The sequence below is a fragment of the Amphibalanus amphitrite genome, unplaced genomic scaffold, assembly GCF_019059575.1.
Source record: "Amphibalanus amphitrite isolate SeventyFive unplaced genomic scaffold, NRLGWU_Aamphi_draft 000144F_arrow, whole genome shotgun sequence".
Lineage (NCBI taxonomy): Eukaryota > Metazoa > Arthropoda > Thecostraca > Balanomorpha > Balanidae > Amphibalanus > Amphibalanus amphitrite.
In genome coordinates, this window is record NW_024881639.1 from 48,364 (window position 1) to 283,677 (window position 235,314).

General features: G+C 52.6%; 1 protein-coding gene across 3 annotated transcripts; it reads left to right on the plus strand.

Annotated features, from left to right (window-relative positions):
- The first annotated feature begins 10,194 nt into the window (after positions 1-10,194).
- On the plus strand, positions 10,195-213,095 carry LOC122382632 (nucleolysin TIAR-like). 3 transcript variants are annotated; one of them, XM_043368213.1, is made up of 13 exons: positions 10,207-10,378; positions 12,751-12,847; positions 22,896-22,991; positions 116,572-116,601; positions 131,795-131,852; positions 168,443-168,530; positions 180,172-180,247; positions 185,228-185,330; positions 199,991-200,171; positions 204,059-204,352; positions 208,766-208,880; positions 210,965-212,920; positions 212,983-213,095. In XM_043368213.1, exons 1-12 carry the CDS (start codon positions 10,353-10,355, stop codon positions 210,971-210,973), a joined length of 1,173 nt encoding a protein of 390 aa, XP_043224148.1. In that variant the 5' UTR covers positions 10,207-10,352; the 3' UTR covers positions 210,974-212,920; positions 212,983-213,095. The 3 variants fall into 3 exon arrangements, with proteins under 3 accessions (XP_043224149.1, XP_043224148.1, XP_043224150.1); XM_043368214.1 differs by lacking the exons at positions 208,766-208,880; positions 210,965-212,920; positions 212,983-213,095 and adding an exon at positions 204,596-205,131 and having other exon boundaries at positions 10,195-10,378; XM_043368215.1 differs by lacking the exons at positions 10,207-10,378; positions 12,751-12,847; positions 22,896-22,991; positions 116,572-116,601 and adding an exon at positions 58,603-58,755.
- The last annotated feature ends 22,219 nt before the right edge of the window (positions 213,096-235,314 follow it).

Consider the following 235,314-nt stretch of genomic DNA (forward strand, 5'->3'; position numbering starts at 1 on the left):
TATTGACATTTTTTGATTTTTATTTTTTAGAAATGTAGATCACGTTGAGCGGAATCGAATGCCGTTTGAATTTTGAAAATCGGCCCGTTAGATCTCGAGATATCAAGGGGGGGGGTCGTAAACAGACCCCCCCCCCCTGCCACTAATAGGGGTAGCCAGGAGCCTGCCACTAATAGGGTTAACTGCATCGCCTTGGCTGTTGCATCCTATTGGGAAGGCTTTGAGTCTGGCCCTGCAGACACGGCAATGACCAATAAAAAAAACGAGCGTTTGGCCACAGGAGTATTAATAGCCATGCTTGGTATTTAGAGCTTTCACGGTCGCTGACAGTGCCAGCAAAGCTCTGAAAGCAGATTTCCCCGCACGACAGAGTGATGTGTGCTGCACAACAGCGCTGACATAATCGAAATACACTCGTATGGCGAAGATAAAACAAATTTAGACGTTACCCTGTCGGCCGTTTACCTATTCCGCACGACAGCAGGAGATGTTGCTTATCTATATTACATAATATCTATGCGCACATAGGCTTGTGCGCCCTTTTAGGTATGTCGGCACTCGGCTGCGAAATCAGAAGGTAGGCAATGAGCATAGAAATCTTAGCCTTGATGAACTTTATTTAAATTAGATTCAGGCTGGTTTCACAGTGTGGCGAGGCCAGAAACGTGTCGCTGTCAGACATTGTCGACATGTCTGCGACTGGATCCTAACCGAAGTGTCTGCTCATGCGTGTCCCCGCTCCAGCTCGGTAAGGACCCCCCCCCCCCCCTGTTGCCGTTTCTCGCCTGATCGAGCTAGAGCTTTGCGGAAAAATGAGCGTGCTGCCCGTGACGAGAGGAAGCCGATGATACCCAATTTTAACCTTCCAGGCGGTGGGGGGGGGGGGGGGCATTTTTTGCCTCCCTTTTAAGTTTTTTTTCGAGATATCTCCAGAACCGCTGCGCCGATCGTCATCAAACTTTCAGTATCCTCCCGTAAATAGCTTTTGCACATTGACAAAAATTTCCAAAGATTATGATATGTTGGCCGCTAATGACGTCACAGTGACGTCATTCTGCCATTTTCGACCCAAAAAAAGGTTTCGCGGGAAGAGCTATCAGGCCTACAGCCCTAGAGATACAAAAAATAGACATAAAAGGTGCAGAATTAACTACAATACTGCTATCTCGGATTGTTGAAATTGTTGGTTGAATATAGGCGCCTAATAGCCGAAAAATCCTAAAAGTGTTTTGAATTTCGAAAAAAAAACGGAATATAAGTGATAGCACCTACTACCTACCGCCTTCTATCTACCTACATACCAACTTTGAGATCGATACATCTTTTTTGGCCAAGTTAAGCGAAAAAACTGTATAAAATTGATGACGTCAAATTTTCAAACTCAATTTTTAGCAATTCTATACCTCGTAGCGCAATACAAAGACCACCATTAGACTCCCCGTGACGAGCTGCATCGAATCAATACCAATTTTATGCATAACTATGAACTTTAAACTTTGACCTTTTTTGACCTGAGCTTGACCTGACCTCGCACCAGAAAATGACCTAAACCGTGCCTGATGGTCTTATAACTAACACCATTGACTTGGAAATGAAAAATTGGCCATAAAACATGCATCGCATAATAAGTTGGCTTCATGTGCTGACTCTTGGTAACCTAACCTGTGACCTGAACTGGTATTATCAGTGACCTCTTGGCTCTTATAGCAACATATGTACTAGGCAACTAACGCCCTATCGCTGATTTGCGTTTTACTCAAAATACGATTTACTCGGTGTTATAGCGCATTCCCTAGAAGACCCGTGAACGGTGAAACATTTTATCTTTGACCTGACCTGTGACGTCATCGGTGACCATGAGGTCAATGAAATTGTTTCTCTCGACAAATTTTACAGGGCTATCGAACGCCGTTTGAATTTTACGGATCCGTCCAGTAGTTTTGGAGATACGGGGGGGGGGGGGCAAAAAAGTGCCCCCCCCCCCACACACACACACACTGCGCGGAAGGTGGCCGGGAGGCCCACCGCCTGCCAGGCTAAGGTCCTTAGTCATTGGCTAACTTTCCAGGTCAGGTCAATGACCCAAAAGTAGGGGAAATCGGGACCCTTTAGAGTTTAGAACGCCGTAAAGAGTAGCTGCAATGAGGTTTTTCGGGGTGCTGATCACGAATATCATGTTAGCGTTGATCACAGATGATGTCTTCATGCATTTAGGCCAGGTCGGGTCCGGTCAGGTCAGGTCAACCAGTAGAAATCCTGCCGAGTATTTGTAGTAGGTGTCAACCGCCTTTGACAGCTTCGTAGCATGTTACGAATGCACAAAAACTACTTCGTAAATGTTCATATGGTTGCTAACTTCGAATTCAGCTCCAAAAACTAGCCTAGAAACATGTAAAACTCGAAAAAAGTGAACCGAGGTCGTCAAAGGTCAATGACCTGACCTGACCTTCAGCTGACCTTGACACCCACCCTAATGGACCAACATCATACATACTTTGCATCATACCACATGTTTGAACGCTTGAAACCACGAAAAGATCGCAAACGCGCGGCTCATGCGAGCTGACATACGCCGAATCGCGATTCAATATAGTCGCGATATATTCAATATATTCGCGAGTCAATATAACTCTCGAAAAGTAGGTCACAGGTCAAAGGTCATTTAGGTCAGGGTCATGAAATTTTCAGGGTAGGTGTAACATTGATGAATGCGAGGGTAGGGGAGAGTGGGGTAAGATGCCCAGGGTGGGAAAGACGCCCCACCCCCTCTAGCGGCGAAACAAATAATCGAACCTGGAAATTAATGTTCTTAGCGTAAAGCGGAAGCCTGCCTTGTTAACTGCACAAAAATTTGCGAAGCTCAGTTGGGCAACGGCTGGCTGGTGATTGCATGTTTTTTATTTGCTGCTTTCAAAAAATATTTTGGTGTCAAAACATTGTAAATATCAAAGAAGGTAGATAATTTTTGCGTCCCTTGCTATAGTCGTGATACATTATTATGCTTGTACTGTGTCCCAAACAGTTTGTTTCAGGGTGTAGTTTTATGGCTAACAAATTGTACTGATTTAATGTTACTTCGGTACCTTGGGGTAAGATGCCCCCTGTCCTGATGGGGAAAGACGCCCCCTAAATCCGTAGGCTTTCCTTCAAGCAGCCCGTGAAATCATTTATTAGGGGAAGTTGGGGGAACGCCGAAGACTTTTTTTCTGACGCCCGTAGCACGCAAGGTAGACAACATACGCTGTTCTTGTTGGCGTCATTCGAGAGGCCAGTCTTTTGCCTTTCAAACATACCAGGCGCATTTGATGAATTCGCATACCGTTAAGCGCACAAACTAAAAATATCAAAGAAGTGACTTTTTCGGCGTTGCCCCGGACTGCGGGGAAAGCCGAAAATGGGAGAAATGATCTACGGGGAATGCCGACATTGATGTTTTGCCATTTTATCTCAAACTTTATCCAGAATTCATCAAAGCTGACACACGTTTCAAGAGCTTGAGGACGCGGTGCACACTGGAAGTTATAATTGTGTGATATGATAAGAAAATGCCAGGTAAATCATTCCTTATAGGTAACAGGCCGTTGTGTCGGTTGAAAGTGCAATTTGTGTGACTAAAAATGCGCGTTGCTATTCTACAGCAGTAAAGTCCACGTAGCGTGCTTTTAACAAGTGCGTAATCGCACGTTTTCGGCATTACCCCAGCCAGCCATACTTTCATTTGCAGGCCCATAACTTTTTAACGTGCCGTATAAATTTCAAATAGGCAGCACACTTATGCAAAGACATGCTGAAGATTACTTGACCGAATTGGCCAGACAAACGGAAGCATAATGAGCAAGAAATGCAGCTTCAAAGGCGCATGTAGTGCAAGGAACGCATACCTTGAAAACGCTCTTGGCGCCCTCACAGCCGAAGTATTCCGAATGACGACTCGTAACAAACATGCGATAATTGTAGTCACTTAAGCTTCAGAGCATCACTGACAGGTGGCATCCATGTCTTACGGTTTTCGAAATATCTCGAATTTCGGCTTTGCCCCAACTCCGGCATTGCCCCAACTTCCCCTACATACTTGTGATGAGAGACAAAAGCCGATCTGGGACTATTGGGAGTCCAGTACGGTCGGGTGCTCCCCATGCCAGTCTCTCGGCCCACACAGCGACTTTTTGGGCGGCATCTGACTCTGAGAGCCCTCACGACGGCCTCTGTGGGCCCCATTATTGGCTCCAAGGCCCCTCACGACATCCTTTGAGGGCTCCCACGTTGGCTCCACGGGCCGCGCTGGCATCTGAGGTCCCCACGATGGGCTCGAGGGCCCTCAAGCATCATGAAGACCTATAAGGGCCCCACAGCGGTCTCCGAACGCCACCACGGAGGCTTGTTTGGCCGCGCTGAACTAAGCTGGCCCTAACGATGACCTCTGAAGCCCCTTACGACTACTTTTGAGGGCCCTTACGATGACGTTTGGTGTCTACTGCAGGCTCGAAGGGACTACTGATTCGTTCAGGCGATTCACGTGCCCATTTATGTCACTTATAGTGCAGGGGGCATCTTACCCAACGCCAGGGGGCGTCTTTCCCACCCTGTGGGGTAAGATGCCCCCTTTCACTTCTTCAGGAAAATGCTTAATAGCAAAAAAAGTTGTCATAGTTCAGGCACGAAATTGTGATATTTTTGGAGAAAAATGATGTCGGCTTCTGTTGAAACTCCAAGTTTTTGCCTTCCGATCGTCATTTTCGAATAATATATGACATAGTAAAACCCTGGGCATCTTTCCCCACTCTCCCCTACTGGAAGTTTTGTCGCGATCGGCTCCTTTTTACGCGAGTTATTCGCGAAAAACGGAGGGGAGTCCGTTCGACCCCTTCCCCCTATACGGGCGATGCGATGGTTAACCCGGGGGGGGGGTGTTTGAACACCCCTCATGTGGTTTTTCGCAGGTATCTCAAAATGAAAATTGCTATTCTGGCGCCGGGAACGATCTCCAACTATCTCAAGCACACAGAATCGTGATTTAATGCACTCCTTGCAAGGTTAGATGCGTCACTTTTGCAATGTTGACCTTGCGTGACGTCATTTATGACGTCATCCAGGTCATATTAGTTTTTCGTCAATATAACTCCCGATCAAATTGAGCTAGCGAGTCGGGAAAGCCACCAATGGACTCAGGAAGACCTGCCGAATCGAATGATATGCGACATGACCTCTTTCGACCAACTTCGTGACCTGGGGGCGCTGACCTGACCTTGACCTGAGGGTGAGGTCAACACCCTAAGCTGACCTGACCCAAACAAAAAGTATATCATTCGACGCGCCTGAGCGAGGCGAACACGATGCTGCCAAAATCGCGGCTCTGCAGCCGTTTTTTTGCGAAGTTATTCACCAAAAAACTGAACCGTATCTTGGGACGCTTGACCTGACCTCAGAGGTCACCGGTTGACCTAGGACCTTAAAATCGGGTACCAATCTCTGCGTCTCGTAACGGCGCACACGCTCCGCGCTCGTTTTTTCCTCGACGCGCTAGCTCCACCAGGGGTGAAACGGCGAGGGGGGGGGGTCGTACCCGCCCCCCTCCCTTCGGCCGGCGCGTATGTAGAAAACCAATAGGTCCGGCGAGGGTTAAAACGGACATTGGGTGGCAGCTCTGCCACCAGCCACGAATGACGTCTTCATAGTATGCTCTTGCTCATTTTTGAATTTCCATGCATTTGTAGAGAAGTTTGGAATCGAATATTTTAGCGGCATACCGCTAAAATATTCTATTCCAAATTGTACCTTTGTAGAATTGTACCAAATTGTATAATAAATTCTTAGCCAGACACTGAAGCTGCCAAAACTCACGTGAAAGCTTCGATAATGAGCTTCAAATCGAGCCAAACACCTTCTGAAAAAAACTTCAGGTAACTGCGTGGTAACTGCCGAAGATGTCTGTTTTGAACAAGAATCTTGTTTTGAACCAAGATTCTTGTTTGAACCATCGCGATGTAAGTCACAGGGTGCACACGGCAGAAGCTGCAACTACCAACACAACTTCAAACAATAACTAAAGACACCAATGTTTTTTAACTTGAGCTTTGAGTATACATTTAACATTCTACCTTTTACATTTATAAACAGGGGCGGATCCAGGAAAACTCCAAGGGGAGGGTCATGAATCGAAGTGGTGCCCCTACCTATACCCAAAATTAAAAACTCAACGGATTTCGTCCACTTCATTTTGGTGGTGCCCCCATTTTCAGTTTTTTTCTTTTTATTTTTTATTTTTAGTCAGTATCTTAACTCTTAGCCACAACCACATTTACCAATTGTAAGCAAGTATATATGAATGTGCTATGTGTATATATGTTGTGGACGCTGAGTAGTGAGTACTTACCAGGAACGTTATCAGGTAAGCAAATCGTTGTCAGTCCGACGAACTTGACCCTGGCGTCTAAAGGGTCTGTCCTTGACACTTAAGGCTTGTCAGGGGCACCAAAGTCCTTCCAGGGACACCACCACAAACCTGTCAGGGGCACCTAAGGCCTTGTAGGGGCGCCACAGGCCCGCCAGGGGCACCACAGGCCTGCCAGGAAGCAGGGGCACCACAGGTCTAGCAAGTATACACGACAGGTCTGTCAGGGGCACAACGGCCTGTTGGGCCCATGAGCACCCCTAGGGGCAGGGGCACCACAGTCCTTTCAGGGGCACCGCAGGCCTGTGAGGGGCACCAGCGGCCTAGCAGGGGCACCAGTCAACACAGGCCTGCCAGGGGCACCACAGACCTGCCAGGGGCACCAGAGGCCTGCCAGGAGCACCACCGACCTCGCAGGGGTAACTTGGGCCTGTCAGGGCCCAGGGGCACCACGGACCTGTCGAGAGGCACTTCAGGCTTTTCAGGGGCACCATAGTCCTCTCCGGGCGCAGGGGTAGCAGGGGCACCAGAGGACTGCCAGGGGCACTACAGGCCTAGCAAGGGCACCACTGGTCTATCAGGGGCACCACGAGCCTGTCATAGCCAGGCATCTCAGGCTTGTCAAGGCCCAGGGGCACCACAGGTCTGTGAGGGGCACCAGCGACCTAGCAGGGGCACCAGTCAACACAGGTCTGCCAGGGGCGCCACAGACCTGCCAGGGGCACCACAGACCTGCCAGGGGCACCAGAGGTCTGCCAGGGGCACCACCGGCCTCGCAGGGGCACCTTGGGCCTGTCAGGGTCACCACGGGCCTGCCGAGGGGCACTTCAGACTTTTCAGGGGCACCAGTCCTCTCCGGGCGCAGGGGTACCAGCGGCCTAGCAAGGGCACCAGAGGCCTGCCAGGGGCACCAGCGGCCTAGCAAGGGCACCAGAGGCCTGCCCGGGGCACCACAGGCCTAACAAGGGCACCACGGGCCTGCAGGGGCACCTCAGGCTTGTCAGGGCCCAGGGGCACCACAGTCCTTCCAGGGGCATTACAAGCCTGTCAGGGGCACCAGAGGCCTAGCAAGGGCACCACAGGCCTGCCATGGACACCACAGGCCTGCCAGGGGCACCATCGGCCTTGCAGGGGCGCCTCAGGCCTGTCAGGGGCACCACGTGCCTGCCGGGGACACTTCAGGCTTGTCAGGGGCGTTACAGTCCTGTCAGGGCCCAGGGGCACCAGGCCCGTGGTGTCCCTGCTAGGCCTGTGGTGCCCAGGGGCGTCGTTTTGTATAGGCCTGGGAGTGCCCGAGCACTACCAATGTTCAGCTGAGCACTACCAATGTGTTGTTGAGCACTACCAACATTTTTCTTCACTTATTGAGAAAATTGCATTCAAACATGTCATACAAATAAAATGAATGAGGTTCTTATGTAATGAGGTTCTTATGTTATAAAATCAACATGATAGCAAGTAACTTCAATGGTAAGTGGTAACTATTGATGAAAATCTATAGACTTACTCCACAAGTAGATTGAATTTGAATTGGTTGACCAATTCAATCTTCTTGTAGCGTACCTAAGTCCATAAATTTCCATCAATACCTAGGTATCATTTTCACTTTCCACATCATGTCATTACGTCAAGTAATGTAATTTCAAGTTATGTGGTACCTACCTACCTACCTACCTACCAAGTTTCACAATAGACTCAGGGGCGTCATTTTGTATAGGCCTGGTAGGGCCCGAGCCTTACCAATGTTTATTTGGGCCCTACCTACCAATGTTCGCTGAGCCCTACCAATCTTTTGTCACTTATCAGTTGATAAAAAATCAAAATAAACAGATAAGCAAATATTAAATAAGCACATATGCAAGTACATAAATAAGGTTCTAGCCACAGTAGGTGCATGTAGCTGACAATGAGGTTTCACGTGTCTAGGACTCCGGTCCTTAATGGATTTTAAGAGGCTCGAAAACGCAATTGGTTATAGAGGTCCATAACTGCCTCTGAGTCCCGCATACCACGCGACCGCCCCTAATAGACCCCGATCCGTCTCCACACCAGCCGCTGGAGGCCCTACACCGACTTCGGAAGGTGCCGCGGTGCTCCAGAATAGGCCATAGGTATATTGATTTGAGTGGGTGATGCAGCCTGATTCCCCAGGGTTCAACGCCAGGTCATTACCGCATCAGACCCCGAAAACTGAAGCTCGTAACTACGAGGGGCGTTCAAAAAGTTTCGGGCCGAACAATGAAGGAGTTGGAATTTTGGCCTGCAAGGCGGTGTGTTAAATGATGTGTTATTGGGATGTCCACTTACGCAAATTAAGTAAGTGGCCATTAATTAAGTCTCTTCTGTGATTGATTCGGGCTTCTATTCGTAGCATAGTTCGCCATTTCGGATAGGATGGGCGACGCCCAGAAGAGAGCAGTGATTCGTTTCATAGTAGTTAGTGCAGAAAAGGCACCAAGCGTTAACCCTCGCCCTGGGCATTTTTCATAACACGGCCTGGCAGGGGGAGGGGTCGATGCGACCCCCCTCCGCTCGTCAACTTTCCAAAACAGGGGCACACAATTGATGATGTGCGTCCATTCGATAAACATCGAGGAGAGGCTATAGGGAAGCTGACGTAAAGTGTGCACCTGATCCGCGACCACGCACCTGCGTACATGGGCGGGATGACGAACAGTGAAGCGATGAGCTTCGAGTTGTTGTCGCATCCACTTTTTTCTCTCCGAACCTTGCACACTCTGGTTAGTGGTTGCCACCTCTTCCCCAACATAAGAAAATTAGCAGCGGCAACCTCGCTAACAGCAGGGAGACGAAATCAGCCGTCTTGGACGTGCAGGATGGGTCCAAAACCCACTTGGTTATGGAGGCCTTGAGGGCTCTCGCGAAGCGCTGCGCGAAATGTGTTTGTCTTAACGGTGTTTATTTGAATAAATGAACTTTTTGGTCTAATGAGTCGATGCTGTATCTCTCTGCTCCTTCATGGTCGGGCCCGTAGCTTTCTGAACGCCCCTCGTACTGTCATCCTTTTATTTTGGCAAGCAGGTCTTTCTAACTATCGTTGTGTTTCCAGTCCTCGTTAGTTGTCGAACCCTTCAATTGGCGTGGGTCTTCAAAACCGTTCCTGGCCCCGCAGCCGTCTTTTTTAGTCGGCTTGGGCCCTCAAAGCTGTTCCTGTCCCCTTTCAGCACAGCCGTCCTTTTAAGTCGATGTGGGCCTCTTTCAGAATGGCGTGCATTCCTCCGACACTATTGCCTATATAACTGCACGTTTTGTGCATGGCGTCCGGTGTGGACCCAGATTTCCAAAGTTTTTTTTGTGTTTTTTTTTTTTTAGATTTCAGTTAGTCTTGTCAATGACCAGGGCGAAAAATAAGTGGCCGAAATCCGATGAGAAAGGCAGATTTGGGGGTACCCTACCTTGTAAGCCCCGTCATATATGGCCAGCCGCCGCCTTTGGGCACTACCAATCATTTTCGGAAAACGACACCCCTGGTGGTGCCCCTGGCGGTCCTGTGGTGCCCCTGTCAGGACTGTGATACCCCTGATAGGGCGGTGGTGCCCCTGGCAGGTCTTTGGGCCCCCGGGCCTCAAGGGGGGGGGAGCCATGACCCATGTGACCCCCCCCCCCCCCCTTGGATCCGCCACTGTTTATAAACATGTATACATTATACATACATTTATACATCTTTTTATTTATAGTCACAGTGCATAGTCACATGCACTTTACATTCAGTTTCATAACAGATATTTTATTTTTATACAAATCCTTGAAATTATTTTGTGGTTTGGCGGCGTTGGCGGCGTTTGTGGCGCGACGTTCCCGCCTCTTGTTGATATGCAGGGGAAAAGCATCTTGAATGTTTTTTTTTATTGAATAGCTGAATGATTTTATGACAGAGTCGAAATTGACGCTGCTTATGATATTTGAATAATTTTCAAGTTACAGCATTTTGCCTTCCACTATGTGCGACGCTACGAAACGCACGCTGTAAGTTTGGATTGCGATCATCATGTCATGATGTTGATGTAGCTCAAGCTGGTGATTTTACTTTTGATGTGTAGAAAATACCTATGTATTATTCGTTAGCCACTGCCTGTTTCTTATTAATATATGTTATTGAGGTAGTGATTTCAGATGGTTTGTCACATTTAAAAAGTTGCTAGGTTCTGTGTTATTTGACTCGCTCTATGGTCTGGATTAAGGTCTAGCTACACAATGCGGGGTCCTACGTCCGTGATCTGCGAGTTTGAGGGTTTTGCAGAAAATCGGCATGCAGGTCAAGTTCAGCTGATAGGAAATACACAGGGTCGGCTACACTGGGGTCACGCAGATTCAGTCAAGGAAATCCCGGACGTTCAGTACAGGAAATGCCGGATAGTCTGGACGGTCAGAATGTTCCGTACCGTAAAATGGGGTGTTAAGGGACAGTGGGGTGATAAGGGACAGTTGCGTGGGAAAAACTTTGTGTCATGTTAAGTTCCTAATTTGAGATGGTTAGGTAAAAACTTTAGTGTGGTAGTTGACACTGTTTTGTTCTTGACTATAGGACAAAATGGCATGGTTTTTCATGCAAGTGATCTGGTTCAAAAATGGTTTTGAAAATCATGTTACATTTTCACAAAATTGAGACATCTCCAAAACTCTGTGTGTACCACATAAACTAGTAGGAGTACAGGTAAAATGAATGCATAGGTGCATTGTCACATGTATTCCACATGTTTCCTGAAAAATTTATACAAATCCACCCATTCATTCATCATCCTCTTCCTCTTTTATGGACACATCACACATGCATATTTTGAGGTGGATGTGGGGTGCTAAAGGACAGGGAAGAAAAAAAAACTAATATCTAAATATAATTTCATAAAGTTTTCTTTCAGTAGGCATGGATAACACCAAAGTCCACATAAAATGCTGGCAAACTCATGCTTTCATCTCTAACACGTCTTAACTTATAAAACACCTCAAAACTCCCTTAACACTCTCTTTTACAATGATGGGTCAATGAAGACTGATGTAGGTAAATGTGATGTCATCATAAAAAGGCCAAAACAAAGAGGGCAACATAATGACAAGTGACTAGCTTCAAAATGGGTTTTTGTTGATGACAGAAGGGTACTTTTTGGTTCTGTTTACCTTATAATTAGCACATTTTCCAGAAGCATAATTTGCATTATATGTAATTGGCTAAAAAGGCCACTAGTGGTTAATGAACCTGACTTGTTTTGTGACAGAATATGCAAAACATTTCAATAAATAAATTGTGTGCCCTTCCACACCCCAATTGTGGGCATTTGATGACTATTTCTTGGAATAATATAGGTGTCCCTTAACACCCCACATTGGGCTGCTAAGGGACAGTGATAAAAATAATAAAAAATAATATGCATGCGCATATTTTTTAAACTTAAATGTAGCAGGCATGTAAAGCACCCAATTCCACATAAAATGCTGACAAGTTGATGCTTCTATCCCCAACCCTTCTTGAGTTATATAACAAAACACCTCAAAACTGTCCCTTAACACCCCATTTTACGGTACCGATATAAAGCTCAGAGCTACAAACTTTTTTGCAGAATCTGCAAGATTGCGTGATATGAGACAGTTGTTGGCGCACTTGGTGGCGGACAGTATGAATCCAAGTGACGTAATTAATAATTGTTTTTTTAATTTTCATGTGTTTTTGATGTTTTATTAACAAATTAACTAATTATCAATAAAATAGTATAGAAGACAGCAAACTTAGGTGTTTGTTGTGAAACCATTTATTAGTTGTTATTATTACGTCAACATACAATAATTCACGGAAACTCTTGGAAAATCGCAGAAACTGATATCAAGGGAGTCTCGCAATCATGGAACTGCAGATCACGCACATAATTTCCTGGATGGTCATGCATATTGTAGCTCAGCCTTTAGGATAGTAATATTTTTCATTGACAATCACTATATTTCCTATGCTTAAAGTTCCTTATTTACCTTACCTACCATGTATGAATAAGCTGATTAACAAATTTGCCCTTTCTGTCAGCATTTGCTTTTGATGTTCAATAACAACATAAACTATAAGATTCAAATAACCATGCATTGCTGACAATGAAAATACAAATACAGCAAAACTATAAGCAGAAGTCTGTTATAAATCGGCAGTAGAAAGATATAAATATATTCATTTTTACCTTGAAATGTAGATAACAGTGTACCATCATAAAATGTTTTTATTTATAAAATATAGGTGTGTGGTGAATAGATGTCAATACCTATTGAAATAAATTGGCACACCATCATTGGCTGTACCTATTAGACTAGGTACCTTCTGATTAGCATATGTATTGATTTGGTATTCTGGCTTATTCCAGCTATGTTGGAAACCTGGATCCAGCTGTCACTGAGGATCTTGTCATTGCACTCTTCAGCACCATAGGTCAAGTGAAGAGCTGCAAAATTATTGCTGAGGTAAGATTTTGTCTTTGTTTCCTTAATGCAGGCAAAACATCAGTGCTGCTTTGAAATGTGTTGGTAATTATTGAAAGCAAGTGTACTTATCTCAGGCATCCCTCACTTTCAAGATAAGTGTATCCACTTGCTTAGTGCAGACATATCAAATATCCATCTGTTGATCAGTGTGCTGGTGTTTATTTCTGTGTCAGTATACTCATACCTACAATTGGGGAACTAGTGTGACACTGAGGGCTCAATTCTTAGTACCATCACTCTTTTTTCACAGACTCGTCTGGTGTGGTAAAAAGTATACAGCCAGGTCTGTACACTTATATTGTCTTTAACACACTGAGGCCATGCATGGTGTTGGCAAGGGTCTACAGATGGATCCGAGACCAAGGTATTATTTTTACTTTTCTCTGTGTTATGAGCAACAATGGAGCTGGCGATGCCGGAAAACACGCGACGAATTACCAGAGTAGGTACTTTTTTATTCTTTGATGGGATGGTGGACCAATGGATGCAGCAAAAGGTATATTTTTACTTCTTTTGGGAAATTAGACCATGTATGAGTGCCCCTAATCACATACCACTGCCAACTGGATCAACACCAAAGTGTGGCTTTTGGTCTGGTCATCAAACTAACTGATGACCATAACAACTTAAACTTGAGAATTATACTGTAAGCTATGTAAATTGGCACACGTTGCTTCAATATTTTTCTAGATTTATCATTTAAGGAAGAACCTTTTTCAATTATTATATTACCCTGTATATCCCGTTCGGTTCAACTCTTCAATGCTTATAAATTAATGATGCTTTTCTCAGCAGAAGATATCAAGACATTTACTGAAAAGAACAGCATTAGGAACTATTCCCATTAGCTGCTTCAAATGGATATAGATGTTTAATTCATAAAGCCAATATCTTGAACTTAGCCAATTGTAGAGACATTCTGGGGCTGATTGGACGAACCTACAAATCAGCTGGTGCTTATCCCTGAGGGGATAAGTAAACACATTATAATCTCATTCAGGTAAGCTTTCACATTTTATCTATTGGCTTCAATAACCCGCGTTCTACTAGTATTGGAGTGTCGACTTCCCAATCCCAATCTCTTTCAAGTCCTACCCTGTCTGAAGCTGTCACTCATGCCGATCCATTGTTTGGTTGACGTCCGTAGTAGGGCACTGCATGCTGCCCTTCACTGTGCGGCCCTCGCTGTTTTTTTTGCCGTTTTGCTGACCGCAAAGCCGCAGTGGTCTATCGTGGAAAGCTTCCGCATCGGACTAGCAAAATCGGTAAGCCAGTTTTACATTATTCCTTATCAGAACTTGAGTAACCGTTGCTACCTTATTGTGACGTTCTTATGCCGTGTAAATCCGATTAATGTAACATTTATTCTTACCGTTGTTTTCCAATCAATATTACTCTCCTTTTATTAGCATTATGATTTCTTCCACATAGGGGCTAAATGAACCTTCACTTTCCTCTACAGATGCCGGAGTGGCGTCGCCTGGGAGTGACTTCTGGCGTGCATCGGGCTCGGTAACATTTTACATTTTCTCTCTTAGTTTAAGCTCGTTGCCGGTTTGTCAGGGTTCCTATTCCTCGTGTTCAGTGGTGGTGTTTGACTCGAGGCCGATCGCCGGGATAGGCGTACCCTTAGCCGCCGCATAGCCCGGTCTTTCAGAGCGACCGGAGGCCTGCGTTGGTTCGGCTCACACAGTCGTTTCCAGTTTTCGGCACCTTCCAGATCGCACTATCTGCGCCTCTCCCGAATGTCCGATTCTCATTCAGTATTTTAGGAAAGCTGTAATGTTTATTTGATCGCTTCTTAGTTCTTAGATCATTCGTATCCTCGCCCTAACTGGGGGAGATCTAAGCTTTAAATAACAAAATGTACGAAGCCAAAGTGTTTTTGGCCACATGATGTTCCCTAACCCGCGCCCCACTGGGGTCTGCGTATAACACGCCCTACTGAGGGGGGGGGGGCTCTCCATAGCCCCCCTCCTACCTCCGAAACTACTGGGCCGATCGTCAAAATTCAAACGGCGTCTGATAGCCCCGGAAAAACTGTCGAACGAAACCTAATTTCATTGACCTCGAGGTCACCGATGACGTCACAGGTCAGGTCAAAGTAAAAATTATTAGCATTTCGGCTTGTTCACATTGGGCTCTGGCCGCCGTCTTACAAGTCAGATCAGGCTCATTTTTGGTTTACACACTCGTGAACAGATGCCCTAGATACCTTGAGGGTACCAAACATGTACTTTGATTTTCAGGTCAGGGTCAGGTCATCACAGGTCACGGAAATATCATATCATGCGTCGGTCACGTGACACATGTTTTATGGTCCATTTAGGCCATATATTTCGAATTTGATGTCGTCTGTGTCATTCGAGGTCATTTTGAGTCGAATTTAGCTTAGGTCAGGTCACTTTCAGGTCAAAAAAGTTCAAATTTTAAAGTTTAATTTTTCAACAAAAAACGGTGTCTCAAAAACTGAGCTCTTGGGAGCGATTGCCGTGGTTCAATGTTTTGCGTCGAAATCGGCCGATCATGACGTCACTCTGACGTCATTTCCGGGCGACCTATGGTAGCTACCAAGTTCAAATTTTGACACAAGGTGTCAAATTGATGCAGCCAAAGGTACCTACTGAAAGTTTGGCGTCGATACGTCAGTGGTTTGGAAGTTATTGCAGAAAAACGGGAGGGGGGCTATAAACAGCCCCCCCCCCAGTGGGGCGCGGGCGCTAATTTTAAAGGTTTAAAGGTTTCAGCCCGTCGCTTCTTGAGGTTCGCCCCTTGGTTGGCCCCACATAATGAACCCCCATGAAATGAACCACTACCCTAGCTCAACAGAAATATTGCTTTCAGACTTAAAATTGAACATTTGACATTACCGCGCTTTGTTTGTACTCTGATGACCCAAGACCAATTAAATCTTAGGACTCCTCATTGACGGTTCAACATGTTCTTGCTACAACTCCTTTGCTTTGAAATTGCAGTTATGTATCCCGCGAAATGTTGATCCAGCGAACAGGTACCTCGCTCTCGCAATGGCTTCCATAGGACTCACTTTTCTCTCTGATGGGAGTTAATGAAAATTCGACGTAGAACGCATCAGTCATTTTGGCTCCCAAACAATCACGACATTATGGCTTCATAGTGAATCTCCAAAGAAAACACGACTCGGTCTTTGGTTTCCAAGGAACCGGATTGATGTTGGTTTTGCCGTCATAGATTTACATATTGCGTGCTTTCTCATTTTTGCTGTTGTGTTTTGTCTCACTACAATTCCACCAACATAAATGACCTGTAGTTGACGCGCTCTTAAACCCCAATGAAGTAATGCCACCATCCGAGCGTCATTTCATTTGGTCCAACGACTGGCACCAAATAAAACATACAGGCTTGCTTCGTTTCTCAGGTGTGAAGTGTTTTTGAAGTATTTTGAAGACATATTATGCGTTCTATTGATTCATTGTTTTCTATTTGTTCATCCCTTCTTTAATGAGCACATTTATCAAGTAGTTAATGATGTTTGCAAAAAAGAAATAACTCAAAATTTGAATGGACGGATTGACCGAGCCAAGGCTTGGATTGAAGGTAAGCAGAGCTCATTGCGCAGTCCTCGACCCCTTACCATCTGATCGCGCGGTCCCGAGAAACGGGAGCATTTATGTAGATGCCAAAGTTTAAACGTTTGTCGGCTGATCGTTTCTTAGCCTCGCGGCTCATTTCAATATTATCCAATCTTCTTCATTGTAACTAGTCATTGTGGTTTTAGAGCCTCCCGACAATATGGATGCTGGTTTGCTTTGAAATGAGCTCATAATGCCCAGTGCAGGCAAGGCTGGCTCGGGTTCATTCCATGTATAGAAATTAGTTTTAGTGCAGCTTCTTTTACCTACCTTGTCAGTGATCGATAACGATCGAATTATGGCATAGACTCTGTATCTCGATGCATTCTCAATCAGAATAGCCATATATTTTACCTAATGATCTATGCTATTGGTTGGCCAACTATTTTAAGTGGATCCGTGAAAGCCATCTTGTTGGGATCCATCAGATTTTCTTTTTCTTTTTAACGTGAAGTTGCGATTGTATGATGTGTGCGTTTGGATCCTAATTCTTATGTGTATCGTATGTACAATGTACAATGTACAATGTACATGTATAATCTACATTGTACAAGGATGCTTTGGTTGTGTTGGCATACGTCCGTCCATCTTGAGGAACCGTCCAGTATATTTGGGCGGCCAAACTTTCATTCATTGATTGGCCGGGCCAATTTGGAAATGATTTACTAATGGTTAGCGATGGTGCTGCTGAAGAAGAAGAGCCGCAGCGTGGAGGGCTATCAAGACAACGGGATGCCACACAGCGCTGATCCGAGCCCGCCGATGGGTGGCGCCGGTGCTCTCGTCCGAAGATGAGAATGGTCAGATCAGTCGTGTCGGTCACGGCAGTTATCTGCCAGTGACCCCGCTGCCGAAGATGCCTGTGGTGTCACCAAAAAGGCGCGGATGCCTGCCTCGCTTCTCTCTACTAACAGAAACTTTAAGAGCTCCTGAGGTCGCAAATCTACAACTGCAAGATTGTGTTTAGTGGGTTTGGTGGAACGTTATCTTTTTCAGGTACTTGGAAGCTAGTCTGCTAAAGTGGATGGATTTAAGGTGAACGTGGTTTGAAAGTTTTCGGCGTTGATTTTTCTCTCCTCAGGAAGATGTATACACTGGCGGATCCAGGAGAGGGCATTTGGGACATTTTTCTCTCCTACAGGATCCGAACTCGGTGAATATTTGTCATGTTCCTCGCTGAACCGGAAACTTAGCAACTGTATTGGTAAAGTTTGCTTTAAACTGCACAACAGCGGCAAAAGCAAGCGATTCCGAGTTTTTTCGAATTTGTAGAACTTTTTTTTTACAGAGTACGCCCCCCACAGCTTCCAAAGCCACTTTTCTGGATCCGTCAGTGCATGTTCATTGTGTGCGCTGCTTGCGGATACGCTTATGTCTTCAGTTCATATCGAAAATGAAATGCATGATTGATTTCTGCCTGGTGAAAGCAAACCTGACTCTGTATCTAAACGCAACTCAACCGCCGCCCTGCCGTCGGTAAACTCCAACTACCAAATGTGTGAGGATGTGGGTGGAGACCGAGCACCTTGCTTGTTCTCGGCTCCTCATAACCTCTAATTACATAACGAGGTCAAAAGCTATTAAGAAAATAATCGAAAGTGTTGTGCTTACTTTCCAGCTCAAGCCATACCTACTTGAAAAGTAAACAATGCGAAATCTCATCAGCAAAAAATTTTTACCACTTTATTTAAATAGTCTTAAAGGAAATAGTTCACCATGGGGTTTTGAACCGGAATAGCAGTTCCGTAGCTTGAGCTGAGACAAGCACAAATCAGGAGCTTTTACGGCCCAACGATCACCCTAGGCAAATATATTCCATTTCTGGTCCCGAAAAAGGTGCCTTACTTCAGGGATGTGTGCCTTGCAGGGGTCATTTCGCTCTTTTAAAACTGAAGAGTTCTTCCTATATTAAAATATAGAAAATAATTTTTTTTATAAAAAGGTTTTATATTCTTTGCTGATCATTTTGAGCATAAAAATCATAAATCCATTCCAAAAAACTAATTTCGTGAAAGTGAACTATTCCCTTTAAAGTTAAATAAATTATACAGATAATTTAGAACTTCGCTGAGAAATCAGACGTTATACGCGGGTGGAAATATCAATAGAACCGATTTATGTGGTTACTATTGCGCTTCTGCAATGTTGAAGTTCCGACGCTACTGTTTACTGTATTGTGTTTTCTTTTGGCTGCTTGTAAACATTTTTCTTTCTTCATTTGGTAGGGATTCACCTGTGGTATGTTACATAATCCGTGCGCTGCTGTGCTTGACGATGTGTGACCTACGCAATAGGTCACTGCTGATTTATAACCACCAGGCTACTATGCGTATATCCATTACGGAAATGCCGTATCGGACGCTACGCCGTGAGGCATTGCTCTGCTAATAAATGTAAATAGCGAGGTTCGGAAATGTGGTGTAAGTGTGAGAAATGAGAGCAATAACATGACGCGAGAACAGTTCCCGTAGATAAATGGCAGCGACTATAGGTCTAATAAATGTGGCATTGATTAGTGCATCGCACGGGCTATAGGGAAACAACGCCAGACTTCATTGTGTTCGGCAGGCAATATAGGAAACTATTTGAAACGCTGCTTTTGGTATTGAAATTATAAGTGCATCGGCACCTTGGTTGGTGTTGCGAACTGCGTACTTCGTAGGCCATGTTTGCTATCACGGGCTCACTTTTTTATTGGTGGGGATGCAATGATTGATTTTAGGATATCAAGGCCATTCTTACCAAAAGGTGCTAAAATTTCGTAATTATGGATGGGTTCATGCCCTAACAGGGCTATGTATATACGACACCCGTGTGAGTATAGTGTAGATAAAGTATTTAAGATATGAATTTTTACCCTTCTTCACTCTAAGTTTCACTTTTATTGAAACTGCTGTTTATGTTTTTAAAATGCTGGTCATTAAATGAAAATGACCTGATAGGTACTTTAAAGTCAAAGTAGAGAATAAAATAGACTGACGAGGCGTTTTATCGCTAAACAGGGCTTGTCACAATGTCATGCCGTATGCGAATGACTTCAGATGCTGGAAATGAAGTAGTTAATAGACTGACGGACGTTTTATCGCTAAACGGAGCTTGTCATGCAGCAGCCACTAGCCAAAACTTCTTTCGTGACCTAATCTTCCCATTTTTGGTATTATCAGCAAACGTACTTTACCTTTTTCTGGTAAACAATGGTGTGTTCGTGCCAGGGCTGCGGAGTCGATGGATTTTCGATAAGGAATGGGCCCGAGCACTGGGTCTTTGGTTCTAGCTGTAGGGACGTTAACCTAACCACTTTCAGTCCTGGTGAATCGTATACTCCTATCTTAGGCTCTGACATGTGGCTGGCAGGTCAGTAACCCACGCCGGACCGGTGCTCGGCGCCAACCTCGCCGGGCCGGGGGTGTTCACCTCCCTTCTAATCGGCTCCTGGGCCACGTAGCGATACGCGGCCCAGGAACGTCCAAACGTCCGAAATCAGGAGGATAATATGCTGGGTCATTTTTTAGGTCAGAATTCAAAGGTCGGGTCACCAGAGGTCATCAAAGATAAAATATTGTCTATTTCAACATTTTTTTTTTTGGAAACACCGGCGCATAATTCGGCAACCAAGAAAGCTAGGGGAGAGAGGTCATATTGCGCCACCTTAAGGATATCGGCCTATTGCGGCTTAAGTTGACCAGCTGTCATGCATAATGATATCTCAAATTGTACCTCAGTTATTTTGGCATCAAATTACAGCTCCTAATTTGTATCACACCCATAAAAATTAACAAGAGAAAAGTTTTCCGACACACCTGCAAAGGGCGCATTTACGGACTACCCCATCAAAAAGCGCCCATGCCTCTCATGTAAAAGCGCCCTATTAAAAACAACGGTTTGCCACCTAACTAAGTAGCCTATTTGAACGTGTCAGCCCATTAACCATTTATGCTGTGAAGGCTAAGGTAATGGTAAGGTGAGCGCTCTAATAATAAAAGTGTTCAATGAAATGTGTCCCAACCACCAGATGCTGTTTCTCTGGGTTGAAGAATAGGGCGCAAATAGGGTGGGCGCAATTACGAATGGAACACATTTTTCATGAACTTCAAATATGGCGAGGACAGCGAAGCCACGGTGGTGATAAACTTTCAAAACTACCATTAAACGAGCAATTAACAATGATTATTAGTTGAATCACTATCTCTAAGATAAACCATGACACTAGCATAGGTCGAAATACACTTTCACATAAGAAAATAGAGGAAATCACAAAAAATGGTCTGCGAGAAAGCTGAGACACCTTACCTGCCCCCGTGGACCGGAATAAGAGCGAGTTATTGGTGGTGAAGTAAATGCACACATTCGAGCATTCATTCGAATCGAATTTTGGACAGGAGGAAGGTGTGGCGCATTTAAGAACATGGCGCAATATGACCTCTCTCCCCTACAGCGCCTCGGAAAACGCATCCGATAGCTATTTTAGCGCTCTTTCTGGAGTGTGTCCACAGATTTAGCCTCCAGAGGGTAAAAACTGGAAAAATAGCCGTTTAAAAAATGTTTTTCTTCAATTACCTTTGACTCAAGAAAGGTACGACGGTTTATCTTGCTAAGATCGGTTTCCTCTCGTCGAGACGCTTCGAAATACCAGGTCAGGTCACAGGTCAGGTCACCAAAGGTCACCACATGAACCCAACTTTACTAAGGTTGTGCGATGCATGTTTTATGGCCAGTTTTTCATTTCCAACTCAATGGTATTGGTTATAAGACCATCAGGTACGGTTTAGGTCACTGTCTGGGGGAGGTCAGGTCAAGGTCAGGTCAAAAAAGGTCAAATTTCAAAGTTGATATTGTTGCATAAAATGGGTATTGATTCGATGCAGCTCGTCACGGGGAGTCTAATGGTGGTCTTTGTTTTGCGCTACGAGGTCTAGAATTGCTATAAATTGAGGTTGAAAATTTGACGTCATCAATTTTGAACAGTTTTTTCGCTATAACTTGGTCAAAAAAAGAGGTATTGATCTCAAATTTGGTATGTAGATAGAAGGTAGTAGGGAATATCACATATATTCCGGTTTTTTCGAAATTCAAAAAACTTTTTGGATTTTTAGGCTATTATATTCAAAAAATATATTTTTTATTTTTGGGGGTCAAAATAAAAAAAATCGAAAAACCGAAATAGCAGTTTTGTAGCCCTCTTGATTCCACACCTTTTATGTCTGAAACATTTTTCTGTATCTCTAAAGCTGTAGGCCTGAGAGCTCTTTCCGCGAAACCTTTTTTGGGTCGAAAATGGCAAAAATGACATCACTCTGACGTCATTAGCGGCCAACCTATCATAGCCTTTGGAAAAATGTTTGGTCACCATGTGCGCTGGCTACTCCCGGGAGGGTGCTGAAAGTTTGGTGACGATCGGCGCAGCGGTTCTCGAGATATATCGAAAAAAAACTAAAGGGGGTGGGGGGCAAAAAATGCCCCTCCCCACCGCCTGGAAGGTTAACAATAATTGATTCACGGGTAACTTTCGATTTGTGTATAAGGTGGTCCACTGTGTCTCGTGGAGCCACTCCAGTGTATTCTCGCGAGCCTCTTGCATCGACTTATGCATGCCACGGAGCCAGAGCCTATGCGATGCCCGGGGTCAGTTCCAATATCACGCGGAACCTAGTACACCGGGCGACCTGCATCAATGTGATGGCGTGAATTTGGATGAGCCGGGCGGTTCAGAATGGCGTGACTTGGCAAGCGAGGTCATTCACTGTCAGGGAGTTGTGCTTTTAGGAGTTATAGTGTCAAAGTTGACCGGTATACGGGCCAGTGTGTGGGCTGTTGGAGGCGAGTATAGTACGGTATCGGTTAGTCACGATTCTTCCTCTCGCCACGCCTTTTTGTTGAATGTTGCAGTGATGTGGTGTCCGTCGTCACCGATCATTGCCGCCATTGGATGCCCTAAAATCGAAACCACCAAGCTGTGCGTTTTTTTTTTTACTCATGCTCGCCGTCTTTCAACGATCCATTCCAAAATGGATAATGGACGCAAACTCCCAAATAGCCCGGATTCCTTAACAAACTAAATGTTAAAGCCATGGAAGTAATTCATATGCCGTTTCAGTTACGTTATTTATTCACCACACTTGCACCAGCCGTCGCAATTTTACACACATAGGTTATCACACATGGGCTAGCGATTTCAATTACATGCAGGTACTGGCACGGGAAAGCTTGCAGCACACTTCACTTGTCAATCAGATGTTACAGTATTGCCTTGAATAGTGTTCTCGAGGCCTGTAGGTCCGTACGAGTATGTTGGGCCTGGTCTTGTCCCTGTGTTCACTGTGCAGTGTGCAGTGCAGTGGTAGGGGAGACTGCGAGGAGGGGGGGGGGGGGGGGGCGTCTGGGTCCAGTGACGGGCACACCACGCCGTCTGCTTTCAGAGCGCCTCCGACCCGTACTGCTTCGTTGAGTTCGGCGACCCGTCCACGGCGGAGATGGCCATCAACACGATGAACAGGCGCAAGCTGTTCGACAAGGTGGGTCCGAGCGGCATGCTGCGTCGCGCTGTGGGTCGGGGCGGGCGGCCGCCGGGAGGTGACGGCTGGTACGGGTGGGACGGGCACAACGGAACCCACCGAACTCGCCGTGCTGACGGCATTGTGGACGCAGCGATTGTACATTACTTCAGTACAACTCCCGCTGCTTAAGTGCCGGCTTAATCAGTACGGAGCGACACTGGGCCGCCGATTTAGGTGGATCCCGCGCCGGAGGCGGCGACGGCCGCACACTCGCCGTAGCGCCGTCGCCGTCGGGCGACGGCGGCGGTGGGTACGTAGGTGGCGCTACCACCGCGCAGCTCCTAGGTAGGTGAGTGCCTCCCAGAGGCCAGTTGCATAACATGAACAGAGAAGCGGTCGACTAGCTAGCGTGTTCTCGACCAGAAACAAGACACTGGGTGGACTGGAGATCGGTCGGGACCTGTCTCCTGAGCACAACATACAGGCCGTAACAGACAGTTGGTTGAAATCTGGCTACAGAAATGGCGTGAGGCGCAGTAACTCGTTTAGAGCTAGCGGTGTATGGGCGAACAGGAACAAGGGGCTGGTCCCGTGTGAGGTGCCCCAAACAGAAATCCTGTGAACTTATGAAATAACCCACCGTTAAAGGGACCCTCCCACCTTAACATTAGATTTGAGTTGAGATAGCCAAAATGGGGTCCCTGGCTCACAATTACCGGTTTCGGCACTTACAACATAGAGAAATGCCTTAAATCGGAAATATTGAATTTCAAAATTGCAGCATTTTGATTCAGAGGGGCTAATGCATAGGAATACCCCTCTGAATGTGTGACGTCAGCGCAGATATCTAACGATTTTTAAATGTTTGACTAAAACGTTTTGTAGCACGCGGTGGTATATGCTGCTTAGCGCGCAACAAATGCCGCACTTTCAAATAAAGTCGCTAGGAACAGCGGAGATTCCAAAAAGTAAACAAAAGTAAAAGTCTAATATCTTGAAAACCGGTGAATATTTTTCGATGAAATTTGGTAGATATTCGTTTTTGCTCTTTCTGAACCGAGCGACATCACTTTCATGCCAATTCATTAACTTTTTTGAAGGTGGGAGGGTCCCTTTAAATTGGAGAATTCTAACAGTCCTGCGCGACTTGCTGAATTAGTCGAACTCATGGAACATAGTTTAGCTCTATGTTAAGCTCTGTGAACAGGGAGCTATCACATGATGGACTAAATCTCACATTTTGACTTGCGTGCAAACTTTTTTGTTCACCCGGTGAAAAGCTGGGCTGTCCATCATCAAGTGGGGTTTTACAGACATGAGACATTTTAAACCCCTGAGGAGCTTCAGCCCCTGTTGTGATGATGAACAATAAGGTACTTGGTTCGGCAACATTATTTAGCAGCTGTATTTTTAGCAGTTATTTCGCTTTGTGTGCTAAACTCATGCACACCACCACGAGATAAAACAACTCGCTCTCAGGAATAACCGAAATCTGTTACACGTTTCGCCGTGTGACGTGCTGCTGCCAGGGGAAAACAACATAGGTATGCTAGTTACGGAGCGAGCGAAGCGAGCGTAGTCTTTCCTTAGATTAACGGAAATTTCTGAGTATGAGCGGCCGGCCGGCCGGCCGTGGTCACGCTTTTGCGAGGCTTATATCTCAGCAACCACTTGACCGATTTACACGCGGTAATTTTTGTAGGGTAGCTTCATTCCTTCTACCAAGTATTGGACTATTCCCGATGCATGTAGGTGACCCCTTATGCACGTGCCACGTGCAAAACGAAGAGGTGTCACTTTTGTAATTGTTGCAATATCTCGGTAACTACTTGGCCGATTGCGCTGAAAGTTGGCATGTAGGTAGGCACCCACTAGGCAATGCATATCCATGTGCCAGAGTTGGGGTGCTGCTGCACGTGCGCACGTGCAGGGGTCGATTCCAGATCTCGAGAACGGCTGGACCGATTGCGCTCAAATTTGGTACACGGTTACGGAGCAGTTAGTAGGGTGCCATGCACAAGTCAGTTGGGACCCATTTTGCACGTGCGCACGTGCAGGGTGCCGCTTCCAGATCTCGAGAACGGCTGGGCCGATTGTGCTCAAATTCGGCACATCGCTAGTAGAGGTGTCAATCGGAACCGAAAATTTTGGAATTCCGAAAATTTCCGAATTCCGATTCGGAAATCGGACGGACAAGTGACAAACACATCGGACATATTCGGAAAACTAGTTGAAAATTACAAATTTCTTAAATAACTTTAAGTTCAAACTTATTTCCATTATCAAGCAAATTGCAAAACATGTCATCAAAATTGGCAGGGGATAGGTGGTTCACACATCATTCATAATTATAGTGCAGGTTGAACATAAACATAATTGCATGTAGCAGGTAGCTCTGAGTCAAATATATACCGACCTATACTGTGCCAACTTTCAACTCTAAATTTGAAAATGTGTTTATGAATGGCAATAGCCAATAGGTGACATTGTTGTCAGCAAGTCCATCATTAGATAACACAAGTAATAGGTATGAATATGATGCACAATCATTGACCTGTGGGAAGCACTAGACACCAAAGCAGTAAAGGAGGAAACCCAAAAATAGATTTGCCTCACTTTAAAGTTAACAGAAAAGAGGCTGAAAATTGCAAATATCAAGGTGTGCCAAGAAGCACAAGAGTCTTACCTAGAACTTCCTATCATAAATCATCCTCTTCCACCCCTTCCCCCCAAAAATATCCGTGCCGAAATATCGAATACAATGCTGCAAAGTATGCCGATAGCCTATCCAAATAAACTGTTACCAAAAGATGATGAAATGCGGCGAGAGCGTCATAAATGTCACCCAAGGAAAGATGGCCCCCGCATTACAATCAGAGGAGACAAAAAAATGACGTTTAAGATAATAAATACAGTCAGTCTGCTTAACAATTAAATAATTTTCAAAAAACTATAATATTTTGCAATGCATATTGAACTAGAATTAAACAACTTATGGTTAATGCACTTCAATAGGACAAATTATCTGATAATGACGTCATATTATTGATTTACTTTTACATCATCGACTCAAAGCCGGATACCATGTTCCATTCTACCGAGAATGGTAGCATGAAATCAGGGGCGTAACTTTTTGGTTTTCGTTGGGGGGGCAACGCTGTCAGGGGCGCCTTTTTAAGGGCATGGGGGCGCCTCCCCGTGACTGTCTAGAAATAAGTCTTATTTCAGTTTACGGCAGCATTTTTTTTTTTACCATAGCACGTTGTTTTTGTGCCGTCGTGTTTTGGCACGTTATGTTGCAGTTTTTTCTGAAATAGCGCGCCAAAAGCGCGGAATTATTTTGTAACCAAATACATTTTGAAAGCACTTTGGGGACCAGAGACCGGGGGCGGGTAGTGGAATTGGGGACCAGGGTAGTGACGCCTTATTTAACAACGCATATGGTAGTTCTTCTAAAGAAACGAGACGAACTGATGAATTGACAAAAAGAAAAGAAAAAACAACTGATAAATAATTTTAAAAAACTATAATATTTTGCAATGCATATTGAACTAGAATTAAACAACTTATGGTTAACGCACTTCAATAGGACAAATTATCTGATAATGACGTCATATTATTGATTTACTTTTACATCATCGACTCAAAGCCGTATACCATGTTCCATTCTACCGAGAATGGTAGCATGAAATGTGTTTTCCATTCTACCAAGGATTACAACTTCTTTTTGCTTGTGAATTTCAGTGGATTTGTGTTAAATCATAGCAAGTATTTTTATTTTTGTGATCGCTTATTTTGTTTCGATATTCAGAGATGTGTGGCTCAGTGAAGAGCAGTTTCTTCTTACATGAACTTGAACTACTTTGCTTTTGCAAGAAGTGTTCTACTTTACATGTCAGCCAGTGTGATATAAGATGAAGAATGCATTATTGTAAGTGACTAGCTTCTTGCATTATTGCTGCATTAATTCATCATCAAGTGGCTTAGTGTCTAAGGGATGCGGCAAAAAGTCAATATTTGAGAATGCAAGTTTGAGGGATAAGGCAATGTTTTGCATTATTCCTGCTTACTCAGCTTCAGTTGTAGGCTGTAGCACATTTTGAAGCAGAATAGGCTTGTCTCAATATGCTGTGTTTGTGTTGTATATCAGATTAGGCCTTTTGCCCAAATGCCCATTCCCTACTCCATATGATATTGCTTCAACATTTTTAGTTGGCAATATTTTGCTCTCAAAACCCGATGGCGGATATCTGTTATCTAGTTATCATGTGGTACAGGGACCCGCAGTTGCTACTGTACACATATATTACCAATTTAGAATTGCGCTATTATTTGCTAAGTGCTGGCCACTGGAGAAAGGAAATGTAGCGCAAAGCATAAAGGAATAACACATGTTTGCTCCCAGCACGTATGTTTTGTATAATTCCTCTTACCGCAACAGATATTCTTCCAAAACTACAATCGTGCTATTTTTCCGCGCCGGTTGCCTCCCCAGTGCCCGTCCTTGGTATCGCCTATAGCTTCCGTTCCCGCTACGTGAATGAAAGTCACGTGACTACTACAGGTTTGCGCTCAGTACTAACACACCTAGCCCGAGGGCCGGTCCGTAGCGGGGAGGGGTAGAACGCCTGAGCTCCAGCGCAGTGGAGGTGGTGGTGGAGGTGGTGGTATCATAAAGAGGCAACCGTAAGCAGAACTACAATTGCCGCAGTATAAGATTATGATCAAGTTTTCTTTAAATGTATTGATTGACAAGAAAGTGCAATGTTTATCCGATATAATAAAACGGTGTCCAAGGCCTTGGAAGAACTATAAAACATATTCAGCAACGTATAAATTTCTGATACAGCCCATGACCTTTCACCTTGCCTCCGGGGAGGACCGCTCAGGAAGCCACATACCGAACGAATCGAGGCCTCGCAGCGCGGCGGCAGAAGAGGTGGATAAACCATCGCCAGATCTTTCGATTACTTATGTTTCCAGAAGAAGGAGGGGGGTGGAGGGGGGCTATTTTCAACCTACTCAGCAATCCTTTCCTTATTAACTTATAGCTTACCGAAAAATGCAGCACAATGGTGGCCGTCACGAGATGTAGCGAAGAGTGCCTCAGCCACACCGGTTTTGAGTAAACTTTAAGCATTCGAATTCAGGCCAGTGATCCTGAAGCATTATTTTATTTTTGTCGTGCATGAGCTGGGATGACGTGGTCCAAGTTAATTGCGAAGAAACGGTTTTAGTTTCAGAACATTTATGAGGCTAGTCGCGCCAAATAGTATACGTTTGTTGTAAAATGTCAAATAGAATGTTGACGTGCTATCCAGATAATGGAATTTATTTGACACAAGAAGTCAAAAAGTGGCATCGTTAGTCATCCTGCATACCTATAAATCGATTCGTCACCTTGGTTCGAGCTCAATAGTTGTTTTCGCGAATTATCGGTTTCGTTTTCTTTTATTTGGGGGGGGGACAGTTTATGAGCTAGTAACCACCCTCCCCAGCCCCCCCCCCCCCCCCAAACAACAATTGTTGACAAATACTGTGATGGCCTAAAAAAATGCCCTCAATTGTGTAACGTAGGGAAGAATGAGGTAAGTTGAGCCGCTTTTGTTTTTCGTAAGCTACAGGCTAACTTACTGATCATTTTTCTGCGTTTACGGGTTGGACGGACAGAGTGGTGATTTGCGCATGTAATGGTGGCCAGAAATGTTTCATACCGCTTATTTTTGTACTGAAAGGCTACGTCAAAAATCATCTTGCACGTTGCTCATCTTACCCCATGGGCGGGGTAAGTTGAGACACGTCGTGGGGAAAGTTGAGCATGGATGGAAAAAGCGCAAGAAAAAGCGAACCTCTTCTTTTCCCGGGCGCGGCGAAGAGTGGGCTCTTTTATTTACTCCATGGCATACATACTTATGGGAAAGTTTTTTTTTCCTCCATCAAAAAGTGACTGTTTTAAGCCTTCCAATAACTCGTCAAGTTTTCTATCACGGAAGAAATCATTTTATCCTTCAGATAATCTGCAAATCACTTACAAAAAATTTCCTACCATTTTTATTCAGCAGAAACAAGCGCAGCTCAGTTTGGTTTTCGACAGCGGAGACAACAATGGCTTATCCGGCTCATCTTCCCTCAGGTGAAAATGGCTCATCTTGCCCCACCCGTGGCCATTTTCGATTAATGACACCCGCTAAGGAAAATAAACATGCACCGCAGATAACAACCATCTCTTTTCAAAGACAAAACATGTCTTAGTTATCAGGGGCGATACCACATGTTACCGGGTGCTGAGCGTGAGAACGTTGCCGTCTCACGTGAAAGACTGCAGCATCGTAAGCGAACGGCACATGGAAGCTCAAGTCAATCAGCGCCATAGGAGCTGAGAAACATGGGGTGGCTAAACTTGCCCCTTGGCTCATCTATACCTCACTCTCCCCTATTTGGGGCTCGCAACCTTGATTCGTTAAAGTTATTTGTCTGTTCATTATAAAAGCTGTCAAATTTGCCGTATCATTAAACTTTTATTGAGTTTGTATTTCACACTTATCTAAAATGAACAATTTTGTCACTGGCTTCTTTTATGAATGGAATTAGATGGTCGCATGAATGAACGAATGAATAGCTCCATTTGAGCATCAGCTGAAATCAATCCTAAAATTTAATCTACCAGTCTGCAACGAAAAGGTCAGTGCAAGTTAGGTGCAGTTTCTAATCTATGCCGTTTTTTATTTAAGTCTCATAGTCTCATTGAGACGCTTCTCTCACGATTCATTTTATGTGGTGCTTACATTGTTCAAGAAGTTATATTATTCGAGCTCGTTGGTCTTAAAAACTGCTATCGAAGTAAATTAAAGTGTTTCGGGCTTAGGCACTTAAAAAGCAATCGATATTTAACCCTCACTTATTTAGGCATTTCTTTTCAGCGTCTTACATGTAGCGGAGGGGCGTAGAAACCCTCAGCCATTCGGCCCTTGATAAAAAGAGCCAGAGCTTCGCTGAAAAATAAAAAAGAGCGTGCTGCTCGTGACGAGAGAAATCCGATGATTTGAGGGTCCTGGTCATCGCTGACGAGAAAAAGCCAATTATTTTTATGTCCTGGTCAATGCTGAGATCCTAGGTCACTGGTTGACCTCCCAGATCAGGTTAATAACCCAAAAGCACGGAAAATTGGGTCCTGCTAGAATTTCTACAAGTGAAGTTTGCTGGGACTTGGCTTGCTTCTGACTCCGAATTTGCACTTGCTTTGATCAAAGATGATGTATGATCAAAGCATTTGGGGTAGGACGGGTCACGCCAGATCGCCCATTAGGCGTTTTGCCGGCTATATAGAATGTTAACCAGCACTTACAGCCTTGCAACTTATTGCATAGGCACTATAACTAATACCTAAGTATGCCTAGTTTTCAAATGCTAAAATGGGTGCTAAATTTCAAACCAACACTTTCTAAAAACCACAGTAAAAAGGTGTAAATTTAAGGAAGTTAACCGAGATCATTTCAAGTAAATGACCTTAACCTGAGTTTCACGTGGCCTTGGCACCCACAACAATTAATGAGACAAACATTAGATAGTATATTTCACATGTTGTCACGTTGCTAATCACGAAACGACTATGGAAACACACAGAAGATGTGCGCTGACTTTCAATTGCTATTCTGGCCTGACATGATCTTGAGAAAAATAATCACAGGTTAAAGGTAATTTGGTTCAGGGATTTAAAATTCTCAGACAAGATGCAAAAATGATAAGGGCTATTTAATTTTCCGGGAAGTTGTAAAATTGATTAACTCCAGGGCACCAAAGAATCGTCGCAATCCTTCGCTTTGCCGCGATTTATTGGTGTAAAACAGCGGGCGCGGTCTACTTACCTCTACTTCTATGTGTGGTGACTGGTGAGGGCTAATATTCATTTTATCTGTGTTGATGAATGTGCAACAATTTCTATATGAACTGAGACCAGTCCATATGAGTATGTTTTTCTCACGGACAATGGCAATATAAAAAACAATGCGAATAAAACCAAACGTTTCGGACAACAACGTGCCTTCGTCAGTGGAGAAAAACGAGTGTATAGGTTTAACATCGATGAGAACTAAATGCGGCACCGTCTCGGTCTGGCCAGCCGGGTTGCCGATAAAATACACAAATTTTTATAAGCTTCCATGATGTGCTTAAAAAAACTGCTGAAGATATATCTTTAAAAAACATAAAGATAACTACTTCATCGATGTTATCGAAAGAAAACATGTATGCCTAATTACTTATTTCTTGCCACTGACGGAGGCACTTTTTTGTGCGAAACGTCTGGTTTTATTCGTATTGTTATTGTATTGTCATTCCCTGTGAGAAAAAAGGATAACTCTTCAGTTAGTAACCATAACAGCGAAACGGCTTATTGTAGCACAATTCACTGTGTATACGAAACCTATAAGTCCCTAAAATATTTATATTTACAACTTTTAAAAAGATACAGCTTATACAGCTTGGGCATACAATTTTTCTGCATTAAGATAATATTAATTTATCTCCACAGAATATGGTAAATTAGTGCTGCTGAAGTTCGCTTTCGAAGCGTCTCCTCCAGGCATTCCACAGCTCTCGTGCCATTTTGGATCACGGAACATGCATGGCTGGGCGCAGGACAGGTCAGGTCGTCTGCGAGCTTGGACGGACCACGTGACCACCTCCTCCACTCCCCCTCACTCCCGTCCCCTTCCCCAGCAGGGCGTCCGATCTAACCGCGCCCCAGGCAGTCGGCTCGGTCCGACCCTCCCCATGGTCGAGCCACGGCCCGGTGCCGCCTGAGTTTGTGCCGGGTGCAAAACTGGAGCAGTAACTAGCGCCGGAACTAGTAGTCAGCACGACCATCGTCAGATGGCAGGAGTAAATGGAATAAGCGGTTCCAGGTTTCAGAAGGAATGGGGCAGGAAAAAGCGCTGAAAACAATGTTTTGCTGATATAGCCATAAAAAGTTCACTGAATTAGGAGAGCAGCACATCAGTATAAAGCCCTTCAGATGGTGGTTTTAATAAGCACACAATTATTTCCCAATTCGCCTCCAACGGTGTCACAGGCAAAGAATACGCTGAAATACTAGTGTGTACAGAAGCAACTGCGGGTCCCTGTACATAATAACATATACCTAATATAGATCAGTTCCCCCATCCTCTCTTTCCATATCCAGCTTTCGGACAGTTTTCGGACAAATCCATGCCTTGGACATTTTTCGGACAAAAGTGAGCTAGGATTTTGGACATTGGACGGACATCGGACAAGAAATTTCTGAAATTGACACCTCTAATCGCTAGAGACCGGTTAGTAGGGTGCCGTGCACAAGTCAGTTGGAGGTACCCCCTCGCAATTTCGCACGTGCAAGGCCCACCCTCTCTCTCGCTCCGTTAGTCGCCCCATAAGGCGCTATACTGGTTATTTATGCACCTACGCGTGTGGTAGTGCCGCTTTACGCGTAGAGCTTAGTATGCACCATTTTTTTTTCTGATTCACACTAAGACCGTTAGTAACGAGGTGGTTTTGATGCATTACAAACGCCCGGTAACAGTTAACCACCTTTTATCTATTTGATGATTAAGCTTGATAGGACACAAGCGCACATCAATATGTACCTATTTCATGGAATACCTACTTGGAAGCGCCCTATTGCCACGGCGATTGCAGCCAGCCTGCCGGTACGAACTGTTCGTGGAATAGTATGTTATTAGCTCTCTGCCCCCCAGGATACAATTGATTGACGGCGACGTGAGAGGCTCGTCGCAAAAACATTATCGGTTTACGCAGAGTATGTTCACGATAAGCGCTACAGATGAATGGAACGGCGCCATTTTTTTTCGCATGCTTCCCAAGTGGTTGGGATACCGGGAAATATGAACCAATGCATAATCTCTCAATGTAACTGTCACAGTGGTGCGGACTTTTGTGATGGAAGCGCTAAGTGTCTTTATGAAATATGGGAGTCTGCCGAAACATTATCGTCAAACTCTGCGCCTAGCTTCTCTGTCACCAATAGGTACCTGCAAAAAGTAGGTGCAACAATCATGAAACGTCTAACCTGCTCCATTGTTCAAAACCATAGACCATATACAGTATATGTAGCACGCTACATCTTGAACATTTAACGTAATATCTTTTCGGCACGGCTCGGTCCGGCAGTCCCCCCCCCTCGCAGTCCGGTCACAGGCCTAGCCCTTCATTCACACACCCGTCGCTGCTACCGGGTGACGCACAGCTGAGCGGAGCGCTGCTGCTGCGCTCTCCTCCCCTCTCATTATTCACTACCCCCCCCCCCCCCAGTCACCAGGCCCGCCATCCCCATTCAGCACTTTTCCCCAACTCCCTCAACGAGCACTGTCCGTGAGAATAGCCCGCAGTAGACACGTCTGCGAGAAGACGATGCCGGTCACATCAGTACGAACCGCTGAGGCACAGCTGAGTCAACAAGCTACGTCAGGACTGCGGCCGGCGGCGGCGGCGAGCGAGCACGTTAAGGTACTCTGTCACTTGTCACGTACTCTGTCAGGTACCACAACAGCTGCGCCGCGCTGAGTCCCACGGAGGGAATGGCAAAACCAGAAAGATCCTACGGCAAGCAAAAACGCTGTAGTTCCAGAGGTCTTCGCAATGGGCAGCCGTTAAACTCTCATTACGACGCTCGCCTATGGAGACAGCTACCGCAGGATGAGCGATCCGAGCCTCCTCAAATAACGCTGGATCAGTAAGATATGTCAACAGATCATGGAGCAGTGTCAAGGATGGATGCCGGCTGGAGCACACAGCCTCCTTTGTCGGGCACAGCAACCCAGGGTGAGTGAACCTGGCAAAACAGCCGGGTGACCGACCTCACAATGGCCTCATGAGGTAGTTCCAGATATCTCCGCAGAGGAAGAAGGCGCTGACTTACGGCCCCGCCCCGGTACGGTGGGCGGAGCAAGAGTGACGTCACAGGGGCGTTGGCGGCAGACGAAACGGAAGGAAACAAAAGTTTGAATAAAATGAAAATTGAAGAATCAAAATTAAAACTCGAAAATCACAAACCTTTCGGGGATTGTTTTATGCCAGCGATTACTAAAATGATAAGCACTCAACACGAAGACGATTCGACGGCCAAAAATTGCAGGCACAGAGGAGCAAGGTGACTAAACAGGACAGAGGGCGCCATCTTACGGCCCCACCCACCAGAAGAAGGCAGAGGAAGATGACGTCGCAAGGGCGTGGCAGTCACCCCTCCCCCCCCCCCAACTATAAAAGGGTGCGCCACCCAACCAGAGGGGGAATCACAGTCGAGCAGCCGAGAGCCACAGTCCACAGCTGGAGCCGGAGACGCCATCTGGGAGCCGCCGTCAGTCCGGGGTCACCCGCGAGAAGCCTCTTCAGTTCGAGTGATCAGAACCGAGGACAGCAGCCGACGCTTGTGACCACACTGAGAAGCGGAAGCGCAGAGAAACTCCAGAATGTGAGTGTTGTTGAAAAGTCTACTCAATCCCAATCCTTACCCCCCCCCCCTCTGCCCGGTTGCCGTGCCGTGACGACTGCCAAACATTTTCGGTTGCCATAAAATGCACTCTCAATTGGAATTGGAAAACTTAAATTACTTTGAACTTATTGGTCCAGACACCCTAGTAGCATATTAGGATCTGAATTTCGGAGTCATGTCAGAGCCGCCAGTAAATACGTTATTGTCAGTTGGAGTTCACGATTAGGCCGGGAGCGAGATCCTAAAATTTGAATAAGCAGCTCAGTGTCACGAACGCTGAAATTGATGACAGGATGCGTGACAACATTGAGTATGTCTTTGTCTTTGGTCAAACTGGTTCGTTCGATTTATTATAATCGGCGGTGGTCAAGTGCGATTTGAGGTTGGAACGTTTGTGGAATTAAGGGTTTAGATTCGTGCTGTACTCACTAAAAGCTGCATTGCGAAATCATTGGTAATATTGCTGTAGGAATTAATTGCGAAGTCGAAATCAATTATAGAACAGGTAAATACGGTTGGAAAGGAATGCAATGTTTTAAGGTGGCGACTGATTCATGCAGTCGATCTATGAATATGGCTATGAGTTATGATTTTCGACAGATACGAATGCTTGAGCTTACGGCGGAATTTCTTCTGTTACTTAGGTGCAGAGTTGAGAGTAATGGTTTGAGGTCGACGGTTTGACATCTTGCGACTTTAGATGGTCCTTGTACTTGCGTCATTAAAATTGCGAAATGTCGAGTAATAGGTAGATGTAGAATTGTTTGTGGTTAGAACTAATATGCGACTAATATAGGTACCGATCGTAGTGCTTTTGTAGAATAAATACTAGTGAAAAGACCATTTTTGTTGGGGAACGATTAAATGGGGCAGGAATTTAATTTAAAAAAAAAACTTACGTGGAATGGAGCTGATGAGATGTCGAACAGGGAGATATTGTAGCGATATTTTACCAGATTCACACTCGCTGACACATCCGGTGAATCTACCCGGCCAGAAGAGACAACACGAACGAGCTCTGTACCGCGACTGTTGGCGCGCCCATAGCGGCGTGACTGACTGACGGTGTCGACGCGGCGCCGGCCGGCGGCCGTGGCATTCGTCGTCCCCGACGCGGGCGTTGAGCCGCCAGAGGGCGCGAGGAGCAGCCACAACAGGGGCAGTGGGTTAGCCGTAATTGGGGCGCGTGCGGTAGGTGAAGGTCACGTATAGGAGCCTAGTTAGTTGCGGAAAGTTGCAACGGGATAAGAACGTAGACAGTTAAATACGACATGTGCTATGTAATATCTAGACTGCAGTTCGTTTGATGTGCATTGTTTACTGTTGATAGGATGATTTAAATTAGATTTCCTCTGAAAAGCTAGCGATCCGTATCACAATATTCTGGCATTCTATAAAGATAAATTGTATAGGTAACTAGTAGCCCATCAGAAGCTATCGAACGAGTTTCAAGGAGTCATTTCCGTTTGAGCATTCAGCAATTCACTATGATACGGTGGATCACAACCAGACGACAGATCGGTGCGTACTAAGTGGTTCTAGATCATCTGATTAAATCAAGAACGGTTCAAGGTTTGTTAGGATTGCATACGAGAACTGATGATTAGGTTCACGCGTGCAGCAGCAATTAGGGCTTGAGATTACGATTTGGTTGGATAAATAATGCGTTTTGTTCTTCGCGTTCTTGCGAGTTAGCGCCAATAATTACTCCACCAATATTGGCACAGGGCATTTTGAGGCACAGACGGCTTGTTTGCCCGTCTCCTATGGCGTAACGTTTACCAGCATGACCGTATGAGACACAGATGCACTTCTCTAAACCCACGTCCAGACCGGAATAATAAGAGGGACACGCCGTCACGTACGCAGGGCATATGCACGTTTTCCGCCAGTGGTACCGGCCACTGTTAATTTTCCCGCTTAGGTAACACTGGGTGAGAAGGCAGTGAGAGGTTTCTACGGCAGGGGAGAGGGGGAAGATTGGCACAGTATGCAGTGGAGAGCAAGTTATGCCAAAGGCAAGAAGCCGAAGGTCAGGGGTGAGTCACCCAAAGGGCGGATAAAGCGAGCCGTAGTGTCCCGAATAAGTCCTCATACTTATTTCGTAAAGGTACTCTAATCGGTACTGGACAGCCTCAGGGGAGGGAAGAATGTACTCCAGGACACGTAAGGCCTTGAAGAGTAAATCCCATGGTTTAAGGACAGTTCCAGGATATGAACTGTGGTCCCTGGGTCGTGAACGGGAATGTTACACGCGGACCGGAAGAGGGCATAGGTAATCTCTCCCGGTAGAGAGATAAGTCGGATATAAATCGTGTATATGTGTACCATAAGTCTATCGGACGTGTAGTGAATTCCATAAATTAGTAGGGTGGATATTTGTGCAATTATTCTGGACGGCCCTGCGATAAGTATCTTTGTCGCCGGTTAGCGGAGCATGCATATGGATTTCGGAAAGAGACATTTATCTCGCCGGGGAGATCGTTGTTGATCCGACGCCTAACACTATCGGAGGGAATTTCGAGGGCTACGAATTAAATTTGGGTGAATGCATGAAAGGTGACTGTAACGCGAACAAGGGTGTGAGAATGGTGAAGGATGAATCTTAGAATAAGGCCGATAGGAATTGCGTAGAATTCGGTTACGGCAGTCGAGCTAGCAACCCTCGAGGGCAACTAAACTATCGCAACGCTAATACGAATTAAGTGGGCAATTTTCGTAATGGGGAGGCCAGTGATATAGGAATGGGTGACTGGACGAATGATCACATTCAATTAATCAATGTAATTACCACCCTTAAGTTTGGCAGTGGTCATCGGGACTTCGAATGCCCTGTCCTTCACCTGCCCAACTGTGCCGCAAACCCAGCTGATCGGATCCCTCTATCCCAAATCCGAGCAGTGAAGAAGCATCTCGTGCATCATGGTCTATACAATGAACAGAATCATCAAGCCTCTAAATTAAAAAGCATCTTCCATCAGATGTATTTGTATGCAAGGTGGATCTATACTTACATCTCTCCCAGGTGGACGTCATCTCAAGATCTCTATCAAGATCCCTATAAGGATACCTACATCTATCTCAGGATCTAGATCTCTCTCGGGATCTTTTCCAAGACTCTCAAGCTCCCCTGTTCTACCAGCTTTACTATCGAGGATCTCCCAACAGCAATTTGCTCTCTCTTCTGCTACAACCAGCTGAACGACAATGGACCGCGGTGCTGGGTCAACCGCAACGAAGCAGAGCAGTGTTTACTACTCCCTTTCTTTTAATTCCCCTCGCTACAAATGGCGCCCAAAACGTGGGGATTTGATAATTCTCAAATTGTGAAGCTGGTAGACTGGCACAAGCCGCCGAACCCGAAGTTGATGAATTGAAAGCCAACCGTATGGAGAAGAGGAGGAAGTTGAAGAATAGAGCAGGTGTTCGAAATACTGGCAGCAGTGGAAATGAGCGTGCTGCAGGGGTCGATATGAAGAAAGAGGATGAGCTAAAGAAAGCTGTGTGAAGATGATGAAGCTTATGATGGTGGCTGATGACAGGAAAGTTGAAGAATTGAGCAGGTGTTCGAAATACTGACAGCAGTGGAAATAAACGTGCTGGAGGGGTCAATACTGAAAAGGACATAGAAGAAGTTGTTGAAGATAAGATAAGGAAACGAAGCTGTCTCATGAACAAAGGATCAGACTAATAGGTACAGAAGACAGGCCGAAATTGAAACTTGACAATTGTTTGCATCAGCATATCAGTTCTTCTACGTTTTGCTGTACAACAAGTCCAAGTCACGGTCAGCTGCTGTATTGCAAAGGAGAGCTCGAACTTTCTAGAGTATTGAGGATAAAAGGACAGCAATATCAAAAGCAGAAGAGGAAGAACAGGCGGAATGCTCGTGTTGTACTGAATCAAAATCAAACACGGTCGTCTTCACAACACAGCCAAGGCGATTATTAAGTTGGTGAACGAGGAGAGGGTGCCAGGATGCTGCAAGACCAACTGCCAACCGATACATTCAGATGGGCTGCTGCAGAGATCACCCACCTGGGCTGCTGCGACGGCTGTCACCTGGTCCGCCGAAAGGTCGCTACCTGAGCTGCCACGGAGGTCACCAGTGCTGCCACGGGGATGCATTGCCCTCGCGTGCTGCCTCGGGGGTCACCCACCTGAGCTGCCATGGAGGTCGCTCACCTGAGCTGCCACGGAGCCTGCCACCCGGGCGGCCACGGAGGTCGCGGCAGGGCCGGCCATGGAGGTCGCCTACCCGGACTGCCACGGAAGTCATCCACCTGGGCTGCCACGTAGGCTGCCCGCACGGGCCGCCGTGCAAGCTGCCCACCCGGGCTGCCATGGAGCCCGCCGTCCGGGCTGCTGTGGAAGCTCCCCCACCCTGGCTGCCGTGGAGACCGCCCCACCCAGGCTGTCATGGCAGGCTGCCACCCGGGCTCCCGTGAAGGCTGCCCACCCGGGCTGCCACGGAGCCCGCCATCCGGGCTGCTGTGGAAACTCCCCACCCTGGCTGCCGTGGAGGCCGCCCCACCCAGGCTGCCATGGCAGGCTGCCACCCGGGCTGCCGTGAAGGCTGCCACCCGAACTGCTGTGGAGGCCGCCCACCTGGGCTGCTATAGAGGTCTTCACCCTCCTGAGAAGCCGCTTACCCGACGGCCACCGTCGACATCGGGCTAACCAAAGTGGTTGGTGCCCGTGACCCGGATCTGGTGAACGACAACTAAGGTGGGGACGAGGAACAACAGGTGCGTGTGTGTACTGTACTAGGTATACGGTGTCATGTTGTAGGCGTTGCGGAAGTTCACATGATTGTGTAGATTTAGATGAGTAAAGGGTGTGACTTTTTTGTATGAGTTGCGAGGACGCAACTAGGGTTGTTTGGACTGAAGATGTAGCACGCTACATCTTGAACATTTAACGTAATATCTTTTCGGCACGGCTCGGTCCGGCAGTCCCCCCCCCTCGCAGTCCGGTCACAGGCCTAGCCCTTCATTCACACACCCGTCGCTGCTACCGGGTGACGCACAGCTGAGCGGAGCGCTGCTGCTGCGCTCTCCTCCCCTCTCATTATTCACTACCCCCCCCCCCCCCCAGTCACCAGGCCCGCCATCCCCATTCAGCACTTTTCCCCAACTCCCTCAACGAGCACTGTCCGTGAGAATAGCCCGCAGTAGACACGTCTGCGAGAAGACGATGCCGGTCACATCAGTACGAACCGCTGAGGCACAGCTGAGTCAACAAGCTACGTCAGGACTGCGGCCGGCGGCGGCGGCGAGCGAGCACGTTAAGGTACTCTGTCACTTGTCACGTACTCTGTCAGGTACCACAACAGCTGCGCCGCGCTGAGTCCCACGGAGGGAATGGCAAAACCAGAAAGATCCTACGGCAAGCAAAAACGCTGTAGTTCCAGAGGTCTTCGCAATGGGCAGCCGTTAAACTCTCATTACGACGCTCGCCTATGGAGACAGCTACCGCAGGATGAGCGATCCGAGCCTCCTCAAATAACGCTGGATCAGTAAGATATGTCAACAGATCATGGAGCAGTGTCAAGGATGGATGCCGGCTGGAGCACACAGCCTCCTTTGTCGGGCACAGCAACCCAGGGTGAGTGAACCTGGCAAAACAGCCGGGTGACCGACCTCACAATGGCCTCATGAGGTAGTTCCAGATATCTCCGCAGAGGAAGAAGGCGCTGACTTACGGCCCCGCCCCGGTACGGTGGGCGGAGCAAGAGTGACGTCACAGGGGCGTTGGCGGCAGACGAAACGGAAGGAAACAAAAGTTTGAATAAAATGAAAATTGAAGAATCAAAATTAAAACTCGAAAATCACAAACCTTTCGGGGATTGTTTTATGCCAGCGATTACTAAAATGATAAGCACTCAACACGAAGACGATTCGACGGCCAAAAATTGCAGGCACAGAGGAGCAAGGTGACTAAACAGGACAGAGGGCGCCATCTTACGGCCCCACCCACCAGAAGAAGGCAGAGGAAGATGACGTCGCAAGGGCGTGGCAGTCACCCCTCCCCCCCCCCCAACTATAAAAGGGTGCGCCACCCAACCAGAGGGGGAATCACAGTCGAGCAGCCGAGAGCCACAGTCCACAGCTGGAGCCGGAGACGCCATCTGGGAGCCGCCGTCAGTCCGGGGTCACCCGCGAGAAGCCTCTTCAGTTCGAGTGATCAGAACCGAGGACAGCAGCCGACGCTTGTGACCACACTGAGAAGCGGAAGCGCAGAGAAACTCCAGAATGTGAGTGTTGTTGAAAAGTCTACTCAATCCCAATCCTTACCCCCCCCCCCTCTGCCCGGTTGCCGTGCCGTGACGACTGCCAAACATTTTCGGTTGCCATAAAATGCACTCTCAATTGGAATTGGAAAACTTAAATTACTTTGAACTTATTGGTCCAGACACCCTAGTAGCATATTAGGATCTGAATTTCGGAGTCATGTCAGAGCCGCCAGTAAATACGTTATTGTCAGTTGGAGTTCACGATTAGGCCGGGAGCGAGATCCTAAAATTTGAATAAGCAGCTCAGTGTCACGAACGCTGAAATTGATGACAGGATGCGTGACAACATTGAGTATGTCTTTGTCTTTGGTCAAACTGGTTCGTTCGATTTATTATAATCGGCGGTGGTCAAGTGCGATTTGAGGTTGGAACGTTTGTGGAATTAAGGGTTTAGATTCGTGCTGTACTCACTAAAAGCTGCATTGCGAAATCATTGGTAATATTGCTGTAGGAATTAATTGCGAAGTCGAAATCAATTATAGAACAGGTAAATACGGTTGGAAAGGAATGCAATGTTTTAAGGTGGCGACTGATTCATGCAGTCGATCTATGAATATGGCTATGAGTTATGATTTTCGACAGATACGAATGCTTGAGCTTACGGCGGAATTTCTTCTGTTACTTAGGTGCAGAGTTGAGAGTAATGGTTTGAGGTCGACGGTTTGACATCTTGCGACTTTAGATGGTCCTTGTACTTGCGTCATTAAAATTGCGAAATGTCGAGTAATAGGTAGATGTAGAATTGTTTGTGGTTAGAACTAATATGCGACTAATATAGGTACCGATCGTAGTGCTTTTGTAGAATAAATACTAGTGAAAAGACCATTTTTGTTGGGGAACGATTAAATGGGGCAGGAATTTAATTTAAAAAAAAAACTTACGTGGAATGGAGCTGATGAGATGTCGAACAGGGAGATATTGTAGCGATATTTTACCAGATTCACACTCGCTGACACATCCGGTGAATCTACCCGGCCAGAAGAGACAACACGAACGAGCTCTGTACCGCGACTGTTGGCGCGCCCATAGCGGCGTGACTGACTGACGGTGTCGACGCGGCGCCGGCCGGCGGCCGTGGCATTCGTCGTCCCCGACGCGGGCGTTGAGCCGCCAGAGGGCGCGAGGAGCAGCCACAACAGGGGCAGTGGGTTAGCCGTAATTGGGGCGCGTGCGGTAGGTGAAGGTCACGTATAGGAGCCTAGTTAGTTGCGGAAAGTTGCAACGGGATAAGAACGTAGACAGTTAAATACGACATGTGCTATGTAATATCTAGACTGCAGTTCGTTTGATGTGCATTGTTTACTGTTGATAGGATGATTTAAATTAGATTTCCTCTGAAAAGCTAGCGATCCGTATCACAATATTCTGGCATTCTATAAAGATAAATTGTATAGGTAACTAGTAGCCCATCAGAAGCTATCGAACGAGTTTCAAGGAGTCATTTCCGTTTGAGCATTCAGCAATTCACTATGATACGGTGGATCACAACCAGACGACAGATCGGTGCGTACTAAGTGGTTCTAGATCATCTGATTAAATCAAGAACGGTTCAAGGTTTGTTAGGATTGCATACGAGAACTGATGATTAGGTTCACGCGTGCAGCAGCAATTAGGGCTTGAGATTACGATTTGGTTGGATAAATAATGCGTTTTGTTCTTCGCGTTCTTGCGAGTTAGCGCCAATAATTACTCCACCAATATTGGCACAGGGCATTTTGAGGCACAGACGGCTTGTTTGCCCGTCTCCTATGGCGTAACGTTTACCAGCATGACCGTATGAGACACAGATGCACTTCTCTAAACCCACGTCCAGACCGGAATAATAAGAGGGACACGCCGTCACGTACGCAGGGCATATGCACGTTTTCCGCCAGTGGTACCGGCCACTGTTAATTTTCCCGCTTAGGTAACACTGGGTGAGAAGGCAGTGAGAGGTTTCTACGGCAGGGGAGAGGGGGAAGATTGGCACAGTATGCAGTGGAGAGCAAGTTATGCCAAAGGCAAGAAGCCGAAGGTCAGGGGTGAGTCACCCAAAGGGCGGATAAAGCGAGCCGTAGTGTCCCGAATAAGTCCTCATACTTATTTCGTAAAGGTACTCTAATCGGTACTGGACAGCCTCAGGGGAGGGAAGAATGTACTCCAGGACACGTAAGGCCTTGAAGAGTAAATCCCATGGTTTAAGGACAGTTCCAGGATATGAACTGTGGTCCCTGGGTCGTGAACGGGAATGTTACACGCGGACCGGAAGAGGGCATAGGTAATCTCTCCCGGTAGAGAGATAAGTCGGATATAAATCGTGTATATGTGTACCATAAGTCTATCGGACGTGTAGTGAATTCCATAAATTAGTAGGGTGGATATTTGTGCAATTATTCTGGACGGCCCTGCGATAAGTATCTTTGTCGCCGGTTAGCGGAGCATGCATATGGATTTCGGAAAGAGACATTTATCTCGCCGGGGAGATCGTTGTTGATCCGACGCCTAACACTATCGGAGGGAATTTCGAGGGCTACGAATTAAATTTGGGTGAATGCATGAAAGGTGACTGTAACGCGAACAAGGGTGTGAGAATGGTGAAGGATGAATCTTAGAATAAGGCCGATAGGAATTGCGTAGAATTCGGTTACGGCAGTCGAGCTAGCAACCCTCGAGGGCAACTAAACTATCGCAACGCTAATACGAATTAAGTGGGCAATTTTCGTAATGGGGAGGCCAGTGATATAGGAATGGGTGACTGGACGAATGATCACATTCAATTAATCAATGTAATTACCACCCTTAAGTTTGGCAGTGGTCATCGGGACTTCGAATGCCCTGTCCTTCACCTGCCCAACTGTGCCGCAAACCCAGCTGATCGGATCCCTCTATCCCAAATCCGAGCAGTGAAGAAGCATCTCGTGCATCATGGTCTATACAATGAACAGAATCATCAAGCCTCTAAATTAAAAAGCATCTTCCATCAGATGTATTTGTATGCAAGGTGGATCTATACTTACATCTCTCCCAGGTGGACGTCATCTCAAGATCTCTATCAAGATCCCTATAAGGATACCTACATCTATCTCAGGATCTAGATCTCTCTCGGGATCTTTTCCAAGACTCTCAAGCTCCCCTGTTCTACCAGCTTTACTATCGAGGATCTCCCAACAGCAATTTGCTCTCTCTTCTGCTACAACCAGCTGAACGACAATGGACCGCGGTGCTGGGTCAACCGCAACGAAGCAGAGCAGTGTTTACTACTCCCTTTCTTTTAATTCCCCTCGCTACATATACAGACCATATACAGTGGTCTATGCCAAAACCTTTAGGCAGATAGGAATCACATTAAGTAGCCTTAACCCGCGCACCGACGGGGGGGGGGGCGGATATCCGCCCCCCCCCCCCTGAGGTTTTTCGCGAATAGCGGGAAAACCGCGCCGCGCCGTGAAATTTGGTATGACTATTCCCTCATCAATTTTACACATGGTGTGCACGTTTGAGCCTCCTACCTTTCAAGGTCAGGTCACCAGGTCACTTTGAATGACCCAACCTCAAGTCACTTTTTTACAACTTTGTCACCGTGCCAGAGCTACAGTAGATGTCAGAGGCCTTTGAAAGTCGCAGGATGTTATTCGGTCATTAGTAGCTACAATTTGTATATCTCGGAATTTTGATATCGGTGACCTAAGGTCAGGTCAATTTCGCGACCTCCCCATTATAAGTCAATGGGGGAAAAATCAACTCCCTGTTTTTACCACTAAAACGGGTCGGAATGGCCCCATATACCATACATGACTTCATATACGATCAACCTTCACTACCTTGAGGTCTGTTTTGCTGTTGGGCAGCTGTGAGGTCATGTGACGTCATCAAAGGTCACCAAAGGTTTTTGGCCAATAACTCCGTACAGGAACAAGATACAGACGCGTGGATGGTCTCATTGTGTTCAGCTCGTCAAGACGCATCGAATGATATACATGATGACCTCGAGGTCACGTGACCTGAGGTCAACCTTTGACCTTGACCTTTCGAGGTCAACATACATATCATTCGATGCGGATTGACGAGAGGATCACGATGATGCCCTTAGCTTGTTCCTATCTTGACTAATTCGAAAGTTATTCGAGAAAAACTCTCCATATCTAGCGCCGCCATTTGGACTTTTTCGACCCCTGTGACGTCATCTTTGACCTGACCTGAAAATGACCTTAGTAAAAATTGTAGAACTTGACCGTGCGTATCCGATGCCGTTTACCGCTTGTCGCTATCTTGCTTCGTTCTCGAGATCTCAGGGGGGGAGGCGGTCATCCGCCCCCCCCCCCGTCGGTGCGAAGTTGGCGCAGACCCCCGTCGGTGCGCGGGTTAAGTCAATGGCGACCGCAACGCTTTTCGTAGCCATCTGTAACAGCCGCTGCCTACCTATCTTTGTTTTTAGGCTTCTAGAAATATCGTCCACAACTTTTGGACTGGTTGATTACAATGCCCAGAAGGTGCTTCGCAGTTTCTGCCCTCTGCCACTCAATCGGGAGTTCCCGAGCAGCTGGCAGCTCGGCTCTAGGTAAACCTTAATGTGAAACGTGTCGCTGTGCCCGTTACCGGACGCGTCCCGCGCCGTTCACAGACATCGACTGGCCTGTAACGCCACCGACCGTTGGCCATACCCGTCAGACAATAATGGTCAGCTCCGAAGCGGTTCGGAGATGCTGGAACTTGTTAAATTGACCTTTCGCCTTTCTTTACCTAAATGCATCAGCTTTCGTTAACGTCCGGCGTTTATGTGCTTTATGTATGTACATGTGCTTTATGTATGTATGTATTTGTCGCACTTCAAGCATTTCATTAAGATGCTTTCCGTATGTGTCGTGCGCCACGCTGACTCTACCCGCTCGACCGGCGGCGAGCCGGCTCTCCCCGGCCTGTTTAAACGTGGCCCGTCTGATTTGCCAAATGTCGTGTGGAATCGATGCAGCTGGGCGCAGAGTCGGCCTGGCGCGTGGGCCGCCGGTGCTCCTTTGCGGCGCACCGCTGGCAACAGCTGTAGGCCAGAAACAAATGTGACGCGCCCGGATGGAGGGAAGATGAGTAATAGAGTTGCAATTTCCGCTCACCGCCGGCGCATTTACAGCACAGCGCCCGAAATTAAACATCGCAGACAGCACAAAAAGCAAAAACGGATACTACCGGTTACCCAATCTTTTCGGTTTCCTAGTACGATAACAATGCAAAACTGTCGTGTCAGGACAAGCCCTTGTGCTGCGTGTATTTTTTCGCCCAATGTCCGTCCAAGTAATTATCTAACAATCTGTGGTATCGTACCACGCGTCGGCCGTCTGAGGTGGATTTTCTGACAATCTGTAGGATCACGGCACGCACTGGCCGTTTGAGGAGGATTCTCTGACAATCTGTGAGGCGGCGTCACGCACCCGTACCGGCCGTAACTCTGCCTGGTGTGTGAGGAGCGAGCGATGGTCGTCGGCGGACCGGCGCGGCGCGGGAAATTTTACAGCCGGCGCCGGCGCCCAGTAATTAATTACACGAGCGGGGTCGGACGCGCGAACTGGGCCGAAATCAATGAGCAGGGTATGGGCCGCCGCGGAACCGGGATGGGGCGGCACGGTGCACTCCGGGATAGAGCGACACGGATAGAGCGTTATATATGAGCGCAGGGATAGAGCGAGGGGATGAAGCAGGGAGAAGAGAAAGATTAGACTAGAGGGTGAAATGGACCAGAGACTTTGGCTAGACGACAGACGTAAAGGACTCACCGGGACTAGGCAATCGAGCAAAGCGGCGGAACGGTTTAAGAGTCTGCGTATCGCATAATTGTACTAAGACATCTGAATTCCTTTCAAGTGTGCATATGTGTTTATGGGGATATCATCTCAACGTCTGTAAGAGCACCAGGAAACGCGGGGCCTTGGTGGTTGGACGTCTAAAAGGCGACGCTGTGTGTCGCGATGTCCTATAGCCTCCCCCTGCTCGCTGCTACTAACAGTTTTGACTGTCAGCGAACACTGAAAAATGACCGAGGGGCGGCGGGCCACCTCCGCTATTACGATGGTGAGTATGGGTGTATAGGGGAGGACGAACTCGTGTCCCGGAGGGCTTTATGCTGTGCTTACGGACCGACAGAGCCGTACGACCTGGGAAGATCGCCGAGTCATGGGCGCCGACAGACGGCTGAGTCACGGCTGAAGAAGAGTCGCCGGGCCGCGACATTCTGCTGGTCAGTGCCCACGCCGGCCGCGGAGTGGCGATGTCGCGAGCCGTCCGGTTGCGCACCGGTGTCCGCCAGCCGGCGTCGTAACGTCGAACTGTGAATGGAGGGTTTAATCCGACCGGATGATTTTGACGGGTCTCCCGTTCGATCAGCGCCGTCTTTAATGTCCTGATTGGGTCGTAACGGAAACTTAGGGCTCCGCAGCTGCGAACGGCGCCCCCAGACGTTCCATTATGCAGATCGGGATGTTATTTATCTATCAGGGCCGGCGGTGCGCCGCGCGGAGCTCGGCCTGTCGTGGCGGCGCTAAATCACGATCGGGCGGGCACAGGGGCGGCTGCCGCTCAGTGAGCGGTGGCCGGCGGCAGTGCTCCATCTGGGTTCACCGATGCTCTATTCCGGTGCCATATTCGCTGGGGCTCGCCAAGCATGGCATTCAGGTATACTATTAGCTCTCTCAACACCTGGAGCATCCTTGAAATCTGCTGAAACTGACCGAGCTTCGGTCACGGTTTGTCTCGATCCAGACGTCATACCCGCGTGAAAGCAGCGCCGCCCAGTTAAATCCACTTTACCAGCGTAGGTAATGTCGTTACGTACTGCGGCGAAGTTGCTGTGCAAGTTAAACCATTTCAGTAATGGTGGTCCAATAGCGTCAGCTGGTACTTCCGCGAAACGCTTAGTCCAAATTACCAACATCGATAACTGATTATGATTTGAGGCCGCTCGTTTTGGGCGAGATATTTAATTAACGTTCGTAGAAGTCTGTGACCGCCGTTACCGGTTCTATTCTGACACTGCTCATTAGCTCCGTGCATGAATCGTTCTGATGTTGCTTGATCTGGACACGCCCGAGCTGACATTGAGAGGTATATGAGCTGGGTCTGCGCAGAGTCAGCTCGTGTCAATTCTGGCTATATTTAGAGCTGAATCTAAATTGGTCTGGCCTGCGGGACACTCTGTGGACAGACTCTGAGTCGCTTAGCGCGGGGGTGGGGGTAGAGTGGGAACTGTCACGAACTGACAGACGAGGAGGCCGCGCTTTGCTATACTGGAAGGTGTTTGACTCGGAACCGTTCTTCGTCCCACTCAACGGAGGTGGCTGATTTAAGCAACCCTTGCTTCGTTCCGTCTTACCCTTAGCATGGACCCCAACTATCATACTCAGGAGTCAGGGCCTATCCTCCCGCTGTAGGTATAGAACCAGCACTGACGACGCCGACCTTACCAAGAACTTCTTGGTAAGGTCGGCGTCGTCATTGCTGTTTCTTTACAGCGGGGGGGGGGGGGGGGGGCCTGACTCCCGACTCATGAGTGCCACCGTTCTTGGCAAGAAGTGACACCGTGCAGAATTGACACAGGTTACTGAGTAGCCGTGACATGACATTGCTGGGCCCCATCACAGTGGTGAAAGCTACTTGGACTGTTTTATCTCACGGACGTGTCAATTAGTTGTCCTTTTAAGTAGGTACCTATCGGTTATTCCTGCCGATGTGGGGCATGCGTGAACCGTTCCCGGTAGTGCAGAGGACGTTCCCGTGAGACGTTCCCGTACAGTTGTCCACGGCCGCGTTTGTGCCGGCCCCCTTCGAGTCGTGCTTCCGTCCCGTCCCCCACAGAGGAGCGGCGCCGGCACGGGAGGGGGGGATCGGTCGGCACGCCGCGGGCGGATGGCCGTTCCGATCCGGCGACACTGTCATCTTCAGACAACATGTGGCTGGCAAGGATTGTCCTCCTTGGCGACAACTCAGCGCTCACTTGCACGACTGTGGATGTTTGGCTTGGCATTTGTATTCATGTTTGTATTCATCTCGGACGTTCTCAGATCAATTGCATTGCAAATGCTCTGGATATGTTCGTATTTTCAGTTTCAAGATCGAGTAGTGGTGACTGCAGACCCATTCTTATGGCAAGGCATCGGCGGGGGGGGGGGGGGAGCATACCTAAGTCTACGGTACATTGTGTTAAAATTGTTAAAATTGGGCAGTGAATATAATTCGGCTTTTTATCTTTTTGTTTTATTATTTTCCTTGATGCATAGGTTTCCGAATCATTTCATTATCCAAATAAACGTTTTCACCAAGCAAAGTAGCACGAACTCCAATAGTGTTCGTGTTACCAAATATTCTCCTTTGTTTTCGTCCCGCTTTCCTCGTGTCAACTGGCAGTTCATAATGATTGTCGCCTTTATACAGGGCTTAAAGATAGGTGCTGCCGCTAGTTGCCGCGCTGTAATTCGGTGACGCTCGCTGGGCGGCATGTGTAAAGCTGTGTGTGGTAAAGGTTCGGGCATTAGTATGATTTAGGCCGTCTAATTCATGGTTGGCGGGTGCTATTACGTTTCTCCAGGGCGGTTGCCGGCGGCGCGCGGACGGTTCGTCGCTCGCCCGTCAGTCGGCCCTTTGTGCGGACATTTGCCGCGCGGACCGGCACGTGACGACCGGTCAGCGGCGCCGCCGACTACCGGACGGTGCATTTTTAACCAGTGTTTGCAGCGCGCCGGTCCGCCTCTATGGCACATCCACATGGATCGGGGTGATGGGCGCGGACGGACCGGCAGTTAGCCGCGCCGGCCCGCCGTTCGCTGATCGATCCATGGCCACATCTAACGTCATTAGCCCAGTCAGATATACATATTGCGATGCTTGCAGGTAGTTCAGTGGCAACTGACATGAGTTCGGGTCGACGAACACGCAACGAAGTACTTGCTGGCGTCCATATAAATTAAGCCCGAACGACTAAAGGGGTGGCCTTTTAACGCTAACCGGCATGCCATGCTCTGGCGTTTTTCAGTAGGCAATTGATTGCTATGTGTATCGAGACAGTGACATACATGCGGCTCTCTCGTGTAGTTGTGTGTTGGTGGGACGGACACTGGACAGTCACTGGAGGTAGGACGGATGGTTCTCTCTCCACCCCTCGTGTCTGCCGGCCGTGTCGGTGCCGTATCCATGCCGTGCCATTCTCGCCTCCCGGCGCGGCGCGCACAGGCCGGCTCCCAGGCCGCCCGGCTGCCGGCCCGCCTGTATTATGCATGGTGCCGTGTGGCGCGCCGCCGGTCCGAAGTGCGCCCTACCCTAATGAACCCCGGCGCACGGTCGGCAGGCAGGCGCGGCGGCGAGCCAGCGATAACGGGCCGGCGCGAAGGGACACGGTGAGGGACCCAGGGCGACAGACCAGGCTTGACGAACCGGGGACGGGGTCGATGGGAGTCGGAGGGGACAGGGAGGGGTAGGCGTCAGACCCCGGAAAGGTCATGGCAAAAGTCCAGAACGGAGGACGATCAGACCTGAGGAACACTGTAAATGATAATGGACGGCTAGCCAGGTGGTTAGAGTTCACCCCTGCAATTAGGGAGTCGAGTGTCATTCAGGCGTAATTCATAGGTCTGTCTGACATCAAACAATGGATGAATTATGAGTGTAAAGCACACACGAATCGGCTGCCCATGGCTCCCATCTTCGTTCGTACGCAGGCACATCACGCAGCGGGTCATTACGATTCCACGAGCCCGGCAGGTGCGCCTGTTCCGGGGTCCCTTCGTGGCGATAAAGGGAGCTGGCAGACGGTGTGGCGGCGGCTGGCCGTGGACGAATGGCCGCCCCGGTGGGGTCAGGTCGTATCGACGGTGCTGGTCACGGCGCCATGTGACCCAATGTGGCCTCTGATGCACCACAAATGACCGGCCAATGGTACCCCTGCGTTCCGAGGTAACAGATATCTTCCACATCCCATGGCACACCATTACATCTTCTATGCCGCCGCCGTCCACCATAGCTTACACTGCACCAACTATTGAGTTCCATCGAGTGCTCTCTTGTGTGCAGTAAGTACCTATAGTCCGTTTTTCTTATCTTTAGACTTCACTCCAAGATGTGCAGATAACTTAGCACGTGACGTCACACAATTTGATAATAAAAATCAAGCGTCACGCTCATTGCCACTGGCTCTAAAAGCGAACACACCATGGGCCGTATTCACGTCGATCATTTTCGTAAGAATTTCCTTAAGTTTGACCTACTTCTTAAGATAATTTTTTTTTATTCACGTGAACTCCGTCGATAAAAACTTAAGAAGTGTCGACGTGAATACCAAATTATACTTACGAAAGAAAATCGACTTACGAAGTCGACGTGAATACGGCCCCATATGTCTGCTGTGTATCAAGGAAATCTGAGACTTTTATATATCTTTTGAAATTTATATCCATTCGTATACAATAATATGCAATGCTCTCAAAACTTCGGCAAGGAAAACCGATCGGTGCACAAGCGAGACAAGTGGTTTATAATGTTTACCAATATTTTATTCGAAAGAAAGATGAATACCTCAAGCAAGGTGATGAGAGTGCAGCGGCTAGCATTAACGTAGCGAAGGAGACCAGCTCTGCTACTGGAGTGTCGATTGCCTCTGTTAATGCATTCAAGAGTGGAATAGAGACACATGGATGCCAGTCTCCAGCCCGCCAGCGCCCTAACAGGGGGCCACGCGAGTACTTCGACGAGTTTGACCAGTGCGCGTTCAGAAGAATGGTGCATGCCATGTACCTGGAAGGGAAAAAGGTCACTTTGGACACCATTAGAGCGGCAGTTCAGGACAAGTTCGAGCAGACTATCTCGCGCTCAACCATACGAAAGCAGCTGTTCCAAATAGGATTCAAGTTCCGACAAGTGAACAACCGAAAGCTGCTGGTTGAAAAACCTCAGGTGGTGGCAGCCCGGAACGCGTTCCTGAGACGCATTCGGAAGATTAGAAGCTCCGACCCAGAGCGCACTATAGTGTACTTGGACGAGACCTGGTATAACCAGTTTGATATGCGAACGGTCGCGTGGTTGGACAGTGACGACGTGGCCGGCCATAAGCCAGTGACAGGGAAGGGCAAGCGCCTAATCATAGTCGATGCTGGCTCGAACAGCGGCTTCACCCCAGGAGCATTCATGTGTATGAGGACGGACGGCAAGTCTGCCGACTATCACACGTCTATGAACGCGAGCTGTTTCGAGGACTGGTTTCGACTCCAACTTCTGCCGAACCTGCCAGCGAATAGCGTGATCATTATGGATAACGCCTCGTATCATTCAAGATGTGCTAACAAGGCACCTACAGCTAGCTGGAGGAAGGAAGCGATCCAAGAATGGCTGCGGGTACATGATGTCAATCCTGATCCGGACTTGCGGAAGGTCGAGCTTCTTGAGCTGGTTCGCCCTCTGAAACAGACACGCGAGTATGTGTTGGACAAGGTGGCACAGGAGGCCGGTCATGAAGTACTGAGGTTGCCCCCATATCATTGCGACCTCAATCCGATTGAAATGGTTTGGGCAAACATGAAGACGCACGTCCGCCAGTTCAACAACACTGGGCATCTGAATGACGTGGAAAGGCTGCTGCTGGATAGCCGAGACGCCGCGCCACCGGACTTGTGGCGAAACTGCTGCCGCCACGTGCGAGAACTGGAAGAGGTGTACTGGCGAGCAGATGGTATGATGGAGGACATCGAGCCAGTGATCGTGTCACTTCAGGATTCGAGCAGTGACGACAGTGACAGTGAAAGTGATTGAGGGCGCATGGGACCTACGATGGCTTCGGTGAACCAAACATACCCAATATACGAGTACGACTCCTGTGTTTCCTGTCTTTTGTAATTTGTATTACGAGTTACTGGTGGTAGATTTGTAGACACTAGCGGGTAATACGAGCAAAACATGTCATCACATTGAAATAGTATGTATATTTGTTAATTTCGATCAATGCTGCATTCATCGCTAAACACACGCTCATATAGCCAACTCGTGTTGGTAGCCTGCGCCGCTGAACACGCATGTCCTGCGGGTTGCCTACCTCCACAGGCATAATTCATCTCCGCCTCTCGTCACGCAGTCTAACCCGTCCACATGATACTTCGTGAGGATTACAACGTCACAGTCAATACTATCGAAAACGCGTTCACTCGAATGTCTGCGATAGCGAACCACAAACCAAGTGCTTCACGACAGTCGCCAGAACTTGTTACGAGCCACACGCCGAGCTCCTTCAAGAATTTCCTTGCATTGGGTCCGCACTCGCAGTCGCACGCACCTGCGGTTTCAAAAAACTTCGGCTGGAACCAAGCCCTATAGGTCTTGAACTAAAGTCACTGATGATGACTTGTGTCCATTTGCAGAATAGTTCATTTCCAAGTGATATTCGCTTTTATAGGTACCCTTTAATTCATCGGATCGATAGTTCGGTTAGCATACCAAACTTTATCCAACTTAATTTTTGTAGCAGGTAGGTATAAGTACCTACCTATTTATGTAATACACATTTGTGAGACTACAAATCTGCACTTGCCGCACCCAAGAGCGCCACTCTCCAGGCTTCAAGGCAATATTTTCTGTTTCCGAAGGGCTTGATTTTTTCTAAGCCATGCTTTGTCTCGTGCATATCTTGCGAAACATCTTGGAGTGAAGTCTAAAGATAAGAAAAACGGACTATATTTGGTATGCCAATGTCGTCCGGGAGATGTCGCTAATGACAGTGGTTATTCGGAGTTTAACTACAAGCTTCGTATTGGTGCTATGCCTGCTTAACCTTCGAAGCTACCCAAATAAGCTGTTTCAATTCCTACATCCGACCGTTTTCAAGTAACTGCTGCCACTGCCACGTTCAACCCCCTCGCTATGTCTGGAAACCTGGCCGCCGTCTCCTTTGTGACCCGACCGCAGCCGGCGTGCGCAGACCAATATCGCCGTCGCCGTGTGGCCGATAGTCGCCGGCGGTGTGGCAGCGGCTGCCACTAATGTGGCCCGACCCACACCGGTGACCGTGGCGCTGTCAGATTCCAATGTGTGGTGCGGTTAGCGAATATGTCGCGCGCCTGCCGACCGACCGCTCGGCTGGTACGGGCCGCTGCCGCTAGATGGCACTAGTGTGAACGCCTGGAAGGTAGACTGTGCCGCTGAACATTGAGGCCGATTCACGGCCCGCGGCGCCTACTACCTATCCAGCGTGGGGAGCGTTGATTACGGAGCGAGCGAAGCGAGCGTAGTCTTTCCTTAGATTAACGGAAATTTCTGAGTATGCCGGCCGGCCGGCCGTGGTCACGCTTTTGCGAGGCTTATATCTCAGCAACCACTTGACCGATTTACACGCGGTAATTTTTGTAGGGTAGCTTCATTCCTTCTACCAAGCATTGGACTATTGCCGATGCATGTGGGTGACCCCTTATGCACGTGCCACGTGCAAAACGAAGAGGTGTCACTTTTGTAATTGTTGCAATATCTCGGTAACTACTTGGCCGATTGCGCTAAAAGGTTGGCATGTAGGTAGGCACCCACTAGGCAATGCATATCCATGTGCCAGAGTTGGGGTGCTGCTGCACGTGCGCACGTGCAGGGGTCGATTCCAAATCTCGAGAACGGCTGGACCGATGGCGCTCAAATTTGGCACATGGTTAGGGACCGGTTAGTAGGGTGCCGTGCAAAAGTCAGTTGGGACCCATTTTGCACGTGCGCACGTGCGGGGTGCCGATTCCAGATCTCGAGAACGGCTGGGCCGATTGTGCTCAAATTTGGCACATCGCTAGAGACCGGTTAGTAGGGTGCCGTGCACAAGTCAGCTGGAGGTACCCCCTCGAAATTTCGCACGTGCAAGGCTCACCCTCTCGCTCGCTCCGTTAGTCGCCCATAAGGCGTTATACTGGTGATGTTAACGGCTTCAAGGGCGGTTCGTGAAATATGCGGACTTCTGACAAATTTCAAGCTATGTGTATTTAGGACCATGTGCAAAGATCACGCCTAAAGAATGGAGTGCGGTTATGAACAGGTGATGCTAGGTATGCGAATGCTTATATCATGATCGCTCCATGCGAGGAATAATTAATGCAATGAACGCCTGACGCTACAATATTTAGGACGACCTTTTACCAGCGCCTCGGTGACAGTGCAAAGGTGGGCCTTAAATACTCTCTGCTGCTCGAGGTTATTTTGTGGTTAAAGGGCCTCATGCTGGCCGTCAGTTTTCTTTCTTCTAGGCATATCTTTCAGGGACGGCAAATTTTTACTTATTGTAGGATATCAGGCAGACTTGTTACTGGATTCGTTCTTGTCAGTAACGAATGACATTTATCGCGGGCTGAATGGATATCGTGACGTTTGACTTTTTAATCGACTAGCACGACGAAATCAGCGAGGCGTAGTCGCGACAGGGGAGCTCCCGACTATAACCTCCAGCACGATGCCCCCCGATGTCTGACTAGGCGCGGGGAAGGGGCAGGCCGCGGCGCCTATATCCGCTCCGTGGAGGGACGGGGTAGAGCGACCTCGGACGATATCCGGCGTCTCCGACCGCTTCCGTCTCTCTCCCCGCGTCCCCGTCCCCGGCCCTCCCTCCCCCGCGCCCTGCTACGTCTCCTGACTACGAGGGCCTCCACCCCACATCCCCACGTCCCTCGGCGTTACCCTGACTATAGGCATTTGTCGCGAAACAGCTGTCTCCACTTCCTCTTCAAATACGGTCTCAAGGATGGAACGATTTCCTTGGTCATTAGAGCTGATCGTGAAGAGGCTCTATTGGTGAAGTCTAGATGTGATGGAGAGGCAGTTGTCTCGGCCTCTCATAAGGGACGGGAATGATGTCTATCATCACGACCTGCTGAATTTCTGTTGTTATGTTGATATGCTGATTATTACAGACAGCGACATTTGCTACGTGGTTATTGAGGAAGCAGCCGTGTACGGGAATAGCCAAACGCTGTCCTCTGTCGTGCCGACATCCCTGGGCTTATATAATGCATTCCGAGCGTGCCTAGTCGGCCGGCTCAGTGGGCGCGTAAACTTGAATACCTTGCTATGTGGCCTCGTTTGGTGGCGAAAGTGGGCTCCTGGCGGCGGAACTGCGCCGAGTTTCACGTCTGCATAACAGATGGGAAGTGAGCGCTGCTGATCACCTGGCAAAGGACACTCACGGGTCTGGTCGCCAGCGTAGGTACTCAAGGTAACTACGGCCTACGGGGCCGAACACAGCTGGTGGCCCGGGGGTGTCAAGAGTGGGTGACTGGTGTGGGCCATTGTGTGCTAACTGCATAAGGAAACCACATATTTAACAATACTAATTGCTTCACGATATGCAATACATATTTTTCATGGTAATGATGTCACGCTTATCGAATGATGGTGTAACTGTCAGTAAGCATTTATTTTTTCCTACCCCTTGCTTTTGTCCCTCATCAGTGTAGCGCCCCAGGGATTCAAAACTATGGACTGCCGCGTCTTGTGCTGTCTGGCTGGAGCCGATGCGCCATTCACTTCGAGGAGTGTGCCATGCGGTACACTCTAACAGTCCAGGCCGTCGTTCGTGCTGCCATCTACATTCATTTTCCGATACTACGCGGCCGCTCTTAGCAGGTTGGCTGCTCTGTTTTCCATTCATGGTCGGTCCCACTCGCTGTATGGCCGGCGGCGTTCTCGGTGGGCGCCGGCACTTTGTTCGCGCCTCTGTCGGCACTCTGGACGAGCTCTGCCAGCGGCGCCGGCGGCCGCTCCATCTGCGCGGATGCGGTCCCGATGGGATTTATCGGCTCGTACTAGGCCGCCGCAGTTGTGGCCGGCCGCGGCCCGGGGCCGTTTTCCCACCGGCTGTCGGCCGACGGAGCGCCGACCGTCGCGGTCGACAGGAGAGAGTCGGGCGCCGACTGTCGGATGGTCGGCGGCGAGACCGCGCACTGAGCCGCGCACCGGACAGTGGTGTTTATTTTCCGCGGCGGCAGCGCTGTATGGATAAGGCACCTCATTTCCTCTGACCGATTCTCGTTCATGATTCATCTGTGGACGGGATCGATTGGCGCTGGGCTGGTGCCGGCGTGGAGAGCTGAGCAGGGCGCGGGCCCGGCGGAGGCTGCGGCGGCGGCGGCCCCTCCGCCGCCCGTCCGACCGGCCGGCCCGCGCCAAACGACCGACGCCGATGGCTCGTAAAGCTTTCAGGGACAGCGGCCACTTTAAAGGGCGAACGATATTAGGCGCTAAACCCGGTAGATCACGGAGCGAGCAGGGCCCGATATAGAGCTGCCGAATTCTATCAGCAGGCCTATTCCACTGCCGCGTCGAACCTCAAGTGACAAATAATACCGAAATGCTTGCGAGGCATACGGAATTTCATTTCAGGCCAGTGTGCTGTTCGCATAGCTACGGCGATTCTTTTGGCTCGAATTAGCCATCATATTTTTTTTTTTTTTCTTGAGGGCAATAGATCGAGAAAGTAGGTGTCTCGCTCTCGAATTGATGTAAGAAAAATTAGAACGCTTAGGCACTGCCATGTTCTTGAAATGAACGCATGTATAAAGTGTTGCTCCCAATTTTGACGGTTTCACAATAGTAACTCACATTTTGTCTTCCCTTGCTGCTATGTAGCATGACAGAGACCTCCTCGCCGGGCACAGGCCTGGCTCCCTGTCTGTCCCCCACCCGGCTCCTCCTGTCTCACTGCGCGTGACCCGTCACCCGCCCCTCCCCTCCTCCCCTCCCCGGGCCGCGCGGCTCTCCGTTCCCGGCGGCGGGTGGCCGCGTGCTCATTGTGGCCCGCTGGTACGGCCGGGCGCACTCTGTCATCCTGAAACCGGCGGCGCCGACCGTGACGGCGCGCCCACCGCCGCCGCCGCACGGAACGAACGAACGTCGACCGTCACAAAGACGGCGGCCGGCCTACGCCGCAGGGCCGGGCTGATCGGCAGGTGATGACGGCATGGAGACGCTGAAGGGCAATGGGTGACTGGAACATAAAGTGGGAGATCGTCATTTTGGAGCAGTCGACATTTGCTGCATCCCAACATGTCATCATTTCAAAGAACGTTATTGAACAGTTCACTGCAGTGCGCTCTTTTATTACAATAATAGTTGATGTGACGACCTCTACGTTATGGCCACAAATAACGATGGTAGTCGGCGCTTCCTTAAGCCCCAATAAGGTGACAAAATGGGACAACCTCATCTGCATTGGGGTTTGTCTCGAATAGTTTGCTATTTTCGTGTGATCCTCGGTTCGTGTGGGCCGCCCGGCGTTGCCACCCGGCTGTCAGCTCCTGCCAGCTCCCCGTGGCGCCATGTCGGCTCCTCTGCTCAGGCCGTTCTGCAGAGTGCTGCGCTCGGTCCGGGCTCCCAGTCCTGAGCGCTCGGCCCGCCCCGGCCGTGTTGCCGCCCTGTTCTGGTGCCGTCTCCGCTCAGCCCGCGGGGACCAGGCCCGTTTTTATGTGAGGGCGGCCGGCCGCTGGCCATCTCGTGCTGATGGATTCTGCCGGCCGGCCGGCGCCACGGGCGGCAGACGGGCGCGCCAGCTGACATCGGCCGCCGCTTCCACCTCCCGCACGAATCGCCATTAATGATGCCGTATCTTCCACGCTTCGAAGTACAATATTTGACGACGGGTGAGGCGCCGGCGGCGAAAATCGATGTGCTCCTCTCTCCCTCTCTCCGGCGGCGGCGGGCGGGCGGCGCCCGTCAGCGGCGGCCCGCATTGTACGGCGGCGAGTGTCGGACGGTGGCTGCGGCGCTGTCGACTGCTGGCCGGGTGCTCTGTGCGGCGCTGTGCCCGCTCGCCCTCGGTGCCCCCTGTCGGCAGAGGGAGCGCCGCGCCGCGCCGGCTGCAGCGCCTGCTCGCCCGCTCTCGTCGGAGCGCGTCCGTCCGGAGTGAGCGCTGGCCGGCCGAGTCAGCAGCACCAGCCGCAGCCCTGGCGGACCTCAAGATGGTGTTTGTGCCCATCCCGCTGCCGAGCCTGCTGGGCGGGCCGTACCCGGGCAGCGCGCCGCCGCCGGCCGCCGGCCTCTCGCACAAGGTAGGCGCCGCCCGCACGGGCAGACCGGACACGCGTCGGCACGCAGCCGCGCGCCGCGCCGCCGGCCGCCGCTGGGGAGGGGGCACGCAGCTCGTGTGCCGGGCACGTGCGCTCGGCGTGCCGACCGGCCGGCCAGTCGTCCGGGGAGTTCCCGGGCTCCCGGTGCGGCGGGGCCGGGCCGGGTGGCGACTTGCGACTGGTCTGGCCGAGTTATGTCGGTTCGGGTCGAGGTCGAGACTTTATTCAGTGATGGGTTGTAGGATGTTGCTGCTTGTAGGATGTTGCTGCAGTTTGTTGCACGCTGTTTTGTGGAAAGATAGGGACGGTGTTACGAAACGATGCCACATTTATGTTTGGATGCCACCTAACTGATACGAACATCAGCTCGCTAGTAACTGTCAGCAAGTGTAGCCACCCACTTCCACATGGTCGTGGGTATTAGAAGTTAGAAATAAGTCGGGTGTGTACAAAAGCAGAACTAGCAAAAACAGTTTTAGTAGTCTTTTTGTTCATTATGTGGGTATGTATGGACCTTCCTTCACGATTGCGTAAGCTAGCTCATTTTTTATTATTTTTTTTTCTGATTGTAAACAGATAGACTCACGATATTCTCACTTTGATATCGCCGAATATTTCCCATAACCCGTTGAGGTTGTACCTACGACATTTAGAATAGCCCTCAGTGTGTGCATGACACACTGGGTCGAGGAGGTCGTGTGATGTTCCGTAGACAGACCTTGTAAATGTCTATAAATAAACGTTTTCACTTGGTAGTTGCGCGACTCGCTTAGGGCGCATTTCTCGGTTACATAACTAGTTAATACAGCATATATAGCTCTCTCACAAAAACGTTTGATAGCAACGGTTCAAAGAGTACATTGCCCTTAGCCCTGCTACAGAATATAATATTCATAGGTTTGTCGTCATTCGAACTTCATTTCCATTTCCTCGTTTTTAATTAATCGCTTAGATGGTATCGTGGTCCAGTGACATGGTTTAGATTTGATTAGTTGATGCGAATTCCCCCAATAGTTGTAGCAGTCCGGTCTCAAACTATAGTCAATCGACTTCTGTGCTTAAAGTTAACGAGTGGTAAGACTTGTCAAAATGCGTTATGAGAAGGCAAGACCGGTGAAGGTTACCATAGATTCCTGACCGCGCGCTGGCCACGAGTGGAATCATGCCAAACGAATTTTGCAACGAGTGCATTAGGGATCCTAGTTGAAACGTGACACTTCCATTTACAAAACGCACTGCCTAACAAAGTCGCTAACGTCACATTTGTTCACGTTACACTGTGACATGTCATGTCGGCTGTCCCAAAATCACGCTACTGTTCGCGTGCGGTGTCTGCGTGCTCTTGGTACCGCGCACGCACAGTATGCTTGGGTCCCCCCTCCCCGGTGACAGCGCGTGCCGACCGCCGCTATATCGGAGCCTCCCACCACACCTAACCAGCGCGGTCGGTGCGCGGCCGCGTCTGAGTCTGCCCTCGGTGGTCGGGCGTCGTCGTCTGGGTCAAGTCTGATACCGTCGAACAGACCGGTGCGATCTTTGGTCGGCTGACCTGTGGCCGACTGACGACCCGAAGTCTGCGGCACACATGGCGACATTCAGTGATTTTACGCTCTGGTCCGCTTGTTGCCGTCACGTCGTATCAGGCCAAGGAAGCATGGAACGGCATGGGATAGGCCCGATCGTTACTTCTTAGTTACATTTTGGGATGTGCGCTTCCAGGGCACGCCAGGTCCCATACTACGAGTTCTCTGTTCGACCTAGCAGTAACGTGTGTGCAGCACGGAAGTGTCTGTGGGAGACGGGGCGACCGTCTGTGGCTGACTGCGTGGTCCGCGGTCCGCCGGACCGGCTGTTCTCGCTCTGTTGGTCCCGGTCCGGTCCTCACGGCCGGGTGGGCTGTCCGCCGCCGTCTCTGGCGGAGCGCGGGCCCAGCGGCGCAGGGAGGCGGCGGCGGGACCCGAGCGGTGTGGGACGTTGGTGAAGGGGAGGGCTCGGACGGTACCCGAGCGGTGTGGGACGTTGGTGAAGGGGAGGGCTCGGACGGTACCCGAGCGGCGTGAGACGTTGGTGAAGGGGAGGGCTCGGACGGTACCCGATCGGTGTGGGACGTTGGTGAAGGGGAGGGCTCGGACGGTACCCGAGCGGCGTGGGACGTTGGTGAAGGGGAGGGCTCGGACGGGACCCGAGCGGTGTGGGACGTTGGTGAAGGGGAGGGCTCGGCGCGGTGTGGTGATCGCACCGGAAGGTGAGGCCGCTCACGACAGGGATACGATTACGCAGCTGTCAGACGAGTTGGCTGGTGTTGAACCCGTCGACCTGAGTCGGGCAGCTGTATTAGCTGTGTGTTTTTGGTAACTGCTCACGGTATTCTCATGTCTGGATGTGCCTGTATTTCAGTGGGATTCGGTATTAGCTTAAGCTGAACGGTGGTGCAGTTACAGGTGCTGAAACAGATGTCACGACCCGTGCTTTCAATCCATGATCTCAGTCGCACTGGCTAGGCGGCACCGGTAATTGGTATAGCGGAGGATGCCGCTACCGCGATCGAGCCCTATGCATCAGAGCCTTGTAAAATGACTCAAATCAGGCCGACTGTGCTGTCTCGGTCTGCGCTGGCCGGAAATTCGCTCACTCAGACCGGGGACTCGCGGGCCGTCCCGTCGGCGAGCCAACACGTCATCAATATAGGCATGGCCCTCAGGCTAAATATAGAGCACTCTCCATTCATTGATTTCCCTGTTTCGATGTTGTCTCAGTATTAAATAACCCAACATTTCCGGATATTTATGGCTTTAGAAGTCCATATTTAAGGTTTAGGACCATTTGGGCTCATTTTCGATTTGCTGCAGTCAGCCAATGGCACGGGGAAGTGTTTTTGTTCGGTTTGGTTTGCTTACGAGAATGTTTTATGGCTTCTCGTCGCTTGCGATGCACTGTTTAGCCGCAGTTGCTAATTACCGCGGCTGTTGTTGGAAACTGGCCGCGTTGTCAGGCGATCAGGCCGAGTAGTCATCACCATTCGGTAATGTCGCCAGCTGGGTGTATGTGGCGTGATAGAGTCCAGTGGCTGGACGGAACATGCCAGAGTTCGTTTTACGCTCCATATTAGCCACGCAGACTAAACGTCACCGTTTCACTAATAGATGCAATGTTTCAGTCAATCTTTTCTGAATGAACTGCTTGTTATAAAAAAGAATCCGGGCATGTCATTTTGGGTAGCATTAATGAAAATTGATTAGGAGTGTCCGAAATGTTATCAGCCAAATAACATCATCTAGATACTTGCCACACTGTTATTCATTTATTGTTGATATTCATTAGAAATGATTTTACCAGCTTGTTGATATCTACTTTATTCGTGTAGTTAGTGCTGTATACCGTTGACGTTCATCTGCGGCACACTGTCGTTGGACTGGTTCCAGGAGCACTCGATAAGTCAGCGACTGCTTTTAGAAACATGGTGACCGGGAACGGTCGCTCCAGCTGTGCCATCATCGAGTTGGCGTTCAGCTGCACTTCGTGGTATGGCTTCTCTGGGAATCCGTTAAGTGTGCTTAGCTTAGCTCCATAGCTTATCGTCTTGCATAAATGTCGTTATGCGGCGGCAAGTGCTTTCATCGAAACGCAATGTGCGCTTTAGTCCACGCGCTGACCAACCCGGGGCGTCAAAAGGAAGATTTTCAGTCATCTGTGCGCGACTAGCATTTTGGTAGCCCTCACTGAAACGAGGGATTGATGGTCCTCTTGATAGCAAGGTGTTGGTAAACGTCTTTAAAACCTGAACAGACAGGACAAGACTGGTGGGCGGTACAATTTTGGACAGGCCGTGGTGCCCTTTTGTTGTGTTGCTGTCTGTCTAATTAAACAAAGAATTTAATTTATTTTCATATTCATTGAAAACTACATTGATCAGAAGTGCTTGGTCAAATAAATTCGTATTAAGCCTAGGTCAAAGTGTTCCATAATTTTGCCCCATTTATTGGTATCACCATTACAACCCTGATCATCTTCAGCGTGTTTAATGCGTGATTTGTCATGGTATGTAAGCGTGTTTTGCATCGCACTTCTTGGGGCGAGGGGAGAAATGCACGAGGAATTTTTGGATGAAATCTCGGATCAGAAATATTTGACATATGAGCTGCTAAGGTGCCGCTGGAGGACAGTCTAGTCCACAGCCATCTGCTAACGAGTCGCACAGTGCCTACCATGACCACTGTGCCGGCTTAGCCCCCCCCCCTCTCCGCCCCCACCGCCGAGATGGGGGTACCGGTAATCAGGTGACTGCGGCTGATAGCCGGTCGACCAAGGTGGTTCAACATTACCGCCAACATCGCCATGTCCAGGAAGCCGCCTGTGTGCTGCCGTGGCGATCTTGTGTTCAGATGCCGCATGAATGAACGGTTAGCAGGACCCGGGGGTCTGTGCTTTATGTACTGATGCGGCTAAGATATGATGCAGCGGCATTCGGGCTTCTTCGGGAGAGCATTCAAAGGAGCTGGGAGGCGGTAGCCTGCCATCTCCGTCAACCTCAGTGGTTATCTGTCACTGCAATAAATTTTCACCAACAAACAAACAAATCGGCGCTCCGGGGGATGCAGGCTAATATTTCGACATCTTCTCTCTTCGATAGTGCGACTTATTTGGACATAGACTTAGAAGCATTCATGCTGACACTCATAAACATTAAACAGTCAGTATTGTTTAAAAAAAAATAGGTAAGCCGGTTTAAAAAACTTGTCTGGGCTGATACGAATATTCAGTTTGCGGCATTAAAAACAAAGAAATGAAAAACAAAATAAAATAAAACATCCCTGAATCAATTATGCTTGGCTGTACCTGCTTGGTTGTGTCAAGTTCTTATTGGAACATTGCCACCGTCGCTCATTCAGGGGTAATTATAAAGTCAAAAGTAGATCATGAGGTACGATCATTTTGTGTGAACCACGGGGTAGTGCGTTATTTCCAATCCCAATTCTGTCCACGGGAGCTGTCCCTTCAGTTCCCTAGAGCAGGGCCGCGCCATGAGCCACACTGTGGGACTGTCGCTCGGCCGGCCGGCCGGCCGGCTGGTCGGTCGGTCGGTCGGTCGCTTCGCCAGCAGACGACCATCTCGGCCGGACGATGGCCCATACGGCCACATCGACCGTGATCAGTTTAATCGCCGCGCGCTGATAACATGCAAATGCGGCCGGCGACAGAGTTGGCTCGAAGTTGGCCGCCGTCAACTGGTGAAGCGGCGATAAACAAGACCGGAGTGGCTGGTTCTGGCGACGGGTCGATGGCGGAACAGCCGGGCCGCCGGGCTGCGGTGGGTCGGATGGGACCGCACCGGCCGGCCCGAGAGCGGACCGGTGCTGACGGCTGGCCCGGACGGACGCGATCAAACGCTGTGGGCGGGCCAAAACGGGCGCTTTGTGAATCCAGGTCCGAACTTTCGTCAGCTTTTTGCGCAGTTCGGCTTCTTGGGGTGATTGGTTTTATTTTCGGTAGCATTTATCCAGTTCATGACATGTCATACGCCGCAATCCTGCACCCAATCACATTCGATGTTGTTTTACAGTGCGATGGAATGGATACGGCGGTAAATTGCAATATTTCATTTACCCGGCGATGAATATTTTAGCATCCTCCTGGACTTCGGGAGCTGACAACTGTTGCTATATCGTTGGTTGGCTACAAAATAATGTAATGCGAAGCTGGTATGCAAATGTTTTGCCCCGACCCGACTTCTGTGCTTTCTATTATTTTTAGCGTCAGGCGAGACATTCCGCCTTCCTATCACTGATTTAAATTGTACCTACCATTTGCGCTTGATTTCCACGACCGTCTTTAATTGTCAGGTGCCTCAAATCTGTATGATAGGTGTAAATGCAACGAGCGACGAGAAATCGTTTCATACGCATTCGGCGCCTGCGACTCTGGCACCGTGGTGTCCATTCCGCATTACATCGGTGCGCTGCGGTACAGCCTATCTTTCAGGCCATCGCTCGGCGCCAACTCCGACCGTTCAGTGCACCGGCGCGCGGCTCCTAGTGTATAGGATGCGGGCCACGGGGATGGGTCATAATGTGAGCGTGAGACCTAATCCGTAAGAACAATGTTTTGGCTGGTTATATTTTTTTTTCTCTCAGGTGGATTTTATCAGCCAACGTCTGATGTCATTTAAATGTATTTCTGTTGAGCAACCCCTTGCCCTCGGAAAACGACAGAGCCGGCTCACGACTTCCTGATACACGCTGTACTAAGCCCCCATATTATGTTGTAAAATGAAATCCGCAAGGTTGTGTGGCGGAATCAGAACTGCTTTTTACGGATGAAACTAATAGTTATGCCTTCCTGCCATCACATAGTCACATTTTAACGGATTTTAACGTTGGCTAGAGGAAGACGATATTGAAAGCCGTCACATTGATTATGGCGCTGACTGCAGAGGTTTTGGCATCTTTTCGATGTCGTTATGCTGGTGGGAATCTCGATTGAAGATCGAGCTGAGCTTGGCTAACCTGATCTCGGCTGGGACGAAGTCTCGTTTCATAAAGGAATGGAGATAACAAATTTATATGAACTGTCGGAGACGTCTATCGACCTCAGATCGTTCTTGGAATATTACGTTATGCATTATATTCTTAAGTCCTATATGAACTGATACTGTAGGTACTTATGTTCATATATTGCCCATTTATTTATATTCATTAACGTAACGACATTGGATTGATTTCGACAAATGACACCCAGGATTGAACAGCGGCAGTTAACGTCCGGTAGACGGAGTGGACAATGAGCCCGGCTCGGCAAACTGGGCCGGCAGGGAGCTCGACCCGGCAGGAGCAGGCAAGGAACCCGAGCTCGCAGCGCAGACGGAGACAGCGCGGAGTTTGGCCGAGCAGACGGGACCGATAAGGAAGCCGGCCCCGCTGATCGAGACGGTGTGGAGTTCGAGTCCAACAGACGTAACCGGGGTGGAGTCCGGGCTCCGCAGACGTAACCGGCCGGACGGACCGGCGGCGGCAGTTGTGTGACCTGAACTGATGACCGGACTCGCTGTTGGGTCCGTGACCTTTGCCGGCCGAGTTGGGTCATCACGTCCGTGAGTGACGTCCGTGGTCTGAGCGGCCGGGGCGGTCCACAGCGCTCCGCGTCGCCCCGGGTCCGGGCTGCTCGGCCGGCCCAGCGCGGCCCATTTGTCTCCGCGGAGGCGGCGTCTCCTCCCTGAGGCATCGTCCGTCCGGCCGTGACGCCCTCCGGCTCATCCAGATGTCGTTTGTCTCCCCCGCGACACAGGCAGATACGTCTCCCCGATGCGGCTGGTATTTGCCGCCTGATGATGCCTAGTGGATCCTGTTGATTCGGCTAATCCTCGCACATTAATTCTGCTCAGGCTGCAGAGCGCATGTGATGCTGGCACCGGCCATGACGCCGGCCATCTGCCCTGTATCGGAGCCACCTGCGCCCGTGTCTGGCGGCGTCGTACCGTGCGCCATCCGTCTGCCTGTCGGCCGGCTGTGTCCGCCGGCCCCAGTCTGATGATCTCCCTCCACCGCTGGCTCGCACCCGGAAAATGACCTGTGGAGGCTATCATATCTCGCGGCCATCACCTAGTAATTGGATAGGTAATTGAATGGCCACTCGGCAGCGGGTAATGATTGACCAGTCAGTTGCCGGCGCTGTTATTAGAGCAGCGGCGCCGGCCGGCGCGGCTGCTGGCGCGGCTGATAGTGGCCGGCGCTGATGGCGGCACGGGCCCGCTGACGGCCTGTCAGCGGGCGCGACCGATCGGGCCGCGGCCGCCCCCTCCCCCCCCCCCGTCCCTCCGGGCGCGCTCCGTGCCGCCGCCGGCCGCCGGCGATGGATGACGCCTGCTGTGTGTGGCGGCGACCGACGGCCCTCCCCGGCCAGCGCGGACCACCATTAGAGCGCCCGTCACCGTCCGGAGACACGCGGAATTTCCCGGCCGACCGCCGGCGGTCCCTCCAGCCGTCCCGCTCCGCACACCGCAATTTGCATGTTATCAGTGGATAGGAGGCGGCGCGGCCGGCATCTGGGCATCAGACCAAACATCAGCTCTTCGGCCGCTGTTCGGGCACGCAGTGCCGGCAGCTTGGTCCTGCATCTCCCTTCTGTCTCGTCCCCATGCCCGTTTTCTTCATCCCGATGTCCGCTGTCCACTGCCCTGTGATATTTCTGTCGGCTGCCAGTTGCCGATTGCCTGCCTCTAGCTTTTCGGGTTAATCTTTCCGCCTTCCTCCGCCCCTCTGCCCCCCCCTTCTGCCCGCGCCCCGCCTCCGCCCGTTTCCCGCTGTTGCCGCCGGCTCATTTGCGTCACTGGGCCAGTGGAACATCAGTGGCGCTGCCTCTGGCCGCCAAAGGCTCCGGACACGGCACGGAAACGCCCATCGCAGACGCCATTACATTATATTAGATTTGTTGATTTACTACATATACATGCATTAGGGAAGACGGCGCGTCATAAGTCACGCAGTGCCTTGATATCTCACGATTAATAACACGGGCTGCTGCTACCGATTTTCCCAAATTGCTTTTCCCAAATCGTCATTGTTATCATATTTTTTGTGTGGCTCAGGAATGCCGCAAATTAATTTGAATTCATGACGTTCATCCATACCTGTATCAGTTCGAATGTTGCAGTTACACGCTGACGGATGTGCTCATTACGTATTGAATCGCTTGACTTTTAGTGGTTGATATTCTAGTTAACAAATACAGGCCTTAGCTGGGGTCATGAACTGGCCTCCTGTGCCGCTCTCTCCCGGTCCCATTTGTCTCTGGGCGGGGCGGGGCGGGACGGCCGGTCTCCATTTGAGCCGGCCTCGGACCCGGTGACCCGGCCGGCGGCTACTCGGCTCGCGGTGGGAGGCTGATCCGCCCGATCCCGGCCGGAGCATCGGCCCGCACCGGCTCCACCCGCCGCCCAGACGTCTTCCGGACAGAGCTGGGCGGCGGCGCTCCCCCGGCGCTCTGCCCGCGCTCTGTTCCCGCCACCGGAGCCGAGTGGCGGTCGGTGGAGACGAGTCGTCGGCTCGTCCAGCGCCCTGTGGTCGGCGGCTGCCATTACCGGAGGCTTGTGTCGGCTGACGTCGGCCGCCGCCGCGGGCTGACGTCGGCCCGACGACCGCGCTGTCCCGCCGACAGAGCCGCCGCCGCCGCCGCATCGGGACACGCTCCCCGAGCTGTAATCGGCCCGGCCGGCTGGTTACCAACTGGCAGCGTCTGATGTGAGACGGCTCGCAACGGAGTGGCGAACAGGGCTGAACGTAAGGTGGGCGCACCTCAACTGTCCCTGAAATACAGAGGCCTTCGAGGAATTTGGGAACGGGCCAATGAACATTTGCGTCAGTTAGAATTGGAACCAGCTGGCTCCATACTAGTCAGGGGGTGTCTGTCTGTGCCGTGTGCGCGTTCCTCAGGTTTGGCGATGACCACTGCCGTGACCGCTCCTGCCCGGCCCCAGCCAGGCTGTCCGAAGAGCCAGGCGCGCCCCTCGTCCATCGGCAGCTGATGCGCTCTCCGGGCATCGGGTGAATTAGTGACGGCGATCGGGCCGGCTGGGCACGGTTCAGCCCCATTTGAGTCAACCAGTGGCCCAGTAACCCATTAGAGTCCGGAGCCATCTCCGTCGAGGAGAGGCTGGTCCGCCGTCACGTTTTTGCCATAGTTCAACCCTCTTTGTCCACTCCCTGCTGTCCCTGTCTGTCATGGCCCGCCGACCTGTCATTCGCGGTATCTGCCTATCCGCGCCATCCTTTTGATTAAACGCTTTTTCGAAGGCTGGTTTAGCTGCTGGGATTGCTTATTTACCCAGTGCTGAGCTGTCCAAACCCTATCCATGTTCCGTTTCGTTGAATAGTTTCCCCAGTTCTAATAAGGTTTTCCAAACCGCTCAACCGGACTTGGCCTCATTGGTCTCATCCGGGTCGTGCTTGGGGCTCCTCTTAGGAGCAGAGCGTGTTCGATGGTTCCGCTCGGGTTGTGCTTGGTGGCTCCGCTCGGGAGCGGGTCCCTGTTTGTTGTTTGGTGGCCCGGTCCGGTTCCGCTCGGGAGCGGGTCGTGTTTGGTAGCCCGGTCCGGCTCCGGTCGCCAGCGGGTCGTGTTTGGTAGCGAGGCCGCTCATCATCGCCGCCGGCTGACAGTCGGAGAATCGCCGGCGGCGCTTTTTGTGGGTCTGCCGCGGCGGCGGCGGCGCGGGGTCGATGCCGATGGCGGTCCGATTGGTCTCCGCGGCCGGACCGGACCGCGGCCGCCGCTCCCAGACTACGAGACTACGTACACCCAGCTGCCGCGGGGAGGGGCGAGCGTCACAGGCCGGAGGATGCCATGTGCGCGGGCCGCCCGCGGTAACCGAATCCCGGCGGCCGGCGATGTATCCGACGATTGACCGCCGGCCCGCCGCCCGTTCCATCATGACTCTTCGTTTGTGTACACTGGAAGTTTGTTCCTGCTCGTTCGTCTTTGGAAGAGGCCCTTGGCCGTCGGCGCCGGTCGCCGTTCCAAATGTTTATTAGACTCGCTGATTGGTTTGCGTGGGCGCTGCAGTCGATCCCAGCCGCGACGATTTATTGTTGGGGGAGGGAGCCAGAAAGGGGCAGGATGGTCGGCACGGGACGGCTGAAATCAAATGGCCGAACCATAATTGTTCGCAGACGAGGCGTTTTGATATGCAAATTAGCGAATAGTTTATGGTAGATATTTGGAATGATTGATTGTGACATGCCATGGCTTTCTTCCATTTGGAGGAAGCCGTTGGCCTAGCGTAAAAGATTTCTCTGCGGGGTAACTTACATTAGGAATGGGGAGTCGTGACTCGCGTCGGTGGAATGAACTTCTTTCTATCAGAACGACCTTTTTGGGCTTTTGGAATGCTCTGTTTATGAAATACCGGTAGGGTGTCTTGCCATCCTCATGGATGGCAAGACACTAGTGATGTCAGTTACAGAAAATCGAAATACCGATACCAAACCAAATACCAACCAACACCGTGTGAAAATGCCGAAACCAAACCAACTTGAGAACATGAGATAAATACCAACTTTTTACCAAACTTACTTAGCCTCTTATACATTAATGAGGGTTCATGATACCAACAAAATACCAAACTTATTAGGATTGAAATACCAAATACCAAATTGGTATCGGTTTGGTATTGGTTTACCAAAATGTTGGTATCCGATTGACGTCTCTACAAGACTCCCTCGAAGGCGTGTCAAGAAAATGAGGAAACATGCCGTCCATGTTTCCTCATTTTGTTGTAGCGGGAGAGGCGATTGGACCCGCCCCTCGAAGGCGGACCGCCGCGGTCGAACGGGGCCTCGGCCGCGCACGGCCTCTCATTGACATGCCACAGCGCCGTGCCAAAGACAAGCCCGCTTCGATTGTAGTGCTATTTGGATAACTAGAAACAACTCCAGAATACTGAGCGCGTGTGCAGGTAGTGTGTGCGTGGCCGGCGACCGGCCGTGTCGGCCAGAGCTCGCTGGCTCGCTGGAGCCGATCGAAGCAGTCGACGAAGCGCCGATGTTCTTCCTGATGAGGTTCAGCATCGCCTTTGTTTCGTCTCGGCGAATTCGATACACACACGCCTCCCTTGAACAAGGAGTCCATCCAGCGGCGATGAAATTTCGCGCCGACTGGAAAACAAATGTTGAGCAGGTGCGTATTACCTATGTTTGACCATGGCTGAGAGATATTGGATGTGAGTAAATCCCTCGGGCTATCTTCAGATCGCGATGCGATGCAGTGTTTGACTCCTATCAGCCCCTCCATGCAGGCCCCTACCTTCGGTAGCCCCTATTCATTCTCGTAGCAGTGTCCGACCGTCGTGGGGGCTTACGGTCCCTCGGTATGAGGTTCATTCGACTATCTCCTGCTTTGTGTTGGCGCCTGTTTCTCCTCCATTTTCATATACATAAGGAAGTGACATTTTGTCTCCTTTTGAGATCCTAAATTGCGACTTTTTCTGACTTAATAACATGTTTCATGCTACACATCGAGGTTCATAGGTCGGTCGCTGGTCAAGTAACCAGGATATATGCTAGCTTTCTTACTCAATTGTGTGCGATGATGAAGTACGGTCCGGGCTAGACAGTGCTCGATTCTGTCAACTCCGTGGACTGGAGAGACTATCGCCCCGGGTTATTGTATTACACGCCACTGCCCAAGCGAGCTTTATCAGCCTTATCCATGAACTCTGTCAAAGTTTGACGAGACGAATTGTGTGCACTCCGATGGGCGTCAAGTTTCGCTCAAGGAAGCTTTCAATATTCATCGGCCTAAAACGGAGGCGATGTTACGGTTAGCAAATCGCGCGCGATCCACCAACTTTGAATGAGCCAATGATCTGATGGATGTTGTCAGCTCTCTGCGCTGGTTCGGCGTGTGCCGTGCGTACGGAGGGCCTTCTTCCCTCCCGCCCAGCGCCGGCACCGGTGTGAACCGCCGGTTTCAGCTCATTTCAGTGAGAATGGTACGTTTGAGAAGGCTTTATTGGAAGGCTAACGGCCGGCGATCGAGATCTCTGCCAATCTGGTCGGCTGTAGGGGCGCCAATGAGCCATTAGCGTCTTGCAGCTCCCATGGCCTGTCACGGCCCGGCCGGCGGCCGCCCATATTGGCCCGTTTCGGGGCCGACCCCCGACGGCGTGGCGCCGTCAAACGCAGCTAACGATTGCAGGGGGCGGCATTCAATTTTGGCTGATGCATGTTCGGTCGAAAATAGCGGAGACCGACGGCCGGCTCCGGTGACGCCGTTATTCCCTGCGAACTACAGTAGTCCGGAGGCTGTATGCGATTTCCTACTTGTGTTGGTGCAGGACCGCTTGAATGGCTGAGTTTCCGCGCCGTTGTCTAACGGATCCCGCCGCGCTGTGACTCCGCTTCTAAGCGAGATTAGCTGGGTCTCGCCAGCCAGACCGACAAGCCTTATATCAGCATTGTGGTATCCTGCTGCCAGATCTGTCCCTCCGTGCTGCCACAGATGGCCGTCACCGCCGGACGCCAGATAAGCGCGACTCCACTCTTCAGCGTGCGGACGTATCGTGACGCGTCCCACCGCTATCGGATTCATGAATTTCGGAAAGTTTGTCATGTCGACTGCGATTGCGATCGTAAACTGCGGCCGTCAGCTGTATGAGATCGAACAACTGCCGCCACCAGTGCGATCGGGTTCGGTTCGCCTTTGTTGCCCCACGGGAAGCTGTTATTTTCAAAAGTTACCGCTATCCCCATAATCTGTCTGGAGCCGCGATTGTCGGCTTTATTGAGGGCCGGACGACGCAGCTTTCAATTTCGCCTGCCGAGTCGGCTCCATGGGCTTTGCGGCGCCATATCGGCGGCAACGTGCTCATTGACAAACGGCACGGCTGCGGCGCCGAGCGTGTCGAGACGATCGCCTACAACCGGCGTCGTGTCGGCGTCATCCTCACTGGGACGGAACGGCCAGATATGGCGGATAGCGCGGCCGGCCGCTCCGCGTCGCACCGCAGAGCCGCCGGTGCCGGGCGGATTTCAGACCGCTCCTCTGAGCCGCTCCCGGACGGCTCCGCGCTCTCAGCGGGGGTAGCCGTCCTGGCATCGGGGCTTGAAGGTGTGCGGGGCTGGTCCTTCAGGAAAATAATTTCTTCCGCGGACCGCTGCAGTAGAATGTCAGCCTAATATAAAGGTGTGCGTGAAACAGCATTCTTTGATTGTATTTTATGACTTTCTCTAGAGGGTAACATTACACACCACCAAAAAATGCATTTTTCTTTTTCTTTAAAAATGCTGCGTAGAATGCCTTTGTTTCATCTTTATTGAAACAGGAAAACTACAGGAGTGAAACTGTACAAATAGCGGACATCTGAGTCGCAACATTCAGTATTCTGTCCGACTAGCGGTCACCGGTAATGTCGGGAGCGGCACTGGCCCACTCACTGATGTGGTCGTATCCGCAGGCTGTTTTTGTGTGACTATCCCACTGTCGCTGAACATTCTCTTTTAGAGAATGAGCGAGCTATGTGGGTTGCGGTTCTTGAAGTGCAGACCCAATTTGCAACATTTTAATGGTGCTGGTATGGCAGCAGCAACCCACAAGCTGAAAAGGCGCAAAGCCGACCGCGACTTTTCCAGTCGTGTGTAAGGGACCGCGCGTAGCTCTCCACGTCAGTGACCGCAGTCTTTTCAGATCAGAAAAAAATGGTTTTGATCTTGAATGAGTTCTTTGAAGGAAGTAAAACTAACTAGCTAGAACCGTTTCAAGTACACACCAATTTGATGTACAAACTTTGAAGCTGTAGTGCGTATATGTATAACATGAACGGGAGAAGCATTAAACTTTGAAAGATCATTAAACTTTCTTTTTTTACCACTAAAACGACGTAAATGAGCGTATAGTGTTCTAGGTAGCTGGTTTGATGATTTGACTTTTGTGAAAAGATGAAAGTTTACAAGAAATAGTATCGTAGGTACCAAAAACAGGCGACCGATGCTTCATTGCCAAGTTGACGCACTTATTTTGTTGTTCACTGGTATTTGTAGCGCCAGATCATACTAGCGCTTGCTGCCACTTGCAGACCCCCCTCCCGCTCCCGAACTCCGGTAGTCACTCTCCGGACGTGTTCTACCCTCCGCCCCTCTATCTCTCTGTTCCTCCACCCCTCTGTCCCTCTGTTCCTCTATCCCCAATCCCCGTCCCTCCGTCTCTCTGCTCTCTGTCCCTCTGGTGCGAGAGCCGCGTCACTCGACCCGGTCGCCATATTGGGAAAGTTTGTCAGCCGACACGGCTCGGTCGACGGCCGAGTGTGACAGCTGGTCGACGGCTCTGGTCTGTTGGAAGCGGCACTCTGTCGTTTTAGTGGTAAGGAAGATGTCCGCCACTACGTAATATTCTGTCGAAATTATGATGCCCAAAGGAAAACACTATTTGATAACGCTTCTCGTATACTGGGAGAAAATTTTGCAAATTACTCACCCGACCAAAAATTGAACATTCTTATCCACGGAGATCGCTTGAGTGGCGAGGGCAGTCGAGAAATGGCTTACGCCTTTCAAAAGTTTTTGACAAAAACAAATAGATTTTCGTAGTAACAAATAAATTCATTCAAAGTTTTTAAAATTTGCAATCCCGAGAGCTGAGCGGCTGATGGAACACCAAAATTTACCGCTCATGAGCGACTGGTCAGCGGCGGCGGCGGTTGTTTCACATGTTTTATTTTTGTTCCAGAGTGGTGCCTCGAGTTAAGCGATTGCGCTTTTGCACCACTCTGCTATCACTTTTATGTTGCTACATTGTGCCATATGTTTCATTGATCATGCTTTATTTCTCGTGTATCTTTTGTTCCTTAATAAACGTTTTGTGTCTTAATAAACGACACGTGTGTGTGTGTGTGTGTTCGACACGCCGCCCACTGTCCACCGCGCGGTGCCGCCCCAACACCTCCCCCAATGTGTCCGACACCTCACACTGTCCACCGGTGCCGCCCCAGCACCTCCCCCGATGTGTCCGACATCCCACACTGTCCACCGGTGCCTCCCCCTGCCGCTCCCCCTTTGTGTCCGACACCTCACACTGTCCACCGGTGCCGCCCCAACACCTCCCCCTGATGTGTCCGACACCTCACACTGCCCACCGGTGCCGCTCCAACATCTCCCCCTACCCCTCCCCCAATGTGTCCGACACCTCACACCGCCCACCGGTGCCGCTCCAACACCTCCCCCCGCCCCTCCCCCAATGTGTCCGGCACCTCACACTGTCCACCGGTGGTGCTCCAACACCTCCCCCTGCCCCTCCCCCAATGTGTCCGACACCTCACACTGTCCACCGGTGGTGCTCCAACACCTCCCCCTGCCCCTCCCCCTTTGTGTCCGACACCTCACACTGTCCACCGGTGGTGCTCCAACACCTCCCCCTGCCCCTCCCCTAATGTGTCCGACACCTCACACTGCCCACCGGTGCCGCCCCAACACCTCCCCCTGATGTGTCCGACACCTCACACTGTTCACCGGTGGTGCTCCAACACCTCCCCCTGCCGCTCCCCCTTTGTGTCCGACACCTCACACTGTCCACCGGTGCTGCTCCAACACCTCCCCCTGCCCCTCCCCTAATGTGTCCGACACCTCACACTGCCCACCGGTGCCGCCCCAACACCTCCCCCTGCCCCTCCCCCAATGTGTCCGACACCTCACACCGCCCACCGGTGCTGCCCCAACACCTCCCCCTTTGTGTCCGACACCTCACACCGCCCACCGGTGCCGCTCCAACACCTCCCCCCGCCCCTCCCCCAATGTGTCCGGCACCTCACACTGTCCACCGGTGGTGCTCCAACACCTCCCCCTGCCCCTCCCCTAATGTGTCCGACACCTCACACTGCCCACCGGTGCCGCCCCAACACCTCCCCCTGCCCCTCCCCCAATGTGTCCGACACCTCACACCGCCCACCGGTGCTGCCCCAACACCTCCCCCTTTGTGTCCGACACCTCACACCGCCCACCGGTGCCGCTCCAACACCTCCCCCTGCCGCTCCCCCAATGTGTCCGACACGTCCTCACACTGTTCACCGGTGCTGCTCCAACACCTCCCCCTGCCCCTCCCCCAATGTGTCCGACACCTCACACTGTCCACCGGTGCTGCTCCAACACCTCCCCCTGCCCCTCCCCCAATGTGTCCGACACGTCCTCACACTGTCCACCGGTGGTGCTCCAACACCTCCCCCTGCCCCTCCCCCAATGTGTCCGACACCTCACACTGTCCACCGGTGGTGCTCCAACACCTCCCCCTGCCGCTCCCCCAATGTGTCCGACACCTCACACTGTCCACCGGTGCTGCTCCAACACCTCCCCCTGCCGCTCCCCCTTTGTGTCCGACACCTCACACTGTCCACCGGTGCCGCTCCAACGCGATTCCCTGTGTCAGAACACACCGCCCACCGGTATCGCTCCTGCGCCTCCCTGTGTCGGAACTCGCGGTCAGGTTAGTGTCACTTCACGGTCTGGAGGGGGGCCACTCCAGTTCCCCTCCATCCCACAGGCCCGCTGCTCCGAACACGCGACCTGGACATCACCATACGCTTGTGCGCTGTCATAGGATACTGGAAATGTTTTGGCTGCGATTTTTTTAGTGATATAAGCCTATGGGCTGTTCATATGTTCCGCAGTAAGAAACACGGGATGATCAACTTTGCACGCTCGATTCTGTAAGGTCAGTGTTCTGCGGACCGTTCGGGCCCCTCTGGTGGTAGACCAAACTTCTACGCCAGGGGCCGCTAAACGTGCTTCGAGCGCACCTTATAGAAAGTCCGTCGACACAGCGCGGCTCCGTGGAGCCTGATGGGGCTCATGGTCAGCTCGTTGAATTAAAAATTAATGGCAATCTCCAGCGAAACTCCCTTATTTTTTTCTGTGTGTTTTTATTATTCTTACTTAGTATGGTTCTTACGCAGGAAACCTGCATTCACTATGTATGCACCTATTCGCTACATGTTTTTGGTTCTTCTCAACTGTATCGTTGGCCTTTTCTTCTTTTTGTCGCCTTCACTCTTAGAGTTGCTTTCTCCTTCTTTTTCTCTTTCTTCCTCACCCTCTTTCTCGTAGTCTTTCAGTCTCTCCCTCAGTCTTTCAGTCTCTTTCTTTCTCCTTTTTTCCCTCCTTTACTTCCTCTCTCCCTCTCCTCTCTCACCTCTCTCTTTCTCTCTCTTTCTCTCTCTTTCTCTCTCTCTATCTATCTATCTATCTATCTATCTATCTATCACGACACAAGCGTGGACATCACCATACGCTTGTGCGCTGTCATAGGATACTGGAAATGTTTTGGCTGCGATTTTTTAGTGATATAAGCCTATGGGCTGTTCATATGTTCCGCAGTAAGAAACACGGGATGATCAACTTTGCACGCTCGATTCTGTAAGGTCAGTGTTCTCCTTTGTTCGTGTCGAAATCTTGTTTGGGCTACTCATTCAATACCTTGCGTTGACATTTCAGCATGCCATTCATTCGTCGCATCTATATATCTATCTATCTATCTATCTATCTATCTATCCATCTATCTATCTATCTATCTATCTATCTATCTATCTATCTATCTATCTATCTATCTATCTATCTATCTATCTCTCTCTCTCTCTCTCTCTCTCTCTCTCTCTCTCTCTCTCTCTCTCTCTCTCTCTCTCTCTCTCTCTCTCTCTCCCTTTCCCTCTCCATCCATCTGTTGCATACCTCTCATAATTTTTTCATTAAATGTCGCTCTGCTGAGAGCTATGTTTGGTACTTAGTGCCTTTGTTCGTGTCGAAATCTTGTTTGGGCTACTCATTCAATACCTTGCGTTGACATTTCAGCATGCCATTCATTCGTCGCATCTATGCCTTTTGTTTTCTCCTTTCTTTGTTACGCCTGCCGTGTCTTCAGTCGCATCCTCTCCTGTCTTCCCTCTTTTCCCCGCCCTTTATGCGCCCTCACACGGGCCCCGGGTCGGGTCGATTTTCGATCGTCTCTGCCGTAGCATACCGAGCGACTAGGAGGTAGGCTGGGCCCATGTGTAATTACAGAGATCGTTACCGCGTTCGCGACCACCGGGACCATTTTTGTTCCTTTCTTCCTTATTTTCTTCGTATTTTTCTTAATCGGCGGCGGGCTCACTGCCGGCACTGCGTCTGGAGGGGGAAGGGAGGGGGTGGCCCTCACCATTCTGCCCATGCTGGCCGTATCGGTGGGACCGGTCAGCGGGGGTTCGGGCCGGCGTCGCTGGTCCACAGTGCCCTCTCCGAGTGGATTGTCCGAGCCGCGACGGACGGGCCGCGGCGGTCGGGCACGGCGGGCCGCGGCGGTCGGCCGGCGCGCTGAGGCGTGCCGCGTCCCCGGGGACCGTGCCGCGCGTCGTTCGGCCCCGAGTTAGGGACCGGGGAGCTGCCGGCCGGCCGCCGGGCTCACCAACTTGGTGCCGGTCTTGTCTGACTGTGAAAGTTGGCGAATTTGTTCCGGCAGGCTTGCGTGCCGGAATGTAAGGTGGCACTTTTATTAGGTTGCGCGGCGCGCGTTCTGTCGCGCTGCTGCTTGCAGCGGCTATCGACGTTTGCAGCTGGCTGGTCGAGCTGAGGCTGGGGTGGTAGATAGGGGGGGGGGGGGGGGTCACCTGGCCGGCCCGCCCCCCGTGGCCGTGTTTGGTTATGGTCCGGAGCGACTCCATCTCATCGACGATCACTGTCGAGTCTGAGAGTGCTGTGGACGCTGTCCTGGGTGGGCTGTGGGGAGAGGGGGGGGGACTGGTCGCCAATTTGGCACGTTGTCCCTGCCTCCGAACTCAATGTTGCCACATTAGATACTCGGCCCGTTTTGATGTGCATCAAAATGGACGTCGCGTCAAATCCATGACAAGATGCTATATTCAGGAGCTCCATATGAAAAATATAGGTAGGTAATAGGTATGTGAGGAAAAAAATCGCAATATTCAAATATAGCTCATGATATAAGAGATCATGGCTGCTGGTATTTGCTCGACATGTCCTAAGTAGGAGGGCTTTGTTGCACACATTTCAGTTGTTGGCAATCTGTTCGGACGTTTGTCTTTCCCGGATTTTTTTTTACAGTACCCAAGCGTTTAGTTGCATCCAAGGACATAGAGGCAAGAACACACCCATATATCCTACCGAAGTTCAATTATGAATGATAAATGGTGTCTCGGTCGCTCGATTCCTAACGACTGGTGCATACAGATGACTACTTCTGCTCAGGGAGGATGAAAAATGGAACTTTGGCTGATAGTGTTCTTCCGCTCTTGCTACACACAAAAACAATAAATGTTTGCGTTATCAGACAACTTCCGGTGTGTGGAAGGCAGACTCATTAAAATGCTCGTTGTTGCATGCGAACCCAGATGCGAACCATTGCGTTTTGTCTTGTGCGAGGACGGTGACACTTTCGTTTATTTCCCTCCTTTACCGTCGCGGTTCGCCGTTACCCGCCTACTGCCTGGAAGTTAGACTGTCCCGCCGGGCAGCAGTGTCGCCGGCGCAGTATACCCACGATCAGCGGCGCCGGCCCAGCTGACTCTCCCGGCGTGGAAACCGCGACAAACGACAGCCAGCGCAGCGTTCGCGTCAGCACCGGGCCCGCCGCGTCAGCACCAGTCCCCAAATACACGCAGAGCCGCCTTTGACGCTGGCTCACTTCAAACGTGTTGTCTGGCTGGGTGGTATACGAACCACTGCCGCCTGAGCTCGGCACTGCCGCATGTTTGGAGAAATACATTAATAAGGAGGATTAAGCGGCTCATGGAGGGCCAGTCCGACCTGTCGTACTGTTCCTTAGGCTGATCGGTCACGTGTCGTCAGTTACCGCTGGCCTGGGGCTGGGACCAGAGGCGTGCCGAGAAGTAGGGACGCGCGGGGCGGAGGGGTGGAGGGATCCCGTCAGCTGTCGCTGCAGTGTGGGGACGCGTGGGGTGGGGCGGGGGATCCCTGCCTCAGCAGTGCGGGGACGCGCGGGCGGCGGGCTTCTGTCGCTGCAGCGGCCATCGTCGGCTCTTACCTCGATTGGCGGCGCGCGCTGAATTAGATTACACATGTCTGCGGCCGGTAGTGGTCGGTCGGACCCGGTAAGCGCGCTACAATAGCACCGTTACCGCTCGTACTGCTGGTTGGAGCGCGCCCGCTGACTGACGGCGTTACAGTGGGCGCGCTCCCCCCCCCCCTCCCTTGCACGCCGTGCACCGCAGACCATCGGGCGCCGGGCTGAGTGGCTTAAAACGGTACATACCCACTTGACCCAGAATTTAGCTTTCTTTGCCGCAAGTTCTATGTTTCAAGCGTATGCTTGCGTTGGTTCATGCCTACTCGAACCTCGAATAACTAAAGTTATCAACTTTCATTAACTTTGTTTTAAGATATGCACAGGCAATAGGCATGATAACGTTGATTTGTTACGGTACAGTGTGAGGTTATCACTTTGACATCTCCGCACGATCTCGGACGGGACACGGGGCTCCTCCCGTGGCCTGTCGACCTTGGCGGCGAGGTGCGCCGGCCCGGACGGTTGCGAACTGACCGCCTCAGGCTATTGGTCGCCGCTGATGGCGCCGAGTCGCCGTGGGACTGCCGGCAGGCGACAGACGAGTCGGGCAGACCGACACTCAGGACACCGATAGGTCGAATCTAAGAGGAGACGCAGTCTGTCAGTCTGGATCTGAATGGGACACAGTCTGACAATTTAGATCTGGAAGGAATTGCCTGGTGATTCCGATAGGGCTTGTCGCGTATTATCCCAGCTTCTCAGTTTCATTTTCATTAAGCGCCCTCCAGGCGTTCTGCGAGTCGCTTTCCCCAAGCACAACCCGTTCCTACCCCGCACATGGTATTGTCTCCGATACCAGCTCCAGATTGGCCTCAATGCAGCGGGAGCCCGCCCTATTTGCTGTTTGCTGAGCCGCCTGAAGGGTCCCACGTGTGATCGATGGCCTCGGACAATGGTAATTACCCTCTGTCCGTGTGGCGATAGTTGACCAGGCGATTCAAATCGATTTTCAGACAGCCGGTCATCCATTACTTTGATTGAGAGTTTCTTTGGTGGCATTGAAGGTTTGCTGTTGAAGGAGTTCGGAGGATCGAAGCTCACTATCTAAAGTTGCCTGACACACAGGTATGGTTTTCCCTTAAGATTCTGATTCTTTGTGTGTCTGCTGTAAGCACACATTATTGAGAGAGAATGGCTCCTTGCATGACCCGTATATTATACGTAAACGCAGAAACACGCGTGAGCGTCACGTTATGGAACCATTCATTTCTGTAATAGGCGGGACGTGACATTCAGTAGCATGCTCAATCATGTTCCGTTCCGTATTTTAAGTATACACAAGACAGGATACAGTATTCAGTGTGGGAAGTTCCCGTCACCGAATTCGACGATCTTTATCTGTAAATATGGATATATTATTTTAAAATGTTGGTGCGTAATTATTAAAGAAGTGTGAAATCTGTTGGAACAAACCTTGTTTTGCAATGCTCACGCGAAATTTATCGCAGCCTAGATGCGGACCGATCGAGTGATTACGTGTAGCAGCTGGTCAACGAGTGTTGGGGTTATGACGCGAATTGAATGGATTGCACCTGACCACGGAACCCTGCTGAACTATAAGAATGATGCAGATGGTAACGAAAGTAGTGAAGCGGATCGTTGTGTACCACCGAGCTGGTGCCGACTCCAGACGAGCTTTCGTCAGAACCACCATGATGAATGAATACTGGACACGATGGTCTGGCGCTGCACGGCTGTTCCTCGCGTCTAGCTGCCCAGAGTCTTTGTAACTAAAAGGCAATCGTGAATTGTTGGGAAAATAGTGGACCCTATTTTGGTATAACTAGACGCCAGAATTGACGTGCTCGTAGCTCTACCAACCGTTAAAGGCGTTCGGGGCCAATATCTGAGTCGACGTCCAGCTGTTTTATCGCGACGATTCTTCGATGAAGTTATACATGTCTCACGAGTTGCTTTTGAAATGAAGGCAATGCTTATTTTTATATGACGTAAATCCTTTAATTCTTTACCAAGGCCTTTGCTCTGGCCAGTCCTATTTAGTTGTGTTTGCAGTGGCTGATCTATCCGGTGCGCAATGCTCGTGCGGCTCCCACCATTCCGCCCCCCACTGTTCCGGTCTCTGTTCGCCGCGGGCGGTGCCGTCCCATTTCTTAAGGCTCCTCTCTGCGCCCCGGCCCGAGGCGGCTGTCGGCCCACAGGGTCGGCCCCCCGAATCGGCCCGGTTAGCGCCCGGTCGATGGCGGCGTGCCCCATTGTGAGCGGTCCGGGGCGAGTGGCCCTCGGGCGGTGGGGGCAGAGGGGGGCGGCGCCCCAATCGTCCCCGCCATCAGCCGCTCCCGACCGACGCGACGGCGCGCTGATCGCCCCACCAATTCTGCGACAGAACAGAAGTGGATGGAGATTTACAGAATGTTCAGCCGTCCACGCTGCGACACGTTCACAGTGATTGTTGGGGGAGGCGACATATTGGACGAAAAAATACATGCTAGGTCTTGCAGATGTTATTACTTGTTGAAACAACAAGTTAAAACAAGATGTCTTGGTTCTTAACATGCCCGGCGATGACTATTTTTTTCAGCTTGAAGAATCGTTTGGGTTCACATGCGGTTCACACTTCGCATCTCTTTCCTTTGCCTCTGGTCTGTTGCTCACTCACTCTTTTCGTCCCACATTTTCCCTTGATGTCCTCGTTTCTGCCTCCAATTAGTCTTCCTCCCTCTCCCGCTGTCCTCTGTCTTTCCATTCTCATCATCTGCACTATATCACTTGTTTTGCCTGGCTCTTATCTCCGTAATGGCAGACAGCCTGCTAACGAGTGTTGTCAGCACTGGATGCTCAGCAAATTGCCAAAGTGCGCGATTGTTTTTAATGCCACTTAGCACATTCCGGACGGTAATTAGGTACATTACTCACCCCGAATGGCTGTGCTGGCTCTCCCTCTATGAATGGATGCTCTCTGAAATTCAGGGAACTCTACGAATGAAAACACGACGTCGACGTGGAATGGACAAAGGCATTGACTAATGAAGCGTTTCATAGAATTTACGAGCATCATTTTTCCTTTTGATGTTTACGAATGATTCGGAATCAATAGTTCAGCACCGTTTGCAGTGATGGGTTCTTATTTATGACGAGTATTACGTTATGTCAAAGAGCATTGCTCTTTTTGCTGGCGATAAGTGATGCGTGAACCGCTCACTCAATATGAATGTCTTCATTGGAGTGCTCACTGGTCAAATCAATTCACAGTGGTTGAGCTTTGCTGGTCTGAACATTGATTGAATGGATACTTGCAAATATATTGATATATTCTTGGTGAGCGACTGAGTCGCCACTGTGGATATAGTCTCGATAACATCTTATGACTTAACAAAATTCCGCACTTCTTTTGATTTTTTTTTTCTGCACTGAACACTCAGTAGGGTCAACCATCCGTTTCGTCGTTATTTTGTTTGTTAAAGTGTTCGTTCAATCCGTTAAAGTGCATCGTAGTGATTGATCCTACGCTTTCTGTTTCTGGGCGGCTATTCTCCTTATTACTACTTTTCCACCACACATAGGCAGCCTACAAAATGGCAATTATTATATCATAAGCCCGTCGACTGGTCTGGCCTGTGGCTGCTCTATCCTCTCCTTAGTTCGCCTCTGTGTGTCTCTGTGTCCTGTCGATGAAGCTGTATGTCTTCTGCCGTCCCCGTGGCTGTCTCGGCATTCGCCGTGCTGGCCGCGTGGCGGCGCCGGAAATTGTGTCGTCCTTGGCCAATATTTCCAGTTACGAAGCCGCTCTATTAGCGCGGAGAAGGATCGCAGGTGGGGGATGTGACGCGAAGTGAGAGGCGGCGCCCATCGTGCTGTGTGTTGAGGGACGGTTGGTAGATGCACACGGTTGAAGGCTAGCTCCGTTCTTCACAGGGCCTTGTCCTCCGTGTGTTGATCTGGTCGGCACCGTCGGCCTGTGTCCAGTGACAGTGGGTCTGTTCTGTGTCTGGTGTATATGACAGTCGGCTCTGTGTCTTGTGTTAATGACGTTCTTTTCTGTGTCTGGTGTCATTGGGGTCTGCTCTATGTCTGGTGGCAGTGGGGTCTGTTCCATGTCTGAGTTGGTCTGCTCTCATATGCTCGTTGTCAGTGACAGTGTGCTCTGTGCTGTTCTCTGCCTGGTGTCATTGGCAGCCTGCTCTATATCTGAGTCGGTATGCTCTCTGCTCTGTGTCTGAGTTTGAGTGAGTTGGTCTGCTCTGTGTCTGCTCTGTCCACCGAGAGCACGTGTCTGGTGTCAGCGGCTTCCCGTGTCGTCTGATCTCTGTCCGGTGTGGTCTGCCCTCTGTCCTGTCAGCGGAGCTCTGCTGTTTGTCCCGTGTGTTCTGATCTCTGTGCGGTGCGGTCTGCCCTCTGTCCGGCGCGGTCTCCTCTGTCCGGTGTCAGCCGAGCTCTGCTCTGTGTCAGCGGTGGCCTGTTCCATGACCCGTGTGGTCTGTACTCTGTGCGGCGCCGTTTGCCCTCTGTCCGGTGTCAGCGGAGCTCTGCTCTGTGTCGTCCGCCGCTCGCCACCGAGAGCACGCCAAGTGGCACCCATTCTTCATGGCTTCCGAGGCCCGCGCGGCGAAATCATGATTTCCGTTATTTAGCGGCGGGGCATTTATTTTACCTGTCAGACCAGCAGTGCATTCATCACAGCGCTATAAAGGCGGCCATCACTGTACTTATTCGCGTATAATTTAGCGTTTTATCAAGCGTTCGGCCACTGAACGGTCGCCGCCGAAGTGTGGCTAACGACAGCGAGGCTCAAAGTCTGCCAGTCGTGATGGACGAGCACTGGTCCGGTGCGTCTCCCCTCCCCCTGTACCCCTCCGCCCCCCCCCCCCGACGGATAGCCGGCGCCGGCCGACGTAAAGGCCGCTTAATTGACCGGCTCGTTAGGAAGAATCGACTTAATTTATCGGTCAGGAGAGATGAAGGGTGCTGTCCGGCGGGCATTAGCTGTCATACCGAGATGTCGGTCGGACTGGTGACTGGCGACACGTGGTTAGATTAAGGCGTCTTGTGACGGCTGAAGGGATCTAGACGAGCCACTTCTCATCGTTCCGTTTCTATAGAAGCTGAGGCGCAAGGGTGCATTGAACTAAGTCTGTTCAATAGAGGATTTCGAAGATCAGATATATGTAATATTAGAAGTTGCCGCGCTGTTTGTTAAAAACTTCCGGATACCGACCCCAATGCCTTTTTTCAAACAATTAACAGTGGTTGCGTGTTTCGATCCGTGTAGTTATGGTTATCCGTGTGGATACGGTTATGTATCTGTTGTTTTAACAATGCCTCTTCTTTTTAGCATTTGTGTACCTACCCTGGAATATCCTTGAAGTACCATGAGTAGTATTATCTCTTCAAAGGTTCTTGTGTTGAAATGTAGCACATTCCCTCGTACCGTTGTTTAGTGGTTAGTCTGCTATACAAACAATATATCCCCATCGACTTGGTAAACAGGGCCTCGAAGACGGTCGGCGGTGGGGATTATCCCGTCGGTTTGGCGCTGTTCATACGCGGCCAAGTGGGTCATGTGTCCGTGTTTGTGATGGTGCCGCCACAAATCAGACGGAACATGAGCCATTTCCGGCCGGACGGATTAGCGCCCGTCTCCAGCGCCGCAGTGACGCCGCCGCCGCAGCGCGCCAGCGCCGGACCGCGGACTGCAGCCATTGATGTGCAATTAACATGTCAGCACTAGGTTATTTACCCACTAGCGGAAGGGTTTACATCGTCTTTCCGACGAAGAAGTTTAGGAGCACTGGACTAAAACCCATATCCACAAATGAAAACCTGGCTGAATTAGAAGCGTAGAATTGGAAGCCATCATGAAGGCTGGAGTAGTTTTCTTAATGCCAACAGGTTTCACTTCATTACCATTATATTGCCTGAGTTGGAAATTAACACCGAAATGAGTCTACCTTCTTGAACGTGCTCGATGATACCACTGCCTAATTAATTATATTTCTGAGAGAAGTTGAACGAGTTTCAATAACTCTACGTATCTCTTATCAATTATGTTTCGCTCTCTTCCGGATCAAATGTGTGTTTTGTCTCATCAATTTCATCTTCCGACTCCTTTTGAAGTTCAGCCAGTGTCGTTTCACTCAAAGACACAACTAGAGTTCGTTTTACTGAAAAAAGCAGTTGTTGTCAATACGCTTTAATCTGATAGCAATGCACTTCCAATGTAAAGCTGCGAATAAAGGAAAAATGTGAATGCTTAGCTAACGTTTCGGAAAGCTGTTCGTCCGCCGTTTGTGACACGTCGACGCGACGTACGCTCTGGTGTTTGATCGGTCGCCGGTCCTTGGACGGCCGTGCTGACCTATCTGGTCCCGGCCGATCGCGCCGGCCCCTGACCAAATATTGACCTTCCAGGCCGGGCCCGGCGGGACAATATTGAATTCGTCGCCCGGCCCGCTATGAACTAAAGGTAGTAGTGCAGAAAGAGCTGGCTGCGGAGGTAAAATCATGTTTCGCTGAAGAAGCCTCACGAATACAGCTTCAGCTTTACAAGCAGGAATTAAGTCTTATTATTATTCAGGCACCATCACACAGAGGAGAGTGGCCTTGTGGTGAGTTGCGCTGCCATTGTAGTGACATATGACGTTCACTTGGAAGTCCCGTTCCTCAATACTATCGAGTGGCCTATTTTAGCTGCCGCGACTGACTCCGACACTGGCCCTAACAGTGACCCGGGTAGTGGTGTCGCTGCCGGTATATCGATGATGACCTGCCCATTCCGCAGCCACTCGTCCGCGCCTCCCGCGGGTGCCGTTCGACCGACTCCTGGCCAAAACGGGACGCACATTTGATTTGGAAACCCGACCTCACTCTCGTTGATGATCTACACAATTTTACGATGGACGCTAAGCATACCATGCTGCCAGGGAATACCTTACGTCGAAGTTTGACGAGTTATGTATATGCCATGAAACAGGCGTGCGTATAATCTTGAATAGATTGTGGTTCGTGAAGCTATCTTGCCATCAAGATCCAGAATGGAAATCCGCCAACCGTTTGCTACCCAATTCCGTAAAACACACGGCACACTGTTGCCTTTAGAGATGTTCCAACTGCATTCGCTCTAGAACCCGGTTCTGAGATCTGTTGAAAACCAGAATAACTCTGCGGTTTGGGTGGCTTACAGTATGTCTCTGTGTTCTGGGGTCGGCTCGGCTGCCGTCTCGAGGTCACTCTCGCCTGAGGCGGAGGGCGGCCGGGTCGGGGTGGTGCGGGGGCTCACCGAGGTCCGGGGGCACGGCTGAGTTATACCCGGCCCACCAATCTGGCTCTCAAGGTCGGGGCGCCCGTCTGCTCGGCCGGGCCGGCGGAGTGGCGCATTAAACAGGGTTGCGACCGGGGCCGTCTGCTCGCCGCGGTCCGGTCGGTCGGACGATGCCGACCGCCCACCATTAGCAGGTCTGGTCGACGGTCTGCCGCTCCAGCCGGCCCGACAGACCGACAGACACCCAGCGGGGTCGTCTGGAGCGCAGCGCCAGCTCTTGAATGACCGGCCGACGTGAGCCGTCTGGTGAGCTGCCGTGGGGAGAGCCCTCCCCCCCCCCACACACACACACCGCCCTGTCGAATGAGAGGGATTTCAACAGTACTTTCAGAGGTGTGTGCTTTGTGGCCTTGGCCTCACGCTGTTGGCTGGTGACGGAGCTGTTGTAGTTTTGAAGTGTTTTCAGAAAAGCCGAATGAACCTAATTTGACGCGCATGACTGCTTTCTTGTCAAAATGTATAGCAATAAATTGCAATATGTTGATCATAGTCTGGCTTGGAATTTAATAACTTGAAGGATACCTTTAAAGATTGTTTTCTGCTGAAGACGCACAACAAAGTATGCCAGGGAAAATGCAAAACCAAATGGGGAGTGCCAGAACGCTTGCCTGAAAGTGGCTCTCCTTCCGCGTGTGTGCGTGCCTGGTGTGGGTGACAGAATTTATCGCCGGTCTATTATAAAACCGTCGGCAATGTGCGCCGCCATGAGCCGGCCGCCCTAAGCCGAAGATGGATGGGAGGAGAGAGTTTGGGACGAGGAGAGAGGGGCGGAGCGCCGGCAGAGTGGGGACGTGGGCAAATAGAGGCCGGCGAGCGGCGTGGTGTTGGAACGCTGGGGCCTTGTGAAGCGGCCGCGGTCCGTGGAGCTGGGAGCAGCACTCGGCGGTGTCGGTGGCACTGACCGGCCACAGCCGGCCCTGAATGTCTCGTAACACTCAGCTCCTCAGCCAATTAGCACTAAAGCGACAATATGCAAATCAAGGCTAGACTCCTCCAGACAAGTTATAGCAGCTCATAGACTCGACTTTTCCATTTAAATGCAAAAGCTTTGCGGTCATGTCTGCCTTTACCGCGACACAAGTCTGCAGTGTGGGCGTAGTACCAGACACGAATGAACTATTGTAAGTGAAGCCGATTCGAGTTCATTGGACGAGCCGGGACAGTTGTTGGACGGCCGAATTTTACACGGACATTGTTGCCAGGCTAGTGTGAGCCGATCCCGTGTGGGTGAGGTGGAGCCGCTGTGAGATGCCCATCACGTCTCGGAGAGCTCAGAGAGCTCACCCTCGGGCCCTGTGAGCGGGTCAGACGCGGCGCTCCCCGGAGTTAATGGTGTATCCACAAATCAGATGCAGTCAATCTCACTCAGACAAATTCGACAACGGCTCGATCAATGCAAGATTGATAACGTTTCAAATTGAGAATATCCAGCTATAGCAGGCCTATCTCGACGATAAGGGATGACTCCAGCAAACCGTGCTGTAGTGTGCTGATTTATTCTGCTGGATGTGAGACAGTAATGCCGACAAAGCTGAGTTCGTACTTAACATCGGTCCCCTTTAGTGATGGCTCAATGCTCTTATAACTGCTCAACTTTTTATGTATTTTTTCTTGTCATTATGCCGTTTTAGTAAACTCCAACCACTTACATTAATCGTGATATTCAGTTAACTATTATACCTATTATATTACCTATTATATTTTGGGAGGACCTCAAGACTGCATTTATGTAAGACTGCACTCACCAATATGAACAAATCATATTCTTGCTGCCTTGCAGCATGTACCACTTGCCTAAATCTCTCCGCTAATCTCTCGGCCTCTCTGAATCAGCCCTTAATCGACATAACCCTTAAGCTCTCACCACTATTTTTCACCATCGCTAAGACCTCATCGCTGACTTTTAGTCCTCATGACTTGTAACTCTCACTGCAAACCTCAATCCTCGCCGCCCCTTAAATCATAATTTTTATCCCTTATTCTCACAATCTTTGCGGCTCATGACAGCCAACTCGAGTCCTCGTGTTTTTTTCTTCAAACCTCACTGCTGATGCGTCGAGACTCCTCCGACATGTCCGTTGACCTCTGCGACCTCTCTGCGATCCGGCCGGACGCCGGCAGACGCTGACAGATCGTCGCTAGCTTCATTTCCTGTGACGCGGTCGACCGGCGGGTCACGCTTCTCTCTTGACGACGCCTCGCCACGGAAAGGGAGCGATAGAGGAGGGCTGCTAGTGAGCGGCTCACTCGCCGCTGTTATAGAGAGTTTTGTGAGCTGAACCCAAAGCGTTAAATACGGAAACAATGTGATAGAACACATGCATGGTTATTAGGCACATCATATGAGCTAAGATTAAACACGGCTTTCATCTCTGACGTTGGAATGTGTTTTATTGTTTTTGTCTGTTGACATTTGCTCATTCCTTTGTGTCCGCCGCGAATTGATGGGACGCAAACCCATTAACATACCGCCTCGATGCACTACATTTGTCGATTACTCTGGCGATGCTGGTTATTAAGCATTCCGCGGACGATCGCGCGGCCAGTCTGGCCGCAGATTATGCCGGGACTCCTCTCCTTACCTTTCTCCCCCGCGGTGAGGAAGATGGGGGGGGGGGGGTCTTTGTTGGGCCTCTCGACGTCTGTTTGCGGTGTTGATCGCGCCAGCTGCTCCCCGCCCCGCCGGCTGCTCGGAGACTGTGGTTGTGCCGGCTGTGGTCCCCCTCGTTCTCGGGGCTGGCCGCAGGTTCTCGTCCGTGGTTGAGGCCACGCGGTAGTCCGTGGTTTTAGAGTGCTTTTTGCCCGCCGATGGGTCTGATAATTTGATGTCCATTTAGTTAAGTTACTTGTCTCTTGATGTTAGATCTTCTCCATCTATAAACAAAACTCAGAATTCTGCTGATGACCAGATTACATTGTTTTGTAACCTCAAATGGCACTTTTGGTTAATAGCCTTTACCGCCCTCTGTGTGCCGCCGTATTTGCGTCTTACTGCTAATCATATCCAGTTGCTTGTTTATTATATTCAAGATGATACATATGAGTGACATTCACGATTCGCGATGGGACGTAGGTATGTGATATTTCTCGGCTGCTCCCGGCCACCGTTTTCCGTCTCCGCTCCGTCTCTGCCGCGGCACCCCACGTTCCCCCTGCGTCCTGTCCTGGAGGCCCGCCCCTGCGCCATGTCGACTCCGCCCCGCGTCCCTCCCTCCTGTACCTACCCACGCCATGTCCCGTCACCCGCCGCCCCGGGCAGACCGGGACCGCTAAAAAGTCGGTCGACAGTCGCGCCGGTCTCTGGCGGCGTCGGGCTCGACGCTGGACCCCACAGCGTGCGCATTTGTCCGTCCTGATCAGGCCGATAGTGTGATGGATGACAGCGGCGCCGGGCGCGCGCACTATATTGGAAACGTGGCCGGGAAGGTATGAGGCGGCTGTCGGCTGCGCCACACGTCCTGCGGGAGTCGCTGAGGACGCGTCTGACGCGGACAGAGCTGGTGTCGCGAGAGCCGCGCTCCACAGCGCCGGCCGGCCGGCTGATGCGGAACACATCTGGGATAAAGTTGGACGGAGGCTATCAATACGGACGCGACCGGCGCGGTCTGAGTCGGGGGATTCTGGGCGGGCTGTTTGGCCGGCTGCCCATCTGGCGTGACCCCGGTGACCCGGCGGTGGCCGACCGTCCGACCCGGAGGCTGACCTCAGCCGGCGCGGCGGCCCCCCGTCCCCGCGCCCCGGCCGGCCGGCCCGTGTGTGACCTATGGGCCAAGTTCCCGTCGGCTGGGCCGATCGACCTGTCTCATCCGTGACACTATTTACAGGGGTATATTTCGACGGCAACTGATCCCAACTCCATGCAGTCGGCAGGAACGAGTTGCTCAATTCGCTGCAACTTGTGAGGCTATATTTCGAAGGTCGCTCGGCAGGGATATGTGGGCGTTTCCGCCCTCGGATTTTACCGACTAGCATCGTGCGCGACTGTAATGCAATCAGTTTTAATGAACTGACAGAGTTTTACCTACTGTGCAGACCATTTCATTCCACTTTGTGAGCGAAGACATCCTGAAAGGATCTTTCTATTAGTGCACTTCTGTCTTACGAGCTTCGAGTAAATCTTTTGTATCCTTTGAACCTGGTGCGTAACTCAAGTTTTCTTGTAGTTAACACTGCGCTGTTTGAGATATAATCTGTGTTAAGCTTCTTAACTATATGTCGACTGCTGGCACAGCCAGTTTTCATTTAAGTTTCATTGTTTTTACTACGGTTTTGCCGGCTGAGACTCTTGCTGCCGTTATGCGATAGGTGTCTGAATACTGATTTAGTTTGTGTTTTGTTATGCGTGGGTGGCTTAGGCGTACTTACTTTGATATAGGCTGGCACGGACATAATTAAAGCCATATTTAGGGTGCCAAGGGAAAGTCAGTGATGAACTGATGAAATAGTGAATTTAAAATCTGAGACCGTCGCGCTGATTTCCCTTCGTCGAGCCTGGACTTTATTTACAACCACATGTGTTCAGATTCTGGCCTCCATTGACATTCGCTTCCACATGGTGATATGAAATCGCTTGTAGATGAATCCTTTCTCATCATTTGGAATCACCCGGTGACATTGGTGTTTATAGACCTCAATTTGGTAATACAGTGTAGATTGTTGTTTTGTATGTAATGTACTTTTGTAGTTTTGTTACTACAAGCTACAAACCACATGATAGTTAGTTTTGTAGCTCTTAATGAAGTTTTGAAAAAATGGGCCTTTGTAAACGAGTGTCAAGTGCGAAACCTTTTCGTCTCTCCTCTTATTTCCACATTTCTTCATTTTCGTCCATCTCCTCTAAGGCCTCCTTTCGGCTCCTTATCTCCCTATTTGCGACTCTCTCTCTGATCCCGTTCCTAGGCGTCCCTTTGTTTCCTCCGCCCGTCCGTGGTCCTGGTCACGATCCCTGCCGTGCGCACGTCCCGGTCCTCTGACCGTAGCCGTACCGTGGGCCGTCCAAGGCCTGGGTCTGGTCCGTCTCCCAGACCGGCCACAGTCGCCGCCACGCCCGCCCGCTGTCGCCAAGTCCGGAGACGTTCTTGCTCGGCTGCGCTTCCCAACGCGACCGCCCCGCCTCCGCCCTCTCTCCGCCCCCTAACCCCCCCCCCCCCCCAGCTCCGGCCCGCCGGACGGGTGCGTGGCTGCCGAAATGGGAACCGTACGCCTGGCTGGGCGCGACTCCACAGACGCGGCTGCATCAATAACGGCACCGCGTGGTGGGACACGCCGAGCGGAGTAGAGCGCTCCGTGGAGTAGGGCGGGGCAGGTCTGCGCCCGTGGCCCGTGATAGCGCACGATGGAGATGGTGCTGCCGGCCGGTCACTGATGTTAGTATGGAGAGGCGATGTATGTCAGTATGATGTCAGTCTGGCGGGCGCAGCGAGGCGAGATGGCCGTCCACTGGGGTGGTGTGCCGTTCGGTACTAGCAGGCTCCACGTTGCAGAATTATCTGTAACGGCCGTCCGTACCTCACTGACCGCGGGCGGACAGTGGAGCCAGCGCTGCTGGGCTCTGTTCAGTGAGGCCGCCAGACGCCGACCAGGCCCATTCCAGAGTGGCCGGCCGGTACGCCAGCGGCCGACGGCGTCCCTCCAAGTCTCCCCTGCGTGTTCCGATCGTCCGCGGGCGTTCTGTCGAAGGTCGGTCGGCTCATTGTGATTCTGGAGCGGAGCGGCGCGCTCGCCATCTGATGCTGTCGCAGTGGTCCCCGCTGGGTCTGACCTGACCCCGCCGGCCCGTGCTGGGGTGTCGCAGGCCGGTTTTATGTTTGCCCCCCTCGGCGGGCCGTCCCCAGTGGCTGATGACTGGTCCAGGGGACGGCTGGGAGTCGTAATATGACGCGCCGGCCCGCCCGATGGCTTCATTGTGTTGGCGGGTGGCGTTTGCGGCGCGCCGGCGGCGGTCAGCGGGTACAGCCGCGCCGCGTTTGCCACAGCGCCGGATGGTTCGCCGATAAAGTCGGTTTACGCGCGCGCCTCGGCAGTCGGCCGGGTCGTTGCGGCACGATGTACGCGGCGATATGGTCTGCAGGCCGCCGCGGAAAACGGTAGCGGCGGCCGGCCGCTGCCGGAAACGGCCGCCGCCCTGACGGCGCGGAGTACGACCGCCAGCGGACACACGTGCTGCTGCTGATGGCCAACATGCTATCAATCGAAACAGCTCGCTCACCTGCTCATTTGAGCGCGGCTCCCCTCCGCTCGACGTCGCCCGTGTTTGACATTTTCGCCGGCTGAATCTGGGCTGATACGGTCCTCGGCTCTAGGCCGTCGGCTTTGCCGTCACGAGAGCCGATACGGGCTGGCAACTTAAGCCGGCGCTGACAGCGCCTGTCGGCAGCCGCTCCAGCCGGCGCCGCCCGTAATGATGTGGCGTACGCGGCACACGACCGCGCCACCCTCGCCGCCGCCCGGCTGGCCGTGTCGACCGGCCAATCAGCCATGCATTTATAAGTGTGCGCTCGATGTGACGACTGGGTCCATTTCTCCCGTGCTCGGCTCCCTTTCCGTGATTTGTGGCGATGGGACGTTTTTTGTGACGCTGGAGGAAATATGTTTTTTTTTTTGTGCTGATATCGACCGTCGGAGATTATTGTACGTGTCGCCGACCATGAGAATACGTTCAGCTACTCCCAGCGCGGCCCGGCAGGGGCGTCCGATCGATAGTTCCCTGTAGTTAGGCGTCTTTTTCATGAATAGTTGCCAGTGTAGACGTCGGGCATACACACGCATACCATATGGGATTACTGCCCTCGCCCAATGGCGGTCCTGGTGTGCCGACCAGCCGCCGTCGACTCTGGGTGCCCTTTGACTGCTGCTCCGGGCCCGGTGTGGGCCGCTGTTCCCTGACTGCGGTCTCCGACACACCGATCCAACACTGGACGCCGAGGACGACGGGCGGCCACTTTTTGCCCCTCTCCGATGACTTTCCACTCCTCGGAGCTAGATAAATCATTGTGAATCACTCTCTGTGGACGCTACTGAAGTTTTGATTTCGTCTCCTCTAATGGCGCCGAGCCGCAGTGAGTGCGGCCGGGATGTGCGCGCCATTGCTCCGGCGGCCGATCGAAGGTGTCGCCGGCTGCCATCGGCTCCCGTTGGGCTCTGTTCCGGCGGCGGGCCGGCGGGCCGGCGCGGCGGTGCGTTTCGGCGCCCGTTCCGGCCCGTCGCCTGACGCGCGCGCCTCCTCTGTCGCTGGCCGTCGGGCCGCTCTGCCGCGCGCCGCACATATTGACCTTTAATCAGATTACACCGACGTGCGTGAATTATGCAAAACGGTGGCACGCGGTGCTGCCTGGTCGGCCTCAGTGCCGCCACGGCGGACTTAGGGACAAATAGGCGCGCCTCTGACCTCTCTCTCTCTCTCTCTCTCTCTCTCTCTCTCTCTCTCTCTCTCTCTCTCTCTCTCTCTCTCTCTCTCTCTCTCTCTCTCTCTCTCTCTCTCTCTCTCTCTCTCTCTCTCTCTCTCTCTCTCTCTTCTCTCTCTCTTCTCTCTCTCTCTCTCTCTCTCTCTCTCTCTCTCTGTTCTCTCTCTCTCTCTCTCTCTCTCTCTCTCTCTCTCTCTCTCTCTCTTCTTCCTCTCCCTCTCCCTCCCTACCCTGTCTATCTCACTCCCTCTTAATTTGTTGTTTCGACGATGCCATCCATAACAAACATAGAATAGTTTTGCGGTGCTGAGACGGGAGCTTCATTGACCAGGCGCCTCCCCGATAGCTGGGTCAGTTGGTCGTCTCGCCGTTATCTGCAGTCACCCTTCCATCGGGGCACAGCCGTCGCCGAAGACCGTTTCATTGACTGGCGGCCGGGTCCGGCCGGCGCGGCGGTGTGTTATTGTGTCGGCCCGGATCGGTTATTTGTTACATGGCGGGCCCTCTGGGAGCGGCCGGCCACGCCAGCGGCAGCGGCCGCCGCGTCCCGCATCGACCAGCAGCGGCGGCGCCGCGGGGCACGCCGCCCTGACGGGCCCACCCTCCCCTCCCGCGGCCGCCCTCAGCTGCAAATAGGGCCCAGGGCCGACAGAGAGCCGCGGCCGCCCGGCGTTCCTGCGCGCTGTGCGTACCGGTTATGGTTTTTGCCTGTCGGATATTGCGGCAGACAATGGGACGACTCTCGGTCGATGGCCGCGGGTGTGAGACTGTCGCTATGGAAGCTTCCCCTGTCGGTGACCGCACAGCTCAGTGGCGATTCTGCTGCGGTGTCGTTTCTGGCGATGCTGGTCGACGGAAATGGCGTCTTCCGCTCGCGATTTAGCCGCGCGGCTGGGACAGTTTCTTTTTACATGGGCGTCTTTTTAGGCGGCGTCCTATGGTTAGTAGAGCGCACGACAGCTGAGCGGGCCGTTTTTCCGCCGTGGGCCGTGGACTGTAACGCTGAAATTGTATCATAGTTTACACAGTAAAAGAGGAACATTGACATTTGCCTTAAATTCTGTGGAAGGATCAAGCACGTCGGATTCTCTGCCGCGTAGGCCAACCTACTAACAATAGATATGCGAGGCGCTCGTCATCCAGGTCACTAACCGCTCTGCGGGTACCGACAAAATGTCACGCTCAGTCTGCACGTCGGCGGCAATCTGACCGGTCGAAGGGTGACGTCTCGGAGGGGCTGTCCGCAGGGAGGGGCGTCCGCTCCGGGTGGGCAGGCCACGCCTCGTGCGGCCTTATCCATTCATATCAGTTGATGGCTGCAAATGGTCGGTGCCGCCGGCAGGACGCGCAGCCCATGCAAACCACCTCTGGCCTCGGTCATGATTTCGTGATGAGAGGCGTGCGGCCTCCAAAGGTCAGCAAGGCGCCGCCGGATCCTGCGCCCTAATTTCAAGAAGTGGTGTTGTGATGGAGGGGGTATTAGGTTTGATTACTCAGCAGCGCCACGCCGCCGTCACAGATTAAATGATATATCACCCGATATAATCAGCTGCATTAGGAATGGTGCGTCGGCTCGCTGCGGTGTCCCGCTCGCAGCTTGCTGGACTCCGCTGCTGTGATTTGGTCTCTGCAAGTGGGAGCACTGCAGGGGCTGCAATACGGGGTCGGCCTCCTACGAACATTTTGTTGACTTGTGTTGTGCGCTTATACGGATTCTGTTGACTGTTTGTGTTGTGGCTTATTTTTCAGAAACCCATAAATAAAGCTGACTGCGGCTTATCTTACGCTCCTGGGTCACAGTAATTGCTGCTAAATGCGACCACAAAACTCCAGGGTTACAAAGGCAGACTCCCAAATTACACGGGCTCTAGAAATTAGTCCCCATCGTGTAGTAATTGTCTCTAAACTTGTGATGCAGTGGCTATTTTGCATCCACTTTTCACGATGCGTCCCCGGCGGCCAGTCATTCTGTAAAATTCGTGGCTGTGAGGCCTCGCGTTGGCCGGAGAATATGCAGCAGATAATCTACCGGAATGTTTAAACTCAATTACAGTCAGCGAGCTGGTGGTCCGAGATGCTAGTCGAAATGCACATCAACGAGAAGCACGAGACGGCAGCACGTGGGTAATATCCTGTCTTACTTCAATTACCCTAGTTTGATATTGTTTATGATGCTGGGTCGCAGTTTCTAGATCGAAGAAACATTCAAAATATCTGCAACATGATTGCAATATGGTATCGCTCCAGTAAACTGCCCCCCCCCCAAACATAGGCAGTTAGGTAAACATAGATAATGAATTGATCACACAAAAATGACACATAAGACTACCTTTGTGGTGTTGGACTTACGTTGAAACGTATAAAGCTAGTAAAAATTTGGGGTCAAAAGGAACATAAAGCTGGATGTGCCTTGTATAAAGTCAAAGCTGATCGCACTTCCCCAGTTACTTGTTTTCGCTGTCTGGTGTCGATGCGGCTGGCGGAGCTGGGGTTTCCCGCCGCCCGCAGGCCTGCGTCGGCCCCCGGCCGCTCGGCCGCGGTCGCTGGACGGCGGCGGTGGATTTATGTGCGCCCGCTCGCCGCCATTCCACACAATGATTTAGAAACAATTTGCCGCTGCAGAAGCCACCTGCGTCTCCGGTAGCTTATGCGCCCGCCCTGAGACGTCCTCGGGGAGGCACCGTCTGTGTCTGTCCCCCCCCCCTTCCTTCCCCGCCCGCGCCGCGCCGTCCCGTCCCGTCCCGCCCCGTTCCATTACCTAATTAAGACGCCCAACGGCCAGCCCAGTGACTCGTTATGGTTTGTGAAGCTGGTCCGAACGCGCTGAAGCTATGTCAATTACCGCCGTCACCGCCTGCGGCCCGGCAGCTGAGACAAGCGGAGATGAACGTATAGACGAGATGGCGGCGCGGATCTAAGACTCGAGTAAGAATGGAGGAGACGCAAGTTTCGAGTAGAAGAAAAGCAACTGCATGGAGGTGAAACATGGCCTCAGTTTTGCGGTGCCGGTGGAGCCAGCAGAATGGCGCGGTGGTGCGTCAGTGATTTTCTTCCCCATGTTGTTGTTTTTTTTTTACTATCCCACTGGATATGGGCATGACTGGCGTTGTATCGATGTTTAAAAACGCCAGCGGAAAATCCCGCGTACAGGCCTCGTCTAAATTTGAACTTTAACCCGCCCTCCCACTGTGTATGACTAGGCACGTTATGAAAAAAGGCTTCAAACGAAGTTGTGCGTTGTTGGGTGCTGAGCTTACGATAACATGTTTGCTGACATAGTTAAAAATAGAGGCATGTCTGAGTAGAGGAAATAGGATTAAAATGACGCGGCATAAATGACGCTGCGGTCGTAAGCTCGTCCTCGTTCTGTCGTCGGCGTCGGCTATGGAGCCATCGGACAGTGAGCAGGGCAGTATACTGGCTGTGCTGCCATGAACGGATCTTAGCGGACACGTTAACGGCGACATCCTCTTAGAAAGGTCAGCGGGACTTTGGCGATGCTTTCGGCGTGATTACTTTGCGTTGGCGTCGCAGCTGGCCGAGGCTGGGGTAGGTTGGATGGCTGCGGAGGCGGACCATCGGCCGGCGGCTGTGGATTCTCAGCAGACAGACCACTCTGACACAGCGCCGCCGTCTCTGATACAGCTCCGGGCCACCGTCAGCGCTGCGGCGGCAGCCGGGCCGAGCGGCCGACTCCCGGAGTGTTCCGTGAAGTCTCGGCCGGCTCGGCGGGCCGATGTCGCCCATGGGAGGCTCCCGGGAGGCGGCGGCTACCCGACCAGAATGGGAGCCGGCCGTCGGTCACCCGGCTCCGAACGAGCGGCTCCCCGTCCCGGCTTACCGCGTACGACCTCCACGGAAACCCTGTTGGACAGGTCGTGCCACTAAAGGAGCGCAGCTAGTCGCGCCGGACTTACCCATGTCGCCAATGGAGTCCGGAGAAGATTCACTAAGATCGAATGCTTTTATCACAGTGAAGTCAATAACGCGTTAAAGTACATTTGGTACGTTGCTTTTTTATTACATTTATGTTTTGGGTACATAATATTAGGCGCTTTCTACTTTTCTGGCTTGCTCGAAGAATTTGATCGATAAAAAACCTCCGCCTGCCGATAAGCTTTCTTTACTTATGCGTCGTGTTTTTTTTCCTTTTATTAAATTATCATTTGAACTGCGTACCTCTGATCTTTCCGGTTGGAAGCGACCATTCTTCGAAAGACAGTGAGCTCATCTAAGGATATTTGTCAGGGCTCGATCCGACCCGATGACCGGCTCAAATTTCGAGCGGTCTGGACGTCCGCCGGCCACTGGCGGCCGCCGGATCTGCATATTCATGAGGGGCCGGCTGTAAACGGCCGGGTGGCAGTTCGTCATGTGCCGATATCCCGGCGATCTGACCCGCTTCCGGGCGGCCGTGATGAAGTGTCCCGACCCGCCCGGTTCGGCCGCCGGCCGGCTGACGGCCCGTCGGTCGATGGGGACCGGCCGGCAGTCCGCGGCTCTGTGACGGGACCGGCCCGAGACGGAGAGACCGTCCGCCCGCCGCCGCCGCCGCCGCTCAGTGAGTTCTGAGTCCCCGCGGTGGCTCAGCTGCTACTACCGTCTCCGTCTCAGCCGCCGCCTCCGGAAGCGACGCGGCTTCTCGGCGGCCGCCTCATTGAAAACTAATGGTGCTGTTTTCTTGCGTCTCTGTCAACACCGCTGAAAACATATCTATCGGGAGTCTCGTCAGCGGCGCGTGTGCTCCAGTCCTCGGCCGCCGCCAGCCGACAGTCCATCCATTCTCTGGCGTGTAATTGACTTTGGGCGGACGCTGTTTTGGTGAGTAAGCGCGCTAAGTTTTCTCGGCACGTACGGCGCTGTTCTCGGGGGCAGTTGAAAAAGTTGGCCGGTAGTTTATCTGGTGGCCCGGAGCGTCCGATGCCGTCGTCTCTCCAGTTGGCCAACACGCCACATCGCCGACGCTTCCTGCCGCTGTTGGAAAACTAATTTTTCCTTATGCATTAACAACGACGCCGCCCTTGCCCGGCAGGTGCGTTGCCGCGGACGAGTTGGGGAAATGGGTCGGCATAAAGGAATAGCGGCTGTGACCTCCATAGACGACAAAAAACATGCTCCTGTGCTCATCCTGAAGGCAGCATTGTATCTAGTCGGCTCTTGTCGCTTTTTAGGGCGGTTACATTAGCCAGGTACTGTATCTACTGAGTTCTATTCACGAACCCGTTTCTATGCGCAACTTTATTTCATTTACATAACATCATTTTGTTTATACTTTAGCAATTACAGCGAGTAGAACAATAAGATACTTATCTTCATCCTTGGATCGTTTTATTTTCCTGTGGTTTTGACATTTTTCTTTCACTGCTGCTTATAGTAAATCCTGTTTATCTATTAAGGAACATCGCACCGCACTTTCTGAACCGTTCGTGGTGTCTTGAGTTCCCGTGGGATCGGAGAACAGAAAGTTGTCAATGCTATCGAAGGCTTCCATTGTTCAGTAAGCTTTCATTTGGTCGGAAATTTCACGGCCCTAGAGACACTGCCAAGCTCTTTTGTTGGAGCCGCACGTGTCGATGTAGTAGAAGGCGGTTGAATTGTCCTGAACGCTATAGGTTTCCGCTGTAGTGTCTTGCCTTATCGCCGTTTGAGCGGATTTGGCCAATCTGCATTTGGTTGGTCTTAATTTGGATCAATGCCGCGCGAAATCGACGGTCATCGGTTGAAAATGACATCGGATTATGGCTGCGCAGTGCTCATCAGTGATAACAGTGTTTATTATCGCAACGTCGTGCCTGATCGTGCATGTTTGTGCTCATGAAGGCTGTTTGGTGGTGCTCTTTCTGATTCAGTTAAGAGGTCAATGTCAATTGTCCGTGTTGGATTATCGAACGACAAGAGTGCAGCACAATGTGTATCCGTTCGTGTTTCTGTCTGTGCTGTCTGCCTGTGTGGGTGTGAGACGCCATTCAGCCGATGTCACTCGCTCGTCTTCGCGATGTCTTGGCATCCGCGATAAGGGACAAATTGAAGGAGATGAAGCCGACGTCGGGCTATCGGGCCGGCCAGATTGCCGAGTTCCCGGATAGTTTCTGCTCCACGGACGCCGCGGCTCCCGGAGAGAACGGGATTAGGGGGCCGAATCCCACCGACGGCGGCCACCAACGCTGTTGTCTCGGCTTTGGTTTGAAGTTTGACACTCGGAATTTTATCCGGCGCGGTGCGGGAAAATTGGAGATTTGACCCAGATCTGGAGAAGATGGCCGATGACAGCCGCGTCGTCTTCCCTTGGAGGGGCTCACGACCGCGGCCAGTGTAACGCACTCACACTCGCAAACCTTGCGGGTTGTGTAATGCGGCCATCAATGAGGATCTGACATCACACGGGCGTCACCGTTCAGATTTTCTCACCCTTCGTGCATAGTGTGAACTGAGCCTTATTTGCGACTCGTTACCGTGCTTGTCGTATCTGTGATCTGCATAACACGATTGACACTGGGCTGCCGGATGGATAACTCTCACGATCTCCACGCTGATATAAAGTCCTACTGTCCGCACAGCTGTTCATATGTAACACGGAATCGCGAGCACTGCACATTTGTCTCTGTCGTCTGGACACGGGCTAGTAGCCGTCTGAAAAGTGGAATGTTCCTCTGCTACGGCCGACATTTGCATTCGAATGACTCGTTAGTCAGCGGTCCTTGGACGCCGGCGCCATTGTACACGCCCGATGGGACGTGCGGCATGATTCAGGCCCGGACTGGCCGATAAATTGTGGCAGTCGGCCGGCGAGTCGCGCCGACAAGCTCGGTGTCGGCGACAGCGCCGTGCTGGTCACCGCGCTGGTGAGTACGCTGGTGTACTTACCGGTGAAACTGGCGGCACACCATCACCGGCCCAGCACCTGGTATTATTGACACCACACAGAATTCCGAATGGCACCGCCCAACGACTTTAATAGAAATTCCTGACTGCAATGCAGCAAGACTTTTGCTAGAAGGCTTCAACCGTTATCTGTGGCCAGCAGCCGCGTGCGTTTTCCGTTTAAATGTTACCCAATACCCAGTCTGTTGTATTTCTAGAAGTTTGGATGCCCAAAACCCTGCGGTGTGACGCGGAGGGCCAGCCGGAGCGGCGCGTCCGTGTTGTACTGCGACGGCTGCCGAGGCCCTTGTTTATCCGCCCGCACAGTGACTGTGGCGCCGCTGCCGTCTAAAAGACGCCAGCGGACGCGTGGACCTGTTCTGACTGCTGATCGGCAGAGTCGACCGACAACCGCCGCTCCTGCCACCGCACGCTGCCGCCGTCTCCCTCCGCCGTCCCCTCCGCCCCACCACCCTCCCCTCCGCCCCGTCGCCGTCTCCATCCCCCTCCGCCCCCTCCGCCCCACCACCCTCCCCTCCGCTCCCTCTGCCCCGTCGCCGTCTCCCCCTGCTCCGCCCCTGTCGCCGGCGCCACCCTCCCCTCCGCCCCGCCACCCTCCCCTCTGCTCCTGTCGCCAGCGCCACCCTCGTCACCAGAAGCTGTTACGCCCTTCCAATCCCCTCGTCTCACGTCACTGCACCGCTGTCATTCCGCCGCTGTCATACCGCCGCTGTCATCCCGCCGCTGTCATACCGCCATTGTCATCCCACTGCTGTCATCCCACTGCTGTCATACCGCTGCTTTCATACCGCCGCTGTCATCCCGCCGCTGTCCAAACTCTCTCTGGGGGCAGGCGTTGTCACCCTGCGTCAATTATGTGTGGCTCGAGCACATCTCCGTGTATAATGTTGGGCTCATCCAGGAGAGCCGTTTTGAAAAGTAAAACATTAAGAAAAGGGCTTTTTCTGTAGGCGCTTGGTGGTCTTGTATGCCTCATTATCGCTAAAATAACGAGTCTCTTTCATCTAATTTATGTTTGCCTCTGTCGTAAGCATGGCTATAAAGCTCAATATCTCGCTTGTCATGAACCGTAAAGCCCATATTCATTGCATAATCCTTCAGTAAACAGCTATGGTAGCCCGTGCTTACCTTTGCTCGGAATTATTATGGCATAATAACCCGAATTCGCTCGGTAAAGCTGGCTTATGTATAACGCTGTCCTATGGTGATTGTGATTGATATCGAAAAATTTGCAACATGATCAAGCTATGAAATGCTGATGAACTTGCGAGCTCATTTAAACCTACGCCCAGCATGACATTTTATGTTAGTGCGGCTGCCAATATCTATCTGCGATATATACCGATATCTATGTATGCATTGGTTCCGCGGTGAAACCGAAACATTTAAAAGATGATATAACAGATTAAAGGAAGCGGCCGCTCAACACAGATTAACATCAGCTCCCTTGCATGGGTTGATGCCGGTAGCGAGGCAGTTTCAGCGAACCACTAAACTCCTCGGCGGCCGCCTGATCGTCCCTCCCTGTGCCGCCTGACCGTCTCCTGCGCCGCCCGCCCGCCCGGTCTCCAGCAGCCGCCTGGTGGCCCGTCTGTGCCGCGCGACACTCGTGTGCGGCGGCACAGCCTACCACCCACCCAGTCATCATCTCATTCTCGACGAGCCTCGGCGCTGCTGTACGGGGCTCGGGTGTGGCCCCGACGGCGCTGAGTTCGCTAACGATACAATGGAAAGTTACCGCCTTGCTGCATTATTGAAACAATCACATTTTGCCTGAGTACTTTGCGAGACAATTACATTTTACCTAGAGCAGTGTGTGGACGTAGCCAGCGATCGCCCAATGTGAGGGAAGGATTCGGTAAATATGATCGACGAGCGTATTCCTATCTAGCCTGATGGCCAAAACGATCGGAGCCGAATCGGGCATCAGTCAATAGTAGGTGAGTTTCAGCTGGCTGGCTGGTTTCAGCAGCTGTTTCGCACTCTGAGCTAGTGTGACCGGTCGGGCAGTTGCTCTGACCAGCTGCGAACTGCTGCCGCTGCTCTGATCAGCTGCCTAACTGCCGCTGCTGACACTTGGGCTGCTGCTTTCATCGTCACCAGCATCACGACCAGCGCGCAGGCCAGACTCCGGTGATTTCGATGGTTTTATGTGACGTTGCCATCGAAACACGCGTGAGATCCCATATGCTATATAATTTTGATGGCTTCGGTAGCCGTAAGCTCTGAAGCGCACCGGCACAACTACCGGTAGCGTGTTCGTGAGCCCCGTTGCCTCTAGTAAAAAAGCACAGCTCCCATATTTTTCAAATCATGTGACTGTAGCCCATCGCCTCTATTGTGGATTATACGGCAGCACTGTTTGTGTTTACTCGGCTGCCGCCCGGAGCGTTTGTCCGGCCGGAGATTCGGGACGTCTGCCCGGACCTGCAGTGGCTCCATCTCCGCCACTCTCCGGCCCGGTCCGACCGTCGCGACATCTGTGGCACCGTCGGGAAGCTGCGCCGGACAGATTCGCGAAGAAAATCGCGCACTCCTTCGATGGTTGGGTGGTCGATGGTCGGGCTCTATCTTACACTCTCCATTTCATCAGACATCAGTCAGTATGGTACCCTCTCGGCTTCTCTAGCCGGAGGACAGGTCACCTACGGTAGACTCTCGCAACAAATTGGACCCATCTTCCCTTCCGCTGACGCCGATGATTATGATTTAATATTTCTAATAGTTTGATACTCCATGCACTTCACAGCTCTTAGATTTATAGATAAGAATGGCTGAGGGATAATAACGGTCAAATAATGCATGAGTGGTGTTTTACTGTTCGTAAGTGTTACGACTCGTTATTGCTTCTTTTAGGGGATCTCTGTTAGGCACTGACGCATTAGTAAGTTCTCTCCTATTTTTGTTTTTGTTTTATCTAGCTTAATGGAATCTGTTTTATCTAGCTTCACGCTTCAGCTCTTTTTCCTCGTTAACCAGGTTAATGTTGCAGCATTTACATCTTATGGCTTTGATAATGTCTAAACCCGACGATTATGTATCGGCTGTAACGCTCTTGGTAACCAAGGAGCTGCCATTAAAGAACTATTTATTCGTGGGAAGCGCCCTTTATTGGATTTAACTGCGTACGAGCTGTTACCTAAGTGACCGATCCTGCGGCGCCTGGTGTGCTCTGATGGCTCTCACCTAAGCCGCAGTGCTAACGGTCCGCGGCTAACTACCATCCTCGTTGCGTAAGGCGGCATCCGTTGGACAAACACCGGCAAACGCCTCGGCAAATATGGCGTGAGTGTGCCTGCCGTCCTGGGTACGGTTTGCCAGGTCACCGTGCTGGGGGCTGGCGCGGAAACGGTCGCTGATGAGTTATATACGGCTGCTGTGCTGTAGAGGAGTCCGCCGTCAGGTGATGAGAGGATAGATGACTAGACCATAGGCGGCGGAACGGGGAGGGCACCGGGGCACCGTGCCCCCTTTGATTTGGGCATTTTAACATTAGCCCTATGGGCGTTGCATGGAAAGAATGGGACCAAAAGTCGGCAGTGTCCCCGTCGTCGAATGTGTTCCGCCGCTACTGGACTAGACTACCCAAACCCATAGAGGTAACCGGTGTTCCGGCAGAAAGTAAAATTAGCTCCTGTTTGCAGACATAACTTATTTTATTACTGACGGTTGACATAAGTAGCGTAGCAATAACAATATTGTTTGATGTTTATTTATAAGAGAAAGGTCACGATGATAAGATGTTCGGTGTGAATTAACTTACTGTTGTCGCACTGTGACGATCAGAGCAGAGCAGGATCTTTTTGCTGCTATACAATGCTCATGCGATGAATTTACTGTGCTTAGAAGGAGGATTCATATTGTCTGATCAAAGATGCCTGTCGCAAATGGGTCTCGTCTTCTAATTTGCGAGATTTTGTGAAGGGCTTAAAACTGATTAGAATTGAAGGCATGTCTTCGTCTTTAATGCATAGCTGAAATAATTTCTCTAAACCTCTCGATACGCATTACGCAACGTTGTACGCTGAATCCTGACGACTATTTTGTTTAGTTATGTGTAGGTACTCAGCTATTTTACTTTAGCGATGTTGTTCCAGTAGCCACAGTTCCCTACAGTCATCACGGCTGTCCTGGGACGAAAAAGAAACTATACTAATCCCACGGGGTTGCAGCTCTGGACCCATATGCACAACTGAGAAAGCATGTTAGTCTCCATGACGCAGTACATGACCAAAGCTTCTGAGCCGTTCTTCAATGTTCAATCTTATGCAGCAGTACCGCTCGTCAGTGTAGCCAAAGGTACCATTGTAGTAATAATCCAATAATTGTCCGGTTCAGCAGCCGACCTGGGTCGGCGAACTACGACTGCAACCTGCATTGTACTGGAACAAAGGTTATTCTTCTGTTTCGTTCCGTTAGCGGTCCATTCACTGTAAGGCGTGGTCGTAGTGTGTCCAGTTTCAACAGTCCCAACAGTTAACCGGAGAGGGCGGGGGAAGGGAGCTGGGACCAATCCAAGGGAGCTGATGTCACTCACGCTGTGTCGGCTGCGCTGCTCTTCGACACCGGACATTGTCAAACATTCCATGGAGACTTGGACGGCCGTGGATCCGAGGCTTTGTGGACGACCATCTTCCACCTCCCCTGCCGTCGAGAGCCAGTACCTTTTTTGCCTCCGTCTGGCTCCTCCCCCCAGACTGCCCCCCCCCCGACCGCCCCTCTCCTCCACGGCGGTACTGTGACCGGTAATTAGTCGAGTGTGTTGTTCGTGACGATACCGGGCCGACATTAGTGGATAGACTGCCGAGCATGTGTCGACGCGTCGCCCTCAGCGTGAGGACACTTGCTCCCGGGTCACGCTCAGCGGTGCTCCTGGTCCTGCTCCTGCTCCTGGTCCTGGTCTTGCTACTGGTCCTTGTTATGCTCTCGGTCATCTGCCTTTGCCGTATTTCTATTATATAGGGCCTCGTCCCCTGCGTCGTTTGTTCTAGTCCTGTCCTTCTCCCAGTGATGTCGTCAGACCTGCCGTAGCTTAGGTGTGGCCTCTGGGCTGCCCTTTGCTGCTATTTCCATGATCGTTATTATAGAGCATCGATAAACATCCACTGTCTCAATTTCAATCGAACAAATATATTTTCGTGATTTAAGCAGCAGAAGTTGAAAAAAATACGTTATTAAAGCCCATAATCATCGCCTGGTTTTGCTGCTTTTGCTCTTCTATTTATTTGTGTGATAAGGTCGTGTCCAAAGTTATTTTTGTACGCATTTAGGCGTGGGTGCATTTATTGTTTCAACAAGGAAACCAAAATGTATGTTTTTTATAAACGAGGATCAAGTGAGCTGACAATGGTAACTGGCTTCATAAGTCCGATTTCTTGAACAGCAATGATTTATCTTTTTTTTAGTTGAAGTACCAAATATATACAGCCCTTCCAACATTTTAGCGGATTGTTCTCACACATGAACCCCATGACATGATATTTCATTTCAAAAATGAAATATAAAATCAGGTGCCGGGACACAGGCTAGTCGAAAAATAAACAGCCGCACTGTAAGCGACCGTGTAGGCTGGAAGTTAATCACAAAGAGCTGTCGGCTGGCGTTGTTTATGTTAAGTTTGCGCTGTTAGCGGTCGCCCTGACCTTTGAGGGGCCACTGCCGGCGGCAGTATGCCACGGACCGCCACTTTATACGGATAATCCCGTCACAGTGTACTGTGTCTACAGCACTGGCTAAATGGTCCTTAAACGGGATGTCACCATCCTTGTTTTGAAGCAGTTCTTCGATTTTATGATAGTGTAGTCCGTAGTGGTGCTTCAATTCTACATACAGGTATATTGATTTTCAGTGTTAACTAGTATGGTGCTTTTTCATTTGTATTTTATAGTTGCCTCCTTCTTCGAACTATGATCATACCTGCTGGTGCTTGGCCTCGTAATCACTTTCTGCTATGCATCTATGAAACCCTTGCACTTCCTGCTGCTATAAGTTGCACCATGTATGTTGTGATTGGGAAATAGTGCCATGACTGTCAGGAAATTCCTTTTGACGCTCACGTTCTTGCTTTTCGCCAGCGTACTGTCGTTGTGATCTGTTAGGCTGTATCTTTGAAGGATATACTTCTTCATTCCAAGCCGAATTTTTGAGAGTATGACCGAACAGTGAGCAAATCCTTCCGCAGCTGTCCTGTCTAACCCCGCTCTCAGTGGCGTTACTGCACCCCCCCCCCGCGACCCTGCCACCCCCACACCCCCAACTTCGGGCCAAAGCCGCGCTACTGCATCACCCCCCCCCCCTGCGACCTTACCATCCCCAACCACGGCCCAGAGCGGCGCTACTCTCCGGCAAATGAGAGCGGCGGCCAACACAATTAGCAGGGGGCCATGTGGCGGCCGGCGGAGCGACTGTTGACCGGGCCGCCGGCGCCGCCGCGCCGGTCACGCGCTGCCTACTGCGCGCCGCCCACCGCCGCGCGCCGCTGCAGACACGCACGTGAATTGAATAAAGTGATAACTGGGTAATGGACGGCGTAATCCACTTAGGCTGGTCTGATGCCGCTAATTTATCCGGCGGTCGGTGGTGCGCGTCAGCCGCGTATGAGCCGCTGACGTAAACAGGCTGCGGCTGCCGCCTGTGTCCTCGGGGCGCATCCGTCTGCCGCCGCCAGCCGAGCTGTCTTAGCTACTTCATGTCCGTGTCCGCAGGGAAACAGCAGGCCACCGCCGCGCGGCAGGAGTGCCTCCCGTCCTGTGGCCGCCAGATCCTGCCCAGGACTCACCCAGCCATTTACCATATTGGCTTTTTGCGGCGTAATCACATTATTCTCATCCCTTGTGTTAGGTGTTTCTACACTTTTATGTTTCTATATCACATGTCATATATTAATTATTCATATTGTTCAATATCATATGATATGCATCGTTTTTGTTGCATGTACGAAAGGAGTAATTCAACAATCGATTGGGATCTTCACAGCGGTGAACAGGGGTCTTTGACGTTTTGGTATTGGCCTTTTTTTGCTAAATGATGAGGGCATTTCTGCGTAAGCCATGACGGTAATTTGCATTTGCCAGCGACTGTCAGTAAACAGCTTAATTGCCCTACCCATGGGGATGCATACTATTACAATCCTCCTACTTGTTTTATCCTATGTGTTCAAAACGGCTAGCTGATGTGTCTAACAATGCTTTCCAAAATGAATATGTATATTATTGGAAGACATGCAACTACTCATGCCCGCCGCTGCCCACCCGCGGCTCTTGCCTCTTTCCTCTCGCCTTTCGACATTAGGTATCTGCGAAAACTTCGTTACGCTTCTCATGATGAAGCGTACCTATGCAGGGCCTGCAGGCGTGTGGTATCGTAATAAGACTTGCAAATTTGACGCCCGTGGCCCCGCCGTCCTGTCTAAAATTTGTGATTTAATTTTAGATTTTTAAGACGAAAATGAAATAAACAAGAAAGGGAAAAATAAAAATAGCCCATTCCGCCTGCCCGCAGCCCGGCGCCAACATGTCACCGCAAGCACTGCGAAAGACAAAAGAAATGGAAAAGGAGGAAAAGAACGATTAAAAACAAACGGCCGCAGTCCTACGCAAAAGTGTCACCAAAACACCGTGAATAATTATCGCAGACTCATTTTTGATGCATGAAGCAACTAACCCATGATTGCGCAAAATGCGCATCTCCTGAACGATGATTGTGCCCCGAGGAACTCCGCCGAAACCCACCATTGAACAAGTACGCACATCTCGCCCTCCAGTGCTAACAAACAAACAGGCTTTGATAACGACGATACAGTTCATCAGCTATGTCACAACACAACATCCTCGAATAATTGTTCACAAGGTATCTCACTGCTTGAAGCGCGACGGAGTGCTCGCCCGACGTCTGTAAACCCTCCCATCGGCCGTGTGCATCTGCGCGCCCGGCACCGGGCACCTCACTCCAGTGCCGAGCGGCGCAACACATTCCGACAGTGACGTGGTCGCCCCGGCATGCACAGACGGCGCCGACGCGACGCGTGCTGCCACCTAGCGGCGCCTCTGCTACCTAGCGGCAACCCGAGACCGCCAGTCGCTTACGTAGCGCCGTGAAGTGGGGGCGGCCGATCGATCCGCAACAATCCGGAACGTTCTAAGGGCCGGCCGCTGTGTGACCTGTGATCGGTCAACACAGCGATGTATCGGCCTTTGGACCTGGAACACGGGCGCGCAGCCCGCCTGTATGTGAGGAAACGGTGTATGGTGGTCTGCGCCCTGCTCTGTGGAGGCATGGTCAGCTTGAAATGGAATGCGATGACAGTAAATCTCATCAAGGACTCACAGTTTAAAGAACAATTTTGCATTCAGGATAACAGGGACATTCTGGACAGCAACCGTGCTCGCCGTAGTTCATCGATCGAACGTGACTACACCGTCGGTGAGGTGGAGGGTCGGCTGCGGGCCTCCTGCGCGGCGCTGGCGGCGGCGGGCACCCTGCTGACATCTGCCTCGCTCCTGGCGCTGGTCGTCCTGCTGCTGGTCCGCCGCTGGCCGCTGCTGGTCCGCCGCTGGCCGCTGCTGGTCTGGGCGGCCGCCCACGCCGTCTTGTTGGCCGTGCTGGCCGGGTCGGCGGCGGCGCTGGCTCGGTTCGGCCTCTGGACGTTTGGGTGGATTCTGACTGGCACAGCGCTGGTCAGCGCGCTCGGAGTGCTGGGGATCATATGGTGACTGCAGAAGGCCGACCCGCTGGACCAGCGGTGACCCTGCCACTCGCCAGTGACACCTGCTGCCTCTCAGCAGCGTGAAGTCCACGCGGTGCTGCACAGGGCTGTGATACCGGGCAGCCAGCCTTGAAAGGCTTGTAGACTTTTTTAAAAGGAATGTGGCGGTTCAGTCATAGCATTCCTTTGGTCTCTTTGTAAAGCTTGCCTGACTGACAGTGATGACTGACAGTGTGCATCTACTTACGTTTAAACAACTGACAAGTACTATGTATGTTTTAGGTACTTTCATAAATAAAATATTTATGTCTACTTATCAAGTGTCTGTCTTTATTCAAGATATGCCGAACATTACTAGCAGTAATATATCACACATGCCTTTGACAACACTAGAAAACTGCAGTAAGACGTTATAAAATATTTGGTGCGAGTTAAGAAAGAAGCAAGCATCAGTCACGACACTCAGCATGAGACTTTAGGCTTATTGTAGCGAGACAGCAAAACATCCGGACTCGACAAGCCTCCATTATTTTCATCAGCATTATCAACAAGGTGTAAATGTCAATAGCGCGAGAAAAATACGACAGTTTTTTATTCCTACATTTTTTATATGATGTCAGCATCATCGCAAAACATCAACATTTAGCTATCAATGAATTAGGTTTGACACCAATGGCGCGGCAACGGTGGAAACTATTTTAAGGATGCAGGGCAAAAATATGCTTGTACTTTTTGGTAAAAGGTGCCCCTCCCCCTAAAGAGCTAAGGATTCGAATGGCCGGCGACCTAGGAGCTGCAGCAGGGCGGACGGGTTGGCCGCAAAGTCGCAGCGATCCGGCCGTCGGCCTAGTCAGGGAGGGGACGGGGGACAACACTCCTCGACCGCCGCCCTCGACGGCCCAGTCAGGGAGGGGACGGCCCGTCGGCCCAGTCAGCTGGAGGGGACGGGGGACAACACTCCTCGACCGCCGCCCTCGACGGCCCAGTCAGGGAGGGGACGGGGGACAACACTCCTCGACCGCCGCCCTCGACGCCGACCAACCACTGCACTGGGCCGATCGGGACAAACCTAGCACCAGGGTAGGCGATAATATCAACCAGTCGAGCATGGTTATCCAATATCCAGGAAATTGAATATTGTTATCGAATATGTTTCCGAGGCATAATTATTAATTATGCCTATATATCAGACATTATTAAAAAGAAAGTGTTGTAAATGACATGTTGTAGGATTCTGTTTAGCATCCGATGTCTAATATCCAGTGTTCTTAACCAACAACGTCGCCAAAAAATACATGCTGTACTTAAAATTGAAAATATATCAAAAACTTGAATTATTCCGATTTCATGAATGATGCCATCAGATCCCTCGTAAACCTCTGGTCTAGTTGTATATCATCAAAATGGAGATCGTGTTTTGTGAAGTGACAATACCAGTTCACAGCGACAAACGCGAATAGGGTACACCGAGGTATGAACTTAACATGCTAGGTATAATGAGATAAAGAGGTGGAGCTCTGGGATGGCGGAGGGCAGTCAAACACATCCTTCCCGCGCCAGCGTCTGCGGCCGAATGGCTCCCGTCTCGTGTGAGTGAGCCTGTGGGCGCGCTTGGGCTCTGCCGCGCGCCGCCGTCCCCCACCACCGTCCAACACGCACACAGGCCGCGCTCCTTACGACCGATAAAGGCCTACAAAAAAAATGTATATGACACTTGAGTCGTCATTTTCAAAAAATGTATTACCGTCTTTTGGGGCTGTGTGACCAGGTGGTCGGTCTCCTTGGAGAGCTGTCAACCACAATTTATGCAGCATTATAAAAAAGGAATACTGATTGTTGTTACAGCTCTTTACGACACTTTACAGCTCTTTTGCATCTCTTTTTTATACTTTGCAGGATAATATTAAATATTTTTCATAAGCGTGCGATAGAATCTACTATATTTCACGCTGTTACGATTTCAAAGGTATCGTAACAACGCGATGTGGGCCTTTTTAGTTTTTACACTGTGCTGTCTTCACAGTGCATGCACTGCCCGTGTCCTGCATTCTTGTTGCCACACGTACTTAACGTGTAATGTATAGGTAGCAATTTATTGGGTTAATGGGATAAAGTGTCTAACGCCCCTGGTGGGAGATGGCACGGGGCACGCCGCTGTTCTAATTATTGTTTGACATCAGCGTTCGCCGGTGCTGCTATGGTAGGATTTCCATCATCCGGCCCCCGCTGGGCCGGCTGTAGATGGTGCTCGGTAGCTGGTGCGCCCGGAGGGCCGGTTGTCGCACCCCGGGGCGCACTCCCTCACAGGGCCGACTGTTTGAGAAACTGCCCGGCCAGCCACTAAGCAGAAGGTGATCACGTCTCGGGTGTGATGTATGGCGTTAATTATTGCCGCTGGCTGCCGGCGGGCGGCGTTGAGGTTGCGCCCGAGGCCGTCTCTGTCGGGATATTACAGCGGCGGCGGCAGGAAGGTGGGCCTCTAAGTGATGGCCGTCGCGTGCGGCGCCGTCTGGTGGCCGCGTTCGCGCCGGCGCCCCGTTCGCAGGAAGTCAGCGGCCGTCCGTCCCGTCTCGGCTCGTCCGTCTTTGTGTCGGACGTCCTGTGATTGACCGGCTCTATCATCATCTGACTGGGGCTCAAAGTAATTGATGGATACGCCTCGGAAGGTATTCAATGAATACCAATTCTTCACCTGCCCACTTTCCAATTTCCGTAAGCCTCTTTCCGTTGCCCTGTAAATGAAGCACGTAGCTTATCTCGGAGGAAACAAATCACTGCCAGCGCGCTCTGAGATGTTTGGCAGCGAAAGGTGCTGCCGTCCGGAGGGCTGGTGCCAGGCCGGCCCGGGGCAGCTTACGGCTGCAACCAAGTGCCAGAGCGGCACCTCTACCGGCCGCCTCCCGGCGCGGAAACGGCCCCGGCTATGGCGCATAAGTGCTATTGGATTTCATGCGACGCCGTCTCACTCGCGTTCTGTCACACGGCAGCGGCTGGCGTGTGGATGGCGCGCGTGCGAACGGCGTCATTTGGCAGTGTGGGACGGCGGAGCGGCGGCGCGCCCTGCCGGCCGGAGACAGCGGCGGCGGCGGCCCGCGCTCGTCCCAGCGCGTCCCGCTCGCAGCGACAACTGGGAGCCGGGCCTCGGCGCCTCTCCGCGCAGACAAACACGGTGAATTGTTTAGTTCGCTCTGCAGGCTTGGCTGCGCTCTGTGTGTGTCCAACGAGTGACTGAGCGCGCCCCGGGCTCCCCACTCCCGGCCAGTCATTCAGCGCCGGATTTTATGAGACGCAACCCTTTGGTGGAGTACGCAGAGTTCGTTCCGTTGTGCTAATATACGGAAAAAAACAGCACTCTTCTTTTGAGACATTGCCTTTTCTCTGAGGTACTAAACGCTGGTGAATTTGTTTTTTTGCCCGACGGGCTTAAAGAAACAGCGCTGGCTTTGGTCTTTTTCTTGGTGTTGATGAAATGCTCGTCTTTATTATAGTGTATGCTAGATGAAAACAGCGCCATCACGTCCTATTTTCTTCCGTTTGGCGCTCGGGACGGAGGTGTAATGGTGGGGGCCATTTTTTCGCCTCGTGAGCACCACGAGTCGCCGGGCCCGCCTCGGCGCTGAAAACGCTCACCGTAGCGTTCACTAATTGATGACGTCTTTGAGGGTTTGTGCTTCTCTCTGGAGCGATGATGGCGCCGCCGGAGCGGATGGTCTGCAGGCGCCGCGCCTAACGCAGTCGTCAGCCCCGGGGCGGGATAAACATCCAGCGTCAACCCCAACAACACCGGGCGCAGGGGTATGTGTGATTATGTCCCGGTCTTGGATCTATACTTCATAGCGGATTAAAGTAGTAAATCGACTGGCCCGCCCCGCGTGTGTTCGACTAGTCCGCCCCGTTCCGGCTGTCTGCAGAGTCGTTCGGTGTCGTTTCTTTGGCACGCCATTATTTTCCCGACGTCGCAGCGTCTGGTCGGTCCTTCCTCCAGCTCCCGTCGTGGCCTCTCTGGGTTCAGGTTGTTCCCAAGTCCGTTATCCTTATGTAGTCTCCTCCCGGCGTCTATCCCTTGTCCTCTGGGTGACTCGGCGTTCAGGTGTGCCCCATGACCCTGCGAACACTTGGCTAATGGCCGCCAGTCGCTGGGACCGTGGCCGGTCGGCCGAGCGGGTGAGTCTCTCCCTCGGACCGGAGCAGCGCTCACTGCAGGCACGCGCTCCATCTGCCGCTCCGGCCCCGCTCGAACGTGGCTGGGAGGCGGCTGGGAGCTCGGTCTGTGGCGCCGGTTAGACGGCACGTGCACTGTGGATCTGTCCCGGCACGGCGCGGCGGCAGAGGCGCCCGCCGCCCGGACCATGCATAATTTGGCCGTCCGAGATGTGTACGTGCAGCCGTGTCCCTCTCTGCTGGCACTGGCCGGAGTAAGTCTGACATGTGAGCGCGCTCTATGGGCCGGGACACGCGATGGGCCGCCGTCCGCTGCCCTGCCGCGTGATTCTTGCTCTTGGTGGTGGTGGTGTTGGTTTGAGTTTGCTGGTAATACAGACTTTTGTCGACGTAGTGATGGCATGGGGGCTTCTTCTGGTCTCGAGTGATACTGTTGGAATGGATGACATGATTATGGTTATTGCATTTGGAGTATCATTAATTCATTAATCATGTTGGTGTTTTGTAGTGCTTACTTCATTTGACACATATTTTATCGTACCTGTATAAGCTATCTCGACTATCTTTAAGAGTTCTGTTATCGAGAGTTGGAAGTAGCGTACTGTGTTGGAGATAGCGTAGGTGACAGGCAGGCGAGGCTGAAAACATACCGAGGTTATCCAGCGGCCAGCAGAGCCATACCGATCCAGCTGTCATGATGGTCAGGTGACCCTTGGGACATTTAATGCCCGAAAATGGCCATAAAACATGCATCGCACAGCCCTAGTAAAATTGGATGTATGTGCTGACTCCTGGTGACCTGACCTGTGACCTGACCTGGTATTATCAGTGGCCTCTGATGGCAACATATGTACGGCTCTCGCGAGATTAAGCGGTAGGTTTTGCACTTTTACATTTCCGGTTATATCTCAGAAACTAATCGATCTACGAAGCCATTTTACACGATCATGGCTGGCTTGTTACCCAACAAGTCGATGGCATCTTCAACACTTAAAAGCTTAAGACGACGAAGATATAGCCTGAAGTACACTTAATTTTTTAGGTGCAAAACCTATTGTTAAAACCCGCGAGACCTGTACTAGGCATCTGACGTCCTTTTGCTGATTTTCGATGAAATGTGTTTTACTCGATGTTATAGCGCATTTCCTAGAAGACCCGTGAACGGCAAAACATTTTATCTTTGACCTGACCTGTGACGTTATCGGTGACCCCGAGATGGTCAATGAAACTTGGATTTCCCTCGACAAATTTGACAGGGCTTTCGGACTCATTGTGAATTTTACGGATCCCAGTTGTTTCGGAGATATGAAGGGGGGGGGGCAAAAAATAGCCCCCCACCAGGTCGCGTTATTAACAGACCCCACCAGGGTGCGGGTTAAAGCATGCAACCAATGAAGAATTGAACTCGTCAACTCACGCTCCCCTCGGAAGTCCGTGCTCATCCCACTCCTGAAGGAGCGGCTCGGTCCTGTCAGGCCGGTGTTTGTCCTGGTCTACTTTGTTGTCGGTTGGTGTTGCGGTGTTCTGTTACCCATGTGTTACGTGATAGGAACCGCTCGGCGAACCCTGTCACAGGCCCTGGGGACCGAAATGAAGTGGTCCGCCTTTTAACCCGTCACCTGGTATCGTCTCAGTAGCGACTTGGATCCCGCTTTTTCTGCGGCACTGTAAAATGAAGCAACATGAAACCCTCTGAAGATGGCGTGCGCTTATTTCAAAGTCTCTGTGAAGCAGAGAAGATCCTGATATGTTACACGTGTCAACAGTTCTAACAGCTTAAGTACAGCGTGGGGCTTGTTTGAGCTAAGTAGGCATCTGTTAGGAAAGCAGGTGTTCGCGACAAGGTATGAAACTTGGCCCAACTAGACGGAAAAGTGGAAAGTTCAGTCTCTCTTTTAGTGCACGCAGTAGTTGGAGGAGTTTGAATGCACTCTGAAATATAGATGTGAACTGCCGTCGGCTACTAGCTCATATTAGTCGCGAGAGCCTGTTCGCTGAGTGTAGCGAGCGTCTACTGCGGTGAAAAAACTACGCCCGGTGCTCAGAGAGGTCCGAAATTGGGGTCACAGAGGGGATGGCGCTACACCGGGAGCTGTGGGCTGGGACGACGCTCAGTGGCGCCTCCACTCTCGTTTCGGGCGACGGCCGCCGTAGGGACAAGACGTGGCACCTGCGCCTGCAGTCGCCAGGCCCTGGGGGACCGGCCTGGCCGGGAGGTCGGGCTGGTGCCGCCGCTGCCGCGGTCACCAGTGCTCCCAGTCGGCCGGCGGGCCGGGTCAGCGCCGCCCCTCTCAGCCAGCTGGCCCGAGGGCAATCATGGGATTGGGCGCGGTCGGTCGCCACCGGCTGTACGACTCTGTAATCATCCGCCATATTCTAATGTGGGCTTTGCGTGCGCCCCCCCCCCCTCCCGCGAAGGCAGGTCGGTCAGTGTTGGGGAGAGGGGGGCGGCGGTACAGATGGTCCCCACCGTATCAGTCTCCGATCGCCAAGTGTTGGGCCCACCTGCACCTATTAGGTAATAATGCCGGTCACCGGACGGTGGGCTGGTCCAGCCGCGCTGCGTGGCTATCGAACGGCCTGGCCGGCTTACAGTGGACGAGTCTGGCGGACTGAAATCTTTGAATTAGGCATAATAATGTACAAAAATGTACGGGCATGGATAAATGTAAAATACGTTACCCTGATTTCCGAAATAATTACCTTGACATATGTAAATTCAAGTCTCCTTGTCTAAATGCAAATGATTGCATTGAAATGTGGTGTTCCATGCTCCATTCAGTGTGTTGGACTGGCGAGCTCTGACCTTGTCTCTCTTGTTTCAGGTGAGTCCAGCTTACCTGCTGCTAGATCAGGTAGGATGATCACGGTCGGAATCCAGCTGCCATCAGGTCAGGTAGGATGATCACAGTCGGAATTCAGCGGCTGTCAGGTTAGGTAGGGTGATCACTGATCAGTGATCACAGTCGGAATCCAGCCGCTATCAGGTCAGGTAGGATGATTATTGATCACAGTCGGGATCCAGCCGCTATCAGGTCAGGTAGGTTGATCACAGTTGAGAGTCCAGCGGCCATCAGGTCAGGTAGGATGATCACAGTCGGAATCCAGCTGCCATCAGGTCAGGTAGGATGGTAAGAGTCGGAATCGACTGCGTCCAGTCAAGTAGGAGTGGAAGTTCTGCCTGTTTGCCAGGTTTGGTAGGGTGGCCAGAGTTGTAAGCGCGGCCTCTGGCCAGTGGCGAAGCTCTGCCATTGGACGGACCATAGATCAGTATCTCTGGTCGACGAGCATTGATCGTCTATACATCCCATTGTCGTTTATGTACAGTTTGTTTATTTCTTTATTAAAGATGTCCCATCTATTTGTGTGAGACCGCCTATTGGGCGACCTGCAGGGACCGTTGTGGAGCCGGTGTGAAACGGATATGGAGCCGGTCCATGGATCCGGTATGGAACCGCATCGGACTTAAACCATTAGCGGTTGCAGAAACGCTGCAGGGAGTGTGGTCTGTTCCCCAAATAGCTCCTCCAATTGAAGTGCTCGTATTTTGTCTCCGTATGCGTAGCTGGGTTGTAAAAACTTTTATTTTCTTGTAAGACATTGTTAATTTTTTTCTATATGAGAAAAATGACAACGGATCCTCCAGCTGCTCAAATGTCTAAAAACCACGAATATCTTACACTAAAAAGTAAGCGATGTGCTAGTATTGAAAGGGAAAACAGTCATTGCGTCAAAACTTTGCCGACGTGCGGGCTTGATTCCGGCAGGTGGTGATCGGTCTTAGGGAGTTCGGGTCGATTGCTGTCACCCAGTTGACTGAGTCGGCGGTGGTCGGGGCTACGGGGTCGCCGGCGACGGGGACAGTCGGGGCCGGGGGCGTGCCGTCCCGACTCACCGGCTGTCATCAGCGGCACGGAACGCTCCGATCGGCCGCGGTGGCACGCCACCATCACCGTCTTACTGGCTTCCTGCAGCGTCCTGGCGTGACGCTGCAGTCCTAGTGCCGTCCCACTGCCGTCCTACTGCCGTCCTCTGCTGTCCCACTGCCGTCCCACTGCCGTCCTACTACCGTCCCACTGCCGCCCTAGTGCCGTCCCACTGCCGTCCCACTGCAGTCCTGTGCCGTCCCACTGCCGTCCTGTGCCGTCCCACTGCCGTCCTAGTGCCGTCCCACTGCCGTCCTACTACCGTCCTACTGCCATCCCACTGCCGTCCTACTACCGTCCCACTGCCGTCCTAGTGCCGTCCCACTGCCGTCCTAGTGTCGTCCCACTTCCGCACCGGAACCTTTCTACCGATAAGTACAATTACACGCCCCGTATAAACAACTATTGCTCGTACTTATGCAACAACATCTTGTGCTGACTGCTGTACTTACAGTGGCTGGGTAGCGTCGTCGATGAGACGTCGATCAGACGCTAAACGGCTTTCAGTTTTTTTTTCTCCTGCTCAGACCCGGCCATATCATTTGCCTTCTATCATTATGACTTTTTTCGATCAGATAGCCGTCCTTTTCACTGTCGGCGGTCCTTGCAGTATTGTAGTCTTCTGTTGTTGCCTCTAGCGTCAGCTATTTTCCGCTGCCATGGGGAATCTTCCGTCGCTCCTTTCCGTCCATCGTCCTGCGGTCTTCCACGTTCCCCTACCGCCCACCTTTTTAGTTGCGCTCGTTGCCTACAGTCATTCTCCGTGTTCCACCATCTCTCTGGGCCGTGTCGGTGTTCCGTGCTGCCTGCCGTCGTTCCCTGGCGATCTCGGCGCTCTGCGGACGGCGCGGCCATCCGCCGCCGGTCTATCGCGCTCCGTTAGCCTCCGTCCTCCGCGCCTGTCGTCAGCCTGGGTCGTTAGTCGTCGGCGCGGCGTAATGAGCGCAGTCCAGTCGAGCGGCCGTCGGCGACGACTTGACGACCGGCCACTGACGGTCCCTGGCCGCCCGCCGTCCACCCACGCGCCACATGAACACGCTGTCGCTCCGTTTCATATTCCTGGCTCGTCCCCGTTCTCGTTTCGTGTGGTCTGCCATGTCATCACGCTATGTCATGACATGACATGTCATCGTCATGCCGCTGCTGCCTCCGGCGCCCGTGTTCTGTCTCCGTTTCTGCGCCGTGTCGTGCTGGCCGGCCCCCGGGGCCCTCCGGACGACCGAGCTAGGTAACGCTGTTAGCCGGCGCCGCCGTCTCGCGGCTCGATTACGTACCGGCTATGGTCCCGCTGCTCATCCGATATGCAATTGTTTTTCAAATGGGCGTATCTCAGGAGGAATGGAGCGCGCCTCGGCCGGTGGCAGCGCGCGCTGGCTGCACCGCCGCTCCGCGAGGTCAAAATCGCCCGACTTCAATAAGGCAGCGCGCACTCGCGGGCCAAATCCCTCCGCGGGCCGGCCGCCGCGCGCATATCATGTTTAGAGCAAGTGAAGACGGATGGCTGATGTCGAGCCGAGCCCCGGCTGAACTATGAGTCCGCGCGGGACTGGTTTTCTGTACTTTATGTATGGTGTTGATCCAATCTGCACGTTTGCCAGAACGCAATCTCCATTCTTTCAATCTGTTGGCGCCCGGGGGAGTGGGATGGAATGAGAAGCCGGCCCGGTGCAGAGCTGTACTCGGCGCGCGCTGGCCCACCTGGGCGAGCGCCGAGCGGCGGGCCCAGCTTTTGATTACAGCGCACCGGAGCGCCGCCGGCACCGCACAGAAAACAGCCCAGGTGCGGCGGGGCTCGCGTTTTTACTCGCGCAATTGCAAGTCGCTGTGTTTTTGTCGTCGAGCGACACGGAGGAGCTCCAGGGAGTGTTTAAACATGGCGACCCGCCGGCCTGCCGGCTGCTGGATAACGTGTGGTGTCTCCGAAGCGGGCTCTTTTGTGACAGTAGGGCGGGGAACTGTGTCTTCACGCTGCCAGTGAGCGCACGGTCTGCGCAGCCGCTCTCACTGTCGGCAGCCCGCTTCCACGTCTCCCCGCTGTTTCGCACGGAATTTGATTTCCATGGATCTCCCTAGCTCCGTCTTTTGCTTTTCCCTGGCCCCGCTGCTCTCGCTGCTACTGTGAGCTGCCCATGCTGTCCCGGGCCGCTCTCGGCTGCCGCGGGCGGCTGGCTGTGCCCGGCGCGCCGCGGTCACGGCCGGCGGCGGTATCGGCGCCATGGGAGCGCGGCCGGCGCCGTTTGCTCGGTAACAGGCGGCACTGTTAGTGCGACCATTACCGGGCCGGGCCACAGCGGCCGCCATTTCTCCGGCCCCGGATAGTTCCAGGTAGCGAATGTACGCCTCGTTAAGGCTCGCGTTTAAACTTCGCCGCCTCGCTCCGAAGAATAAAGTGAGTAGTTTCTGCCGATGCCTGCGCCGGTGAGTGCGTCCAATTGGATCCATGTGGGCATGGATGTGTCGACGCGATACGTACGAGGCCGGCAGTGGAGTCGGCGAGCAGCGCGCCTGCACGGCAAGCGCAGAATTGGGTATGGCTCAAAGCTAAGTAAAGAAGGAGCCTGTTATTTAATTAGCTATATACTGTGTGGGTGCTAGTCGTGTGAAGGCGTTTCACACCGAATGAAAAATAGCCCAAATGTTGATAGGGTAGGAGGAAAATAAAATTAGCTTCATTTCCAAGAAACGTCTCTTTCTGTCTAAAATATGCTGGAAAATAATAACCAACGACAAATGGAGACAATAAGTTTGTAACTGAAGTCATTTCCCGTAGTTCATGTCATCAAGCCGAACGTGGTTCTGAATTTCAACTAGGAAGCTCATTTAGTACCTGACACGGCCTGGATAGGTCTTCTCGGTAGCTCACGTGGTTACAGGCCCGCCGGATATGGTTCACGTTCGCACCCGCTGTGTCGTGTCCATTTCATCTGTCGCGGTGAATATCAGGACGGACGGCTCTAGTGCCACCGTGTGCCCCTGCGTCCGCGCAGCGCGGGCGGTGTAGAGTCCGCCCGCCCGCCCGGTCACGGCGCGACCGTCTCCCCGCGGCGGGACGGACAAATGGCCCAGCCCCCGGCTGTCGACGGTCGCCGCTCTAATTATGCACGTCTGTCGCGCACGGCACCGCAACTGTGCCCGCGCGGCGAGGTGCGGTGCGCGGCGACCGGAGCCGGCGCGGCCGAGATATTGGCGCGCTTCATTAGCGGGCGCATTTATTACCGGGCGCCGGTGTCCATTTGTCATGGCTCTGTATTATGGCTGGCCACTCGCGCCGGCGAGCGCCGCTTTCACTCCGGTGACATCTATTACTCGGCGTTAACATACAAATTGAGGCAGCGCGGCGGCGGCGGCGCCGGTAGCAGTGGCGCTAGTGACTGTTCTCCGGCCATCCACATCATGAGGACTGCCCAAACGGGCCCAGTCGGCCGCACCGAAAACCGCGGACAAAGGAGAGACAGATCTGCCGGCGGCGAGAACAAACGGCGCCTTTGCATAAAATATGTTGGCCACGGTGTAGGCGAGATCTCACGATCTACTGAGCAAACCGCAGCGGTTCCGAGACCTTAGAGGCTGCCAGAGATAGCTTCTGCGAAGCAGTAGCCGCCGCCTGTATAAAAGTGAGAGGCAGTGCGGGGAACAGTTTGAATAATACAAAAATGGCCGTAACGTGGAGACCACCATGATGGGGTCAGGACTTTTCATTTATACAAAATGCGGCTTGTGCTGTTTGGATGATGATAAGGTGAAAAAATAAAAATTAACTGTAAATTTGTGGTTCCTATGATCTTTTTACAGCTTGTAATTACTTCTGACACTCAAAAGTATGTTAAGCCATGCTAAGGTCGTATTATGTACATACCTTTCTTATACATAATACAATTTTAAATATCATTGCCCGATGCATTTTGCAGCTTGTTTTGCTTTTTTAATCAAAACAGAGCACCTTATAGCGGTTGCGAAGGTAGGTGCATTTTGTAACCACTGTGCATTGGATTGCATTGGATGCACCACTGTGCATAGGAATTCATAACGCAAAGACACATGATGCTCCAAATCAATGATTCACATCATCGACGTGGCTCAAAATATGTACTCGTATGTAATGGTTTCATTTGGTCGAATATGTCATATGTTAGATCCATCTTATGCTGCCCTTAGGTGGAGCCATGCGTCAGCAGTAAAATTGTTTTTCTTATTTCCCTGCGCTTCTTGATGCAAGCCACACTCTGACTGGGATTTAGGTCGCTACTCCGTCGCTGCTCTGCAACAACGCTCTGACGCTTCCTTAGTTGCTGCGCGAGAATCCGGCTTTTGAAAACTTATCTCTCATCTTGCGGCTGAGATCTCGCCCCAAACGATTTTCGAAAGTTCATAGGCCTGTAATTGCATGTGCATGCATGGAGGGAGTTTCGCGACGGTGAATCGGCGTCGATGCTGTGGTTTGAGGGCGGCAAAAAGAGTTACCTTTTTAGAAAGATCACTCTTATGCCTTAGGATCATTGGGCTCTGGCTGAGGCATGCAAAGGATGTTGAAAGCCGAAGTGAGAGCAAATCCGTCCTGGGCGTGTGTATGGTCTCGTCCGGCGACTTTTTGAACGCCGTAGTAAACCCCGGAACGCCGGTCGCCGTCCTCTGAGCCGGACTGGGTCGCCTGGCGGCACCGCGTCCCACGCTCGCCGGCCAGCGCCCCTGCTCCTCCCAAGTTTTCCGGGAGATCCGTGAATCGACGCCGGAATATTGACGCTCGGAAACTTGCCCGTATTCAATTTGGGACCCGTGAGACGTTTCCAGGACATTTGCATGGCCCAAGTTTGTCGGTCGGAGCGGGCCGGGCGGCCGTATCACTGGCGGCGCGCTTCTCGCCCTGCTACTCAGAGCCCATTAGTAAGGTCCGCTCCCATTCGAACTCCATTCGCCAGCCGGAAAACCAGCCGGAGGCTAATTCATTTAATTGATTCACGGGAACTCAGTACATTTGCCAATTCTCTTTGCAGTTTGATTACAGGTGCAAACAGAGATCATTTGTAGATTGGACAAGCATATAGGCGGCGGAACGGGGAGGGCACCGGGGCACCGTGCCCCCCTTTGATTTTGGCATTTTAACATTACATAGCCCTATGGGCATTGCATGGAAAGAATGGGACCAAAAGTCGGCAGTGCCCCCCCCCCCTTAATTGAAGGTGTTCCGCCGCTACTGTGGACAAGATGAGACACAAAAGAATTAGCTGCTCAATGATTGTTCGTCCCATGCTTGCAACTCCTCTCCTCCCCTGAAGAAGTAAACTGAGCTGCTCATTGTGATGCGGGAGTGTTTGTACGAGCACTGCTGTACTTAACTTACACTTCTTGTTTCTGGAATAATATGATGGTCTTCATGTCGACAATATTATCAACATTTCGTCATTGCGAACCCAGTCTTATAAATCGATCTACCGGAAGAATCGCTGTACCGCACAAACCCGAAGGAGTTGTAAGAGGTAGTTATACCCACTGATTTTTTTTTCATTTCGCCGATGTCTTACTCTATAAAAGCCACTGTACCGTTAACCAAAATGCTCATTATGGACGACAAATATCGCAAAATTCGTCCTGTAATAATGTCAATGGTGCTGGCACAAAGTTTTTTACTTCGCCCAAAGAAAATCCCTGAGTTATTGCCGTGCTCCTTTGAATCCTCGTAAGGCTACTTGGCCACAGGCACTTGATACAGTTGCTTGGAAGCCAGGTCAGGCGGAAGCGTTTCTAGCAGGGTAATGGAAAACCAACAGACTCAGCAGTCAGCTATTCGCGTTTTGAAAAGAGGTCCCGAAGTTCATCTGGTAAACAAGCGCTGTCATCGTCATACAATGCATCTGTTTAAAACCATTAGAGCTGCATTTTTTACCAGTATATGTGTGTTGTCATCTTCCTAATATGCTCAGCGTTTTGGGACCTCTTAGTTTCTTGTCTAGGCCGGCTGTCAGTTCCAACTTGGTTTTTACATTGCGGTTTATGGTACGCTGGAGCGCATTGCCTTCGTGAAATGACTCTGTTTACTTGGCCGTCGAGCACGACAGAGAAACGCGTCCGTGCTTTCTCTGTGCACGCACCGGGACCCCTGCGACCACCGAGGGCCGAGCCGCGCAATGGGCTATTAGCTGTTGATTAGTCCGGTACTGTCGTGTACGTGACTGTCTTTTGGATGGTCGTAGATTTGTGCCCGTACCGCTGTCGTGAATATGTATGTTTGCACTGGACTTCAAGGCAAACCTACCCATCGGATGAGGCGGGCAACCTGCGACGGTTAGCTCGGTACGGGTCATGGCTGGTTTCCATTGGTTTTCAGACCCCACTGCATGGAGCTGTTGGAGCCTGTGACTGGGCCGCGGCTTCCTGCCGTGAGCGACTCAGGGGAGGGGTTACCGTCTCACGACCAGCCACCCGGCGCGTGCCACGGCCTGGGCCCAACACCGCACCTGAGTGGCCCACTGGCCACTGGGGACCAATCGTGAGGCAAACAAACCTATTCCGAGGCCACCTCCTTTAATGAAACAGGTATTAAAAGCGGCCAACTGCCGGTAATATCACGCACAGCGGCCACCGGTCGGCCCGGCGCCCCGGGCGGCGGCGGCGGGCGGCGGCGGCGGCGAGAAACGCACATCCCGACGAGTGATTTGCTCAGTTGAAGCGAGCGGCACGTTCCGCGGTCGCAGCCGGCGTCGCTACATATGCGAGACGACCGCGCAACCCGACACCATTTTCATCTTTATATTTTTGTTTACCCATGCGGCGGTGATGGCAGAAGCGTGTAATTTGGGCCGGGATCCGCTACAGATGCTCGTTTAGCCGAGAAATGGGGCTGTTAGCATGTGGAGCCACCGCTACTGCTGAATAAGCCGCGGTGCGATCGGCGGCCGTTAGGGTCGCCAGATGGGCGCTGGATGCCGGCGGAGCGCCCCCCCCCCTCTGCCCCCTCCTGCCCTCCCCCCACTGACACCGGCCCGGTTGTTTGTAGCAGCCCCTTTTACAGTGCACGGTGCGGCGGCGCTGCGGAGCGGGCCGGACGGCACCGCGGGCTCGCCAGGCGTCCAGTGCAGTGTGGTGCGCAGGTGTCTGGACTGACTGTGAACTGCAGATGGGCACACTCCCGCCGGCAGGGCCGGAGAACTGCAGCGCGGCGGTTGTGTGCTGCTATTCAACCAAATCTAATTTCATATAGCCAGCCGGAACAGGCGCCGGCAGCAGAGGAGTGGGTTTAGAGACAGTCAGCGCAGCACAAAGGCATAATACCGGAGGGGCCGAATTACGGACCACGCTGACCGCCTTCCTTGCCTTTGGGGTCTCGCGAGGCTAAACTCAACTTCTTCTATTGAACTATTCGCTACGCTCAAACCACTTCCGTCGGGTTTCAATTGAATTATTTAGACGCCAGCTCCAATGTGCCGCCTGAACTCGGGTGCCGCACGCTGGAGGTGCGTCGCCCGGGCGAGCGGAGGCAGCCAGTCGGAGCCTCATCGGGCCGAGCCGCCAGTCGAACGGTCCGCCCAGTCGTGCGCCTCGCCATGTGGAGGCTCGTAGATTGTTTGAATAACTTGTAGCTCCTCGATTGTAGTTTCATCACTGTTCGAAACGAAATCATTGCAAATAAAAGCCTGACTTAGTCAATACGACCGCCAACTTCGGGACTGCCAGCATTTATTGCAGTTCGCAAACACATTTCCGGACCCAATCACAGCTGGAATCGGAAAAGTGTGTCTTGGACCTCACCCGGTGCCACTGTTCTCTCACATGTGTCGGTACCCAGCCCGCAGCCGTGTACGACTGGCTGGTGCCTCTCGCGGGGAGACAAACGATATCCCATCACAGTCCAGTGATAAATTATTGGCAGCATTATCGTCCCGGGGCATTTACGGCCTTATCGGGCTGTTTTTTACCTTCAGTGTCAGGTTGATGCCACACACTTGATAAAAGGCTAGTTTTTACAGCCCTCTTCGCTTTTTCATAAAACAGCGTGCAGTCTTCTGATAACAAGCGGGATACACGATAAATATATCAGGATGTCGCACTACGGCACGGTCCCCTGCCATTTGGCTAGTAGCGTTGGCCATCTCCGACACCGCCCGGGGCTCCGACCCTGCAGCTGTCCACTCGGCGGCCTGAATCGCTACCTTCTGCAGCGCCAAGCCACCCACCATCGTCCCTCGCCGGTCGCCCATCGCCCATCGCCTGTCCTCCCCGGCCGAACGCGACTCTGGCACCGGGAGCGGCGCTGGCCCGGTCGTAAATCCAACCATCGCTGTGTGCTGTCTCACCGGCGTCGCCAGGCCATCCACGGGAACGATTCAGGAGACTGCGCCCTCAGCTTTGAGAGCCGTGTTGGCACAATAGCAAAACGGCAGCTCCTGTACGGCTGCGGCCTTTCCAAACGTCCAATCACAGCGCGGAAGCCGAATCGCCGGAGGCGGTGGCAGACGACAAAAGTTTCAGTGTATTCACAGGCGGCAGCGTTCGTTCAAGTTGTCCGGCGCATGTTGTCTGAGGGTGTGGTAGTCTGAACATACTGTCGGAGACTGGCGGCTCTGTTCAGTGTGTTGGGAAGTTCTCGGAGAGGGGTGGTGGTTCCGTGACATACGCCGCGAGCGATGCGGGGGAGGACAGCTCGCGGGCTAGTTCGCGGTAGCTATGCGTCTCACTGAGGTATCCAGACTGAGAAACGAACTGCCGAAGTTGATGCAAGCTCATTTCGGATTTGTACGCTTTTTAAAGACACGCCTTATTTTCCGGATATGAGCAGTTTTGAGTTCAACGAACATTACGTGCGCTGGTTAAAATGTTTTCCTTTTACGCGTCTTTTACTGATGTAAATCCCGTTGACGACTGGATTAGATAAAAAAAAACTTTGTTAGAGCTATACCGATGGAAGCTTTTCCTAGGATGAAATATTGACCGATGGAAGCTCTTACCTTAAACCTGATGACAGTAGATGGTAAGGTCGGAAGTGGTCTCCGGGTGAGGACGGTGACCTCCCGTGGTAGCCGAGGCGACATTCGATATCCAACAGTGAATCCAGCAGTGCATCAGTCATGGCTACCGTGGTGGATGGTGGTTCGAGTGCCCCTGATGACTGCGCCGGGGTTCCATTGGCAGGGGTTACATTGGCCGCTGCGCCGTGGTGCGGCCCCGGTGGCCAGGCAGCAACAGTTTCTCCTCGGGTCGGCGCGCTGAGTGATCGGGGCACCTCTCCGACGGCGGTCAGATGGCCGGTGGCGACGGCCGATCATTGCTCACCGCTGCCACTCCATCCTGTTCAAGAAGGAGAAATGGCGCCCAGTGTGCTCCAGGCCGGTGCGTTTACGTGTGATCCTGATTCCGCTCGTGTATGCGCGTCGTACCTCGGTCGGGTAGTTACGGCCCACCTCGGGTGCAGGTCGAGGGCCGCCTAGCGCGGGCTCTGGCATTGTGAATTCGTGAATTGCTGGGCGGTTATGGTTCAGTGACAGCCTGCGATTTTTCGCCAATTGAACGTAACAGACCTGTTGAGATAAACATAATCCTATTGATCCCTAAAGAACTATGGATTATACATATAGTCATACTCACCAGCATGTATCGGTTCTGCTCTGGCCAAATTTGCTCCATTTCCCGGGCGCAAGAATGCGTTATTGCCCATCTCAATGATATGCGCCGAGGGAGAGGTCACGGCTATGACCAGATTCAGAATAAATTCATAATTACGCGGAAGTTTGACTCGACATCAGACCACCTCGCTGAGCGACATCAAATTATGGCGATGAACACCCGACACGCATGAACTGCCACGGCCACTGGTACTGACACTGCCAGACAGCCGCCAGCCTTTCAAAGCTCCACGCCGTGCTCGGGAAGGTTGGCTATATGTAGACGTCCGACGGTAGATGTCCGCGTTTCCTCGGTGGGTTTTGTCCGCGCTAGTGTCAACCGGGCCGTGGGTCGGTCGGTCGGCGCCATCGACCCGTTCCGCGCTGCCGGCACCGCGCGATGGCACGCACCGTCGACTGCGGCGGTCCGGCCGCCCCGGCCGCGCCGACGGGCCGATAATTACCGGCACGACTTTCCGCCGGCGCGCCGGCTCTCTTTGTTCTTCGGCTCTCCGACCTTTCTGTCGCGGATTTCCTGACGGGGATTGCTGCAGGCCCTCTTTATCCATTCGTTTGTTTTGCCTGAAAATTCTGTGACATAACTATCTTTACATTGTTGTGGTAACATGAAGTCCTTATCGTCATTATGCTGCTTCAGTTTTGGGATATTTGTTTCTCACCTTTTACTCCACCTATGGCTGGGAACATTCTGGGCAAAGTCGTCCAGGCGGCAGGCGTGTGTTCTACATCTGGAAAATGAATTATCATTTTCCGGGATCACCGGTAATTATTTGGTATTGCAGGGACCATCGATGCAATTAGTCATGTTTTTACATTGCTTTTGTTTCGCTAATGGTTCTATTACTCGTTCTCATGTCCTTTGTGCGAGGTGTCAGCCTAAAACGCCGACTAATCCCGGTGATCCCGGAAAATTATCCCTCATTTCTCAGATGCCGAATACACGCCAGGTAATATGATCTTGTTGCACGTTCTCCGATCAGCTGCTAACTGCGGTACACTGGCTCTGTGGCGGCTGCGCGCGACACTCCCCAGTCCCCAAACGTTCACACTCACCCGGTCGCTCGCGGACCGCCGTCAACTCGCGGCTTAAACGGCGGCCGGGGCTCCGCCGGCACGCCACGGCCCGGCGGGCGGCTCTGATTCGCCGTCCTAATTGAGTTCTCACGCGGCGGCTGTCGTGCGCTGTTTTTACGGCCGCTCTGCTGACGGGCCTGATTTCGGCCGCGGACCGACGCGCCGCCGCATCAGTAATGTGGCCGCTGGTCAGCAGCACCGGCCGCGCTCAGTATGCGTCGCGCACGCCGGCTTATTGAAACTGGTTAAAATGGCCGCGGATCGCGGCACCGTCCGCCCGAGAGGGAAGGGCGACGGCCGCTGAGAGGTCTGCTGAGGAACTGACAAGGTGGGGTGGTAAATGGGCTCAAACTCAATGTGTTCAATGGATTGAACAGTTGATTCGACATCAAACATTGTGTAAAAGAAGCAGAGAATCTCATGCTACGACCGTTTGATGAATGTACCTTTTTTGCGCACTCACTCATTGCTTTTGCGTCATGAGTTATACCAGAGAACACAGCGTGCCGAGCTGAGTGGCGGCCGACAATGTAAACTCATAGCAGGGCCGGGTGTTCTGCCGGTCAGCAGACGTCTCTGGTGGCTCGGTATCGCCGGCAGAGCGACTGTGATGCTGCCAGGCGTCTCGCTGCATTCTGCCCTGTATCCAAATACACGGGGCGACACGCCGTCGGCGGCGGACCGCATTATTATTGCAGGTGTTTACATCGGCGGCCGGAGTCGCGTCGTCCTGCGAGCGCCGCCGCGCGGCCTCTGCCGCCATACTCCCCACGCCATTTGGTATTCTAAATATGTAATTTGGTGCGCCGAGAATAGAGCACTCTTTTCTTGTGGGAGCGAGGAGACATCGGGCGTTGCCATTGGAAGAAACGGACCTCTCCGCTGTGTTCCTCTGCCAAAACAGCCGCATTAGGCTGCCGGACGGCGGCTGCCAAGACCGCGCTGGATGGCACTGCCGGCGGTCGCACCAGCGCCGAGCGAAACTCGCCTCCCGGCCACCTTGAATGTCTCTCGACGTTTCTTTCGAGCGCGGTCGAGCATCCGCGAAACATGAGCCGCCACAATTGCTAATATCTTCTTCATATGAGCTCGCCACGCTTTGTAACTGTTTACTTATCATATTTTGGTGCGTGGTTCTGGTTCATATAAATGATTAAATTTACGTCGTCGAGCATGCTTAATTGAACACATTTTTTGTTTATCTCAGTTTTAAATAACAAGTAGGCAATGTTGTTATTAAGACGGATGCCTGTCCAATCTTCTCGCAAGAAGTCATCATTTATACCTTGATCGAATTCGTGACTGATACTATTGAATCGCTAGCCTGCCGTATCCTGTAAGCTTATTGTTTCGACGGACTGCTTGCGGACAGAAATTCATGAACCGTCCCTCGCGCAAGGGCGTTGTTTGTGTCGTTAAACAACGCCCGTTCTGCCCATGTATGTATTGTATGTGTTTAAGCGTCTGTTAATCTTGCACAGTAATTGTTTGTCTGTCAGGTTGTCTGTATGGCAGGCTGTATGGCTGGATGTCCTTCTGTCCGTCTATAACTGTTTACCTGTCTGTATGTCCGTGTGTCTGTCTGTTTTTCTGTCTGTCTGTGTGTATGTCCATCCGTCCGTCCGACCGTCCATCCGTCCGTCTGTCCGTTTGCCTGTTCGTCCGCCAGTTAGTATCTCATCAGCGGACGGTGAGCGGAGCCGCTCGGCCGGACATGGGACGGAGGCCGGCGGCCATCCGTCGACACGCGTCACATGCACGGCCGGCACGCCAGCCGCACGCCGCCCATCGGTTCGTGAGCTGGGAGCGGCGCGCGGCATTCGCCAGGCCAGACGACAATGGGAACATCCAGCGGACAACCAGACAGCACCGGACGCATCCACCGGACAGTCCCAGTCTCCAGACGGCACCGGACAGCTCCAGACGGCACATCCACCGGACAGCCCCAGACGGCACCGAACATATTTACCGGACAGCCCCTGACGGCACTGGTTGGCTTTTAGTTGCATATTTGATTGTGTGCAGAATACAGCTGCACACAATCAATTTCGGGTTCTAGCATGGCAAGCGAATCTATTTCACAGTCGTGTCTGTTTGCGTGTTGCGGGTGACCGCTTTCATGTTTTTTTTTATGCATTGTGTTGGTTGGCCTTTGCAAGGCTACGGGCTGGTTTCTTCTCAGTTAGATGCTATATCTTGTTCACCTTGAGTCGGCTGTACTGTAAGAAATATCCGTTAGCTTCCACGCGTTTGGAATTATTCAGAAACCGGCCGCTGGTCGTCGAGCGGTATTTTCTGACCTGAATCTATAGACTGTGCCGCAAGACACCCTTGTACACCGGGACAGTCTACCCTCTTGCCGTCCTCAGAGCTGTGCGAACAGCGCGCCACGGCACTGAAGCGCGAGTCAAACGAAACAGCTCTGAAGCGAAACAGCTGATTTTTTTTTCATTTTGCTGTGTTTCTATTCACTCTTGTTTAGTTTTAGACTGAGATGAGCTCCATCTAGTGACCTGCGACATTTCATAATTCACACCAGTATTTTCACCGCTGGCTGTTGCTCATTTAATGCTGCTAAGCGTGATATCAATCGCAGCAATTCTAGTCGAAAGGCAATTGTCGATTTGGGCCGACGGCCAGCTGGCGCATGCGGCATGACTTGAACATGGTCTGCCTCTTACGGTCCCACTGCTATAACGAGCACCCAGGGACTCGGGTGCCGCGATAGGTGCAATCATGAGTCATTCTCGACACCCGCAATGGTGACTTTGCTCTGATATTTTCTCTAGGTATTTTTAGTTTTCTTTCGATTTTGCATGCTGTAAGAAGTGTGAGGCCTTTACTGAATATTCTAAGGCATTTTCGACAATCTGCCAGCCTCAACCAATAATATAATTGAACGAATGAATCGGGCTTGAATATGCACATTCCTCTCGAACATATCCCAGTGGGAAGTAAGTTAAAACATCAAAGGCTTTCCCACTGATCGGTATTTGCCGCAGTGGCAGTTCAAGGTCGTTGACTGTGCGATGCAGTCATTTGTGCGTGAAAATTTCATTCGTGCCATGAAAATCATTTGTGCTTTGAAAAGGTCGTTTTCCCACTTGTTTCTTTAAGCTCTCCCCATGGGTTGGGATTGCCGGTGAGAAATTATTTGCAACTATTCTGAATTATTGCAAAAATTTGGGATGCAAGTTGACTAGCTTCCATTTTCTTGGAGGCAGATTTATAAGTGTAAATGTGAAAGATGCGGAAGGTACTGTTTTAGAATGTTTATCTGGGATCTATTTATAATGCTTAAAGGTACGCCCGTTTTGATAAGTCTGCGAAATAAACACATAAGGCCGCCATTTAGTCTCTCGGCATATCCTTCAACAATCTTCTTTTGACACATTCGTTATGGACTTCAAACTTGTCTTTTCTGTGTCTTTCAGGAGTTGAAAGTGAATTGGGCGACAACACCGGGAGCACAGACGAAGGTCGACACAAGCAGTGAGTACCACTGAACCCAGCGCTGTTCAATGAGACACTCAATACCGCTGGTGTCACTTTTCAGGGCAGGTGTCACTGGCTCGTACTCAGACGTGTCTCCAATGAACATTTTCTCATAGATGTTTAGTTATCCTGTCTTGGCGGCCTATCCTAGATGCCAGAGCTGCTACAGGGAGTTTTGTAAAAGCCTTTGTGCTGGTCAGAAGCTCAGTTGTGTGCGAGAACAGAGTGTCTTTCTGTCTATCCAACCTACAACAATAGTGGCACAACGTTTCATGTATGATAAGCCATCATGTTCCTGAACTTACAGCATCGCAAATTAAACGTTTTGTTCTGATCTATCGACAAATGCCTGGTGTAACCCTAGAATGGTCATTTTCCAGAGTTGTGTTGCCTTCTACATTGTTTGAGCATTGCCGGCCGTCGTAAAAAGAAACTTCTCTTTTGAGCTGTATAACATTAAGATACATGAACTTTTTATATTTCCAGTCAACTGTTGAAAATTTTCAGTACATATTGCATACGATATAGGGTATCATTTGAAATTTCAACACTTATTACTAACCGTCTATTGTGAAGTCATAATGAAGTTGGGGAATAGTTTCCATGCCAATGTTATCTATTTATGTTTTACTAAATGTTTGCAGTAACAAACCTAGCAAATCACAAGTATTCATTATTGGATAAGAAAAATTGGACACTTAACGCTTCGGGTAGTATACTCGTACATACACTCTACCAATTGTACTCTACCAATTTTATCATTTTCCAGGGAGAAATCAGAAAATTTGTGTTCTTGTGCTTTGTGGAGTAAAAATCGTATTGTTTTCAAACTGTCGCTCTCTTGTCTTTTTATGCGAGAAAAACAACAGTTCAGACGCCGCGGCAAAGTCATAGGCCCCTCTCTGCCCCTCTCTTAGAGCCGCTATAGTGAAGTCATTCACCACATGGATGGATACCCACGCACCTGTCAGTTCATAGTTTGCCCGTCAGGGAGTGATAATTGACGTCAGCTCGGCAGCAGGATGCCACCACAGCTATGACGTTAACTCGTCGGCTGTGACGCTAGCTCGCCGGTTGTGACGTTAGCTCGTCGGCTGTGACATTCGCTGGTCCGACGAAGGCACGTGTCTCCGTGCCAGTTGATATGGAAATACCAGCGAGCTGGGCCTGCCTGCCCCGACTGTGTCGAATGAGCGCCGACTCAGCGCAAGACGAGCTGAGTGGCGACAGTGCGCACCGCAGTATTGTCACGGAAGGACACTGGCAGTGCGCACCATATCTCTTTTACAGATTTACTTGCGGCAACGTACACTGTAGCTCTGTCACAGATGCCTGCTGACGCCCCAGTGAGTTTAACGCTTTCTGTAGGTAAATGTCAATCGTACCTCCAAATAGCTAAGATGTCGCCTATCCTGGTCACACAACAATACGATCTTGCGGGTTATCGAAAGGGGTATGTTTGCAATTTGCATATTATGTGGATGGTGAGTTTGAAAGCTATATGTAGAGCACTGAGGCTTTTAACATGAGAACTGAGAAGGTAAAGTTTTCTGGAGGCATATCAATTTGATAACTGTGGCAACTGACGAAGTTTTCTAACGTTGATAACCGATAAGTGGCTATTTTAAGGTGAGCATTGTTAGCGTTTATTTCCCCGGTGGTGAGGGGGCGATGAGTTCCACCGAGCAGTGATACACGCCGAGAGCTCGGTGCCGGCCGGGTGAGGACGCCGATCAGGTCGCTGTCCCGCCGGGCGCCCCCTGTGGCCGCCAAAGGTCGACACTGAAAGCCTTTGCGTCAGTCGGCGGCGACGGAAACCAACTTTCTGGACTTGAATTCATGAGGAATCGCTGCCAGGCATCGCAAGTTGTTCGAAGAAGCGCCTGTCCCCTGGGTCCACCCGTTCCAGAGAAGCTCCAGCGCCGGCCGGTCTGGACTGATCTCGACGCCTGGTGTGTGATGCCCGGCTTATTCGATACGATTATTGCCCGGACAATTTGGCGGTAGTTCAGTTAGAACCACAGCTCGGATAACCGCTACTTAGTGATCAGTATTAGGTTATGGAAGGGCTGAAGGAGTTGCGCAGCTGTTCGTGCCGCGTGGTTTCTTTTGTTGGTTTTGTGGTAGAATCTGCTGTTTGTGGTGATCATCTCGTTTTACACGCTTGGTATTGTATTGCAAAATTGTCTATGGCTTTGTGTATTACATTGGAGCTTTTCAATAAATTCGTAACAGAATAAAAAGTCAGCAGAATGGGTTGCGAACAAAACAATCCGAAAACTGTGTCGCGTAACAGTGAACGTCATGAACGGTGAAAATGAGAAAAAAATGAAAATGTGAAATGAGAAATGAGACATGACCGCTTCCAATGTTCTGCGTGCTGGACTGTCATGGCGCTTATGAATGTTGTAAAAAAAAAAGATTTCTATAATGACTTTTAGGAAATCCTGAGATCATGGCTTTTCCCGAAAGATGCAATTTTAGAACTTATCTAAGGGATAGTGCCTTCCTATTTCACTATATTACCACCAAGTTCTCTGAACAAATATAGCACCATGAATTATGGTAGTTTAAGAGGAATAGCTGACTGTATCGAATCAACTTGTCGGGCACGATCTTGAATTTCTCAACTACTTAAATATTGCATGATGAATCGGCACCTTGGGAAAATGCTGCAAAATTGAGGCTGCCGTGCCTTACTGCATTTCTAAGTTAATTCTCCGCCGTCGGAGGCAAACAGCGGCGGCGGCGCGGCCGGAATGGATGACTGCACTGAGCGGGCACCGCTCCATGAGCGCCGCACCACCAGATATATGGCGGCAATGATACCCGGTGGCGCGTCGTGGCCCTGTCTCGGCACCGGCATGCTAATGCCGGCCGGGCTGCCGCGGCGCGGGCACCACGCACTGTGCGACTGGAGACCCATTACCTGGCTGGGACACGGCACACAGTGATGATACGGGCGCGTTTATCCGCGCCGCGTGCCCCAGCGGGCGGCTCGCGTGCCACCGGGCACGCAGCGCCGCCGGCCGATATACGGCGCACGACGTCGCCGCGCGTTATTACCGACAAATACATCTCGTGTCATTGCTTGTTGGCGCCGGGCACGTCAGCGCTAATGCCGGAGCCCATTGATATTACTTTAGATCTGCTGGCGATTATCGTGATCTGCGTAATTGTTTTTCCTGTGCGGCTTCTGGTCCGGCGAGGGACGTGGCCAGATCCGAGGGGATCAACGGGAGGCTGATGGCGCCGGAGTCGATGGTGGCACAGCCCCACCCGGCCGGCCTGCTGGGAGCGCCGCCAGCACGGCAGGTCCCCGGCCGGGCCGGCGGGACCGCGACCGCGGGGACCGCCTGCTGGGAACAGGGCAGGATCGGCTGGTCAGTATCGGGAGGGACGGAATGGCCAGTGACCTCTCCTGGCAGGTATATTGGCGACATCTGGGCTGGTCGGATGGAACTGCTGTCGGGTAGGTCATTGGGAAATGGATAGCCCTGACGCTATGACACTCCTGGCGGGGAGGGCGCCGCCGCACACTGGTCGGAAATGCCCTCACGAGAGGCCACGGGCGATTCCGGAGTTTCGGATTATTTTTTATATAGATCGATTTGAAATTGATCAAATTATTATACTTAGGCCAAAAAAACTAATCCGGGTGACCAAAAATAACTGTAATCAGCCCCCGAAGATGGGGTATCCCAGAACTCGGAAACTGACGCGGAGCAAGAGGTTTCTTGAGCCAGATATTCAGAGTCTTATTGCTGATAGACACTAAATTGAAATCCCACATATTATGCATCAAAATGTTCGTTATGAAGTTGCCGACTGGTCAGTGCAAAATTTTTGGTATACTTTTTCCCTAACTAAGATGTACTATAGCTTTTTTATGAAGGCTCTCCTACAGTGATTCTGGAATATAACTGCAAAGTTTAGGTAAGGAAACAACAGGTAGTCCCATCTAGTTCCACTCTGATTTTTTGTGAGATGAAGTAGGATTTAAATTTACACCAGGGCAACATAAAAGCTAACTGCGCATATTTGCGCAAAATTTGCAGGAGCCGCTCTTCCTACCCAACTACCGCCCGCCCCGCCCCAGTTTCGGCTCGGCCGCCGCGCCCGCCTTACGCTGACCTGTGTGGCCTGCACGCATCCATGCGTAGTTGACTGGTCATTAAAAACAGATGCGCTTGAGTTTATGAATTTTGTGAAAAGCGCGTTTTATGTATGCATTTATGTATGTATTGATATCAAAAGCCTTCCACATATTGCGTGGCGATTTCGGCTTGCATTTAGAGAGCCTTGCTATTGACAACCATCACTCGGCTGAAGAAAGTGAAAATTGAAACCTTCGTGATATAAGACGCTGCAAATATAGGACACCTGTCACTGACGTCGGGTTACCTTCGGCCGTCTTTTTACATTAGATCACAATTCCGGTATTTAACCCTGGCCGGACCAATTGGTTTTCTATATTGACCGGGGAGGGTTGGTACAACTCCCTCGCCGTTTCGCCTCTAATTGAGCTAGAGCCTCGCGGAAAAAACAAGCTTGTGTGCCGTTATAAGACGCAAAAATTAGGTACTACCCGATTTTAAGGTCTTAGGTCAGCCAGTGACCTCTTAGGTCAGGTAAGTGCCGCAAGGCACGGGCTCGGTTTTAGGTTAATTACTTTGCCAAAAATGGTCGCACTACCGCGATTTTGGCATCATCGTGTTTGTCTAGCTCAGGCGCGTTGAATGCTATACTTGGTGTTCGGGTGAAGTCAACTTAACACACGCAGTGGAAGGGTTGCGAGTACTACGCCCAGTGGAGGGGGGGGCGGATGTCGCCCCCCTAAGATCTCAGCTCCCACTGGAGCTAGAAAGACGAAATTTGGAGGGTTGGTGGGGGCCATGGGAACTCTGTTGTGTGTGGATTTCATGACCCTAGGTCAATATCTTCAAGGTCAAATGAGGTCAAATGTGGTCAAATCTGCCATATTAGCGACTTTTTTGCGTTTACACGCCGATAACTCAAAAAGTTACCGGCCGATTTTTTTAATCTTTCACTATACGAAAGAGGAAACATTTGTTAGTATGTATGGTGAATTTCTGGATAATCCAACAATAAATATGGCAGCTAGAAGCCTGCTAAGGGTAAGATGTCGCCGGCTGAAGCGGCATCGGCCGACGCGGGAAACGCGGCAATCACAATTTTGTGTTTACACACTCATAACTCAAGTTGTTACCGGCCGATTTTCAAAATTCTTTGACCATATGATTGCTTGTACATTTCTCAGTCTTCTCACCGAATTTGACGCGAATCTAATATAATCAGCGGTAAGGAGCTCGATGTAAAGACGGAACCGTCCCGCCCCGGCACAGTCTACAATTCAGGCGGCGCGTAACGGCTAGCGCCGGCCGCCGCGGCGGCAGGATGTTTGACTTTACACCGCTATTACTAGCAAAGTTGTGAACGGATTTTCTTACTTCTTGCACGAGAAGATCCGCAATTCAATTCTGGACAGGTAGCCGAAATTTCACATTGATATTATGCTTGCGGCGCGAGTTATTGGCGAAAAACAGGAGGGGTGGGCGAAATCCGCCCCCCCCCCTTCCACTGCGCGTGTTAAGGTGTTAACCTCGGGTCAAGGTCAGGTCGGAGCCCCTCAGGTCACGAAAATGGTTGAAGGAGGTCATATTGCATATCATTCGATTCGGCAGGTCTTTCTGAGTCCAATGGTGGCTTTCCCGACTCTCTAGCTCCATCTGATCAGGAGTTATTGACGAAAAACTTATATGGCCTTAGTGACGTCATAAATGACGTCACGCAAAGTCAATAATGCTAAAGTCAAGCACTGGACCTTGCAAGGAGTGCATGAAACCATTCCCGGTGCCCGAATAGCAGCTCCCAATTTCCCTTGTTGACTTAAAGTGGTGCTAGATCCTGTATTATACTCAATTATGACGTCATAACTTAACAGATTCACGTCATATATTTAGTGCTTGACATCCAAATGATAGCTTACATATGACAGAGAAGGTATGCAAAGTTTTATGAAGTTTGCTTTACTAGTTGTGGAATAACAAGCAAAAAACTTTTGCGGAAAGGCCGCTGGCCTCTCGCTGGAGCGTTTCCGACCAGTGTGCGCCGTGGCGGCCTCTCCTGGGTGAACTGACGAGTGAACTCACGTCAGTTCGCTCGAGTCGCTGCCACCAGTCCCAGCTGCGCGCGTCGCCCCGTCCTGGACGGCGGAGGTCGCTCAGCCCTAAGTGAGGCCCTTAGGCCAACTCGTAAAATGGCTCCGAACCTGAAAGCCTTAGAGACCATCTCGGTGTCTAGCATACGATAAAGTGTTTCTGGAATATCCAGCTGGAACAGTCGCTTAAAAATGGCAGCGTTTATGTAGTTATACGGTGCTGTTTAATGGAGACGGGTAAATTATGCAGCTCAGTTTGCCGGCGGCCATCGGGTCGTGACGGCCGATCCCGTGGGCCCACCAGTCAGAGATATTGCACCGCTCGACGCGATGAATCGAGCGGCGGCCAGCGAGCCGGCGCGCCCGCTCAGCCGTCCAAGCGCGCCTGCTGCTGCCGGCACCTGCTAATTAAACATTTAGCCGCGGTCGACTGCGGCCGGCGCTCGGAGCGCGACGGCCGGCGCCGTTTGATGTGGTGACCTGCGGCCGACGGGCTGACCCCGGCTGACCTCGACCGGCCCAGCCACCCGACAGAGATCGAACGGAGCCGGCCGATGATGCGGCGGTAGACTGTTACCAGGGACATGGAGGAGCTGACACTTCGTCTGCCTGGCCTTTGTGAAACACTGCTGCCAACGGCGATGTCGATGCGATGCCGATGCGATGCCGAGCAGGATAGTCACTTGGGCCGTGTTGAGCCGTGCGGCCCGAGCGGTGCACTGTTTCCGTGACGGCTTGACGCGCTGCATTGCGTGCTACCCCTCATGGTCAGTGCTTAGTGCAGCCACTGTGCTGGCACTACGCTCAGTGATTTCTCGAAGGTGCTGCAGTTTATTTTAATGCTGGGCTTTAGCTGGCTCAGACTCGTTAATGCCCGCTCGGCACGAAATGTTGACCAATTGATTAGCTCACTCACTATTCTGGTGACTTATGATTCCATTTCCGTATATGATAGCGCTGTTTGTTCCTCTTGTTAGTTAGTTCGTCCGTGGGATATCTCATTTGCGCAGCCCTGACACAGTCAGCCTGCGTTGCCTGTCCGTATGTCATCTGTTGGTAGGTATGGATGGGTGGCTGTGGCCCTTATATTTAGAAGTAGTTCTGAGACTGCCAATGCCGACCATGATCGGTCGCTCTTCTAATGGCCGCGTGTCCTCCCCTCTCTCCTTCTCCCATGGCATCTCCATTGGCTGCGGGAAGTACATGTATCCCTCCCATTCCGGACTGCCTGGAAGTCACAACTACCTTCCGGGCACTGTTCATCGGCCGCTCGTTGTAGGGCCGTCCACCGGACAGTGCCCGTCAGGCTCGCCATGATAATTGTGCGTGATTAGCCGGTGCTTATAATGGAGCCGTCACTCGCGCTCCGACGCCGATAACCAGGCAACTTTGCGAGAAAGATTCCCCAAGTTTAGCTCAAAGTGACGCTAATCATGGCCAGTAATAAGCTATCGATTTAAGACGCCGTAAAGTGTGGGGCCGGCGAGACGGGCCGATCGGGTGGTCTCGGCGCCCCCGGTAACTGGGACGGGGATGCCGTCAGGCGGCGATTTGATCCGGCTCAGAGCGGAGATATGTGCGTCGGCCCAATCAGCCCGGCCAGCCGGCCGGCCGGAGGTGAGGCCGAAATGAGGGGATCATGTTCGGCGCACTGAACTCGCCGTGCTCGCTGCAGCTGGAGCGGACCTACTTACCTGACAGGGAACTAGTTCCAACTATTGTTCGGCCGACACGCGCCGTCCGATCGAGAGACGGCCGACGCCGGTGACATTTAGATTCCGGTTCGACTCAGGTAGTGAGAAATTCACAGCCGCCAACCAGTTCGCATTGCGCTGCCATATCAGCGGCGGCCTCACCGGGGAGCCATCGCTCACCGCCCGGACAAGCGAGGAAAATTAAAACCCATTCGCGCGCCGGAGACAATTTGTTGACCGGGGCTTGTGAGCTGTAAAATGAAGTGAGGCATACGGCGGCCGTTGTGCCGGCCGACCTGGCAAGTGTTGCTGTCATACAGTTCGCGTTAGTGATTGTCCGCGATGATCCGAGACTTTGTGGTCCATTCGCGGGAAGCGGCCGCTAGTTTACGGCCGCGGTCGGCGGGCACGTGCACGAGAAATGTGCCCTCTCGGGTCGGCCGGATGTGGGCCGGCCGGCCGAGCAGGCCAACGCTCGGATGGGGGCGCACGCCCGCGGCGACGGCCCACACTATTCAAATCACTCAGGCGGCGCGGGCGGGCGTCCGGCAGCCGTTCACGGAAGTGCTCCGTCCGCCGGCTAATCTGCAGTGGCCGGGCGCGGTCACGGCCGGACCATTCTGGTGACGGTCGCCAGAGCCGCGCCCGGCGCCGAGACGGCACCGGACGCCGCCGCTGGCCGCCCTCCGAGCAGCCGCTCCTCTGACCGGCCGCGGGTCACCAGACGGTCACAGACCGACTCTCCTCGACCAGACCGGGCCCGAATGGGACCGCAGAGCTGGGCCCCTCCCACGCTATAACGACCGCCACCTCTGGTCTGGATCATGTGCTCGCACTTTCACCGGTGGACTTCTCCACGACCCCAGGTCTCGTCACAGCACCGCAGTCGGGCGGCCCCCGTCCCCGCGCTGACCGGGCCCGGCGCCGCACCGGTCCCCGGTGGCGCTCTCGGCAGTGTTTGTGTTTGTCCAACACACGTCGGCCGGTGGCCTGAGCACATGTCACCGCCCCGTGACAATAGATCGGTGGTCGGCACTGATTGCGACAGCCGGTATCCTCGGATTGACGGTAGGAACAAGCCGGCGCCGGTAACAGAGTCACAGCTGTGATGGGCCGGCCGCCGTGATGGGTGCTCGGACGCCGACACCATAAAACTCTGTTAGCTGTAATAAACGTCGTACAGTCGCCAATATTGCCGCTCTCCCGTCATTAGTTACATGTTATGTGCCATGTGTCAATACTTTCGGGAATGTGCAGTGCTGTAAAAACGATGGCGTTTGCTCCCGCTGATTTTATTGCTACAGGGCAGTGTCTGGTATTATCTTTCCATCGGTAAATAACTTATGCAAATAGCGGGGCACTAAGTGTTATTCCAGACACGACCCGCAGCCGGACTATTACACGGAGATGCCCTCTGTAGCCCCAGGCACAGCCAGACGCCGAGTTCACTCGGTCCTATCCCGTCTCTGGTGGCGCACCCGCCGACCGACCGTTTGGTGAGCACGCTGAAAGCTTTGGAAGTGTTTCCCAGCCCTCGCGAGATCACACCACTGTTTCTAATGCTGAAGGCCCGTCGTCGGTCGCTGGTACCTGCCAGAGTTCATGGTAACTGTTTGATATAGGCTGGCACCAGCTAGCACTTGATATGAAGGGCTATTCTCAGCCGTCACAACATTTGGCTGGGAATGGCTAATGGTGCTGTTATGTCACTGATCCTGTGACTCTGATGCTGCTTCTGAAAACAAGCCCATGCTGAGCTCTACGCTTACAGTGAAACATGTCCGTTGCCAGTTGCTACATGCAGCTGAGCGACTTTTATTTAAATCATTCGTAACAACGTCACGCCCAATTCAAGACAGACGAAGGACTCGGCATGATTGATCAGGAGCGGTTCTGGACCGGAGCAGCGCTCTGTTCTGACGTGTTGCTGGGCGATGTCCCGGCTGATGATGACAATTTTCTTATGTCAACCGGACACTTGTCACTATGTCAACACTATGTCAACCGGAGCGAGTACAGCACAAATTTCTTATGTGGATGGCGTCGAAATCAAACAACATTGTGTTTAGCTCGCTGTCCTATGAACACCTGCTGCAGGTCTTTGAGATGCCCACTTTGAAAGCCAGGCGCATGCAATACGATATCATGTTTTTACGAAATGTTTGTCGCGGTCAGGTGGATACGCCATACCTCCTCAGCTGTTTTTCACTTCATGTACCCAGACGCACCACACGCCGACTTTCGCTCTTTGAGACTTCGTATGCCCGTGTGAACGCTGTGAAGACGGGAATTTTTAACCGGCTTCCTGAGATGATGAACAGCTTCCTGCGCGATGTTCCTAAAGCCGATGTTTTTGACATGAGCCTTTGTATGTTCAAAGGTCATGTCAGGAAGTATGTGAGAGCGATGCCATTGACATAGTGTTTTATCCATCATACTTCATGCTGTATACTTTTATCACAGTGCGTCTTGTTCTTAGTGTATACTTTTATTGATTAGTCATATTTATATAAGGTATATTTTTATAGCAGGTATATTTTCACCATATTTATTTTTACTATATGCTTTTATTGTGTAGGCATGTAGCATGCAAAGCTAGTAGACTCTTATCTATTCTTTCTTTCGATGTATTCGTATGTTTTTGACTTCGCCTCTCAATGGGTACTGCCTGTTGGCGATGTTGTGAAATAAACAAAAACAAATAAACAAATAAACTTATTCCTTTGCTCCTTTTATGTCCTTAACATCGAAAAACAGATAAGGTGTCATCATGGTTTGTGCTAATGCCTCATAAAAGCAAAGGTTCAAATATTCCATAGCATTTAAGCTAATTATCATTGTTGTGCTAATTATCAGTGTTGTAAGGTCATATCACGCATCGCAGTGTCCTTGTCCGCCCCGCGTGACTAAATTATAGCATGCTCCTGGCGCTGTTCAGTTTGGCTCTACAGTGGGTATTCCCACCACATTGACAGGGAAAGCAGTCTGCCTGTCCGCCATGAGGCGTCTGCCGCCGGGGCAGCCCAAAGGATCAGCCTCCTCTGGTGCTGGCGGGCGGTGGGACCGGTCCCCTCCGTCGCTGACGGGCCGTATACCGGTCCCCTGTGGTGCTGACGGGCCGTACACCGGTTCCCTCCGTCGCTGACGGGCCGTACACCGGCTCCCTCCGTCGCTGACGGGCCGTATACCGGTTCCCTCCGCCGCTGACGGGCCGTACACGGGTCGCCGTGCCCGGGCCGGGCCGTAATTCCTGTCGGCCGTGCTCTCTGCCAGTCTGCCGAGTCGCCCATTAGCGTCTGTCGGCGGGAGCTCGTGCAAACTTGAACAACTAACTGGCGCTGCGCCGGACACGAGCCGGCCGTTACTTATGCAGGCGATGTGAGGCGCCGAATGGGGCGCGGCGGCGACCCGCACCCTGGCGCGGCGACGACCCGCACCCTGGCGCGGCGACGACCCGTACCCTGGCGCGGCGACGACCCGCACCCTGGCGCGGCGACGACCCGCACCCTGGCGCGGCGACGACCCGCACCCTGGCGCGGCGACGACCCGCACCCTGGCGCGACGACGCCTCGGCGACTCGCGCATCCGCAGTTGATAGAGCCGCGTACCTACCCAGCGGGGTCGACTGGTCCGGTCTCAGCTGGTGGTGAGACTCGATCGGAGCGGTGCCCGGTACCGGTCTCGGCCGAGCTCTGCACTGTCTGACGGCTGGGTCGGGCGATCGCTCGCCGCGCCTGCCGCTCCGCTGTGCCCGTCACACAGTCGGATACCCGGATCACTCACCCGCGGACACTTCGTAAAATCAGCCAGCGCGAGCTGCGTGCCGGCTCTTCATTATTAACCCGCCTGGAACGGGCGCAATCTAACGTGCTCTAGAAGTCGCGCAACGGTTAGCATTTTAATACTGCGTGAAGCCTTACCTTGAGAGATGGTAGCATTTTGGAGATCATGCTGAAATCAAATCTAACGTATGTAGTAACGAGGGCTACAAAGTGGATCATTTTTCACCTTTTATCAAGAGACGTATAATGCAATCCATTTGCAGTGAGCTGTAAAATTCTGCCCAAAAACAAATTTCATAATGCAAAACGTATGAATGTATTATTTTCTTCATTCCCATCAAATCACCATTTGAGGGACGGCCGTCCATTTGGTGCGGTGGACGGCCGCTCTGTGCCGTCCGGCCGGGCCCTGTGTGCCGGCCGGGCCGCGTGTTCAGGAGCCATCGGCGAGCGCCGACTTTCCGTCGGTCCCGGGCGGCCGGCCGTCTCGGCGAGATGGCGGTCATCTGTGTGTGCCGCCGCCGGCCGTCCCCTGTGCCGTGTCCACCGGCCGCCGACCAGAGGTCACCAGGTCATCTCTGGTCTCGGCACAGACCCCGAGCGGCCAGCGCTGCACGCAGACCAGAGCTGCGCTGACAAATGAACACAGAATCAACGAGTTTGGGGAGCAGGACACTCGTGTCACCAGCGTCGCAGAGGGCATACGGAATCGAATTAACATTTCGAGACACGAACTATTGAAGGTGCATTGAGCGAGGAATGGTAAATGACTTACGTAATTCAGTCACTAGATTGGTTTCTCGTGATTGGTTTGAGGCGTATACCAGCCAAATCAAGAGCAGCTGTCTGACATTGTTCGTCCTCACATTGTGTCGGCTCGCTCCGTTTTCGTTCTGTTCACCTCTGTTATCGTTCTGTTCCTCCTCTCGTTATGTTCTGATATCCCGCTGTTCTCATTCTGTTCCCCCTGTTTTGCTCCGATCTCGCTCTGTTCTCGTTCTGTTCTCGCTTTGTTCCCGCCTTGTTATCGCTCTGTCTCAGTCCACCGTCAGTCTGTTCCCGCCACGTTCCCGCTCAGTCTGTCACACGGTCAGTCTCAGTCTGTTCCCGCTTTGTTCTCGCTCTGCCTTTCTGTGCACCGTCCTGCCATCGGGTATCGTTCTGAGCGGTGTGTCGCCAGAGGCCGCGCCCCTCGCCGCCGGTGACGAGTGGTAAAACTCGTGTTAGCCCGAGCGAACGGGGACGTGCCGACCGTATAAAGCCGTTCTAAGAACCGGCTTATTAAGTGTAATGGGCATGACGTACGAGCGCCGAATGGCCGTCAGTGGCCGGCGGCCCGGCGGCCGACGGCCCTTTGAACCGGCGCGCAGGCTACACGGCCGGCCGCGCCGACTCGATGACGACTTGTGACGACTAATGACGGTCGATGACGACATCGTCACCCGACAGACCGTCACCGACAGCCGGAAAACGGACGGCGGTGACCGGACCGGCAGTAATGGAGCGGTGCAGGGCTGGGGCGGCATCCGTCGAGTTGGGAACAGGGATGAAACAGGCTGATAGTTGGGCCGAGGTGGGGCTAGGCAAGGCAGGCAGGCTGAATAGGGCAAAGTGTCGAACGGCGCCAGGGAAGTCCCCCCGCAAACGCCATTCCGTCTTACTGACACCATGCTGGAGCTGGGCTCTGTCGCTCGGATGGTATGGCTCCGGCATGCCGGAAGCTGGCTGAAAGTGACCAGCTGCCGACGATGGCGACTTTGAGAACTGGTGACACAAGTGTCGCCATGCCGCCCCCTCGGGATGGCTGAGACGGGGATGATTGCAGCTGTGACTGGCCACAGACGGCTCCGGCCACAACGCCTGAAAAAAACGGCGCTCACACGCTATAGGACATCCGCCTGCGGTAGATAGCCCGACACCCAGACACATCTCAAGAGACCGCCGTCGGTCGCCAACGGTAGAACTCGGACACTGTTCGGGACACCGCTGGACTCTGCCGACCATCGTGAGTCGCGGCGGACGGCCATGAGGCGGCGACCCAGCGGCCGCTGGGACGGCGCGCGGCGGCCGCCGGTCGTTATCGGCGGCCGGCGGCACCTAGGAGCGCTATCGGCCGTGCGGCTCCACTATTGATGGACGCCGCTCCGGCCATACCGTAATGGCCCTGTCCGACGGCGACAAAAGCTTTATTACGGCTATAATGACAAAATGTTTACACTTATCGCAACAAAAGCCGTCTTGAAATAGGCCCTGGCGGGCGGTTATTTGTGCTGCGGTCGTTAGGCCATTGACGAGGTGCGTGTGCCGCGGCCGATGGTGCCGCGCGCGCGGCGTGGACAGAGGGGCGGAGCGGGACCTGGTGGACAGAGGGATGGAGGACTGGAGCAGGTGGATAGACTGGCGGGCAGTCTGTGCGACAGCCAGCTGCTCTTCGGCAGGGGATTCGGCTAGTAGGCATTGCGCAGTGTCCAATTTCAATACGTTTTAGCATATGTATGTAATATTTTACACAAAAACGCTGATAAGAATAGTGTTTGTATCTTCACCTATCGTCTATGCGCTACATTCATGTCGTTTATTTACGTGTTTAAAAACATGCTTTCAAATGTAATGAATACCTGCTCTGGTTTGACCCATATCCCCCCCCCCCCACATCGTTTTCCCCAAGCCGGCTTTGAGCTATTATAAACTACATAGTTAAGTCGTACCACTTTTCAGGACCCTGCGATAAATTTCACATATCTATTAGTCGTTTTTTATTTCCAACTCATCGTGCTTTCAAGCGATTATCGTTCAATGGCGCTCTTTCAAAATACATTTTGTTTTCACTGATTGGCCAGCCAACAGACGCCTAATGGCCTGGTTTACCCGATACTGCAGGGGTGTGAATCCGTGTTTGTGCTGTTTTCGGGAAGTGTTGCCGGTGAATTTCCATTAGCTAATAGAGTGGCGCCCGTGTAAGATTCAAGTCAGACCTGGGGAGCATTGGTAGGCCATGTTAATGCCGTCGTACGCCATAACCTTGTGTGTTCCGTGTTGGTGACGGGTCGATGGCGGCCCGTCGCGGGCGGCCGTCATAAACAGGTACTGCCAGCGGCCGATCCATTCCACTATTTAGGGGCCAGTGCGCCGTGTCGCCCGAGGAATTCTGGTCATAACTGGTATAGTTTCAAGCCTGAGCTGACTTATTCATGGCGCTATGAGTTTGCCCGGCGACTGACCGGCCGCAGTGCGGGTCGTGGCGGCGCAGTGAGTCTGTCACCGTCCGTCAGTAACCGCCGGTCAGTCCGTCACCGTCCGTCAGTAACCGCCGCGCCGGTCAGCCCGTCATCGCCCACCCCGCCGGTCCATCTCATACCGGCTGGACCGTGAAATCTCCGACTAGCTGATGGGACCTGGCCGTCATGTCTGCCACGCTCGGGATAAGATTGATTCTCTTGTGACTATCTCCTATTTTCGTTATTAATGCATGTCCCCACATAGCTGCGTGCTACTCAAACTAGTTATTAAACCAGTAACCACCCTGGCTTTCGTGAAAGTGTAGGGCAACGCTTTCCATCTCGTTACGTTCCTCATCTCCCGCGGACGGTTTGCGCAGAAAATTAACGTCAGGTGATGATCGAGGGCCGCTTCGGCACCGTCTCGCCAGGCCTATTCGGTGACATCGCTCTTTGTCCTTGTCCCTCCCTAGCCATCAGGCCACTTCTCCTTTGTTCCAGCTCTCATCTTTCGTCTGTTTGTCTCTCTCATTCCGTGTACTCTATTTCATAATTGCTTTCCTTCCCTTCCGCTCAATTCATATCGCGCTCGCCCCTTCCGTTCGTTCTGTGGCGCCGTCCCCTCCCCGCTCTCTGCGGCGCTGCTCGTCCTAGTTGAGCGCTCGGTCTACAGAGGGACCGGGGTGGCGGAGCACGCACGGGCGCCGCCGGCCGCGAGGGGAGCCGCCGCAATCCCCGGGGATCGGCCGCCCCTCGCCGTCGCCGCCCGAGGGCGTTCAGCACTCCCGTGCCGGAGGGCGGCTCGGCTTCCAGCCGCGCCGGCCGACCCATCCAGTGGCGGAGACTGCCGGCCGACCCATCCAGTGGCGGAGACCGCCAGCCGCGCCGGCCGACCCATCCAGTGGTGGAGACCGCCAGCCGCGCCGGCCGACCCATCCAGTGGCGGAGACCGCCAGCCGCGCCGGCCGACCCATCCAGTGGCGGAGACCGCCAGCCGCGCCGCGCCGCGCCGCGCCGAATAGCATACAGCAACACTGCAGCGGGTCAGATAGCGCGCATATCAGCGAGTAATGCGCGCAGAACAATGGCGTCTGCGTGGAAAGTGAGCAGTCGATTAAACAGGCCGAACTTCCACCTGTGTTATATGTAGACGGCGGCTCGGCTAGTTTGCTAGTTGGCTAAATGTGCTAACACTGATGTTTGTTTTCATATCACAAGTTTGAGACTACATCCGGATTCCAATATCGGGGTGATTGTGTATCTCGTGCTCAGCATTAAGGCCGGAAGTTAGCACCCTCCAATCATCGGCTTTGGAGGCCGCTCCGGGAAGTCTGAGAGGCGGCCCGCCAGCCTGAGCTGCAGAGCTGGCCATATGTTTTGGACCCAACATTTCGGCCAGAGTTCCCTGAAAATGTCGCCCTGTCGTCGTCATTCGACCGTGCACTGCACCGCTCAAATAAGCCCTCTTCGAATCCGCTGACTTATTTGAAAAATATCCCGTTGAGCTGCAATTTTATTTGCGCATGGTTTCACAGGGTTCTGATTGCAAGAGCAGCTGCGGTTATGCTGTCATGTCGGCTTTGAGGCAGCATCGGGCATTTCACTAAAGCCTTCCAATGTTTGAAGAAAAAGCATCGCAACGTTCTCATAACAGTTGGGAAATCGAACTCAAAGGAGCGCCTCTGCCCGGCGGGGACTGGGCGCCTCGGGCGCTGCGCTCGGCACGTTCGCCGTTTGGTGCGATCGGCGGGCCCGGCGGGCCGCTGGCCGCCGTGGCCTGCGTGTTAGCCGCGCGATCCATTTTCGGCGCGTCACTCGCTCGGTGGCGTCATCCGTCTTAGCGCGCCGGCGGCGTTCATTTGTAATGTATCGCCCGCCCGGCCTGCTCTCCTTCGTTCGCGTTTCCAACGCCGTTTCCAACGCCGGCACCGCCGCCGGCGCACGACAAAGAAGGCGCTATTGAGCCTCCGACACACACTCACCCCTCCCCTACACACACACACACACACACACACACACACACACACACACACACACACACACACACACACACACACACACACACACACACACACACACACACACACACACACACACACACACACACACACACACACACACACACACACACACACACACACACACACACACACACACACACACACACACACACACACACACACACACACACACACACACACACACACACACACACACACACACACACACACACACACACACACACACACACACACACACACACACACACACACACACACACACACACACACACACACACACACACACACACACACACACACACACACACACACACACACACACACACACACACACACACACACACACACACACACACACACACACACACACACACACACACACACACACACACACCGCACGGCGTGTCACCTGGTCGGCCCGGCTGACGAGAGAAGCCGGACGGACGTACGGGGGTCGACCTACAGCGGCTGTCACACCGTCGATGGCTGTCCATTATCACGAGCACCGGCGCCGTTCGGTCACCGCGCGCCGCCGGCGCTGAGACCACTTTTCGTTGACCATCGATTTTCGACGTTACACCGGCCGTGTCGGCATTGCGCATGGGTTGGCGGCGGCGGCGGCGGCGGGCCGACGAGCCGGCACCGTCGGCGGCCGCGCCACCAGTGCGTCTGCTGCTGTGGCCCGGGGCGCACGTTCCTGACGCCAGTCCGGCACGCGCATGTGACCGTGCCTCGCCAGCTACTGCCGCTGCCGCCCGCCGTCACAGCCGCCCGCCGCCGCCACCGCACGCCGCCACCCTGGAGGCCCACGCCCCCTTCCACGTCGTGTTCGGAAAGCAGGGCGCGCAGCTGGCCGCCGCCAAGATAGACGCGGATCCGTACGTGCGCGCCAGCCTGGAGCGCCAGCACCTGACGGCCATGCTGGCCGCCATGCCCACGCTGATGATGCCCGGCGCGCCGACCATCACCACCATGGCCAACCCGGCGCCCATCCCTGTGGCGCAGCACAAGATGGACGGCTCGCCGCCGCACAGCAAGGCCGGCTCGTCCAACAAGTCAGGTAGGAGCCGCCGCGCGCCCGCTGTCCCAGTCCTTCCGTGCGCGCCGCCGGTGACCTTTCCTGTACCGCCACCGGGCCCGCGGTCGTCATCACCCGTTGACCTTTAACGCCTTCCGGCCGGGGGTCTACTGGCGAGAAATGCAGAGCGAAACGACGGCGTCTGATGGTATGACCCGGGCGATTTACAGCCTCGCGGACAGGTTACTCAGCACCGCCGGCTCGGAACTGGAAAAGTCGGGGTAGTTTATATGGCACTGCTGAGGCTGCCCCTGCTGGCACGTGAGTCTTGACAAAGGCACACGTGCGAATGTCTCAGTTCAAGAATAAAATAAAACTAAATTTTGCATAGAAACTTTTCCTTGACGCGAAATTAGTCAACATATTTTTTAACATGATTAGGCGTCAAGAGGAAACTTGTTTCCAACGGTGGCTCAGCGGGTTAAACATGTTTCACACTTTCAAACAAAGCACTACAATAACATTGGTGGACATCGAATAGCCACAGTGTCCTTTGCCATCTCTCTGTGCAGCGTTCAGATCAGATGAGGTTAAAGGCAGTGAGCTCCGGCTGTCCTTCGCCGTACTACACGCATGCTGGCTAGATCAATCAAATAACCGGGAAACTGACGCCCATCAGCGCGCGGCTCTGAGGTAGGAGCAGCACTGTGTCCACCGCTGTCTGATCCGACCAGAGCGCCGTCCAGGTGCGGCCGCTGATTGGCGCCGCCGGCCGCGGGGCTCTGATCTGAGCGGGGTCACCGCCTCGGGCTCTGGTCCGAGACGGGTCACCCGCCGGCTGCCCACTGCCCAGCGCCGGCCGGCCAGCGGCGCAGCGCAAAACATCTATCCGGCCCGGCTGCCGACTTTGATGTGCCCTCCCGAGTGGAGCTCGCGATAATTCTGATTGAAACAGAGCCGCCTCTGATCCCGCTCTGGGCTGGTGGCCGACGGCCGTGGCTGTCCGGCGGACCGCGCCACAGTGAGCAGAGGAAGCGCCGCCTCCTGAGGCAGCCGGCCGGCTATTTTCGCTACCGCCCCTCCGCGCGCCGATGTTTCTGTTTGTTTCAGTTCGTTTGCCGGTCTGGATTAATATCGTCGTGCGTTATTTGTCGTCCCGTTCGGCGTGTCGATTGTTTTCGGCTCTCGTCGGCGCCGACGGTGGAAGTGCGGACCCTCCGTTGGACGAGAGGGGCCGCGCAAATTATTGGCATGTTGATCACACAGTGGTCCTCACTGTCTTCTTTACCCGGCAGCTAAGTGGGAAGGCATTCCTGCGGAAACGTTTTTAGAAAGTTTTTTCATTTTTATTTTGTAAGCTTCTGTGGAGAACAGTCTTGTCATTTTTAGGTGCATTTATTGGCTTATTGAATAATGCCGTTTCCAGGTGTCGTATTTCTTTTGTTGCCGAGCTAGGTATATTCTTCTTATTACATGCTCTTTCATATTTAAATGCAATCTGTTTTTAGCTATTCCTTTTCGGCTTTCCAAGGATGCTAATCAAAATTTCACTTAGAAGTCGCGAATATTTGAATCATGCCAACTACTCAGGCGTTTAACATTCATTTCCGATTCTTGTCCGATGTAACGGGTAGGAATAGTTTCTCGGGGTCAGGGGGTCCGCGCACTGGCCTGTCCCGCCGGCCGCTCTAGCCCGGCCACACTGTGTGGTCGATGCTCAGTCGAGGCCGCGACATGACCTCAGTTAGACGGGCTACAAGGAGGCAGGAGAGTGGAGAACGCTGCCGGCGAACTCGCGTTCTTCTCGCTTCACTCAGTCATCGTCGTCTGCCAGCCCGCCGATCGTAATGTCTTCGGATGACTAATCATATGGCTGATTTTACCTGTGCGGTCTCTTATATTTTTAGTTTTAAAACCTTGGTATATTGAGTTTCAAAGATAGGCGTTTGTACGATGTATGCATAGGCGTCCGGCAACCTATCTTTATGTGTAACATTTAGCGTTATTCACAGGAACTCAATTGATGTTGATTGGTTTTTCTACCCTTAGATAATTACTAAATGCATGATTTACTTGATAATCATAGTAGGGGTGCTAATCTTCTATGGTTACGAATTCCAAATGTTTTAATTCATCCCTTTATCTGCTGGATATCGTTCTGGGCGGCATAGAGTCAGTCTGTGCCGAATCGGTTCAGAGGCGGAAATCGCCTTCTTCCGGTTCGGTTGCCACACGCCGCGTCTCGACGTCGCCGGCTTTTGTTAGCGGCAGCAATCGCCAGCCAGTTGACGAAAATACGAAATACATCTGCGACGCTGGATTCATTTGGCGGTTCTTCTGTTAGAAGACACGCGCCGACGCTTGTATTTGCGTCTTTACAGCCGCAATGCTTTCCGGCTGCTATCCTTTTTTCTGTTATTTAGGCCATCAAGAGGTGATTTAGGTGTGTCTGCGTGACACCGAAATTGCTCGCCGGGCGGCGGAGCGGCGCGCCGTCTGTGATGAGAGAGGCCGGCGGCCGTCCGCCTGCGGTCCCCAGAGCCGCGCATCAGCTGCGGCGCCGCGGCACTGGCGCTGACGAGACGTGGTGCGGCGGCCGGCGCGGCGGTGACCGGGGACCTGCACGGCCAGCCGAGCCCCGTCCTCAGAGACCGGAGCGGCCGCTCTCCGTCCATCGGCTCGGACCGACCGCCGTGAGGAAGCCATTCAGGTGCCTGAATAATGCCGCGCACGCTGTGGGCAAATTTACGGCGCCCGTATCATGCAAAATGGTGCTCCCGGACGGCCGGCGTCTGCCGTTTGCGGGAGACTGACGCACTGCATTCTGTATTGTGGGGCAAACGGGATACCTTTGATAGAGGAAAACGGTCGGAGAGTGTGGTATGGAATGCGCGGAGATGTAACGTGGCTCTTGTCGAGTTTGCTGGCAATGTCAGCTGGATTTCAGCTGCATTTGTAATATTGCAGTTGATAGGCGCATTTGGCTGTCAACTCTGTGCTACGATCCATTGATCAATTTCCCGTTGGCAATTGTGTTAATTGCCTTGAAATGAGCGTGACAGCACTTGCGTTGAAAATTATCTCACTTCAAATGTCGCCTCCCATCTCTACCCTCTGGTAGTACCTACTTATATTTCTCCCTATATGTTGTTCCTCCCCCGCGGCGCCGCGGGTGCGGCTGCTATTACCAGGCCCAGGGCGCGCGTGTGTCTCGGTCACGGCGGCTCTCTGCCGTCCCGCCTCTCACCACCGCATCAACTCAAGTCGGGCCTGCGCCTGACGGCAGCTCAAAGCCAGCCTGATAGCCTATTGAGCCTGCCGGCCAAAGTTGATGCACTGTCTTTGGCTGGGCCCACCATAATTGCATAGCAGGCTGTTTGTTCGGAAATGAACAGTCCACCGCTTGGATGCCATTGTTAGACGGCTATAAGGCTATTATCTGTACAGTTTTATTCACGCATTTCAGATCTGTCGCTTCTATATGTCGATTAGTGGGGAGTTACCGTGTTATTTCGTTATTATTTCGTTACCGTGCCTGGCTGGTTGTTGAAATACTTCGCTCCATGTCTTTTACTAAAGAAACCTCGACTCTATTTCTTGAAACCTTAAATCGGGCTTAGGAAGATGGAGGCAATTTATTTCGTTATTGCTGAGTGCTCAAGCTATCAAAGGAGTATCAAAGAGCGCCCGGACTTTGAAAGGAGAGCTGAAGCCTGTGGGCCGATGACAAAAATTGATCAGGCTACTTTGGTGGCGTCGAGTGCGCCGGAAGCCTAAGCGAGCAGTTACGGTGTGCGCTGTCTGATGCTCTGGAACAGCAAATAGCAGTGGTGTACCTAGATTGAAAGTGCCAGCATAATTGTGTGTAGATCGTTGCCACGGTTGTAAGTCGTGGTAGTTTATGCAAGCAATGTCAGTGATAACGTTTTGCAATGAAGTATTTTGAGCTAGATTTTCGAGCTAGATATGCATAAGCTATTAGTAATGTAACTGTTACGCAGCTCGAACGTTTCTGCTATTTCGTTGTACGCTTCGCCTTGTTCAAAATTAATATATAAGTAGCAAACCCTGGTTTCCCGATCGCTTAGTTTGTAAGAGGTACTTTACAACGGATGGTGGAAGCGCCTGATTCTTTACTGGTAGTAGGTATCGCTAGACTGTCCGCCTTCACTCTATATTGCGACGGGATGGGCTGCTGCCGCGCGCCTTTGAAGAGTCCTCATTTCTGGGGAACCTCTGATTGTTTTTTTTCTTGTCCTTAGATCTGGATTCTAGGAGCTAACCAGCCTCACATGCGTAAGGTAAAGCGAAGGTGGTAATAATGCAGCAAGATGCTGCTCTCTTGAACCGCGTGATGAAGGTCGAATTCAGATCGACCTAGACTCTGAAACAATAATTCGCCAGTCCAGTCTCGATAATTGCTCGCTCGTTGTCACGTTCCGGTTCACCTGGTGCACAGTTCGTCCAAGTGTTTCATGCAATTTACAGCGAGGGCCGCGCACGGCCGCTTTATGCGCCCCGAGTTCGCTGTTCAGACTATAAACATTCCTAGGTAGCGCGCCTCCTGACATGCCGCTAAAATATTCAGCAGGATATGCTTTGCAATACTACCCTCATTAGGAGCAATGTTCAAACTTGACTCACGAGTCACGATGCTATTGATATTGTCCGGACAACTCGACCCGCATTATTCATGCACCACCAATGGAATGGCCGGTCCAGGGTCTGCAAGTTCAGCACGATGCTAATTCCTGTTCGTATGGGTGTGATGTGATGGTGTTAGCTTTGCAGCATGAGTAAGGGCAGTGCACATTCACTTATATCTCCCCTGAAGTTATTTCTTAGTGAGATCGATATGTTTTATAGATATTTATGAAGATCTTCAAAGACTCGTCAAAACTCAAAAATCTGTGTCGACAACTTCAACTATACCTAATATTACCAGTCCTACCAGTGTTTGAAGACTTCAGTTGTATGTATGCTCTCTGAAAGTTACCCACACTTTTGCTTATTTCCTGGTTAATTGATTGTCAAAAAAAATGTCAAATCAACTTTAACACCTGCTAGAAGTACTTAAGCCTGACCTCGCTTTTTCCTGTAGACCTGCATCAATGTTTGTGTTTCCTGTTGTGTGTCATTTAATTTTAGTCACTTTTATTAATGCCTTTAAGGAAACACGAGGCAGTTCAGCGAAACAGCATAGTGTAACTAGACGCTCTTATGTATCACCTTCTGCCCACCAAGTATCTAGCATGCCAACCTATGTAATAACCTATCGAGCTCATAAACGCGAGTTTTCCCAAAGTTTTCTGTCACAATATTTAGCCTAGAGTCACAGAACATACTGCTCGCATGACGGTGGCCTGATGTTACTAGGAAATATCATTCTTACAAACAAACATTTTCAAAGTCTCATCTAGGGAGAACCACAGCAACTCCTGTTCAAAAACCGCCTAGATTTTGGCGTACGGACGGCGTTTCCGTGTTCTGGACCGCACTGGAGAGGCCGTGAGATGGCATTGGGGTTACACCGCGGTGTCGCCGCCGTCTGCGGAAATCGCCTTAATGTCTCCGGCGCGCCACTCTGCGCAGAGAACGAGCGCCGTCCGCGCCGCCAAAACGACCGGCCCTAAATTACGGCCCGACCCGCGCCATTCACTACGTTCCGTTACATTTGCTATTTGACGGGGCCTGGCGTTCAATGGCGGCCTTTAGGAGCGGCCGGCAGAGGGGCGGAGCCGGCCCGTGTCACCCCTCTGTCCGCGATGACCCATCGCCGCGACCGACTGCATGTCCGACTGACACCGTCCGGCCCGCGGCGGTGGCGGTGGGCGGTGGTGTTTGGCCGGCGCCTCAGGACGCCTCCCCATGGTCACAAGTCAATTCGGGCTGACTGCCGGCGCCGGTCCGTCCTCCCCCCACGGGACCGAGCTGGTCTTCCCCGTCCAGCTGTCTAGCCGTTGTGGTCGGACCCCATTTGACCGGGTCCGGTGACCTGGCCGGGTACGCCCGGCAGCTCTGAGGACGGCCACCGGGGTCTGGTGGCGCCGCCGCGCCGGTCCGCCTGCCGGGACCGTGGTGACGCACGGAGACGGCGGTCTCTGCGCTCGGTCCATTGCGGCGCAAGTTGGCGGCTGTTTAGCCGGCGGCACGGCCCCCGCGGGGCCCACCGGCGCTCGGCCGGTCATTCTCTCGGTCGGCTAACGACATTATCTGGCGACTGTGGACGGCGGCCGCCGCGCGCCGGCCGGCCGCCGCTCCCGACGCACGCTAATGGTGACGTAGTGGTGTGTTTATGCCTGCTGCCAGGCCACTGGCACGACTCTCCGTCCACAGAAGGACATTACCGCGAGTACTGTCGGCTCGGCCCTGCGGAACTCTGTGGTGGCGGCGCCAGCCGCGCCCGGCAGGCTGGCCCGTGCCGGAAGGCGCATCGCCTACAAATTGTTTGGCGCCGTCGCCGATGAGAAATGGAGGAACGTGCGCAGCGTGCGCGGGCTGGCCGGTGACGCGATGAGCTCTGTTTTTATCAGTGGCGACCGGACCGGCATCAAAACAGGCGAGTTCCATCTGCGGCGCCGAGTCGGCGCGCGGCCCCATCGGCCCGCTCGTAGATCGGCCGAGCGGTGGCTCAGCGCGCCGGCTCCCTCCTATCGCTCCCTGATTGGACGCCGTTGCACACAGCTGGCCCGCCGCCGCAGCCGTCCTCTCAGCCCAGATCCCGGCCATTTTTTTACGGGTGTCCACTATTTTTCTGTCTCTCTTCTCTTAACCATTTTCCTTTGATCTCTTTTTTTCTGTTTTATTGTATCTCTTTCATTTGGTAGTTTTTTTTCTTTTTGCTGTTTTGTATTTGTATGCCTCAATTGTCAGTTGTTGTTTTTTGCGCCAATGCGGCAATTAACACAGTTCCACTGCGGCAGCGTTCGTGACTCGTGAACTTTTTCCATTTATCATTTCTAATTCATACATGTATGTTTCCTTACAGCTTTTTCGCCATCACCATCTTCTTTGTTAAGTCGCACTTGCTCACTCTATCCAGCTCACTATATCCAGCTCACTCTATCCAGTTCTGAATCTGATCTTTCTGTTTTTGTTTATCACAATATTCCAGTTTTCTGGTCTCCGCTCTACACTTAACATGATGTGCATTTTAAGCCCAATATATCCTTCGCCGTGCATCTCCCTGCCTCCGGCGTTTCAGCAGTCTAGTCGGTCCGGATTCGCTGTGTCCCCTCCCAGTGCTAGTGGCGCCCTCCCCGGCGCGTTGGCCGGTCTGGCCCAACGCTCCAAGAGTTCACACACTCGCTGCCACCACTCGCCGGGATATTAGGAACAGAGCTCCGCAGTAAAATACAATCACAACGACACTTTTAAAGGTTTAATTATAAATTTGTCGGAAGCAATATATCGTCAATTGGCGATCAGATTTCCATTCCACCGCCGGTGGGCCCTTGGCGATAATTTATGCCGCCTGAATCGGCCAAATTTATGGGTGCGTTGTAGGGATATGAGCCACGTGTCACGGTGTTAGCCTGTCGGGTCGCCGAAATGGGGAGAAATGTGCCAACCACGGTCCTGCGGGATCGTTCACGCCGTTTTTGCCTCCATTGGCCAACTGACGAGGTTCTAGGTGCCGTGAATTGTCGGCGCGCTGGTCTGAAGACGCGGCACTGATACCTATCCGGTATCGGCGGCGCCGCGCTCTCATCTGTGATAGAGGCGGTGCCGGCAGACCTCACCGTGTCGCAGCCCTCTCTGGACGGTGACGGCACATGATGTAGTGCCGCACTGCCGCAGCCGTTGTCAGCGCGCGCAGATACTGACGGATGGCACCGGGGCTGTATTGTTGTACGGGGAGTGTGCTGTGTGCGCCGCGGGCCGCGCCCTGCTCGGCCGTGTCTCGAGGGACGGCCGGGACGACATTGTCAGGCCGTGGGCGTCCGCGGCGGCCGCTATGGGGCCGTCACGCTCGCTGGTACCCCCATCACAAACCAGACGACTGTAAGGGCGCCATCGCCGGCCCAGTAGCCGGCTTTGAAAGCCCGGCCATGGCCCCAAACGGCTGCGGCGGGCCAGTGGCACGGTGCTGTGACGCCTCTGTCTGGGCGGCGTGACGCCGGCGTCACGCTCCGTTGGTCGCGCCACTGTCCGTCTGGGATCGACCGGTGCTCGCCTGTTTCGCCGTCGGCCGCGCGGCGATGGGGTGTGTCCGGCACTGTCGGCCGCTGGCGGCGCCGGCCGGGGACGCCACGCGGCCGCCCGGCGCCGATGGCTCCTTTCCGCCGGCTAACCGCCGCGCCAGCCGAGCGTATCAAAATATCGCTCTGGGCCTCGTCTGCCCGGCCCGGGTCGGCCGCGTGGCCCCCACTGAGCCCCCGCGGCTGCTGGTGGCCCCCAGTCGGTCACCCGGCATTCAGCATTACACATTCATTTGTGTCGCTGGCCCTCGAACTGTTGAGGAAGGCTGTTTGATGATTTGTCATCCTCGCGTCAATAATTTGGTTGCATATTTCTGGTCGGCCTTTGTGTGCCACAATTCTAGTCTTGTTAGCCACAAGCTGGAATGTCGGCCGTTCCCGCGCCATGCGATTGTGCCATTTTTCTTTTGTCTTTCTATTCGGCCACATTCTTTTCCTCATGCGGACGGAAATCTAGGCGTTTCTGGCGCCGTTCCTTCTCCCTCATTTATGCGAAAGCGCTGTTAGGAGCTCTCTTCAGACCGTGCCTCTCTGATAGCTTGGCCTATTTCCAGCCAGTTTGATTTGCTCGTCTGCTTTATGTGTTGGGCGCTTCTCGGTGACAATTTCTTTCGCTCTGAGATCTCGGCCGCTGTCGCGCCTGTGTTCGGAAAACTTGGGCCGGCGATCAGCGGCTCCGCTTGGGAACGGCCTTTCACCCGTCAGCCCGGCAAATAGTAACCTAATATTGGGACCCGGTCGGGGAAATTGAACAGCCGGTATGTCCTGTTTACTTTTGGAATGCGTTTTGCAGTGGCTGCTCACTGGCCAGTCGCGAGGAGTCCGGCTCCCGGACGGAGTGCTATTTGTGTCGTCTGAATGCTGTCTGGAAGTTGTTTGGGTGTCGTGCAGCGCTGGCTGTCTTGTGTCTCGTTTGGGTGTCTGGGCATCGTCGGTGATTCGTCCGACTGCCTCGTTCGATTACCCAGAGTGACCAGGCTGGCCGGACGTTTTTCGAGTGCTGTCTGGCTAGTGTCTGTGGAGAAGGCCGCTCTGCCGCCGTCACGGCAGTTACCCAGCTGCTTTTGAGGTCGCCCGCTGACCCTCCACGGAGAGCGTGGCTCAGTCTCTGATCGCTCCTCCAGTCGCTGTCTTTAGGTGCCGTGTTTGTCACGGTCAGAGGAAGCCCTGCTGGTGCCGCGTTGGCCGATCTCCGGACTCGGACGGCGCGGCGTTCCGCGGTCGCCAGACCATTGCGGGCGGACGGATATTGCAGTCTCCGGGCCGGCCAGCAGTCGCGGCCGTCAGCAGAGGGCAGCGGCAGTCGGCGCCCGGCGGACCCCAACGAAAAAGGTCACGATCCGTGCCATTGTAAAACGCGCTGCCACGGTGGCGGCCGTAAAAAGGCGCCGCTCCGGGCGCCGGGCGGCCGTTTGGGCGGCGGCCCGGCGCCGGCGGAATGCTGGTCGTCGCGCGGCCGCACGCCCTGCCCGCTCGCGCCGTCAGTGTACATATATCGAGCGGTGGGAGCGCCGCCGGCGCTATGGGAGCGGGCCTGATGAGACCTACAGGGACACAGCACGGCCCTCGGCGATCAATAGGCCAGCCAGCCGGCCACCTTTCCCTGCCCATCATTTACTCGGCCGCCTCGTGAATACTGCATTCGGGGCGGAACGCGTGGCGCGGCAGCAGCAGCGCTGCTCAGGTGTGCGCTATAATCGTCCCCCGCCCGCCGGGATGTGTCGCGCACCCTTCAGCGGCGTGTCGCGGCGGCATGCTGTGACTCCCGGGCCGCTGTTCCGGGCTGCGACATCGCAAAGTCGACAGTTAACGTTGGCGCCATGATTCATGGAGTGGCACGCCTGAGTGCTGGCGGAGGCCGAAGCGGAAGATAGCATGGGGCGGTTTTACACTGACGGTGGACGCTTGCAGACCACGTTCAAGATGGAAACCAGTGTGATTCTCATAGAAAGGAGTGTCTTTGCTGTCTACATTTATGTAGACGAGTCGTATGTATTTCGATCTTCTGTTCCAGCGTTGCCTGTTACGGTACAAACATAGCACTTGTATGTATGTATGTGGTATGGCTCTTATTGGTTCTCACCAGTCCGCGCCGGTATGAACCAGTCACAGTTACTGTGCATCCGGCTGAGGCTCTGTGCCGCCACGGATGCCTTTGGGTGCCGGTCGCCACCGTCCCGGCAGAAGCCCCGGCGCTGACCAGAAATCAGTCGCCTCCGATCAAAGCCATCACTCAGTGGATGCCAGCTTCACCGCCACCGCGGTGCCACCTAGCGCTGATTGCACAGAACTCGTTCAAGTGGGCGTCTGTCCGGAAATTGGCCGCATGCAGTAAATAAATATGCATGGGTGGAGGGCGCTCTCTGCTCCGTTACGCGGAATACCGAGCGGGTGGGGAGGGGCGGCCGCTCTGGTCGGCCCCGCCGCCCACTGCACCGGTCCGGCCGCCGGCGACATTCATTCGTGTCCGCGCAGCCGGCAAACCTCCGCGAAATTCAATCTGCGCCAGCCATGTCGGCCAATATCTTTGGATTTCAGCCGGCCGAGTCTGCGTATTCACCTCCCCGTTGGGTTATTTAAGCTCTGCTCCGGCTGTGGTATCTCACCATTGGACAGAGCCGCCGCACCTGCGGTGCTGAGGCGATCCTTTAAATACGGTCTCTGAGGCCGTCCGCTGGTGATAGCATTGCCACACGAATAACCTCGCGTGAATTCATGCTATTGCAGGCAATGATTGTCAAAACGCCATGAAATATGACCGAACGCTTGATCAAATAGCATGCATTGGCTTCTGGCTCATCGACAGAACGTATTTATCTATCTCCGAAGGAGTTTACCCTTCTTTGATGTGTCGTCTCCGCCGTCTCTTTATACATGTACAGTTGTTATTTCCCCTTGCCCGGTAAAGCAGCTGTGATCAGTCGAGCGAGCGGGATTGGTATCACTCAGTTGATTGCACCGGTCGTAAACAATCGCACAAAGGTCGTCGGAATGGTTCGTCCTTTATTCGGCGATGTCGTCACCGAGCTGTTTCACTAGGCTGAGTGAAGCGCATTGAGCATCCGCGAGGGTTCCTTGTGGCTGAAACGAATGTCTTACATGCTGCGGAACTGCATAATGACGCTCTTATCGCGTCTTAGCGCCGTCTGGGAAAACAAAGGGCTGAAAGTGACGCCATATATCGGCGTCAGCGTACCGTGGCTCAGCGGGACGACACCGACCGGCCGGCCGTGTCGGTGTCCCGTCCGTCCAATCCGTGCCCGTGTCCCCGGCGCCCGGCCGGCCGCGCCCTGTCGAGATCCGCTCATCGTGCCTGATCTTCCTGCCGCCTTATATTCGTCGAGTGGTGACCTGGTGTTTTGTAGGCCCATTTATAAGCACAGAGACTAATGGTTGTTTAACTTCCGCTTTTCTAGGGTAGACTAGTGACTGGTCATTCTTTTCTCAGAATGATTCATCGGCTCATTTTCTTCGGACAGCCGAGCTCTTTGCGATCGTCGCCCCTCCCAAAGGACGTCTTTCATTGTCCATCTTTCCGTCCGTCTCATTGGTCTGGGAGGGTGGGGTGGGCGGCCGTCGCGTCGGTCGGTCTGCGGCGCCGACTGCTCTGTCTTCCTGTGCGCCGCCCCGGCGCTCTGTCCGGCGCTCGGCCTGAGCGCTCATCTGCGGCGCGGCGTGCCCATGTTCTCGCCATCAGCGGCGCGCGGCGCTCGGTCCCCGACCGGCGCACCGCCGGCCCCCGAGGAGCACGCGCCGTAAGCACAGGAGATGGAACGACGAGCCGACCCGTCCCAAAAGATTACCTGCCCGCCGACGATATAATGAGAGTGACGGCGGCGGCGGCTTATCTGACGCCGCGGCGTCGGCAGCGGCGGCCGATACGGGCGGCCGTCGGGGGCCGCCTGCGACGGTGACGCGCCGCCGCCGGCCGCTGTCAACACACTGGAGTCCACTCGGCTCCCACATCAAGTACCCGCTCGGGGTGACGCTGTTGTTTGCTAATGTTAAACTGGCCGGTTTGAGCCGCGCTCCTTGACGGCAGGATAAACACCGATCGGGCGATGCGGCGCCTGTCTAGCGGCGCCGTTGGCATGGCCTTCCCGCTGCCGCGCGGCGCCGGCCGCCTGCCGCTACCTGCGGGGGTAGACTGCACCGCTGAACAGTCACGCACTGCGTGGCAGTCTACCGGTGCAGGCAGGCAGGCCTGCTGCAGTCTCCGGCCAAGTAACGATGCAGTTCCAGCGTGACGGCTCTGTGTTTCGTAATAGCAATGTCGGCGGGTACAGCTTATGCTCATTAATTTTGTCTTGTTATCGCAGCTCGTTATCCTTAGACATTATGCAATCCGGGGCCGTATAAGCTTTGCCTTTAGCAGGCTATGTATTGCTTAGTGGGTCCGTATATCGTGCCGGGCAATAAGTATTTTCGTCATTTATGGCCAAATTCTTGACTGTCGAAAAAGATTCCCGCGTCTGGCTAAATCCCTTGATACTATCTTATTCCCGACCAAATACTTATTTCGGAACGAATCCTGTTGGAATTGAACTGGTCAAGATGCAGGCTTGTTCGACGTTCGCGCTAAGGCATTGCCGTATAGATATGTCTGCCCGGGCTTGGCTCATCGTGGTGGTGGCTGCTGCTCTATTCAGCGACTCTATTTATGAGCTACTACTCAACTTCTGAGCTCTAGCTGTTCATGCAATTATGGTGTTCTGTAATGTCGCCTCGCCGTACGCTAATTTCACCGTTTTGTTAATAATGCCTAACTTTTGCCGAGTTCCCGTGAGTTTATATTAATAACGAAACTGAGCTCATCGAGTCGTGATGGCCGTCTGTAGAGTTCCCCCTGTCTGGGGACGCTGTATTGGCCGTGTCGGACAATGGCAGCCGGATTTTGCGGGCCGATCGTTTCCTGGGTAAAGTGGCCTGCCGCCGGCCGACCTGCCGCAGAGGTCAGATTGGTCCGTGCAGCTGGCGGCTGGCCCGCCGCCGCCGAGTCACATTACTGTCGGCTTCATCCGAGCGCCGCCGCCGCCCTGAAAGGACGCCGCGCCGCATCCGATCCGCGCTTCACGAGGGCGCCGCGGCCCGGCGGATATTCCGGGCCGATTAATGCGCCCGTTTGCTCCTCTGTTCGATGCGAGCGGCCCGATTGAACGCGGCCGACCGGGCGCAGCGAGTACCTGAGGGAGGGCACCGGAGCGGAACGGAGTGGAGTGGAGCGGAGCGGTGGCCGGCACGCGCCGGTCCCCTGCTCTGGGTTCCGTGTCCTCACATAAGTTATTGTCTCGACCGAGAGTCCGATTGGCGCGTGCCCTTCCTAGCTGATCTAATTTATTCTTCATTTTGTCGGAATTGTTTCGGATTAACTTCACGTAGCTGGAAGAGCACAATAGAAGTCCCATTGGCTTAAGACTTTAATAGAAAGACAGTTCGGTCAATTCAATGGTGGAGAAATTCGGCGGCCCTTGGAGCCCAGCTGGCCCCTCCGGCGACGTTTCCACAATAGACCCGGCTGCTAGAGAGGAAACTTGCCGGGAGAATGGTACAATCGGCCGCCGGTCGCCGATCGGGCGCGGGTCTACCGAGTTTGGCAATCAGACGAATTACAGCCGACTCGTGCCGGTTGAGGTCCGGCACACCTGCCCCTGGGCGGGCAGCGCAGTTCGGGCCCCAGCGACCCCGGGCGTCGTGATAGGTGTCGCCGGGGTCAACTTACATCCGGAAGGTGTGCCAAGTGATGTCGCACATCATTCGGCGTTTGACAGTGTGTGGTTGCCGTTAGAGTTTTTTAGACGAATGCATGACTGCAGGGTTGTTGACCTATGTACTATGTAGTTGTGCGACATTCCGTTCGCATGCCCTATTTTCGGCGACATGCATTGTTTTACACAGTAGCCTTTTTGCTAAAATCCACTTTTTTACGTTTGCCAATCCATCTTCAATTCACATTAGTGTAATTTTCGAAAACCACGTAGTAGCTGCTGAGGCTGTTAGGACGGCTCCCGGACGGACATGTAGCCGCAACTGTGTGCGCGGCTCGCCGGCCATGTAACGGCAGCTTAGCGCGGGGCATGTGTCCGGTGACGGCTCTCAATTGACCGGGGCCCGGTTAGTATGCGCGTGCGGTCGCGCTCGTCCATTGGCGCCGATGGGCCGGCCGGGCGCGGCCGTCGGCTCGGCTTCAGATGTAACTCGGCACGTAGCTACTGCTCCCGAGCGGCCGACTCGGCCTGCCGGAAACGCGCTCAGGTAATATGTAGCTGCATAGCGTCTAGATACCACTGACGGCTCACAACGACCCGTCATCGGAAGGGATAAATCCTCACAGAATGTGAGGCGCGTACACTCACTGATATTTTAAAATCATATTCCTAATGCTAGGGCGCATTTTTAGTTTCCGTTACCTTCGACGTACAACTTACCTTCGATTTCGATTACATAGCAAACAAATGTACCTTCTAAACGCACTCGAGACAAATGAGCAACTATGTTGTCGTGGTGAGTCTGACAATGTTTTCATCCGGTTTGGAATGCGGTGATTATTCATCCGCTGCTATTTTCGCACATATGACGGCGTCTATCATTTCATACATCACGTGGAAGTGACAGCCGAGTTAAATGCGCTTCCTCAACATACATATATCAGACGGCTACGTTAGACATGCTCGCTGCAGAGAAAATGGCTTGAGCCAGAAGCGTACGATCTTGTTTGATGTCATCAGAGGTTATTGGCTTTTAGCGCTCTTGCTGATCAGCTAAACGGGCGACTTTAAGGCCGGATCCACCCCATTCTGACTGGGCTAGTAGTGGGATGTGGCGTGAAAAATATGGGCCCGAATGAGGTGTCCCGAATTCAGCAGAAACACATTCGCCGAATCAAAAGTTTGCCGCGGCGCCGCAGTCGGCCCGGCGAGTGCATCTAATGTCGGCCTTTATTCCCGACACTTCCGACAGTGTGAGTTTCGGACATAAATTCAGGCGTGAAAATGTGTGCTTCGCCCGACTTTGGTTGTAAAGTTCGCATATTCAAGGAGTCTCACGGGCTTTCTTGGGAAAGTGTTTCGGTGGCGATTTCGTTGAGCCTTTTTTGCGGCCCAGTCTGCTGCGACTGGACCTCAAGGGGAAAAATTCATCCAACCTGGTAATCAACATTCATCTCTCGCCAGCTGTAGATCGGTCGCATCGTGTTAATTGCTTCCATTTTTCACGATGTAGCATTCATTGCCTTTGTTCGGCAGCATCCAAAATACATGCAATCTGGCGTAGCTGCGAATGAAGGCCATCGCGGCGCGGCGCGGCCAATCCGACGCACCCGGACGGCCGCTCCGCACCGTCGACCCGCCCGGCTCGACACTCGGCTCAATAGTTAATGCCCGAAATGTCAGCCGGGCGCCGCTGGTGGCGGCCTGCACGCCTCATCCGGATGGGTAGCTGCGAGGGCCGACAGACACCGGCCTCTCGGAGGGAAAGCGCTGGATGCGCTCCATCGCAAAACTGGCCGGTCGAATGGCCCGCCTGGGTGTGCCTAATGGCACAGCTGGGCCCGCCTAATGGTACAGACGGGTCCGTGCAGCATTCTGGTGATCAACCCGACCGGCGCGCTGCCCCTCTGGTGTGCCCGGGCCGAAACTGGTCAGCTCACACGCCGATGCTGTTCAATGTTACACAAATTCTCCTGTCATGTATGTTCGCCAGTCAATGGTCGGAGCCGCTTAGCTGATTATCCCTCGCCGCTGCTCGAGCCTCCTCTCCTCTCTATCGCCTTTCCCGGCAACGAACGCAGCATCGTGAGGAGCATTGCTCTTCGTTTGGTGCCCCGTAGGAGGCGCCGCAAATGACCTCGCCGCCGGCGCCGGCTGCTCGCTGGTGCGCCGCCGGTAATGGCCCGGCCGAGGTGCTCACCGCTGTCGGCCGATCTGCCTGCTTATTTCCCCCAGGAGTTGGTCGTGTCGCCGTGATTAAAGCGTCTTATCCGACGCTGTCCGTTATTTGTCTTGGTTTGGCGGGCGTATTCGGCCAATGGCCGGTCCGAATGGCGCCGCCGGCCCGAGCTGCGCCGGAAATAAGCTACCGAAGACCGGGATATAGCCGCCGCATCGCGCCGACGGACCCGCGGAGAGGGCCGGCCGCACACGGGAGCGAAAGGAGAGGCGCGGCTCGGCATCCTTCAGTATGACAGAGCGATGACACTCAAAGCACACTGTCTGCAGAGCTGGAGCTTAGAATTCCTCAATAATACACCTGAACTAATTTTTTCATCTGCTGTAGAAACTGCAATATGTGGAGTCGTACCTACTTATGGTTAACAGTAAAATCTGCCTTAGAAAGATTCCAAGCTATGAAATTCTAATATCACCGTCCGCGGTGGCCGGGCGGGGCGGACGGCGGGACCTGGTCGGCTCTGGGTACGTGGCCACTGTCCTGCTGCGCACCTGTGGGCCATCACGGCCGGCACCTGTGGTCACGGCCGGCACGTGTGGCCGATCACGGGCCGGCTGCCGCCGTCACGCCACGCACCGGCGCCGGCCCTCCGCGGTGGGAAAGGTCAGTCGACTGGCAGGGCCCGGCTGAACCCAGCACACCGGCAGGCATTCGATCTAAATTCCGCCGGTGAACAAGAATTGCGAGATCGGATGGGAGGCGGCAGGGTCCACCAAATTGGCTCAGCTTAGCGAAGGGCTCTGATCCCAGGGACCCGACTGCCACGGAAACGCCCAAAGGGGCTAAACGACGCCCATTGCCGGCCCGCTGTTCAAAAAACGTTGCTTAGCAATTCGAGGCATTTATTTATCGATTTTCCTTTGCAAAGATTTTAGGACTAAGTCAGCTGAGGAATATCAATGGGCTTGATAAGTTGGTACATATTTTTCAGGTTTCGAGCTAGCATGGCTCATAAATTTTTTTACATATTTTTGTGTTGAAGTGGCTTCTTTCTATTTTCTTCTTCATTCATTTATGTAAAGATGCTTCATGGTAAGAGCATCGCTCCTTTTCTGTTAAAAGAATGGATCTAACGTATGATTACCATCAAAGCTTTTACTGAATATCTCGAAAATTGCGTTTTTACCAACGTATTAATGAAAAAACTACTATTATATTCGAGTTGTATCGAAACTGATGAATAGTATGCCAACTGTAACGTTCAAGTTTTCATACAAAAATGAAACGGTCCCAATCCTTTTGTTTGCTTCAGTGTTGAAATGGGTTAAAAAAAAAATTGTGTGCTGTTCACGGTTATTTCGCCTTTGTTTCGTTGACGAATAGGCTGTATTCGTGCACGAATAGCCTGCGTTCTTCGTGCAGCAGTTTTCCGTCACTAACATTGATACATTTTTTGTCCTAACTATGTTTCCCTTTGTTTTCGTCGCTGGGTTATTACTGCGTAATGTCGTATTCATGTTTGCGCACCGAGCGATTTGTGAACGGCTAGATTGTCTTTGATTGAAAGTGGGGCTGCACCCAATCGTTTTACCATATGATGGCTCACCTCCATATTGGCCGGTAGCCATTGTTTGTTCCGCTACTGAAATAGCCGTTCATATATGTAGAAAATGAAAGCTATCCAAATGGGAGCAAACTGTTGGTGAGCTGCCCAAATTGGTTAGGGACGTGGTGGTAGTTAGGTACGTGTGTTATCCGTGCTCGCCCGATGCGTAGCTGCAGATTAAAAATGTTAAGCGTTCCCAGACATCACACCATCAAGCCCGTTTCGCCTGAAAGAACGCTAACCCCGAGTTGAGCTTTCCAATTTGTCCAGTTAATTTCTCCCATAGGTGTCGTCTCGACAAAATAAAGTGTTTTATCAATAATTAAGTTTTGCGTTACCGGGGTATATTGTCCTGTTTGCTTGCGCTTGTTGATATAATGAGTGTGTAGTGAGTCTCCAGGTGTTGGTGGGGGGCAGCGTCGCACCGTGCCAGCTATCGGGGTTGGGCGGCAGTCCTGCCTGCCGGCCGCCGGGCAGTGTTAATCCCCGGCTCCGTCTGTTTGCCTGGGGCGCTGAGAGTGGCCGCAGCGGGGCGTGGGAGCGGCACGAGCTGCGATACCCGGCGACCGTCCCCACCCCGCCCCGCCGCGCCGCGCCCCGCCCCGCCGGCCACGCCCGCCGCCGACCGGCGCGGCGCGGCGCCCCTGTTTACGGCGTGTCGGCTCCGTATTGACACTGCGGCTCGCCGCGCCGCCCCGCCCGGCCGTCCGGACGGCTAACTTGGCTCGTTTGGCGGCCCCCATGTCCCGGCGGGCCGAGCTGCAGTGTCCCAGGCCGGCCGAGCTGCGCACGGCAGAAGGCGTCGTCAGATGGACCTGCGCTCTCATCGTCACCGCACACAGTAACCGGCGCTGACCTGTGTGTATGTGTGTGAGACGAGACAATTCCTGGGTCCCATGTTGAGCTCCGGTTGTGTTCGTGTGTGGTGAGAGGGAATTTTTACTGAGACATAAATGTTGATTTTCTCCTTCTCTCGTTTCAGAGCATTTTCACATATTCGTCGGCGACCTCAGTCCTGAGATCGAGACGCACACCCTGCGGGACGCCTTCGCTCCGTTCGGCGAGATCTCGTGAGTATCGCAGCGGCGCCGACCCCGCCCGGTTTGTTTTGATGCGGGCCGCACTCAGCGAGACATAAGTGGCAGCAGATCTCTCCATTACGGCACTGCGCACTGCGGCGCCGCCTTCAATTTATTTTGGAACACCGTCAGATCTCTCCGGGCGCGCTCACACGCGGTCTCGCCGCGCGCGATCGAAGGTGTATTTTGAGCTGGCCCACGACGGAACAAAACATTCGGTTAGCGCCCGGTGAACGGCGCACGAGACCAGCGGGCGGCGCGACGGTGAGCCTCGCGTGGATCGCCACACACTCGCCGGCTCTCTCTCTCTCTCTCTCTCTCTCTCTCTCTCTCTCTCTCTCTCTCTCTCTCTCTCTCTCTCTCTCTCTCTCTCTCTCTCTCTCTCTCTCTCTCGCCGTCGCTCGCTGCCGCCGCCGACTTTGATGGAGGGCGCGCGGTGACGGTGATAACCCTCTCCAAAAGGTAAATGCGTGCTATGAAATATGGCTTGTCGGAAAGTTTGATGAAATAAAACCGGAGACGCTCGGGTGCAGAGGAAATGGGATGCCTGGCCCGGCATGTAGGCACCGCCTGCTTAGGATTTATCAGTGTTTGCTGCCAAGGCTTGTAAGGCTTGTTATTTTCTTTTTCGGCTTTGCTATTGATCAAACCTCAGCTATGTGCGCTTGAAATCTAACAGCTGCTGCTGTTGGTTCTGGTAATTCCATAGAGACATTTCACCATTGAAGAGTGCTGTTTGTTATTGTGATGAAATTTCTGTCAGATGGTTATTTCGGCACATTTCCCGAACCACAATTTTAGAGGGTTCACATAAATGCCGACAGGGAGGAAGAGGCTATTAGCAAGGAGGACATTTGGGAGAGCCTTACTGCTCCTACGGGTGAAGAAGAGAGGGCCCGTCATACGACGCGCTAACTGCCGCTCCTATCAGTCGCTGTCTCACCTACCACAGACCAGCGGCAGACCAGACCATCTGACAGAGCAGGTAGTTAACTGGGTAGCTGTCGATTAACGCTGTAGTTATTACGGCCTGCCCTTGCCAGCCGCGGAGTGTCACGTTGGACGCGGCACGGCAGCGCGGCTCCGCGATCGGTGCCTGACTGTGCTGGCCGCCGATCGGGCCCGGCCGCTCGCCGCGATTGCTGCTCGGCGGGATGCGGCCGGTGTCTCGGAGTTGGCTACGTTTGGCCAAACTCGGCTCGCGGCCACGGTACCTGGGGATATGAAACTCAGTTATCCGGCGTCCAACGCCAAACATTTCAAAACTCAAACAGAGTTGCGCCGGACAGAGCCCGGCCCGGAATGCTGATGCACTCAGTATGAGCGGAAATTTATCCCTTCAGACACGATTGGGATCCTCGAGCCAAGTTTCTAATTCAAGTCCTAGTTATCATAACTGATTGGAATTACGTATGCATTGTTGGAGACCGGTTGCTAATCTGGACGTGCCTGGAGCAAAATGAGAGCAAGAGAGAGGCTGCGCCGGCTTAAGGAAAAGCATTCGAATTCATTCTGACAAAGTGCTTTCGTTCTTTGTTCTGAGCCGATTGATCGGTTACTGGCACCCCGGTGCTTGAACTGCATTCCGTGCTCTCTTGCATGGTGATAGCTGCACCTCTGATGATAAGCAAGGGAGGTTATTGAAAAACAAACTTTCAGAGCTTTGCAACTTCGAGACAAAAACAAGTTCCCGGGGGCGGATGTGTTGTTGGTTTTCATTACCTCTCGACGCGTGCTCGGTTCGTAGGAGATTAAATTCATTGCCGGCTTATTAGGTGCTGGTGCGGCGCGTGGCACCGGTGATGCTGGCCGTTAGGCGGGCGGCGGCGGGCGGGGCTGGTGCTGCCCAGCTGAGCGATAGTGGTGACCAGCAGGGTGGGACTGGTGCAGCTGAGCGATAGTGGTGACCAGCAGGATGGGACTGGTGCTGCCCAGCTGAGCGGCAGTGGTGACCAGCAGGGTGGGACTGGTGCCGCCCAGCTGAGCTGTAGTGCTGACCAGCTTGGCCTCGTAGTCCTGAGGTCTCTGTCCCGCTCCGAGCGCTGGACATCGACATAAGGCCCAATAAGAGTGTTTCAAATCATTATGAAGAGATTGATTGAGCCCTCAATGATGATCGTAGATAAATAGGTACTTAACTGGTACATAAATGATCGGTGCTATTTTTTGGCTAGTGATGTAGGGGAGAGTGGGGCAAAGCGGCCACCCTAACGCTTCTCACGATGCCAACGCTTGATTTTTAAACTTGGAAAGATTCTTTCTATGCCAATGTGATCCCTATTAAGTTGCCTTTTATTTCAACTGCGTTTTATTTCCAAAGGCGTTCACATGTGAAAGATATTGACAAAACTTTAAACCTATGCATATTGGCCACTTTGCCCCATACCCTGGGGCAAAGTGGCCACCGGCGTCTTCTCAAGTCCCGATATGAGAAACAAAATAGTTGCCTCGTGTACGACTAGGGTATTTGATGGTGACAACTGACAAGCTTAAGCGAGGATGGATGTTTACTTTATCATCTTCCACCTGTAGGTAAACAAAGAAAGGATTTTCATGAAAATAAACATTTAATTGCATTATTTGGTAACTCATGCAACTGAAAAGTGGCCAAGATGAATGCATGACGACACATTTGAATATAAATAATGTTTTTTATCCAGATGGAAGCAACTTATGGCCAATTGGGGGTGGCCACTTTGCCCCGGCCGCTTTGCCCCGGCCACTTTGCCCCGCGCATACCGTCCGAGACAAAAATATTCCAGCTTAGCTGTTAGTGGGGTAAAAAAACATTAAAATTGGTAGAATAATACATGTACGATAACCATGCAATGCATGGACAAGAACGCATATAAAAAAATTCCAAACGGTTATGGAATAACATAACATTTAAAAATTGTAAACATAGTTGGTAACCTGGCAAGAAATGCTTTTCCGTGTTTCACAGAACAATGGTGATGGGCCTGAAACCCCGGTCTGGCTCATTCGAACGACCGCGACGAGAAGTATAATTGGAAACCATAAATTGGAACTGACGCCAGCTATGAAGGGCTAAAACGATGGGTGGCCGCTTTGCCCCGGGTGGCCGCTTTGCCCCACTCTCCCCTGCTGCTAATCACAGTCACGGTAGTATTTCAGGCCGGAGTCTTCATCCATGTAAATGCGGGGGTGTTTTGCACTTAAGAGTAAGTATGCAGAAAAAGTCAAAGGTTTGTCGGTGCAATCACTCTGTTTGGCGGACAGTATGGTGGTCAAAGTTTTCGAAAGACTTACACTGGTGTTTGATTCGGGGATCTATCCGTACATCGTAGAAATCTATTTTAAGGTTTAAGTTAGAAGTTAGCATGTTTAACTCTAAAATGTCTAAACAACGGAACCATTCAGAAAGATTTATGCTCCGTAAAAAAAAAACGAAGCCTTAGATGAAATTGAAGCAAATTGATGCCATTTAAACGTCACTTAACCCGTCATACTGTTGAGCGCCGAAGATCATGCCACCAGCCATTGAGTGGTGAAGCTGAGGTCTGTTCCGCCGTCCCCGCCTCCGCCTACCGCGGTCCTCCCGCTGTCCTCATTAAAATCGGCTCGGCATTCACCGGGCCGGCCGAGCCAGCCCAACAACTCCGCGCGCCGAATTTCAATTTGGCCATCTTTGTTCGATCGGAAAGGCCGGATCGGACGCCGGTCTGCGGAGCGGATCTGCCCTGTCGGCGCTCGGACGGTAGATGTAGCAGGCCGAGCGGCGGGTATCTGCACTGGCACTGACTGTATGATGGTCGACCGGTAGGTATCTGAACTATACTCAATAACTGTGCCGACAGGCCGACTGACAGGTATCTGAGCTGGCGGTAACCATAGCCGGCCGACGAGTATCTGGTCTGGCGGTAACCATAGCCGGCCGACGAGTATCTGGTCTGGCGGTAACCGTAGCCGGCCGACGAGTATCTGGTCTGGCGGTAACCGTAGCCGACCGACGAGTATCTGGTCTGGCGGTAACCCAAGATGGCTGATAGGTATCTGGAGGAATGTTGACTGTAGCCAGCCGACCGGTGGTATCTGTTGGGACCGGCAGATATCTGGCGGTGCAGTGACTGGAGTCAGACGGCAGGTATCCGCTCGGGTGGCGACTGTCGCCGCAGCCCCTCTCCTACGGCTGGCTGGCGGCGGGATCTCATTTCCTGAGATGTGTTTAAGCGCCGGAAACGCCGTGCGATGAGGCCGTCCGCACGGACCGGCGCCGCTCAAATAAACAGCCGGCGCGGCGCGGCCGTCTGTGGGCGGCCCGGCTGCCGCGCGTGCCGCCCCGCTCTGGCCGCCGCCGTCTGTTGGCGCAGCTAATGGCCGGTCACTCGACTCGGCTTTGGTGTCGCTCTCGACGCTGGCCGGCGGTGACGAGTCGGCCCCGGCGCGCGGACCGCGCCGCCCACTGATGGCGCTATTCGCTGACAGCGGCCGCCTCCGAACGATTGGTATTCTGACGGACGCGGGGCTTTGACTACCTGACCGGCCGAGCTCGCGCGCCCACACGCCTTCCTGCCGTCCACCGTCCGTCCGTCTGTCCGTCCGTCCACCGTCCGTCTGTCTGTCCGTCCGCCAACTCGTCTGTTCAGCGCTCACACAACCGCTTGTCCGTCCGTCCGTCCGCCGTCCGTCCGTCTGTCCGTCCGCCAACTCGTCTGTTCAGCGCTCACATAGCCGCCCGTCCGTCCGTCCGTCCGTCCGTCACAGCCGTCAAATATTCGCTGAGCAAATGTTGGCCCTCGTGGTCGCGAGAGGACGGCAGGTGTGAAGGGGCACGCCATGGCGGTGTGGTGGCAGGCTGTCATTGCTCTGACGTGGATACTTGTGCGAAGATCCAGCAGTGCTGGGGATAGAACTCAACACCAAACTGGTCAGCCGGCCCAGTGGCTTCGGCAGATGTGACGCCTCGAAGCGAAAATTGCTCGAAGTTCATCTCACTGTCAATTATGGGGCATTCCACGATAGATCGACCAAAGCCGTACGGCGTACACCCTCATATTTTATTTTTTGCTTAAAATTGGTCTAATGGGTTGTGATGGGCGGGGAAGCCAGCTGTGCCAACGATTTTTTTCTTCGAACAACGGTTTCCGAGATATAGCCTCAGGCAATTCCTGGAGGTCACGCTGCAACCCTATGTTTGTCGGGTTATAACTCAGAAACTATTGGTTTTCTATGGTAAAAACTTTATATGGTTCAACTCGCAATCAACTAACAAACGTTTTGGCCATCTCGGATTTTCGATTTTTGAAAATTTTGATCACGTGACATCTTGACCTTTTTTCGAAGAGTGACCTTGATATTTTCCCAACTGAAAGTCGCAATTATGTCTGATGACGATTAAAGCCTTATCAATTGTCATTCATATGCGCCAATAAAATAAGTGGCTATCGCCCTGCGTTGACCTCAGGTCAGGTCATTTTTATGACCTATCCATTATTACGAGCGGGAGCGACGCGAGATCTCGAGAATATAGCAAGATAGCGACAAGCGGTAAACGGTACAGGATTCACACGGATAAGGTCTACAATTTTTGTGCAGGTCATTTTCAGGTCAGGTCAAAGATGACGTCACAGGGGTAAAAAGGAAGTCAAAATAGTTTTGGCTGTACCTTTTGATCTAATAAAGAAAGAGACGTGGAACAGGCACCATTGTGTTTGCTTTCGCCTAGCGCCAGTTCGTTTTGAATTTCAATACCGATGACCTAAGATCAGGTCAATTTCTTGACCACCCCATTATAAGTCAATTGGGGAAAAATCAGCTCCCTTGTTTTTACACTAAAACGCGTCGGAATTGTCTAATATCCCATGAGTGACTTCATATACGACTTACTTTGACTACCTTCAGACCTTTTTTGCTCTTGGTCAACTGTGACGCTGCTCTTGGGTCATGTGACGTCATTAAAGGTCACCAAATGTTTTTTGCTAATAACTCCTTACAGGTTTGAGATACAGCCGCGCGGATAGGCTCATTGTGTTCAGCTCGTCAAGGCCCATCGAATGATATATATGATGACCTTAAGGTCACGTGACCTAAGGTCAACTTTTGATCTTGACCTTTCGAGGTCAACATACACATGTTTCGATGCGGATCGACGAGAGGATCACGATGGTGCTATTAGTTTGTTCCTAGCTGGGATACTTTGAAAGTTATTCGAGAAAAACTTCATATATATACATGTAGTGCCGCCATTTAGACTTTCTTTTTACCCCTCTGACGTCATCTTTGACCTGACCTGAAAATGACCTGAGTAAAAATTGTAGACCTTATCCATGTGTACTTTGTGCCGTTTACCACTTGTCGCTATCTTGCTTTGTTCTCGAGATCTCGCTGTCGCTCCCGCTCGTAATAATGGGAAGGTCATAAAAATAACCTGACCTGAGGTCAACGCAGGCCGAAAGCCACTTTTTTATTATCGCATATGAATGACAATTGATAAGGCTTTAATCGTCATCAGACAAAATTGCGACTTTCAGTTGGGATAATATCAAGGTCACTTCGAAAAAAGGTCAAGATGTCACGTGATCAAAATTTTCAAAAATCGAAAATCCGAGATAGCCAAAACGTTTGTTGGTCGATTGCGAGTTGAACCATATAAAGTTTTTACCATAGAAAACCAATAGTTTCTGAGTTATAAGCCGCCAAACATAGGGTTGCAGTGTGACCTCCAGGAATTGCCCGAGGCTATATCTCGGAAACCGTTGTTCGAAGAAAAAAATCCTTGCCACAGCTGGGTTCCCCGCCCATCACAACCCATTATACCAATTTTAAGCAAAAAATAAAATATGAGGGAGTAAATTTTATTTATTTTTGGTCGATCTATCGTGGAATGCCCCTTATGCCCTCTGTTTCAAAGAAGGAAAATACTGCGGTCGATTGGGCTAAGTGATGTGCGGCCTGTGGTAGACCTTTCTGTCCAGCTAACTCATTTACTTCTTGTATCTGTCGTTGGTCTTCCACTGCTGTCCTATATCACATTTACCTGTCTGTGTATATTCCTCTTTCCTTCCTTCTCTCGCATTCCATTTATCTTTTGTCTTCCTCTCTCTCATTCTCCCTATTTCCCTCCCTCCCTCTCGCTCTCCTCTTTCTTCTCAGGCTTCTCCGTCTCTCCACACCACGACGTCGGCTCGGGGGACCGTATCAAAACAGACCAACGATCAGCTCGGCGGTTCAGCCGCCGTGTTTGTCGAGGTAGGCTGCCTCCGCTCCGCCGCTGCGGGCATTTCAAGCGACCCATTCATTATTCAGATCCCCGCTAGCTGCGACCAATCCAAAGTCGGCCGGCGGGCTTATGCATTTTTTACCTGGCCGATGCGGCGCACGGCTGCCCTGGGACTCGGGTCCGGTGTGACGCTCCCTCGCCGACGGTGTGGCGCGTCGCGCCGGTGATCTCTGCGCGAGAGATCTCTCCTTGTTCGTGATCTTTGTGGTGGGTAAATCCCCGTTGTAGGTGCAGTCATGTTTCATAGGGTCCTTGCGTATCCTCTGTGACGGGGTTTAGTTCACAAAGTCCTCTAGACGGCTTCGTGTTTTTGCCCTGTGACACTGCCCATGTCTCCTCTAAGTGACGGATCACGGCCCGGTCTCCGGCCAGTGACGATGCCCTGCCTCTATGGTCCCCCCTGTGACAGTACCCCCCCCCCCCATGTGACAGTACCCGGTCCCCCCCCCCCCCCTGTGGCGGTACCCGGTCGCCTCTGATCGCCTCTGAGGTGGTACCCGGTACTTCTCTGTGACAGTACCCGCCCCCCCCCATGTGACAGTACCCGGTCCCCCCTGTGACGGTACCCGGTCCCCCCTGTGACAGTACCCGGTCCCCCCTGTGGCGGTACCCGGTCCCCCATGTGGCGGTACCCGGTCCCCCTGTGGCGGTATCCGGTCCCGGCCTCTGTGGCGGTACCCGGTCCCCTCTGTGGCGGTACCCGGTCCCCTCTGAGGTGGTACCCGGTCCCCTCTGTGGTGGTACCCGGTCCCCTCTGTGGTGGTACCCGGTCCCCTCTGAGGTGGTACCCGGTACCTCTCTTCTCTGTGACGGCACCCGGTCCCCTCTGTGACGCGGCCCGGCCCGAGACGGTCCCTCTCTGTGGCGGTACTCGGCCCGTGACGGTCCTCTCTGTGATGGTCCCCGGCCCGTGACGGCCGCCAGTGAGCCGGCAATCTCTCACGCCGGGCGATGACCGTCTTCCCTACCGCTCGCCAAAGCGCTCCGTTTACGATCGTCGTCGCCATAGCCGTCCACTTACTGAAATTAGCACATTTCACCTGGCTAGCTCGCGCCGCTGAGCGCAGTGTGCCATAGTCCCGTACCGGGGCCTGCGCTACTGCCTCCGTAAGTGATTGTTTCGCTTAGTGGTCTTCTGAGTGGGGTGTTTCGTACATTTATTTTAGGAAATGTTAGTCGTGAGCGAGATCATGAGGAACCTCTGCGGTCCAATGCTAACTATTCTATTTTTGTTCCTTTTCCCTGCTCCACTCGCCTCCTTTTTGGCATGCTCTGCTGTCGAGTGTTGTCTCTTCTTTCTGTTCTAGTTGTGGAGCTATTTTAATTTCAGCCTTCTCTTTCAAGACAATTTGCTCTACAAAGAATGGTCGTGTTTTCCTTGGTGCGCTCAGTGCTGAGTAGTTAATAATTAGCGGCTTCATTTTGTGACTCACGACCCATTTGCCTCTGTCGCGTGCTACTGTTCTGAAGAACCCCGCTGCGGTTTGCTGCTCGTGGTGTTTTATTTTGTGGTTTTGTTTTGCTTGACTGGCTTCAGTCTGTCTCATTTGCATAACAACAGTCCTAAGCGGCGTATCTCACCTACTTTTCCCGACAATTAATCTTTGCTTTCATTCTTTACTGTCTATTTTCAGTGGCGCTTAAACTATTGGTGCTGGCTGCATAAAATTACAGCGTCGCAGGGCGGGAATTCATGCGGCCGGCTGGATTTCGTGCCGGTGTTTTCCGTGCGTCGGCGAGCTCGTTTGTCACCGCCCTGCCGAACGGAGGCCGTGCCGACGGCGACAAGTGCGAACGGAAGGAAACGGACGAGAAGAAACAGGCTGGAGGGGTGGCGAATCTGGGAGAAAGGAGAGACGGGACCGGCAGACAGATAGACAAACAGGCAGCTGCTTGGGAATAAGATGAGGGATCTTGTTAGTTAAATGAACTTCACAATGCTCCGCCCCGTAGCTCAGTTAGTGGTGCAGCCTCCCGGTGGTTTGAGAACCTAGGTTCGAATCACTCCGTTGTTCGATGCACGAGACTCCTGATGGGGATAGTCCGTGGTTGACGGGATCACGAGCCTTAGTCCCTCCAGGTGGTATGAAGTTATGGCCAATTTTTGGGTTAAAATGCACGTCCTTCGTGATTTATACCGATGATATTGATTGATACCGATTATACCTGGGCGATTTGATTCATTAATCAATTCAAGCAGCTTATGTGTTGATAGGCACATAACCTGCATAAATATGTATACTTAATATACATGTGTAGGGACTAGGGATTTGGTAGTACATATGTGCGAGGTACAGAGAAAAGGGCGCAATTGAAGCCCAGTTGACGACAATTAGTTTGTTTGAAGGGCCCGTGGTTCGCCGACTCTTGCCGCGCTCCAGAGACCAGAGTCGTTGACTCGGATCGAGTCGGCTCGTTTGTTGATCGGCTGCGCTGGGCCGCTCGGAATGTATTTGCCGTTTGTTGCCGGCAATGGGATCGAATTCGAGCGGGCTCCGGCGACCGACGACATTTGTCCGTGCTAACTGTCCGCTGGCGAATAACGGATATAGCTCCTTAGGAAGCTCATGGCGTCTTCAGGCCGCCAAGCACGCTAAACGAAAGTCGATTTGGATGCGTCCGGTCCGTGAGAACTAGGCGCTGCCGTCTGCGGCCAGTGTGTGCCCCTGTGCTGTGGTCCGTGTTCGGACGGTACGGCGGTGGCGTGTCGTGGCCGGGTGCCATTGGCCCGCGCTGTCGGCCGCGGCCGGCGCCATCACGACGGTAATTACTGGCGGCGGGCCGCACACACACCGCCGACACACATACACACACACAGCGGCGCGTGCATGCCTGCGGCCGACACAGCGGCGGCTCGCCGGGGTGAGCGTCCGGCGGGGGGTCGCACCCTGCGCCCCGGGCACCCGTGTATGGCCGACCATCGACCGCACCCCCGGCCGGCCGGCGGGCCACTCGGCCCTGCCGGCCCTCACGGCCCGACCCCCGCCTGAATACCCTAATGATACGGCTGGGCAATCACTGCCCCTTCACCGGCACGTATCCGCGGATTTGGCTGTTTGCGCCCGGCATTAGGGCGTGCTCCAGCCGGGCTGATTGCGTGGCCGGCCGGCGGCCGCCGCCACAATGGCCGCTCCGGCGCGGCATTGTTTTCCGTAGTGGCATGACAACGTCGCCTGGGCCTCCTGGCACCACATCGCCACAGACAAACTAATGCTCCGGCCGGCCGGCCCAGCGGGTCGGGGTCAGCGCCGGTCACGGCCAGCCCTATGTAGTCCCGACTCCCGACTCTGGGTTCGGCTTCTCTGGTCGTGCAATCAATTCATGCCATCGCTTCACGAGGAAAATGCATGCCTACATCATGATTAATTTGCAAATTTGATGCATGATACGGTACAAATACTGTTGCTGTTATCGGCAACTGCTATTACTGTCGGTAAGATTATTCCAGTTTGAATTCGTCATGGTCTATCCTACCCTGCCCCGCCGCCGCGCTGCGCCGCTTTTTCGCTCACTGGGTCAGCTGCCTGCCTGGATGGGCCCTCCTTCCCCCTCCCTCAGCCCTCCGCCCGTCCCCGCCCGGCCCGGCCCTCCGTTCCTGTCGGGCCGCCGCTCCTGTTTTTCCTCAGCGGGCGCCGCGCGCGCCTGTTTATGTAATTGGTGCATTAGTGCAATCAAATTTAGATCCGCCTGCGATAGGAGGCTTAACTGAATACGAACGACGCAGTTGAGGCCGGTCTTGCGTCGTCGGCCGGACCGAATCTTGGAGAGTGCATTGTTCAACTTTGTCGGCCGATGGAGCGGACGTGGCGGCGGCGGTGGCGCACGGCCTGCTCCGTGCCGGTATCGGGGACCGATCGTTGTTGGCGTTCCCTGCTGGCTGTCGGCGGCAACGGCATTGAGTAGGTATGTGGAGCGAGCGCCATGCCGCCGACCTGAGCAGAGCGCCTCCAACCTGAGTCGAGCGCCGCCGACCTGAGCGGAGCGCCGCCCGCTCCCAGCGCATGGCCGAGCCGGGCGCTGCTCTGCCGACCGCGGCGGCCGCCAATAGCCGGGCGGCGGCTGGACGCTGATTTGGCCGGCGGTCATTTATTGGCCCAAACGGGCGCGCTATCTGGCTGCCGGCCGGCTGATTGGACGGCCGGTGATGACCCGCCGTCTGATGAGCATACATGAGGTCGGCCGCGCGCCGGCCTCGGGCGGCCGCGCCCGTGTTGGCCCAAACAGGGCAGCGGTAATTTTCTGTCGAAAAGGCGTTGCTGTTCACCTCGTTCGCCTCTGCTTCCATCCTTGGCGGTTAGTAAAAGTCGCACATGTCAGCTGTAGGGAGGCGGTGCCGCGGTAGGTCCCAGTATGTCGCCGGCGCTACTGACCCCGTATTGTCCTTTGTTGCAGAGACTGTCGAGTGGTCCGTGATCCTCAGACGCAAAAGTCCAAAGGCTACGGGTTCGTCTCCTTCGTCAAAAAGATGGTGAGTACCGCTGCGCTCCTCGCAGTAGTCTGTCTTTGGGAGTACCACTGTGACTTGTGAGTGTCACTAGGCCTGGGAGTGTCTCTATGGCTACAGCTCATCTGTGGCCTCGCGGGTGCTGACGAGCGACTACTATGTGTTAGGCATTATTATAGCAGAGAGCCTGTCATTGTTGCTGGTGTCGGTGCCTGTGTGATTATGCCGTGTGATTTGCCAACGGTACCTATATGTTAGTCACTTCATTAAAACTTATATTACCTCTGTTTTAATGGAGTTTTAATACTGCTCATTAGTGTTTCACCCTTTCCCTGTCATAAACCACTTACTGCCTCAAACCGCATGAACTTCAGCATTTCAGAGAGACACACGCCATCGACGTCCAGTTTTTTTCCTGTACTGTGTTTTCCCAGTTGTCTAAACGAGTATCAATGTTCATTGTCTAGTTTGGCAAATGGGTCGGAACTTCCGCACAATCTTCACTATAGTTGGAACAACTTATCAGAGTGGTGAAGAAGTGACTGCCTTGGAAGATGTATATTATCTCCTGGATTCCATAGCGCATGCAACAGACCATTTGGTTCCGCCATTAATCTTCATGCTTCGTCCCTTTTTAAAAGTTATATCTAGTCTGACTCTGTTTGTCAGGGTCAAGTTTTCGGCCGAGGTCAGGATGGTTGTAATCCAATTTGTTGGACCCATTTCTTGTGCTAGACAAACCAGCATCTTTTAACTATGTTCAGGACCGTCATTTGTAGGTACTTACCTAATTGCTCTCAATGAGTGTAATCTTACTTTATTTGGTTTGTTAAATGACTCGTTTTTATCCCTGCTCAGCGTGTAACTATTCAAAATAATTTGCCGTCGGACTGTTTCTCGGGATATTCGTCATTCGCTGCTAGCGAGAAACATGTGACTTCAGAAGTCTTGGCCAGGATTTAGTGACATCAGACGACTTCGCCAGGGTGTTCCGACGCCGAATGTTGTATTATTGAGGGACAGCATGATTGATTCGGTCCCTAAAACTAAGCATCATGTTTGGTCGTTCTCGGGACATTATTAAGGTTTTCAAGATTTGTGATTTCGTGTATCGAACGTGGGTGGGGTGATCTGTTTTCACTGAAGGAGTTCCATTTAGAACATAGCTACGCTCATTCTCGTGTTCACCCTCTCGTGTTCTGTAGGTTTGTCTTTGAGTTAGCGTACGAGAGGCGTGTGCAGCACGAAAACTCGAGCCGTGACGGGGCCGGAAAGGATTATGAGTGTGGAGAGTAGGACTCTGTTTTCTCCTCAGCCATCTCCACGGAGGTCTAGGAGCGAGACGCGATGTTTTAGCAGAGGTGGTTATTTGCGCAAGTTGGCTGCTGCGCTGCTGTTCTGTTCATTGCCAGCCCACCACCTGCCACCTGAAATTGAGGGTTGACATAAACTCCTGCAGTATACAAGTTTGAAAAGTTCCTCCAGCTTTGTGTCTCTGATGACTTATGCATGTGATTCTAAGTATCCGTTGCGGCAGAGCTTGCGTTGTATGCTGTGAGATGTCTGTGTGCTTTGCCATGTCGTGATATGTCCGTGTGTTCTGTCCGATGTGAGATGTCATCGTGTTTTGTCTTGTAGTGAGATGTCGTGTGCTGTCCTGCTGTGGGCTGTTTCGGAGTCACGGCGGAGCCCGCGGCCGCAACCTATCCTCTAGCGACGGTTCTGTTAGAATCACGGATTAAAAATATTTAAGGGCAAGATGCTGAACGATTCAGTGAATATAGTAACGCCATAACTCTGTGAATAGTATGCAGACGTTTCCAGTTAACTTTCAACTCAGTCGTTGTAGCGCTGAATAGCCATGAGAGCGTGAGGCAGTCATTAAACCAGCCAGTCAGCTTCTTAAACGGGCGGGGACTCACCGGTTTCCGTGCTCAGCTGGATACCACGACTATCCGTCAAAATAAATTATACGAGACAGAGACGACGAAGTTCAGACAGAGGAAGTGCGCCTGAAGTTCCGCGCTGATTTACTGACGTGGGTATATGTCGGGACCCCTATCAGCACCGGTGGCGTCCCGTGCTGCGTTGTGGATGTCGCAGTACTCTTTGTGTCAGTCCATGTTCTCACTTCTCACTGTGGGGAGGTAATGCGTCACTGCCGATCAGCGTTCCTTTCTGGCTGTCCGGCAGTCTGGCGGTGTTGTCGCGTTGAGGTGCTCCGTTTCCCTCAGGTAGCCTCCCTGCTAGCTGCCACGCTAGCGCCGGCTGCAGCCCATAGCACCGTCGCCCCAGTCCAGCGGGCGGTGTTTCTTTAAATGGCACGGCCAATTTGGGCCGCTCACTCAGTCGCGGTCTCCGCAAGTGTGGAATTAGTGCGCCCTTAGCGTCAGTTACGGGGGCAATAGGGAAAATAGTGTAATTAAACGTCTCGTATATATCGGGCGCCGGTGCCGCCGGGTGCCTCTCTAACCTCGGTAGCCTGGCAGTCGCGGTCCACGCCGTGCCGTTGGCGCGCAGTCGCATGCAAATTGCTGCTAATTAGTCCAACTTTGTTTTGTTGTCGAAATTTTGCGAGTCTTCAAACTGCTCCCCTCTCGCTCTGCCTCGCTCTATCGCGCCAGGATGCGTATCCGGTTGCTATCTATACCGGCGCCGTTAGTCCTAATTCATCGCCACGTTCCAATCCACCTCCATCATACTTTTCACCTCTGTTATTCTTCCCATATGTCAGTCTTTCTGTTTGCTTCTGTTCTGATTGCGGTCTTTCCATTTATCTGCGTCCCTGGCTCTTTTTTTTGCATTTATCTCTGTCTCTTTCTCCTGCTTCTCACCGCCTCAGTACTGTGAGCCGCTGATGTCCCATCTCCTCGAGTGGAGCAGTGGCGCGTCTCTGCCTCTGTCCCTGTCTCCGTCTCTTGCCCCTCGCTGTCCCCGTACGAAGAGCCGCTGATGTCCCCGTTTCCAGAGTGCAGCAGTGCCGCGTCTCTGCCTCTGTCTCTGTCTCCTGCCTCTCGCTGTCTCCCTACTGTCCCAGCTCTAGAGTGCAGCAGTGCCGCGTCTCTGCGCCAGCACTAACAGTCGTTGCCACCGTCCCGTCGGCCGCTCTCGGTTTGTGGCACGAGTTTTATGGTCCAGCGGGCCGCACATTTGACGCCCATTCGTCGTAATGAGAACTGAGAAAGCTAGGCAAGCGGATTGAGATAAATGAAGCAATAAGGGCGAGATGATACGGTTATGTTTTATGTCTTATGGCGAGTTATATATGAGTGCACTGCGCTGCTTCTGACATTATGTTTCCAAAAGGTTGGACTTATTATCGTAATATTTTACTCATGTTACGCCCACGTGCTATGCCCGAACAGATAAGACTGAAAAGAGAATGTAATCTGCCCCTCTTGAACCATTGAGATTATCAGCTCTATTCTGCTCGTCGTGATCATTGGGATTTATTTGGATTTATCTGGAAAATGTGTTGTGTATTATGTGCACAGCGACCCGTCATTGGACACTTCTTTTCCCTTACAACGTCCTCGGATTGTATCTGACTGATTGATTTAGACAAAATCAGCTCGTCTCATTTACTATCAAGATAAACAAAAGCTTTCCAAACTACAACTATCTTGCGTGAATCACTCCGAAATTGCAAAAAAAAAATAGGTACGATGATGACTGCTTTTCCATCGGGGACTACTGACTATATCCAAGGTACGTGCACTGTGCAGTGTGTATAGCTGCATCCTATTCCTAACATTGTAATAGACATGCACATTGTGGTGCGTGAAAAAATTGTTCCTGTTTTTGTTTCCATAGCACCAATTTTGGGACTACAGATATCGAAGATCAATAAGACATTGCTTTCCGATGATGTCGCCGCTCATTGGTTTCCGTTTCTACTATCCCGCTCCATTGAGCTCCTTTTGCCTCTCCTCCCCGGCCGTGGCCTCTGACGTCAAATCTGGCGCCCCTCCCCGGGCCTTGGCCTCTGACTGCGCCGGCCGCCCAGCCACTCGGGTTAATGGGGAGTCGCCGGCCTTCGCGGACTGTCCGTGCCGCTCCCCCGGCCGACTGGTGATCGCTACACACCGAAATGGGGCTGAGGACTGAGGACGTTCGAACGGCCGGTCGGTCCGCTCCGAAGCGCCGTCAGTGCTGCCAGCCGGATGGGAAAAAAAGGTGTCCCACGCTGATGTGTCTGGTAGCTAGGAAAATGGCATTAACTTACTTGTCTCGATCTATGTACTGAATGCTGAACAATCAATGAAACATTTTTACTCAATGACTTTTGATGCGACACTTCCCTTGGCATGGTCTCTCTGCCGCAATCGTTTCGGCGGTTGCCAACGGAGACAATGCCCGTCATCTGACACCGCTAGCTATGAGCCGAGACGAGGTGTCTGTTCGTCCGCGCGCCTCATCCCCCGCCGCGCTCATCGCCTCAGGCACTCCGGAATTCATGGTCTGGGCGGCAGGTTTAATGACATGAAAACTCAATCATCCGGGACTGCGCCGTGTGTGCCGTAACTTAGTCATTCATAGCGGCCGACATGGGGCGCCGGTACTACCCTGCCGAACGGCAACATCACATTCGCCGCAATGGTGCCGCCCAGGCAATGGGATGGCCCTCGAATGACCTCTGTTGTACCGTCCTGACTGTCTCGGAGAAAGAAACCAACCGGTCGCGGCGCGGTGGTCGGCGGGCAGGCAGACCGGGCTGCTTCATGGCACGGGCTTTGGTGCCTTATGTAGTCTGGGCCGACTCACACACACACACACGGAGAACGGAGACGCCGCCAAATGGGGACCCTTCCGTCCGGTCTTTGTTCGGCGCGATGTGTGTTTGCTGTGCCGTCCGAGGAGGTCCGTGTTTAAGTGCCAGTCTGACAGTCCGCATCCCGTCCCAACCGGGTCAAGCTCAGACGTTTGTGTGCGCGCGTATCTGCCCTCACCAGTGTCTGTGGAAACGCACGCACACCACTAACACACGCGCTTGTGTTCTTTCAGGAGGCGGAAAACGCGATCACAGCCATGAGCGGGCAGTATCTGGGCAGCAGAAATATCCGAACCAACTGGGCCACGCGCAAGCCGCCGGCTCCCAAAAACGACCGTGAGTAGCGCGCTGTGCCGTCCCCTATGTGTGCCACCCCCCCCCCCCCGTGTGCTGTCCCGGGTCTCTCTCTCTCTCTCTCTCTCTCTCTCTCTCTCTCTCTCTCTCTCTCTCTCTCTCTCTCTCTCTCTCTCTCTCTCTCTCTCTCTCTCTCTCTCTCTCTCTCTCTCTCTCTCTCTCTCTCTCTCCCCCCCTCCTCCGTACACACACCGCCAGCCAGTGATGACCGGCCGGCGCTCGGCAGGAAGCGGCCGGTCGTTACGGCGGCGCCGTGCCGTTCTTTCGTCACATTACCGCGGATGGGCCAGTTCTTATCTGGCTTTTGATGGTGCGTCTCCCGCAGCTTAGCGTGCATCACCATACATATTCATTGGTGTTAGGAAAACCATTAGAGTGTGCTCAGGCCCTGAATATGCAACGAGTGTCGGCGATAAGGTGTCTGGAGGCGGCTCGTGCTCGCGCGGCCCGATCGGCATCAGGTGAGGTCGGTGACAGCTGGGTGACGGCTGTGACAGTTGTCATCGGCCGCGCTGACAGGTCAGGCGGCGCGCGGGGCTCCAGTTGTGACTGCTCTGATTGCTGGGGTGACAGGCGACCGGCCAGGGCCGTCACATTCGACACGGCCGATCGCGATGGTCGGACAGTCTCCAATGCCGATTCGTCGCGATTTCTCAAAGCTTGGCTCCCTCTTTCTTTCCCTCTCTCTCTCTCTCTCTCTTTCCTATTCGCTCTCTATCTCTCTCTTTTTCTCTTCCACCCTCTCTCCCCTCCCTCCTTTCTTTCCTTCTCCCCCAATATCGGTGCTGTGTCGCCCCCGGCAGCGGTGCGGGTGGCTTCTGTGATCCTGCCCCAGCCGGACCGACCCGCCGTTGACGGTCACCGCCCGTATTTATGTGCTGGCCCAGAGCCGACCCAGCTTTAAAATCTATCCCGTCTTGAACCCGCGTCATCTGCCTCTCTCACTTCCTCTTTCGCTTTCATCCTTACTCTTCCCTACTACTTCCCTCCTGTCCTCTCTATCTTTGGGACCCACTTTCTTTTTCTCTCCGCGTTCCCTTCGGCTCTTGTCCATTATGCTGGCATGCAGAGCGAAGCTTTGCCGTCACATGTCTTGAAGAATACCTAGCTACACTCGTAAACCAGATGATCATAACAAGGTAATTTCAAAGCACTTAAAAATGGACAATCTTAGCAGAAAGGCAGCGGATCGATGAAGGCGCCGTTTTGTCAATCGTTTACTGATTATGTAACCCCAGCCAGTCTGTAAATCCTTAGGCTGCTCGTGTGGAGTGCTGGGCGCGTTCATCAAAATTGTCACTTGACGACAGTAAATCTCTTATCCGTTTCTGCTTAAATCACTCTGGTGGCCAAATGTGCTACTTTGAGCGTCAACATCCCAATACGGCTGCACAAATGATGTGTTCTAGTTGTGGCATGTCAATGGTGTTCGGCTTCACCTAGTTAGCTGAGAACAGGATCAGTGCTGAGTGTGTCCGCTCCCTTCAGACTCATAATTGAGTTTACCACAGAGGCGAGCTGGCTGTCCTACTTCGACACGTATTTGTTGGTCTATTTAGTTTTGTTTTGAGCTTGCACTGTACTGGAAGGAGGTGGACGTATTTATTCACGGTTCTACAGTCTACTGACCATCCCGTGGGAGATGCTCGTCACTCCTCATTGAGTTACAGCTAATGGCCTGCTTCTGAAGAGACCCTGCAATGCGTGCCACTCAGGTTTCGGGCCACCGTGCTCAAAATAAGCCGTTCTCGAGGCCTTTATTTTCTTAGCGAGTCGCGATCTTGTTGTTCGGGAATCGAATTACAGCAGAGTTGTCTTCATATGTGCGCTCGGCGCGGTATCCTTTTTCCGTGCTGAAAATGCACCGTCCGTATCGGATGTGTTTTTCTTGTTCTTGACACATTTATGCTCCATCATGCTTGCGTTACGATGTAGCGTGTGTCTCTCAAAACTAGCTTAGTGAAAAAGCTTGTTTTTAATGGCTTTCACTTTATAGTTATTCCCCCCTAAAGGTTTGTCATATCTATTTCAAAAAGGCCTGCCAGAGAAATATCGCTGTCGGTTTAAGTCTAGCTGCACCTCACGTAATGCTGTACTATTGGGACAATAATGGCGGATCTGGAGTGATCCTGCACGCGAGTGGCCGCGCCGACCGTGGTGTCAGTGCTGTGGTGGGGCGAGTGATGGTCCGCCGGCCCGCGTAGCCGCCCCTCCCCCGGCGCCCCAGATAATTTACCGACATGTTTCCATGACACTGGCGGCGCAAACAAAGCCGCGCATGAAATGATGGCGCGGTTACGGCCCGGGCGCATGCCGACGGCGGCGACCAACACGTCAGCGAAAGGCGAGTTATGGCGCGGCCGGCACGGTTATGGCGCGACGCTGCCGCCACCGCCGCCGCCGAGTCGTCCACGACACTGGGATGCTCGCTCGCCACGGTCGCGACCTGCACGCTATCGTATCGGCGCCGTCCCCAGTTGCGGCGCTGTTTTCACGGTGACGTCTGTGCCGCTGATCGGCCCGAGGAGTCCATGTTTCTCGGCGAGTTGCCGTTTTATGTGGCGGCTTCGACCAAGTTTTTCGATTCGTTTGATGTTGCCGCCGATAACTGGCCCGGATGTGGTTGGAGTGGCGCTTAGAGGAGCCGCTGCGGCCAGCCACGACCAATAATAAATGCCCGGATGAGTTTGTCTCCAAGTTGGGGTGAGCCGGCGGCCGTTGGCGGCCTCATGGGAGGCTGTTGCGTGCCGTGGTCACGAGAGCTGGTGTTGTGCCTCATGTTCGATGGGACTTGATAGCAGCGAGGTCGATGGTAGAAGCAGTAAACCAAATGAAGCATGAGAACGCATGAAAACTTGGATTGTTTCTTCCCTCCTTGATACGTGCTATGAATGTGAACAAGGGGAATGCAAACATAAATCAATCGAAGCTGATGCTCCTCCGACAACATCGGCACGTCACTTTGAGCGTTGGTTGTCAATAGCAAATGAGCGGATATATGATAAATAGCGGCTTCAGCAGCTTTTGACTCACTTCTTGCAAATATGTGGGTACTCGTGTTCCCATCGTAAGCAGTGTGTGTTTTCAGCTTCCTAAGGAAATGTCCGGTTGTAGCCGATCCGGCGATCCGGCCCGGTCCGGTCCACGGCGGTCGGTCCGGTCCGGTCCGCCGATCCGGTCCGGTCCGATCCGCAGCGGTCGGCCCGGTCCGATCCACGGCGGTCGGTCCGGTCCGGCCCGGTCCGGCCCGCCGGCCCAGCGCGGTCGACACCGGGCACCAGGGGCGGGCGGACCGATTGTTTTTCCATCCGGTGTCGTTATGAGCGCCGGTAAAGAATGGCCACCGGGCCGGCGGCGGCGGCAGCTCTTCAGTTTCCGTCGCCGGCCGTCCGGGCGGCATCGATTAGCGACCAATGAGCGGGCCTTTGTCCCGGCCGCGCCGCGACGGCCGCCGCCGGTGGGAGCCGACTCCGGCGGCCGGCGGCCGGCTCATGAGGCGCTCCGCCGCCGCCGCCGCCAGTGACACAGCGGCGCGCGTGACCGATGGCGTAGCACGCGCCGCCGGCTGTGACCGCCCCAGCCGCATTATGAAATGAGCCCTCGCTGTGACTAATTACTGTTTGCACAAGGCAGTCGGTATGAGCCGGCCGGCGGCGCTGCAGAGGCGCCGACCAGTGATGACCTCCGGCTGCGCTGTGCCGCCCGCCGCCCACCTTTGATGTTCCATGCTCGGTCCAAGGCGGAGTGCGGTATCACTCGGAACACGGTCGACCAGCGCTGCGACCGCCGGCCGCCGTCTGCGACGTGACCCTATCATTTACCACTCGGCAAGTGGCCGAGTATGACCGGCTGTCGTGCAGTCCAGTCACCAGGCCGAACGGCCGTGCACTGCGCTACTGAGAACCCCACCGGCGGGAGGGGGGAGGGGGCATAGGCTGCATGGGCGTCGCCAGTGGCCCGAGGAGGGAGGGGTACATAGGGGGGCATCAGCGCCGCCAGTGCTGAAATGTTAACGACATGGAGTGGGGGCGAACGTTCGAACCGATCATGACGCGCAACGGCCTGAAAGAAACATTACTGATTTACTCCTGTAGACTTGCCTGTAACACCTCCACTTGACAGTATAATCACAACCTCAAATAATCATCTTATTTTTTGTTATACCAGCTTGATATTTTGGTACAGCATTATTAATCGAGGTTAACTGATGGCTCAGCCTGGGTGACGTTTGTCCGGTTTGTCCAAGGTAATGGGTGGAGAATGACTAACTGGCTGCCGGTGAAGCTAGATCATTCTGTGATTTTATCCCAATCATGCTATCCCCGGACAGGGCAACATCCTCCAAAATCAAACAACATAGCAACGGACTCACAACACCCATTGACGTAGAAATGGATTTTGTTGGAAATGCCGCTGTAAAGTTGACATTCAATTTTGACAATAAATAAAGCGGAACATGTTTCATTGTTCACGGAACAGCCCGAGGAATCCCCCGCGGGCGTTTCCGCTAAAACCATCACAGCACCGCCGAGTCTTTGATTGAGTGGCTTGATCTTCACGGGGCATTGGGTGGCGTAACGATATGTTCACCGAACAAAATATTGGACGGTATTGATAGAGTAATGATGACTTTATAGGAAATGTCTATGTTACTGGGATAACTATTTTCATGGCTTCCATTTCACTGAGGACGTCAGCACTCGACGTGGTGGATTCTCATTTACCATGCCAACGAGACCGGAAACTATTCCTATATTTGCAATGAAATTCTTGGCATCGTTGTTTTTGCTTCTAAGATGTTGCCAGAATTACTGCATGTGGTCTGTTAACAACGTTCAAATTATTAGATTAAGACCGTTACGATAACAGAAACGCGGCAGAGATACACCTAATCAAACCGTTTCGGCAAGAGTTACGACTCGAATACAAACTTAATCTAGCCTTTATGCTACTGTTACCTCGTTATCTGCATCTGTAAAGCATCCTTTTTATGGCGCTAAGTGCTCATAATTTAATTAGCTGGCTCATCTGAAATTATTCATAATTAGTGAGATCAGCGGCCGGCGTGGTGCGGACGCGATTATATACCAGTTAGTGTCGCATGGGGCCGACTGGTAGTCGTCCGCGCACCACGCGGCGGCAGAGTCCTTCTTCTTCTTCTCTGCGCGGTCGCGGACCGCGCCTAGGGCGCGGCCGGCGGGGGCGGGTCGGTGGCGACCTGCACCCGCCCCACTCTTCTCAAGAAGTTGATGACATGTTCGGCCAGCCCCGAGAACACTTCCTCCAGGGTAGGACAGTGCCCCCAGAAGCCGGCCCTCGCCGCCACGTGTGCGGGGCACCCGACCAGGAGGTGCTCCACGTCCTCCTCCTCCTCGCCACAAGCTCGGCAGGTCGAGTCTGCGACCAAACCGAGACGATGGGCTGTGGCTCGCACCAGTGGGCAGTATCCAGTGCGAAGCTGGGACAAGGTGACCTGGCCCCACCTGTCCAGCTCATCGTGGCTCGGAGTAGGGTCTCGGTGAGGGTGTCGCTGCGCTCGTGCGGAGGCCAGCTCCGATGTCCAGCGGCGAATAGCTGTCCGCGCGCTGGGTAGGTCAATCGGGGCCTCCTCTTGAGCGCAGTCGGCGGCGGCTTGGTTAGCGAGGCGGTCAGCTGCCTCGTTGCCGGCGAGGTCGGCGTGGCCCGGGACCCAGTGCAGGGTGATGTCCGTCCCTGCGGCTGTCAGCGCGTCTATTAGGCCCCAGACGCGCTGACCGATGGCCGACTGTTGGTCATCCGGGCCGCGGCTGAGTAGCTGGAGCCCCGACCGGGAGTCTGTGCAGAGCAGCACTCTCTTGATGAGTGCTCTCGAGGGGGCCGGTAGCTCCTGGAGGCGTGTCAGAGCCTCCGTCATTGCCACCAATTCCGCCCTCATGCTGCTGCACACTCGACCGGCCGGTGCCACGCACTCGATTGTGCGTCCCTCGCGGTGGAGCTCCAGGATCGCTCCACCGCCGCCTTGGATGGTGCCTTCCTTGGCGGATCCGTCCGACCAGATAGTGCAGTCTGGGTCGGGGACGAGGGCCAGCGCCGCTAGCGCCGCCTCCTTTCTTTTCTCCGGCTGGTCTGTCCTCCTTGTGGGCTGCGGCAGGTCCAGCACGAAACGGACGGCGTCTCCACAGTGGTGCCAGGGTGGTGCGCCCTGGTAGAGTGCCAGGGGCTCCACTGGGAGGTCGCTCAAGCCCGCCCTGTCGCAGGCCCACCTACCGACCCGACGAAAGCATGGCTTGTGTGAGAGGGTCGCGTCCTCGTCTGCCGGCGGTGGCGGTGGCAGACCCGCCTCCTCGGCAGACGTCACCGCGCGCCTCCATGCCTCGTGGGCCCGGTAGCGGAGTCTCGGTGGTGGTGTCTTGTCCAGTAGGTTGCGAGCGGGGTCTCCCGGAGGTAGACGGACTATGCGCGCGTACTCGCCGGCTGCCAGCTCCTTGGCACGGAGTGATAGCGGAGGGAGGCCTGCCTCCGCCACCAGGGTCTCCTTATCCGTGAGCTTGATGCAGCCGGTAATCAGGCGCGCACATTTCCGCTGCTCTACCTCCAGGCGCTCGCGAACAGCCGGTGCCGCATGGGTGAAGTAGATGGCCGCCCCGTAGTCGAAGAGGGAGCGCACGTAGCTCTTGTAGGCGATGCGGAGTGTGCTACGGTGGCTTCCGTAGCTCCTTCCGGCAATCGCTGACAGGCAAGCACGGCGCTTTGCCATCTTCTCTCTGAGGGCGGCGATGTGGGCGGCAAAGGTCAGCTGACAGTCCAGCTTCAGGCCGAGGAAGGTGGGCGTCTCCTCGTAGCCTAGCGGATGGTCGCAGAAGCTGAGCTGGGGCTTGACCTTGCCGCCGCACTCCTTGGGGTCCAGCGTGAAGGTGGTCATCACGCACTTGGATGGACTAGGTTGGACCTTCCAAGTCTTCACCCAGCGGCTGACCTCGTCCAGGGCCGGTTGGAGCCTGTCCGCACACTCCTGCAGAGAGCGGCCCGTCGCGAGAAGGGCCACGTCATCCGCGAAGAGGGAGACTGTTGGGCTCGAGTCTCCGGCCCGGAGTTGGTCGTCGATGTCGTTACAGTAGATGAGCCAGAGGAGAGGGGCGAGCACGCTACCCTGCGGCAGGCCCTCCTGGAAGACCCGCCACCGGGAGGTTGACGTGCCCCATCTCACTCTAGCGCGCCGGTCGCTGAGTAGGGCCCTGATCCAGCGTGTGGCACAGCCCGGTACACCCAGTCGCCGCATCTTAGCGTACAGCGCATCCCGCCACACCCGGTCGTACGCTCGCGCATAGTCCAGGAGGACGAGGATGGCTCGCTGCGGCTTCTTGGATTCGAAGCCGTCAAAGATGGTCTGGGTGACACGGGCTAGCTGGTCCAGTGTAGAATGACCCCTCCGAAAACCGGCCTGGTTTCGGTTCAGCTTTCCGGCGCGCTCGAGCCAGTGTTGTAGACGATGCTGCACGAGTCGTTCAGCGAGCTTTCCGATACAGCTGAGCAAGCTGATCGGTCTGTAGCTGCCGGTCTCGCTCGGCGGCTTCCCTTTCTTGGGAATAGCGACTATTTCCGCCGCCCTCCATGACGCGGGAACCTCCCCGGTACGCCAGCTCCAGTTCAGCACCTCCAGTAGATGGCGTTCCGCTGAAGGGCTGAGTTGATGGAGCATGTCGTTGGTCACTTGGTCGACCCCGGGGCTGCGTCCCTTCCGCAGTTTCCTGATGCCGAGCAGGAGCTCTCTGCGGGAGAAGGGCGAGCAGAAGGCGTCACGACCGCCGTTGCAGCATGTCTGGCTCGTGGCTCTTCTAGCCTCGATCTTGATGGACTGATCTGAGGTCTTGTCCTTGGGCAGACGGGACACCTGCGCATAGGCCTGACAAAAGAGCTCTGCCTTCTCTTTGTCGGTGACGGCTGGTCTCGTCGGTTGCGCAGGTTGTCCTTCCGTGCCCGGTCTTGAGATGGTTACGGCCGGCTTTGCTGGAGGTCGCCGGCCGTCCATGGTGCGGATCAGGTGCCACATGTCTCCGTCCGGCTTGAGTTCTGCCGCCTTTTGGCGGAAGAAGGCGGTTCTCTCTTGGTCCACGACTTTGTCGGCCGTTGCCCGCTCCTCCTGGTAGCGCAGGACGTCCGCGCGGGAGCGGCTACGGGATGCAGCTACCCGTGCCTCTTCCCGTCGATCAGCAGCGTCCTGGCAGACTTGATTCCAGAAGGGCGGGCGTCGTCCTCGGCCGTTGCCGAAGGGGATGCTGGCCCTGGCCGCCCGCAGGATAGTGGCTGCTAGCCTGTTGGCGGCCTCGTTCAGGGAGGTTGGCTGGGCCGACCAGGCGTTGATCAGCTGATCCAGCTCCTCCCGAAACTTGGGCCAGTCCGCACTCCGGTGGGAGAACCGGCCTCGGCCTTCCCGTCGTGGACGTTGCACAGACGAAGACAATGTGACGAGGATCGGCAGGTGGTCAGAGCCGATTCCTCGTTGCGTCACCCAGGTGACGTCTCTTGACCTCAGGAGATCCCTGGAGGCCAGTGAGACGTCTGGCGCCGAGACTCCGCCGGTGCTGGGGTTTTGCCTGGTGCACCCGCCGTCATTGAGGATGGTCATGCCGTTGTCGACGGCCCAGTCCTCAATGGCCTCACCGAGAGCTGTCTCGGGCTGGTAGACGTCCCAGCTGAGGCTGTGTGCGTTGAAGTCGCCGCACACCACGGCAGGGTGCTCCAGTCTAATCCCGTCCGGCTGGAATCCCTGCTCCTGGGTGCCCTGACCTGTCGTCCAACGCGCTGGTGGTGCGTAGATGTTGTAGACCGACAGGCCGAGGGTCTTGGACGCGTGCACCGTCACCGAGACGCAGTAGGTGTTTGGATCTGGTCGGGTAGGGCGGTACACGGAGGGGTTGACACTGTACGGGATGTCATCCCTCACCAGCGTCAGGACACCCCCTTGACCCTTGGGGGTGGGCGGCGGTCTGGCTGCGGGGCGTTGCCGCGTCCCTATGCCTTCCTGTGCCGATCCCGACTCCCCTTCGGGTCCCGCCTCCATTGTGCCGTCTCCGACCCCGGCGTCTCTTCTCTCCGTGTTCGAAGCACCCACGGAGGACGCCACTTGTTCAGGGTGGGCGGCAGCTGGAGGGGGTTGTGTACCAGCCCTCACCTCACACCGCCTCTTGCTGCGACAGCCGCGGCACCAGGTCTCGCGGTCGTTCTTGAAGCGAGTCCGACACGCGACCAGTGCAACGGGAGCAGGCTGTGCGGCGGGTGAAGCGCCGTCGGGTCGCACCGGCCTGCTGCTGGCAGGTCTCGGTGCCGGGGGCCCTGGTCGCCCCGGCTCCGGTGCGTCCCGCGGTCGCACGACCAGACCGAAGATGCCTGTAACTGCTCCAGAGTCGGCGTTCGTTGGGGCGGCGATTGGTGGTTCTGGTGTGGGCGGCAGCGATGGCCCCAGTGGACCTGTGGTAGTGATGGCCGGGGAGGCGGCGGGTTGTCTCACCTCACACCGCTTCTTCTGTCTGCATCCCCGGCACCACAGGTTCTTCTGCTGGGGACCAAAGTGCGCCCGACAGGTCTTGCCTCTTGGTATGCCGCCCTCAGCGTTGCCGTCTCTGGGAGCCGTGTCTTCCTGCCGCCGCCGCCCTCCGGTGGCCGGGCTGACGGTCGGGGCCCCTGGCGCCCCTCCCGCCGCCGCAGTCACATCGGGGGCGACGGCGGCTGTCGCCTGCGATGGTCCGATGGTCCGTGTCCGGGTCCGGCGAAGGTCGCACCCCCTGTGGCTTCTGCACCCCCGGCACCACTGTGTGCGGTCCAGCATTGTGGTCCGGCATGCTCGAGGGAGCGTGGCTCTGGGGGGCGAGCTCATCTTCTCTTGGGGTTCCCCCGTCCCAGAGGGCCTCTCAGGTCGGCCTGTGTGGGAAGGGGGGCCCGCCCCCCGTCCAGCGTTTTGTAGTCTCCTCGTTGTTGTAGTTGTAGTGCTGGCCTCTGCTCCCTCGAGCGTCTCCGCTGGTGCCTGTGGTGGTGGTTGCAGAGATGACGGCGCCGGGGGTGTTCCTGCCCCAGGGGGAGGGTCCGGAACCGGGGTCCAGTCTGCGCGCGCGGCGATGTTATAGCCGGGGAAGGTAGGCGCCTCCTGGCCCGCGCTGAGCTTGGTTTCCTGCAGGAGAACCAGGTGCGGGCGCTCAGAGGCTAGCCTCGCTCTGAGCTCGGTGAGCCGGGGCCAGATTCCGTTGCAGTTCAACTGCATGATCCTGAGGTCCCCCGGCCCACCATCCCGCCCGGTCTCCGGCAGGTCGCGCTGAGCTGTCTGTCGGCGCCGGCTCCCCCGGTGTGCCGCGCGCGCTGGAGCATCGGCTTCCCCCCGGCCGGTGGGGCCGGGGTTTTGCTCAATGTCGCCGGCTCGTAGCCTTATGAGGGCGAGGTACGCCGGTCTACCTCGCCCCCCGGCCGAAAACCCTGGCTCCGGCTCGGCTGCTGATGACGTCCTTGTTGTTGTGGCGGCTTGAGTTTTTGAGTCGAGTCCGCGTATTGGAGGCACTTGGCCCCCTCTCTCGAGGGGGGCACCGACCCCACGGGCAGGGGGCCTCCATGTCGGCGCGGCAGAGTCCTCCTCCTCCTCCTCCTCCTCCTCCTCCTCCTCCTCCTCCTCCTCCTCCTCCTCCTCCTCCTCCTCCTCCTCCTAGTCCTCCTCCTCCTCCTCCTCCTCCTCCTCCTCCTCCTCCTCCTCCTCCTCCTCCTCCTCCTCCTCCTCCTCCTCCTCCTCCTCCTCCTCCTCCTCCTCCTCCTCCTCCTCCTCCTCCTCCTCCTCCTCCTCCTCCTCCTCCTCCTCCTCCTCCTCCTCCTCCTCCTCCTCCTCCTCCTCCCCCTCCTCCTCCTCCTCCTCCTCCTCTGTGGAAGACGGGCTTACCGCCGTTGGTGGGAGTCGGCGGCTGTCGCTCCTTGAATCAACAGAGAACAGAGGGTGCTGCGGAATGATATCCACTCGCGAAAGGAGTTGCGTGCCATGCTGTCATGGGCATAGTCGCAAATCATCGTGTCACGTGCCAGTGGACAACGCAGGAAAGATAACGCTGTACCCATGTCCAAAGGATGGCTGATTACACTTCTGCTAAAGATTCTTGAGTTGTTACTACCGGGGTTACATTGGACCAGAGCGGTTGGGGTTGATGTCGAGTTCGGACGTTGTTGGGTGTTCGTTTTTGTCGTGCTGGCTGCTGGTGGACGCCGGATCCGGTAGTCGGGTTGAGTCGGCGTTTCTCCGGTTCCATTGTTCGGCTGTCGCTCGGCGGAGCCGCTCCGCACAGTGCCGGCGGACACTGCAGCGGACACGGCCCGGAAGCCGGCCCTCGATCGCGTCCCGCACGGGAAGCGGCTGTGGCAGCTGCGCCGGCCCCGGGCGGCTGCGGCTGCCGGGCGGCCCGGTCCGACCACTAACCGGCGCGGAAGCCGGCTGTCACTGCGGCGGGCGGCCCGTTCCGGCGCTGCTCGATAAATGGTGGCGGGGAGGCGGCCGAGCTGACCGGTCGGGACACACCGCTCCGGCGCCGCACAGGGTCGACCGCCGACCGCCGACGTGTCGTTTGTATTGGACGCCGCCCATTGATGGACGGTGTGCCGGGGGGGAGCTCTGTCGATGGTGTGGGAGGGTGCTTATCGATGTGCCATGCGAGTGTGTTATCGAAGCGCGGTGTGCGCGCCGCGCCCGCCACTGTCGCCTGCGTGTGTGTATAGATCCAGCCACGGAGTGGATACCCACTCGAGCCATCGAGTGCCCCTTCTTGATTGATGTGGAGCGGCAGGTAAATTGGCGTCATGACAGTAGCTTCTGCTTGTCCATTGTATGTATTGGCTCTTCACGAGTCTCTTAGCCTTATCTCAGTTTGAACCAGAACAAAAATGCGAATGCCCCCCCCCCCCTCTCTCTCTCTCTCTCTCTCTCTCTCTCTCTCTCTCTCTCTCTCTCTCTCTCTCTCTCTCTCTCTCTCTCTCTCTCTCTCCGCCCTCGTCCTTTGGCCTCAGCCAAGCGCGTGGCGCCAGAGTGCTGGGGTCAGCCGCTGCGATTGACCCGGCAGACCCGGACTTGGCACTCGCTCCGTTTGCGATTGACCCGGCAGTAGTTTCGTCTGATCGCCGTCTCGCACGCCGATGCAATGTACAGAGCAGGCGCTTTAAATGCATGCCGCTGGCCGCTGGCACCGACCCCGGCGCACAGCCTCCGAATGACCCCCTCCCGACCGATCCCCGACTGGTTCTGCGACCCCTGCGCAGTGCGCACAGTATCCGGCACACCTTCCGACCCCGGCACGCAGTAGGTCCCCAATGGAAGATGCCACGGCGTGGGTGCACGGTTTACACGACTCTGTGACCCGGTCACCACGGAGGGGTGTCAGCCGGTGGGCGTTGAACTCTGCGGACCTGATCGGCGAGCCGGCCTTCGGGCTCATCCAAAACTCGGCCCACTCCAAAGCGTCTCTGCCGGCCGCGGAACGGCGCCGCTTTGGTCCCGGGCCCATATTATTGTCTGTTGTTAATTGGGCGGATGCTTCGAACACCCTCCTCGAGACCGTTGCGTTGATTAAATGCCGGCGGCGACGCAGAAGTTTTTAATTAGAGCTTTGTACCTCTGCAGGCGCGCACGGCGGAATATAATTGATCGTTTTGAGTTGGTGCCCGAGCGGAGACAAGCTGCACGCCTTGCAAACTAAGACCATTCATCCGAGCGAGCGGGCCTGACGATCGGCCGGCGGCTGGCAGACCCGGCTGACGGTACTATACACCTACGGAGACCCGTTCACCGGTCGCTCGGCACTTCCTCAGTATTCACTCAGCTAACGAACCGCGCCCTATGCGACGACTTTATCTGAAAGGGCTCACTTTTAGGTAAAGTTGCACGGCTTCTTTAATGACTTGTGCGGCGCCGGAGCTCGGTGCGCACTGCGCAGTGAGCCCCGCGGCAAGTATACCTATACGTTCCGGCCGTGCGCCGCGCACAGCGCCAGGTAATGAGTGCTCCAGTTTACACCGACGTTATGGAGCTAATTCTGCGACGGGCCGCCCCCCCCCCCGCGCCCTCCCCCGGGTCACTGTTTACGGGCGGGGCGGAGGGGCGCGGTCGATATCGCTCACCCTGTGGAAAATGACAGGTGAACAATGCGGACGGGCGCGACCTCCGCTTCGTGTGGACGCAGGCCGGAACCGACCCTTCGTCAGCAGAAGCTCAAATGGCGCTGCTGGCGGGGTGAACTCCACGACCCCCTGCCCGTTAGTGATCTGTGTCGAACATCTTCGATTCGGCTGTTCGTGACCTTTGTGGTATCCTCCAGGGACCGTCAGTAACCGTCAGTGGTGTCCAGTGACGTTCAGTGACATCCAGTGACCTCCAGTATCCACCAGTGACGTCTAGTGACCGTCAGTGACGTTCAGTGACCTCCAGTGTCCACCAGTGACATCCAGTGCCCGTCGGTGGCGTGCCGTCGGTGACCCTTCGCCGTCGTCACCGGTCCGCCGGGACTCACCGAGGTGGCCAGTTTACGGCCTTTTTAAGCGGCCGCCGCAGGCCGGGCGTGGCCGCCCGACACGTCTATCGGCCGTGCTCGCCACGCCAGCACGGTCGTCTGCGCCGCCAACGGCCGCCCCGCACGCCGCCGCGCCGCCCGGGCCGCCGGTGGTCACGTGCCCGAAGCGGGGCGCACGGTGGCGCCCGTGGGACGGTCACGTGGCCCGTAGGGGAGGATGGTATGTGGCGGACGGTAGTGACACGGTGTGGGATGGGCGCAGGTGACATAGACAGCCCAGGCCCCTGATTGACAGTGGGTGACTCCTGACCTGACCGGCGTCCGGCCCTTCGTCCGCTGGGAAATCCTGACGACTACCAGACCAGTCAGTTTCAGTTCTCCCGGCATCGCTGCGTAGATGCAACAAATAAGCCACAGTCGGCACGGTGTCGTAGTTATCGTTTGAAGTGCATTTCATTTATCACATTTTACGCAATGGCGATGATTTGTCAGGAGCTACTTACCTACCCTTCCTTGAGTGTTTGGAGGATTACATTACCCCGTTTACGAAGTGTTGTTTCCGCCACCGCCGGCTGTCTGGCTGCCAGTTCGGTGGATGGATCCCGAGCGCAGCGTCCCAGGTGTCGAAGGGCTCTCTGGGTCACTGAGACTAGGCATTCCGCCGGGTGTATTATGTATTGACATGGCTCATCGGTACGCCGGCGGCTCCATGGACTCCCAAATGGGCCGATTTCTTGGCTATAAATATCCTAGTCTGAGGCTCCGTGTGGCGGCCCTCTATTCCGCTAAAGTGGGGTTTATGTGGTGCGCGGCTCCACCTGCGGCACTGGCGGCTGTGATGAACCTGTCCGGCGGGCGTCTGAAACGTGCCTTAGCGACTGACGAGGCCCTGCGGCCTGCCGTTCCCCGTTCCCGCCTCGGCTGGTGCGGAGGGCTCAGTCTGTGGAATCGCCGCCTGGGAGTGTCACGTTTTGGTCCCCGAGTGTGTTTATCAGACGTTATCATGTCCGGATTGTGATAACGACCTAACTTATTGCGTGTCGCTTTGCCATGGATGAGATAGCTGTGCGTCTTGTTTTAGTTTAGACTGATCACTGATTTAGTTCATCACGTCTAAATCCCAGTCCCTCTATGTTTCAGCCAACGCGAAGCCGCTCAGTTACGAGGAAGTGTTCAACCAGAGCTCGCCGACCAACTTCACCGTCTACTGCGGCGGCGTGACGCTCGGCCTCTCCGAGGAGCTCATACAGAAGACCTTCAGTCCGTACGGCCTCATACACGAGATCCGGGTCTTCAAGGACAAGGGCTACGCCTTCGTCAGGTGAGCCTTTCACCGCCGTAATTATGGCATGGAGATGCCGCGGATACGGTAGTGAGTGAACTGAGCAGCTGCGACTTGTCAAACAGGACGGGGCTGTGTTCTTGTCAGTTAGTTGCAATGTTGCCGCTTCTCCGTCTGCCGTTAAAGTGGCCGTGTAGCTGGGTGACCAGGGGAGAGTTATGGAAGGTGGGGGATGCAGAGCGCCGCTGCACCATTGGCTCGCACGTGCCGGCTCTGACGTGGGTTGATGCAATTTAGCGTGCCGCGTGTCCAGAGAGGAATGTCGTGTCGCCGGCCGGCCAGTGTGTCGCAGCCGATTACTGCTGTCGCGGGGGGGGGGGGGGTAGCGGGACTTGGGACGGGACAGTGCGGGATAGGCGAGCCAGCCCCTCTTCTGCGACGATGTTTGGATGGGGTGGACCGGATCATTCCCGGCTTGGAGTGACATTATGTGATTAAATGGCCTCCCACTCTGAGCTGAAGTACGATTTCATTTTTACTTGTATGTTTTTGACGTGTGTGTGCTATAATCATTCATTTTTTTCCGTCGCTCTAAATAGCGGCACTCTGATGGTAGTTTTCATTTCTGGCTCGTCCAGCTATCGATTTCGCTGGCTGACTCAGTCATTAGTGTCGCGCAGTTACTCAAGTTATGTATTTGCTCCGGTAAAGTTGGCCATATGACATGCTGCGCGGCTCGCTTGCCTTTCATCTTGTCGCAAACAAGTTAATTGCCTCTTGCAAACTACACTCGTCCGCTGGAGTAACGCAGCGGTGCGACCGCATAGGAGCTCGTTTATCGTTTCGTCGCAGCGATTGTGATTAATGGATGTGTTGCCTCTTTAGTGTGTATTTCCCATGGGCGTTGTCGCTAGGTTTTTTGTTCGATGGGTGATCGGTGGGGCGTCTGCGTTGACATATGGCATGCGGTGCATGGCATGACATGACATGACAGGCATGACTTTCCCCACATGTGGGGAAAGTCATGCCTTGTATTGTCGGGATGGGGGCAGCACACCGCTGGCTTTGGGAGCGGTTGTGGGCATTGCTAGGCCCCAGATGGACCATGGAGATCCCGTTTGGTCGGGTATAAACATCACATGTTGGCTAACTCATTGGTGATCTATTGCGCTTGACTGGGACTTGGGCCATTGGCTGTCGAGAAGTTTGACCTTTTAGATCTGGATCTCGGCTTCTGGGGGAATATGACCGCTATCTATCCATTGACGTCAGTGTCACCGATAGGGCGTTCCCGAGCCGGCTGGGTCACGGGGAGGTCAAGTCCGCTGGGGGAGCACCTCGCGGCCCGCCGGATCCCGCTGCCGGCAGTCTGTCCCACGCCGGAGCCCGCTGGCACCCCGGCCCATATGAGCTCCAGTGAACTGACAGCCCTGCATCGGCGCCATGCATTACCGCCATGTAGCCCGCCCAATTAACTGTCCCTGGTCGTCAGTTGTCGCTGACGACAGGGCGGTACCGGCCGGCTGCAGGACCCGGAGACTGGCCCGGCGCGGCGGGGTGGTCCCGGGGGGCGAACTGTGACCCCGCCCCAGCCACCGCGGCCGGTGTACCGGCGGACAGGCCGCAGACGGCCGCCGCCGACAGGCCGGCCGCCGCCCCTGATGGCCGACCCTTGTCGTCGCCGGCTAATCCGCCGGAGGGCAGCACGTCGCCCCACCCCGGCCCGGCGTGACCCCGGCCACCGACCGGGCCGGTCACTGGCCGCCGCGCCGGCCGTCTCTGTCACCAGCCGCCGCGCCCGCCGCGCCGGCCGCGCCCCTCCGCTGACCGGGGCGGGCTCGGCCGCGGGTCTGCGCTCCGTCGATGGCCGCACCTCTCCCCACGCTCCCGTCGGCCAAATTTGATTTGCTCAGCGGCCGGCGGGCTTCATTCGTTATGGGCAGCACGGATCAGTCATTGATGCACGGTGCTGGTGGGCCAGGTTAAAAGTTAACGCGGCGCGCGGCGCGCTCCGGGTCGGTCCATTTCGCCTGCCGGTGGCACCGCCCGGCTGGTCCGAACGAGACCGCGTCCCCGCAGGGACCGGGCCGGACCGGTCTTATGTAACCGGCTGGACCTTAGTGTCAGAGATCAATTGATTGACTGGTCTGAAAAGTGGCGTGGGATAGGAATTTATAGATGAAGCTTATTTTAACATTGGAAGACAGCGCATGAATGAAAGAAGCTGCTCAGTCGTTGGCGAAAATAAAGCACGAGGGACTAAAATAGCGGGTCTTATTTGCAGTACAGTCGTGTACAGGTTGATGGTCCGCCCATACGGGTTTACATTTAAGTTTACAGTTGAACCCGTAGATATCACTAACTTAGGCCGTGAAGTTACTGAAACTAGAGCATTACCTCTGGCCGGTGCGGAGGCCTGTGTTTTGCAACTCTCCCGGCGGGAGCAGGACGCTGAAGGCACACACATCAATAATCGGGCCAATACGGCCGTGTGCGCGGCCAATACGTTGGCGGCGCCTGGCTCTCGGCAGGGCCACCGCTCGGTCACACGCCAAGGCCAGTGTGTCGGGCTGTGCCGCCGGCCGCTGTTACCAGGCGCCTCTGCGGCACAGCAGCTGTCGCAACATGGAAAACCGGGAAGTTTTGTTTTACTTCGTCTGTGACTCTGTTTCAATCATATGGATCAATGTGTTCTTGCAGCTAGCAATGCCTGAATAGCGTGCCGTCCATTTCAAAGCGAATGAAAAAAGTAACTCTTTGCTGTTCAGCGATAAAATATCAGAGAAATGTACTGAGCTTTCTCAGCCGGGGAGCACCTGACCATTTCTCCGGCGGGTATATGGGTGGGATTCCCCGCGGTCGGGTGCGGTGCTCCAGCTGCGCCCTCCCCTCCCCTCTCCTCGGTCCCCACCCCGCGGGCCGGCGGCACTCATACGCGGCCGGAAAGTCGATCGGGTGCCGTCGCCACCGGCCGATCCATCGCGGCGCGCACCAGCTCGCAATGGGCCTTATTTGCAGCTGATTTATGCGCTGCCCAGATGACGGATTGACGATACGCCGCCGCCGCGCCGCGTCGGGTTATACAATGAAGCCATCGCGTGCCTCGTGTCGGCTCTTCTGTTGATACGTGCTCGTCCGAGGACGACCTAAGCATCGACCGGAGCGGCCGTCGGACGTGCTGCGCCCAGATGTATGCATCGGTTTTAGATTGTTTGACTAAGCAGGCGTCTTGGGCGGAGTGCGCCAGCCGCCGGGCGGGCTTTACGGCTGTTTTATCGGCGCCGATGGCCCGCCGTACAGCCGCGCCCGCTGTATCGAGGTGGTGTTGTCGGGCTCGATGGCCGTCAGTGCATTTCGCCGGGTCCGCCCGCTGATGGCCTGAGGCGACCGGCGGGGTCAGCGGCTCGCACGGGACCCGAACTGACTCCGAGCGCCGATAGGGCCGGGCCGGCTGATTGGAGAGCGCCACTGTCAGACGGACCGGGACCCTGTCCGGACGGCAGCCGGGCAGCCGACCCGACCTCCACTCGGCCGTGAACTCTGACAGGGCCCCTCAGACGGCCTCTGACAGACTCTGAACCCCTCAGACGGCCTCTGACAGGGCCCCTCAGACGGCCTCTGACAGGGCCCCTCAGACGGCCTCTGACAGGGCCCCTCAGACGGCCTCTGACAGGGTCCCTCAGACGGCCTCTGACAGGGCCCCTCAGACGGCCTCTGACAGGGCCCCTCAGACGGCCTCTGACAGGGTCCCTCAGACGGCCTCTGACAGGGCCACTCAGACGGCCTCTGACAGGGCCCCTCAGACGGCCGCTGACAGACTCTGAACCCCTCAGCTGACTTCTGATAGACGCAGAACCCCACAGACTGCCCCCCCCCCCCCCGTCAGTCGCCCTCTGACCGACATCCCCCCCCCCCACTCCTTGCAGGTTCTCCACCAAAGAGTCGGCCACCAACGCCATCGTCTCTGTGCACAACACCGAGATCAACGGCCAGCTGGTCAAGTGCTCCTGGGGCAAGGAGTCGGGCGACCCGAACCACGCGCCGGCCGCCGGCGGCCCGGCCGGCTTCGCGCCGCTGCCGGCCGCCGGCGCCCAGTACCCGTACAACGGCTACGGCCAGATGGGCTACTGGTACCCGCAGGGCTACCCGGCCGCCGCGCAGATGCAGGGCATGCAGGGCTACGGCATCCAGTACGGCTACCAGTACGGCTACCAGCAGGGGTGAGTGCTGCACGCGCCCGCACCGACCGCACCCCACATTTTGCCACTCGGCGCCTCTCTCTATCAGTACCTCTCGTTTTGATTACGTTGTTGTTTATTGCATCTGGAACGAATGAGCGCTGCTGCATCCGTGGTTCCGGTTTATTATTATTGTTGCCCCTCTGACCAGTTTGTTTTCTCGAGCGGGCTGCTGGGCGGCAGTCGTCAGCTTTTGTTTACTTGGTTTTATTTGGTTCTTTTTAGTGGCATGCCGCCGAACTTCGGAGGAGCGCAGGGCGGACCGCAGGGTGGACCGCAGGGCGGACCGCCGTCGTAGTGGGTGGCCGGTGTCGCGGCGCGCGCCGCACTGAGACTGAGACCAGGTGGCCGGTGTCGGCCCGTGTCGGCAGACGCGCTCGATCTGATGGACAGAGACGGACCGAGCTAAGGAGCCGGCCGCCGCCTGCGCCCCAGGCTGGCCGGGCAGCTCCACTGTGCGTCTATGTGGGGCTGTGTGTTTGTGTGAACGTTGGTGGGGTCCGACTGGCCGGCCGGCCCGGCTCGGCGGCATGGTATGACCGTCGGAAGGCCCGTCCGCCGGTGCATGGCGGCAGCGTCTCAGAGCTGCCGGACAGGGAGCGGTGGCGCCCCGGCCGGCCCGGCCGCGCCGCTCCGCACCTGTCAGCACGAACCCATCCTGTGCATTGTGACAGACGTGACTGTGCACCGCCGGCACACTGCCCGCGCGGTGCACTCAGACACCGAATAGTGACACACAAATACAACATTCAGTGTCCAAACTTTCACTGGCCGCCCGCGCGGCTCATTGAGTTGCCGGTCTGAACTGAGCGGTGGGTGAGCTGGGTGCTCTTACCGAGGGCGCTTTACGATCTGTCGGCATTACGTGCGGAGAAGTTTGTTTTAACTAAGCCAGCTCCTTTTGTGAGCGCGCCGGCGGCCGTCGGGTGCGGCGCAGCGCTCACCGCGAGCAGGCGCTGCTACTGACTAGGATCTGTCCTTGTCCCGCGGGAAATCAGGCCGTCCTCGGCGCTGTCATATAAAAACTCTAATCAAATCGCCAAATATGCCCGTCCGGCCGGCGGCGCCGCGCCGGGGGAGGGACTCGCTCCCAGGCCGTGCGTGCTGGTCCGGCGCAGCGGCCCGGAGCGGCGCGGACTCGGCAGCAGGACCGTGCACCGAGCAGGGCAGCGGAATCCGCGGACCATCAGGGTAGATCCCAGGGGCGGTGACCCAAGGCTCTATCTCTCTGAACGGGTGAATAAAACGCTATTTCATCATGACTCATCTCGGGCAGAACGATCAGGTAACCCTTTTCTATTTTATATAATTAACTATTAGAGCTGACGCTTTCATACAGTATACGGCCGTATCGAAGATGATGCTAACATATTCAATGCAAGAGCAGCGTATTGCACCTGACAAGAGCACAATCGTTATTTGGCGTCACGTCAACCATTCGGAATTCATCTCTGAAAAATGTTAGTTGAATAGTGTCCTTCGTCACAACTACAAAAGCAGAAATGCAAATACGGTAGATGTCCAAAATGATCACTTGCAAAGAGCTTTGCAGCCCCCTTTTCATTGAAACCAAGAGTCTGAAAACAATCGTGCCGGTCCCAATGAGCACTTTGTTTGAGGAGCTGGAGACACTGTCCGAGCGGCCGTTATATATGACGTCCGGCGGCGGACGGGATAGATGAGGCCCATTCAGCGGCGTGGCACGTCGCCGCACCGGGCGGACCGGCGCCGTCCGTCTCGCGTCCGGCGCCGCGCGCCACAGCCATGGACCGGCCGCCGCACCGTCCCAGCCGCAGAAAAACGCCGCCTTCTTAGCCGGTACGGCAGCCACCAGTTAAATATTCATACACATTCACACGCGTTGTTATGCTGCTTTGAAGGCGGCGCGGTGCGGCGGCGGCGGCCGGGCGGCCGGCTCATGTTTAAACCATGGCCTGTATGGCTGGGAGAGGACCTCGCGGGGCCGCCGTCGACGGTGGATCAGTCGCCGCCCGGCGGGGTGACGGTCCATCTGAGGGAATGGGGACAGGCTCCGCGCCTCACACCGTCCGCGGGTGTCCTGGTCAGGTCAGTCTGACCACGGACAGGGGTATGTAGGCTCGTGTAGTGCTGGGAGATCCCGTCTGCCGAACCGTCTGGGATGGTCGTACTCGGCCATCTGCGGGGGTGAGAATGCCGGCCGTTCTCTCCTACCCCAACACACTATTCTTTGGAAGATAATTCAGTTATCATTTTGACGGTCTCAAACTGTTTGCCTCATTCGCACGCATATTTAATCCTGCGGATCAACAGTGGAAAAAAATACAGACGCCATTGTTCCCAAGTGGAGATGCTGGTAATCCTCTCTGAGTACTTTCGCCTCGTAATGCTATTTTGCCTATGACAGCCTTGTTAGGACCCGGTAGTGTGAACGAGCTTTTGTTTGATGACTTGCCCTCAGTAAAGCCGCTAGCGAAGAGCTCTCGTAAATCTTGATTCGCCACTTAATTTTACGTCTTATTCACTATCGCAGGCTGCTAGTGGAGGCTCAGATAATGCGATTTGTTCCAGTGTTAGCACCTGAAACGGGTGCTTTGTTTTGTCCCGCCTTTGCTCTCCCGCTAAGATCTGCAGCGACAGACGCTTTGTTTTGGGTAGTTGCCACCTGCTTTCTTCAGATGAATGTTTAATATTCTTATTCTGCAGGTACAATTAAACTTGAATAATTCAGATCGGAAATGAAGATACTTGTTTCAACGTTAATGGTTTCTTAGATTAGTACGTAAATACCAATTGCTCAATGTGTAACACGGTGGCAAGGCCGGCAGGCGGGATGAGCAATATGCATCAGTCATCACAGAACCTGTGTGAGATGCAGCTGCAGCGATTAGCATGCACAACACAAATACAGCTCTGTACAGTGTGCGTTATCCGGCATTATGCATATTGCGTGCAGACGGCACAGTAAACTGCAGTGCATGTAGGCGTGTTATCGGCCACAGTGTGCAAGTAGATGTTGAAGGTATAATGACACAGTGCACAGTGACGTTTTATCCGGCCCAGCAAACGTTCAGATACACACAGACGTGTTATCCAGTACAGTGAACGCACAGATACACACATACGTGATATCCGACTCAGTGAACGTACAGATACACACAGACGTGTTATCCGGCACAGTTAACGTGCAGATACACACATACGTGTTATCCGGTACAGTTAACGTACGGATGCACACATATTGTGTTCTCCGGTACAGTGTACAAATACACACAGACGCGCCGCACATAATGTAAAAAAGTAATAATTTGCTCGCGGCAGTTTATCGGTCACCTTTGGGGTTCTAGGTTCATCATTTATACATATAACTAGTGCATGATTGTGTGTAGTTTGGCGATTAGTTTCACCCGAACAGCAGACGACCCGATGTAAACGGAAATACCTACTAAGCTGCACGAGGTAGGTTTGCCCTCGCAAGGGCCGAACGAAATTTAATTCTAAATCCATCGCAGTTATGCGAATTTAGCACAAACCTTTTCGGTCATCTTGACATTGACTAATGTGCTTTATTGTTGATAAAACGCTCTAGACCAGAATGAACGTGGTACCTTTGATATCAAAGACCTGAAGAGAGATAAAGCTTCAACATTTTTAACTGCAGATGTGGCATTAATGATTAAATTAAACCATCACCAACGAATATCAGTAGATGTCATTGAAGTAAGAGGCAGCATTGCAATGATGCATCAGTGATAAATCTCGTATGTTATGAATGGAACCGTATGCATATGTATTATGCAATATAGTGTGCAGTTAACTTGTTTTTCAAGCAATAGGTATGCTTCAGTTGAATTGTGTGAACGATCAACGGCAATATCTCTGTTTCTATGCATGTAAATTACGCCTACATTATACGATGTTGTGTGTTCAAGGCGCAGTGAAAAGACACAAACACTTTTTTCGCCGCTTTGCATGATTCTCCAAGCATCGTTGTTATCACAATAGAGGATTTGAATACGCATATAAAGGTGGGTATTGTCAGCGGACATCTTTTAATGGGTACAGGTAAATTGTAATGCTCAATAACGTCAATATAATTTTGTCCCCGATGTCTGTATGAATATTAGACGTAAAAGTTGCTGTTTTTTTTTTTTTTGCCCTTGACGTCTATACCTAATCACGCATTGAATAAGCACAATTAGGGGTGTGCTTTGATTTAAACGGTGATTAGATTTAATTTAGGCCTTTTGCTGATAAAATTTACAATATGTTATTAATCATTGATTTTACATACGAAATGATACAAAGTCATCTTGCACGTCACCCAACAATAGTAACGAGGTGTCGGTGCGTCGCGTCTCGACACTATCGCCCCTCCCCTTGTGATCAGTGCTGACCGTGTATGGCTGTTCACAGGATGGGCATGCAGGTGCCGTACGCGATGCCCGGCCAGCCGCACATGGCCGGCCAGCAGATGGTGCAGCAGCCGGCGGGCGTGATGGGCGCCGCCTACCCGGTCCAACAGTTCCAGGTCAGTCCGCGTATACCCGGTCCAACAGCTCCATGGGTCAGTCAACAGTCGCACTCTGGCTGCAGTGCCTCGTTAGCGTTTTACGTAACACTTTGGCGGGAGTGTAAAGTCCTAATGCTCGACAGCGTTAATCATCTAACGCCAACTCGCCCGGTGAGTGAGTCACGGCGCTGAGCGCCCCCGCCCCGCCGTGGGCGCCCCATCGAGCCGGCTCGCCACCGCCGTGTCGGTCCGCCCGGAGCGCCGCGCCGGCCAGGTCAGGCCGGGCCGCCTCATTGGCCGTAATTTCCGTTAGCTCTGTGCCCGGCGCGCTCGAATAGTGCGCGAGAATGGCGGCCGGGCTCACTGGAATGGTGCTTTCCGTAATGGAGGATTGCCAGCCAAAATGAGTTTTTGTCGCGGGACTTCATTGGAGTAAGTGCTAATTTAGTCGGACGATAAACGGTGCCCTTTCCCGGATGTTTCGATATAGCGTGATAATGATTGCCTACATGGGCACTCGTCGGATTGCCGCTGTACCGCTGATTAGTCTAATCTCGAAATCTCCGCCGTTTCAAAGGTGGAGCCATTTTTAAAAGTTCCAGTATCTCGGAGCTACACCTATCATTAGAGTCGAAATAGAATGAAAATATAATTATTCGTGCTTTCATCACATGTTTATGTAAACTATGTACTTTCCAAAGTCTCAACGTAAAAAAGAAATGTTAAATCTCGATCAAGTCACTTCCTTGAAACTCTGGTATTCTACATGGCGAGTACTTTTTCAGTTTTTCCTATGTGTAGGAACCGTTTTCGTTTTATTGAGAGGTGTTCAATTTAAAGCAAACGAGACGGCAAAATGGAAAGCATTCGCCAAGTACCTTGTTTTTATTAAAAACAACTGTTACCAGAAGTTTTTTCAATAAGTCAAACCTATATTTATACATAGTATGAAAATCAAATGCAAATATACTTACGTAGGAAAATATCGAAAAGAATAGTAATGTGGTTTTCAATTATAGCTATAGAAAGTGAGGTTTTTGTTCTGCAGTTGTCCAAAGCTATAATTGTCAAACATTGCATTATCTACCAAAGATAGCATTGGCTGCTTGTCTTCAATTAAAACACAGTCTCGAACGGTGGCAGAATTGGCTGTCCTATGGCACACCCGTCAGTATGCATAATGAAAGGGCCGCTCGCTCACCCACCTGGCACAGGAGCCTGCCCCCGAATTGGTACAGCTATCGGCGGCGTTATCTTGAACGGGGCACCGCGCCGTCAGCGGTTGGCGTGTATCTTCCATTACCAGGTGTAATAAAACGACGCGCCCCGGGCACATAAAACAATAATAACGGCCGGCCCGGCCCGGATGATATGGCACTGGGACAGAGTGGTCGGGTCACTGGACGGGCTGACGGCGGGAGAGGGGAGGGGAGGGGCGCATCGCAGGGACAGCGCGGTCAGGTCAGTGGACCAACTGACGGCGGGAGAAGGGAGGGGAGGGGCGCACCGCAAGGACAGAGCGGTCAGATCACTGTACGTGCTGACGGAGGGAGAGGGGAGCCTCGCATCGGTTTGCTGGCAAGTGATGTAACGATCCCCCATGTTTGTTTTTTCGACAGTAGCTGTAACGATCCCCTGTGTTTGTTTGTCGACAGGCGCTGTAAATATTTCTTATGTTTGTTTGTCGACAGGTGCTGTAACGATCTTACTTACCTGTTTGTTTGTTGACAGGTGCTTTAACTATCCTCTATTTGTTGGTCGACTGGTGCAGTTACCTCTCCTCTGTTTGTAGCAGTCTCTGTAACCTCCCCGTATGTTTGTTTGTTTTGGTTGTCAACAGGTGCTCTAACGATTCCCTGTGTTTTTTTTTTTTTGTCGACAGGTGCTGTAATCGTCCCCTCTGTTTGTTAACAGGTTTTGTAACGCCCCTCTGTTTGTTTGTTGGTAGGTGATGTAACCGTCTCCTTTGTTTGTTTGTTGACCGATCCCCTCTGTTTGCTTTTTGGTGGGTGCTGTAACGCCCCTGGCTGTTTGTTTGTTGGTAGGTGCTGTAACCGTCTCCTTTGTTTGTTTGTTGACGGATCCCCTTTGTTTGTCGCCAGGTGCTGTAACGATCCGGCCTGGATCACGGACCGGTCAGCGCCGCGTTTGCAGTGTGATATATGCGAGCGAGGCGGGGCGCGCGGCCGGCCGGCGCAGTTGGAGCGACAGGAGAGCGCCAGGGAGACCGACCCGCTCAGACCAGCGCGGCCGCCGCCGTCGCCTCCAGCCACCACACACAGCAACACACACACACACATACACACACACAGACACACACATACAAACGTCAGACAACATTCGATCCATGCCAGCGACATGTTCATCGATGCATTACACACAGAGCCCGGCATGGTTGCAATATATACTAGTATAAGCAGAGATGTACACGTCCACGCACACGCAGGCATGCGAAGACATGATCGACGACTGCGGGATTCAGACGACGGCTTACGCGACCTTCTGACATTCCATCGGGAAGACAATCGGGCTCAAGTTTCTGTTTTCAAGCGGAGACTGCTGACTCGTTACTGGCCAGAGGCACGTTACTGGGGCATTATTTTTGCGCGGCCTGAGTTGACGGGTGGGCCGTTCCCGGCGGCCCGCGACGATCCGTGGTCGCGCCGGACGGGACGGGCGCCGCGGCCGCCGGCCGGGGCCTCTATTTTGCTAAGTCTGTGTGGTGGGTACCGAGCGGCGACTCCGAGCCGCGCGGCTGCATGTCGATGTGTGTACAAACAAAACCCCCGCCAGGTGGTGATGCCGTGTCCTAGGCGTAAGCAGAGAGACCTAGTGTAGTGCCAGGCGCAGGGCGTGGCGTAGCTTAGGTTAAGTAGCCGTTAAGTTACCGTGTGTCCCACACATAGCGCTAAGAGAGTCGTGTTCTGTGTTCGAGCCGTGCTAGAGGCTAGCCGTTGGTGTTACCGTGTGCTGCGCCGGCGGGCTGGCACCTGTGCCGTTTGCTCAGCGCGCAGAGAGCGGCCGCGCCTGCGCCGCGTGTGCCCGTGTGCGGCGCTCTGGCGGCCCGTGGCTGGAGGTACTGCCGGTGTGTGTGTGCGCGCGTGTATGTGCGGGTTTTCGCGGGGTGCGCGGCCGCCACCCCCTCGCTGCGATGGTGCTGCTTTGTTGGTAGGGTGCGCGGTCGCCGTGGGCCCCTCGCTCGACGCCGTTACGGTGAGAGGTGGGTGTTCGTGGTCGCCGCACGGGCCCGTCCGGTGGGCGGCGCCGGGAGGAATAGATGATGTAGCTACTAGGGGCAGCGCGCCTGCCAGGTCTCAGCAGCGTGTTGAGTTGACGTTTACCGACCTCCCGCCGACTCAGGTGCGGACTGTTTGGACATTTGTTACCAGGAAACTGAACATGCCGCCTGATGCCAAATACGTAAAATTATCTTGCATGGTTAGATCAGCACGGAGGCAAATACGAGAGATATGCACTGTTACAGAGAGATTAGCGCGGCGTCACGGTGCGGTGTTGGTATATGTGATGATGTAGCGAACGTTGTTGACACCAGAGGGATATATGCGCGGCGTTGGCTTATCACCACATGGGAATCGAAGGAAACCGCGTCTTTCTGCTCCGGAACTCGCGTCTACGGCGGCATCTATGCAGTCTGTGTCCTGCCTCGAGGCTACCGATGGCCTCTGACCTGCCAGCAGCGCGCCGCCTCTTCCGTTGGGCGTCCCCGTCGGGCCGGTACCGCCTGTCCTCGGTTCGAAATTGCGCGGCGCCGCACCGTCCGCTGGCCGCCGCTGCCGTCGCCGCCGTGGTTTTGTACCGTTCAGTTTTGATACCAGTGCCCTGCGGACGGACGGGAGAGCTGCCGACTGGGTGTCCCCGGCAGACGGTGGCCGCTGCTGTGTCGGCGTGTGTGTGTGTTTGTGTGTGATGGGGTGGGTGTGCGCCTGTGCATTTGTTGCGTGTCGTGCGTCGCGATCGGACCCGGTCGGACGACCCAGCCACGAGGGCTGCCCGGCCAGCGCGCCAGGTCTGCCGGCGTGTCCCCCTGGAGGCGCCAGGTCTGCCGACGTGTCCCCCTGGAGGCGCCAGGTCTGCCGACGTGTCCCCCTGGAGGAGCCAGGTCGCCGGTGCCGCCTCCCAGAAGAAAAAACAGTGGTTTGTATAATATGCAAGTGTACATAGACTGTAGTGACTACCTACGATACGGAGGTGAGAATAAAGCGGGGAAAACCAGGCTGTCTTTGGCTGATTTTTCTTCTATCGTCTGGCTGACCTCAGAAGGGCCCAGGCCGCTATGAACTTTGGGTACCGGATCGCACCATTCTTCAACGTAGGGCAGGAGAGGGGACGGAGGAGGCCGTTCGTGGTTTCGAACTAAGAAATTGGACCAACGACTGACGACTGGCACTCTTAGATATCCTTTTCCGAACTGAAGCCTTCGGCTAGCTGAGGTGTACAATTAGCGCCAAGGTGTCGGTCTCAGCCAACTTAGCCAGGGTGGGGGCCGGGGAAGGGGCTTTTTGGCCACATCCGATTATTTCACGGACAGAGAAGGCTAGATAGACGCGAAAAAAACACTCGATAGCCCTCCATAAGTTCTTAAAGAAATAGGATGTCATCTGTTTTAGCTCAGGCCAATGTTGAGGTCACTAGAGAGCAGAGGTCATCAAAGGCAAAACGTATCGTCAAATTTTCTTTTTTCACATTTTTCTTCACAGACCGGCACATAATTCGTGAAGCAAAGAAGCAATAGCGTTGCGGGAAAAGGCGTTCGATAACTCATTCAAAACTCTTTCGCCACGACCTCAGGTCAACGGTTTGGCCCTAGAAGGCGGAAACCGCCAAAGTAGAAGGAGTTTGCCCCGCTAAAAATTACTCAATTTTTGCATAACATTTATTTTGCCGCCATCGTCTTTCTCTGGTAGAGACGCGTTAAATGAACTGTGATTTGACCTTAACCCTATTAGTGGCAGGGGGGTTGTTTTTATCCACCCCTCAGGTTTTTCGGGAATATCTCCGAAACCGCTGAAGCTACGATGCTGAAATTTTCTGACTTTTCCTAACACTAAATTGGGCACATTCCCTGAAAATTTCAAGTTCATAACTTTACCAGGGGCGGCTCCAGAGCACTGGGAATTGGGGGGTCCTATTCGTGAAGCGAGTCATTTGGGCGAAGATCACGATGCTGCACCAGTTTTACGAACAGTGAATGAAAGGTATCATGTGATAACATATACAAAGTTATTGTGCATCGTCTTTTGACACGTTTTTGCTATAATAGGCGGATCCAGGCGTCCAAAAAGGGGGGTTATTTTTACCTCCCAACATAGGTGCCCTGACACCGCCTATGCATGACCAATACAATTTTAGTCGTTCTCTCATAAGAAAATTGTAACATAACAAGACCATTGCCACCCTTTTTAGAAACAGTACCAACAAAAACCTTATTTACTATACTTTTTGTGTATCCCCAATCTCAATGATCTGTATCCGCCTATGATTTTTGAAAATGCATATTTTTAGGATCCATGTGAATTCCTGGTTCATTCTCTATCGATCGGCAAAAGTTGCGTTAAGATTGGTTCAGAAACCTGGCCGTGATAAACAGTCTAAAATGTATCTGCAATTTGCCCGTTTTTACCCCCCCTCTACCCCCCTATTGACATTTTTTAATTTTTTTTTTTTAGAAATGTAGATCTCATTGAGCGAAATCGAATGCCGTTTGAATTTTGAAAATCGGCCCGTTAGATCTCGATATATCAAGGGGGGTCGTAAACAGCCCCCCCCCCCCCCCCCCCCCCTGCCACTAATAGGGGTAGCCAGGAGCCTGCCACTAATAGGGTTAAAAGGTTAATATGAAAAGCTGACCTCAAGCCAAGCTCAAGGCAAAGCCGATCAGGTCAAAAGCATGATGCATATGCATGAACAATGGAAAATTCATGCCGTCTTACTTCCCCTTATAGGTTGGTTGGCAAATGGCAAGTGCTCTAACAACCATTGCATTGGTTACTTAGGTATGTCTGCACATGAAGTAAAGGTAGGTGCAGATCCAAGCATAACAACATATACATAGGGCTCTGGACGTCGGTATAAGGTAATGTCCACTATTTGTGGTATTAGCTATCGTGTCTAGCGAGGAGCACATCAGATGATACTGTCCTGCGAGCGAGCGGTATATACAGTCCGTCCAGCATTTTCGCGCAGTCAATTACCATTGGCGTGTGACACATGCCGGGACGGTGGGCACGCGAGCGTTCGTGCCCCTGCCTTCTATCATAATTTGGCGGCCGGTAATTAATTCCGATGGTAGACAGGTCCGGCTCCTGAAGAGAGAGCCACGGAGAAGGGAGAGGGAGGAGGATGGCGGCCGTCCGGCTCATGCACGGCCCACATCGACCCTAATGACCCAGAAGGCACACACGGCCACGGCGGAAATTCCGCCGACTGACACGGCGATTATCGGGCCGCTGGTGTAAACTGCAGCGACTTACCGGGGCCGCTATGTATTGGACGGCGACCATGGGGCAGTAGCACTCTGCACGGCTGCGAGCTGAAGCTGCAAATGCAGCGGACTGGACTGGTCTTCGTATGGGAGCGGGGGTGCGGTCGGTTGCAAGTACTTACAGGGTACCTACTGAACCGGCCTCCGTGGGGCGCCGGACGTGGCTGCAGCTGCAGCGGACTGGACTGGCTGCACCCTATACTATAGGTCTGCCGGTGGGCTCTACGAGTATAATGCTCGACAAATGGTGGAACGCCTGAATTTTGGCCCTGAACGGTTTGTAAGTTGGGAACGGTTTGAGTAGTGAGCGTTATAGTTATAGTCCCCGCCTGAGCGGCTGGTTCTTAGCCAGCCTCGCCATGGTGGGGATGACTACCTCAACCTACATAACCTTCAGAAGCTGAAGCTATTTAAAAAAGAAGCCTTTACAGATTTTGTTAAGGCTTGAAGAATATTGGGAGGTTTGGTATATGACTTGACGTTTATTATAGTGGCTCATACGTTCGTGCCCTCGCTCGGGTTCGGTTTCCGTTGAGCTCGGGTTCCAGCATTCACGCACTTGGATTGGAGGTATTGCTAAGAAGATTTGCTGAAGATTCCTTCCCACTCCCCTGGTCTGCCCGCCCTGCAGTGACCTCATTGTGTTGAGACGATGGTATAGCTCGTCTGGTCATGGCTGGACACGGCACCGCTTACCACCATATACGGTCAGGGGTTTTATAGAGAAACAGTTCCATGAGGTTGTTATCTGGCTGCTTGGTTATGGGCTGGTTACAACATTCTATAAACAAAATGCTAACGTGGATCATTACTCACGATATCAGACGGCACCAAACTCCTTTATTTGTGAACATCTTCCAGCCTTTCAAACCGAATCCTTCCGTCTCGCCGTGCTGCTAACTTTTTACGGCGCGCCATCGGACGTCGGCTAAACATTGTACATTGTACAACATACATTGTGTGACATTGTACAACATTCTTTTACTGCATGCTTTGGACATGACCTTCAGAGAATTTAAATGGTTGAATGCTGGCACCAAGTGTCCTCATGGCATGACCTGACCTTTTCTGTGTCAATTACTGCGGACAAGTTCTCACTATCGATTCACGATTGAACTTCTGGGAGGCAGTTAACCCGCGCCCGGATGGACCTCTTAGCCAACTTCGCCATGTGGGGGGGGGGGGCTTTTTGGCCACGCCAGGTCATCTCGGAAAGTAAGGAAGCTTGAAAGACGCGAAAAAAAATAGATAGTTTGCCGTAAGATATTCAGAAGCATAAATGTCATTTTTGATCAGGTCATTGCTGAGGTCACTGGAGGTCACCAAAGGTAAAATTTGCACGAATTTTCGTTCCCGATTTTTGACAGTTTTTCACAAATCAGCGCGTAAGTCGGGAACCAACAAAGTTACAGCGCAGCGGAAAAGCGCATTCGATAGCTCTTTCAAAGGTCTTTCTAAGCATTGTTTTCAGATCTGACCTGTGATAAACGATTTAGGCTCCAGGGCCTCGTTTCATAAAGCGAGTCCGTAACTTACGCCGGTTTTTGGTCTTGTATTGCAAGTGCATGTGAAGCGATAAATTTATTTCCCCTAACCCTTCACCCTTTTGTTCATGCTTGCAAGATAAATAAATTCAACGATTCAAACTAACGTCATCGCTTCACATGCACTTGCAATACAAGACCAAAAACCGCCGTAATTTAGGTACGGACTGGCTTTATGAAACGAGGCCCAGAGGGCAAAAGCTCAAAATTTGACGTTTTTGCGGAATAGGTTTTTGTGTAATAACTTTTGACTCCAGTCCAAACATGTACTCGTATTACGCTGATCTTACTGGCATCGCGCTTGTCTCGTCGATACGCGTTGAATGAATCATAATTTGACGTGAAAAGGTCAACTTCAAAATTTGACCTCGGGTTTCACGGAAAAGGCATGTGGCGTTGCATGTCTGATGTCATTCGATTCGTATTGTTGAGCTGAGCACATTACTGGTGTTTTCAGCGCTCTACATGCTTCTATCCTGACTTTTTTTAAGAACTGTTGAAGACGTTTCATGACCTGAGATGACCTTAGGGGCAAACAGGTGCAATTTTCCGGTTCAGTGTGTTATATTCATCAGTGTCCCGATGTTTGAGGTGATTTTTGGCCAAAAGAAGAGCACTTCAATTTTCTCCCATTGACTTATGATGGAGATGTCACAACATTGACCCGACCTTAGGTCACCGATATCAAAATTCCGAGATATGCAAATTTTTTGGTGCTGATTCTTTCATGCAATAGCCTGAGTTTTAAACTTCTGAAATGTATGCTGTAGGAATGACCGAATCACAAAGTTTTTAGAGGTACATATGGTCACTTAACTTGACCTGGTGTCCTGAGCTTATCTGACCTGGAGTCAAAAATTTCACACACGATGCGAAATTGATGTATCATAAGCTACACCAAGTTTTGCGGGGCCGCTCTCCGCATGGTTTTCTTTATGCTCGCAAAAAAAAACTGGCAGATGTGGCCAACCCCCCCCCCCCCATCCGGGTGAAGGTTAAAAAGAAATCGTATTACCTTAGTGCTTCAATATTCAAGGGGATTAGCTGCTGCCTGCTCAACTGTTGCTCGAGATGATTTCTCAGAAATCGACTGAAATGGTACAATGACCTATGCATCGGCATTCGGCAAGTTCTAGCGCCTGACTTTCTTCAATAAAATCTTGATTGTCAAGCCACTGTTCATACCTCTCGCGGTCGCCGATTATTCGGTTTCGCAGTCGTAGTGGTCTTCAAAGAATGATGGTCATATGATGAATGCATACGGCGAAGTGAATCAATTGTTTCAGAAAGAACTCCTCCTCTACTTTGCGCCTACGATCCGTGACGTTTCACTAATATTTTCTCGGGCCGAAGACATTTCGTCACGATGGCGGTGTGCCTGTGGGGGGCTGCTCGCCGTTCTATCTGTCGGTATTCCCCTATTATCAGGGCGTAGGCGGCTGTGGGCTGACCAGCCGGCCCATGACGGCTGCGTTGGCCGGCCGCGGCGCGGCTGTGCTGGCGGTGCCCGCGGTCCCAGCCACGGCCGTCTGGCGGTGGTGCGCGGCCGGCGGTGCAGTTTATGAGACACTGCCGGCCGGACAGGCACACCGCAGCCGGCCGCGATGTCTCCCGCCGCCAGTTTGCATACGGTACGGCCGCCGGCGCACTGGCAGCCACCGCCCGCTAACGGGCCTTCAGACTGATGTAGCGCGCCGTGGCCACGGCAGCTGCGACGCCGCCCGGCCGGCGCTGCTGGGGCACATGGTACTGGGGACAGCCGCGCTGGGTCAAGGTGGGGGATGGGGACAGTTGCTGGTGCACCTGGGACCAGCCACTTTCTCCTCCATACCTCAGAGGGCTGAGGTATGGAGGGTAGCGGTGAGGCAGTAGGACTACATTCTTAAACTAAGTAGGTAATAGGTAAAAATGCCGTCTGTTTACCTTAGCCTGACTTGGTTGCTGGACAGAATGATCGCCAATAAGCTATCTACCCTCTGCTGATCGGAAACTGCTTTTCGTGCGACATGCCCACTCAGGAGTGCCGCACGTCCCGTCCCTGTGCGGGTGTTGTGCGCGCTCGGCAGAGACCGCGCCGGTCCCCACGCACGGCCGTCTGACGCAGCTGGGTGTCGCCGGAGGGAGCGTCCGGCCCGCCGCCGCCGCCGCCGACCTCGCCCCATATTGACGACACAGGCGGCGCGGCGTGGCGCGGCGCGGCCGTCACGATAGCGGCGCGACGCTGCGGAGGGGCGACACGCGGCTGCTGCCCGGCAGATTATCAGATCGGCCGTCACGTCAGGTCCGTTCGTGCGGGCCTCGCCGTTCCCCGAATAGGTGGCGTGGACGCGCGGCGCACGTCGCCACGACAAACAACAAACACTCCCGCTTCCAATAGGTACAGGCACACGCTGTGCTTACTCTCAAGAAAAAGGCTGGCAGTGCGTATAATTAAGTCTTTCCAAGAATTTAACATCCAAAATTCAGACAGCATCCTCTGGCGGATATCAGATGCACCTCTAGGCTCTAGCGGTAGCCGGATAGCCGAATATAACTTGCATTTGTCTTGCAACCTGTATTTGTTTATGCTCCTGTTGAATGCTACTGCGATGAGTCTTTGATACCAAAAGAAAATCAAAATTTTGAAGCTGGAAGAGCTTTTAATACGAAAAGAGCATGTTCAAAAATCCCGGCCGTCTATCTACAATAAAGATACAATAAAAGATAGGCACCTAAAAGTAAAAGTGAAAATAAATCAGGCACCCTGTCCTTGGCCGGGGATATTAACCTTACATGCATATCAAGGTCATCTTCGAAAAAGGAAAATATTTTGCTGAAACAACGGCTTCTGATCCCCAGTCTATTTGCTGGGAGTGTTTCTCTAATCTCTGACCGTGTCTGAGGGTGGCAATATTACGAGCTGTCCCTGTCGGCTTCCCCGGCACTATCGCTAAAGCGGCTGTGAAATATTAGACTCCGAAAACCGCCTACGCTTTCACATGTCCTCTTGCCCAGTGTCTGCAGCATTGTGTGATTCCGTTCTCCGAGAGCGTGCCTAACCGGATGTGATAGCCGATAAGCCGACTCCAACATACCAGCGCAGCCGGGCCTGGCTATATGTGAGGCTGTTCGTGTGACGTCCTTCCGTGTCAGCCACTGGCTGAGCACCGATGGAGGTGGAACTGTCCTGGAACTGCCAATGCTAGTGGCGCTGTGAGACGGATATTAGCATACGAGCTGGAAATTAGTTCACACTGGCCTAGCGCTAAGCCCGACAATGATGAGAAATTATGCCAAAATGAGCTCTGCTGTACCAGCCTTGCTTCATGGGACTGTCAATGTCACATCCATGAACTTGAGCTCACATCAATTATCACACTTGTACGGGTATTGGGCATACCCATACCTGTGTATGCTCCATACCAAGGCCATGCGGTAAAAGATGCAAAGACTTCTGTGGAACAGGTCTCGCGGGTTTTAACGGTACGCTTTGCGATAACACGTCAAATGTATATTTAAACACACAAAGCTTTCGGTATGAAAATACCTTGATCACTGTGTTAACAGAAATGAGGACAGAAATGTTATCATTTATCCTAACTGTCTTGGATATTCTACAAGGTACGCTTTGCACCTAGAAAATTTAGTGTACTTCAGGCTACCTACATATATCTTCGTCGTCTTAAGCTTGTAAGTGTTGAAGATGCGATCGGCTTGTTGGTTTACAAGCTGGCCATGATCATGTAAAATGGCTTCATCGTAGATCGATTAGTTTCTGAGATATAACCGGAAATGTAAAAGTGCAAAACCTACCGCTTAATCTCGCCGAGGGTAACTATTTACTTAGCATAATATTTTAGCTTTCAAACTATTGCAGGATCATTGTGACATCAGCAGCATATCTGATTTACGGGACTGATTGATGCATCACAAATAAAATCAACTATTGCATTCAGTGTTTTTTTTTTTCGTAGCTTCACACATCCAAAAGAATTTCACTCATTCGAACGATCTCAACGCATAGGCATATGTCTAGAAAATAGCTAATAGGATAAGACAGAAATGTTGGCAAAGAAAAGAAAGCTCGTAAGGTTTCGCTGCTTCGACAGCTTTATTGGTTTTTAAGTCATTGAGAATGCCAGCCAAGGGATTCATGGGGGAGGGCCCGAGGGTCTAATACCCGTGTTTAATCAGCAGTATAAAGACGAATGATTCCCTGAAGAGGCGTAGCCCTCGTGGAACGGGCGCAGTGGGTCCTACCCAATCGAACAGACAATTTCCCATGAGCGTCCCGAGGAGATAATGCACGAGTTCATCAAACGCTCCTGCAGGCAGGTGTATGTAACGGAGCTCGCGGCGGCGCCTGCTCATGTGTTCTTTACTGGCAGGTCATTGCCGCGCGCTTTATGACGCACCTAACAGGAATAACACAGGCCCAAATTGAAAAGTTATATTTGAAAAAAGGTGGACACGTTTCGGGGAAATTTAGTACCTAGATATTCATTTATGCTCGTTCTGAAGTGAGGTATTTGCATCACTTTAAAGGGACCCTCCCACATTCAAAAAAGTTTATGAATTGGCATAAAGGTGATACACTGTGGTTCAGAAAGAGCAAAAACGAATGTCTACCAAATTTTACCGAAAACTGAAAAGTAGGGGAAAGTGGGTGTATTGCGCCCTCCTAACCAATTGCGCCCGCCCACATTCCCACGAATTCAATGGCATGTTAAGCATTTTGTTTTCGAAAACATTATTTTCACCACTGGATAGTTCCTTTTATGGCCCAAGCTCTCCGATGAACCCAATCAGCAAGGCTCGTTACGCCATCAAAGATATTACGGCGTTTTCTTAACTTTTTTGCAGCATTTTGAACCGTTGGCTATAAAAATAGACGATACATGTGTGATTTTGAGAGTGATATTTGGAAAGAAAAATCCTTTTTCATTATATTTCACTGAAACAGTAAACATCCTTCAGCATCTTTATGGTAACTTCTACGCTTTTATTAAAAAGTACCTCAATTTTAATTGCGCCCATGGCAATTGCGCCAGGGGGGCGCAAATAGAATAATGGTGTAGCTATTGTATCACGACAGTATGAATGCATCATTAACTGATTGCAATAAAGAAGGAGTTTTATGTCAGGAAGGGGAGCAACCCGCCATCGTCAGTCCAAAAATTATTTCTCTCATCGAACTTATAATGTATCTGCCATTTGGGCTATAAACTTGCGGTGTAATTGACAAAATACGGCATTTTTAACATGGACACAGGCGTGAGAGGTGACAGCTTTGATAAAAAGTAAAAACTGATGTCAAAAAAGTTGTAGAAGCAATAAAAAATATTAATTTTGAGAGAAACGATTGAAAATATAACCGTCTAGGCGCATACGTTCATATATATCTAGTCGGTTACATCAAACGTGTTCGTTCCACTTCACAAGCATACCGGACACAAGTAAAGTTATTTACCTGCGCAAAAAAAAACATCGCAATTTATATCTACATTTATTATGTATCGAGCTTGATTCACATAATACATGTTCAAGTAAGCCACAATGACATAGAATGCCGGAGTGTATGCATTCCGTCTCCTTTGCTTAGCCATGTTTAAGGATAGGGCGCAATTGGATTTTAATTGCGCCATCCCCCTGGCGCAATTTACAGCAGTTGTTGGTAAATGCGCCCTTTTGCATGTTTCTGAAAAAGCAGCTGTCAGAAGCAAACGAAACATTCTTAATTGATCGGCAGGCTCTTAAATCGTAGCCAATGAGTTCCTCTTTAAAATGGTTACCATTGCATGCTTATATCTCCAGTGGTTTTCTTACAATTAGCGTTTTTCCTTAAGGTGGCGCAATTCACCCTCCTTCCCCTATTCACCGGTTTTCGAGATGTTAGACTTTTATTTTTGTTTATTTTTTGGCCTTCGCTGTTCCTATAATGACGTGATGTGGAAGCAATAATTTGGTATCTTGGTACCGGCATCTGCGATGCCGGGCTCCGCATCGCGGGACCGCAGGTTGTTTGAGCAAGCACCTTTGTAAACGCCCGCCGCAAAACGCAAAACCGCAAAACTCGCAAAACGCACGCTCAAAACGCCAACGCAAAAGCCGCAAAAAAAAAACAAAAAACAATCGCCTGCACGCACAAAACCGCAGAAAAAGAAACGCAAAAAAAGCCGCAAAAACGCCCGTCCGCCGCAAAACGCAAACACCGCAAAAAACGCAAATACCACCGCCACAAAAAATCGCCCGCATCGCCCGCCGCCAAAGGCAAAACGCCGCAAAACGCGGCCGACGCACGCCCGCCCGCCACCAACCGCAAAACGCCGCAAAAAAACGGCCGCCCGCCGCCAAACAAAAACACCGCAAAAAACGCAAACACCGCCGCAAAAACGCCCGCCGTAGGCAAAAGTGAAAAGCAAACACTGACGCATTAAGACAAATATGGCGCCCTGCGGCAAATGTGGTGCATTCATATCTACCGTTTAAGCAGCCATCCCTTAATTACAGCGCATCCTAATCGTCCAATTTTCGACAAAATAACGCACATTCTGCACTTTGTGGCAAAAATGGCGCTTTGAGACAAACGTGGCGCACTGCAACAAACGTGCCGCATTCGTTCATGTCGCTTAACAATTCATCAACCCACCAAATTCTAGTCCAATCGGACTTAAACTGACAAAGTTATGTACAATTGAATATTTCACTATAAAATATATCCGCAACGGAGGTGCCCAAATTTGCACGTGTGCCACGTGATCGCCGGTGGTGTAAGCAGGACTTGTCTCCTCACTGATTGCACCATTTCAGTATTCCTGGCTTGTGCTGTTTTCGTGCTATAAGGCCACAAATCGGCAAACATACGATAATCCGGGAGGTACGCGACTCAAACACGTGGCCACGTGGCACGTGCCGGACCTCTGATAGTTTCACCGTTCACTCACGCCACGTGATGACCCATCGACGTGGCCATCAGCATGTAAAAAATGACCCCGGCCGGTGTCACCGTCCCTGAACAGTGGACGGTTAAACTCGAAAAACGGGAAAATTTAGGGAAATTTCACCTTTCGAATATATAATTTCCCCAGAATTTTCAATTTTTCATTTTACAAAAAATCCGAGATAGCAGTTTTTTAGCCCCCTTCATTCTGTGCCTAAACCCGTTTTCAGATCGACCCTATCATAAAAACTGACGGCCTGACGGCTATTTCCCCCACTACTTGCATTTCACAATGCTAGTATATTTAAGCACCAAAATTGACCCCGTGCCACGGCACGTGCAATAGCACGTGCGACACGTGACCACTAGTGCGACAAGCTGGACTCATCTGCTCACCGGCTGCACTAATTTGGTGTCGCTAGTTGAAGTCGTTTCCACGCCATAGGACCCCGAGTAGGCCAATGTCGGATTTTCCCGGAGGTTACCCCATCAAACACGTTTGCACGTGGCACGTGCTTTTCAATCGCCCCATATCTGACCCATACCATGTGGTAGCCGACACCCCGGAGCACAACATATTGGAACATTTTCAAAATCTAACGTGGAAATTTTTGACAAAATCGATTTGAATATAATTTTTCGAAATCGCCATAGGCTCAACATGGGGTAACTGTTCGTGACAATTACCCGAAATTTTGTCAATTATATTTTAAATAATTACCACCGTCATTTGGGGTGCCAGCCCGAGATCCGACCCTGAAAATATCAGCAAATATAATTGACGAAATTTTTCGCAAATCGAATTTTTTAATTTTACCCCATGTTAACCCTATGGGAAAATGCACGTGCCGATTACCCCAAAACAACGAATTCTGACATCTTAACGAAGCATAACAACATGTTCTATGGTCGTTTCTCAACAGGTCCTGAAAGTTTAAACAAAATCGTATCATATAATTTTGTGCAATGAACGAAAGAAAATGTCTCTGCAAAAACGTCCATTGACTTAGCATGGGGAGCAAAAAAACTTCAACTTCAAACTCGTGCAACTCAAGTTAACGAATTCTGACGGGTATACGGCGCACACGGGCGTGTACCTGAACGTGTCGGTCATAAAATGGTGTGCAGCAAACCATACCTTGATCGGCGATTTTTTCCGCTATTCGCGATCGCGCAAAAAGTGTGCAAAACCCCATTGACTTAACATGGGCGAAAATTGAAACGCACGTGCCACGTGCCACGAGGTTTTAAGCGAGTAGCGACCGATGCCATCAGGTAGACCGCCTCCGGGAGCCCATACACTGAACTTTTTACGAAAATCGCAATGCACGTTTAGGCTGGAATCAAGTTGCCCCAATTCGCGGCCAGACTTGCAAAACATAGCCCGGAGAACGACCGCTCCGGTTGTTTTTCAATAGAAAAACACAATTCTAACGAATAGTGTTTGTCTTTTCAAACAACCTGCGGTTACGCAATGCACGTTTAGGCTGGAATCAAGTTGCCCCAATTCGCGGCCAGACTTGCAAAACATAGCCCGGAGAACGACCGCTCCGGTTGTTTTTCAATAGAAAAACACAATTCTAACGAATAGTGTTTGTCTTTTCAAACAACCTGCGGTTACCGGAGAACGACCGCTCCGGTTGTTTTTCAATAGAAAAACACAATTCTAACGAATAGTGTTTGTCTTTTCAAACAACCTGCGGTTACCAGCATCTGCGATGCTGGGCTCCGCATCGCGGGACCGCAGGTTGTTTGAGCAAGCACCTTTGTAAACGCAGCAAAAACGCCCGCCGCCAAACGAGAGGATGAGCCTTGCACGTGCAGACCGGAGTCGGTGTGCTAACCGGAGTCGGTGTGCTATCTTGAATCTAATGAAACAACAACCTGCGGTTAAGACAAATATGGCGCCTTGCGGCAAGTGTGGTGTATTCATATCTGCCGTTTAAGCAGCCATCCCTCAATCAAAGCGCATCCTAATCGTCCCATGTTCGATAAAGTTACGCACATTCTGTGATTTGTGGCAAAAATGGCGCTTTGAGACAAACGTGGCGCACTGCGACAAACGTGGCGCATTTGTTCCTGTCGCTTAACAATTTTATCCACCCACCAAAGTCTAGCCCAATTGGACTTAAACTGACAAAGTTATGTTCATTTGAATATTTCACTATAAAATATCTCCGCAACGGAGGTGCCCAAATTTGCACGTGTGCCACGTGACCGCCGTTAGTGTAAGCAGGACTTGTCCCCCCACTGATAGCACTATTTCAGTGTTCCTGGCTTGTGCTGTTTTCGTGCTATAAGGCCACAAATCGGCAAACACACGATAATCTGGGAGGTACGCGACTCAAACACGTGGCCACGTGGCACGTGCCGGACCTCTGATAGCTTTACCGTTCACGCCACGTGATGACCCATCGACGTGGCCATCAGCATGTAAAAGATGACCCCGGCCGGTGTCACCGTCTCTGAACAGTGGACGGCTAAACTCGAAAAACGGGAAAATTTTAGGAAATTTCACCTTTCGAACATATAATTTCCCCAGAATTTTAAATTTTTCATTTTACAAAAAATCCGAGATAGCAGTTTTTTAGCCCCCTTCATTCTGTGCCTAAACCCGTTTTCAGATCGACCCTATCACAAAAACTGACGGCCTGACGGCTATTTCCCCCACTCCTTGCATTTCACAATGCTAGTATACTTAAGCACCAAAATTGACCCCGTGCCACGGCACGTGCAATAGCACGTGCGACACGTGACCACTAGTGCGACAAGCTGGACTCATCTGCTCACCGGCTGCACTGATTTGGTGTCGCTAGTTGAAGTCGTTTCCACGCCATAGGACCCCAAGTAGGCCAATGTCGGATTTTCCCGGAGGTTACCCCATCAAACACGTTTGCACGTGGCACGTGCTTTTCAATCGCCCCATATCTTACCCATACCATGTGGTAGCCAACACCACGGGGCACAACATATTGGAACATTTTCAAAATCTAACGTGGAATTTTTTTGCAAAATCGATTTGAAAATAATATCTCGAATTCGCCATAGGCTCAACATGGGGTAACTGTTTGTGACGATTACCCGAAATTTTGTCAATTATATTTTAAATAATTACCACCGTCAGTTGGGGTGCCAGCCCGAGATCCGACCCTAAAAATATCAGCAAATATAATTGACGAAATTTTTCGCAAATCGCATTTTAAATTTTCCCCATGTTAACCCTATGGGAAAATGCACGTGCCGATTACCCCAAAACGGGCCCATTATACCCATTATATTTCATAATGAAGCATAACAACACGTTCTATGGTCGTTTCTCAACAGGTCCTGAAAGTTTAAACAAAATCGTATCATATAATTTTGTGCAATGAACGAATGAAAATGTCTCTGCAAAAACGTCCATTGACTTAGCATGGGGAGCAAAAAAACTTCAACTTCAAACTCGTGCAACTCAAGTTAACGAATTCTGACGGGTATACGGCGCACACGGGCGTGTACCTGAACGTGTCGGTCATAAAATGGTGTGCAGCAAACCATACCTTGATCGGCGATTTTTTCCGCTATTCGCGATCGCGCAAAAAGTGTCCAAAACCCCATTGACTTAACATGGGCGAAAATTGAAACGCACGTGCCACGTGCCACGAAGTTTTAAGCGAGTAGCGACCGGTGCCAACAGGTAGATCGCCTGCGGGAGCCCATACCCTGAACTTTTTACGAAAATCGAGCCACAAGTTTAGGCCCCGCTCAAGATGTCTCGATTCGCGGCCAGACATGCAAAACATAGCCCGGAGAAGGACCGCTCCGGTTGTTTTTCAATAGAAAAACACAATTCTAACGAACAGTGTTTGTCTTTTCAAACAACCTGCGGTTACCAGCATCTGCGATGCTGGGCTCCGCATCGCGGGACCGCAGGTTGTTTGAGCAAGCACCTTTGTAAACGCAGCAAAAACGCCCGCCGCCAAACGAGAGGATGAGCCTTGCACGTGCGGACCGGAGTCGGTGTGCTACGGACTGACGTGCACGGCACCCTATTCGCCGGTCTATAGCGGTGTGCCAAAGCGCTATAGACCAGCCTTGCGAAAATGGCGCCTTGCGAGTTGCGACAAACGTAGCACATCTCGGCAAACGAGGCGCCTCTTTGCTTCTCGTTTTAGCATGCATCCCTCCGCCAAATAATATCCTAATCGGACCATATTTGGCAAAGTTGTGGACATATTGCGTTTTGCGGCATAAGTGGCGCATTGGACAAAGGTGGTGCATTGCGGCAAACGCGGTGCATTGTTATTGTCGTTAGAGCATGCATCATAACGCCAAATCGCATCCTAATCGGACCATGGCCGACAAAGTTATGGACACTTATCGACTTGCGGCGAAAATGGCGCATTGTGACAAATGTGGCGCATTGCGGCAAACGCGGTGCAGTTGTCCTTGTTAATTAATAATGCATCCATCCACCAAAATCTAGTCCAATCGGACCGTATTTGACAAAGTTACGCATATTTAATATTTCGCTATGACGTATCTCCGCCACGAAGGTGCCCATCTTCGCACGTGTGCCACGTGACCACTGGTGGTGTAAGCAGGACTAGTCCCCTCGCCGGTTGCACCATTTCAGGCTTCCTGACTGGTGCTGTTTTCGTGCTATAACGCCACAAATCGGTTAACACACGATAATCTGGGAGGTACTCGAATCAAACACATGGCCACGTGGCACGTGCTGGGCCTCGGGCAGCTTCGCCGTTTATGTCATGTTATGACCCATGGACGTGGCCATTAGCATATAATAGATGATCCCGGCCGGTGACTCCGTTGATGAACGGTGGGCAGCTTAACTTGAAAAATGGGAAAATTTAGGGAAATTTTACGTTTCGGAAATATAATGTCCCCAGAATTTTGACATTTTCAAAATATAAAAAATCCGAGATAGCAGTTTTTTAGCCCTGGTCAATTTGTGCCTATACCCGTTTTCAGATCGGCCCTATCATAAAAACTGACGGCCTGACGGCTATTTCCCCCACTCCTTGCATTTCACAATGCTAGTATATTTAAGCACCAAAATTGACCCCGTGCCACGGCACGTGCAATAGCACGTGCGACACGTGACCACCAGTGCGACAAGCTGGATTCATCTGCTCACCGGCTGCACTGATTTGGTGTCGCTAGTTGAAGTCGTTTCCACGCCATAGGACCCCCAGTTGGCCAATGTCGGATTTTCCCGGAGGTTACCCCATCGAACACGTTTGCACGTGGCACGTGCTTTTCAATCGCCCCATATCTGACCCATACCATGTGGTAGCCGACACCCTGGGGCACAACATATTGGAACATTTTCAAAATCTAACGTGGAAATTTTTGACAAAATCGATTTGAAAATAATTTTTCGAAATCGCCATAGGCTCAACATGGGGTAACTGTTTGTGACGATCACCCGAAATTTTGTCAATTATATTTTAAGTAATTACCACCGTCAGTTGGGGTGCCAGCCCGAGATCCGAACCTAAAAATATCAGCAAATATAATTGACGAAATTTTTCGCAAATCGCATTTTAATTTTTTCCCATGTTAACCCTATGGGAAAATGCACGTGCCGATTACCCCAAAACGGGCAATTTTATTTCATAACGAAGCATAACAACATGTTCTATGGTCGTTTCTCAACAGGTCCTGAAAGTTTAAACAAAATCGTATCATATAATTTTGTGCAATGAACGAATGAAAATGTCTCTGCAAAAACGTCCATTGACTTAGCATGGGGAGCGAAAAAAGTTCAACTTCAAACTCGTGCAACTCAAGTTAACGAATTCTGACGGGTATACGGCGCACACGGGCGTGTACCTGAACGTGTCGGTCATAAAATGGTGTGCAGCAAACCATACCTTGATCCGCGATTTTTTCCGCAATTCGCGATCGCGCAAAAAGTGTCCAAAACCCTGTTGACTTAACATGGGGAAAATGGAATCGCACGTGCCACGCGCAAAAGAATTCTGAGCGAATAGCGACCGGTGCCATCAGGTAGATCGCCTGCGGGACCCCATACCCTGAACTTTTTACGAAAATCGCAATGCACGTTTAGGCCCCACCCAAGTTGCCCCAATTCGCGGCCAGCCATGCTAAACATAGCCCGGAGAAGGACCGCTCCGGTTGTTTTTCAATAGAAAAACACAATTCTAACGAATAGTGTTTGTCTTTTCAAACAACCTGCGGTTACCAGGCCCGGGCAGCGCTTGTCGAATAGCACTGCGGATCCGAAGGTTGGGACTTTAATTGTGAAAAACCGCCCGCCCGCCGCAAAACGCAAAACCGCAAAACTCGCAAAACGCACGCTCAAAACGCAAACGCAAAAGCCGCAAAAACAAAAACAAAAAACAATCGCCCGCAGGCACAAAACGGCAGAAAAAAAAACGCAAAAAAGCCGCAAAACGCCCGTCCGCCGCAAAACGCAAACACCGCAAAAAACGCAAATACCACCGCCACAAAAAATCGCCTGCGTCGCCCGCCGCCAAAGGCAAAACGCCGCAAAACACGGCCGCCCGCCTAAAATAGTGTTTGTCTTTTCAAACAACCTGCGGTTACAAATAACGCCCGGCCGCCGGCGACCGCAAAACGCCGCAAAAAAAACGGCCGCCCGCCGACAAACGCAAACACCGCAAAACACCCGCATCGCCCGCCCGCCGCCAAACACAAAAAACCGCAAAAAAACGCAAACACCTCCGCAAAAAAAACGCCCGCAACGCACGCCCGCCCGCCGCCAACCGCAAAACGCTGCAAAAAATGTGGCAAATGTGGTGCATTCATATCTGCCGTTTAAGCAGCCATCCCTTAATTACAGCGCATCCTAATCGTCCAATGTTCGACAAAGTTACGCACATTTTGCACTTTGTGGCAAAAATGGCGCTTTGAGAAAAACGTGGCGCACTCAACAAACGTGCCGCATTCGTTCATGTCGCTTAACAATTCATCAACCCACCAAATTCTAGTCCAATCGGACTTAAACTGGCAAAGTTATGTTCATTTGAATATTTCACTATAAAATATCTCCGCAACGGAGGTGCCCAAATTTGCACGTGTGCCACGTGACCGCCGGTAGTGTAAGCAGGACTTGTCCCCTCACTGATTGCACCATTTCAGTGTTCCTGGCTTGTGCTGTTTTCGTGCTATAAGGCCACAAATCGGCAAACACACGATAATCTGGGAGGTACGCGACTCAAACACGTGGCCACGTGGCACGTGCCGGACCTCTGATAGCTTCACCGTTCACGCCACGTGATGACCCATCGACGTGGCCATCAGCATGTAAAAGATGACCCCGGCCGGTGTCACCGTCTCTGAACAGTGGACGGCTAAACTCGAAAAACGGGAAAATTTAGGGAAACTTCACCTTTCGAATATATAATTTCCCCAGAACTTTAAATTTTTCATTTTACAAAAAATCCGAGATAGCAGTTTTTTAGCGTCCTTCATTCTGTGCCTAAACCCGTTTTCAGATCGACCCTATCATAAAAACTGACGGCCTGACGGCTATTTAACCCACTCCTTGCATTTCACAATGCTAGTATATTTAAGCACCAAAATTGACCCCGTGCCACGGCACGTGCAATAGCACGTGCGACACGTGACCACCAGTGCGACAAGCTGGATTCATCTGCTCACCGGCTGCACTGATTTGGTGTCGCTAGTTGAAGTCGTTTCCACGCCATAGGACCCCCAGTTGGCCAATGTCGGATTTTCCCGGAGGTTACCCCATCGAACACGTTTGCACGTGGCACGTGCTTTTCAATCGCCCCATATCTGACCCATACCATGTGGTAGCCGACACCCTGGGGCACAACATATTGGAACATTTTCAAAATCTAACGTGGAAATTTTTGACAAAATCGATTTGAAAATAATTTTTCGAAATCGCCATTGGCTCAACATGGGGTAACTGTTTGTGACGATTACCCGAAATTTTGTCAATTATATTTTAAGTAATTACCACCGTCAGTTGGGGTGCCAGCCCGAGATCCGACCCTAAAAATATCAGCAAATATAATTGACGAAATTTTTCGCAAATCGCATTTTAATTTTTTTCCCATGTTAACCCTATGGGAAAATGCACGTGCCGATTACCCCAAAACGGGCCATTATATTTCATAACGAAGCATAACATCATGTTCTATGGTCGTTTCTCAACAGGTCCTGAAAGTTTAAACAAAATCGTATCATATAATTTTGTGCAATGAACGAATGAAAATGTCTCTGCAAAAACGTCCATTGACTTAGCATGGGGAGCAAAAAAAGTTCAACTTCAAACTTGTGCAACTCAAGTTAACGAATTCTGACGGGTATACGGCGCCCACGGGCGTGTACCTGAACGTGTCGGTCATAAAATGGTGTGCAGCAAACCATACCTTGATCGGCGATTTTTTCCGCTATTCGCGATCGCGCAAAAAGTGTCCAAAACCCCGTTGACTTAACATGGGCGAAAATTGAAACGCACGTGCCACGTGCCACGAGGTTTTAAGCGAGTGGCGACCGGTGCCATCAGGTAGATCGCCTGCTGGAGCCCATACCCTGAAATTTTTACGAAAATCGCAATGCACGTTTAGGCCCCACCCAAGTTGTACTGATTCGCGGCCAACTTTGCAAAACATAGCCCGGAGAAGGACCGCTCCGGTTGTTTTTCAATAGAAAAACACAATTCTAACGAATAGTGTTTGTCTTTTCAAACAACCTGCGGTTATAGAAAAACACAATTCTAACGAACAGTGTTTGTCTTTTCAAACAACCTGCGGTTAAAAAACACAATTCTAACGAATAGTGTTTGTCTTTTCAAACAACCTGCGGTTATGGCGCCTTGCGGCAAGTGTGGTGTATTCATATCTGCCGTTTAACCCTCGCCCGCACATGGGGGGGGTGGTTGCCACCCCCCCCCCAGGTAGTCTTTCTGCTCTGCACTCAACATTTTTAGAGCTAGAAGGCTGATTTTTCGTATAGCTGCTCCTCTATCCTTTCTTGATGTCCACTGAAAATTTCAAGTTTCTGTGGTTTTTGGTTTCGGAGATATGACCTTGTTTTTCAGGTCATGTCATGACCCAAATGGCCAATTCTCAACATCTTGCGTTGGCTATGGGCCTTGTGAGCTTTTGACACCTTGATTTCGGCCTTTTTTGCCAGTCTTACCTCAAACCTATCATGGAACATGTTGTTCGACGATGTACAGATGTCAAGGTCAAGGTCAAGGTCAACCTAGGTCATCTAAGATAATTGCGTTTTAGGCAAGCGGAAATTACTTTTTGTGAAGTTTTTTGACTGCATTTTTGGTAAAAGCTTCTCAGATCATGATTTCATGAAATATGGACACATAAACAATCGGTGCACACATCAGTATACACACAGGCACACACAGACATACAAACACATATAATTGACCTTGACCTAGCTTGACCTGAAATGACCTAAGCAGCAAAAACCTGGTCGGATAGAGTGACAAAGAGGTTCTAGGTGGGCTGGCACCAGAAAACGGCATCGTCATCGGTATATGATAAGCAGCGCACTTGATATCCAACGGTGACCCAAAACAGCAACATTTTTTAGTTTGACCTGACCTGGAAGGTCAATGACTGACCTGAGAAGGTAAAACTGGGTATCATTGGATTCGTCTCTTCCCAAAGAATCTTTTTGGTCTTTACCGCTAAGCTCTATCTCCAACAGGAACGAAATGGCGCGGGGGGGTGGCAACCACCCCCCCCCATGTGCGTTCTAGGATGGGAAAATGGCATGTGCGGGCGAGGGTTAAGCAGCCATCCCTCAATCAAAGCGCATCCTAATCGTCCCATGTTCGATAAAGTTACGCACATTCTGTGATTTGTGGCAAAAATGGCGCTTTGAGACAAACGTGGCGCACTGCGACAAACGTGGCGCATTTGTTCCTGTCGCTTAACAATTTTATCCACCCACCAAAGTCTAGCCCAATTGGACTTAAACTGACAAAGTTATGTTCATTTGAATATTTCACTATAAAATATCTCCGCAACGGAGGTGCCCAAATTTGCACGTGTGCCACGTGACCGCCGTTAGTGTAAGCAGGACTTGTCCCCCCACTGATAGCACTATTTCAGTGTTCCTGGCTTGTGCTGTTTTCGTGCTATAAGGCCACAAATCGGCAAACACACGATAATCTGGGAGGTACGCGACTCAAACACGTGGCCACGTGGCACGTGCCGGACCTCTGATAGCTTTACCGTTCACGCCACGTGATGACCCATCGACGTGGCCATCAGCATGTAAAAGATGACCCCGGCCGGTGTCACCGTCTCTGAACAGTGGACGGCTAAACTCGAAAAACGGGAAAATTTTAGGAAATTTCACCTTTCGAACATATAATTTCCCCAGAATTTTAAATTTTTCATTTTACAAAAAATCCGAGATAGCAGTTTTTTAGCCCCCTTCATTCTGTGCCTAAACCCGTTTTCAGATCGACACTATCACAAAAACTGACGGCCTGACGGCTATTTCCCCCACTCCTTGCATTTCACAATGCTAGTATACTTAAGCACCAAAATTGACCCCGTGCCACGGCACGTGCAATAGCACGTGCGACACGTGACCACTAGTGCGACAAGCTGGACTCATCTGCTCACCGGCTGCACTGATTTGGTGTCGCTAGTTGAAGTCGTTTCCACGCCATAGGACCCCAAGTAGGCCAATGTCGGATTTTCCCGGAGGTTACCCCATCAAACACGTTTGCACGTGGCACGTGCTTTTCAATCGCCCCATATCTTACCCATACCATGTGGTAGCCAACACCACGGGGCACAACATATTGGAACATTTTCAAAATCTAACGTGGAATTTTTTTGCAAAATCGATTTGAAAATAATTTCTCGAATTCGCCATAGGCTCAACATGGGGTAACTGTTTGTGACGATTACCCGAAATTTTGTCAATTATATTTTAAATAATTACCACCGTCAGTTGGGGTGCCAGCCCGAGATCCGACCCTAAAAATATCAGCAAATATAATTGACGAAATTTTTCGCAAATCGCATTTTAAATTTTCCCCATGTTAACCCTATGGGAAAATGCACGTGCCGATTACCCCAAAACGGGCCCATTATACCCATTATATTTCATAATGAAGCATAACAACATGTTCTATGGTCGTTTCTCAACAGGTCCTGAAAGTTTAAACAAAATCGTATCATATAATTTTGTGCAATGAACGAATGAAAATGTCTCTGCAAAAACGTCCATTGACTTAGCATGGGGAGCAAAAAAACTTCAACTTCAAACTCGTGCAACTCAAGTTAACGAATTCTGACGGGTATACGGCGCACACGGGCGTGTACCTGAACGTGTCGGTCATAAAATGGTGTGCAGCAAACCATACCTTGATCGGCGATTTTTTCCGCTATTCGCGATCGCGCAAAAGGTGTCCAAAACCCCATTGACTTAACATGGGCGAAAATTGAAACGCACGTGCCACGTGCCACGAAGTTTTAAGCG

Excerpts from the sequence above, each read along its gene's own strand:
- LOC122382632 (XM_043368213.1), top strand. The coding sequence starts at position 10,353 with ATGTGCGACGCTACGAAACGCACGCT. Across the intron at positions 168,531-180,171 it reads GCTCCGTTCGGCGAGATCTC|AGACTGTCGAGTGGTCCGTG; the intron begins GTGAGTATCGCA and ends CCTTTGTTGCAG. Across the intron at positions 204,353-208,765 it reads CAGTACGGCTACCAGCAGGG|GATGGGCATGCAGGTGCCGT; the intron begins GTGAGTGCTGCA and ends GGCTGTTCACAG.